The sequence below is a fragment of the Bufo bufo genome, chromosome 4, assembly GCF_905171765.1.
Source record: "Bufo bufo chromosome 4, aBufBuf1.1, whole genome shotgun sequence".
NCBI classification, from domain to species: Eukaryota; Metazoa; Chordata; class Amphibia; order Anura; family Bufonidae; genus Bufo; species Bufo bufo.
In genome coordinates, this window is record NC_053392.1 from 267,389,130 (window position 1) to 267,675,238 (window position 286,109).

Sequence of the window (286,109 nt, forward strand, 5' to 3'; positions counted from 1 at the left end):
AGAAAACGTCATCTATGAAGCGTTTCCAAAATATACAGTGATTTTGATATAGTTCACTTGGGTAAATATATTCTCTCTCAAAGTGTGCCATATAGCAATTTGCGTATGGCGGTGCAGCATTGGACCCCATCGCGGTCCCACACCGCTGCTGGAAAAAAGTGTCCTGAAATAAAAAATAATTGCGACGTAAGACAATGGACAATAAAGAAAGAAAAAACTTTTTTTCTTGTGCCGTGTAAGGGCTGTCATCTAACAACATCTGGACAGATTCCAGACCTTTTTCATGAGTTATGCTCGTATATAAGCTGCAGACGTCTAGAGTGACAAGGATGCAATCATGCGACAGCTCAATTTCCCGTACTGCCTCCAAAAAATGTTGGGTATCCCTGAGATAGGAAGGGGCCTTTTTGGTAAGTGGAGTCAACACTTTGTCAAGAAATATTGCAGGGGGAGATAGGACTGAATCCGTAGCTGCAACAATGGGGCGACCCGGAGGCTTGTCCAGGGATTTATGCACTTTCGGAAGTGTGTAAAACACGGGTGTCACAGGGTGTTGGTTGATTAAAAATTCCGCTAATTTTTTGTCAATAACATGTTGTGATAAATTTTCATCAACCAAAGTCTGTAACTCCCGTTTAATGGTCCAGACCGGATCCCCCTGCAATATTTCATAGACATTGTGGTCAGATAATTGTCCCAAAATCTCTCTAACATAATAATCTTTGTCTAATATAACAAGGGCACCGCCTTTGTCCGCAGGCTTAAAAACCAGGGAGTCATCATCAGTCAGATGATTGACCACCTGTCTCTCCTCTACGGACAAATTATGGTGAATATAATAATCACCTTTCTTAAAATTCGCAAGTAGTATGGCAATATCACGTTGTACAAGTTGTATGTACGTTTCACTGGGGTGATATGTCTTCGGGGGCATATAATGGCTCTTAAGCCTTAGGCCAAACTGCTGCAAATTTAATAGTGATGGTACATTTTCAATAGGGACCGGATCATGCATTGATACATTTGAAAAGTGGCTTTTAAGCCGTATGCTCCGAAAGAAGCGATTTAAATCCATGTCCAGTCCAAATGTGTCCAGACTAGTGGTCGGACTGAAAGATAGTCCCTTTTCAAGAAGTCCAATTTGGAGTGGAGAGAGATTCTTAGATGATAAGTTTAACACTAAGGTGTGCTGAGTACCTGTGACCGGGTTAGACGTGGAGCTTCGGCGTCCCCGATGATGGTGTCGGCCTGAGCGCCTGGTGTTGGCCTTCTTGGGCGTCTGCGTGCTCCTAAAAAATTGCGCTGACCTGTTGTGGAGTCGCTCCCAGAGTCGGATGATGCTGTGCCCGCTCTGCGACCGGATCGACGCGGTGGTTGAGATGTAGCAGTGCCGGCCTTGTCCTGCCATCTGTACACTTGGTTTCTTTGGTAGTCTTCCATGTCCCGAATGTATTTTGTACGCTTTGTAATCTGTATAGAACTTTGTAATTCGGTACATTGTTTATCGATCCTTTCTTTCAGGATATCGAGATCTTCTTTTTTTAGACAGTCTCTTAATTGGGACTCAATAGTGCTGATGCCTTCTTGGCACTCGGCAATGGCTCTGGTCAGATGTTCAATTGTCAGAACTATAATGTCCAGTGAACACTTGTTTAAAATATTGGCGAAGCGGGCACAATATTCAACGCTCTCTCGGAAGAAAGTGGGTCTGAGGTTCACTCTTAATCCACGTGGAATGCGTTTGGAGCGGTGATACTCTACATCTCAACCACCGCGTCGATCCGGTCGCAGAGCGGGCACAGCATCATCCGACTCTGGGAGCGACTCCACAACAGGTCAGCGCAATTTTTTAGGAGCACGCAGACGCCCAAGAAGGCCAACACCAGGCGCTCAGGCCGACACCATCATCGGGGACGCCGAAGCTCCACGTCTAACCCGGTCACAGGTACTCAGCACACCTTAGTGTTAAACTTATCATCTAAGAATCTCTCTCCACTCCAAATTGGACTTCTTGAAAAGGGACTATCTTTCAGTCCGACCACTAGTCTGGACACATTTGGACTGGACATGGATTTAAATCACTTCTTTCGGAGCATACGGCTTAAAAGCCACTTTTCAAATGTATCAATGCATGATCCGGTCCCTATTGAAAATGTACCATCACTATTAAATTTGCAGCAGTTTGGCCTAAGGCTTAAGAGCCATTATATGCCCCCGAAGACATATCACCCCAGTGAAACGTACATACAACTTGTACAACGTGATATTGCCATACTACTTGCGAATTTTAAGAAAGGTGATTATTATATTCACCATAATTTGTCCGTAGAGGAGAGACAGGTGGTCAATCATCTGACTGATGATGACTCCCTGGTTTTTAAGCCTGCGGACAAAGGCGGTGCCCTTGTTATATTAGACAAAGATTATTATGTTAGAGAGATTTTGGGACAATTATCTGACCACAATGTCTATGAAATATTGCAGGGGGATCCGGTCTGGACCATTAAACGGGAGTTACAGACTTTGGTTGATGAAAATTTATCACAACATGTTATTGACAAAAAATTAGCGGAATTTTTAATCAACCAACACCCTGTGACACCCGTGTTTTACACACTTCCGAAAGTGCATAAATCCCTGGACAAGCCTCCGGGTCGCCCCATTGTTGCAGCTACGGATTCAGTCCTATCTCCCCCTGCAATATTTCTTGACAAAGTGTTGACTCCACTTACCAAAAAGGCCCCTTCCTATCTCAGGGATACCCAACATTTTTTGGAGGCAGTACGGGAAATTGAGCTGTCGCATGATTGCATCCTTGTCACTCTAGACGTCTGCAGCTTATATACGAGCATAACTCATGAAAAAGGTCTGGAATCTGTCCAGATGTTGTTAGATGACAGCCCTTACACGGCACAAGAAAAAAAGTTTTTTCTTTCTTTATTGTCCATTGTCTTACGTCGCAATTATTTTTTATTTCAGGACACTTTTTTCCAGCAGCGGTGTGGGACCGCGATGGGGTCCAATGCTGCACCGCCATACGCAAATTGCTATATGGCACACTTTGAGAGAGAATATATTTACCCAAGTGAACTATATCAAAATCACTGTATATTTTGGAAACGCTTCATAGATGACGTTTTCTGCGTATGGCGGTGCAGCATTGAGACCCTCATGACCTTTGTGGACTACATCAACAATATAAGACCAGAGCTGAAATTTACCCTGCACCAAGACACAGAACGTGTCTCCTTCCTCGATACATGGGTGATTAGGGGCACTGACAATAGGATTACTACTGACTTATATGTCAAGAAAACCGACAGGAATAGTCTCTTGTCATTCCAGAGTAATCACCCATTGACTGTAAAAAAATCCTTGCCATACTCACAATATAAAAGAGTGGCCAATATTGTTATGGATCAAGACACACGTGATCTTAGGTTACGGGAGATGACTCAGAAATTTATAGACAGAGGCTATCCGCCCTGTCTATTACATCAACAGCTAGACAAGATAAGAAACCCCACAGAAAGGAAAGACAAAGGACAGAGAATACCACTAGTGGTAAAATACCATCCTTGGATGGACCGAGTTAGGGCTGTCATCTACAAACACTGGAACATCTTACAAAAATCATATCCTGCAATTCAGGAATTTAGGGACCGCCCCATGATGTGCTTTAAGCGAAATAAAAACATTAGAGACATGATTGTGCGGGCGGACGTAGGAAGTGACAGGATGCTTCAGCGACAGCTCACTTTCTCTACAGTTAGGAAGGGAACATTTCCCTGTCTTAACTGTGTTCACTGCTCTAACGTGATCAAAGGCTCCAACATAGCACACCCTCAGACAGGACAACAAATCCCCATTCGGGGTCATTTCACATGTGACAGCAGTTTTGTGATCTATTTACTTAAATGTCCCTGTGGGTTGTGCTATGTTGGAGAGACGACGATGCGTATGAAGGACCGGGTAGCAAAACATAAGTCCACAATTAGGAAAGAAAACATCTTGTTACCTATTCCCCAACATTTTAAAGAAAAAAATCACCGCATCTCACAATTGCGTTTTCAAATTTTAGAAGAAGTGACCCTACCTCGACGTGGAGGAAATCGGATCCAGATGCTCCACCAGCGTGAAGCATATTGGATCCATCGACTTGAGACGCTTGCCCCCAAAGGCCTCAATAAGGAATATTCACTGAGTAGTTTCCTCTGATTCAATGAGTGCAGTAAATAATTGTGGATTGTTATTGTGTATTTATGTATGCTGTTGTTTTGTAATGAAATATGGATACGTCAGTTCTCTGGAATATATTTGAACCTGACATGAATTTTCAATACGCAGCGCAATCTATCTTCTATGAGACTTGATATTTTTTGTAATACTTTTTGGATCTGAGACGTAGCAGTGCTATGTCATGTGACATGTCATGTGACGGGCATTGCTGCTTCCGTGACCATATGATTTTTTTTACATGAGGAGGAGACGGTCTAATCCTAACGTATTGCTACTCATGAATTGTGTAAACCAGATGTAAAAAGGATCAAAGATCGCTCTGATAGATAATAATATATGGGTCAGATACATGTCTTACCGTACTCCACTCATGGTTAGTCTGTTTGGATGGGTTGCTTAGCAGTATGACGCCCTGACCCCGTCACTGATCACATGGCTGGGGGCGGTTCAGTCCGCCCCTTGCCATGTGACCACTGACGTGGCTAGGAGGCGGGTTATTTGAATTGTATTTAATGGTGCCATTTGTATATTACTTTGAGCTGTTATCACCTGTACTTTGACAAAGACACAGACTAGTGTCGAAACGCGCGTCACATATGGGTGACGAATAAAGAAACCTTTTTTTCATCACTGGAATTACGGAGTGCTGGTCTTTCTATTACAAGTATCGAGGTATCTACCTTTTGACCGTGCACCTGGACCGCGACTGAAGCGCAGTGCCGCCCATTCATTTCTACTAGATCGTGTTCAGTCATTTTCAGATACAAAATTATCACGTTAGGGCTCTTTCACACTTGCGTTGTTGGGTTCCGGCATAGAGTTCCGTCGTCGTGGCTCTATGCCGGAAGAATCCTGATCAGTTTTATCCTAATGCATTCTGAATGGAGAGAAATCCGTTCAGGATGCATCAGGATGCCTTCAGTTCGGAACGGAACGTTTTTTGGCCGGAGAAAATACCGCAGCATGCTGCGCTTTTTGCTCCGGCCAAAAATCCTGAACACTTGCCGCAAGGCCGGATCCGGAATTAATGCCCATTGAAAGGCATTAATCCGGATCCGGCCTTAAGCTAAACGTCGTTTCGGCGCATTACCGGATCCGATGTTTAGCTTTTTCTGAATGGTTACCATGGCTTCCAGGACGCTAAAGTCCTGGTTGCCATGGTAAAGTGTAGTGGGGAGCGGGGGAGCAGTATACTTACAGTCCGTGCGGCTCCCGGGGCGCTTTAGAGTGACGTCAGGGCGCCCCACGCTCATGGATGACGTGTCGCATGGATCACGTCATCCATGCGCATGGGGTGCTCTGACGTCATTCTGGAGTGCCCCGGGAGCCACACGGACGGTAAGTATACTTCTTCCCCGCTCCCCACTACTACTATGGCAGCCAGATCCGTCTTCAAATGCTTTCAGTTCACTTGCGTTGTTACGGATCCGACGGGCACCTCCGGCAAATGGAGTGCACGACGGATCCGGACAACGCAAGTGTGAAAGAGCCCTTAGTTCGCTTCATACCGCAACAGACTACGCATAACACGCTCGTATATTCATCAATCTCATTCACATTTCAAGTCACTTATCGCAGTTTCCTTATCCATTTAAGTATGTTTTTTTATTTTCTCTCCAGGCCGATGCCGCTCCCAGTTCTGGGTACGCAGCCATTTTTGGCACACACTGGCTAGCGAATGAGTGGCCTAACGAGGTCAAGACACTGCCGGGGTTTCTACAGTCTTCAGCTTCCTTTGAGATTTATCCCATAGTTGCAGCCGCTCGTGTTTGGGGTCACGAATGGACCGGTCATACGGTATTATTCATTTCCGACAACGCAGCGGTCATTGATATCTTGAATAACCATGAGGAAACTAGGGCGGTGGCAGTCCTCCTGTTATTACAGATATATTCCTCACCCGAACGTTGAGATGTCTCTTGCCTTTCAGAACTTGGTGTTGTAAGTGCGAATTGTATAAAGTTTTCTGGTTATATGTTGTCTCTTTTGGCCTCCTTCAGTCATCACTACAACGTTGCGGTTACAGCCCAAATCAAACCGCTTATTCAGGTAATTACTTAGTTAGGATTCCTGTTCTAGTTGTAGCCCCGACCACAAGTAATAAGGCTGATTTATTGGCCTGTATTTGTGGGAGGGGCTCTGTCCCGCTATTTTAGGGTCACTCTCCCCCCTCCACTTTGTACGTCGGTTTCAGCACACCCACCCTTCCCACCCTCTATTCCATTGTCACACCAGGGGATGGCCTCCTTCAGTCATTCCTACAACGTTGCGGTTACAGCACAAATCAAACCGCTTATTCAGGTAATTACTTAGTTAGGATTCCTGTTCTAGTTGTAGCCCCGACCACAAATTATATTTCACAAAATCTGGGACTGATAGTCCTCCTTGTGACTTGTGTCTGCACATGGTTACTTTGGAAATACGTTGATGCTTGTTTGCCCAAATGAACCTAAGCACATCTCCCTAAACAAATAAAGGAGTCTCGGGAGGATTACCATTCTAATAATATTTATCCTGCCCACCCATGAGGTCTGCAATGATTGCCAGGATATCAAATCTTGTCGCATCTTTCGGTACATTGGCAAGTAGTTAGTTTTATAAACCGCATCAAGTACATTTGGTAGTAGTACCCCCAGGTAAGAGATGTGTTGAGGTCTATATTGGAAAGGAAATTTTTGTAGTAATAATGATCTGGTTGCAGCGGGGATGTTACATAGAAGCAATTCAGACTTGGTGTGGTTTATTGAAAGCGCCCAAAGTTTTGGTAAAGGAGTCTAGTAATTTTAAAAGGGAAGGGAGGGAGAAAATGGGATTGCTAATTGATAATAGCAAGTCATCTGCAAAGAGACTCAGTTTAAATTCAGTACCCCAAACCGATAATCCTTTTATGTCAATATAGGATCTTATGTGGATAGCTAGGGGTTCAATGGCTAAAGCAAATAACACTGGGGAAAGTGGGCATCCCTGCCTCGTTCCTCTTCCAATTGGAATAGGGGAGGCCAATGTGGTAGGAAGTTTAAGACAGGCTTCTGGTTTGGAATAGAGTGCTTGAATAGCCATCAGAAAGGGTCCCCTAATTCCCATAGTTGAAAGGACTTTGTAGAGATAAGGCCAAGTGACAGTGTCAAAAGCCTTCTCAATATCCAGGGCCAGTCGCGCTAATGGAGTCTTAGTTTTATTAGAGTTTTGTATGATATTCAAGATTTTTCTAATATTGTCAGGTGCCTCTCTTCCCGGTATAAATCCTACCTGATCTTTGTGGATAAGGTCCGTGAGTAGTTTATTGAGTCTACATGCTAAAATAGAGGTAAAAAGCTTGTTGTCTATGTTTAGTAATGATATTGGCCTATAGTTAGATGGGAGTAACGGGTCTTTGTTAGGTTTGGGTATAACCGTAATTGTGGCTTTAAGGAATTCCTCCTGGGGCGCAGTTCCTCGCATCAATTGGTTGCAGTAATTTGCAATATGGGGGATAAGCAAGGGTGCAAATTTTTTATAGTAAAGAGCAGAGTAACCATCTGGGCCTGGGGCTTTGCCTAATTTTAAGGACTTAATGGCGTGTTCCACTTCCTCAACTGACACTGGTTTGCATAATTCTGACTGAGATTCTGGGGTCAATACAGGTAAACGTATTAATGTTAAGAAATCATTCTCCTGTAAGCCAGAGTCTCCTCCAGGGGTAGAATAGAGTTGTTTGTAGTATTTTTGAAATGTTTTATACATTGTATCTAGAGGTGATTTGACCTGACCGCGTACATATTTGGAAGACGTGGTTAATCCTTTGTTTAGCTTTGAGTTGGCTAGCTAGTAATTTGTCTGGTTTGTGGGCATATTTATAATAGAAGGAGCCTGTCCATCGAAGGGCTTTTTCCGTATTATTAGTGAGAATCATATTTAGTTGTTGTCTAACATCTTTTATATCTTTAAGTTACAACGACAGGGTTCTTTGATGGGATTAGAACACTTTTTAACCCCAATTAGTGCAGCAAGGAGTAACAGAATAGCACCTATTACCCAGACTTTACACTGTGCAATTGATCCCTGCTCTCCTCCTATACTGTGGATAATGCCTCCCTATTATATCCCTACACTATGAATAAGCTGTCCCTGAGCTGCTCACTTGTCAGTTTTTGTTAATAAAGTCTTTCCTGAACACTGTCCTGAATTACTGTAGTAACAACAAAATTGCCCAATTTAATGTGTTTGTTTGTTAGTTATATCTTATTTTCATTGCTGATCTGTTGTTTGGTCTCTTGTTGATTTTCTATTTTTCATTTCTGAGTAAAAAAAACATGAAGACTTCACCTTGCAGGGAGAAGCTAAGATATCCTCTTTATCAGGCCTCTTACACACGAACGTTGTATGCCCGTGGCTATATTGCGGGCCGCATATGGTAGGTCCGCAATACACGGGCACCGACCCATGTGCACTCCGCATCATGGATGCGGACCTATTCACTTGAATCGGTCCGCAATCACGGAGATGCGTAACGGAAGCACAGAGTGCTTCATGGTGTTTCTGTCTGTGCCTGCGCACCGCAAAAAAATAGAACTTGTTCTATTTTTTTGGGGTGCGGACGGATCACGGACCTATTCAAGTTGAATGGGTCTTGATCCATCCCGGCTGCAACACGGATGTTGCCCGTGCATTAGGGACCGCAAATTGCGGTCCCCAATGCACTGGAAGGGATGCACAACATTCATGTGCAAGAGGCCTCACCCTGTGATTTCAATGTTTTCTGCCAAAAGTGTTACCATTCAATCTAACCCTGCTCTTTTTATAATAATTGGATGGTGAATTTACACAGCACAGAATATAAAGTGATTTCTACAAAACAGTAAGTATTAGACTATTATGTTAGTCTATTGTCAGGTTAAGTGGTCAGGAAGAAAACTACAATAGTACAGGACATTTTAAAATTGACAGTAAGGGCTGTATGACAGTGTAAGTGCTGATGGATGATAACACATACATCTAAAATCATGTGCATTGTAGTATTACTGTATAGAGATGGCATTGCGGTTCGCCTGGTGGTCGTTTCGTGGTGAACTTTGCTCGTCCGCGATTCGCAGAACAGGCGAACATATGGCGATGTTCGGATGCGCCATATTCTTTTGCATTGTGCTGAACTTTGATCCATGACACATCCATCAGGTGGGACAGGACAGCCAATTGAGACGTTTCAGCACATGGAAACACCCCCACCCTGTAACAGAACCCGATCTGGCAGCCATTTTACATTCTGTGTTTTGCCAGTGTAGGAAGAGGTTGCTGTGTGGAGCAGGGACAGACTGTTAGGGACACCAAACGCCAGCTAATAGAGCCACAAAAGTCATTTTAAGGACTGGTATAGGTGTGCTATTAATAGGTGTGATATACTGAGGGGTGTGATATACTTATAATATACTTTCTAACATAGAAAGTATATTATAGTGCATTTGTATTGTGCAGCAGTTGTGTGCGGTTCTGCTGCGATTCTGCTGCTATATAGAGGGACAAACGCTATTGGAATTACTATTTGCAACTGGTATGATATACCTGTTGCCCAAAAAAAAACTGATTGAGGGGTGTGATATACCTATAATATACTTTCTAACATAGAAAGTATATTATAGTGCATTTGTATTGTGCAGCAGTTGTGTGCGGTTCTGCTGCGATACCGCAGGTATATAGAGGGACAAGCTTAAAAGGGAAGGGAGGGAGAAAATGTATATAGAGGGACAAGCTTTATTGGAAAAACTATTTGCAACGGGTGTGATATACTTGTTGCCCCCCAAAAAACTGATTGAGGGGTGCAATATACCTGCTTCCACAAAATACGGATTAAGGGGTTTGATATACCTGCCTCCACAAAATACTGATTGAGGGGTGCAATATACCTGCTTCCACCAAATATTGATTCAGGTGTTCAATATACCTGTTTCCACAAAATACTGATTGAGGGGTGCGATATACCTGCTTTGACAAAATACTGATTAAGGGGTTCTATATACCTGCTTCCACAAAATACTGATTGAGGGGTGTGATATACCTGCTTCTACAAAATACTGATTAAGGGGTTTGATATACCAGCTTCCACCAAATACAGATTGAGGGGTGCAATATACCTGCTTCTACAAAATACTGATGAAGGGGTTCTATATACCTGCTTCTACAAAATACAGATTGAGGGGTGCGATATGCCTGCTTCCACAAAATACTGATCGAGGGGTGCGCTATACCTGCTTCCACCAAATATTGATTCAGGTGCTCTATATACCTGTTTCCACAAAATACTGATTGAGGGGTGGGATATACCTAATTCTACAAAATACTGATGAAGGGGTTCTAAACAATACTGATTAAGAGGTTCTATATACCTGCTTCCACAAAAAACTGATTGAGGGTTGCAATATACCTGCTTCCACCAAATATTGATTCAGGTGTCCTATATTAGTGATGGACGACATCGACCGGGACGGTTCGTGAACGCGATCAAATGTTCACGAACCGCAAGTTTGTGGCGGCCCAATTCACTTTAATGGCAAACGAACCTGAAAAACCTTCAGCTCATATTTGCAGCCACTAAATACTTAGTAGAAGTGCACAAATAGTCCCACAATATGGACAGTGACATACTAGAGGGGGATCAATGACAAAAATTCCAACAAAAAATATGTATTTTAATTAGGGGACATTTTTATGCGTCTTAGGGAAATTCTCTCTGCCCTGACGGAGCCTAGAAAAAAAATTATTTTAGGACACGGGAGTACAGGCCTTAAAAATTAGGTATTCACCTGACATAAAAGAAATTCTGATTATGTGGCTCGAGATACATTACGCGGTCAATGGATAAAAGTTTTACTGTAGGCCACTGGACTACAGGCCCCAAACATTAGGCAATCACCGGACAGAAAAGATCAAGTGATTATGTGGCCGGAGGTATATTACACGGTCTATAGATATAAATTTTACTGCAGGCCAGTACAAACACAGGTAAAATACATATGTTTAAAAGAACTAAAAATATAAAATTGGATTAAATACAAGGTTAACGAAATCCCCCCTCTTGAAGAAAACCCTTATAATAATAGTTGAAATTCGATAACACGTAGTCATCACTGGTGGCGTCCATAAAAGAACAAGTAAGTATGTGGCTGGAGATAGATTACACGGTCATTGGATATAAATTTTACAGCAGTAAAACCGCAAACAAATGCTGCACTACCCAAATGCACTATATAGAAAGTATATTATTTGTATATCACAATCCCTTATTTGGGGGGGGGGGGGCAACTGGAATATCACACCAGTAGAAACTAGAAAAGCTACAATTTCTGGGGAAATTGTGTGAAGTGTTCTTGCCTCCATCAGTAGTCTACAACTGGAGTGGGCGGAGTAACTGGGTGGAGTGGCTTGAGTAACTGTTGTGTGTTTTGAGTGGCTGGAGTAACTGTGGAAAGGTTGGACTGGGCAGAGAAACTTTATGGAGTGGGCAGAGTAACTGTGGGGAGTGTTTGGAGTGAATAAAGATAGTAAACCTTACACTAACCAATTGATTGATCAAATTTAAAAAGTGTACATGACAAGCTTGATAAAGTGAGAAATGCATTTCAACTTTTATCTATTTATATAGCACATTTAATTGCAATGTTGTTGCCCAAAGTGCTTCACAGTTACATTAAAACATACATTTAGAAAAACAGCAGCCGATTTGTGTAGGTGGGCTTGAAAATGAAGGAGTGGTTGCAGTTTAGAAATCATGTCCTGATTTTTCAGCTGACGCTCTAGCTTTTCTCACTCTGCTGGCTGCTCACACACCTGGATTCCTATAGCAACTCATTCTACAGCAAGGACAGAGAAGAGCGGTTAAAAACAAACTGCTCCAACTTGCTCACTTCACTGGCAGTTGCCATCTTCAAACGGTTGTAGTTTAAAAATTATAAATCCAACACCGAAGAGCTTTACATTTTGAGGCATAATCTGTCTCTAAAATATTAAAAATGAAGGCACAGTCACAGTTTAGAAATTACCCTTCAAGTTTGAGGTGGCTAGAGTGGGGTTTAAATGAATGTCAATGGGCGGCGTGAGTTGCAAACAAATGGTCATATTGTGAAAACTATCAGGACTATGGCTTAGCCATGGACATTTTTAGTGGCAGCAGGGATAGCTGAACTTTTTGATATAATATTTGGTGGTGGCAGTTTAGAAATCATGTCCTGATTTTGAGCTCACACTCTAGCTTTTGTCAGCTCCCACTCTACTTTTGAACATTCCGCCATTCATTCCTATGGGATCAATTTCGCCACAAAAAAGCCGATATTTCGTAAACCATTCGGCGAAACGTTCCACAAAATAAAAGCACACCAATCGGGAACAATCCGCATGTTTCGGTATATTACTGTCTATGTAGTGTAAAAACTGTGGGAGGAGTTAGGGTGGTAAATTTGGCTATAATAATAAGAATATATATGTGAGATAACAGTAAGTGGTCTTGCCATGCAAGAACACTTAATTATTTGTTCCAATAGCGTTTGTCACTCTGTGTAGCTGCGGTAACGCAGCAAAACCGCAAACAAATTCTGCACTACCCAAATGCACTATTTAGAAAGTATATTAATGATATATAACACCCCTGCCTCAATCACTTTTTTGGGGGGCAACTGGTATATCACACTAGTTGAAATTATTTGTTCCAAGAGTGTTTGCCCCTCTGTATAGCTGCAGTATCGCAGAAGAAACGCACACCACTTCTGCACAATACAAATGCACTATAATATACGTTCTATGTTAGAAAGTATATTATAAGTATATCACACCTCTCTGTAAGTCACACCTATCGATAGCACACCTATACCAGTCCTTAAAAGGCCTTTTGTGGCCCTATTAGCTAGCGTTTGGTGTCCTTAACAGTCTGTCCCCCCACACAGCAACCTCTCCTTACACTGGCAAAAGACTGAATATAAAATAGACGCCAGATCGGGTTTATTTATAAGGTAGGGGATATGTCCATGTGCTGAATTGTCTCAATTGGCTGTCCTGTACCACCTGATGGATGTTTAATGGGTCAAAGTTCTTCACAATGTAAAAGAATATGGCGCCGGCGGACATCACCATATGTTCGCCCGTTTGGCGAACCGTGAACGAGGAAAGTTCGCCGTGAAATAACCGCCGGGGCGAACCGCAAGGCCATCTCTATTCTATATACAGGTTTCCACAAAATACTGATTGAGGGGTTTGATTTACCTGCTTCCACCAAATATTGATTTGGGTGTTCTATATTCCTGTATCCCCAAAATACTGATTGAGGGGTGCGATATACCTGCTTCTACAAAATACTGATTAAGGGGTTCTATATACCTGCTTCCACAAAATACTGATTGAGGGGTGCGATATACTGGCTTCCACCAAATACTGATTGAGGCCTGCGATATACCTGCTTCCACAAATACTGCTTTGGCACAGGGTCATTTTGAAAATGACTGGCAGAGGAAGAGTCAAGCTGTTCTGCAGGAATGGTAGGAGTCGGGCAGGTGCACCAGGCCGGAGCCTAAGTGGGAAGTTGGAGAAGGTGCATGCGATTACATCAAAGGACGCACCAGAGTTAGTTGAGTGGCTCACTCAGCCTTCCGCTTCTGCACCCTCTTCATCCTCTGTATCTGCACCCTCCTCACTCTCTGCTGTGTGCACCCCCAAAGACACCACCACCACTACCATAGCCCCTCCACTCAAGTCAGAGGAATTATTTTCCCATCCATTACTAGACCATACCGATGCGCAGTCATTCTTGGCATAGGATGAGGAAGAGGAGGTAGCAACGGCCACGACCCAGCGGTCTGACGATAATACCCAGTTCAGGTCAAGGAGGATGGTTCCCGCTGTTGTTGCCTACTCCGAGATCTCTAATGTCAGTGGTGGTGAAGGTAATGATCATGACGTGTAGATGGAAGTCACGTGGGTGCCCACAAGAGATGAAGAGGAGGGGAGTTCAGAGGGAGAGACGGAGCAGCAGATAGGTTGGAGAAGGAGGAGAAGCAGGCAGAACTCGCAGTGCACAGGAGGCAAAAAGGAGACTGCAAATGTATCTGGAGTGAGCCATGCATGGTCACATCTTGTGCTCCTAGGACGCCAGCACATGGTTCTGCAGTGTGGGCTTTTTTTTAACATGTCAGCTGCTGAAAATAGTGTTGCCATCTGCAGCCTGTGCTGTCAACGCATAAGTTGCGGTAAGCCCAACACTCATCTAAGGACGACCGCTTAAGAAGGCACCTGGCCTCCCATCACCAAGCCCAGTGGGAGTAACACCGTCAGAACCCACAAAGCCACACTCCCGGCGCTCCACGTCCTTCCTCTTCTCCTTCTCCTCCCATTTGTCCTCCACTCCACCTTCCACCGTGCCGTCATCACGTTTATCTGGCAGAAGGCAGGCTTCCGTGTCCCAAATGTTCGAGCATAAAAAGTTGATGACGCCGGATAACCATCTTGCCTAACGGCTGACCGCTAGCTTGTCGGAACTGCTAGCCCGCCAACTAATGCCATATAAGTTGGTGGACTCGAAGGCCTGTAGGAAATTTGTGGCCATTGGCACACCACAATGGAAGGTCCCGGGAAGAAAATATTTCTCCCAGAAGTGCATCCCAGAGCTATATTGCCACGTTCAGCGTTAATTGAATATATCTCTGGCACACAGTGTCGGTGGCAAGATACATCTGACCTCAGACACGTGGTCTATCAAACACCGTCAAGGAAGGTACATAACTTTTACTGCCCACTGGGTAAACCTTCTGACGGCCGTCAAGCATGTAACCCATGGCACGGTGTGGATTTTGTGTTACCGCCACGGATTGCATGCAGGCCTGCCTCTTCTTCTCCTCCACCATCTGCCGTCTCCTCATCGGCTGACTCCTCCTTTTCCACTGCTACCGCCTCTTACGCTGCACCCCCCAAGCTCCCCAAAACCCATTTGATGTGCCAGGTGAGACATTGACATGCTGTGCTGCGGCTGTTTTGCATGGAAGCCAAGAGCCACACCGGTCCTGCACTGCTTTCAGCTCTGTGGTCACAGGCCGATCAGTGGCTAACCCCGCTCAATTTGAAAGTGGTGTGCGAAAACTGTGCCAATCTGCTGAGAGCGCAGAAAAATGGCAAAACGACACACGTGCCGTGCATGGCACAAGTCCTGAACTTAGTCGTGCAGCGATTCATTACCAAATACCCTGGGGTCCAGAACATCTTGCGGCAGGCCATGAAAATCTCTTCCCATTTTAGAAGATCCTCGCCTTGCTGACGTTTAGTGGCGACACCACCTGCCCATCATTGTTTGAAGAGGGACCCCCCAATAAAAAGCATAAAGGGCAAGGACCAGTATTGGGTGGCAACATATTTAGACCCCCGGTACAAACACAAAATAGTGGACATGTTACCAGCATCACAGAGGGCTATCAGAATGCAGCATTTCCAGGTATTGCTGCGAGAGATGCTGCATTCTGCTGTTGCGGGCGTTGGCAGAGGAATTTCCACTAACAGCAAAACAGGTGCGGGTACCAATCCTACCTTTCCTGCAAGAAGGCGGTTTGAAGATGTGTTGGTCACTTCAGATATGAGATCATTCGTTGCAGCCAACCCATCGAGAGCCGCCCTCCAGATCCAGCCTCAGGGAACGCCTAGACCGACAGGTGTCCAACTACATGGGCGTAACGGCTGATGAGGACTCTCTGAGAAGCGAGGAACCCCTGGAATATTGGGTGTGCAGGCTTGACTCTTGGCTTGCCCCTCGTCGAGTGTCCTGTCCGAAATTACGTTAAGCGCAGCAGGGGGGATCGTGACCGATAAGCGCACTCGCCTAGCTCACAATATTTCTAAAAATGAATGAGGCATGGATCTCTGAGGAATTCAACACCTGTGACGACCACGTGTAATTGAATTTCCTCATGCCAGCCCACACATATCCGCCACCACCCAGAACAAAGAATGGTCCTTGTCTTATTTATATACAGCGGCATAAAAGGTATTTTCTGTCAGGTGAATGCCTAATTTTTGGGCCTCTACTCCAGTGGCCTACAGTAAAATTTTTATCCAGTGACCGCCTAATGTACCTCCAGACACAGAATCACTCATTCTTTTCTGTCAGGTTAATGCTTAATTTCTGGGGCCTGTACTGGCCTACAGTAAAATGTTTTGCCGGTGACCGCCTATTGTACCTCCAGCCACATAATCACTTGTTCTTTTCTGTCAGCTGAATGCCAAATTTTTGGGGACTATACTCCACTGGCCTACAATAAAATTGTTATTCAGTGACCACCTACTGTACCTCCAGCCACATAATAACTTGCTCTTTTTGGTCAGGTGAATGCCTAATGTTTTGGACTAGGGTTGAGGGAACCTAAATTGTAAAGTTAGGGTTCACACCAAACTTTACGATTTTTTGGCCCCGGACCCGAACCTGAACATTTCAGTAAAAGTTCGGGTTCGGTGTTCGGGGATTTAATGGCACATGTTCAAAAGCTGCAGGGCAGCCAATCAACAAGCATTTAACTTGTGTGCCCTTAGAAGCCATCACAGCCATGCCTACTAATGGCATGGCTGTGATTGGCCAGTGCAGCATGTGACCCAGCCTCTATATAAGCTGGAGTCATGTAGCGCCGCACGTCACATCAGCTCTTACTAGTGTAGGGAGAGGATGCTGCAGCTGTGAGGGAGAGATTAGGAAACAATTCTGGTGTTCTTGGTGTTAAATCTGCAAACTACAGCGATTATTTTTGTGGGTGCTATGCTACATTTTTGGACCCCTGTGCCCAGTGCCACAGAGAAATAAGCTTTAATCATTCTGTTTGTTAGGTGGGCGTCGGCGACCATTTTTGCAAGTGCAGTGCACTTGCAACTGCATGTGTGCCAGGGACATTACTTTAATCCTGTTCTGGTAGCTCAGTGGGCGCCATCTAGGCCAGACATAAGGACACCTTCACTGCATATGTGCCAGGGGAAGGGAAAATTATATAGGCAATCCGTCTGTGATTTCAGGGCCCCAGGGGGAGGACATATTCACATTTTTTTCTGTGAAGTACACCTGTGCTGAATAGCTGACAGGGAAAATCTATTCATTAAATCCATCTGCTGCGGTTTGATAGTTGTCTTCCGCGTGCAATGATTAAGTCCCTTCCGAATTTCTACGCGTACAGCGGATTGTCAAGGACCCCGTCATGCGGGACCAGAGATTACAGGGCATGGCTCACAAATTTATACACAGAGGGTACCCTAGACAGTTGGTACAGACACATCTGGACAGGTTGGGACTAGATATTCCAGTTGAAAAAAACAAGAAGGCAGGACCTTGTATACCCTTTATTCCCACATTCACGGGACGTAGTCATCTAATAGCCGCGGTTATTAAAAAAACATTGGTCCATTTTGTGCAGCAATTTACATTCTGTTAAAGAATTCCAGGTTCCTCCTCTCATCTCACATAGGAGGTCATCTAATTTGCGGGATAAGCTTGTCAAAACGGACATGATATCCAAGGGACTAAGACAATCCTATATTGGCACAAAAGGGAAAGGTTGCTTTCCATGCCTGAATTGTGTGAAGTGCAGTTACATGCTTAAAGGGGATAAATTTACACACCCGACTCGACAGACAATACATGACATTCGTCACTATTCGTCACAATATGTGATAGCTCCTTTGTAATTTATTTACTCCAGTGTCCATGTAACCTACTTTATGTAGGTGAGACTACTCTTGATTTAAAGACACGTTGGAACCAACACAGGTACACTATCCGACAAAAAAAGAAAGAGTTTCCTGTATTAAAACATTTCACAGAAGCTGGACATAGGGAGAAAGACATGAAATTTAGGATCATTGACCATATTCCCCCCCTGACCAGAGGTGGTAACAGAGAGGAAATATTGAAACGTAGGGAATTGGTATGGATATATTGTTTACACACTCTGAAACCTTATGGGCTCAATACTGAATTTAGATGGGGGTTATATGACAAATAGGGATTGTTCTTATTCTGCTCTGGGTTGATGTTCTTCTGAACTGTCTGGTTATATGATTATGCAATAGTGTCTATCATTGCTTTCTACAAACATGTAACATGTTTATTCTTTATTTTTTATTTTAGATTGATGTCCTTTGCCAAATTTGCCCAGCGTACCAGAGGAGGTTCTTGGTGTCGGCATGGTCTGGCTACATTATTCTTCATCGTTGTCAACTGAACAGACATCAGTGGATACATCTGTTTTGTATTTGGCTTTTTACATATTTTATTTTCTTTGGAACCATAGGATCCTTGGTGACTTGCTACCTTGCGACTGGCTCAGATGTGGGGGGTGTTTGGATGTTTGCCTGCAGGGATGGGACACTAACGTGCTGCGTCGCCTGTAGACACGTCAGCATGTGATTAATGATCCCGACAGGGATGGTTGGTCCTGTGCTACACCTGTGATACCACTGAATCCGGTCCCTTTCAAGTCGTTTGGTCCTGTACTGCTTCATTAACCATGTAAAAATAGGTGGGATGCATGTGTTGCTTCAGGTGGTGATGTGCCGCTCCACATTGACGTGGGGGGCGGCACCTGACCATGGAGTGTCACGGGGCCCTTCATTGGAAGCCCCTGGGCGCCTTTGGTGCATCGCATGTAAGTCCTGCCTCCCTATATACACCGTTTGCCTACTGATTACTTATAGATGTTCCCACTGATGTTTTGCTTTTTGTTATTGTAGTTCTTTGTTAATGTAGTGTTTTCACCGTTTGGACCACATCAACTAAAATGTCCACTAAAACCGTTAAATACTGCTGTTATATTGTTGGTTGAAAAAAAGCACACTTTTTGTGCTAGAAAGTACATTTGCGGCCTGCGCTGCATTTCTGACAGTCCAATAAAACCATTAAATACTGCTGTTACATTGTTGGTTGACAAATTCAAATTTTTGTGACCGTGAAGTAATTGTAGAAATGTTTTCTCTTTATGACACCAGCACAGCCTTACTGTCGGTGAACTTAATTATTGACTATTGGCGGTTACATTGTTGCCTGACATAAACCATCTGTAAGGCTACTTTCACACTTGCGTTTTTCTTTTCCGGCATAGAGTTCCGTCACAGGGGCTCTATACAGGAAAAGAACTGATCAGTTTTATCCCCATGCATTCTGAATGGAGAGTAATCCGTTCAGTTTGCATCAGGATGTCTTCAGTTCAGTCGTTTTGACTGATCAGGCAAAAGAGAAAACCGCAGCATGCAACGGTTTTATCTCCGGCGAAAAAAACTGAAGACTTGCCTGAATGCCGGATCCGGCATTTTTTCCCATAGGAATGTATTAGTGCCGGATCCGGCATTCAGAATACCGGAATGCCGGATCTGTCCTTCCGGTATGCGCATGCGCAGACTGAAAAAAAGGCGAAAAAATAAATGCCGGATCCGTTTTTGCCGGATGACACCGGAAAGACGGATCCGACATTTCAATGCATTTTTTCGACTGATCAGGCATTTTTAAGACTGATCAGGATCCTGATTAGTCTTACTAATGCCATCAGTTGGCATACGTTTTGCCTGATCCGGCAGGCAGTTCCGGTGACGGAACTGCTTGCCGGATCTCTCTGCCACAAGTGTTAAAGTAGCCTTAGTTTAGAATGAGGAGAGTGTCAAATAAGGGATGTGGCCCTGGTCGTAGTGCTGCTGGTGTTGGTGGAGCTTCTGTTGCAGGCAGAGGATGTGGTCGATCTGTGCCAGCTACAGGCACAAATGCCCCTGCAGCCGATGTCCATCAGTCTTTCACCTCACCCCCTTGCAAATCAGCCAAGCAGTCTGAGCCCCAAGTCATGCAGCAGTCTCTTCTGCTTTTTGATGACACTGCTAGCAGGGTTTCCCAGGGCCATCCACCTAGCCCTGCCCAAAAAGTAGAAGAGATTGAGTGCACCGATGCCCAACCACTTATGTTTCAGGATGATTACATGGGGGGACCACCACAGCACGTCTCGTATGATGACGAAACACAGGTACCAACTGCTGTGGATTTCTGCAGTGTGCAGACCGACAAGGAGGGCAGGGGTGAAGACTGGGTGGAAGATGATGTGGAGGACGATGGGATCCTCAACCCCACATGGAATCAAGGTCATGCGAGTGACCTGTGTAGTTCAGAGGAAGAGGCGGTAATCGCACAGAGCCACCAGCACAGCAAAAGAGGGTGCAGGGTGCAAAAGCGGAGCGGCCATCCTCTAGACAGTAAACCTGCTACTGCTCACCGCACCAAGGGACCGAGCACACCAAAGCCAGCTCCAAGGAGTTCCCTGGCGTGGCAGTTCATCAGACAAGACACGAGTGGTTTGCACGCTGTGCAATCAGAGCCTGAAGCGAGGCATAAACGTTCTCAACCTGAGCACAACCTGCATGACCAGGCATCTAAGTGCAAAGCACGAGCTGCAGTGAAGTAGACACCTCAAAAACCAAGAAAGGTCTCTGGCTCCTCCTGCTTCCTCTTCTGCTGCAGTCGCGGCCACTACATCCACCTCTGGAGTGACAGTGCCACCTACCACCCCGTAAACAGACCAAGCATCTCCACAATGTCCCACGGAAGCGTTCAGCTCTCCATCTCCCAAACACTGGAGCGAAAGAGGAAGTACCTCCCTACCCACCCGCGATCCCTAGCCCTGAATGCCAGCATTTCTAAATTACTGGCCTTTGAAATGCTGTCATTCCGTCTGGTGGACACTGACAGTTTTAAGAATCTGATGGTGGTGACTGTCCCACAGTACGCCGTGCCCAGCCGCCACTACTTTTCCAGGCGAGCCATCCCTTCCCTTCACAACCAAGTAGGGGACAAAATCAGGTATGCACTGCGCAACGCCATCTGTGGCAAGGTCCACCTAACTACGGATGCGTGGACCAGTAAGCACGGTCAGGGACGATGGCGTAACTACCGGGGAAGCAGGGGAAGCGGCAGCGTGCCCTGTCTATCCCTGCAGAGCTACACAACATTCACAGACAACATATGGGGGTCCCTCAGCTCCGCACCCCCCCTCCCAGTGTACCAGACATAGGGGCTACGTGGCCGTGCCCTGCTGCTCAGTGTAGATGCTAGATCCTTCTAAGCTACAGGACCTTTGATGATGTCATGACCATGTGACATATGGGTGGGAGGAGCCAGGCTGTGGGCTGCTAGCACCTTTATGATCCTCATCTGCTCCTGACTTTGGCTTGAACATATGAGGTTAGCACCCTAGGACTTAAGGCTGTTTCACACGAGCGAGTCCATTGCGGGAATCGCGCTCCGTGTGTGAGTGTGATCCTCCGCTCTGGACTTGCAGGAGCGCACGGCATTATCATGATTTATAATGCTGTGTGCCTCTGCTTGACCTTATTTCTACAGAATCATACTGACAGCTTTATGTCTCTATGATTCTGTGGAAAAAAGGCCATGCAGAGAGACATAGCATTATAAATCATGATAATGCCGTGCGCTCCTGCAAGTCCAGAGCAGAGAATCACACTCACACACGGAGCGCGATTCGCGCAATGGACTCGCTCGTGTGAAACAGCCCTTAGAATTCCGGGTACTTAGAGGTTAATGCCGGGATGTGTAGAGGACTGTATGGCCTCATTCACACATTGCAGATTTAGTCAAATGTGCAAACAAGATGTACAGCGTATAGCATAGCTGTGTGTGTCTGCTTACCCAGAGCAGCTGTGTGTGGGGTGCATGCAGCAGAGCTGAAGGTGCTTCATGTGTATATAATGTGCCACCCAGAGCTGTGTGTGTATGCTGTGTGTGTAGCAGGGCTGTGTATGTAAAATGTGCAACACAGTGATATATAATGTGCCACCCAGAGCTGTGTGTGTATGCTGTGTGTGTAGCAGAGCTGTGTATGTAAAATGTGCAACACAGTGATATATAATGTGCCACCCAGAGCTGTGTGTGTGTGCGCATGTAGCAGAGTTGTGTGTGTAAAATGTGCAAAAACTCTGATGCTCTCAAAAAAAGCAAGCAATATAAAACATTTTACCCCTTAAAGACCGGGCCCATTTTCATTTTTACATTAGCCATAACCTTTTTATTTTTCCATTCACATAGTCATTTTTTAAATGCCGCCACTTAATCTACCATGTCTTGTATCAGAAAGCAGGAAAAAAATTATTTGTGGGTTAAAATAAAAAAATATAATAAACACACACAATTCTGCCAAGGTTTTGAGGTTTTGACAACACGGCGTTCACTAAAAAGGACGTCTTTATTCTGCGGCTCAATACGATACTAAACTTGTATAGTTTTTATTTGGTTTAGTTACTGTAAAAAAATAACTTTTCTATATTTCGGTCTATGTGAGGGCTTGTTTTTGGCCTCATGCACACGACCGTTGTTTTGGTCCACATCCGAGCCGCAGTATTTGCAGCTTGGATGCGGACCCATTCACTTCAATCGGGCCGCAAAAGATGCGGACAGCACTCCGTGTGCTTTCCGCATCCGTTGCTCCGTTCCGTGGTCCGCAAAAAAATATAACCTGCCCTATTCTTGTCCATTTTGCGGACAAGAATAGGCAGTTATATTAATGGCTGCCCGCACCGTTTTGCAAATTGCGGAACGCACACGGACGTCATCCGTGTGCATGAGGCCATTGTTTAACGATCAGTAGTTTTCTTGGGGGGGGGGGGCATACAAAAATTTGCTGTGGGGCCTAGTCACTTCTAGCTACGCCCCTGGTCAGGGACGTTATATCTCCCTAACAGCACACTGGGTAAATGCAGTGGCAGCTGGTCCTGAGGCGGATAGCAGTTTGGCACATGTCCTTCCACCTACTGCCTCCTGTTGCTTCCTCCTCCTACTCGCTTCCTTATCCTCTACCAGCTCCTCATCCGGTCAGCATAACAGCCTTCACCACCAACGTCAGCACAGCCAGGGGTAAACGACAGCAGGCAGTTTTGAAACGTATCTGTTTGGGGGACAAACCCCACACCGCGCAGGAGCTGTGGACGGGCCTTAAACAACAGACCGATGAGTGGTTGGTGCCAATGAGCCCGGCCTGGTGGTGTGCGATAATGGGCGAAATCTCGTAGCAGCTCTGGGCCTAGCCGGTTTGACGCACATCCCTTGCCTGGCGCATGTGCTGAATTTGGTGGTGCAGAAATTCCTGAAAAACTACCCAGATATGTCAGAGCTGCTGCAGAAAGTGCGGGCTGTCTGTGAATTAGATTCACGTTATTTATTTTCATTTTCATAAAGTGGATTGGATTTATATATTGTGTTCTGACATTGTCACATGTACTGCACTTTATATATGAATTGTATATGGTATATATTAAATTATATATGGAAAAAGGGGGGGATGAGAATTTTCAAATAATTTAATTGATTGTTTTTCATTCCTCTATATTAATTTTCAATTTTGTAATTAATCAATTTTTCTTATTATTACACTACTATCATGTTATATTGTTCAACGATATCACTGTATCTACTATGAGGGTATATTGTTAGTATGTCACTTATAGTACGGGTCACCTTTAACAATGCATCATGTGGTATGATTGAGAGGGGGGAACACATCCCCTCCTGTTTGCCAATACTTCATCATTGTTTTTTGTATGTATAATTTTTATTTTTATTTTTTTATTTTTTACATTTTTTATAATCATTGGATTTTACAAGCTGGCTTGATATGATATGTACTGTAATGGTAGGTATATTGTACTTAAGACATGCTATGTCGTCATTTTTTGAGTATGTTCTTCATCTATTTTTACCCCTGTATGCTGTATTGCCTAGATGACATTTATGATACTTGGCCCATTTTGTCTTCCATCTATTGTCTCCACCTGGCATTCGCGCATCGCACCAGTGCGCTGTGGAGTGACATTGTGGGGGCGCTCCTATACCTGGTTTCCATGGGAGCCGACTGACGCGCGCCCTCGTGTCATGTGATCGGACGGGAGGGGGGTGTGGCTGCGCGTCTTCAGCGCGGCTCCCTCCTCCTTGCCTGGCCATGTGACGCGATGGGCGTGTCTCGCTTGGTTTTCGGGTGGTGGGTGGCGAGCTTCTATGATGTTATAGCCTGTGTAATCTTTACCTCTTGACGAAGCCTTTCTTGGCGAAACGAGCGTCGAGGTGCAGCTCCGGTCATACACCTTGTGTTTCCGCATATGATGGGTAATTTATGTTTTGCTTTATACATGTTTAGTGTGTTACCTTAGTGTCATTGCTTACACATACCACTCTTGTTTCACCCACACTTTAGTTATGTGATCTGGCTGCCTGTATTTTACGTGATGGCCACAATAGTTACTAGTGGTGGGCAAGTCTGTTATGTGTGACCTTATTGATCCTTTACATGTGTAATACATATGCTTATATGTCACTCTGGGCGAATTTACAGTTCCCCCATTAATATGCGGTTTTACACTCAGTGTTTTATGACACCTTTTCCTTGTTAGTCTGGTATATGTGAGGGTGGGGGTTCACGGTCCCGCTACACGGGGCGTCCCATCCCCTTTACCTTGTGCCTTCGTGTTACTGTATATTTATTATTTTTTGCCCTAATAAACTACATATATTTTATATGAGTGTTCTCTCATTCTTCAATGGGGTTATTGGTCTCTCTTCTCTTGTTGGTTTCAGTATATTATACTAGACCCAAGTGTATTTTTTATACCTTAATAGAGTTTTTCTTATAGGTTGGTCTAGCTGCTACAACACCACTCTGTGGTCTACTCATGCTGCTGCCACATCACTACTATGTCACTGGGCCACTTTGTGGTCTCCTCATGCTGCTGCCACCTCAACACTATGTCTCTGAGCCACTCTGTGGTCTCCTCATGCTGCTGCCACTTCGCCACTCTTTGGTCTCCTCATGCTCCTGCCACATCACCACTCTGTGGTCTCCTTATGCTGCTGCCACATCCCCACTATGTTACTGGGCCACTCTGTGGTCTCCTCATGCTGCTGCCACTTGTCATTGGGCCACTCTGTGGACTTCTCATGCTTTTCCCACCCTCCCCACTTCATGACTGGGCCACGATATTGCCGTTTTGCCTTGTTGATATTATCATTTATTTGATCCTTCTTCTGATCTGTCAGAAGGAAGGAAAAATGAGACGCACAATGGATCCTGACTATGCAGCAGCTGTAAAGCCTGTATGGTCCCATCACAATAGGGTTATGATTTGGTAGCCAAAAGCAGGAGTGGGTATAAAACACAGAAGACATGCAAATATTCTATTAACGTGTCATCTCTGATTTGGATCCACTCCTGTTTTTTTTTGCTTTAGCAATACTGATGGATTACTGACAAATTGCTGACCGAGTGAAGGCGGATGCTTAACAGGCAGGATCCATTTTTTGTGGGTTATTGTTCTGACGGATTAGAGGATGGGCAAAATAATCAATGACGTCAACATAAACTTACTGCTGACACCCTCTCCACTCTGTCGGGGGTCTCTACTTGTATAAGCGTTTAATAGGACAGGCTCTGTAGACATCTATGTGGAATCAGCTGACGACGGTGTAAAAGGAGTGCGCTTATTCTTGATGCTAACAAGACCTGTTGAGTTATTTAGCCAGTTTTGGCACCTTAACTGACCAAATAAGTGAAGTGTGCAGTGATTCTAAGAGCGACACCTGTCATGCGCATGACTCACAGTATTGTTTCACTACCACAGCAGACTCCCTATGCATGTTACTGCAAGGCACAGTGTTCTACCCCACTATACAGGCTCTCTGCAGCCAGGAAATAGCTTCTTTTTTTTTTTATGCGATTCGGGTGGTATTGAATCTTTTCGGAAAATTCGGCGAACCAACCAAAACAAATTTTTGAGAAATTCGCTCATCTCTACTTATTTCAGCTGTCCAAATCTCTACTTAATGGTCAGCTTTAGTGGCCAAGAGGACTCATGTAAACACTTCTCACAAGTCAGTGTTAGATTGACTACCAATTTATAAAGAGGATTTAGATTCACTCAATGCTAAGAGTTCAGGTTTGCTTTATTGATAAACATTTCATTAGTTGCCTGGTTTAATAATCCATTGATTTAGACATGGCACCTTTTACTGCTCTGCTAAATAAATGCAAAAAAATCTATTTTAATTTACTTGAGTGATTATCTGTCTTACCCAATGTATTTCAGGAGCTAGTTACTCAAAGTTTTTCACCCGATTAAATTAGCTTCTATTGCCTATTTTCCAATGACTGTGTCTTCAGCTATTTAACTTTTTTTCATTATTCACATTTAGAGTGTCTGTTTTGCTGACATTGAACATTTTCTTAACTAATTTGGAAAAGGGAAAAAAATCTGTCTTAAGTCTGCTATAACTGTATATGTTAATTTGTTTGAACAATATGTCAAGTCAGAGTTAGAATACAAAGGTAATGTATTTCTAGGAACAATGTTCTAGTATTTGAAAAAAGGATTTATCCTTAAGAAATTACACTCAGATGCCACCATTTGTCAGTGAGATTGTGAAAACCCAATGGTATATTCTAACCCCCAGGCGTTCCCATGGTGACAGGGACGCTTGTCGGGGAGGAGTATGCCGAAGTGGAACAACTGTACAGATTGAAAAAAAAAAAAAAAGAATATTATAAAAAACTAATATATTCGATATAGTGCTATATATTTGTTTTTTTAGAATATTCGTAATATTCTAAAACAAGAATATACAGCAATATATAGCGAATATTTGAAAAAAAAACTAATATAGAGCAATTTAGCTAATATAGTGCTATAATATTCTTTGTCTGATAGTTGTAATTTTTCTCTCATCTGAAGTTCAGATTGAAAAAAATGACAACTATAAAAAAAAAGATTATAGCACTATATTAGCTAAATTGCTCTATATTCGGTTATTTTTTTCTAATATTCGCTATATTGCTATATATTCTTGTTTTAGAATATTACGAATATTCTGAAAAACTAATATAGCACTATATTAGCTATATTGCTCTATATATTAGTTTTTAAAAAATATTCGTAATTTTTTTCCATCTGAAGTCATGATTCCTCCCTGCTTAAGTAACTTAAGCAGGGAGGAATCATGACTTCAGATGGAAATAAATGACGAATATTCTAAAAATCAAATATATAGCACTAAATTCTATATTGCTATATATTCGTTTTTGACCCACGCCTGTATTGATCGCGTAATATTTGCATATTATGCGATCGTTACCTTGGCGATTTTTCGAGTAAAAAAAATTTAGAATATAACGAATATTCGAATTCACGAATATTCGACGAATATTCGACTAAATATTCGTGGAATATCGCGAATTTGAATATGACCCCTGCCGCTTATCACTAATGAGGAGGCCACTGAGTGGCATAATGACAGAGTCTGGAGTTAACAGCAGTATGAGGAGGCCACCGAGTGGCACAATGACAGAGTCTGGAGGAGGCGGCAGTAGCAGGAGAAGGCCACCGAGTAACAATATCACATAGTGTGGAGATGGCAGCAGCAGCATCAGGAGACCACAAAGTGATCCGGTGACAGAGTGGGGAAGTGGGTGGCAATACCAGTACCCACTGATGAAGATGGGTGAAAGAAGGAGCACTTGGCATCAGATGTGTGGCATCATGCGGGTGGCAGCATCAGAGTAGTAGCTGAGGCAGGTAGCCAGAAGAAACTGATCTCTTTTGTCAAGGTTTGGGAAAGGCGGCATGGATAATCTAATCAGATGCATCAGGCATTGGTGGGTGGAAATCCTGGCTTATCCAGGCCTGATTAATTTTGACAAATGTCAGTCTCTCCACATTTTGGGTGGACAGGTGAGTTCTTCTTGGGGTAACTATGACCCCACCACACTAAACACCCGCTCAGATGCCACACTACTGGCCGGGAAGGACAGCTTTTCCAGGGAAAACTCTGCTAGTTGCGGCCACAAATCCTGTTTGGCTGCCCAGTAGTCCAGCGGATCTTCAATGACGGATGGCAGGATGCTGTCCAAGTATGCCACCACCTGCTAGTTCAGGTCCTGCTCCAGGTCTACCTGCTGCTGCTGCTGATGAGTGGTTTCTTCACTATGCGGGTAAAAAAAGCTGCTGTAGACTCAGGCTGTTGCTGATGCAGCTGGTACTGCTGCTGCCACCTCACTTCAGCAGCCATTGCAGTGGAACGTGAGCGCAAAGGGCACCCCAGTCAGACCTGCAAGAGGATAGACGATGGCGCAGATAGGCAGCGGCCAACTGACTACATAGGATGTTTCTGTAGTAATTACGTTTTTCCTCCCTCTCAGTGGGTGTAAAAAAGGCCCCCATTTTGGACCGGTAGTAAGGATACAACAAGGTGGAGAGCCAGAAGTCATCCCTCTGCCGAATAATGACAATTCAGCTGTCACTGCGCAAGCAATGAGCATGCATCGGGCGATTTGTGCAAGTGACTCGGAGGGACTAACTGCCTCCATCTCCACTGCATACTGCCACGGTGTGTCTGGGTCTTCTGTCTCGTCTTGCTCATCACTCTGTAGCTCCTCTGGCTGCTCCTGCTTCTCCTCTCCTGTCAGCTGAGCAGAAAATCCACACATTTCGCTACACATTGCCTGTGCTCCAATGTCCTCCTCCCCCTCCTCCTCTTCCAGTTCCGCCCCCACAGGGCTCATGTAGCCGGGAAAACTAAGCGTGACATCTCCTGTCCCCTTACCAGCCATTGTTACCACCATCTGTTCCACGATATAAAGCAGTGGAATGACGTTGTTCATCCCGTACTCCTAGCGACTGACGAATAATGTGGCGTCCTCAAAGGGCCTGAGCAAACAGCAGGTGTCATGCATGAGCTGGCACTGGCTGACATCGAAGATACACAGGGGACTACTCCTATTCGCTTGGATCATCAAGAAATCGTTGATGTCCTTTCTCTGTTCGTATAGTCAGTCCAGCATATGGAGGGTGGAATTCCAATGGGTGGAAACATCGCATATCAGCCTATGTTGGGGGATGCCGTTCTGCCGCTGCAGCTCAAGGAGGGTGTGCTTTGTGGTGTACGAGTGGCTGAAGTGCATGCAAATTTTCCTGGCCATTTTTAGGATGTCTTGCAGATGGGTGGAAGACTTCAGGAACTGCTTGACAACAAGATTGAACACGTGTGCCATGCAGGGCGCATGGCTCAGCCTTCCTTGACGATGCGCCGACACCATGTTCTTCCCATTGTCGGTCACTATGGTTCCGATTTTCAGTTGTTGCGGAGAAAGCCAGGATTCGATTTCTTGATGAATCACATGGAGCAGTTCCTCCCCTGTGTGACTCCGTTCATCAAGGCAAACCAGGTGCAGAACAGCAAGACACCGCCGTGCCCTGCACATGTGGTATGCTGGAGGGGCATTGTGAATTGTCCCTGCAGTGGAGGCTGAGGATATGTGGAGGATGAGGAGGCAGAGGCGGACATTGTTGCAGGACCAACGGCGTGACAACGTGGAGGCGGAAGTGGTGTGATCTGGCCAAGTTGCTGGTGTGGCTGTTCAGGAACCACATTCTCCCAGTGGACCATAAAGGACATGTTTTGTCCCTGACTGTAGTTACAGCTCCACACGTCGGAGCTGATGTACGCTTTGGCAGACACCGTCAGACTCAAGGATTGGTCCACCTTCTGTTCTACATATTTGTGCAGTGCTGGTACTGCCTTTTTTGCAAAGAAATGACAGCTTGGGACTCTCCACCTCGGCTTGGCACAAGCCATCAGTTCTCAGAAAGGTGCAGAGTCCACCACTTGGAAAGGGAGGGACTGCAGCACCAGCAACTTGGACAGAAGTTCAGCTTCTGCGCTGTTGGTTGAGTGCACGCATACTGTTGTCTCTTGGCAATCGCTTTGGTGATCGATTGCTGATGGACTGATGAGGAGGAGGAGGGCGAGGTGCAGAAGCATCAGGACCAGCAGATGATGGGAAGAACAGACAGCTCCCTTTGGCTGAGGCGGTGAAGCCTTGACTGCCTGAAACCGAGTGCGTGCCACTGGGCGATGCAGTGGATGATGCGGCAGGCTGGACCACAACATCAGAGCCACGGTTCTCCCAGGCCACTTTATGGTGTCGCTGCATATGTTGACGCAGGGGCGTGTTGCCAACATTGGCACCCTGGCCACGCTTTACCTTCTGCCCAGAAATTCTACATATGGCCATGTTAACCTCCACCTGTGGCTTAACAAAAAACTGCCACACCGCCGAGTAGGTTATATTCCCCCCAACAGTCCGCACTGACTGACTGCTACCACCGCTGCCTCAGTGAACCCCTGCATCACTACTTCCCAGGCAGGTAGGCTGCTGTGAAGCAGGTGGTCTACCCCAGGCATGTTTGGCTCCCGACCTCTCACTGCTGCCACCCTACTGACTACCAGCTATGCTACCACCTTGCTGGCTCAGCCACTACCACACGAGTAAGCTGCCACCTTCTTCTCCTGATGATGATGAAGCCCCTTCTGCACCCGCCTCCCAAGTGCGATCGGCTTTATCATCATCAAGTAGTGTCTGCAGATCACTGATGTCCTCCCCAATGGTCTCTGGGTCAGGAGCATGACAGCTCGCAACACCACCTCCTACACCACTCTACTCATTACTACTTGCCTGCCTAGCTGAGGAAGCGGCGGATGTCTCCTCCAGATTTTGGCTGGGCAATAGTTGCTTACTGTCTTCTAGCACCTCATACTTGCTGTATAGTGGAGCTGAGCCCATAGCATACAATACTTCTGTGGCTGAGGGAACAGCAAAGGACAGAGGCAGGTTGAGGACAGGTGAGGGCACAGGGCCTGCTCCCGGGCCATGCCAACTAAGGGTTGTGTCTGACAAACCCACAAACTGTTGGCTGGGGGTGTCTGATATCACTTGGGATGAAGTGGATGACTGAGTTAACCAATCAAGAACCGCTGGGTTGCTGGTCAAGACACGACCTCTATATGACATCAGGAGCTCAGGCCTCCCGCTGCGACTCCTGCTACCACGCCCCCTTACTCTGCTGCGACTTCTGAAACATTTAGGCCTCTGCCACTCCTCAGTGCATGGCCTGGTACTTCTGTGTCTGACATACTTTTAGCTGAACTAAATAAATTAAAAGCAAATTAAAACACCCCTAAAAGCGACAAATATATATTTCTTTTTCTACTGAAATAGGCCACTAAATGCTTTTACCACAAATAACTGAAACAGTGAAATGCGTATATATTTTTATTTCTGTATTGAAATAGGCCACTAAATGCCTTCACCACATATAACTGCAGAAGTGAAGTGCGTATATATTTTTCTTTCTGTACTGAAATAGGCCACTAAATGCTTTCACCACAAATAACTGCAACAGTAAAGTGTTTATATTTTTCTTTTTGTACTGATATAGGCCACTAAATATTTTCACTACAAATAACTGCAACAGTGAAGTGCGTATATATTTTTCTTTTTGTACTAAAATAGGCCACTAAATGCTTTCACCACAAATAACTGCAACAGTGAAGTGCATATATATTGATGGGTGAAAAAACCCTCTAATATAGTGCACATCTGGGATAAGACGTGCATAAGTGACTGTCACATTTAGGCCAGAAATACGGCTTTTTGGTTACTGGGGTGAAAAAACCCTCTAATATACTGCACATCTAGGATTAGATAAGCATAAGTGACTGTCACATTTAGGCCAGAAATACGGCTTTTTGTTTACTGGGGTGAAAAAACCCTCTAATATACTGCACATCTGGGATTAGACGTGCATGAGTGACTGTCACATTTAGGCCAGAAATACGACTTTTTGGTTACTGGGGTGAAAAAACCCTCTAATATACTGCACATCTAGGATTAGACAAGCATAAGTGACTGTCACATTTAGGCCAGAAATACGGCTTTGGCATACTGTGGTGAAAAAACCCTCTAATATACTGCACATCTGGGATTACACGTGCATAAGTGACTGTCACATTTAGGCCAGAAATACGGCGTTTTGGTTACTGGGGTGAAAAAACCCTCTAATATACTGCACATCTGGGATTAGACGTGCATAAGTGACTGTCACATTTAGGCCAGAAATACGGCTTTTTGGTTACTGGGATGAAAAAACCCTCTAATATACTGCACATCTGGGATAAGACGTGCATAAGTGAGTGTCACATTTAGGCCAGAAATACGGCTTTGGCATACTGTGGTGAAAAAACCCTCTAATACATTGCACATCTGGGATTACACGTGCATAAGTGACTGTCACATTTAGGCCAGAAATACGGCTTTTTGGTTACTGGGGTAAAAAAAAACCTCTAATATACTGCACATCTGGGATAAGACGTGCATAAGTGACTGTCACATTTAGGCCAGAAATACATCTTTTTGCTTACTGGGGTGAAAAAACCCTCTAATATACTGCACATCTGGGATAAGACGTGCATAAGTGACTGTCACATTTAATCCAGAAATACAGCTTTTTGGCTTACTGGGGTGAAAAAACCCTCTAATATACTGCACATCTGGGATAAGACGTGCATAAGTGACTGTCACATTTAGGCCAGAAATACGGCTTTGGCATACTGTGGTGAAAAAACCCTCTAATATATTGCACATCTGGGATTACACGTGCATAAGTGACTGTCACATTTAGGCCAGAAATACGGCTTTTTGGTTACTAGGGTGAAAAAACCCTCTAATATACTGCACATCTGGGATAAGACGTGCATAAGTGACTGTCACATTTAGGCCAGAAATACGGCTTTTTGGTTACTGAGGTGAAAAAACCCTCTAATATACTGCACATCTAGGATTAGACAAGCATAAGTGAGTGTCACATTTAGGCCAGAAATACAGCTTTTTGGTTACTAGAGTGAAAAAACCCTCTAATATACTGCACATCTGGGAATGACGTGCATAAGTGACTGTCACATTTAGGCCAGAAATGCATCTTTTGCTTACTGGGGTGAAAAAACCCTCTAATATACTGCACATCTGGGATTAGTCGTGCATAAGTGACTGTCACATTTAGGCCCGAAATACGGCTTTTTGATTACTGGGGTGAAAAAACCCTCTGATATACTGCACATCTGGGATAAGACGTGCATAAGTGAGTGTCACATTTAGGCCAAAAATACCGCTGTCATATAGAGTTAAAAAAAAAAATAGAGTGCAATACCCTACATCAGGGTTTTTATTGGCGGTTAATTATTTTTAACAGACTTAACCACTTTTTACTTTGCTTTGTAAACGCTAACTATGAGGCAAATATCTAATAAGGGATGCGGTCATGGTCGTGGTGGTGGTGGCTCTGGTGCAAGGAGAGGACCTGGCCGTTCTGCCACAGCTACACGTCCTACTGAACCTACTACCTCAGGTCCCAGTAGCCGCCAGAATCTACAGCGATATTTGGTCGGGCCTAATGCCGTTCTAAGGATGGTAAGGCCTGAGCAAGTACAGGCGCTAGTCAATTGGGTGGCCGACAGTGGAACCAGCACGTTCACATTATCTTCCACCCAGTATTCTGCAGAAAGCGCACAGGTGGTGCCTGAAACCCATGCCCATCAGTCTGTCACATCACCCCCGTGCATATCGTGGAACCTGACTGAGCCTCAAGTCATGCAGCAGTCTCTTATGCTGTTTGAAGACTCTGCTGGCAGGGTTTCCCAAGGGCATCCACCTAGCCCTTCCCCAGGGGTGGAAGACATAGAATGCACTGACGCACAACCACTTATGTTTCCTGATGAGGACATGGAAATACCACCTCAGCACGTCTCTGATGATGATGAAACACAGGTGCCAACTGCTGCTTCTTTCTGCAGTGTGCAAACCGAAAAGGAGGTCAGGGAGGAAGACTGGGTGGAAGACGATGCAGGGGACAATGAGGTCCTAGACCCCACATGGAATGAAGGTCATGCCACTGACTTTCAGAGTTCGGAGGAAGAGGCAGTGGTGAGACCGAGCAAACAGCGTAGCAAAAGCGGGAGCAGGGTGCAAAAGCAGAGCAGCCGTCACCAAAACAGTTCGCCTGCTACTGGCCACCGTCACCAGGGACGAGCACACCAAAGGCAGCTTCAAGGAGTTCCCTGGCATGGAACTTCTTCGCACAATGTGCTGACGACAAGACCCAAGTAGTTTGCACGCTATGCCATCAGAGCCTGAAGCGAGGCATTAACGTTCTGAACCTTAGCACAACCTGCATGACCAGGCATCTACATGCGAGACATGGGCTGCAGTGAAGTAAGCACCTTCAAAATCAAGAAAGAGCTCAGGCCCCTCCTGCTCCCTCTTCTGCTGCTGCCTCGGCCTCTTCCTCCGCCTCTGGAGGAACGTTGGCACCTGCCGCCCAGCAAACAAAGGATGTTCCTCCAACAACACCTCCTCAGTCACCAAGCATCTCCACCATGTCACACGGAAGCGTTCAGCTCTCCATCTCACAAACCTTTGAGAGAAAGCGTAAATTCCCATCTAGCCACCCTCGATCCCTGGCCCTGAATGCCAGCATTTCTAAACTGCTGGCCTTTGAAATGCTGTCATTCAGGCTGGTGGAGACTGACAGCTTCAAACAGCTCATGTCGCTTGCTGTCCCACAGTACGTCGTTCCCAGCCACCACTACTTCTCCTGGAGAGCCGTGCCCTCCCTGCACAACCAAGTATCGGATAAAATCAAGTGTGCACTGCGCAATGCCATCTGTGGCAAGGTCCACCTAACCACAGATACGTGGACCAGTAAGCACGGCCAGGGACGCTATATCTCCCTAACTGCACACTGGGTAAATGTTGTGGTCGGCTGGGCCCCAGGCGGAGAGCTGTTTGGCGTACATCCTTCCGCCGCCACCTTCCGCCACCAAGGATCGCAGGGCATCATTCTTTGCCTCCTGTTGCCTCCTCTTCCTACTCAGCTTCCTCCTCCTCCTCTTCTACCACCTCCTCATCCGGTCAGCGACAGACCTTCACCACCAACTTCAGCACAGCCAGGGGTAAACGTCAGCAGGCCATTCTGAAACTAATGTATTTGGGGGACAGGCCCCACACCGCGAAGGAGTTGTGGTGGGGTATAGAACAACAGACCGACGAGTGGTTGCTGCCAGTGAGCCTCAAGCCCGGACTGGTGGTGTGCGATAAAGGGCAAAATCTCGTTGCAGCTCTGGGACTAGCCGATTTGACGCACATCCCTTGCCTGGCGCATGTGCTGATTTTGGTGGAACGGAAATTCATTCACAACTACCCCGACATGTCTGAGCTGCTGCATAAAGTGCAGGCTGTCTGTGCGCGCTTCCGGCGTTCTCATCCTGCCGCCGCTCGGCTGTCTGCTCTACAGTATAACTTCGGCCTTCTAGCTCACCACCTCATATGCGACGTGCCCACCAGGTGGAACTCCACCTTGCACATGCTGGAGAGACTGTGCGAGCAGCAGCAGGCTATAGTGGAGTTTCAGCTGCAGCACGCACGGGTGAGTTGTACTGCGGAACAGCCCCACTTCACCACCAATGACTGGGCCTCCATGCGAGACCTGTGTGCCCTGTTGCGCTGTTTCGAGTACTCCACCAACATGGCCAGTGGGGATGACGCCGTTATCAGCGTTACAATACCACATCTATGTCTCCTTGAGAAAACACTTAGGGCGATGATGGAAGAGGATGTGGCCCAGGACGAGGAGGAGGAAGAGGGGTATACTCTAACACTTTCAGGCCAGTCTTTTAGAAGTGGGTCAGAAAGAGGATTTTTGCAACAGCAGAGGCCAGGTACAAATTTGGCCAGCTGTAGTGTCCCACTAGGTAGGCGTGGGCACTACACAAGGGTCAATTGGGTGACGTGTTACTCCTGCTCACAAGGGACAGTAATATTACATTTAACTGTGTACTTTAATGTATTTTTCTATGTATTTTTACATGCAATGTTTCCGCTGTGTCATGCATAGCAGGCCTATCAGGGTGTAGTTAGGCATCCTAGACACTAGAGGGAGATAGGGAGCCCCTAGTATAAATGTTCAGGCCCAGACAGGGAGGAGTTAGATCATAGTCAGGAGTCTGTGGAGACAGAAGTGAGAAGGCACCAGCCCGAGATATGCTGAGAGCCTCCTCCTGACATGCAGCTAGATAGTCCTGGTTTCTAGTTGCACTAGGAGGCTAGGAAGAGTACAGCCTGCCTGGAGACCAGTCATCCAGCCAACACAGATGAAATACCCCAGTAGTAGGACAGCCCCTCCTGGGAGAAACCTGCAGCCACCTTTCAAATCCAGCAGTGAGGACAGCTAGGAAAAGATGGTATTGTAACCTTAAGCAAGTGCCAATACTGGAGGAAGGATTTTTATACCAAGGATTTAAGCCAGCACTTAGGCATCTGGGCCTTGGGATCCAGCCACCTAGAATAGCTGTGGGGATAGAGCAGCATTGCACTGCAAAGCATTAACTGTTTGCCCTCCAAGTATCTTGCAAGATTGAAACCTGCTGTGAAGTAAACCTGCTGTGCATTTAGTATTGTAAAGGACTGCATTATCATCTACTGCAACTGTATGTATAAAGTTGGACTGTTTCCTGAAGTAAAGCAACGTTTGGTTTACCAACTGCGTACTCTATTAATCCTCCTACAAATCGGTGTGCCACCGTTACAGGCACTGGCGTCACGATCCTTAAAGGGACCTTATCTAAGGCACTTAAAACACCTACAACATCCAGGGCACCTCACCCAACATCAGGCCTGGTCCCTATCTACAGAGTGTGCCCCAGAGGAACTAGTGTCTGCCTCTCCTTTCACTGTTGCATGCCTGCCCAGGGTTCTCCTGAGAAAAGTGAGTAACCCTCGATTGCCCATACCGTGACCTCACTGTCGCTGTACCCTGCAGGTCTGGCGTGCTGCACAGCCAGGGCCCACTACTGGAGGATGAGGATGAGGATGGGGATGAAGCATGTTCACAGCGAGGTGGCATCCAAAGCAGCTCAGGCCCATCACTGGTGCGTGGCTGGGGGGATATGGAGGACGCAGACGATATGCCTCCCACAGAGGACAGCTTGTCCTTACCTCTGGGCAGCCTGGCACACATGAGCGACTACATGCTGCAGTGTCTGCGCAATGACAGCAGAGTTGCCCACATTTTAACGTGTGCTGACTACTGGGTGGCCACCCTGCTGGATAACCGTTACAAAGACAATGTGCCGTCCTTAATTCCCTTACTGGAGCGTGATCGGAAGATGCGCGACTACAGGCGCACGCTGGTAGACGCTCTCCTGAGAGCATTCCCGACTGACGTCGGGGGACAAGTGGAAGCACAAGGCGAAGGCAGGGGAGGAGGAAGAGGTCGCCAACACAGCTGTGTCAGCGCCAGCACCTCAGAAGGCAGGGTTAACATGGCCGACATGAGGAAAAGCTTTGTCACTTCGCCGCAACAACCGACCCCAACTGCTGATATGGAGCGTGTTAGCAGGAGGCAGCATTTGAACAACATGGTGGAACAGTACCTGTGCACACGACTACACGTACTGACTGATGGTTATGCCCCATTTAACTTCTGGGTCTCCAAATTGTCCACATGGCCAGAGCTTGCCCTGTATGCCTTGGAGGTGCTGGCCTGCCCTGCAGCCAGTGTACTCTCTGAATGCATATTTAGCACGGCAGGAGGCGTAATTACAGACTGACACAGCTGACGAGGCTTGGATCCCTCAGGACTTGTCTGTACCTTGTGCAAAATAGACAGTCCTAACAGCCTCAACCATCCATCCTTGTACTCAAGTGCACTTATTCCTTTTTTTTATTTTATATGTCCCAATATTTTGGGGGATACCCCTATGTAAAAATGCTAAATAACACACATCTGTGTTGGATACTTATTCCTCCTTCGCCGCCGCTTCCACCTAGACCGCTACGTGAGCCTACACGGCCACATCCTCCCATTCACCGCCTCCTCAACCTCTTCCTCCTACATCATTCCTAATTTTTATTTTTTTAAGGTCTTTTTTTTTTTTTTATTCATTTCCCTATCCACATTTGTTTGCAGAGCATTTGCCATGCTCCTAAGCACATTTTGCTGCCTTTTGCAGCCCTCAAGCTCTTTCCATGACATTTGTACAGCCATTTTAGTGCTCAAAAGTTCGGATCCCTATTGACTTCAATGGGGTTCGGGTTCAGGGTCAAGTTCGGGTCAAGTTCGGGTCAAGTTTGGGTCCCGAACCCGAATTTTTTTTTCAAGTACGGCCGAACCGGCCGAACCCGAACATCCAGGTGTCCGCTCAACTCTAGTGATGAGCGAGCATATCTGTAAAGAATAAATCAATGAAACTGGACGTACTGTAGATTTCTTGAAAACGTTTCACTCGTTCTTCCAACGAGCTTTCTCAATTCTGAGTGACTGTACAAGAATTCTCTGGGAATAAATATGTAACTAATTCAACATCTAGTAATTATACCCAGCATGGGGTCAGAGGTCATTATACCCAGCATGGGGTCAAAGGTGTTGATTCCATTATCCTAATTGGAGTCAGTAGGTGATAAAGAATTCCCAGAAAAAGGTGTCAAGACAGCATTGTATGTGACAGACAATAGATGTCCAACCCCCTCGCCTCTATTCAAGCTTGGCTTCTCCATTTTTACGTAGATGGCCTCTTCACACCTCTTTTGTACCAATCGGCCTCCTTATTCGAAACACGTACTTGACTGTCTTCAAAGGTGTGACCTGTTTCTTTTAGATGTAAGTACACAGCTGAATCTTGACCAGAGGTTTTGGCTCTTCTATGTGAGCGATACGCTGATGTAGTTGTTGTTTTGTTTCGCCGATATACAGTTCTGAGCATTCCTCATTGCACTGGACTGCGTACACAATGTTGTCCTTCTTGTGTTTAGGCGTTGGGTATTTTGGGTGAACCAGTTGTTGCCTCAGTGTGTTGCTGGGTTTAAAGCAGACAGGGATGTGATGTTAATTAAAAATCCTTTAGAGTTTCTCAGACACCCCAGCTACATATGGGATAACCATATTCTTGCGTCTGTCATGCTTCTCGCCCTCACTGGTAGTCTTGGTGCTCTTTCTTCTCCTTCCTTCTGTTTTGACAAAGGCCCAAACTGGATACCCACAAGTTTTAAGTGCCCCTCTGAGGTGTTTGAATACCTTCGCCTTGGCGATTTTCTCTGCCCGGTGGTGTAGAGTCTGGATGACTCCCAGTTTATGGTCTAGAGGATGGTGGGAATCAAATAGCAGGTACTGGTCTGTGTGTGTTGGTTTTCGATAGACCTCTATTCCCAGCTTCCTTCCCTCTTCCACTGTTATAAGACAGTCCAGAAACGCCGTTTGTTGTTCTGCATAAATGAGAACCTTCACAGACACCGATGAGCGAGCATGCTCGGCCGAATACCTGTTTGGCTCAAGCATCGCTATGCTCAGCAGATCTGAGTGCTCAGACGAATAATTAATATGGAAGTCAATAGGAGAACCCCAGGCACCCCTTGCTCTGGAAGAGAAGAGAGTGTTTGGTTCATAAAAAAAGGTTAGAAATTGATGGAAACCCCTTCAAAAAGGTTTGGCAACAGCATTAAGGGGATAGCTGGATGCATCTTAGACTCCTATTATGTACGACTAACAATAGACAACCACACAAAGGCTATATGACAAAAGCCAGGTATGTGCAAGCCATCAATCTATCCATGAGACAGATGACAGGCTTAGTCAGCATACCTTACAATGGCAGCCTTGTGTACTATGAGATATTGCTATATATTTGTTTTTTAGAACATTCATAATATTCTAAAAAACGAATATATTCCAATATAGTGAATATTATGCAATAATTATGTAGTAAGTCAGTGATAATATCTGACACTGGAAAAGATGAGTAATAACTCAGTGTAGATCACGAGTTATTACCCAGCTTACCCAGTGTCAGATTTTACCATTGAGTTATTACCCAGCTTTCCCAGTGTCAGATATCATCCTAGTGTAGATTGCGAATATTCTGATCGCGAATTTTCCATGCAAAAGGCTACACTAATAAGCTTGTCATAAGACTCAGTCTAATATTCTTGTCAGAAGACTATGAAACCAATAGAGGGCACTATTGAGTTATGAACAGCGCCCTCTATTGGTTTCATAGTCTTCTGACAAGAATATTTGTCTCTTCATAAGACTGTGAAACCAATAGAGGGCGCTGTTCATAACTCAACAGCGCCCTCTATTGGTTTTATAGTCTTCTGATAAGAATATTTGTCTTGTCATAAGACTGTAAAACCAATAGAGGGCGCTATTAATAACTCAATAGCGCAATCTATTGGTTTTCATAGTCTTATGACAGCTGAAAAACAAGGCAGATTCTGCTCATTTGCATGTCTTTCCCATATGCCCATGTTTATGCAAATTAGGTTTTACATGACAAAACTGTATAGAATGGTTATTGAATATTATGTTAGGACAATCAGAAAACTTTTTGTCGCCCTAATGATATTGATCTAGGTGTGCAGGTCCACCCAAGCCATCCAACAGATGCAAAATAAATTTGAGGTTTACTGGTTCTCAGTCAGATGAGAGCTGGTTTGGAATATCTCATAGTGCACAAGGCTGCCATTGTAAGGTATGCTGACTAAGCCTGTCATCTGTCTCATGGATAGATTGATGGCTTGCACATACCTGGCTTTTGGCATACAGCCTTTGTGTGGTTGTCTAATGTATGTCACACATAATAGGAGTTTTAAGACTCATCCAGCTAGACTCTTAATGCTGTTTCCATCAATTTCTAACCTTTTTTATGAACCAGACACCCTCTTCTCTTCTGAGCAGGGGGTGCCTGGTTGTCTCCCATTGACTTCCATTATACTCGGGTGCTCGGCCGAGCACATGAATATAGCAATCTGTTCGGGCCGAACACCCGAATTCTTTGGTGCTCGCTCATCACTAGTATATATTTTTCTTTTTGTACTGAAATAGGCCACTAAAGGCTTTTCAACCTAGCACTTGCACCCCAATAACAAGAACAAATTGTTGGAATGACAGAGCTGTATATTCGCTGTTTGGATCCCCAAATAATCTTTCCCTGCACTTGTAAATCGCTTTTCTAGCTTTGTCCCTAGCACCTTCTGACATCTCTCCCTGCACTAAGATGCTGTGAAATGATTCCTCCCTATCCTTTCCCTGCACTTATAAGGCTACTTTCACACTGGCGTTTTGGTTTCCGTTTGTGAGATCCGTTCAGGGATCTCACAAGCGGTCCAAAACGGATCAGTTTTGCCCTTTATGTATTCTGAATGGATAAGGATCCGCTCAGAATGCATCAGTTTGGCTCAGTTTGGCTCCATTCCGCCTCCATTCTGCTTTGAAGGCGGACACCAAAACACTGCTTGCAGCATTTTGGTGTCCGTCTGATGAAACTGAGCCAAACGGATCTGTCCTGACACACAATGTAAGTCAATGGGGATGGATCCGTTTTCACTGACACAATATGGCACAATAGAAAACGGATCCACCCCCCATTGACTTTCAATGGTGTTCAAGACAGATCCGTTTTGGCTGTGTTAAAGATAATACAAAAAGATCCGTTCTGAATGGATGCATGCGGTTGTATTATCTGAACGGATGCGTTTGTGCAGATCCATGACAGATCCGCACCAAACGCGAGTGTGAAAGTAGCCTTATTCGTTTTTCTAGATTTTTTTTTCACAATGAGGTTTTTCCTATTGTTGTCCCTAGCGCCTTCTCACGTCTGTCCCTGCACTCAGAATGCTGGAAAATGTCTGAATCCAATATGGCTGAGGCTATTTATAGGGCTGTGAGTTCACAGGGCTGGCAGGCTGCTGATTGGCTGCATGCATGGCATTATGGGTCATCCCGCCTTCCCAGAGTACCTTGCCCCATGTCCTCACACGTGTAGCCACCATTTTAGCAAAAGTTGTGATTCGTTACCACGAAGCGCGAGGAAATTCGCATTCATTGCGAATCGAATTTTTCCTGAAATTCGGATCGAATTCCAGAGAGAGGAGGTCAGCTCCAAGCATAATATTAAGGACATGTGTTGAACAGTTGAGGTTACTGCCTAGATTTGTTCAAAGTTCAATTCAAGGGACTGTTACCAGTCTGTTTCAATTCTGAGTGTTATATGGAAAAGCCCATTACTTTTGCCAATTTTGAGGTTTTGCTGCTAAATAACTTTGATAAATAAAGGGTTTGTCACCTTCCACCTGAATATTACATACTTGAATCCCTATTCTCTATCAAAGATCTGTCAGGTGTATGGCAAGAATTCCAGATTTCTGCAAAAAAAAAAAAAAAGGTATATACAGTGGAATTTTTCCGTCAGAGAGCTGGAATTTAGGCTGGAAACCAGACAGATCCCATTATAGTGAATTTGGATCCAGCAGGCCTGGGACTGTCCAGCTTTGCCATATATGGTAATTTCGGTAGCCTGCTCCTCTGCCAGAACAGACTACTGGATTTACCAAACACATATGTCAACCTAGCCTTAGTCCACCCATTAATGCTTCTAAGATGCATACACTTTACAGTTACTGTTCTGTACACAACTGATACATTAAGATCTAAGAACATAGCTGTTCTATAATAAAACCAGTAGAAAGAATGTCCTTCATTTAGTTTTTTTTTTGTTCTTTCTGTGCATGAAAACCCTGCATACTCTCCAGGAATTTCAGTCTTAGATAATGCTCTCATGTCCCTCTCCACCACCCCTTACACTATATAGGATTAAGATCAAGCAATTAAACTTAATTACAACACAGAATAAAATCAGTGTGTGTCTGCGCTGGAATTGCAGGTAATTAACCCTGTACACTAGCAAATAGCTTAATCCAGGAATTACTGAGATAAAATATAGCGAGAAACAAGATAATGTATTTTGCAATGTATGAAACCCAAGGTGACAGACCACGTCCTCCAGCTGCTATAACATTTGAATGTATGGAAGGGGCTGGACTACAGGGGGAGAGTGGGAGCTCCTACATTAGGAGTCAGTGAAATGGATTCAAACACTGGGAAAGGAGAATGCTTTTCTCTCCTCCGAGCTGTGATTATCTCTTTTCATTTCCTACCAGCAAAAAGCATACTATATTCAGCAAATTAATGGCATGTGCAAAACAAGCTTAGGGGAAAAAGTTAGCGTGCCTTTAACTTATATTACAAAAACACTACCAAAGCCTTATCTGGAATGGATTGTGAGACCTTCAAAGGGATGCTTTTGTTTGCACCTATAGAAGTTGTGCAGTCCACAGGAATTCGTCTGTGATACATGTATTTTACCACCAAGGATACAGGATCCATTCCAAACGTATCACTGGAAAAGCATGTCAGGAACAAAACTTGATGGTTTTCTCTATAGGAATTGGTCTGTTCAAGACATAAATGTGACAGAGGAGCCACTTCTTAACCCATCTTCTGATTATGAAGATGAGTTTCTCCACTATCTCTGGAGGGATTATTTACACCCTAAGGAATATGAATGGGTACTAATTTCAGGATATATTGCAGTATTCATCATTGCTCTTATTGGAAATATTTTAGGTAAGTGACTTCTTTTACAGTAGGACTTGCTTCTAGTAAGTGGTATGTTGTCCACTGGACCATTAGTGATACAGTTATGTTGTGTATTTTTGTCTGATACAGTTAGGGTTTTCACATTTGCCTAGATTAATAGTTGTGTTAGTCTATAAGAAGTAAGCATCCCAATATGTATCAATTTCAGTACTTGTCCCACTGAACAATAGTGCTGATACTCTCCAGCCTTCATCTTTATGCAGGATACTCTTCACTATTTTCTATGTAGGTGCACTTTGATGTTAGAACTTAAGAGTGATTGCACATAATTTGCATTTAGTGTCACTTCACCATCCCTGAAAGGAAGTAATTAGTTTACACCTTGAGAATAAAGGTTCAGTCATGTGCTGAGTGACTCTACAACACTGTAATTATGTGCTTTATGTAGTGACTACATACAAGCTTCGTTTATAATGTGTTACTGCAACAGAAAGATTTTCCACTTATATTAAGCTAAAGTAAAGAGCACTGTAAAGTTGGATGACGATAGAAGGTCACTGCTGTATAACGTATATACAGTAAATTAGTTCTGACATATTGGTAATTGTGTTTCTGAAGTGCTCATTTTCTTGTTATACCAGAATGCAATAATTTATTTTATTTTATTCACTTATATAGCACTGATGAATTCCACAGCGCTTTACAGACATTAGCATCACTTGCTCTCCTCAATGGTGTTCACAATGCAATAAATAATGTATTTCTTACTTTGAAGGTTAAAATCTAGAACTGCTTTCCCATTCATAACATGATTTGGATTCAATAAGCCAATATGCATGTCTGCTTTCTATCATGTCCAATACTGGAAAGTGTATTAAGTATTCAATAACAAGGTCATACCCTGTACAGAATATAAGTTTAAATGCCTTTGACTGTGGAATGTTTCATTGATCTCTAAGAAATGATATTTTAATTATTTTATGAAAAGAAGTTTATGATTCCTTTGTGTTTATTGTCATTGTATACTAAGATGTGACAATCTGTGTCTTGGCTGCTGCTGACCAAAAATTTCAAATAATTCTTGTCTTTTTGGGCAATGTGTTTGCTTTACAGGAGGTATGAATATATAATCTCTTAGAGTACTGTAAACTTAATGTGGAATCATGAATAGTCTATAGTCAATGGATCTGAATACTGATTGCAGTGGGGATGAGTATGATTTTGTATAGGTTGCGGGTAAATATTCAGCATTCTATTTTCAATTCATTCATGGTGGCACAGAGCCATCTAGTGTTCTTCTGATGTATCAATGTCTACATGAGTATGTTTTAAATTGGACACTATTACAAGAAGCTTGTATCCAATTTACACAACTAAGAACATATAAGCAATGTTGTGTTAACACCTTAAAGACCTTGCCATTTTTCACCTTAAGGACCAGGTCATTTGCAAATCTGACATGTGTTATTTTATGTGGTAATAACTTTAAAACACTTTTACTTATCCAGGCCATTCTGAGGTTGTTTTCTTGTCACATATTGTACTTCATGATAGTGGTAAAATTGAGTCAAAAAAATTCATTTTTATTTATAAAAAATACCATATTTACCAATTTTTTTTAGAAAAGTTGCAAATTTCCAAATTTCAATTTTTCTACTTTTACAATAGATAGTAATAACTCAAAAAATAGTTATTACTTTACATTCCCATATGTCTACTTAATGTTTGGATAATTTTGTGAATGCCATTTTAGTTTCTGGGGACGTTAGAAGGCTTAGAAGTTTAGGAGGAAATCTTGAAATTTTTCAGAAAATGTCCAAAACCCAATTTTTAAGGACCAGTTCAGGTCTGAAGTCACTTTGTGAAGCTTACATAATAGAAACCACCCACAAATTACCGCATTCTAGAAACTACACCCCTCAAGGTATTCAAAACTGATTTTACAAACATGTTAACCCTTTAGGTGTATTACAAGAATTAATGGAAAATGGAGATGAAATTTCAGAATTTTACTTTTTTGGCAGATTTTCCATTTTAATCAATTTTTTCCAGTAACAAAGCAAGGGTAAACAACCAAACACAACTGAATATTTATTACTCTGATTCTGTAGTTTAAAAAAAAAAAGAAACCAAGCACCCCAGAACCTGTCCTGCTGCAGAGTTTGTACAGGTAGTTGTTAACTGCACGTTGCTGCAGGAGCAGCATATCAAGCATATACAAGGTGGAGTTCCAGCGCTTCGAGCTGTCACGAATCAGACATCTGATGGGCAGGTGGTGTCGCCGCTGAACGTCAGCAAGGCAAGCCATGGCCGTGTAAGATCTTCTAAAATGGCCAGAGATTTTCCTGGCCTGCCACAAGACGTCCTGGATCCTGGAGTATTTGTCAACAAATCGCTGCATGACTAAGTTCAGGACATGTGCCATGCACGGCACGTGTGTCATTTTGCCCTGTTTCAGGGCACTCAGCATATTGGCACCGTTGTTATACACCACTTTACCAACTGTCAAATTGAGCGGGGTTAGCCACTGATCGGCCTGTGACCACAGAGCTGAAAGCAGTGCAGGACCGGTGTGGCTCTTGGCTTCCAGGCACAACAGCCGCAGCACAGCATGGCAACGTCTCACCTGGCATACTGGCACATTATGGGGGGCACTATGGAGGCATCTATTGGGGGCCCCTATATACTGGCACATTATGGGGGTGCACTATGGAGAAGGGGGGAGCACTATGGGGGCATCTATTGGAGGCCCCTATATACTGGCACATTATGGGGGGCACTATAAAGAAGGGGAGGAAGGAGCACTATGGGGGCATCTAATGAGGGCCCTATATACTGGCACATTATGGGGGCACTATGGAGAAGGGGGAAGAGCCCTATCGGGGAGCATCTACTGGTGGTTCTATATACTAGCACATTATGGGGGGGGCACTATGGTGAAGGGGGAAGGAGCACTATAGGGGCATCTATTGGGGGCACCTATATACTGACACATTATAGGGGGGCCCTATGGAGAAGGGGGGGCACTATGGAGGCATCTATTGGGGGCCCCTATATACTGGCACATTATAGGGGCGCACTATGGAGAAGGGGGGGAGCACTATGGAGGCATCTATTGGGGGCCCCTATTTACTGGCACATTATGGGGGTGCACTATGGAGAAGGGGAAAGGACTATGGGGCATATATTGGGGGCCCCTATATACTGGCACATTATGGGGGCACTATGGCGAAGGGGGAGGAGCCCTATCGGGGAGCATCTACTGGTGGTTCTATATACTGGCACATTATGGGGGCACTATGGTGAAGGAGGGGAAGGATCACAATGGGGGCATATACTGGGCGCCCTATATACTGGCAAATATTATGGGGGGCACTATGGGTGCTTCTACTGGGAGCCCTATATACTGGCACACATTATAGGGGGCACTATGGAGAAGTGTGGGGGAAAAGAGCACTATAGGGGCATCTACGGGGGGCCCTATATACTGGCATGCATTATGGGAGGCACTATGGAGAAGTGGGGGAGAAGAGCACTATGGGGGCATTATATAGGGGCATTTTATACTGGCACCTATTTAGGTGCCACTATGGGGAAGGGGGGAAAGAAGCATTATGGGGGCATCTATGTGGGGCAGTCTATAGGGGCATTTTATACTGGCACATTATGAAGGGCACTATGGGGACGGGGGAGGAGCACTATGGGGGCACTATATAGGACGGAGAGGAGCACTATGGGGGCATCTTCTGGGGGCACTATATAGGAGCATTTTATACTGGCACAAATTATAGGGGCACTATGGGCACCTTAGCTCAACTGGGGGCACTAAGTGTCTTTTGTAGTGGAACACAGTACGGGTCATTTGATCACATGAAGGCACTCTGGGGACATTGGCTTTACTGGGGTATTAAGAGGAGGTCTTTTTTTTTTTTACTGCCACACAACAGGGCATTTTTTGTACTGGCGCACATTATAAGGGGGCTTTATTACAACTGGAGCACTATGGGAGCATTATTACTTCTGGGACACAATTACTGTTGGGGGCACTGTAGGAGCACTATTACTACTAAGTGCACTCTGGCACAGAATTATTACTATTGCTGGGATTTTGGGGAGCACTATTACTGTGGGGGCACCCTAGCACAGTATCAGCTTAGCACAGTTATTTTTGGGGGACATTATGGTTACACAATTAGTGTCAGTGGCACTATTTGCTGGGTGCAGTTATTTTTTAGAGCATTGTGTTCCAATAATTATTGAAGGGGGCGCTATCTATGTGTAACTAGTATTTTCAGGGGGTTTATCTGTTTCTACAGTATAGTTTTGGGGGGCACAGCATCTCAGTATTGAGGTGCATGATGGGATGTTGAGGTGGGAGGAAAAGTAAGAAACTAAGATGTCTGTCTGTCAAACTCTGCAGAGATGAGAGATGGCTGAAAGAAATCATCATGGCGGTCTGGTCTGAATGGAGAAGATGAATGAAAAGAACAACTACATCAAAGGAGACATGACTGGATGTAAGAGGTATGTGGTGCTATATTAGGCTGTCTTCACATATGGATACTGTATGCAAACAGAATGACCGCCGGCCCCATTAACTATAATTAGCTTTTATTTTGAACATAGTGAGGAGAAATTCTGTACCAAGTGTAGGTGATGTGGGCGGCGGATATGTGGATGGGGCTGTGTGTGGGTGAGGGTGGGTGGGGACACAGGGCCCCCATAATCTCCTATTGTCTGGGGGCCCCATGAGTTGTCAGTCCGCCGCTGAACGTGGCCATATAGCTTTGGGATGCCATTCTGTGAGAAATATTTCCTTCCGGGGACCTTCTATTGCGGTGTGCCAGTGGCCACTAATTTTCTAAAGGCCTCCGAGTCTACCAGTTTATATGGCAGTAGTTGGCAAGCTAGCAGTTCCTACAAGCCAGCGGTCAGCCGTTAGGCAAGAGGGTTATCCGGCATCATCAACTTTTTACACTCGATCATTTGGGCCACGGAAGCCTGCCTTCTGCCAGATAAACGCGATGACGGCATGTGGAAGGTGGAGTGGAGGACAAATGGGACGAGAGAGGAGAAGGAGAAGAGGCAGGACATGAAGCGCCGGAAGTATGGCTTTGTGAGTTCTAACGCCATTGCTCCCACTGGGCTCGGTGATGGGAGGCCAGGTGCCTTCTTAAGGCGGTCATCCCTAGGTGAGTGTTGGGCTTACCGCGACTTATGTGTTGACAGCACAGGCTGCAGATGGCAACACTATGGTCAGTAGCTGACACGTTTAAAAAAAAAGCCTACACTGCGGAGCCACCATGTGTCGGCGTCCTGAGAGTGCCAGAAGTTGACCCTGCATGGTGGATGGCTCACTCCAGATACATTTGCAGTCTGCTTTTTGCCTCCTGTGCCCTGCGAGCTCTGCCTGATTCTACTCCTTCTCCTCCCTCTCTGCTGCTCCGTCTCTCCGTCAGAACTCCCCTCCTCTTCCTCTCTTGTGGGCACCCACGTGAAGTCCATCGATTTGAGATCTCAGAGTAGGCAGCAACAACGGGGACCTCCCTCCTTGGGCTGGGTACTGTCGTCAGACCGCTGGGTGGCGACATTTGTTACCTCCTCTTCCTCATCCGATGTCAAGAATGGCTGCGCTTCGAGTGGCGGGGCTATGGTGGTATTGATGGTGTCTTTTGGGAGTGCACACAGCAGAGAGTGAGGAGGGTGCAGCTACAGAGGATAATGAGGGTGCAGAAGCGGAAGGCTGAATGAGCCACTCAACTAACTCTGGTGCGTTCTTTGAAGTAATGGCCTGCCTCTTCCTCTGCCTTTCATTTTCAAAATGACCCTGTGCCTAAGTTCCTAGAGAAGAGCAATATTTGGTGGAAGCAGGTATATCAAACCCCTTTGTAGCGGAGCGCTAGTGCGACAAAGGCTTTCTCCACCGGTATTCTGCGGCTTACTTTGGGATCAAGTATTTAGCTCAGGAAGAACAGCAATAGTAGTAAATAAAACCCTCCACGAATATCCCATCACTCTTCCTAATAAATGGACGACACACAGTATCAGGAGCAGAACCCTGTTTAATGTCGCATACCCTGCTTTTATGCAACTGTCCCATGCAAGGGAGACACTCACAGAAAATTATACGCTTTACAATCACAAACTGGTTACAGCCAACACATCCCCTCCTGAGAAGTAATCCAATCAACAGTACAGTTGAAACATCCATTGTAGCCATTGTGTTTCTATCGAACAACCAGACGAATGCTCAGCAGGTCACTGAGTACTTTTTGTCTTACTAATAACTAACTATAGGGAATTGAACATAATATTGCAAATCCAATCAACAGTACAGTTGAAACATCCATTGTAGCCATTGTGTTTCTACCGAACAACCAGACGAATGCTCAGCAGGTCAATGATTACTTTTTGTCTTACAAGTAACGAACCATAGGGAATTGAACATAATATTGCAACAATAAACGTTATGGACAGCCAAAATTAAGGACAGTGGATAGTAGCCAAACACAATCTGATACACCCTTAATCAGTATTTTGTGGAAGCAGGTATCTCACAGGCCTCAATCAATATTTGGTGGAAGCAGGTATATCAGTCCCCTTAATCAGTATTTTGTGGAAGCAGGTATATCGCAGGGGCGCTGTGCATTGGTGCTGTGTGTATGGGGGACGTGTGTTAGAGTGTTGCAGACCACACTGTTGATACTATTTGGTGACATGACCTATCATATCTAATAGGACTGTTGTTCACCTTTTTAGTTGCGAATACAGGGGTGGAATTCAGAGAGTGTTGCTTTGTTGGGTCACACCCATAGTGTGGCCCTCTAACTGCTTTCTTCCCCTGTGTTATATATTGTGCTATTTTCCCACTTCCCCTTTTTAAAAGTGCATATTTAACGATAAAACTTTTTTGTTTTTTGTTTTTAAGCAATCCCTCTTTTTAGAATATTCAGGTATATCGCAGCCCTCAATCAGTATTTTGTGGAAGCAGGTATATCGCAGACCTCAATCAGTATTTTGTGGAAGCAGGTACAAACCGGATTCCAAAAAAGTTGGGACACTAAACAAATTGTGAATAAAAACTGAATGCAATGATGTGGAGATGGCAAATGTCAATATTTTATTTGTAATAGAACGTAGATGACAGATCAAACGTTTAATCCGAGTAAATGTATCATTTTAAAGGAAAAATACGTTGATTCCAATTTTCACGGTGTCAACAAATCCCAAAAAAGTTGGGACAAGTAGCAATAAGAGGCTGGAAAAAGTAAATTTGAGCATAACGAAGAGCTGGAAGACCAATTAACACTAATTAGGTCAATTGGCAACATGATTGGGTATAAAAAGAGCTTCTCAGAGTGGCAGTGTCTCTCAGAAGCCAAGATGGGTAGAAGATCACCAATTCCCACAATGTTGCGCAGAAAGATAGTGGAGCAATTTCAGAAAGGTGTTACCCAGCGAAAAATTGCAAAGACTTTGCATCTATCATCATCAACTGTGCATAACATCATCCGAAGATTCAGAGAATCTGGAACAATCTCTGTGCGTAAGGGTCAAGGCCGTAAAACCATACTGGATGCCCGTGATCTCCGGGCCCTTAAACGACACTGCACCACAAACAGGAATGCTTCCAGAAACCAATGTCAGTGAACACAATCCACCGTGCCATCCGCCGTTGCCAGCTGAAACTCTACAGTGCAAAGAAGAAGCCATTTCTAAGCAAGATCCACAAGCTCAGGCATTTTCACTGGGCCAGGGATCATTTAAAATGGAGTGTGGCAAAATGGAAGACTGTTCTGTGGTCAGACGAGTCACGATTCGAAGTTCTTTTTGGAAATCTGGGACGCCATGTCATCCGGACCAAAGAGGACAAGGACAACCCAAGTTGTTATCAACGCTCAGTTCAGAAGCCTGCATCTCTGATGGTATGGGGTTGCATGAGTGCGTGTGGCATGGGCAGCTTGCATGTCTGGAAAGGCACCATCAATGCAGAAAAATATATTCAGGTTCTAGAACAACATATGCTCCCATCCAGATGTCATCTCTTTCAGGGAAGACCCTGCATTTTTCAACAAGATAATGCCAGACCACATTCTGCATCAATCACAACATCATGGCTGCGTAGGAGAAGGATCCGGTACTGAAATGGTCAGTCTGCAGTCCAGATCTTTCACCTATAGAGAACATTTGGCGCATCATAAAGAGGAAGGTGCAACAAAGAAGGCCCAAGACGATTGAACAGTTAGAGGCCTGTATTAGACTAGAATGGGAGAGCATTCCTATTTCTAAACTTGAGAAACTGGTCTCCTCGGTCCCCAGACGTCTGTTGAGTGTTGTAAGAAGAAGGGGAGATGCCACACAGTGGTGAAAATGGCCTTGTCCCAACTTTTTTGGGATTTGTTGACACCATGAAATTCTGATTCAACATATTTTTCCCTTAAAATGGTACATTTTCTCAGTTTAAACTTTTGTTCCGTGATTTATGTTCTATTCTGAATAAAATTTTAGAAGTTGGCACCTCCACATCATTGCATTCAGTTTTTATTCACGATTTGTATAGTGTCCCAACTTTTTTGTAATCCGGTTTGTATATCAATCAGTATTTTGTGGAAGCAGGTATATCGCAGGCCTCAATCAATATTTTGTGGAAGCAGGTATATCAATCTCTTAATCAGTATTTTGTGGAAGCAGGTATCTCGCAGGCCTCAATCAATATTTTGTCGAACCGGTTATATCAATCCCCTTAATCAGTATTTTGTGAAAGCAGGTATATCGCTGGCCTAAATCAATATTTTGTGGAAGCAGGTATATCAATCCCCTTAATCAGTATTTTGTGGAAGCAGGTATATCGCTGGCCTCAATCAATATTTCATGGAACCAGGTATATCAAACCCCTTAATCAGTATTTTGTGGAAGCAGGTATATAGCAGGTTTCAATCAATATTTTGTGGAAACAGGTATATCACTGATGGTGGAGGAATGCTTTACTAGAAATTAACCTTTATTACTTGTTTATTAAAACAGTGTCTTACACACTAGGGGGAAAGGATACACAAAAAGCCTGAGTACCTACACACAATCACCAGGAATGAATACCTATATCTAAGATATCAAGAGGACTGTAAACAGATAGGTCTTGGATAATCAGATCAGGTGCAAATATCCCAACAGGGACAATTAGTTGGAAACTAAAGGGGATATCTCAGCAGTCCAGAAGACAAAAAGCGTGACATCTGGATAACCGGGTGTCACTGCCAGACAACTGAATATCACCCCTAGAACAGGGTGTACATGGCACACTAGTTAGGGGGCAAACAAAGTCCCAGGTTGCCTAATGTGAGCCAGTAACCTAGCAATACATGTGCAACATACATACACCATAAATGCCTGGTGCAGTCCAGCAAAGCATAAGACTAGTAAAAACACCCTGAGCTGCCTATTAGGAACCAATAACCTATATCTAAAGCGTCATAGTCGACACGTTTCATTGGTAGCAAATCATCAGGAGTACATAGAATGCGCTGGTAGGTTAGGTAGGTAGTAGGTGCAGCTGCCACTCTGAAGGTGTGTGACAGCCCTCCGGCGCTGGAATGGCCGTGAAGCGTCCGCTCGACGCGCCGGTTTTTAAAGGCTAAGCCCCACCCCAAAGGGAAGGGGCTAACAATGACGGTTGAGCTATCAGCACTAAGCTACGGCCCAAAGGAGTGGTGTCAACGATGACGTGCGAGCCAGCAGCGCTGCTCAGGAGGCGGCATAACAGCAAAGAACCCGCCCGGCAGCGCTGCTCCCGTGCCTAAAAGAGTCACCTGCCCCATATAAATAGAAAGGGATGGCATTAATACAGGTACCTGCAAGGAAAGGAAGGGACCAGTGAGTGGGGGATAAATAAATAAAAAGCCACCCGATGACCTGTGGCTATAATCAATGGGGCCCTGATGACAGAGACCCTAATCAATGTAAACATTAACATTGTATATGCGCTAGACACTGAACCTGTCAGAAAATCTGCAAAAGAGCTATTAGTGATGATCAAGCAAGCTTGGCCGAACACCTTTTCGTCTCGAGCATCTCGATGCTCGGCACATGGTGATACTCGGCTGAGTACTGCATGTGCTCGATCGCCATGCTCGAGTCTCCTCCCCTCACATTTCTTAGCTGCTACACAGCCAATAAACATGCGGGTAAATACTGCCCTCACTGTAATGCCAGTAGCCAGCTATGTAGCACTCGATGACGCATGTTCAGCTCATTCGTAGTCAGGGAGATCTGAGCATAGGAAGGGACAGAGAGTGTAGGGAGTGTAATTTAATAATTTTTTTGTACTAAAACGTTTCAGAGACCCAAAAGTCTTTGTAAGGACTTTTGTGTGTGACAGCAGCAATATATGTTTGCAGCGCAACCTGCGCTAAATTGCTCAGTTAGGGAGAGCTGTGCATAGGAAGGGACAAAGAGTGTAGGGAGTGTAATAGGAAGATTTTTATACAAAAAACTTTTCAGAGACCCAAAAGTCCTTTTATCCTCTTCCGGACACAGAGCGTACAAATACGCCCCGATGTCCTGGTACTTCCCTGTGTATTTCCGATCACCGCCGCGCGGCGGACGGTGATCAGAACAAGGTGCCTGCTCAAATCATTGAGCAGGCACCTTGGCTAAATGTGCGGGGGGGTCAATTCAGACCTGAGGTTTGCGGCTTTTACATGCGGCGGCGGTTGCGGGTGGCGGTGCCATTGGGTCCCCGTGGGGCTGTAGGGGGGACCCGATGGCATGAAAGGCAGCGTGATGCCTAAGGAAAGCATCGCGCTGCCTTCCGGTGACGAGCCTGTGAGATCCAGCCCCCTGGATCTCACAGGCCGGAAGCTGTATGAGTAATACTCACTGTATTACTCATACAGCCAATGCATTCCAATACAGAAGTTTTGGAATGCATTGTAAAGGATTAGACCCCCAAAAGTTGAAGTCCCAAAGTGGGACAAAAAAAAGTGAAAAAATAATAATAATAAAGTTTCCCCCAAAAATTTTTTTAAGTTGAACACCGTAAAAAATAAAAAATTAAAACTGTGCTAAATAAACAATTTTTTGTCACCTTACATCACACAAAGTGTAATAGCAAGTGATCAAAAAGTAATATGCACCCCAAAATAGTGCCAATAAAACCGTCATCTCATCCCACAAAAAATGAGACCCTACCTAAGATAATCGCCCAAAAACTGAAAAAACTATGGCTCTAAGAATATGGAGGCACTAAAACATGATTTTTTTTTGTTTTAAAAATTATATTATTGTGTAAAACTTAAATAAATAAAAAAAAGTATACATATTAGGTATCGCCGCATCCATATCGACCAGCTCTATAAAAATATCACATGACCTAACCCCTCAGATGAATACCGTAAAAAAAAAGCAATTTTTTGTCACCTTACATCACAAAAAGTGTAATAGCAAGCGATCAAAAAGTCATACGCACCCCAAAATAGTGCCAATCAAACCGTCATCTCATCCCGCAAAAATCATACCCTACCCAAGATAATCGCCCAAAAACTGAAAAAACTATGGCTCTTAGACTATGGAAACACTAAAGCATGATTTTTTATGTTTTAAAAATGAAATCATTGTGTAAAACTTACATAAATAAAAAAAAGTATACATATTAGGTATTTCCGCGTCCGTATCGACCGGCTCTATAAAAATATCACATGACCTAACCCCTCAGATAAACACCGTAAAAAAATAAAAATAAAAACGGTGTAAAAAAAGCCATTTTTTGTCATCTTACATCACAAAAAGTGTAATAGCAAGCGATTAAAAAGTCATATGCACCCAAAATAGTGCCAATCAAACCATCATCTCATTCCACAAAAAATTAGACCCTACCTAAGATAATCGCCCAAAAACTGAAAAAACTATGGCTCTCAGACTATGGAGATTTTTGTTTCAAAAATGAAATCATTGTGTAAAACTTACATAAATAAAAAAAATGTATACATATTAAGTATCGCCGCGTCCGTGCCAACCTGCTCGATAAAAATACCACAAGATCTACCCTGTCAGATGAATGTTGTAAATAACAAAACAAAAAAAAAACGGTGTCAAAACAGCTATTTCTTGTTACCTTGCCTCACAAAAAGTGTAATATAGAGCAACCAAAAATCATATGTACCCTAAACTAGTACCATCAAAACTTCCACCCTATCCTATTTTCTAAAATGGGGTCACTTTTTTGGAGTTTCTACTCTAGGGGTGCATCAGGGGGGCTTCAAATAGGACATGGTGTCAAAAAACCCGTACAGTAGTTTACGACCACATATGGGGTGTTTCTGTAAACTACAGAATCAGGGCCATAAATATTGAGTTTTGTTTGGCTGTTAACCCTTGCTTTGTAACTGGAAAAAAAAATATTAAAATGGAAAATCTGCCAAAAAAGTGAAATTTTGAAATTGTATCTCTATTTTCCATTAATTCTTGTGGAACACCTAAAGGGTTAACAACGTTTGTAAAATCAGTTTTGAATACCTTGAGGGGTGTAGTTTCTGGAATGGGTCATTTTTGGGTGGTTTCTATTATGTAAGCCTCACAAAGTGACTTCAGACCTGAACTGGTCCTTAAAAAGTAGTTTTTTTTAAATTTCTGATAAATTTCAAGATTTACTTCTAAACTTCTAAGCCTTGTAACGTGCCGCAAAAATAAAATGTCATTCCAAAAATGATCCTAACATGAAGTAGACATATGGGAAATGTAAAGTAATAACTATTTTTGTAGGTATTAATATGTATTATAGAAGTAGAGAAATTGAAACTTGGAAATTTGAAAATATGAATTCTTTTGGGGGAAATTTGGTATTTTTTTCATACATAAAATTTTTTTTTTTTTTACTTCATTTTACCAGTGTCATGAAGTACAATATGTGACGAAAAAAAACAAATTTCAGAATGGCCTGGATAAGTCAAAGTGTTTTAAAGTTATCACCACTTAAAGTGACACTGGTCAGATTTGCAAAAAATTGCCTGGTCCTTAAGGTGAAATAAGGCTGTGTCCTTAAGGAGTTAAAGACTATAGTGTGTAAGAGCAGCAATATATATTTTTAGCGCATCCTGCGCTAAATACCATGTAATAGGCTGCTGCGGACAGTTAAATTATCCGCGCCACATCTCCTGCTTAAAGTGTGCGCATCCCTAATATATCAGTGACATCGAGTGAACTTTTTCCGTAGACGATGTCCGCTGCGGACAGTTAAAGGGATTCTGTCACCAGGATTAACGATATAGCGATATTTATATGTGCCCATTATTCTCCATGCAGTGTTTAAAATGATCCCACTGTTTATGCTCTGTGTGTGTTAGATTCTTATAAAAACTGATCTTATTGATATGTAAATTACCTCTGTCAGGAGCCCAAGGGGTTGTCCCATGATAGGTTGGAGCCCAGCCACGCCCATCGATCCGGAGCCCAGCACCGCCTACCACTTAATTTATTCACTCCACTATCCCTGACGTCAGTTCTTCTCAGTACCGTAATATCGCGCAGAGGAAGCCGGCACATGCGCAGTTGACTCGTCGAAGCTGGTGCCAGTAGTCCGTACGGGGCACAGACTACAGTGTTTACTGCGCCTGCGCGAGATTACGGCACTGAGAAGAACTGATGTCAGGGATAGTGGAGTGAATAAATTAAGTGGTAGGCGGGGCTGGGCTCCGGATTCATTGGTACGGCTGGGCTCCAACATATCGTGGGACAACCCCTTGGGCTCCTTACAGAGGTGATTTACATATCAATAAGATCGGTTTTTATAAGAATCTAACACATACAGAGTGGGATCATTTTAAATACTGCATGGAGACTAATGGGCACACTACAAATATCGCTATATTGTTAATCCTGGTGACAGAATCCCTTTAATAAAAACACCTTAATAAAAACATGTTTTAATGACAAGCGTATAATAATATATGTCTTGGCAGACCAATTTGTTCCTAGTTTTATATCTGAACTTTCCATAATTGTGGGATTTACCTTATATGGTTGAAAGCATAAGAAAATAACCCACTGTATGTGCAACAACAAAACCGTAATTATAATTCTTATCTTTTGTATTGAAATAAGTCTCAATAGACAATTAGATTGCAGATGACATATTCGATTCCATGTCAATCACCAGTGTGCTGATTATACTTTTACATTGCTTAAATATGTTTACACATTAACAGTCTTTCCTTTGTCATAAAGGGGATAAGATAGAACTGGCAACAAAATTCAATTTATATTCCAGTAGTAGAGAATTGTAGCTTCTTGTACTGTACTGTATATTAAAATATACAGAACCATATAATTTTGGCTGCCAAGGTATAAATATAATTTTGCGGGACTCCAACTCTTTCCTGGTGCATTCAAGCAAATCAAATAAATGAAACAGATTATCCAACACATTTTATAAAAATAATAAATTGTTGGATTAATGTGCACTGTTATTTTAATTATATAAGTGCAAAAATTTATGTTTCCTGAGTAATTTTAACAGTTTTTTTTCTCTTTTTACTCACATTATCTGGAGGATTTATGTACATTCTTTCTACAGACAGTATTAGGTTGTCACATTAGACAATCAAGGACCTATATTCCTCAAGATGCATCACAATCAGCTTTTGAAAATAATCCCTCACATATTGTCCCAAAAATACATATGATCATATGATATGTACTGCCCCCCACCACCAGCAAATTTCCTTCTCCATTGTTTAAGGATATATAGTTATATACTTTTATGAATTTAGAAGAAGGGATGAATGAAAGGTGTCTGGATAGGGGAGGGAACCAGAATTTCAGCAACTGGAGAAGCATAAAGACAAATGTGTTGCACATTAAAAGATGAGCAATAGTAGTAATTTATCAAGACCAGCATATCTGCATCTGTCTTGATATCCCCTGTCCCGCTGGAGGATGTGCTTAATTTACAAAGAGGAGCAGGTCTCGCCATCAATTAAGGGTATCCTTTAGCAGTCTGCTTGTAGCTGGCATAGATTTCAATCTTCATTTACACCACTCTTTGGAAAGTGACGAGGGCAACAAAGAAAGACTTGTGCCTAAATTTAAACGCAATAGTGTTTAAAAAGTCACAGACCCACAGTTGTATCAAAACCCTTCATTATTTTTATTCCATGTGCATAACAATAATACTTCATTTCAACAACCCTTTTGATTGTTTAGGAATACTTTTGCGGGATAAACCCTTTAAGGTCTAGGCAGACAGTAAGAGTGTAACAATTATCATTTACAAAGTGAACACTAAAAGCTAAAGCCATTATATCATCTTTCTATAACTGCCTGCTTTAACAGATATCAAAGCATTGGGCACACAAAGATATGTTATGAGCACTGCATTGTGGACTACAAAGAAATTGTTATCAGGGATAAAGTCATTTCTGTAATGGCAAAAAAATATATATTTTCCATTTGCTTTTTTATTTTACCTTCTTTCCCACTTGTACCATAACTCTTTTTCTGCTACATTTTACTCCACCGTAAAAAATAATAACTGGTCGTCAGCCAAATTTGTCAAAAATGTGTACAAAGCCCAAAAGCTCTCCTGTGGTTTTTACAGACAAGGTGAAATTAGAACATTCACAGGACTATGACCCAGTGGCTTTGATTGAGTAGCTCAGTATGCCAGAGATGGACAAGCTGCATCATACTGTGACAGGCAGAAACGCCAATTACTCTGGCAGGACATCAGAAATTATTCACTTCATGTAAAAGTACACACCAGTTGGGACACACTGGAACTTCATCTGAAAGCTATAGTACTGAAGGCGATCAATTATTGCGCTTTAGTAAAATACTCTAAATACCCTATTCACACTTGCATCATGGGATCCCTTATAATGGAAGGCTAGTTTCACGCTGGCATTATTGGTTTCCATCTGGTTGTTCCGGGAGACAACAGCCTGCCAGAACTCTCTGCATCCGGCATAACCAGATGTTACTGCACTATTTCCTGTCTGCCCCATTGGCTATAAGCCGGGATTCAGTTGGACAAAAAACACTGCACGCAATGGGGCATTGCAGTAACACTGCCCATGCCGGATGCTAGAGCTCTGATAGACTGTTCTCTATTAGTGATGAGCGGCAGGGGCAATATTCCAATCTGCAATATTTAGTAAATATTTGGTAGAATATTCATCATATATTCACGAATTTGAGATTATTTTCTTGATCATGAAAAATCGGCAATGTAATATTCGCGTGAAATACAGGCGTGGGTCATTATAGCTACATTTTTCAAGCTGCTAGAAGTTTCCTGAGACTGGAGAAAATGGTTGGCATGGCATAAAATTACAATAGCTTTATATGCAGATGCAGTGCTCCAATATAGTCGCAATTGCGAAATCAACACTAATGATGTGAATGTTTTGGCGCAATATGTGCAACTTCACTTTTTAACAGGTCTGACTGCTTATTAGTGATTGGTGCACTAAGTATTGTTGGGAACTTGTGACATCAGAGCATTATGTATGTATGTATATAAAACAGTCTACACACCCCTGTTAAAATGTCAGGTTTCTGTGATGTAAAAAATGAGACAAAGATAAATCATTTCAGAACTTTTTCCACCTTTAATTGGACCTATAAACTGTACAACTCAATTGAAAGACAAACTGAAATCTTTTAGGTAGAGGGAAGAAAAAATATAAAAATAAAATAATATGGTTGCATAAGTGTGCACACCCTCAAACTAATACTTTGTTGAAGCACCTTTTGATTTTATTACAGCACTCAGTCTTTTTGGGTATTAGTCTATCAGCATGGCACATTTTGACTTGGCAAGATTTGCCCACTCTTCTTTGCAAAAACACTCCAAATTTATCAGATTGTGAGGGCATCTCCTGTGCACAGCCCTCTTCAGCTCACCCCACAGATTTTCAATCAGATTCAGATCTGAGCTCTGGCTGGGCCATTCCAAAACTTTAATCTTCTTCTAGTGAAGCCATTCCTTTGTTGATTTGGATGTATGCTTTGGGTCATTGTCATGCTGAAAGATGAAGTTCCTCTTTATGTTCAGCTTTCTAGCAGAAGCCTGAAGGTTTTGTGCCAATATTGACTGGTATTTGGAACTGCTCATAATTCCTTTTAGCTTAACTAAGGCCCCAGTTCCAGCTGAAGAAAAACAGCCCCAAAGCATGATGCCACCACCACCATGCTTCACTGTGGGTATGGTGTTCTTTTGGTGATGTGCAGTGTTGTTTTTGCGCCAAAATATCTTTTGGAATTATGACCAAAAAGTGCAACCTTGGTTTCATCATACCATAACACCTTTTCCTACATGCTTTTGGGAGCCTTCAGATGTGTTTTTGCAAAATGTAGCCTGGCTTGGATGTTTTTCTTCGTAAGAAAAGGCTTTGGTCTTGCCACTCTACCCCATAGCCCCGACATATGAAGAATACGGGAGATTGTTGTCACATGTACCACACAGCCAGTACTTGCCAGATATTCCTGCAGCTCCTTTAATGTTGCTGTAGGCCTCTTGGTAGCCTCCCAGACCAGTTTTCTGCTCGTCTTTTCATCAATTTTGGAGGGACTCCCAGTTCTTGGTAATGTCACTGTTGTGCCATATTTTCTCCACTTGATGATGACTGTCTTCACTGTGTTCCATGGTATATCTAATGCCTTCGAAATTCTTTTGTACCCTTCTCCTGACTAATACCTTTTAACAATGAGATCTGTGTACAGTTCTGGGCTCCTGTAAACAAGGCAGACATAGCAGAGCTGGAGAGGGTCCAGAGGAGGGCAACTAAAGTAATAACTGGAATGGGGCAACTACAGTACCCTGAAAGATTATCAAAATTAGGGTTATTCACGTTAGAAAAAAGACGACTGAGGGGAGATCTAATTACTATGTATAAATATATCAGGGGGCAGTACAGAGATCTATCCCATCATCTATTTATCCCCAGGACTGTGACTGTGACGAGGGGACATCCTCTGCGTTTGGAGGAAAGAAGGTTTGTACACAAACATAGAAAAGGGTTCTTTACGGTAAGAGCAGTGAGACTATGGAACTCTCTGCCTGAGGAGGTGGTGATGGTGAGTACAATAAAGGAATTCAAGAGGGGCCTGGATGTATTTCTGGAGTGTAATAATATTACAGGCTATAGCTACTAGAGAGGGGTCGTTGATCCAGGGAGTTATTCTGATTGCCTGATTGGAGTCGGGAAGGAATTTTTTATTCCCCTAAAGTGAGGAAAATTGGCTTCTACCTCACAGGGTTTTTTTGCCTTCCTCTGGATCAACTTGTAGGATGACAGGCCGAACTGGATGGACAAATGTCTTTTTTCGGCCTTATGTACTATGTTACTATGTTACTATGTTAGATCCCTCTGATGCTTTGGAAGCTCTCTGTGGACCATGGCTTTTGCTGTTGGATGCGACTAAGAAAATTTCAGGAAAGACCAACTAGAGCAGCTAAACTTTATTTGGGGTTAATCAGAGGCACTTTGAATGATGGCAGGTGTATGCCGACTCCTATTTAACATGATTTTAAATGTGATTGCTGAATTCTGAACACAGCTACATCCCACACTTATGCAACCACATTATTTTAGTTTTTTTTTGTCTTCTTCCCTCCACCTAAAAGATTTCAGTTTGTTTTTCAATTGAGTGGTACAGTTTATAGGTCACATTAAAGGTGGAAAAAGTTCTGAAATTATTTATCTTTGTCTTATTTTTTTACATCACAGAAACCTGACATTTTTAGTGGTGTGTAGACTTTTTATATCCACTGTACATACATACATACAGCACTGTGTATGTAGCATGTATGTATGGACAAAATAACCTATCAGCTACACTATATCACTATCTAACCTACACTGACTATCTCCCACTAACTATCTGTATTATATATATATATATGCTAACTAACTAACTATCTAATGTAATGACACTGGAAAGCAGAGAGCACAGCAATTACAATGCTGTCTCTCTCAGATCTGCAAAATCCTGCATACAAGGGGTGCTGGGGAGGTTCTTATATAGTAATGGGGTAGGCAACTTTCCTATTGGTTGCTAGGGATGTTGCTAAGCTCAGACAAAGACATTGCAGCCTTCTCATTGGCCCACAAGCAAGAAGGGAGGTTACTGATGAAGAAAAAGTCTAGAATATTCAAAATTACGAATATATATCACTATATTCTAAATATATTTACGAATTCTCGAAGTGGCAATATTCGCGATTAATATTTGCTATTCCAATATTCACGCCCAACACTATTCTCTATCAGAACAGCTGATGGAGTCCTCTAATGCAACTGTGAAAGAGACATAATGGATCTGACAGATCCTACTGACTTTCATGGGTTCTGTTGAAGTTTCTATTGTTTTGACAGCAAGCATAGTGCTGCATGCTGGGATAGTCTTGTTGTCAAAATTCAATGGAATCTCAAATGGAAAGCCCAGACAATAACCTTTAATGATTGCTATTACTGATACTGCTGCAACTACAATATAAATGAAAACAGTAATACAATATGACAATAAGCAGATATTATGCAATCAATCAGACTGAACACTCTGTGCTTTTTTTCACTTGTATTAAAATATGTATATCTTTTTTAGTTTGTGTTGCAGTTTGGAAGAATCATCATATGAGGACTGTCACCAACTATTTTATAGTCAACTTGTCACTTGCAGATGTGCTTGTCACTATCACTTGTCTGCCAGCAACATTGGTAGTTGACATAACTGAAACTTGGTTCTTTGGAAAAACTCTTTGCAAAGTAATTCCTTACTTACAGGTAGAGTGTCCTTTTATTATGTATTACCTCAATGTCCAACTAAAACATGGTAATATATAAAACATGACAATGGCATGGCATGAAAAAATATAAGCTATACTATTTGTCTATTACAGATGTGGTGATCTTGGTACACTCGACATCACATTTGTTTTAGATATTGTTCTATTATGCTCAATAAAGATTTCAATTAGTGATGAGAAGATCATTTCATCCCTTTACGGACAGATCTGTTTCCGTCATCGTATTATCTTTACTAAGGGCCAGGGACTGTTAAAATGTATTTTTTCTGATTAGGCCATATTCAGATAAAATCTTAATGTTGCTCGTGCGCCATTACTGTGAGTAGAGGAGCATGCACAAACATACATTATTATAAATCCAAACACAAATTAGTTATGATTGTGGGGTGCGCTACAATTCCCGATTCGTAATGAAATATATACTGTATGTGCATGCATTGCTACTCACAGTAATGGTGCATGTGCGACTTTAAGACAGTCCATCGGCCACAGTAAAGATAATATTTTAAACAAATCGGGTTCGTCCATAGTGGGACAAACCGATTTCCTTATCATTATTTTCAACAATTAAACTTTCATGGTACAGTATAATGTAGTATAGTATAGCCTACTATTAAAGGGGTTATCCCATGATTAATATAAAACATTTAAGTCATACATAATCTAGTACATGACAACCTCTTTCTAACAAAGCTAGAACCAGCCCTGTACTTCACAAGGATCCAAAGATCTCCACATTCATTGCTCTGCTAGATGTGCAGTATATAAAGTTGGCAGCTTAGGCGGTGTGTCCTTTCTCAGAGGGTGTGTCCTGTCTGCCGCAGCTAGCAGTCGTTGAAGGATGAAACTGAACATGTGCTTTCATCTCAGAGAGTAGGACAGAGAAATTGGAAAAAAAGAAAACAGCAGGCGGCACTATACAGATAGATTTCATTGAATAACTTGGTAGGTAAAATACATTTTTATTTACATGCAAATACAAAAGTATTCAGATCAAGGTGCTGGTTCAAAAAATTACAGAACATTATTCATGGGACAACCCTTTTGATATATCTATGCTCTATGTCAAACATAAAAAACACAGATTTTTTTATCAGCAGTTTTCATAATTTTAGACTGGATCAATTAACATTGTAATGCACACAGGTCTACTGCCTCCTAGACTATTACTTATCTGTACAAGTGGGAAAGCAGTAAGAGGGGTTATACTCAAATCTGCGGTATCTCAACAGGTATGAGTAAGATAGGTGAGATTAATGGTAACTGAATGCTGCTTATCCTTCTTTGCTCTAATAAAATAGCATGCATATTTAGCTGAGCCCATTTATGCACATTTATGGAGGATCTAGGAATGATAGATTTTAGCGTTACTTATCAGAAACATTACAAATACCGTAATATAAATTTCCATTTAGTGAAGTAGTGATATGGTAACTAGTATGGAGAGAAATATTGGAATAAATTACAAGGTCGTCTGCTATTTTTGATGATGTAAGCACATTAAATTGCTTAATCAATTGATGTTAGGTACAGTTCTCATGTATTAAACAACATAATACACTGACCCTCCACTCAAGTTGCAACTTAAGACCTTAAGGACATTGCCTTTTTTCACCTTAAGAACCAGGCTGTTTTTTGGAAACTTGACATGTGTCACTTTGTGTGGTGATAACTTTGGAATGCTTTTACTTATCCAAGCCATTCTGAGATAGTTTTTTTCGTGACATATTGTACTTTATGATAATGAAAATTTTTAGTCGATATAATTCACCTTTATTTATAAAAAAAATCCCAAATTTACAGAACATTTTCAAAATTTTTATTTATCTGCTTTTAAGGCAGATAGTGATACATCATAAGAGAGTTATCGCCTTACATTCCCCATATGTCCACTTTCATGTTTGCATCATTTTGTAAATGTAATTTTATTTTCCAGGCTCTCATAAGGCTTAGAATTTTAGTAGCTAATTTCTAAATTTTTAAGAAAATTTCTAAAACCCACTTTTTTAAGGACCACCTCAATTCTAAAGTCACTTTGTGGGGCTTACATAGTGGAAAACACCCATAAATGACCCCATTGCAGAAACTACACCCCTTAAGTTATTCAAAACTGATTCTACAAACTTTTGTAACCCTTTAGGTGTTCCACAAGAATTAATGGAAAAGGAGATTACTTTTTTTAATTTCACTTTTTTTGGCAGATTCTCCATTTTAATTAATTTTTTCCTGTAACACATGAAGGGTTAACAGCCAAATAAAACTCAATATTTATTACCCTGATTCTGCAGTTTACAGAAACACCCCATATGTGGTCGTAAACTGCTGTACGGGAACACGGCAGAGCTTACAATTTTTTAAAGAAAAACAATCATGTTTTTATGTCTCCATTTTCAGAAAGCCAAATCTTTTTTTGTTTTTTGGGCAATTGTCTTAGTTAGGATCTCATTTTTTGTGGGATGAGATGAAGGTTTGATTAGTCATATTTTAGGGGACATACTCCTTTTTGATAGTTTGGTATTACACTTTTTGTGATGTATGGTGACAAAATAATGTATTTTTTGGCACGGTTTTTATTATTATTATTTTTACGGTGTTCACCAGACAGTTTAGCTCATGTGATTTTGATAGAGCAGGTTGTTATGGATGCGACAATACCTAATATTTTTTGTTTTCTGAATATATTTTGGTTTTAAACAATAAAAGCATTTTTGAAACAAAATAAATGATGTTTTTATGTCTCCATTTTCTGAAATCCATATCTTTTTAATTTTTTGGACGATTGTCTTATGTAAGGTCTAATTTTTTGCAGCATGAGGTTTGATTGGTATTATTTTTGGGTACATATGACTTTTTGATCGCTTGGTATTGCACTTTTTATGATAAAAGGTGACAGGAATGGCTTTTTTTAGCACAGTTTTTATTTATTATTTTTTTTACAGTGTTGACCGTACGCGGTGGATCATGGGATATTTTTATAGAGCAGGTTGTTACGGATGCAGCGATACCTAATATGTGTTTTTTTTATTTTTCTATTTTTTTTACAATTTTATGTCTCTTTTTATGGGGAAGGGACTTTTTTAAATTGAAACTTTATTTTTTTTATTGTTAAAAACACTTTTATTTCACTTTTATTATTTTTTATTTTTGTCCCACTATGGGACTTCAACATTTCAAGGTCTGATTCCTGTTTCAATACAGCACAATATATCTGTATTGTACTGTATTGAACTGTCAGTGCCTTACACTGTAAGATGTTGACAGTTGCCTAGGAGACCCAGTCCTGAGGCTGGATCTCTTGGGCTTCTGTAGCTGGCAGTCCCGATGCCTGTGCAAGGCATCAGGGCTTCCACAGCAATCATCAGGTCCCTGTCACTCCAGCACGGAGTCCCTATGGGGATGTACAAGTTGCCACAAACCCCCTGTATGCCGCAGTCAGCGTGACCGCGGCATACAGGGGGTTAACCCGCCGGCATTGTTGTTTTCACCAATGATGCCAGCGTGTGTGGGACAGCCGGTTAACACTAGGACGAGAATGCCAGTTAGGAAGAGCATTCTCGTCCAAGGTCCTGAACATGTTAAAGAGCACCTATGGTGCCTGGCAGGGCTGATTATGTTGACAAAAATTATTCCCTGAATACATACAGGTAAACAAGAGCTGTGGTCTTTTCAAACAGCTGATGGATAGTGGTGCTGAAAGATGTAACCATCCCGATCTGATATTTCTGTTATCTCTGGGTTGGATCTCCAGAGCTTCCTACCAATAAGAGTTGAGAGGACACCTGGATGTTTGGGTTCGACGGGTTCGGCCGAACTTCAGAAAAAAGTTTGAGTTCGGGACCCGAACTTGACCCCGAACCCAAATCCTATTGAAGTCAATGGGGACCCGAACTTTTGAGCACTAAAATGGCTGTAAAAATGTCATGGAAAGGGCTAGAGGGCTGAAAATGGCGTCAAAATGTGGTTAAGAGCATGGCAAATGCTCTGCAAACAAATGTGGATAGGGAAATTAAGTAAAATAAAATAAAAAGCATAAAAATTAAAAATAATAATCTTGTTCTAGGAGGACCATGTCCATATGGAGTAGGAGGTTGAGGAGGCAGAGGATGTGGCGGTGTAGGTGGAAGTGGCGGTGGAGGAGGAGGAGGTAGCCTACACTGCTTTTTGGTTTAAAATTTATTTTTATTTTTTTAAATTAGGGTACACCCCAAAACATTGGGAAATATAACCCTCCAGCCGTGCTAAACACACGTTCAGACAATACACTGGCTGCAGGTCAGGCCAGCACCTCCAAGGGGTAAAGGGCAAGATCAGGCCATGTCCCCAATTTGGAGACCCAGTAGTTGCAGGGGCTGACCCCTGTCAGTCAGTTCGTGTAGGCATGTGCACACTTACTGCCCCACCATGTCGCACGTCCCCGTGATGTTCACGATTGAATTTGATATCTGCTCTATCAACTTTCAATGTTCTTTTATGCGCCCACCATGGTGATCTAGGGTGGCGGGGAATCAGGGTTCCAGGCCAGAGAGGGAGAGTGAGAAAGAGAGACCACATCCAAGGGAGGATTCATCTTTTCAAATTTAAAATTAGAGTTGAAATATGGGAGAAATTATTAAAGCATAAAAGTGTGACAAATTTTCAAAGTTTAAGCATTGAATGAAAGGATGTGGTGCGCATTAATTACTGAATAATTTATTATATTTTATTCCCTGTCACCTATGCACAGCCGGTGTTTATTCTCGTCTAAAATTGTATAATGTCAATCCAAGAATGTAACAGAAAAATTATTGATATTTATTAAGCTGTCAACTAGGTAGAGGAGGGGTATATTACACCCAAAAATTGGTGAATTTCACCAAAAAATGTAACTGACAATTTTTTTTTTTTTTTCCCGGTCTACTAGGTATAGCAGTGGTACTATACACCCAAAAATTGGTGAATTTCTCCTAGAAATGTAAATGACAAAATAGTGAAATGATATAAAATAAAACACGTACAAAAAAATAAAAAATGGATTTATGAGGTGGAGTTCCATATGGAGTAGGAGTTTGAGGAGGCGGTGGACATAGCGGAGTAGGTGGAAGCGGCGGTGGAGGAGGAAGAGATAGCAAACACAGGTTTTTTGTTTTAATTTATTTTGTAAAATTGAGGTACACTCCAAAAGAGTGTGAAATATCCAAAATACAAACATGAGCAATTGCGCTGCAGTATAACAATGGCTGCTTAGTGCCGGTATATATGTCTATTCTGCACAAGGTACGGACAAGTCCTTAAGGGATCCATGCCTGGTTCATTTTAATGAACGTGAGCTTGTCCACATTGGCTGTGGACAGGCGGCTGCGCTTGTCTGTGATGACGCCCCCTGCCGTGCTAAACACAAGTTCAGATAATACACTGGCTGCAGGGCAGGCCAGCACCTCCAAGGCGTAAAGGGCAAGCTTAGGCCATGTGCCCAATTTGGAGACCTAGAAGTTGAAGGGGGTAGACCCGTCATTCAGTACTGCTAAGACGTTCCATATCAGCTGGTGGTGCTGGTTGTTGTGGCGTGCTGACAAAGCTTTTCCACATTTTGGCCATGCTAACCCTGCCTTCTGAGGTGCTGGCGGGGCCCCAGCTGCGTTGGCGACCATTTCCTCGTCCTCTGCCTTCACCTTGTGCTTCCACTGTTCCCCCGCTGTCAGGTGGGAATGCCACCAGCAGCGCGTCTACCAGCGTGCGCTTGTACTCGCGCATCTTACGATCACGCTCCAGTGAGGGAATTAAGGATGGTACGTTGTCCTTGTAACGGGAATCCAGCAGCGTGGCCACCCAGTAATCAGCACAAGTTAGAATGTGGGCAACTCGGCGGTCGTTGCGGAGACACTGCAGCATGTAATCGCTCATGTGTGCCAGGCTGCCCAGAGGCAACGAAAAGCTGTCCTGACGATACACCTCCTGTGGGAGGTGTATCGTCTGTGTTCTCTGTATCCCCCCATCCACGCACCAGTGATGGCCATGAGCTGGTCTGGGTGCCACCCTGCTGTGAACATGGTTCCTCCTCCTCCATCTCCTCATCCTCCACCTCGTCATCCTCCAGAACTGTGCCCTGGTTGGACAATTGTGTACCTTGGGTTTATGGGTGCAGGAACCCACCCTCGGAGCCACTTGGGAATGACTGGCTGGAAACCCTACGAATTGATCCCTCTTCCTCCTCCTCCTCCTGTGCCACATCCTCTTCCATCATCGCCAGGAGCGTTTTTTCAAGGAGGCATAGAAGTGGGATAGTAACGCTGAGAACAGCGTTATCGGCACTGGCCATGTTGGTGGAGTACTCGAAACAGCGCAACAAGGAACACAGGTCTCGCATGGATGCCCAGTCATTGGTGGTGAAGTGGTGCTGTTCTGCCGAGCGACTCACCCGTGCGTGCTGCAGCTGAAACTCCACTATCGTCTGCTGCTGCTCGCACAGTCTGGCCAGCATGTGCAAGGTGGAGTTCCACCTTATGGGCACGTCGCATATGAGGCGGTGAGCGGGAAGGCTGAAGTTACGCTGCAGTGCTGACAGGCGAGCAGCAGCAGGGTGAGAACGCCGAAAGTGCGCACTGACGGCCCACACTTTATGCAGCAGCTCTGACATATCAGGGTAAGTTTTAAGGAATCTTGGCACCACCAAATTCAGCACATGCGCCAGGCAAGGAATGTGCGTCAAACCGGCTAGTCCCAGAGCTGCTATGAGATTTTGCCCATTATCGCACACCACCAGGCCGGGCTTGAGGCTGACTGACACAAACCAATCATCGGTCTTTTGTTCAAGGCCCGTCCACAGCTCCTGCGCGGTGTGGGGTTTGTCCCCCAAACAGATAAGTTTTAAAACTGCCTGCTGTCGTTTACCCCTGGCTGTGCTGAAGTTGGTGGTGAAGGTGTTACGCTGACCGGATGAGGAGCTGGTAGAGGATGAGGAAGCAGAGTAGGAGGAGGAAGCAACAGGAGGCAACCTGAAGCACCCTGCAATCCTCGGTGGTGGAAGGACATGCGCCAAACTGCATCCGCCTCAGGCCCAGCCGCCACTGCATTTACCCAGTGTGCTGTTATGGAGATATAATGGCCCTGACCGTGCTTACTTGTCCACGTATCCGTAGTCAGGTGCACCTTGCCACAGATGGCGTTGCGCAGTGCACACCTGATTTTGTCCCCTACTTGGTTGTGAAGGGAAGGGATGGCTCACCTTGAAAAGTAGTGGCGGCTGGTCACGAGGGTGTCAAGAACCACGCCTGACTCCGCTATACCCGGGGTCAGGAAGTCGCAGCGGTTGACTGCCCGCTCTATGTAAGATAGGGCTGTTTCCTTATGGTAGCTTTCTGAGTTTGCTTTGCAACCCTTTTTGGCTCACTCAGGGATCCGTAGCTCCTTCTCCTCAGCTGTTCCTTGTCCAGCACTCCCAACCTCCTTATATTCCCCTCTCACACTTCTCTGGTTGCCAGATATAGAGCTTCCTGCCTGGACTTCTATTATGACCCTCTGGAGCTGTGTTGCTGCGTTCTCTGGTAGTTGGTCCAGAACGTTACCCTCCAGATCCCTGTTGGACCTTTGTGGTCTGCTGTGGTCGCCCACCTGGGTGTATGTGTTTGTCTGTATTGTCTGTCCTCTAACTGGTGTTTCCCTCTTAGTGTCAGTGGTGCAGACTAGTGATCCCACCGGCCCGTTCACTATCTAGGGCTCATTCTAGGGAAAGCCAGGGTTTAGGCACGTGATCGCCGCACGGGTGAGGAACCCGTCTAGGGACGTCAGGGCAGTCAGATGCCAGCCGCAAGGTGAGTCAGGGGTCACCACCTTTCCCTCTCCCTTGGGCAGGGCTTTCCCTTTTCCCTCCCTGTCTGTGACGCCGGTCATTACATTATATCTGGCCCTTATTTGGTGTAGGTAAAAAAATAAAAAAAATTAAAATAATTTTTTACCTACTTAGAATCCAGTATGGATCAAATTGCTGCTCTGTCCAAACAATTTCATGGCCTGTCTTTGGAGGTGGCAGGATTGAAGGCGTCGGTCCTCCAGCAACAGCAGCAATTACAACTGACCGCAAGCCCAGCGGTTGCTACTGGTAACCAGGTTGTTAAGGAACCCAAGGTCCCTCTCCCTGACAGATTTTCTGGGGGTAGGGACAAGTTTTTGACATTCCGTGAGGCCTGTAAATTATATTTTAAACTGCGCCCTTACTCCTCTGGTAATGAAGAACAGCGGGTGGGGGTTGTTATTTCCCTGCTGCCGGGGGACCCGCAGTCCTGGGCGTTCTCTTTACCCACTGATTTCCAGGCTCTTCGGTGAGTGGATGAGTTTTTCGGGGCCTTGGGACTCATATATGACGACCCTGACCGAGTCGCACTGGCTGAATCAAGATTACGGAGACTCCTACAAGGAGAGCGGCCGGTAGAGGAATATTGCTCTGACTTCCGTAGGTGGGCTACGGATACCCAATGGAACGACCCGGCTCTCAGGAGTCAGTTCTGCTCTGGGTTATCTGAAAGGGTTAAGGATGCGCTTGCATTATATGAGACCCCCTTTTCCCTTGATGCGGTTATGTCCCTTTTTATCCGTATAGATAGACGCCTTAGGGACAGGTTGAAAAAACCGGAGCAATTGGTAACCCCTCCCAAGCAGCAGTTAGTCTGTACGGACTTAGACGAGCCTATGCAGCTAGGAGGAACTACTCGTCAGGTCCGTCCTCCTGAGGCTCGCCGTAGGCGTGGGGTTTGTTTTTTTTGTGGGGAGAGGGGTCATTTCATTAATGTCTGTCCTTCTTTCCTCAGAAACAAAAGACCGTCGGAAAACTACTAACCCCAGGCTGTGTGGAGGATGTCAGCCGGGGGGTATATGTTTCCTCCATACGTACATCGCAATTTGTGTTGCCAGCGGTTATTGTTTTTGGTGTTAAGACGGAGACTATTTCTTTCTTTCTAGACAGTGGAGCAGGGGTAAATTTGATAGATGCCCATTTTGCCCGCACTATGGGTTTGTCTCTCTGTACGCTACAGAGACCTATTCCCATATTCGCTATTGATTCTGCTCCTCTGTCTCAGAGAAACCTTACCCACATTGTTCATAATTTACACCTTCGGGTAGGGGACCACCATAACGAGATGCTTTCATGTTATGTTCTGGAGGGGCTTTTCACTCCGGTAGTGCTGGGCCTTCCCTGGTTGGTAGCGCACAATCCAGTGGTGGATTGGCAGGCCAGGGAGATATCGGAGTGGAGTGAGCATTGCAGAGAAAATTGCTTAAATAGCAATTGCTTAGTCGCCTCCATAACTACCCTACCTACATTTATTTCGGATTTTGAGGACGTTTTTTCTGAAAAGGGTTGTCAGAAGTTACCACCTCACCGTCCTTATGATTGCCCGGTTAACCTTATTCCCGGCGCAAAATTACCCAAGACCAGGTTATATAATCTTTCGGGTCCAGAGAGACAAGCCATTAAAGATTATATCTCCGAGAGCTTGGCTAAAGGACACATCAGATCCTCTTCTTCACCCGTTGCTGCAGGGTTTTTCTTCATTAAAAAGAAAGATGGGGGCCTGCGTCCTTGCCTAGATTTTCGCGAATTAAATCGGATAACCATCCGAGACCCATACCCTCTTCCTCTCATTCCTGACCTGTTTAACCAGATTGCGGGTGCTAGGTGGTTCTCCAAACTTGATCTTAGGGGGGCCTACAATCTGATTCGTATCAAGGAGGGGGATGAGTGCAAGACAGCTTTTAACACCCCTGAGGGGCATTATGAAAATCTAGTTATGCCTTTCGGTCTGACCAAGGCTCCTGCCGTCTTTCAACATTTCGTTAATGACATTTTTAGTCATCTAATCAGCAGGTTTGTGGTAATATACCTAGATGATATTTTAATTTATTCGTCTGATCTGAAAACACATGAGGTGCATGTCAGACAGGTACTGCAGGTCCTACGAACGAATAAATTATATGCTAAAATTGAAAAATGTGTCTTCGCCGTTCAGGAGATACAATTCCTAGGTTATTTGTTATCTGCTTCAGGTTTCCGAATGGATCCTAGGAAGGTCCAGGCAATTTTAGATTGGGATATTCCTGAGAACCTCAAAGCACTGCAACGGTTCTTGGGCTTCGCAAATTTCTATAGGAAATTCATAAAAAATTATTCAGTTATTGTAAAACCCCTTACTGACATGACTAGGAAGGGGGCTGATTTTTCTAAATGGTCTGACGCCGCTAAAGTAGCTTTTTCCTCTCTAAAAGAGAGGTTTACCTCGGCACCTGTACTAGTCCAGCCTGATGTCTCTCAGCCTTTTATTGTTGAAGTTGATGCGTCAGAGGTGGGAGTGGGGGCGGTGCTGTCTCAGGGTCCGTCTCCTGGCAAATGGCGTCCTTGTGCTTTCTTTTCTAAAAAACTATCTGCAGCAGAAAAGAACTACGATATTGGCAATAGGGAACTATTAGCTATTAAACTAGCGTTTGAAGAATGGCGTCACTTTTTAGAGGGGGCAGTCCACCCCGTCACTGTGATTACGGACCACAAAAATCTTCTGTACCTCGAATCAGTTAAGCGTCTCACCCCTAGACAAGCTAGGTGGTCGCTATTTTTTAGCAGGTTCAACTTTGTTATTACCTATCGTCCTGGGGCAAAGAATACCAAGGCTGATGCACTATCTCGTTGTTTCCCTGGAGGGGGTAATGTGAGTGATTTGGTACCCATTCTTCAAAGAGGAGTAGTTGTGTCTGCGGTACACTCTGCTCTGGAGGGGAAGGTGCTAGAGGCCCAGGGGGACGCCCCGATCTCTTGCCCCTCAGAGAAATTGTTTGTACCGTTGAACCTGCGTTTCGAATTATTAAAGGAACATCATAATTCGGCACTTACTGGGCACCCGGGTAGTAAAGCAACCTTGGAGCTATTGTCTCGTCGTTTTTGGTGGCCAAGGTTGCGTCAGGATGTATTGGATTTTGTGTCTTCTTGTTCTACCTGTGCGCGCAAAAGTGTCTCATACACGTCCTGCAGGGTCTCTATTACCACTCGTCATTCCCAATAGACCATGGACACATCTGTCAATGGATTTTATCACTGACTTGCCTTTGTCTGCGGGTAAAACAGTTATTTTGGTAGTAGTGGACAGGTTTAGCAAAATGGTACACTTCATTGCGTTACCCACACTACCTAATGCCAAGACTCTTGCTCAGGTATTCATCTGTGAAATCGTGAAGCTTCACGGGGTCCCTTCCGATGTTGTTTCGGATCGGGGTACCCAGTTTATTTCAAAATTTTGGAAAGCTTTTTGTTCCCGTTTGGAGGTACACTTATCCTTTTCCTCAGCTTTCCATCCTCAGTCGAATGGACAGACTGAGCGCACCAACCAAAACCTAGAGACATATCTAAGATGTTTTGTGTCTGAAAACCAAGAGTTGTGGTCATCATATTTACCGTTAGCTGAGTTTGCCATAAATAATCGTCGTCAGGAATCCACTGGCAAGTCACCATTTCTTGGTGCATATGGTTTTCATCCCCAATTCTGTATTTTCAATGAGGGGGGGTCTTCTGGGGTTCCGAAGAGGAACGGTTTTCGTCATCTCTTTCATTGGTATGGCAGAAGATGCAAGCTAACTTGAAAAATATGGGAGGTAAATACAAATGCATGGCTGATAAGAGACGGTCGCCAGGTCCGGACCTAGGAGTGAATGACTATGTGTGGTTGTCTACTAGGAATATTAAATTAAAGGTTCCCTCTTGGAAACTGGGTCCTAAGTTCATTGGCCCTTTAACAAAATTGTAGCCATCATCAACCCCGTGGCTTTTCGACTGGAGCTACCTCAGACTTTTAAAATCCATAATGTCTTTCATAAGTCGTTACTCAAAAAATATGTTCCACCTCTAGAACCGTCGCCGCTGCCACCCCCTCCTGTTGTTGTGGATGGTAATCTAGAGTTTCAGATATCCAAAATTGTTAATTCTCGTCGGGTCCGCCGCTCTCTTCAATATCTGGTACATTGGAGAGGTTACGGTCCCGAGGAAAGAATGTGGGTTCCTGCGTCTGAGGTAAACGCCGACAGGCTAGTTCGGGCTTTTCATGCCTCTCATCCTGAGAGACCTGGTCCTGAGTGTCCGGAGGCCCCTCGTAGAGAGGGGGGTACTGTCACGAGGGTGTCAAGACCCACGCCTGACTCCGCTATACCCGGGGTCAGGAAGTCGCAGCGGTTGGCTGCGCGCTCTATGTAAGATAGGACTGTTTCCTTATGGTAGCTTTCTGAGTTTGCTTTGCAACCCTTTTTGGCTCACTCAGGGATCTGTAGCTCCTTCTCCTCAGCTGTTCCTTGTCCAGCACTCCCAACCTCCTTATATTTCCCTCTCACACTTCTCTGGTTGCCAGATATAGAGCTTCCTGCCTGGACGTCTATTCTGACCCTCTGGAGCTGTGTTGCTGCGTTCTCTGGTAGTTGGTCCAGAACGTTACCCTCCAGATCCCTGTTGGACCTTTGTGGTCTGCTGTGGTCGCCCACCTGGGTGTATGTGTTTGTCTGTATTGTCTGTCCTCTCCCTGGTGTTTCCCTCTTAGTGTTAGTGGTGCGGACTAGCGATCCCACCGGCCCGTTCACTATCTAGGGCTCATTCTAGGGAAAGCCAGGGTTTAGGCACGTGATCGCGCACGGGTGAGGAACCCGTCTAGGGACGTCAGGGCAGTCAGGTGCCAGCCGCAAGGTGAGTCAGGGGTCACCACCTTTCCCTCTCCTTTGGGCAGGGCTTTCCCTTTTCCCTCCCTGTGTGTGACGCCGGTCATTACAGCGGCTGGGCATGACGTACTGTGGGACAGCCACCGCCATAAGGCCTTTAAAACTATCCGTCTCTACCAGACGGAATGACAGCATTTCAAAGGCCAGTAATTTAGAAATGCTGGCATTCAGGCCTAGGGATCGCGGGTGGGTAGGGGGGTACTTCCTCTTACTCTCCAGCATTTGGGATATGGAGAGCTAAACGCATTCGTGGGACATTGTGGAGATGCTAGGTGACCCAGGTGTTGGTGTTGCTGGCAGATCCTCTGTTTGCGGGGTGCCAGGTGGCACTGTCACTCCAGAGGTGGATGAAGAGGCCGCGACTGCAGCAGAAGAGGAAGCAGGAGGAGCCAGAGACCTTTCTTGGTTTTTGAGGTGTCTACTCCACTGCAGCTCATGCTTTGCACTTAAATGCCTGGTCATGCAGGTTGTGCTCAGATTGAGAAAGTTTATGCCTCGCTTCAGGCTCTGATTGCACAGCGTGCAAACCACTCGTGTCTTGTCGTCAGCACATTGTCTGAAGAACTGCCACGCCAGGGAACTCCTTGGAGCTGGCTTTTGTGTGCTCGGTCCCTTGCTGCGGTGGGCAGTAGCAGGCGTACTGTCTAGAGGACAGCCGCTCCGCTTTTGCACCCTGCTCCCTCTTCTGCTGTGCTGGTGGCTCTGTGCGACCACCGCCTCTTCCTCCGAACTACATCGGTCACTCGCATGATCTTGATTCCATGTGGGTTCGAGGACCTCATCGTCCTCCACATCATATTCCACCCAGTCTTCACCCATGCCTTCGTTGTCGGTCTGCACACTTTCGAAAGCCCCAGCAGTTGGCACCTGTGTTTCGTCATCAACCAAGACGTGCTGCGATGGTCCTCCCATGTACTCATCCTAAAAGATAAGTGGTTGGGCATCGGTGCACTCAATCTCTTCCACTTCTGGGGCAGGGCTAGGTGGATGGCCCTGGGAAACCCTGCTAACAGAGTCATCAAAAAGCAGAAGAGACTACTGCCATGACTTGGGGCTCAGACTGCTTGGCTGATTTGTAAGGGGGTGAGGTGAAAGACTGATGGACATCGGCTGCAGGTGCCAACTATGGTCTTTCAGCAGGAGACTGGGTGGGAGACAATGTGAAGGAACTGGATCCACTGTCAGCAACCCAATCTACTATCGCCTGTACTTGTTCAGGCCTCACCATTCGTAGAGCAGCATTAGGCCCAACCACATACCGCTGCAGGTTTTGTCGCCTACTCGCACCTGAGGAAGGGGTTTCACTTGTGTGTGTAGCTGGCACAGATCGACCACATCCTCTCCCTGCAACAGGAACTCTACCAGCATCACGATCTAAGCCATGTCTCTTATTTGACGCTCTCCTCATATTTTTCGAATTTAGGATCTTGCCTTAAATGGGTGTTTAATTAATAGTAGAATAGAACGACAGTATGTAAAGGGTGTATCTCACACGGTCTGAACCAGTGTAGGCCTAAAGTAAATATTTATTTGCCCAAAATGGCTGTATTTAAAATGGCTATATTTAAGATCCCTGATTCAAACCCCTGTATGTAGAGGGAGTATCTCACAGGGCCTGAACCAGTGTAGGCCTAAAGTAAATATATCTTTGCACAAAATGGCTGTATTTCAAATGGCTGTATTTCAAATCCCTGATTCAAACCCCTGTATGTAGAGGGAGTATCTCACAGGGCCTGAACCAGTGTAGGCCTGAAGTAAATATATCTTTGCACAAAATGGCTGTATTTCAAATCCCTGATTCAAACCCCTGTATGTAGAGGGAGTATCTCACAGGGCCTGAACCAGTGTAGGCCTGAAGTAAATATTTCTTTGCCCAAAATGGCTATATTTCAAATGGCTGTATTTCAAATCCCTGAATCAAACCCCTTTATGTAGAGGGAGTATCTCACAGGGCCTGAACCAGTGTAGGCGTGAGGTAAATATTTCTTTGCCCTAAATGGCTGTATTTCAAATGGCTGTATTTCAAATCCCTGAATCAAACCCCTGTATTAAAAGGGAGTATCTCACACGGCCTGAACCAGTGTAGGCCTGAAGTAAATATATCTTTGCATAAAATGGCTGTATATCAAATGGCTGTATTTCAAATCCCTGAATCAAACCCCTGTATGTAGAGGGAGTATCTCACAGGGACTGAACCAGTGTAGGCCTGAAGTAAATATATCTTGGCACAAAATGGCTGTTTTTTAAATGGCTGTATTTCAAATCCCTGATTCAAACCCCTGTATGTAGAGGGTGTGTTTCACAGGGCCTGAACCAGTGTAGGCCTAAATTCAATATTGGTGCATCAAATGGCGGTATTTAAAATCTCTGAATGTAACCCAAATGTATTAACGGTGTATCTCACAATAACATCTGCATCAAAGGATGCCAACTACATTTTTTGTGCCCAAACGAGTGTTTGTTTAACAACTGAATTTGACAGCAGTATATAAGCCTGTAATTTCACACGTGCTGATGCTGCAAGGCCTGAAAATAGTGTTTTTTGTCAAAAAAGTTGTTTTTTTTCAAACCCCAGAACATGATGGGTGTATTTCTACCTTAAATTACACACTGACTAATACAGATGTTGTAGATTGCCAAAAAAGTCTTTTTTGGTAACAGAATATGAAAGCTGTATATATTAAACTTGAATTTAACACTTGCAGATCTGGAAAATACTGTTTTTTGAAAGAAATAGTGTGTTTTTAAAACCCCAGAAAATGATGGGTGTATTTCTACCTTAAATTGCACACTGACTAATACAGATGTTGTAGTTTGCAAAAAAAAATGCTGATTTGCAATGTCCCAAAAGCTCAGATTCAATGCTGGTGCACTCAGCTTGCATAAAATGGCCGCCGCTGCCACCCACCTAACTAACAGAATTATCAAAGTTTTTTTTTTTTGGTCAATGGCCTCAGGGCAGGGTAAATCGATAGTGCCCTGCACCCACACAACTATTTCTAGGTAGATCACTGAGTTAGATTCTCTCCTATTCTCTCCCTGAAATCCCAAGTCCAGCAGCATCCTCTCCCTACACTTGTAACAGCAGAGTGACGTGCAGCGCTACGTGACTCACATGCTGCTCTGGCCAATCACAGCCATACCATTAGTAGACATGGCTGTGATAGCCTCTTGGGGCAAGTAGTACGACACTTGTTGATTGGCTGCTGTGCATCCTTTCAAAAAGCGCCAAGCAAGCGCCGAACACCGAACCCGAACCCAAACCCAAACTTTAACGTGAATGTTCGGGTTCGGGGTCCAAAAATCCTAAAGTTCGGTACGAACCCGAACTTTACAGTTCGGGTTCGCTCAACCCTACTACCAATTCATTAGGCAAATGTGGTCTTCAATGGACAGTGAGATGATAAGGGGGAATTACATTAAATAGTTCATTATCCTAACTATAACTTTTCAGTTTGGAGTAGTAAATGTCAATTTGCCCCACTTTTGAAGCCCCAATAACTACTCTAGCTTATCCAAATGAAAATCTCTCAATTCTGACCCTAATTGTTCAGCACACCTCAACCTGCAGTAAAATTCCTGGCCAGTTCAAAGGGTTTTGCATTGACTGAGGAGTGCACACATATTCCAAAATATAGCTGCTAGATATCTTACTGAGGACCTGCATTGCACTATTTAAAGCTTGTCCTTACTGTACATGGATATAATCACATGAAAAGTATTGTAGAATGCTTCAATGACATATACAGTGCCCTAAAAAAATATTCATACCCCTTGAACTTTTCCACATTTTTTTTATGTTAAATCCACAAACTTAAATGTATTTTATTGGGATTTTATGTGATAGACCAACACAAAGTATGTGTGAAGTGAAAAGAAAATTATGGTTTTCTAAATTTTTAATAAATAAAGTTCTGAAAGTGTGCCATGGATTTTTATTCAACTCCCTGTTCTCCGATACTCCTAAATAAAATTCAGTGTGTCCATTTAGGTGCCTTCAGAAGTCACCTAATTAGTGAATGGAGTCCACTTGTGTGTTATTTATTCTCAGTATAACTACAGCTTTTCTGTGAAAGGCTCTGAGGTTTGTTAGAGAATATTAGTGATCAAACAGCATCATGAAAACCAAGGAACACACCAGAAAGGTCAGGGATAAAGTTGTGGAGGAATTGTTCCATACATAATCTAAAAATGTAAGGAGTATGGCACAGGCCATGTTGGAATAAGGTGTTCTGGTCAGATTATACCAAAGTTGAAACTTTTGGCCTAAATACAAAACGCTATGTTTGTCGGGAAACTAACACTGCATATCAGCCTGAACACACCATTCCCATAGTGGTGGCAGCATTATGCTGTGGGGATTCTTTTCTTCAGCAACAGATAAGTTGGTCAGAGTTGATGGGAAGATAGATGGAGCTTAATACAGAGCAATTCTGGAAGAAAACCTGGAAGAGTCTGCAAAAGACTTGAGACTGGGGTGGAGCTTCTGCTTCCAGCAGGACAATAACTCTAAACATACAGCCAGAGCTACAGTGGATTCGTTTAGATCAAAGCATGTTCTTGTGTTAGAATTGCCCAGTTGCTCTCCACCCAATCTGACTGAACTTCAGCTATTTTGCAAAGAATAGGCAAAAATATCAGCCTCTACACCCCAAACGATTTGCAGATTTAATTGTAGCAAAAGGTGGTGCTACAAAGTATTGACTGAATAGAAATGCATGCCACACTTTTCAGATTTTTATTCATTAAGAACTTTGAAAACTATATATGATTAACTTTATACATACAGTACATTCTACTTTGTGTTGGTCCATTGCATAAAATCCCCATAAAATACATTTTACTTTATGGGTGATATGTGATAAAATGTAGAATACTTTTTCAAGGCACTGTATGTCAAAATACCTTTTCCTCTGTTTCAATGTTTTTTTTTAGGAGAAAACACACTCCAATATACCGAACTCCATACAGAACTTAATGACCAGTAACCTGATAGTATTTTGTTCTGCACAATTTTACAGGTTGAAATGCCGAAGTTTTAATGCATGAGTCCCTAGCATTGTCCTTGCTAATGTGATTATATGCTGGAACGTTTGCTTTAAGGAGATTAAATCATTGATGCTGTAATGCAAAAAAAATCTGCTTGGAAGATGTCCTGATTATATATATATATATATATATATATATATATATACACAGTACAGACCAAAAGTTTGGACACACCTTCTCATTCAAAGAGTTTTCTTTATTTTCATGACTATGAAGGCATCAAAACTATGAATTAACACATGTGGAATTATATACATAACAAACAAGTGTGAAACAACTGAAAATATGTCATATTCTAGGTTCTTCAAAGTAGCCACCTTTTGCTTTGATCACTGCTTTGCACACTCTTGGCATTCTCTTGATGAGCTTCAAGAGGTAGTCCCCTGAAATGGTCTTCCAACAGTCTTGAAGGAGTTCCCAGAGATGCTTAGCACTTGTTGGCCCTTTTGCCTTCACTCTGCGGTCCAGCTCACCCCAAACCATCTTGATTGGGTTCAGGTCCGGTGACTGTGGAGGCCAGGTCATCTGGCGCAGCACCCCATCACTCTCCTTCATGGTCAAATAGCCCTTACTTTCAAAGTTTTCCCAATTTTTCGGCTGACTGACTGACCTTTATTTCTTAAAGTAATGATGGCCACTCGTTTTTCTTTACTTAGCTGCTTTTTTCTTGCCATAATACAAATTCTAACAGTCTATTCAGTAGGACTATCAGCTGTGTATCCACCTGACTTCTCCTCAACGCCACTGATGGTCCCAACCCCATTTATAAGGCAAGAAATCCCACTTATTAAACCTGACAGGGCACACCTGTATAGTGAAAACCATTTCAGGGGACTACCTCTTGAAGCTCATCAAGAGAATGCCAAGAGTGTGCAAAGCAGTAATCAAAGCAAAAGGTGGCTACTTTGAAGAACCTAGAATATGACATATTTTTAGTTGTTTCACACTTGTTTGTTATGTCTATAATTCCACATGTGTTAATTCATAGTTTTGATGCCTTCATTGTCATGAAAATAAAGAAAACTCTTTGAATGAGAAGGTATGTCCAAACTTTTGGTCTGTACTGTATATATATATATATATATATATATATTCAACGAATATTTGTGGTATTTTATATATATATATATATATATATATATATATATTAGAATCTTAGAAAACAGTACGCATTTTTCTTTATCCTTAAAATAAGCACACAAAACAAGTGTAATGGCAACTTACAGGTAATTACATTCAGTTTAAAATGGGGAAACTATCATGAAAAAATAATATGACATTACTTGTTTGTACTTCTAATCATACAATAGGTCAAAAAAACATCATCCATTCCTGTCAAAAAACACTTTTGTCCTAAATCAGTGTTTAAGGGCTCATGCACACGACCGTATGCCCTCCGAGACATATGGTCCGTGAGCGGGCCATATGTCCCAGAGCGGCATACATAATGTGCACGGGAACGCACAGCATCATAGGTTACTATGATGCTGTGCGCATCGGGGCGCCTGCGGGGCTATTGCCCCGCACTCATAAGATAATAACCTATGATGCTGTGCGCTCCCGTGCGCACGATGTATGCCGCTCCGGGACATATGGCCCTCTCATGGACCGTATGTTTCGGAGGGCATACGGTCATGTGCATTAGCCTTCAGGACTATGAAAATATTATTGGCAGAAGCTAGACAAAATTTATGTTAAAGCCTATTCAGCTAAAAAAGTTAATTCTGTAGCAGGGTTTGTCTTTGGATTGTGTCTAGTATTGCAGCACATTTAAACCCTTAATGGATTGCATGATATATGTACAGGGAAGTCGGGGGGTTAAATATGGCGCCTGCTTAGAAGCTGTGCAGACCCCATAGCTGCCGGTTGTCTTTTGTTTTACAAAGCAGACAATTGTAGGGACATTTAACCCCTCAAATGCCATTGTCAGTTGCAACTACGGCATCATTGCAGTCTTTCCCTGGGATGGCTGAGCTCCCGTAGCCCAAACAGCTCCACTGCGTTGAGATCGAGCAAGCCGATTGGTTGCTGGGGCAGCCTTAGGCCTTCTGAATACTCTGAGCCCTGCCACAGCAATGTTCCTATGTAGCCCGGTCTGTGGAAGGACTCCATAGGACCATATTGAATCTCCCATAGGATGCAATGGTAATTGATTGCAGTCTATGGAAGAATTAATCAGATGTTCCAATGTTTATGTCCCCTAAGGTCAAAAAAAAAATTAAAAATTAAAATATAAAAAAAATTCTAATTGCCCCCTTTTCCCATAATAAAATAAAAATAAATAAAGAATAAAAATAAATATTATTAGCATCACCACATCTAAAATTTTTAAAATATAAATATCATAAGAATGGTAGCAGAAAAAAAAAATCTAAATGGCCAGTTCAACATTTTTCATTGCTTTCCATCCTAAAAAAATAGAATAAAAAGTGATAAAAAATGAATACACATTCCAAAAATGGCATAAAAAAATAAAGCTCATCCCGCAAAAAAAAGGAATATAAAAAAGGTAATGGGTGCCAGAATCAAGCTATGCAGATTTTTTTTTTATTAATAACAATTATTGTATTAAAACACAATACAAACTATATAAATATGGTCTCTTTGCAATCATACTGACCTGGAAAATGAAGGTAATAGGTCAGTTTAACTGCATGGGAAACACTGTAAAAGCAAAACCTATAAAACTATAGGAGAATTAATTTCAATTCCACCCCATTTGGAATTTTTTTCCAGCTTCAGACTACATTGCATGCAATAATAAATGGTTCCATTAGAAATTATAACCTTTTCTGTGAATACAATGGTCTCATACAGATATGTGAACAGAAAAACAAAAAAAATTGTAGCCCCAAGAAATCAGGGAGTAAAAAACAAAAACACAAAATTGAAAAATTGGCATGTTCTTGTTCAAACAAAGTGCATCTGCACTAAACTCCCAACATTGCCCGTATAGATGACATGTGCAGTGCATTTTGAATTGAGAAAACTGAGTGAGGCTTTTGCCTGGCCATATGTCCCTCCATTAACAAACTTTTTAGGGCCAGGGTCTCCGTATGGACAGCACAAAAGACTTGGCCAACAACGGGACATATCTTATAAGATATAGAAAATTAGCAAGTGCAAAGGCTTCATTAGCAAGTGTGCTGTAGTCATATTTGTATATGGATCTTAAGTAGCCAGAAAGTGGCCAACCCTGGGGCATTGCTAGGGTCTCAAAAGATCCGGGGCCCAAGCCCTAATGCATATGGCCCAGTTCTCTAAGTCAAACCCCCACCCCCCACAAACACTAGCACTGAAGACATTTTACTGTACTTGCTATACAGCTATACAGCAGCACATACCTCTCACATCCAGTGCCTCCCAGGTAACGTCTCCTCTGATGTACAGTAGATCTTCTCTGTCATCATCTTCTCCATTCGGTCCGGACAACTTCTCTCAGCTGTGCCTCGGCAGAGTGTGACACACAGACATCTTAGCTTCCTCACTTTTCTGTCCCCCCAAATATTATCCTAAAGAAAAATGAGTGCCCCCTATAGTAACAGTACTCATCATAGTCCCACCCATAGTAATTCCTTTCTAGAATGCCCTCATTAGTAATACTGCCCCCTACAGTCCCCTCAACAGTGATAGTGCCCCCCAAGAGTGCCTCTATTAGTAGAAGAGCCATCCAGTATTAATAATGCCCTTTCAGAGCCCCAAGTAGAAATAAGACCCCCCTTTCGTTGCCCCAGTGGTAATAAAGCTCTCTACAGACCCCTCAGTAGTAATAAAGCCCCCATAGTGCTCTTAGTAGAAATAATGCAGATCTATGCATCCCTCCTATAGAGCCCCCAGTATTAATAAGAACACCTAGTGTTGATTTAAAATGCCCCCACATTGCCACTAGTATTTATAATGCCCCCAAAGTTATAATGCTCACCCTGAAGTGCCCCAGTATTTATATCGCCCCTCCTCCACTGTTATAATGCCCCCACAGTGCCCCCAGTATTTATATCGCCCCCTACTGTTATAATGCTCACCCTGAAGTGCCCCCAGTATTTCTATTGCACCTACTGTTATAATGCTCACCCTGCAGCACCCCCAGTATTTATAATGCCCCATGCAGTGCCCCCTCTAGTTATATTCCTCCGTTCAATGTCCTCAGAAATTATAATTCCTCAGCCCCTCCAAAATACAGTCCCATATTAATAACATCACACAATCTCTCCTCCCTCCTCCAATATACAGTCCCATGTAAATAAAATCCCTCCCTCCCCAGCCACCCCCAACATGCAGTCCCATGTAAACAACATTACCCTTCAACATTCATTCCCATATGAATAATATCACTCCCTCCCAAAGCCACCTTGAACATATAGTCCCATGTAAATATCATACCCTCAACTTTCAGTCCCATGCAAATAGCATCACTCCACCCCACTGTCCCATGTAAATAACTTCCCTCCCTTCAGCCCTAACATACAGTCCCAGTTAAATAACTACAACTTCCAACATTGCTCTGCCTCTCAAACTGAGTATTCTACTCCTTCAATTACCTCTCCTCATGTACAGACCTCACCACAGCTTCTTCCCAGGACTTATCTTTACTGCTGAGCCGTACTCTCCTGCACTGGTCACATGATGGTGACATCATTGTGGGTCCTTTTCAGCTACTGCATTTAGAACTGATCATATGGACTGTTATGTAATCACAGGTATTTTAGCTCTTGCAGGGCATTAGATTCAATTGTATTGCAGTCCTGAGGATGGCAATACAGTTGTATCTATCTGGCAGGCAGGACATTTGTGGCCTGGGATAAAACATTAGGGGCCCAGGTCCCAAGTGTTTTAACCTAGCAATGCCCCTGGGCCAACCCCTCTAATGGTTTTTCATGGGGACCAAAACCAGACTTTTCTCTGATTCAAGGACTACAAGGAACCAAAACTAGTAACCCATTAGAGCACATGGCTTCATGTATGAAGATTTTTTCAGAGGTAGTAAAGATGTAAAACAATGAATAATACGCTTTTATACCTTAAAAGTTAGCCATGAATATGTATTTTATGTTGGATAGTTCACACTTCTCTTTAGAGGAATGCTATATTCCTGTATAGAGTATTAGGGTGTATGTTTAGGCATTATATTTTGGGAGAATGGGTCCTTGCAGTAAGAGTCAATATATTTTCATTAAATAGATCCACCTTATTAAATTGGTTTATTGAGAAAAGGGGGCCATAAGGTAATAGCTTCATGTGTATATTAGCTGTAAATCAGCTCATCTATACACAAACTAAGTAAATCTAATTGAAGCCATTTTCAATAAGGAAGAAGCTATGTCAGGGTTTTTCTTTATTTTATCTGTAGGATTTATTACTGGCATAGCCAATTCCATTATCAGAAGATGAGAAACCAGGGCTTGATGGCAGCAATGGAACATGAAAAAGGTAGGAAACATAATTTTCATTTTTACCAATCTAAACTTAAAGTTAAGTGAGGGTAGCTAAGAAAAGATAAAACAGACAAGTATCCCATCACCCCAGTGTCTGAAACTGTGGGCGGAATGAGGAAATCTTTATGCATCATACAAAATAGACTCCTTGGTACTGTACCTATTACACATTAGCCATACCACATTGGTTTAGCAGATCTTTGTGATCACAACAAAACAGGTTACATAAATGAGTGCTTCAAATGGGCTGCAATTGTTCAAAGTGTAAATATTTCACATGCTTAATTTGGTTTAATCTGATTTGAGACCCAAAGAAATACTTTGGGACATTGTCCCTGTGAGTCAAACAGTACAGAAATGAAATAGTCAACTTTGAATGGCTTTGGATGATGTCTAGAAGAACATTTTTTAGGTCTTCTGAAATAAATAGGGTAAGATATAAATTTTTTCCATTTTGAGTGGAGTCGAAGTTTGTTGATAGATAATTTTCAAATATATACCTAAAGGAATAAATGTAGCTCTATATTCAATGGACATACAATCAAACACATATACATACTAGACTCATTTTGATGATAGTTTCCCTGTAAAGTGAATGTATTGCCTGAAGTCTGATTGGTACATTCTATAGCATATACTTTTTGTTTGTTTGCATGATTTCCTGCATACTGCTGAAACATACAGTCTTGTAAAAATCCTACAGTGGAAACATGGGTTAATTTCATTCTGTTGCAATGGCATAAATTCTGGCAGCTAATTAAAGCCAGCCTCAAATGGAGCAGAAGGAATGGCTGAACTTCTAGGACACAGGGAAGGATTATTTTTTATATTACTTGTAGGTTTGATTGCAATATGAGACAGAATAGAAGCAAAGGACAGGAGGAATTAAAGGATATTATGTTTTGCTTTCTACATTTAATATCATTTTAAAGGGAAGTTGTCACCAGTTTTATGATGTTGTTTTATGAGGTCTTCAAAAAGGCGAAACAGACCTTGATTAAAAATAGTCACTTAATTTTTTTTTTATCTAGCTGCTTTTGCAAAATCCTTGTTGGATAGTTCAGAGAAATGCCAGCAATGAGTCCTATAGCACTCCACACCCTCCCACAGATGACTGATATGTTTCTTCTTATACTATGTATTGGGAAAAAGCTGCCAATCAATGGCAGGAGAGGGGATTTTTACAAGGGAAACAGGAGCTCATGAATACAAGGACTCCTATGTGCACATTATTAAATTGACTCTGCTCTGGTCCCACTGGAGCTGCTCAACAAGAATTTCAATAACTCAACTGGACAGAAAAGGTAAGTGACCCTGCATTTGAATCAGGGTCTCTATCACTAGTTTATATTGACTTCAAAAATGTAGTACAAGTAGTACTAACTGGTGACAGATTCCGTTTGAGTTGTTTCTAAGTATTACTGATAATAAAAAAATAAAAGAAGCTCCACCATATGTGATTGCATACACTTTAGATTGAGAATAAGGGGAGGGAGTCAGGGAGGATGTATCTAGTACCACTTAAAAACACTAACTAATGCCCGTCTCACAATGTATACACAAACAAATTGGCAATTTAGGTACTAACAAAATAATAGATTCATTATTTTTTTTAAAAATGATTTTTTTTCCCTTAGCAAAATATAGAATACTGTATACTTACAGTATATAAATAATTTTCCAAGAAGGGTAAAAATATGCTTGTACACAGCAGATTTGTTGCAGAAATTGTGACAAAAAATCTATTCCATATATGTAAATGGGTTTCTTTCTGAGGCATGCATAAAGATTATTCCAAAATTTATTTACATGAGTGGACCAGTCAGAGACGTTTCAAGAAAACAAATCTGGCTTGTAGTTTAATACTTTTTCCCATAAAAGAACCCCTCAAGGTATAGCCAGGACATTTCAATGGTATGATATTGAACATATGTTGAATTCAATTCTATTTTCTATGTGATTTTCTATGTGATTAGCTGGAACAGAACATATCCCAAAAAGGAATCTAATTGATGCTTAAAAGACAAAATTGATTTCTACACAGTCATACACAATATTAACAATAGTTACCTAGATAACAAAAGGATGAAATAAACTGCTAAAGACTTAGAAAGACTAGAGAAAATAAATTTTAGTGAAATTTGTTTTGGGTCTAATTCAAAAAAATCATTCAGCAGATTCAATTCAAAGATAAGTAAAGTCAACTTGAATTGAAAGTGCTCAGATTGCCTTGAAAAGTTTTACATGACGCTCTGAAGTCTCCTAGGACTCTATCAAACCCTTTCAGGCTCTTTAGCACCAAGACATTAGTGATGTCAAAATGACAGATATATATATATATATATATATATATATATATATATATACACACACAGTGGATATAAAAAATCTACACACCCCTGTTAAAATGTCAGGTTTCTGTGCTGTAAAAAAATGAGACAAAGATAAATCATTTCAGAACTTTTTCCACCTTTAATGTAACCTATAAACTGTATCACTTAATTGAAAAACAAATTGAAATCTTTTAGGTGGAGGGAACAAAATAATAATAATAATAATAATAATGTGGTTGCATAAGTGTGCACACCCCCTTATAACTGGGGATGTAGCTGTGTTCAGAATTAAGCAATCACATTCAAAATCATGGTAAATAGGAGTCAGCATACACATGCCATCATTTAAAGTGCCTCTGATTAACCCCAAATAAAGTTCAGCTGCTCTAGTTGGTCTTTCCTGAAATTTTCTTAGTCGCATTCCCACAACAAAAGCAATGGTTCACAGAGAGCTTCCAAAGCATCAACTGGACGTTCCTCCAAAAAGAAGAAAACTGGTCTAGGAGGCTACCAAGAGGCCTACAGCAACATTAAAGGAGCTGCAGGAATATCTGGCAAGTACTAGCTGTGTGGTACATGTGACAACAATCTCCAGTATTCTTCATATGTCTGGGCTATGGGGTAGAGTGGCAAGACGAAAGCCTTTTCTTATGAAGAAAAACATCAAAGCCAGGCTACATTTTGCAAAAACACATCTGAAGTCTCCCAAAAGCATGTGGGAAAAGGTTTTATCGTACAGTCCTGATCAAAAGTTTAAGACCACTTGAAAAATGGCAAAAAATCATATTTAGCATGGCTGGATCTTAACAAGGTTCCAAGTAGAGCTTCAACATGCAACAAGAAGAAATGGGAGTGAGACAAAACATTTTTTGCGCATTCAATTTAATGAAAACAACGAATAAACTGAAACAGGCTGTTTTTCAACTGATCAAAAGTTTAGGACCACACCTCCAAAAAAAAACTAAACCCCCCCAAAACAGAAATCCAACTTCCAAACATGAACTCAGTAATGAGTAGCTCTGCCGTTATTGTTGATCACTTTAAAAATTCGTTTTGGCATGCTTGATGCAAGCTTTTCCATGAGGTGAGTGGGAACATTTCTCCAAGTGGTGAAGACGGCCGCATGAAGGCCATCTACTGTCTGGAACTGTTGTCCATTTTTGTAAACTTCCCTTGCCATCCATCCCCAAAGGTTCTCAATTGGATTTAGATCAGGGGAACACGCAGGATGGGCCAAAAGAGTGATGTTATTCTCCTGGAAGAAGTACCTTGTCCTGCGGGCATTGTGTACTGTAGCGTTGTCCTGTTGAAAAACCCAGTCGTTACCACACAGACGAGGGCCCTCAGTCATGAGGAATGCTCTCTGCAACATCTGGACATAGCCAGCGTCCGTTTGACGCCCCTGCACTTCCTGAAGCTCCATTGTTCCACTGAAGGAAAAAGCACCCCAGACCATTATGGCGCCCCCTCCACTGTGGCGCGTAGAAAACATCTCAGGTGGGATCTGCTTGTCATGCCAGTAACGTTGGAAACCATCAGGACCATCAAGGTTAAATTTTTTCTCATCAGAGAATAAAACTTTCTTCCACCTTTGAATGTCCCATGTTTGGTGCTCTCTTGCAAAGTCCAAACGAGCAGTTCTGTGGCGTTCAAGGAGACATGGTCTTTAAAGATGTTTTTTGTTTTTGAAGCCCTTCAGTCTCAGATGCAGTCTGATGGTTATGGGGCTGCAGTCAGCACCAGTAAGGGCCTTAATTTGGGTCGAGGATCGTCCAGTGTCTTGACGGACAGCCAATTGGATCCTCCTGCTCAGTGCTGGTGACATTTTTTTGGATCTTCCACTTGACTTTTTTGTTCCATAACCCTCAGGATCATTTAAGACATTCCAAATGACTGTCTTACTGCGTCCCACCTCAGCAGCGATGGCGCGCTGTGAGAGACCCTGCTTATGCAATTCAACAACCCGACCACGTTCAAAAAGGGAGAGTTTTTTTGCCTTTGCCATCACAATGTGTGACTACCTGACAGAAAATGACAATGAATCCACATCTTTGCACAGATTTAAAGGCATGTGGTCCTAAACTTTTGATCAGCTGAAAAACTGCCTGTTTCAGTTTATTCGTTGTTTTCATTAAATTGAATGCTCAAAAAATGTTTTGTCTCACTCCCATTTCTTCTTGTTGCATGTTGAAGCTCTACTTGGAACCTTGTTAAGATCCAACAATGTAAAATATGATTTTTTTTTTGCCATTTTTCAAGTGGTCTTAAACTTTTGATCAGGACTGTATGATGAAACGAAGGTTGAACTTTTTGTCCATAATTCCAAAAGATATGTTTGGTGCAAAAACAACACATGGACAACAACCAAAAGAACACCATACCCACAGTGAAGCATGGTGGTGGCAGCAGCATAATGCTTTAGGGCTGTTTTTCTTCAGATGGAACTAGGGGTTTAGTTAAGCTAGATGGAATTATGAACAGTTCCAAATACCAGTCAATATTGGCACAAAACCTTCAGGCTTCTGCTAGAAAGCTAAACATGAAGAGGAACTTCATCTTTCAGCATGACAATGACTCAAAGCATACATCCAAATCAACAAAGGAATGGCTTCACTAGAAGAAGATTAAAGTTTTGGAATGGCCCAGCAAGAAAATCTGTGGGGTGATCTGAAGATGGCTGTCCACAGGAGATGCCCTCACAATCTGACAGATTTGGAGTGTTTTTGCAAAGAAAGTGGGCAAATCTTGCCAAGTCAAAATGTGCCATGCTGATAGACTAATACCAAAAAAGGCTGAGTATGGTAATAAAATCAAAAGGTGCTTCAACAAAGTATTAGTTTAAGGGTGTGCACACTTATGCAACCATATTATTTTCTTTCTATATTTTTTCTTCCCTCTAACTAAAAGATTTCAGTTTGTCTTTCAATTGAGTTGTACAGTTTATAGGTCACATTAAAGGTGGAAAAAGCTCAGAAATGATTTATTTTTGTCAATTTTTTTTACATCACAGAAACCTGACATTTTAACAGAGGTGTGTAGACTTTTTATATCCACTGTATATATATATATATATATATATATATATACAGTACAGACCAAAAGTTTGGACACACCTTCTCATTCAAAGAGTTTTCTTTATTTTCATGACTATGACGGCATCAAAATTATGAATTAACACATGTGGAATTATATACATAACAAACAAGTGTGAAACAACTGAAAATATGTCATATTCTAGGTTCTTCAAAGTAGCCACCTTTTGCTTTGATTACTGCTTTGCACACTCTTGGCATTCTCTTGATGAGCTTCAAGAGGTAGTCCCCTGAAATGGTCTTCCAACAGTCTTGAAGGAGTTCCCAGAGATGCTTAGCACTTGTTGGCCCTTTTGCCTTCACTCTGCGGTCCAGCTCACCCCAAACCATCTCGATTGGGTTCAGGTCCGGTGACTGTGGAGGCTAGGTCATCTGGCGCAGCACCCCATCACTCTCCTTCATGGTCAAATAGCCCTTACTTTCAAAGTTTTCCCAATTTTTCGGCTGACTGACTGACCTTTATTTCTTAAAGTAATGATGGCCACTCGTTTTTCTTTACTTAGCTGCTTTTTTCTTGCCATAATACAAATTCTAACAGTCTATTCAGTAGGACTATCAGCTGTGTATCCACCTGACTTCTCCTCAACGCAACTGATGGTCCCAACCCCATTTATAAGGCAAGAAATCCCACTTATTAAACCTGACAGGGCACACCTGTGAAGTGAAAACCATTTCAGGGGACTACCTCTTGAAGCTCATCAAGAGAATGCCAAGAGTGTGCAAATCAGTAATCAAAGCAAAAGGTGGCTACTTTGAAGAACCTAGAATATGACATATTTTCAGTTGTTTCACACTTGTTTGTTATGTATATAATTCCACATGTGTTAATTCATAGTTTTGATGCCTTCAGTGTGAATCTACAATTTTCATAGTCATGAAAATAAAGAAAACTCTTTGAATGAGAAGGTGTGTCCAAACTTTTGGTCTGTACTGTATATATAATGTTCAACCCTATTACACTACCACAAATACCTATGCCTGAGTTCCAGGAGCTCCAGGAATGTAAGGAAGCAATGATTTTTTTTGTATGCTGTAAAAAATGTGTAAGGGTAATAGTGTAGGGGTAGAAGTTGTGGCAGAAGGGGTAATAGTAACTGCAGTAAAGTACCTGATTGACAAAGGGAGGATAAATATGTTGCTCTGTAGTGGTAGTAGTGTTGGTAGCAGGGGCAGTAGTAACTGCAGTGACAGCAGTACAGCATGGGACACAATGGACAGGCAGACAATATGTCAAGTGTACTTGTCTGTGATTAATAGAATCTTGTAATAAAATATTTTAATAAAACACTTTTTTAGGGAAAAATGCTTTATTGGACAGGTTCCACTACAGTGATGCAGAATAGAACGTTTGGGACACTAAAAATTGCATTTGGACAAAGTTCACTAGAATATAACAGTGAGTAATGTAAAACAACACATCAGTTCAGTTACACTAATCTGTGAGCAACTGAGTTTTTTAGAGAGACTTTGAAAAATGTTTGAAGTTAAAATAGTCAGTTGGACAGTCTTGTGCAGCTGTGATGCAAAAAAAATATGTCAGCCAGCACACTATCAACACCAAGATTAATACTGGAGAATATTTCTTTATGTGATTGTGATTTCTCATATGTAAATTGGGCTGAAAGCTGGCTAATACACCTTAAGAGAAAACTGAGCATCATAGCTTTAAATATTGATGTCCAGTGCAAGCATAGCCGCACTGAATGGCTCTAACCCTAAGTAACTACCATAGTATCTTCCCTACTGCAATGGTTGACTGCAAAGCATTATGAACAGGACCATTGGCCAGGGCACTGCCTGGGGATATTTGATCCTGCTTCTTTATCTTTCTTGTGCTGCTCTGCTGTCTTCTGATCTATAAAATAGCAGATGCAGATTTGAATGATGTGTCCAAATCGAATCTCAAAAGTTTTCAATTCGCTGGAACCTTGAAGTTTTGAGATAATTGAGTTGAATTCAGTTATTTTAGAATCAATTAATTCATTTCTAAGTGTGTAATGTATTACCATATTTTTTGCCCTATAAGAGGCTCCTAGGTTTTAGAGGGCTGAAATAAGAAAAAAAAAGAAAAAATTTACCAGACCTCAGCTCAGAGCCCCTATCACACCCCTAATGTTAATAAGATTAGGAGAAGCATTATTGAGAAAAACTCGAACCCCGATCCAGAGCCTAGGGCCAGCAAAATCCTCGCCCCCCAGCACTGTCCTTTATCTTGGCATTACAGATGAGCATCCTGTACCAGACCAGAACATTTGTGTAATTCCTAAGCCACTGACTCTATGTAAGACTACAGCTCTTAGCATGGCTTACTTGGAGTTACAATCTCAAAAGAGCAATGGGCTTTGAGTGACTATTGCAATATGCAATTGGTTATCACTTTACAGGCTGTGATTGTGAAGACTGCTGATACTTGTAGCTCTCCAGGCACCTCTACTCCGCTATACACAGTCTAGCCCAGTAGCTGTCTCTCTCTTACCGCTGATAATGACCAGCCAGCTCGCCTGTGTCTTCAGCAGTCACTTTGTGGAGAGGTCACACACTATCGGGTCTCATCACAAGCTGCCTATACAGACATAGCCAGCGCTGCTTGTCACTGCACATGCGTACTGTTCTCACTACACCTCACACCGCCATACTTGATCAGAGCAAGAAACTTTCCACACAATGATGTTGTGCAGTAGCTTCTCCACGAAGGTAGCTTCTGCAGGAGAAGACCAGGAAGTGGTGAATACAGAGCCCGGGGAGCGCTGCATTCACGGTTTCCTAGTCCTCATGTACTAATGAGCACTTCCATTAGAGCTCATTAGTATTCACTCCATAAGAGGCACTGACATTTTCCCTCCACTTTGGGGGGGAAAAGTGTGTCTTATAGGCAAAAAAAACATTTTTTTTTCTTGTTTTAAACTCACCATGAAAGTTTTAATGATAATGGTCTAATTTTTGTAACCTTTCTAATCTTTCTTTGTAGACAGTGTCAGTTTCTGTGTCTGTGCTCACGCTGAGTTGCATCGCCTTGGATAGATGGTATGCAATTTGCCATCCATTAATGTTTAAAAGCACTGCCAAGAGAGCAAGAAACAGCATCATAATTATTTGGATAGTGTCCTGTGTTATAATGGTCCCTCAGGCTATTGTCATGGAGTGTAAAAGTGTGATTCCGGATTTAGCCAACAAAACAGTATTATTCACTGTTTGTGATGAGCGCTGGGAAGGTGAGTACTCTGACATTATTCAAATTCTTTCTAATTGTTGAAGAATGTGGAATTTCAATAGGTTCAACTAAACTTCAGAGTTCAGCGACAATGCCATATATGAGTAAAGAGAAAAACTAATCCTTAATGTTATGTGAGTTTGCATAGCAAATAAATTCTTCACAGTATAGTTTTTAACCCCTTCAACCAGCACACATGCAACAGGTCATCCAGTTTCATAGGTACAAATCTGCTGACAGATGGCGATTAATTAACTCATTAATAGCATGTGTTTCTGCACTGACACCTATACTCAATACTGAATAAATCTGGGTGGTTTAAATAATTTGTTTCCATTTTTTATAATATATTGTACATATCATTAACATGTCTATCAATCTTGTGATTTTCATAATTCCTTGATTTTTCCTTCTTGCTGTCGGAAATTCAAAGTAGAGGGTTGTATTTTCCACTTTTACGTCTAATGTGTAGTGTTGATCATGAATATTCGAATTGCGAATTTTTATCACAAATATCGGCACTTCGAGAATTTGCAAATATTTAGAATATAGTGATATATATTCGTCATTTCGAATATTCGCGATTTTTTTTTCATCAGTACACATGATCCCTCCCTGCTTCTAGCTTGTGGACCAATGAGAAGGCTGCAATATCTTTGACTTAACCGCCTCCGGACCGCCTAACGCAGGATCGCGTTCCGGAGGCGGCAGCCCTGCGCACAGTCACGCATATATGCGTCATCTCGCGAGACGCGAGATTTCGCTCAAAGCTGGCCCGCGCATGCGCATCGCAGGCCGGCAAAAGTTAAAGAAGTATTTCGTCACCAGCCTGCCAGCCAATGATCGTGGCTGGCAGTCTGGCGATTTTCAAAAAATCAAATCACAAGCCAGATAACACATTATATTTGTAAATATGATGTGTTAAATGGCTTGTCTGCTCCAGTCACTACACTTAGCCCCAGATCACCCCCCATCACCCCAATTAACCCCTTGATCACCCCTTGATCGCCCCTGTCAATCACCTAGTGAAAGGAAAAAAGTGATCAGTAAACTGTCACTTTTTTTTCCCACTGGTATTGACTGATAGGTTTTAGGATAGTTTAGGCCCCTTGGTTAGGTAGTTTAGCGTCAGTTAGCGCCCAGCCCACCGCACCGCAGTCACTGATTCGCTGATTAGCGTATCGCTAATCAGCATTTGTACTTCTATAGTATCTGTAAGTGATCAAAACTGATCACAGTCAGATCTATAATTGTATTAGTGTCACCTTAGCTCGCCCTCCACCCAAAACGCAGTGTTTGCCCGATCAGGCCTGATCGGTCGCCCACACGTGCGTTCACCCACACCCGCCCCACCGCAGTGACAAAAAATATATATTTTTTTGATCACTGCACAATCACTTTCCAAGCGCTGCGGCGATAAAAAAATCAGTTTTGATATTTTTTATCAATCGCAGCGGCCTCCGGTACTTCGCTAGCCTCCCCTTTGTAAGACAGGCTTGCTTTTTTTCTTGGGTAGTCTCAGGGAATACCCCTAAATTTAGTAGTCCAAATGTCAAACAGGGGGTATTCTTCTGAAGAGGCCTACAGGATTCTGACCCAGTCGGATGAGGAATGGGAACCCTCATCTGACGAATCTAGCGGGTCAGAATATGAACCTGTAGAAAGCAGTGGCAGTCTGACCCAAAGTTCGGACGAGGAGGTTGAGGTCCCTGATAGCACCAGGCGTACCCGGCCCCGTGTCGCTAGACCACAGGTTGCGCAGGATCCGCTTCAAGAGCAGCAGAGTGGGGCTGGCGCTGTCGGATCACGTGGTGAGGCATACACCAGCAGCGCAGCCCTCCCTGGACCTAGTACCAGCACTGCCGTACAACATGGTGAAGTGGCGAGCACCAGAAGGGCAGTTGAAGCTGGTACGGTGGCACGTGCAGTAGTTACCCCGTCGCAGCCACCGCACAGACAGGCCCGTAGACCCCCTAGAGTCCCTGAGGTGCTGGCAAATCCTGATTGGCAGTCACCAACTTCAGCACCACCATTAGTTCCCCCTTTCACCGCCCAGTCTGGAGTTCGGGTTGAGACAGCTCAGATCGGTTCGGCCCTGGGATTTTTTGAGCTGTTCTTGACTGCGGAGCTCTTGGACTTAGTTGTGGCAGAAACAAATCGGTATGCCACTCAATTTATATCCGCCAACCCGGGAAGCTTTTATGCCCAGCCTTTCCGGTGGAAACCAGTCCAAAATTCCAGTTTCCGAAATTAAAATTTTTCTGGGCCTTCTCCTCAACATGGGTCTAACCAAAAAGCATGAATTGCGGTCATATTGGTCCACGAACCCGATTCATCACATGCCCATGTTCTCTGCTGCTATGTCCAGGGAACGATTTGAGGCCATCCTGCGTTTCCTGCACTTTAGCGACAACACCACCTCCCGTCCCAGAGGCCACCCAGCTTTTGACCGGCTCCACAAAATTCGGCCCCTCATAGACCACTTCAACCAGAAATTTGCAGATTTGTATACCCCAGAGCAAAACATCTGCGTAGACGAGTCCCTAATACATTTTACCGGGCGCCTTGGCTTCAAATAATACATCCCAAGCAAGCGCGCCCGGTATGGGGTCAAATTGTATAAGCTCTGTGAAAGGGCCACAGGCTATACCCACAAATTTCGGATCTATGAGGGAAAAGATCAGACCTTGGAGCCGGTCGGTTTCCCTGACTACCTGGGGAGCAGTGGGAAGACAGTCTGGGACTTGGTGTCACCCTTATTTGGCAAGGGGTACCATCTTTATGTGGACAATTTCTACACAAGTGTGCCCCTCTTCAGGCATTTGTTCCTAGAACAGATTGGCTGCTGTAGCACCGCGCAAACTAGTCACGTGGGCTTCCCCCAACGGCTCGTTACCACCCGTCTTGCAAGGGGGGAGAGGGCTGCCTTGTGTAACGAAGAACTGCTCGCGGTGAAATGGAGAGACAAGCGTGACGTTTACATGCTCTCCTCCATTCACGCAGACACGACAATACAAATTGAGCAAACAACCCGTGTCATTGAAAAGCCCCTCTGTGTCCACGACTATAATTTTCTCATGGGAGGGGTGGACTTCAATGACCAGATGTTGTCTCCGGATTTAGTTTCCCGACGCACCAGACGCTGGTATAAAAAGGTGTCTGTATATTTAATTCAATTGGCTGCATATAATAGTTTTGTTCTCTACAGTAAGGCTGGGAGAACACGATCCTTCCTCAAATTTCAGGAAGAGATCATCGAGAACCTCCTGTATCCAGAAGGTTCCATGGCCCCATCCACCAGTGTAGTTAGCCGTCTACACGAGCGACATTTCCCCAGTGTCGTTCCTGGTACCTCAACCCAACCGTCACCCCGAAAAAGATGTCGTGTCTGTAGCAGGAGTGGAATAAGGCGTGACACCCGCTATTTCTGTCCTGACTGCCCTGACCACCCTGTCCTATGCTTTGGAGAGTGTTTCCGGAAGTACCACACACAGGTACACTTAGCATAGGGATTGCATCTCACAGGACAGGCACACAGGGCTATTAGGGCCCTTTCTCTCACAGCTGCTGCAAACCACTCCTTTCACCTGGGATAAAGTGCATAATGTACTTCGCCACATCTTTGGGCGATTTGCGCTTTGCACATTGTCCCATGGGGAAGGAGAGGTTTGTCCTATAAAAGGTAAAAAAACAAAAAAAAAAAAAAAACACCAGTAAGCAAAAAAGTTAACTTTCAGTTCAAAAAGTAAAAAAAGTTTATATGTTCTGTTCAAAAGTTATTATAAAGTTAATAAAATTTATTGCGTTGCGGCCTGGTTTTTTCTTTTTTGTTTTGTTTTTTTTACCTTCCAGGTGGACCAACCGATCGACTAGCTGCAGCACTGATGTGCATTCTGACAGAAGCATTGCGCTGCTGTCAGATTACACACTGTCACTACCAGAGCTTTGGGACGTTCTCACAGCTCTGTTTCTCCACCCCTGTGATGATGTCACTACTAGAGCTGGGAGGAGTTCTCACTGCTCTGTTTACTTTTGGTTTCCTTCCTCCCAGCTGTTCCTCATGCGTTTGATTTCCCTCTCTTTATATCACTCCTCCTCCTATTGTAGGGCGTGGATTATAGTTCTCATTTCAGTTGTAGCTCTTGCTTTAGTATCTTCACTTGTAGCTATCAGTTCACTGGACCTGTGTTCTGCTGCAGCAAGCACTCCGGATATTGCCAGCTGTCCTTGGATCCGTCTTCTCTGCGGCTGCAACACCTTCAGCTAAGTGTACAGACATTGTTGTGTACCTGATTATTTTCTGACTGGATCTGAGGTGGCCACGGTTCCCTCCATATACTGAGTAGGGCACCGGTGGCCGTGCCCCTTCCACTATTGTAGGGGTTACAGTGGTCGTCAGTCTTAGGCACGTGGGCATGCCTCGTTCCACCATTTGGATCCGGGCATGTGCTTTAGCAGCATAGGGAGAGCTTTGAGGGTCGGACAGGGGTCACCCTTTATCCTCCCTAGTTTGGGTCCGGTCAGTAGCTCTTTTACTGTGTATACTATTGTTGCTCACATACAGCCGTGACACACACAAGTCGATGTATGCGGCGCTGCAAGACGAGATTTCTCCTCAGCAGTAAAAGATACGTTTGCCGAGGCATATGAGCTGAGGAGGCGGCGGTGTTTATATGCTTTGGCAAACACTTTGTATATATAAAAAAAAAATAAAAAATCCCGGCAATGATTTATTCATCCACATCGATTGATGTGAATGGAGAAATCTGGTTTGCCAGGGCATACGGGCTAAGTGGGTATGGATGTTGGGCGGAGCTCCTATGTCCTGGCAGACGCCTTTCCCCTCCTTTTTTTTTTGGCAGAGATTTTTTCATCCACATTGATCGATGCGAATGAAGAAATCTGTGCCATTCATTTTTTGTTTCAGCCCAGAGGCTGAACGGAAAAAAAAAATCTCATTACCCGTATGCTCAATATAAGGAGAATAACATAAACTCCTAATGCTGGCCATACATGTAATGATTGCGGAGACCCCCACAAATAACACCATTTTGGAAAGAAGACACCCCAAGGTATTCGCTGAGGGGCATATTGAGTCCATGAAAGATTGAAATTTTTGTCTCAAGTTAGCGGAAAGGGAGACTTTGTGAGAAAAAACAAAAAAAAAAATCAATTTCCGCTAACTCGTGCCCAAAAATTTTTTGGTCAAATGCCAACTTTGTATAAAAAAAATGGGAAAAGTTGTCTTTTGCCAAGATATTTCTCTCACCTAGCATGGGTATATGTAAAATGACACCCCAAAACACATTGCCCAACTTCTCCTGAGTATGGCAATACCAGATGTGTGACACTTTTTTGCAGCCTAGGTGGGCAAAGGGGCCCACATTCCAAAGAGCACATAATTTTCCGCTAACTTGTGACAAAAAATAAAAAGTTCTATGAACTCACTATGCCCATCAGCGAATACCTTAGGGTGTCTACTTTCCGAAATGGGGTCATTTGTGGGGTGTTTGTACTGTCTGGCCATTGTAGAACCTCAGGAAACATGACAGGTGCTCAGAAAGTCAGAGCTGCTTCAAAAAGCGGAAATTCACATTTTTGTACCATAATTTGTAAACGCTATAACTTTTACCCAAACCATTTTTTTTTTTACCCAAACATTTTTTTTTTATCGAAGACATGTAGAACAATAAATTTAGAGAAAAATTTATATATGGATGTCGTTTTTTTTGCAAAATTTTACAACTGAAAGTGAAAAATGACATTTTTTTGCTAAAAAATCGTTAAATTTCGATTAATAACAAAAAAAGTAAAAGTTTCAGCAGCAATGAAATACCACCAAATGAAAGCTCTATTAGTGAGAAGAAAAGGAGGTAAAATTCATTTGGGTGGTAAGTTGCATGACCGAGCAATAAACGGTGAGAGTAGTGTAGTGCAGAAGTGTAAAAAGTGGCCTGGTCATTAAGGGTGTTTAAGCTATGGGGCTGAGGTGGTTAAGGAGTAGTGTTGATTGCAAATTTTCGTAATGCAAATTTTCGAAATGCAAATTTTTATCGCAAATTTTTCAATTGTCGATTTCCGCAATCAAGAAAATAATGACTGGAGATAACAAATTTGCGAATATATGGCGAATATTCACCCAAATATTTGCAAAATATCACAAATTTGAATATTGCCCCTCCCGCTCATCACTAGTAATGTGCCCATAAGCTATTATTACCCAAATGAAGACCAAAGGAGTGTCCTTTTGGCATATCCTTGACTGATATTCATTGGTATACCTAATTTTAAAACCGTATTGAACATGTAGTTACTGGATATGTTTTTAATTGTTGGTCAATAATAAATAATGCAAACTTTGGGAGTACTTGTAAAATTTGTCTGTAAAATATAATGCCTAACCTAAATCTAGCCTTAGAAAAGGGAAGCAAGACAACTAGATTAGTTCCTTACTCCATGATTGCTAACATGGTAGTCCCTGCAATGTAGATTCCTAAAGCAGACTCTTGTGAATTTGATAGATAGTCAAGTTTCACAAAATTCTTAGGGGGGTAATTTATTAAGATCAGCATTTTAGACGCTGGTCTTAATAACCTTATATCTGGCAGTGGATCCGCTGAAGTTAATAAGAGGTGCTGGCCTCTACATAGAGTTGGCACATCAAGTGCCAGTCTAAATGTAAGGAGGAGGCTGCAGACCTCATGCATAGCTGTAGTGGTGGTGGTAGTAGCAGCATTCATAGCCATGGTGTTGGCGTTGGGGGAAGCGACAGTGGCAATTGGGAAAAATGCATTGTACGGGAGGTGGGCCAAAGCACCCACCATGATATCTCACTGTCTGATAAAAGCAACATGGAGGGTGAGGACTCCAATGACGATTGTGTGCTAGACAGGACCTGGGAACCAGATCAGGTGTGCTGAGGAGTAGGGGGGTGGCAGTAGCGGCAGCAATAAAGAACAGAGGCTACATACATAAAGAACAGCCAAGGCCATGTCTGCTTCTGGATCTGGTGATGCAGCTGAGTCAGTGGTTGGGTTAGACCCAAAATGTGCCAGAGCTAAGCCAAGCTGGGCTACCTCTAGCTCTGTGCGAGTATCTCCTGTCTGACAGTTTTTCTCCAAACTGCCGGAAGAAAGAAGCATTGCCATGTGCAAGTTTTGCAAGAACAAAATAAGACGTGGGCAAGCAAACACAAACATAGACACCACAGCGCTATTGAACCACAAGAAGTGGCCTAACCCCATCCCATGGGCAAGGAAAGATGGCAGCCAGCTTCCGCAACAGGAGTTCCCTCCTTCTCCTGGTCCTCCTTGCGGCAGCCAGATCGCTACTACAAACAGTACAATGTCTTTCTTTCACATCATCATCATTCCTTTCTGCCCTTCTCACTCAGACTCATCCTCCTCTGCTCCATCATAAGCAATCAATAATAAAGTGTATGGCCAGGAATAAACTGTGCACGCCCAGCAATAAGCTGATGTACAAGCTTAATTCCCACCTGGCTGTGATTCTCATTGTGCGGCAAGGTTCACGCCACGGCAGACACATGGAGCAGCTATTATGGGCAAGGACAGTACATATCTTTTACAGTCCACTGGGTCAATGCTTTTTGCAGCAGCAGCAAGGCAGCACCCTGGAATTGCGTCCAAGAGCTTGGGAGGGAGAAAGGAGAGGGAAAAAGCAAAAATTCATAAAAAAAATTAAAAAAGAGATAGGTTTTACTAAACTTTTCTCTAGTCCCACGAGACTAGAGGGTGTTATATTCCAATCTCCAGGGAAATAGGAGCCGGTTCAAACTGAATCAATTCGAATGCGAACCGAACTTTTAGAAAAAATTGGCGAACCTGACCCGAACTGAATCTCATCCCATTTTAAAAACTGCACCCCTCAAATTATTCAAAATGGCATTTATAAAGTATGCAAACCCTTTAAATGTTTCATTGAAATTTACGTAAAATGGAGGCACAATATAAAAATTTGGTTATTCTTTTTTTTTTTCTTCTCTGATTCAGCAGTTTTTAGAAATATTGAATATACGACCCTGGAGTGCTACTTGACTGAAATGAAGGTTTACCATGTCGATTTTGGTGCCTCCAATTTTTTAGATATTTTTCATGCACCATTTCAGGTTTGGAGAGGCCTTGAGGTACTAAAACATAAGAAACACCCCAAATACGATGCCATGTTGAAAAGTACATCTATCGAGGAATTAATATAACGGTGCACTGAGTTTTTCAATCCCACAGATGTTTTTATAGAATTTATTTCAACTGGAGCAGGAAAATAAAATATTACATATTTTCAATAAAATGTAGTTTAACACAAAATGTTTTATTTCCCAAAGGTTAACAAAAGAAAAAGAATCCCACTAACTTATGTAATTTCTCTAGAGTATGCAATACCCTACTGTATATTGGTCATAAATAGGGTTGAGCGAACCCGAACTGTAAAGTTCGGGTTCGTACCGAACTTTACGGTGTTCGGCACCCGAACCCGAACCTGAACATTTCAGTAAAAGTTCGGGTTCGGTGTTCGGGTAATATTAAGGTTAGACTGTGCAGGCACATCTCTGACATTCCTCATTCACATGCCAGGAATGTGTCTGCAGTTAGCCTGCATTTTTCAGTGGTGCATGGTGGCATCACAGAGGGTTTAACAGTGAAAGGCCTGGAAAGGGTTACTCCACCACCTAGGGGTGGTAATTACAAGAAGAAGCTTTTGAATCGTGAGTCCTTTTGGATCTTTAAAATGGGGTCCACTACACCAAGTGGACTCAATCGGAAACATGACCTGATATTACATTATTGAATTTTTGATCCATGACTTGTGTGTGTTCTTTTGTTTTAATCAACCATGCTTTTTAGCACATGTTGTCAATTTCATTTGAAGGAGGGGCTTGTAGTTAGTGTGTCCACCTGCTTTCAAGTGGAGGCGCTATATATCCAACCCCCTCCTCAGTATGTGTATGTCACGAGGAAGGATCGCTACTGTCTCTGATCCGAAACATGTAGACTAGACTGTAACTGGCTTTTATCTGCACTAAAAAATAAAGGTAGCATTTTAACCGAGCTGGACCTTTTTCTCTTTTTACTCAAGTAACGCTGTGGTTCTTGGTGTGGTCCGTGCTTGGTGTGACAGGGTTTGAGCACGTCTATGCTCTCTCTTTGTCTACTTGTTCTTGTGAACCCAGGTGTTGCTCCCCTGTATTCAGCCTTTTGTTACCAGTGCATATCTATATACATTTTTTTAGCCAAAAACATGTTACACTCCTCACTGCGTGAAATCGATAACTGTGATGAGAGATTATCAAAAATGGATGCCATATTTAACATGGACGATAAATCTGCTCAAGATTCCTTGGATCTAAAAATCAATATGGCTTCTTTGGAAAAGCTTTTGGTGAAGGAAATGAGAACTTGGTGGGACCTTACTACTTTGAAGAAATATGTGGATCGCTCCATGATACCTCGTGGACTCCGCCTAATGAAAAAAAACACCACGATGTACTCGGATGCCTTCATCACCAAATGGCAGGATATTCTATCCGACTGTTCCCTAAAATTGATGAGCCTGATCATCTCACATAAAGAGGATATGCTCACAACACTCCGTGAGGAAATTAATGCCATACAGGAAATTATCGTTCCTCTCTCCTCTACATCTATGTTCACGGACTTGGACTCTAAATTGCAACAAAATCTAAGCAAACTCGAGGACAGTCTCATCTCCGTGAAACAAGCAAAATTTAACCGGGATCTCCAGGACTATAAAACGCAGTCAGTCTATATATGGTCTGACCAAAAATTTCGCACTCCACACTCTATTATGAAAAAACATCACCGCTCCCAAAGAGGGAGAAATCAGTTTAGGAGTGTGGTTTTTAGCTCCACCGACCCGGAAATCTTCCGACTCGGTTTCGGAGCCCATACCATCTGGAGCCTCAGATTTTGAATCAGATGATTCGTCCGGTGCTGCTGGTAATATTTTTCCTATCAAGAAAGCAAAAAACGGCATGCAGGACGTAAACATTCCAAAGGGAGGTAGATATCCCTCACGCACAGGTCTTTAATCTTTCCGCAAAGGTTGTTTCACAGTCACAACTAGATGTCCTAGACTGTGACAAAACATTTTGCGGACAGTCAGGATTCCACCCCAGCCCTCTCCAATGAGCCTACCTTGCTTATTGTAATGCTAATGTAGTCTGTTTTGATAAGTCATGTCATTCACCTGTGTCCTCTTTTTCTTTTCAAGAATTGTCTAATTTATCTTTTTTACAGCAATCCCGCACTATTCCTGATTTTGATCTGTACAGTGATTTTGCACACAAGTTCACTACTCATAACCCTGGGTTTTATCCCATTCATTCACGCACCCCTGCTCTGGATCATTATCAGGAATTAGTTTTACGGGATTTATTTGCTTTACAAGGGGATATGCAATCACCTAGGGCAACTTTCTTTAACAACCTGTCATATATAGAGTGACAAGCCCTGTCCGAACTCGAGTCAATGCCTGACATTTCTATTAAATCGGCTGATAAGGGGGGAGCAGTGGTCATCCTGGATAAAGCTATCTATAAATCACAAAATTTATTAATGTTAGAAGACACCTCTGTTTATGAGGAGCTTCCAGGTGATCCCACTCCCCTCTTTCAGCAACAAATACAATACCTCTTGGAGAAGGGATTGGAAAATGGTTATTTGGATCAACGTCAAAGCGATTTTATTTTTGTTCAATTTCCAGTGATCCCCATTTTCCACTCCCTTCCCAAGATACAAAAGGGAGGTTTTCCTCCTTCCATGTGTCCTATTGTGTCGGGCATTGGTTCGTTCTCGGAACATCTCTCAGCCTGGGTTGACTCTCTGCTGCAGCCACTGGTGCAGGAAATACCTGGTTTCCTACAAGACACTAGGAGTATTCTACAGGCTTTTCATAGCCTGAAGTAAGAGCCACGTTTTGCATGGATCACTGCAGACGTGACTTCCCTCTACACCGTCATTCCACATGACTTGGCCGTACGGGCATTACGCTGGTTTCTTGCTGTATATTCAGATTTTTCAACCCCCTTCCAGGGCTACATGTGCGATGTGGTTCTTTTCCTATTAAAACACAACTTTTTCATGTTCAATGACAGGTTTTTCCTGCAATTGTCGGGAGTTTCCATGGGAGCCAAATTCTCCCCCTCTCTGGCCAATGTGTACATGGCCTGGTGGGAACATGCATTTTTATTCTCCCTGACCAATCCCTGGGCATCCTCACTGGAATGGTATGGTCGTTACATCGACGACCTGCTGTTCATATGGTCGGGCGATGTGGCGACCATACAACTCTTTAAGGAGTTTTTGAATTGCAAAGTGTACAATTTGAAATTTACTGTGCACTCTCATGCTACCTATATTTCTTTTTTGGACTTGTCTCTGGAGGGCGACGAGTGCACTGGTTCAATTAACACCCGCACTTTTCGCAAAGAAACCACGGGTAATACAACTCTCCATGCGGCATCTTGTCATCCTCCCCATGTTGCCAAAAATATCCCTAAGGGTGAGTTTATTCACATCAGACGAAACTGCACTCAGGATGCAACATGTCGCATGGAGATGCGATCTGCTGCCTTCCACCTTTCCATGAGACAATACTCCCAGCACAGTTTAGCATGCGCCCAGAAGGAAGCCCTGTCCAGACCCAGACAATCATTATTATTTACCCACCACAAGCGCACACGTCGCTCTGAGAACTCAGATCAGTCACGGCATTCCCGCCTGCCTGTTTTTGTCACTACTTATAGTGCACAATACTCGCAGATCTGTAATATAATAAGAAAACACTTACCTGTACTGTCAACAGATGACCAATGGCGCAGTGTCTTGAAGGGTGGCATCTTGTGCTCAGTCCGTAGAGCGCCCACACTGGGCAACAGACTCTGCCCCTCTTTGTATTCTGAGGGGGCACGAGCTTCTCCAGTGTGGTTGCGGTTTCTCGGAAGCTACAAATGTGGGCATGAAATCTGTACGTGTTGCTCTTATATGTTTTTTCCTATGCCATGAATCAAAGTTTTTCCATCAAACAATACATTAACTGTAACACCACTCATGTGGTGTATTGTATTTCATGTACTCTCTGTTCCCTCCAGTATATTGGTTGCACCACCAATGGCCTTAAGGTTAGACTGTGCAGGCACATCTGACATTCCTCATTCACAGGCCAGGAATGTGTCTGCAGTTAGCCTGCATTTTTCAGTGGTGCATGGTGGCAACACAGAGGGTTTAACAGTGCAAGTCTTGGAAAGGGTTACTCCACCACCTAGGGGTGGTAATTACAAGAAGAAGCTTTTGAATCGTGAGTCCTTTTGGATCTTTAAAATGGGGTCCACTACACCAAGTGGACTCAATAGGAAACATGACCTGATATTACATTATTGAATTTTTGATCCATGACTTGTGTGTGTTCTTTTGTTTTAATCAACCATGCTTTTTAGCACATGTTGTCAATTTCATTTGAAGGAGTGGCCTGTAGTTAGTGTGTCCACCTGCTTTCAAGTGGAGGCGCTATATATCCAACCCCCTCCTTAGTATGTGTATGTCATGAGGAAGGATCGCTAATGTCTCTGATCCGAAACATGTAGACTGGCCTGTAACTGGCTTTTATCTGCACTGAAAAATAAAGGTAACATTTTAACCGAGCTGGACCTTTTTCTCTTTTTACTCGGTAAATATTAATATACCATCCGATCGGAGTTTTCTCCAATGATATATTTTAACTTGAAGCATCCCCATCACCATGGGAACGCCTCTATGTTAGAATATACCATCGGATTTGAGTTAGATCGTTAAAACTGAGATCCGACAGGATATTCTAACACAGAGGCGTTCCCATAGTGATGGGGACGCTTCAACTTAGAATATACTGAGAACTGTGGACATAACTGCCCCTGCTGCCTGGCAGCACCCGATCTCTTACAGGGGGCTGTGATCCGCACAATTAACCCCTTAGGTGCCGCACCTGAGGGGTTAATTGTGCGGATCTAAGCCCCCTGTAAGAGATCGGGTGCTGCCAGGCAGCAGGGGCCAGACCCCCCTCACTCCCCAGTATTAAAATCATTGGTGGCCAGTGCGGCCCCCCCCTCCCTCCCTCCCCAGTATTAAAATTATTGGTGGCCAGTGCGGCCCCCCAACCCTCACCCCACCCTATTAAAATCATTGGTGGTTAGTGAGGCCCCCCCTATTAAAATCATTGGTGTCCAGTGCAGCCTCCCCTCTCCGCCCCACCCGTAATTAAAATCATTGGTGGCTAGTGCAGCCCCCCCCACCACCCACCCCCTATTAAAATCATTAGTGTCCAGTGCGGTCTCCCCTCTCCCCCCTAATTAAAATAATTGGCAAGGTGACATAATGTGGAGATGGCAGCAGCAGCAAGATACCATAGAGTGGCAAGGTGAAATAATGTGTTGATGGCAGCAGCAGAAGCAGGATATCACAGAGTGGCAAGTTGACATAGTGTGGCTATGGCAGCAGTATGAGGACAACACAAAGTGGCAAGATGACATAGTGTGGAGATGGCAGCAGCAGGAGGAGACCACAGAGTGGCAAGGTGACATAGTGTGGATATGACATCAGCAGCAGCAGGAGGATGAGACCACACAGTGGCAATGTGACATAGTGTGGAGATGGCAGCAGGAGGAGACCACAGAGTGGCAAGGTGACAGTGTGGAGATGGCAGCAGCAGCAGGAGGAAACCACAGTGTGGCAAGGTGAAATAGTGTGGATATGGCAGCAGCATGAGGAAACCTGTAAAGGGGGAATATTAATCACCAACATTTATGCAAATATCGATAATTAATATTCATAAATGGGAGGAGCCATCTAGTGATAACTCCGCCCATTTATGCCTTTATATAATAATAACAATACCTTCGCTATGCTTTACACTAATCACTACGCTAGCTGCATGCGCCTTACTAACTCGCTACCGCTAACAAGTACACGCTACACAAAAGGGTACAAATATAACAGTATTTATTACACCAAGCAATACACTAACAATACACTATGCACGCAGTACACTACAATACACTACGCACGCAGTACACTACAATACAGCACTAAATATACAATCCTAAACTACACTACACATTCCCAATTCCACCCATCAACTAACTATACAATTTACACATTCAAGTATATGAACCCACCCCACCTGACTATTCACTGTCCCTACGGGGTATGACGAAGGGTTAAAAGGATTTGTTTGCAGAGCAGAAGCATGCTCTACAGGACCAGGGTAACCACTAGGGGTTAATCAGGGTTAGGGTTCCAGGGGTCAGTAGGGGATCAGGGGATATAGGGTATCAGGGTAATAAAGGGTTAATCAGGGGAGGTGGTGTGGATAGGGGTGGATTAGGGGTTATTCAGGGTACAGGGGTCTATAGGGGGGTGAACCAGGGGAGAGTAGGCACACAGGGACCAGGGGAGACCAGGGGTGACCAGGGGTGACCAGGGGTGACCAGGGGAGACCAGGGATGACCAGGGGTGACCAGGGGAGACCAGGGGAGAACCAGGGGAGACCAGGGGTAACCAGGGGAGACCAGGGGTAACAGGGTTAGGATAAAGGGGGTGATACTTAGGGTTCTGCTCGTCCGTCCAGGGGTGGAGATGTCCGGCAGGGTCCCTCTTCCTGAGCGCAGGATGCGCTCTCCTCCTGAAGGGGGGGTAAGGGCTGCAGGGGTTGGGTCCGGTCGGGTCAGCGCAGGACGCGCTCCTCTATAAGGTGAGTGGGGGGGTGTCCCGATGTCCTGAGCGCCGATGCGCTCTCCAGTGGGGGCCCCGATCCTCACCCCCTCGGAGGACGAGACGCGTTCCTCCACGTGGGGGCCCAGAGCCTAAGCGCCGATGCGCTTCTCAAGATGGGGGGGCCCTCTCCTAACTCTGGAGTGCCGGGGCCGCCGGATATTTATCCCCCGGCGGCCCGCACTCCCGCGCCACCAGGGGGCGCGCGCGCGCTCCCATCCTCCACGTGGGCCGGCGCAGTGATATGACGTCACTGCGCCGGCCAGCACATCGGGGACGCGCTGCAGACAGGCGGGAGAAGCCTTTGATCTCCCGCCTGCTGCACCTCGCATTCCGGACAGTGCGATGGTAATCGCACTGTCGGAATGCACATAATAGAAGGAGGAGAGGCTTCTCCCCTTCTTCTATCATGTGTAATTATCTCCAGCAGGACTGCAGATAATTAGAACAAAAGGATTCAAATTCTATTGAATTTGAATCCTTTTGAGGTCACCAGAATGACCGGACCTTGTCCGGTCATCCTGGCGCCTTCACCCAGATTACATCAATGTAAATGCTTGGGGCACATCTACATTGATGCATCTGTGTCCATGTAAGGGGGGGGGGGGGGATTTATATGGTATGGGGATATGACAAGGGGACATAATATGAATATACATGTGTATCGATGCTTGGGGCACATCCATACACATGTATACATTAATCATACTTCTAAGGGGGATTATATAAGGGGCCACATATTATCAGGGGCACATCACAAGCTCCTACATTATCAGGGGCACATCACAAGCCCCTACATTATCAGGGGCACAAGCCCCTACATTGGGGGCACAAGCCCCTACATTATCAGGGGGGCACAAGCCCCTACATTATCAGGGGACACATATTTCCCACAGGGGCCAGCATGAGCCCCTGGGGATCACCATGGGCAGACGTGCGCAGATGCTGGGCACATCTGCGCACATCGTCCCATGCTGCTATGTCTAATATATGCACATATATACCATACATGCCCGCACGTGTTTGCAGGCATGCATGGATATATATGCATATGTCTCAACCGTTCCTCAACAATCCCCCTGTTGTCGGAATATAATACGACAATATAATGGGGGAACGGGTTGAGATATATTTGCCCCCCTTCAACCCCATCTTTGGTGGAAGTTCAGGAAGAACTGTAGTGCACACTGATCTTTAGGTACTAAGACATCCCTCATCCAGCCTCTGACCTGCCCTTCACCGTAACCTCCTCCTCCGTCCACAGGATACACCGTCTTCTTCTTGACCACACACCCACAGTCTCTCGGTTATTCTGCCGATCTTCAGGTATCTTCGTCCCCCCCCCAATTCTGGAGTGGGTTCACCCTTACAGTCTTTAACTGGCCTTTCTATAACAGTCTCTTGGTGTCGGCCACCCCCACTTTGGAGTGACCACACCCCCACAGTCTCTCGGTAATTCTGCCGATCTTCAGGTATCTTCGTCCCCCCCCAATTCTGGAGCGGGTTCACCCTTACAGTCTTTACCTTTCTATAACAGTCTCTTGGTGTTGGCCACCCCCACTTTGGAGTGGCCACACCCCCACAGTCTCTCGGTAATTCTGCCGATCTTCAGGTATCTTCGCCCCCCCCCAATTCTGGAGCGGGTTCACCCTTACAGTCTTTGTCCCAACTTTCTTCTATCCAACGTCTGTTTCCATCTTGATGGGTGCGGTTCTCCCGTGGACAGATTAATAGGTCTTTACAAGGCAGGTCAGACTCTTAAGCGGTGATGTCATAGTACCTAAATTCTACTGCGGAGAACACCTCCGCCACACTACACCTCCAGCCCTTCCCTTAAGAACCTCACCGTTCCAGGGTTCAAGGTGGCAAATGAATGATGCCTGTCCCTATCGTGACCTAACCTTATCCCCATTCACACAAAACACATGTCACATCCCTCCCAACACCACCAAAATCATTAAATGTATGTGTACCCATAGAGACTCATGCAACCTGGCATATCTCTACACCTCCAAAGACACAGGTAGGTCGCAGACCCCTGTGTCAATGGGAAACGACTATAGGATGCGAATGTGTACAGCCGAATATAGGCTGTCACACATTTGTACCTAGAGTGTCTATGGGTACACCATCGAACAACAAACACAATCAATAAATACAATGTGCTATGGGGTTTCGGGGTAGTACAAGTTATACGTCCCGAACCCTCATAGGAAACAAAGTGTGTCCATACAATATTTGGCTACAGGAACAATGTTTGAGTTATGTCCTGAGCCTCCTCCTCCGGATAGTTCTGTAAAGTTCTGTCTGGTTCTGGTGTATTTGGTCAGTAAGTCCCTTGACCCTCCGATTACGATGACCAGAACCAGAAGAAGTTTCACTGGGTGAAACAATTGAATAAGTTCTTCCACCCGAACGTCTCCCAAGTCTTCCTCCAGAGCCTTAAATAATGCTCCCGCTGGATTGTGGCACAGTCTTCTCTAGAACACCTCTAGACAGAGGTCGCTTTGTTGCCAAAATCCAGTGGGATCCTCTGGAGCTTCACAACAGTGTCAGGGGGAATAGCTGGTCTCTTCTGTGGCGTCTCCTAGGTTTTTCTTCCGCTCCATATAAAATCACACCTATGGCAGAAGAAAATACCAGGCGCTCCCAGGGGAATTTCTCCCCTAACAGTGCAATTAATGTGAAAATTTCCAGCACCAATACCTTTGACCCATGGGTAGAGAAAGGCATTGAGCTGCCCTTTATCTCACAGGACCCCTCGTTATCCCAACACTGGTGTCTTAACACCGTACCTTCAGAGGATTGAGTCCTCTGCTGCACATCCCTCTGCACCAACAGATAAGGATGGCCACCCTACTAGGTTAGGATAACTGGAGTTCTGTGGACAAAGCACCATCTTGTTATTGATGGCACCGCATCCCTGTCCACTCATGTGTACCCAGGCCGATTTCCCCCTGTGATCCCGTCTTGTGGAGGCCCGCAGAACCAATGGCATAGTCATGCCCTGGTTCCCCAGGACCCCACAACACAAGAACACGGTCCACACTCTGCTGCCCAACACTCTGCGTCCAATCCCTATCAGAGCTGTGCTGCCTGACCGGACTAGAATTAAGTGCGCAGCACAACATTACACCAATGTTGTCTGTCCGCCCCAGTCCCCAGCGCAACACAGCCCTACCGAAAACCTGGAGCACAACAGCGCTATCTGTATCGATCTGAGACCCTGGTTGCCCAGAATAATATCACATCATCCTTTGTGTGCTGCATGGAGAAGGTCCTTATGCCTTCTCCCGACCAGCAGGATTTCCCGTGTGATATTATCTGCTCGCGAACCTATACGTTCTCGATCCACAGTATAACACTGTTCCACTCCAAGGGGACACAGAATGAAACAAAGACAGCAGACGGGACTTACAACACTACATAAATCAGCATGGTAGAACACACCCGTAGACAAGGACTACCACCATCAACATCAAGAAAAACTTACAAACAGATAACAAAAACACACAACATGGACATACACAGGGAACACACGGTGTAACAAATAGTACAGGGGTGTCAAATGTTGCCTAGCCTAGCCTGGCCACTCTGACCCCTCAGCAGCTGGTGATGCTGCCGAGAGGTAACCCCGTTATGGCCAGACTGACTAGACCCCACTGCACAATTTGTTACCTGGCTGATACTGTTGGACGCATTGCAATTACTTGCACAAGGGCAATTCCTTGCAATGTGTCCTTTGTTCCCACACCTGAAACACGTGACTTGGTTTCCTGTCCTGTGTGTTTTGCAGTGTCTCGCTATGTGACCTAGGCCACCACATGCAAAACATCTGTAGTTTGCTCTGCATGGCCCAGGTCCATCTACACTGCATCCGTGCTCCCTTCTCCTGAATTGTTCCATCCTCAGGGACGCACTCTTCACCACAGTTGTTTTTCCCAAAGTCAGGGAAAAATCTCTGTTAGTCTGGACCGGCTTGACCTGATGATCAGACCGGTCACAGACTACTCTCCCCCCTTGTGGCCCTGCACAGGGCAACATTTTGGGAGATTCCGACACTGGCTTTACGGAAAAAGAAAGGGCCGGCACCAACTTGGTGATAACCTGTTGCATGCCAGACATTAGCTGGGACCTTACAGCAACCTGAGCCTTCAATTTGGCTACCGTCACGTCAGTAGAGGCAGTCCGCTCCTTGAAGGCTTTGACTTCAGTATAAGACTGAGTCAACTTAGCCTCAATTTCCTCCTTCTGCCTCTGCAGCTCTACCAACTGTGACTCTATCCTAGCCACCTGCGCATCTCGGTCAACAGTAGACTGCACATTCTCTGCCAGCTGTGTCCGCAATGCCGAAACCTGGTCCGAATTACTGGCACAGCACTGGCAGTGAATGGCCGGAGGAATTGTCTCCGTTGACCGAGACACCAGCGCCACTTCCTTTGGCTTACAGATGCTAGCCTCAAATGTATGAACGAGTTTGGCTAGCATCCGAAGCCGTTTGGTGGCCTTGTTCAAAACCGTCCGTTTGTTAACACAAAGCTTGTCGTAACTACAAGCCTGTGCTAACAAATCGGACCACAGCATTTCTGCTGACTTGTATGTAGTGGGGAGGATGGGGTTAAATGTGCTGTGTTTGCTCAAGTGTTGCAGTGTGGGGAAGTCCATACTCACCGTTTGATGAGAGTCCATCTTCTCCTTGGCGCCGTACCTCGCAGCTGCTTGGAAGAAGTCCATTTTCCCGGATCGCCTCTTCCCGACCAGCCTGACTTGTACGCCGCTCCCACGAAGATGGATCTCCTCCAGTGACGTGTGCTCTTCTCCCTTGCAGTCACTTGAGCGATGCTTGTTGGTGCTGTACTTTTCCGTGTCTTCTTCTCTTACCCCAGCGACGGTGACCGTGTAAAGCAAATACAAAAATATTAGTAACACAGAACAATTATAGATTCTCTGCAAAAGATTTTGTTTTATTTCTGGTACTCTAAGGGAAGTATCGCTTCTCCTGTACGAATTATCGGGTCCTAGACGCTCAGACACTCCGCTGACCGCGTCTCTCCTGCCCGCTAATTCACAGTACTAGCGACCCTCAACCTTAAGACCAAAAACAAGCGCAAAATCCACGCAGTGGGCCTGGCTCGCCAATGTAAAGGGGGAATATTAATCACCAATATTTATGCAAATATCGATAATTAATATTCATAAATGGGAGGAGCCGTCTATTGATAACTCCGCCCATTTATGCCTTTATATAATAATAACAATACCTTCGCTATGCTTTACACTAATCACTACGCTAGCTGCATGCGCCTTACTAACTCGCTACCGCTAACAAGTACACGCTACACAAAAGGGTACAAATATAACAGTATTTATTACACCAAGCAATACACTAACAATACACTATGCACGCAGTACACTACAATACACTACGCACGCAGTACACTACAATACAGCACTAAATATACAATCCTAAACTACACTACACATTCCCAATTCCACCCATCAACTAACTATACAATTTACACATTCAAGTATATGAACCCACCCCACCTGACTATTCACTGTCCCTACGGGGTATGACGAAGGGTTAAAAGGATTTGTTTGCAGAGCAGAAGCATGCTCTACAGGACCAGGGTAACCACTAGGGGTTAATCAGGGTTAGGGTTCCAGGGGTCAGTAGGGGATCAGGGGATATAGGGTATCAGGGTAATAAAGGGTTAATCAGGGGAGGTGGTGTGGATAGGGGTGGATTAGGGGTTATTCAGGGTACAGGGGTCTATAGGGGGGTGAACCAGGGGAGAGTAGGCACACAGGGACCAGGGGAGACCAGGGGTGACCAGGGGTGACCAGGGGAGACCAGGGGAGACCAGGGGTGACCAGGGGAGACCAGGGGAGAACCAGGGGAGACCAGGGGTAACCAGGGGAGACCAGGGGTAACAGGGTTAGGATAAAGGGGGTGATACTTAGGGTTCTGCTCGTCCGTCCAGGGGTGGAGATGTCCGGCAGGGTCCCTCTTCCTGAGCGCAGGATGCGCTCTCCTCCTGAAGGGGGGGTAAGGGCTGCAGGGGTTGGGTCCGGTCGGGTCAGCGCAGGACGCGCTCCTCTATAAGGTGAGTGGGGGGGTGTCCCGATGTCCTGAGCGCCGATGCGCTCTCCAGTGGGGGCCCCGATCCTCACCCCCTCGGAGGACGAGACGCGTTCCTCCACGTGGGGGCCCAGAGCCTAAGCGCCGATGCGCTTCTCAAGATGGGGGGGCCCTCTCCTAACTCTGGAGTGCCGGGGCCGCCGGATATTTATCCCCCGGCGGCCCGCACTCCCGCGCCACCAGGGGGCGCGCGCGCGCTCCCATCCTCCACGTGGGCCGGCGCAGTGATATGACGTCACTGCGCCGGCCAGCACATCGGGGACGCGCTGCAGACAGGCGGGAGAAGCCTTTGATCTCCCGCCTGCTGCACCTCGCATTCCGGACAGTGCGATGGTAATCGCACTGTCGGAATGCACATAATAGAAGGAGGAGAGGCTTCTCCCCTTCTTCTATCATGTGTAATTATCTCCAGCAGGACTGCAGATAATTAGAACAAAAGGATTCAAATTCTATTGAATTTGAATCCTTTTGAGGTCACCAGAATGACCGGACCTTGTCCGGTCATCCTGGCGCCTTCACCCAGATTACATCAATGTAAATGCTTGGGGCACATCTACATTGATGCATCTGTGTCCATGTAAGGGGGGGGGGGGATTTATATGGTATGGGGATATGACAAGGGGACATAATATGAATATACATGTGTATCGATGCTTGGGGCACATCCATACACATGTATACATTAATCATACTTCTAAGGGGGATTATATAAGGGGCCACATATTATCAGGGGCACATCACAAGCTCCTACATTATCAGGGGCACATCACAAGCCCCTACATTATCAGGGGCACAAGCCCCTACATTGGGGGCACAAGCCCCTACATTATCAGGGGGGCACAAGCCCCTACATTATCAGGGGACACATATTTCCCACAGGGGCCAGCATGAGCCCCTGGGGATCACCATGGGCAGACGTGCGCAGATGCTGGGCACATCTGCGCACATCGTCCCATGCTGCTATGTCTAATATATGCACATATATACCATACATGCCCGCACGTGTTTGCAGGCATGCATGGATATATATGCATATGTCTCAACCGTTCCTCAACAAAACCACAGAGTGGCAAAGTGACATAATGTGGAGATGGCAGCAGCAGGATACTACAGAGTGGCAAGGTGACATAATGTGAAGATGGCAGCAGCAGAATAGCACAGAGTGGCAAGGTGACATACTGTAGATATGGCAGCAGCATGAAGACACCACAGAGTATCAAGGTGACATAGTGTGGATATAACAGCAGCAGAAGGAGACCACAGAGTGGCAAGGTGACATAGTGTGGATATGACAGCAGCATGAGGACACCACAGAGTGGCAAGCTGACATAATGTGGAGATGGCAGCAGTAGCAAGATACCAAAGAGTGGCAAGGGGACATAATGTGAAGATGGCAGCAGGAGAATGATACCACAGAGTGTCAAGGTGACATAGTGTGGATATGGCATAAGCACACCACAGAGTGGCAAGGTGACATAGTGTGGATATGGCAGCAGCAGGAGTAGACCACAGAATGGCAAGGTGACATAATGTGTTGATGGCAGCAGCAGAAGCACACCACAGAGTGGCAAGGTGACATAGTGTGGATATGGCAGCAGCAGGAGGAGACCACGAAGTGGCAAGGTGACATAGTGTGGATATGGCAGCAGCAGTAGGACACCACAAAGTGTCAAGATGACATAGTGTGGAGATGGCAGCAGCAGGAGGAGACCACAGAGTTGCAAGGTGAGATAGTGTGGAGATGGCAGCAACAGCAGTAGGACACCACAGAGTAGCATGGTGACATAGTGTGGATATAGCAGGAGCATAAGGATACCACAGAGTGGCAAGGTGACAGTGTGGATATGGCAGCAGCAGGATGAGACCACAGAGTGGCAAGGTGACATAATGTGGAGATGGCAGCAGCAGGATACCATAGAGTGGCAAGGAGATATAGTGTGGATATGGCAGCAGCATAAGGATACCACAGAGTGGCAAGGTGACATAATGTGGAGATGGCAGCAGCAGCATGATACGACAGAGTGGCAAGGTGTCATAATGTGGAGATGGCAGCAGCAGCAGGATGCCACAGAGTGGCAAGGTGACATACTATGGACATGGCAGCAGCATGAGGACACCACAGAGTGGTAAGGTGACATAGTGTGGATATGGCAGCAGCAGGAGTAAACCACAGAGTAGCAAGGTGACATAATGTGGAGATGGCAGAAGCAGGATATCACAGATTGGCAAGGTGACATAGAGTGGGTGTGGCAGCAGCATGAGGACACCACAGAGTGCCAAGGTGACATAGTGTGAAGAATACAGCAGCAGGAGGAGACCGCAGAGTGGCAAGGTGACATAGTGTGGAGATGGCAGCAGCAGGAGGACACAACAGAGTGGCACATTGACATAGTGTGGATATGGCAGCAGCATGAGGACACCACAGAGTGGCAAGATGACATAGTGTGGAGAAGACAGCAGCAGGATGAGACCACAGAGTGGCAAGGTTACATAGTGTGGAGATGGCAGCAACAGTAGGAGGACACCACAGAGTGGCAAGGTGACATAGTGTGGATATGGCAGCAGCATAAGGACACCACAGAGCGGCATGGTGACATAGTGTGGATATGGCAGCAGCAGGACGACACCACAGAGTGGCATGGTGACATAGTGTGGATATGGCAGCAGCAGTACGAAACCACAGAGTGGCAAGGTGACATAATGTGGAGAGGGCAGCAGCAAGGTACCATAGAGTGGCAATGTGATAGAGTGGATATGGCAGCAGCATAAGGACACCACAGAGTGGCAAGGTGACATAATGTGGAGATGGTGGCAGCAGCAGCAGCAGGATACGACAGAGTGGCAAAGTGACATAATGTGGAGATGGCAGCAGCAGCAGGATGCCACAGAATGTCAAGGTGACATACTGTGGACATGGTAGCAGCATGAGGACACCACAGAGTGGCAAGGTGACATACATAGTGCAGAGATGGCAGCAGCAAGAGGACACCACAGAGTGGCAAGGTGACAGTGTGGATATGGCAGCAGCAGGATGAGACCACAGAGTGGCAAGGTGACATAATGTGGAGATGGCAGCAGCAGGATACCATAGAGTGGCAAGGTGATATAGTGTGGATATGGCAGCAGCATAAGGACACCACAGAGTGGCAAGGTGACATAATGTGGAGATGGCGGCAGCAGCAGTATACGACAGAGTGGCAAGGTTACATAATGTGGAGATGGCAGCAACAGTAGGAGGACACCACAGAGTGGCAAGGTGACATACTTTAGACATGGCAGCAGCATGAGGATACTACAGAGTGGTAAGGTGACATAGTGTGGATATGGCAGCAGCAGTAGTAAACCACAGAGTGGCAAGGTGACATAATGTGGAGATGGCAGCAGCAGAAGCAGGATATTACAGAGAGGCAAGGTGACAAAGAGTGGGTGTGGCAGCAGCATGAGGACACCACAGAGTGCCAAGGTGACATAGTGTGGAGAAGACAGCAGGAGGAGACCGCAGAGTGGCAAGGTGATATAGTGTGGAGATGGCAGCAGCAGGATACCACAGAGTGGCAAGTTGACATAGTGTGGATATGGCAGCAGCATGAGGACACCACAGAGTGGCATGATGACATAGTGTGGAGAAGGCAGCAGCAGGAGGAGACCACAGAGTGGCAAGGTGACATAGTGTGGAGATGGCAGCAACAGCAGGAGGACACCACAGAGTGGCATGGTGACAGTGTGGATATGGCAGCAGAATAAGGACAGCACAGAGTGGCATGGTGACATAGTGTGGAAATGGCAGCAGCATGAGGACACAACAAAGTGGCAAGGTGACATAGTGTGGGTATGGAAGCAACAGGAGGAGACCAAATAGTGGCAAGATGACATAATGTCGAGATGGTAGAAGCAGTAGCAGGATACTACAGAGTTGCAAGGTGACATAGTGTGGAGATGGCAACAGCATGAGGACACCACAGAGTGGCAAGTTGACATAGTGTGGAGATTGCAGCAGCATGAGGACACCGCACATTGGCAAGGTGACATAGTGTGGAGATGGCAGTAGCATGAGGTCACCACAGAGTGGCAAGGTGACATACATAGTGTGGAAATGGCAGCAGCATTAGGACACCACAGAGTGGCAAGGTGACATAGTGTGGAGAAGGCAGCAGCAGGAGGAGACCAAAGAGTGGCAATGTGACATAGTGTGGAGGTGGCAGCAGCATGAGGACATCACAGAGTGGCAAGGTGACATAGTGTGGATATGGCAGCAGCATGAGGACACCACAGAGGCAAAATTACATAGTGTGAATATGGCAGCAGCAAGAGGAGACCACAGAGTTGCAAGGTGACATAGTTTAGTGGTGGCGGAAGCATCCGGAGACCACAGAGTGGCAAGGTGACATAGTGTGGAGATGGCAGCAGCATGAGGTCACCACAGAGTGGCAAGGTGACATAATGTGGAGATTGCAATAGCATGAGGTCACCACAGAGTGGCAAGGTGACATACATAGTGTGGAGATGGCAGCAGCATTAGGACACCACAGAGTGGCAAGGTGACATAGTGTGGAGAAGGCAGCAGCAGGAGGAGACCACAGAGTGGCAAGGTGACATAGTGTGGAGATGGCAGCAGCATGAGGACACCTCAGAGTGGCAAGGTGACATAGTGTGGATATGGCAGCAGCATGAGGACACCACAGAGGCAAGATGACATAGTGTGAATATGGCAGCAGCAAGAGGAGACCACAGAGTGGCATGGTGACATAGTTTAGAGGTGGCGGAAGCATCCGGAGCCCACAGAGTGGCAAGATGACATTGTGTGGAGATGGCAGCAGCATGAGGTCACTACAGAGTGGCAAGATGACATAATGTGGAGATTGCAGCAGCATGAGGTCACCACAGAGTGGCAAGGTGACATAATGTGGAGATTGCAATAGCATGAGGTCACCACAGAGTGGCAAGGTTACATAGTGTGGAGATGGCAGCAGCATCAGGATACTACAGAGTGGCAAGGTGACATAATGTGGAGATTGCAGCATCATGAGGTCACCACAGAGTGGCAAGCTGACATAGTGTGGAGATGGCAGCAGCAGCAGCAGCAGTATACCACAGAGTGGCATGGTGATATAGTTCGGATATGGCAGCAGCTTGATGATACTACAGAGTGGCAAGGTGACATAGTGTGGAGATGGCAGCAGCAGCAGGATACTACAGAGTGGCAAGGTGAAATTGTGTGGATATGGCAGCATCAGGAGGATACCACAGAGTGGCAAGGTGACATAGTCTGGAGATGACAGCAGCAGCTGCATCAGGAGACCTGAAAGTGACTCAGTACCAGAGTGGGACGATGGGTGGCAATACCAGTCCCCGCTGACGAAGGTGGGTGAAATAAGTAGCACTTGGCATCAGATGTGTGGCATCAGGTGGGTTGCAGCATCAAAGTATTAGCTGAGGCAGGTAATATGAAGAAAACGGTCTCTCTCTATCAAAGTGTTGGTGTGGCACCATGGATGATCTAGTCTGATGCATCAGAGATTGATGGTTGGCAATCATGGCTGATCCACGCCTGATTCATCTTGACAATGGTTAGTCTCTCCACATTTTGGGTAGACAGGTGAGTTCTCCTTGGGGTACCTATGGCCCCCGCCACACTAAACACCCGCTCTGATGCTACACTACTGGCCAGGCAGGACAACTTTTCCAGGGCAAACTCTGCTAGTTGCTGCCACAAATACAGTTTGGCTATCCAGTAGTCCAGCTGATCTTCAGTGTGGGGTGGCAGGGTGCTGTCCAAGTATGCCACCACCTGCATGTTCAGGTCCTGCTCCAGGTCTACCTTCTGCTGCTGGGGAGTAGTTTCTTCACTATGCGGGTAAAGAAAGCTACTAATCCACGACTGTAGACTCAGGCTGCTGCTGATGGAGCTGGTACTGCTCCTGCCACCTTACCCCTCCCCTCCCCAGCAGCCATGGTAGTGGAACATAAGCGCAGATGCCCCCCCGGGTCAGACCTGCAAGAGGATGGATGATGGCGCAGATAGGCAGCGGCCAACTGACAACATAGGATGTCTCTGTAATAGTTCAGTTTGTCCTCCCTCTCGGTGGGTGTAAAAAAGGCCCCCATTCTGGACCGGTAGCGAGTGTCCAACAAGGTGGAGAGCCAAAAGTCATCCTTCTGCCGAATGGTGACAATTAGACTGTCACTACGCAAGCAAGTGAGCATGCATCGGGCCATTTTTGCTAGTGACTCGGACGGTCTTCCTGCCTCCATCTCCACTGCATACTGCCACGGTGTGTCCGGGTACACTGTCTTGTCTTCCTCATCTCCCTGTGGCTCCTCTGGCTGCTCCTGCTCCTCCTGTCCTGTCAGCTGAGTAGAAAAACCACCCATTTGGCTACACATTGCCTGTGCTCCAATGTCCTCCTCCCCTTCCTCCTTCTCTTCCAGTTCAGCCCCCACAGGGCTCATGTGGCCGTGAGATCGAGGCGCCACGTCTCCAGTCCCCTGACCAGCCATTGTTAACAGCATCTGTTCCAGGACATGAAGCATTGGAATGACGTCGTTCATCCTGTAGTCCTGGCGACTAACAAATAACGTGGCATTTTGAAAGGGCCTGAGCAAACGGCAGGTGTCACGCTTGAGCTGCCACTGGCTGACATCAAAGTTACACAGAGAAGTACTCCTATCTGCTTGCATCATCAAGAAATCGTTGATGGCCTTTCTCTGTTCGTATAGTCGGTCCAACATATGGAGGGTGGAATTCCAACTGGTGGAAACGTTGCATATCAGCCTATGTTGGGGGATACTGTTCTGCCGCTGCAGTTTTACGGAGGATGTTCTTTGCGGTGTACGAGTGACTGAAGTGCATGCAAAGTTTCCTGCCCATTTTTAGAATGTCTTGCAGACAGGTGGAAAACTTCAGGAACCACTTGACAACCAGATTGAACATGTGTGCCATGCAGGGCGCATGGCTCAGCCTTCCTTGATTTAGCGCTGACACAATGTTCTTCCCATTGTAGGTTAGCATGGTTCCGATTTTGAGTTGTCGCAGAGAAAGCCAAGATTCGATTTCTTGTTGCATCACATGGAGCAGTTCCTCCCCTGTGTGACTCAGTTCGCCAAGGCCTTGAACATGTGGTATGCTGGAGGGGCAATGTGACTTGTCCCTGCAGTGGAGGCTGAGGACATGGTGGAGGATGAGGAGGCAGAGGCGGACATTGTCGCAGAACCAAAGGCGTGACAACGTGGAGGCAGAATCGGCGTGACTTGTCCAAGTTGCTGGTGTGGCTGTGCAGGAACCACATTCACCCAGTGGACTCTAAATGACATGTATTGTCCCTAACCGTAGTTACAGCTCCACACGTTGGCACTGCCGTGTACTTTGGCAGACACCAACAGGCTCAAGGACTGGCCCACCTTCTATTCTCCATGTGTGTGAATGGCTTTTACTGCCTTTTTCGCAAAGAAATGACGGTTTGGGACTCTCCACCTCGGCTCGGCACAAGCCATCAGTTCTCTGAAAGGTGCAGAGTACACCACTTGGAAAGGGAGGGACTGAAGCACGAGCATCTTGGACAGGAGCACTTTCAGCTTCTGCGCCATTGAATGCGTGCACGCATACTGTTTTCTCTTGGCAATCGCTTTGGTGATCGATTGCTGACGAAATGACTGATGAGGAGAAGAAGCAGGAGCATCTGGACCAGCAGAAGATAGGATTGACAGACTGCCCGATCCCCCTGAAGACGCCATGTATATGGCGAAACATGTCGGGGGGCAGTGATTAGTTTTTTAGACCACAGCAGACCCAGCACCAGTGTGCAAGCTAGCTATTAGGTAGCTTAGTAAGAGATTGCGCCGCCATTAGAAATTAAGTACAGCATCAGAATAAGTGTTATTCAGAATAAGTGCTAGGAGACATTTAGAAGGCAGCAAGTGTAGCAATCGAATAGCTACAATCACAGTTACAAATCAGAGTAACAATGTTATACCAATGTGTCAGAAACCACAGGCACTGAAAAGCTGGTAGGCAGTATAGGAAGCAACAGCGTCGCCACTGCAAGCACAGTAGGTGCACATAGAAGCAGTTTACCAAAAGACAGATAGTCTAAAAACACGCCGCCACTGCAATACCAGCTATTACAAGAGGAAAACTAACGCAAATTTAGCACACAAAGGGTCTACTGTAGAGAGTTTTAATTAAGTAGGTTAGATATAAGTGCTCACAATTTATTAAATAAATAAATAATAAAAATTAAATTTTACTTTATATCAATAAAATACCAATAATAAAATATGCACATGTCAAGAGCAGGCAACTAGTAGTCTTAGACTAAATGTAAATATACAATAAGTGCCTCTACATGTGCAGGGTATATACAAGTGTAATAAAAAAAGGATTGACAGAAAGCTCCCTTCGGCTGAGGTGGGGGAGTCTTGACTGGCTGAAACTGGGTGCGTGCCACTGGGTGATGTAGCGGTAGCTGCGGCAGGCTGGACCACCACATCAAAGCCACGGTTCTTTATGGTGATGCTGCATATGTTGACACAGTACCATGGTGCCAACATTGGCACCCTGCCCACACTTCACCTTTTGCCCACATATTCTATATATGGCCATGTTGACCTTCTCCAGCGGCTTCACAAAAAACTGCCACACCTCTGAGTACCTGATTTTTTTTCCCCAACACTATGCAGTAGCTGACTGCTACCGCCACTGCTTCTGTGAACCCCTGCACCACTCCTTCCCGGGCAGGAAGGCTGCAGCAAAGTGGGTGGTCTACCCCATGCCCATTTGGCTCCCAACCTCCCACTGCTGCCACCCTGCTGACTCCAGGCCACGTTAGCGACTTGCTGGCTCAGCCGCTGCCTGACAGGCAAGCTGCTACCCTTTTCTCCTGATGATGATGATGATGAAGCCCCTTCTTCACCCGGCTCCCAAGTACGATCAGCTTCATCATCATCGAGTAGTGTCTGCACATCACTGATGTCCTCCTCAATGGTCTCTGGGTCAGAAGCCTGACTACTCACAACACAAGCTCCCGTGCCACTCTACTCATCACTACTTGCCCGTCTAGCAGAGGAAGCTGCGGATGTCTCCTCCACATCTTGGCTGGATAGTAGCTGCTGACTATCCTCAAGTAGCTTATCCTCGCTGAAAAGTGAAGCAGTGCCCACTGAACTAACGGTTTGGGTCTGACGAACCCACAACTGTTGGCTGGGGGTGTCTGATGTCACTTGGGATGATGTGGATGACAGAGTTAACCAATCAATAACCGCAGGGTTGCTGGTCAAGACACGACCGCTAGATGACACCGGGAGCTTAGGCCTTTCGTTGTGACTACTGCTGCCACGACCCCTTACTCTGCTGCAACCTCTACTTGCGCCAGAAATAGTCAGGCCTCTGACACTATTCTGTGCATGGCCTGGGACTTCTCTGCCTGACATACTTGTAGCTGAACTAAATCAATGAAACGGAAATTGAAATACTCCTAAAAGCAACAAATATATTTATCTTTTTGTACTGAAATAGGCCACTAAACGCTTTCACCACAATTAACTGCACTGAGAATATATTTTTCTTGTTGTACTAAAATACGAACCTATCCACTTTGACCAGAAAAAAGTAAAGATTGAAGTGCGTATATATATTTCTTGAAGTACTGAAATATGCCCCTATACGCTTTCAGCAGAAATCACTGCAGCAGTGCACTGAAAATATATATTTCTTGTTGGACTGAGTTAGGCCACTATATACTGTACTTTGACCAGAAAAAAATTAAAGAGTGAAGTGCTTATATATATTTCTTGCAGTAATGAAATACGCCACTATACGCTTTCCCCAGAAATAACTGCAGCAGTGAACTGAGAATATATATTCCTTGTTGGACTGAATTAGTTAACTATACGCTTTGACCAGAAAAAAATTAAAGAGTGAAGTGCTTATATATATTTCTTGCAGTAATGAAATACGCCACTCTACGCTTTCACTAGAAATAACTGCAACACTGCAGTGCATATATATATTTGTCTTTTTTTTTACTGGAATACGCCCATAAACGCTTTCAACAGAAATAACTGCAACAGTGTAGTGCGTATATATTTTTCTTTGTTACTGAAATACGCCCCTATACGCTTTCAACAGAAATAACTGCAGAAGTGAAATGCGTATATATTTTTCTTGTCGTACTGAATAACATACTAAGATATAAGTAAATAGTGAATGAAAAGGGGCACACTCAGATTGAAGCACTGGATTAGCCAAGATATGCAATTTAATAAAACATATAAAAAGATAACAAACCCCTAGAAAATGGTATAAAACCATACATAAAAATATCCCTATACAAAGGTAGCACCTATATAACCTGTACTGGCTATACACCGCTTGAGGAGCTACCTTTGTATAGGGCTATTTTTATTTATGGTTTTATGCCATTTTTTAGGGGTTTGATATCTTTTTTTATGTTTTATTAAATTGTATATCTTGGCTAATCCAGTGCTCCCCTTTTCATTCACTATTTACTTTTTCACTCTGTGCCTGAGGGTGGGCCAATAAGGTGAGCACCTTATCTATCTACGGTGAGAGGTTGAGCCGCTGAGATTTCTATTTCATACTAAGATATAAGCCACTAAAGGCTTTCCAACATAACACTAGCAGCCCAATAACAAATAGCTGGACTGACAGAGCTGTCTAATGACTATTTGGATCCCCATTCTATTATTCCTATTAATGTCCCTAGCGCCCTCTGACGTCACTCCCTGCACTAAGATGCTTTGAAATGATTCCTCCCTATCCTTTCCCTGCACTTATAAAATCGTTTTTTTAATGTCTTTTTTTCCCCACAATCGTTTTTCCAATTGCTGTCCCTAGCGCCTTCACACGTTTGTCCCTGCACTCTGAATGCTGGAAAATGGCAGAATCTAAAATGGCTGCCGTATTTATAGGGCTGTGACATCACAGGGCTGGCTGGCTGCTGATTGGCTGCATGCAGGCATGTCAATCTGGGTGATCCAACCTTCCCAGAGTTCCATGCCCCATGTCCTCAGTCCTCACAAGTGTAGCCGCAATTTTAGGAAAATTGTGATTCGTTACCAAGAAGCGCGAGGAAATTTGCATTCTTTGCAAATCAAGTTTTTCCTGAAATTCTAAACGAATTCCACTTCGTCAGCTTCGATTCGCTCATCTCTACCAATGGCATAGGTAGGTTTAGTGTAGGACCTGCCTCACTGAGACCACTTTGGCGCTGGCAGGCGGGCACAGATGTGTTTTGATAAAAATATTTTGGCTAATAGTTTCGACTTTTATCATACCAGAGTGAGGGCTTAGTCCATATATAATGTTTGCATCTATTGTATCAGTGTTGCCTCTTCACCCTACACTTATGTGTATACTGCAATTTAGAGATGAGCAAAGTTTTGAAAAATTTGATGTGGCAACGTCACTGAAGTTAGCCTAGAAAGTCTCCCTTAACTCTCCCTCTTCAATATTCTCCATTAATAATTTTCAGCAACACTGTCCCTAGTGCATGAGCTCTTGCCACGTCTCTTCCTATGCTCAGCTCACAGGACAATAGCGGCGAACGCGTGGGTGAGGGTATTATAGGGCTGTGACATCCCAGAGGATGGCTATCTGCAGATTCGCTGGCTACCTGGCATTATGGGTGATCTTGCATTCCTAGGCTTATTTTCACCTTGTAACATGTGCAGCCGCCATGTTGGGAAAAACTGATTCGTTACCACGAAGCGAGAGGAAATTCGAATTTGTTGCAAATCGAAGTTCTCCTAAATTTCGACCAAATTCCGCTTTGAATGCTTCAGTTCGCTTAACACTGCAATTTATTGTATCTTTTATTTGGCAAAATGTGCACTGTGTAATTATATATTTTGTTACCAAACCTATGATAGGATTTAATACTGTATTCATCGATATCATGTACAGTAAAATAACTAAATATTTTGTGTTCCTATTTTAGGAGAAATTTACTCTAAAGTATACCATATCTGTTTCTTCTTTATAACGTACATGGTTCCATTGTGCCTGATGATTCTAGCATATCTGCAAATTTTTCGAAAGTTGTGGTGTCGTCAGGTGAGTTTCTGTGTTTATTCATCTGCCTGTAAACTAGATATATTGAGAGTTGCAGATTTCTCACTTACTGTCAGTTATACGTTTGCTCATTCTCCTAAGTATACTGCAGGTATTGAACTGAAGTAGCTTTATTTTTAATAGATTAAACATATTTGAAATGTGAATTGAATATTAAAGGGAATGTCACCAATTTTTGCCACCTTATCTGAGGCTAGAGACCCTGTTAAAAATGTTGGGTGTCCGCTTACAACAGAGCATGAGATTGGATGTCCTCATATCCTCCTCACCCCCTTCTCCTCACCACTGATTGGGAGCTCTTTTCCTATACACCATATATAGAGGGGGTGAGGTAAGCTACTCCCCCCAGTTTCTTCTCCCTGCCACTGACTGGCAGCTTTCTTTCTATACACAGTATACTAAGTGAGCCATCAGTCAAATGCAAGGGGACAGGGAAAGCTGGGGGCACATGAAAAAGAGAATTAATGCGGACTCCAACACTCGGCACACACTGGTGCTGCTCATTAGTCATCTTAAGAAAATGACTGTGTTAAGTCAAGGAAGAGTCCCATCATTTTCATTAGTGTCTCTGTCTTCCCCTACATGATAAAACTGATGAGTTATTCCCTTTAAATATATTTTCAGAACTAATGTAGTGAAATAGCAAAATGTGGCTATGAATTAATAATAATATTACTAATATTATTATAGTTGACATGAACATGTCACAAAAAATATCTTGAGGTCAGAATGTTTACAGCATCAGGGTAGAGGCATAAAACACATAAACCTAATTGGTTATTTAAAGAGCACCAATGAGGGTCCACCCTATTAAACCAGGCATAATGCTTGGTAAGGATGATCCTGATGATTATAATGATACAGGTCTTATGAAAATCCATTGTGGCCTTCCAGCATAATAAAGCATAAATACTAGAGATAAGCAAACCAGTCAAGATTTGTTTTGGGTCCGATTCGACAAATAAAAAAAAAGTTCTGTTTGGATTTGAATTGGTTTGGGCCAAACTGAAGTTGCTCCAACCTGAAAGATGTAAACCCATCTAGCCTCCTAGGACTCATAATTTTTAGGAAAACTTTTCTCTTTTTGTTTATTGTTTATGAAGTTTTATTTCCCTCTCCCCTCCCCAAGCTCAGGAATGCAATGATCGTAATTAGGGATGAGCGAATAGACTTCGGATGAAACATCCGAAGTCGATTCGCATAAAGCTTTGTTTCAATACTGTACGGAGCAAGCGCTCCATACAGTATTAGAATGTATTGGCTCTGATGAGCCAAAGTTATTACTTCGAAGTCTTGTGAGACTTCGCATAATAACCTCAGAAAATGATTTATACTGTAAAAAATCGGGTTTGATTCCAAGGCTCCGTACGGTATTGAAACAAAGTTTTATGCTAATCGACTTTGGATGTTTCATCCGAAATCGATTCACTCATCCCTAATCATAATAATAAATGATGTCTGAGTGTCTGAGACATACAAAGCTATGGGTAAACGCACGTTTGACGGCGTTAACATACAGCGTGTTGAAAAAGAAACACTGTTGACATGTGTTCTGCTTTTTCATATTCCAAACCTTCCAAAAATTGTCCCTTATTAGGGGCAGGTGATGTTTAAACACAGAGATTATAAGTTAGAGATGGCTCACCTACTCACCAGCAAGATAAAAGGGTGCACCTACTGAAAATATCCACCCAGTCTTCGCGAAAATAAGTAGTTATATATATATTATAGTGGGGCACACCTACATTCAGCTACACATGGAGGCAAGGCTATAATACCAATAACAATTTATAAGTAGAGATGTCGCAAACATAAAATTTTCCGTTCGCGAACGGCAAACGTGATTTTTCGCAAATGTTCGCGAACGGGCGAACCGCCATAGACTTCAATAGGCAGGCGAATTTTAAAACCCACAGGGACTCTTTCTGGCCACAATAGTGATGGAAAAGTTGTTTCAAGGGGACTAAAAAGTGGACTGTGTCACGCCAGAGGGGGATCCATGGCAAAACTCCCATGGAAAATTACATAGTTGACGCAGAGTCGGGTTTTAATCCATAAAGGGCATAAATCACCTAATATTCCTAAATTGTTTGGAATAATGTGATTTAAAACATCAGGTATGATGTTGTATCGTCCAGGTAGTGTAAGGGTTACGCCCGCTTCACAGTGACAGACCAAACTCCCCGTTTAACGCACTGCAAACAACCGCAAACAGTCCATTTGCACAACCGCAAACTCCCCATTTGCACAAGGTTGGATACCAAGCCATGTCCCGTTCCTTGTCCTCACTGAAGGTCTCTTCCTCCACCCAGCCACGTACAACACCAAAGGTCCCTGAAAGGTGACAACAAGCCCCCTGGGACGCCTGCTGTGGTTGGTCTTCCTCCTCCTCAAAGCCACCTTCCTCCTCTGACTCCTCTTCTTCAGACTCCTCTCTCTGCAGGTCCAGCAATCGACGACGACAAGGCTGCTTTTGGTGGTGATGGTGACCATAACTCTTCCTCTTCATGCTCATCTACGGCCTGATCCAGCACTCTTCGCAGGGCATGCTCCAGAAAAAACGCATATGGGATGAGGTCAATGATGTTGCCTTGGGTTTGACTGACCAGGTTTGTCACCTCCGCAAAAGGACGCATGAGCCTACAGCCATTGTGCATGAGCGTTCAGTAACGCAGCCCAAAAATACCCAGCTCAGCAGAGGCTGTCCTCTTTTTTCTAAATAAAAAAAAAATCTGTTCTTAACAGTTTAATCTCTGTTTTGTCCCCTATCAGGGGCCGGTGTATTGAATAGATTTTAGGAACTGGGAGATGGAAAAAGATGCTTGCTCGGTCCTCTTACTTCCAATTTAGGGCACTGCGCGTACGCCTTGCAATGTACTGTGCCACCAGATATGAGTGGTGTGTTAAGTAGTACTATTCCTATCAGTTTAATCCCTGTTACGTCCCCTATCGGGGGACTTGTATGGAATAGATTTTAGACAACCGCAAAGAGTTGTCAATAGTTGACACACTCATGACATAAATATTATTCCTCTATGCGTCAATCTCGGTATAGTAATGACTGTGCTCGTGCGCACGTTTGGGAGATTGCAGGCGATGGGGTTTTTTCAAAGTCTATGGTCGTGCTGACTGAGGTAGTTCAGTGACAGTTAAGTGATCCAGAAAACAATGATTCTGCAGTGTGGGCCCATTGTTGGCCTAGTAGGCTTTAATGATCACCTTAGATGATCACAAAGAAAATTAATGTTTTTTCTATGCAAAATTATCCAGCCGATCGCTTTTGGTCAGTTCACAATGAAGCAACGACCTTATCATCTGGGGTGTGCCAACATTGCCATTGCCAACACACTCATAGAGGTGATCGCTTCATTGTGATATGCAAGCCCCTTCACCACAACAAGGTAACGATCACGAAGGGGAATTGACACATGTATGTGCCTTTTTTTTGTTTTGTTTTTGCAGCCACAGTGCAGCACCAGTGGCCAGAAAAATGTATGTTTTCCAGGCAGAAAGTGCACTAAAACATTGCGGCTTGAACCCTAGTTGGTGGCAGATAAGTCACGCAAGTCATCCGGCATTCAGAGATAAAATACAGCAGCGTGTGGACCATTTTTAGCCCAAGGCAGCTCATCTCATCACCAGGCCTTTATTAGTCAAATGTATCGCCCACTGTCAGTCCCTTCGGGATCCATGCCTCATTCATCTTAATAAAGGTGAGGTAATCTAGACTTTTTTGACCTAGGCGACTTCTCTTCTCAGTGACAATACCTCTTGCTGCACTGAAGGTCCTTTCTGACAGGACACTTGAAGCGGGGCAGGCCAGAAGTTCTATCGCAAATTGGGATAGCTCAGGCCACAGGTCAAGCCTGCACACCCAGTAGTCAAGGGGTTCATCGGTCCTCAGAGTGTCGATATCTGCACTTAAGGCGAGGTAGTCTGCTACCTGTCGGTCGAGTCGTTCTCTGAGGGTGGACCCCGAAGGGCTGTGGCGATGCGTAGGACTTAAAAAGCTCTGCATGTCCTCCATCAACAACACGTCTGTAAAACATCCTGTCCTTGCCGGCGTGGTCGTGGTAGGAGGAGGAATACTTTCACCTCTTCCCCTGTTAGATTCCCGTTGTGTTGTGACATCACCCTTATACGCTGTGTAAAGCATACTTTTTTATTTATTTTGGAACTGCTGCATCCTCTCTGACTTGCGGTAATTCGGTAACAATTTAGGCACTTTCTGCTTATACCGGGGGTCTAGTAGCATGGCCACCCAGTACAGGTCGTTCTCCTTCAGCCTTTTTATATGAGGGTCCCTCAACAGGCACGACAGCATGAAAGACCCCATTTGCACAAGGTTGGATGCCGAGCTACTCATGTCCCGTTCCTCATCCTCAGTGATCTCACTGAAGGTATGTTCTTCCCCCCAGCCACGTACAACACCACGGGTACCAGATAGGTGACAACGAGCACCCTGGGATGCCTGCTGTGGTTGGTCTAACTCCTCCTCCTCAAAGCCACATTCCTCCTCTGACTCCTCTTCCTCACACTCCTCTTCCAGCGTTGCCGCAGGTCCAGCAAGCGATGCTGATAAGGCTGTTTCTGTTGGTGATGGTGACCACAACTCTTCCTCTTCCTCTTCACGCTCATCTACGGCCTGATCCAGCACTCTTCGCAGGGCACGCTCCAGGAAGAAAACAAATGGGATGATGTCGCTGATGGTGCTTTCGGTGCGACTGACTAGGTTTGTCACCTCCTAGGTTTGAGCCTACAGGCATTGCGCATGAGCGTCCAGTAACGTGGCAAAAAAATTCACAGCTTTGCAGAGGCTGTCCTAGCACCCCGGTCATACAAATACTCGTTGGCTGCTTTTTCTTGTTGGGGCAGGCGGTCAAACATTAGGAGTGTTGAATTCCAATGTGTCGGGCTGTCGCAAATCAAGCGCCTCACTGGCATGTTGTTTTGCCGTTGGATATCTGAAAAGTGCGCCATGGCCGTGTAGGAACGCCTGAAATGGCCACACACCTTCCTGGCCTGCTTGAGGACGTCCTGTAAGCCTGGGTACTTATGCACAAAGCGTTGTACGATCAGATTACACACATGTGCCATGCACGGCACATGTGTCAACTTGCCCAAATTCAATGCCGCCAACAAATTGCTTCCGTTGTCGCACACCACTTTGCCGATCTCCAGTTGGTGCGGAGTCAGCCACTGATCCACCTGTGCGTTCAGGGCGGACAGGAGTGCTGGTCCGGTGTGACTCTCTGCTTTCAGGCAAGTCAACCCCAAGACGGCGTGACACTGTCGTATCCGGGATGTGGAATAGCCCCTGGGGAGCTGGGGGGGGTGCCGTTGATGTGAAGCAAGACGCAGCAGCAGAAGAGGACTCAGCCGAGGATGCTATGGAAGAGGATGGAGTAGGAGGAGTAGAGGAGGTGGCAGCAGGCCTGCCTGCAAGTCGTGGCTGTTTTTACCAACTCCTCTGCAGAGCCACGCATTCCATGCTTGGCAGCCGTCAGCAGGTTTACCCAAGGCGCAGTGTAGGTGACATACCTGCCCTGACCGTGCTTTGCAGACCAGGTATCAGTGGTCAGATGGACCCTTGCCCCAACACTGTGTGCCAGACATGCCATTACTTCCTTTTGCACAATCGAGTACAGGTTGGGGATTGCCTTTTGTGCAAAGAAATTTCGGCCGGGTACCTTCCACTGCAGTGTCCCAATAGCTACAAATTTTTGGAAGGCCTCAGACTCCACCAGCTTGTATGGTAAAAGCTGGCGGGCTAAGAGTTCCGACAAGCCAGCTGTCAGACGCCGGGCAAGGGGGTGACTCTGTGACATTGGCTTCTTACGCTCAAACATGTCCTTGACAGACACCTGACTGTGGCAGATGAGCAGGAACTGCTCAAGGCGAGAGACGGAGTGGCGGATGGTTGAGAGGGGGCAAGGAGGACAGCAGTGGTTGACGTGGCTAAAGATGCTGGACCAGGAGGAGGATGGCGGCTTTGAGTTTGTGTGCTGCTTGTACTCATATGTTGATCCCATAGGCGTTTGTGATGTGCGATCATGTGCCTTTGCAAAGCAGTTGTACCTAGGTGGGTGTTGGACTTCCCACGACTCAGTTTCTTTTGGCACAGGTTGCAAATGGCATCGCTGTTGTCAGAGGCAGACACACAAAAAAAAATTCCACACTGCTGAGCTCTGCAATGACGGCATTCTGGTGGTGGCAACAGCATGCGTTGATTGGCGTGCTGTCTGGCTGACCCCGGGTGCCGATGCATACTGTCTGACTGTGCCACTAGCTCCTTGCGACGACATCCCCCTGCTTCCAACTCATCTCCGCCTCTCTGTCTCCCCATCTGAACTTTCCCCCTGTTCTTCTTCTCTTCGAGCGGGCACCCACGTGACATCCACGGACACATCGTCATCATCAACCGCTTCACTTGTATCTGACAACTCAGCAAAGGAAGCAGCAGCGGGTACAACATCATCATCATCATCATTACACATCCATGTGTGTAATGCTGCCTGACTGAGACATATCCCTGTTATCTACATCCTCTGGAAATAATGGTTGTGCATCACTCATTTCTTCCAACTGATGTGTAAATAACTCCTCTGACAGATCAAGTGAAGCAGCTGTGGTGCTAGTGTTGGTGGTGGCGGCAGGCAGGCGAGTGGTAACTTGAGAGGTGCCCGAAGCTGAGCTGGAGGAGGATGGTGCGTCAAGGTTCCGAGCGGAAGCTGTAGAAGATTGGGTGTCCTGTGTTAGCCAGTCAACTATGTCCTCAGAACTTTTCGAGTTCAGGATACGTGGCCTCTGAACACTTGGCATTATGCTAGGGCCAAAGGGAATCACAGCACCACGACCACGACGGCCCCTGCGGGGTGGCCTGCCTCTGCCTGTCATTTTTTTTAGATTAGTTTAGTTGTACTATGCGTGCAAGCTACTGTGACACCAGATATGAGTGGCACTGTGCACTGGCAGAAGTTGGCAGAGTAGACGCTGTAGGCCTGACACACACGCTTGCAGACAACAAACTGCTATTTAATCTATTACAGTCAAAATTGTATTTTTTTTAATTTTTTTTATCTACTGTGACCCCAGATATGAGTTGCGCTGGTGACACTATGCACTTACAGGGCCTGAAGCACACACACGCGTGCAGGCAACTAACTGCTATTATTTCACAGTCAAAATTTTTTAGTTTTTTTAAATGTAATCTGTAATCTACTGTGACACCAAATATGAGTTGCGCTGGTGACACTGTGCACTTGCAGGGCCTGTAAAAAAAAACACGTGCAGGCAACTGACTGCTATTATTTTACAGTCAAAATTGTTGTTGTTTTTTTTATATGTAATCTACTGTGACACCAGATATGAGTTGCGCTGGTGACACTGTGCACTTGCAGGGCCTGTGAAAAAAAAACGCATGCAGGCAACTGACTGCTATTATTTTACAGTCAAAATTATATATTTTTTTTCTGTGCACTTGCAGGGCCTGAAACACACACACGCGTGCAGGCAACTGACTGCTATTATATTACAGTCAAAAAAGTTTTTGTTTTTTTTAAATGCAAGCTACTGTGACACCAGATATGAGTGGTGGCACTGGGCAAGTGGGCACAGTATACGCTGTGAGCCTGACACACACGCTGGCAGGCAACTGCAATTAGATTACACAGAAAAAAAAAAAAAGCAGAAGCAGATTGATGTACTAGCCCTAAAAAGGGCTTTTGGGGGTGCTGTCCTTACAGCAGAGATCAGATGAGTCTTTCAGGACTGTAGTGGACACAGAACACTGGCCTAGCTATCGATTTCCCTATTAAATCAGCAGCAGCTACACTGTCCCTCCTCTCACTAAGACTGCAGCTTCCGAATGAATCTAAAATGGATGCTGTCCAGGAGGTGGGAGGGTCTGGGAGGGAGGGTCTGCTGCTGATTGGCTGGAATGTGTCTGCTGACTGTGAGGTACAGGGTCAAAGTTTACTCAATGATGACAAATAGGGGGCGGACCGAACATCGCAACAACTCGAACAAGCTATGTTCGCCGGCGAATAGTTCGGGACATCTCTATTTATAAGAACTATAATATAGCAAGATAAAAACAACAATAAAAATCCCCCTTTAAAAATATTGACAAACCAACATTTTATACCGTAATAGCATAGATAGAGTATCTCCTGTAAATAAAGATTACAATCTCACTTATTTTACTGACACATAATAAAAAGGCCAATGTGCCGGCATTAAAGGTACTGTAGCTGTGTAGCAGCAGCACCATACAAGTGTAGACTGTGCACGGAGATAGAGTAGCGACGTGGTAACGGTATGTGTGCAATTTCCCTGTGCATGTTTGGGGATAAAAAAAGAATGGCTTGGGGGACCAAGCGTTTAAAATGTTTACCTTGAAAGGGGTGGAATGCCTGCCTGTACGACTCGCACAAGTTGATTGATTGTCAGAAGAAACAGCTGCTTGTTGCGAAAAAGCCTACAAAAATGATTCTTTTTAATTGGGAGCAGCAGCAGTGCAGTGTGGATGTGGAAAGGGTACGGTACGGATATAGTGGCATGCAGCCACAATAGTAGCAGCAGCAGGAGCAGTATAACATGGAACATACAAGGCTGTCTATGGGTAGTAGTAGCAATAGTAGTAGTGGTGGTAGGAGTAGGAGTAGTGATAGTAGTGAAAGATGTTTTGCGTTAATGGTGGTGGCAATAGAGGATTAACAGTGAGTAGCCGCAGCAGCTGAGGAAGCGGTGGCTGCAGTAGCAGCCATATTGTACATGTTGGCAGAAAGGCAGCAGCAGTGGCATCACATGATGGTGGTGGTGACAGCAGCTGTACAGAACGTGATGGTTGGAAAGTGGCATAAGAGGCATTTTGCAGGACACAGTAGCAGTTGTACAGAACGTGATGGTTGACAAGTGGCATTATACAGGCCACAGTATCAGCCATACAGAACATAATGGTTGGAAAGTGGCATTAGTGGTATGATGGAAATTCAAAGTAAACAGACAGTCATCATAGGCATGATGGAGGCCACAGCAGCAGTCATACAGAACCTGATGGTTGGTAAGTGGCATTAGTGGCCTGATGCAGGCTGCAGCAGCAGTTTCACAGAACTTGATGGTTGGAAAGTGGCATTAGTGGCATGATGCAGGCTGCAGCAGCAGGCATACACAACATGTTGGTTCAAAGACAGACAGCAACAGTGGGGCACCGTCAGCAGACCGAGGTCTATTCAACACAATCAGCTGTAGGAGGAGTGTGACACTCCTCCTGAATTGTTTGAGCACAAATATTCAAATTTTTATTGCGAATATCGCCACTTCAAGAATTCACGAATATTTAGAATATAGAAACATAGAAACATAGAATGTGTCGGCAGATAAGAACCATTCGACCCATCTAGTCTGCCCAATATACTGAATACTATGGCCCTATCTTATATGAAGGATGGCCCTATGCCTATCCCATGCATGCTTAAACTCCTTCACTGTATTTGCAGCTACCACTTCTGCAGGAAGGCTATTCCATGCATCCACTACTCTCTCAGTAAAGTAATACTTCCTGATATTACTTTTAAACCTTTGCCCCTCTAATTTAAAACTATGTCCTCTTGTAGCAGTTTTTCTTCTTTTAAATATTCTCTCCTCTTTTACCTTGTTGATTCCCTTTATGTATTTAAAAGTTTCTATCATATCCCCTCTGTCTCGTCTTTCTTCCAAGCTATACATGTTAAGTTCCTTTATTCTTTCCTGGTAAGTTTTATCCTGCAATCCTGCAGTTTTATCCTGCAATATATAGTGCTATATATTCGTTATATTGAATATTCTGCATTTTTTTCCATCTGAACACATGATTCCTCTCTGCTCCTTGCTTGTGGGCCTTTGAGAAAGAAGCAATATCAAGTTCACAACAATACTTAGTGCACCAATCAGTAATCTGTAGTCAGACCTGCTAAAATGTGAAGTTGCACATAGTGCGGAAAAATATTCTAATCACTGCCAATTAGCGCAATCGCGAATATATTGGAGCACTTGACTATATCTGCATATAAAGCTATTCTAATGTTTTGCCGTGCCAACCATTTTCTCCAGTCTCAGAAAACGTATACCAGCTTGCAAAATTTTGCCAGTGACCCACGCCTGTATTTTTCATTACGAATTCGCATTACATCATTTTTACATTGCCGATTTTTTGCATTCAATAAAATAATCTCGAATTCGCGAATATATGATGAATATTCTACAAAATATTTGCGAAGTATTGCGAATTTGAATATAGCCCCTGCAGCTCATCACTACTTCTGAATCCAGGCTTGGTTAATTTTGTACAATGTTTTGTACACTGGAAGAGGGCAACTTGATCCCTCATCATGCCCCCCCATGGCACTGAAAATCCTCTTCAAGGTCACACTGAAGGCTGGGCAAGAAAGAAGATAGAGAGCGTGCTGTGTCAACTTGGGCCACTGTTCCAGTCTGCCTGCCCAGAAGTCCATGGGGTCAGGAAACTGGTTATGTCACAGCAACTGGCAACAGTTTAGGAAGGCCTGAACCTGGGGATTGAGGCAGGAGCTGTTGGCTTGCTGACTGGCTTCCCCCTGGCGTGGCGGGGAAAACTGCATCATCATGTTGAGGAGACTTAAATGGCGGCTGCTGCTGCTACTGCGGCTTCTGCTGGACGTGGCGATGGAAGGGGGGTTGACTCTGTAGGGGCAGAGAGAGACTTTCCTGTCAGGCACTCAGGTGGCAGGCATCTGCTCATCTCAAGCTGCGCCAAGCTATGTACACAGTGTGTAGTAGTAAGCTAATTTGTCCACCTTTTCTGTGAGACGAAAACATTCCTCCATTTTGCCTTAATAGCGACGGTGTAAAAGTATGGCTATCCACTAATTATTAGACTGCTAGTTGTCAACAATACACCTGTCATTACATAAGCAAGTGAGCATACAGGTCACCAATCTGGCCGGTGTGCCCGGGAAGGCACTTCTTTTCGCCTCCAACCCCCACTGAGACTTGGGTGTCTTGGCTTATACCATTTTCATCATTGTCCTCTTGCTCCTCCTCCACCTCCTCTTCTGAAGTGGCAGCTCCTTATGCTCATCTTTCTCATCTTCATCATCGTCTTTTTCCATAGCACATTGCCTTTGTGTGTCCCTGACAGCTATAGAGTGGACAGCAATATATGTCATCCGCTCTTCTTCCTCCATGGTCTCCTGCTGCATGAGCGTCAGCGTCTGTTCTAAAGTAAGTATGAGATGGATGATGTTCATGTCGCAGTTGTCCCTGCTGACAAACTTTATGGTCTCTTCTAGGGCTTCAGCTCCCAAAAGGCATTTTAGATGAGCTGCCACTGCCTGACCTCAAAGCAACATATGCTCCCTGCTGCTGAGGCTGTCTGGTGCATGACAAAGTCAATTATTGCTTTCTGCTGCTCTTACTGACGCTTGAACATGTGCATAGTTGAATTCCAGGTAGTTGGCACCTTGCGGATTAAGAGATTTAGCAGCAGGCCATTCAGTTGCTGGTCCAGGAGAGCTTTACTTGCCATGTAAGAGTGGCTGAAGTACTTGGACAGTCTCCTGGACTTTGCAAGCACCTTGCGCAAAAAAATATATTTTTCCTTTCCAACTGTGTGGAAACTGAATATACATAAATGGAAAATTGAGGCCTGACACTTAACATTGCGCTAACACTCCAAGATAAATTGTTACCCTACCCTGTCTACTGGTGTACTGGTCATCTATATACTGGTTTAATTAAATTCAATACGTTTCAAAACTTTAAATTGCAACAATGTGGAAACGGAATAAATGGAAACAGACGATTGAGGCTTGACGCTCACTTTCACAATAATGCTAGAGATGAGCGAATTTTTCAAAAGCACGATTTTTCAGGAAATATTTGATTCGATCTGAATAAATTTGTGGTGAATTACATTATAATTTCCTGGTTGGCAGTAGTATGAGGAGGCCACCGAGTGCACAATGACCAAGTCTGGAGTTGACAGCAGTATGAGGAGGCCACTGAGTGGCACAATGACCGAGTCTGGAAGTGGCGGCAGCATGAGGAGACCAAAGAGTGGTCCACTGACAGAGTTTAGAGGTGACAGCTGCAGCAGCATCAGGAGAGGCCACTGAGTTGTACAATGACAGAGTCTGGAGTTGGCAGCAATATGAGGAGGCCACCGAGTGGCACATTGACCGAGTCTGCAGTTGGCAGCAGTATGAGGAGGCCACCGATTGGAACAATGACAGAGTCTGGATTTGGCAGCAGCATGAGGAGACCACAGAGTCCCCCAATGACAGAGTGTGGGGGTGACGGTAGAAGCAGCATCAAGAGGAGGCCACAGAGTAGCACAATGACAGAGTCTGGAGGTGGCAGCAGTATGAGGAGGCCACTGAGTGGCAGAATGACAGAGTCTGGAGTTGGCAGCAGTATGAGGAGGCCACCGAGTGGCACAATGACCGAGTCTGGAGGAGGCAGCAGCATGAGGAGACCACAGAGTGTCCTAATGACAGAGTGTGGAGGTGGCTACAGAAGCAGCATCAGGAGGATACCGCAGAGTGGTAAGGTGACATAGTGTGGATAAGGCAGCAGCAGCAGAATCAGGATACCACAAAGTAACCCGGTGACAGAGTGGGGCAGTGGGTGGCAATACCAGTACCCGCTTATGAAAGTGGGTTAAATAAGGAGCACTTGGCATCAGATGTGTGGCATCAGGCGGTTGGCAGCATCAGAATAGTAGCTGAGGCAGGTAGCCAGAAGAAACCGGTCTCTTTTGTCAAATTATTGGTGTGGCACCATGGATGATCTAGTCTGATGCATCAGGCATTGGTGTGTGGAAATCCTGGCTGATCCACGCCTGATTCATCTTGACAATGGTCAGTCTCTCCACATTTTGGCTGGACAGGCAAATTCTCCTTGGGGTAACTATGGCCACCGCCGCACTAAACACCCGCTCTGATGCTACACTACTGGTCGAGCAGGACAGCTTTTCCAGGGCAAACTCTGCTAGTTGCGGCCACAAATCCAGTTTGGCTGCCCAGTAGTCTAGCGGATCTTCAATGTGGGTTGGCACATGGGTTGGGTTGGAAAGTGAGTGCAGAGGGCCCCCTCCGGTCAGACCTACGAGAGGATAGACGATGGAGCAGATAGGCAGCGGCCAACTGACTACATAGGATGTCTCTGTAGTAGTTCTGTTTTTCCTCCCTCTCAGTGGGTGTAAAAAAGACCCCCATTCTGGACCGGTAGCGAGTGTCCAACAAGGTGCAGAGCCAAAAGTCATCCCTCTGCCAAATGGTGACAATAGTGCTGGGAGCAAGTGAGTGAGCATTCATCGGGCCATTTGTGCAAGTGACTTGGAGGGACTCTCTGCCTCCATCTCCACTGCATACTGCCACTGTGTGTCTGGGTCCTTTGTCTCATCTTCCTCATCGCTCTTTAGCTCCTCTGGCTGCTCCTACTCATCCGCTCCGGTCGCCTGAGTAGAAAAACCGCTCATTTCGCTACACATTGCCTGTTTTCCAATGTCCTCCTCTACCTCCTCCTCCTCTTCCAAGTTTAGCCCCCACAGGGCTCATGTGGCCATGTGATCTAGGTGCCACGTCTCCAGTCCCCAACCAGCCATTGTTACCACCATCTGTTCCAGGACATGAAGTAGTGGAATGACGTCGTTCATCCTGTAGTCCTGGCGACTGACAAATAACATGGCGTCCTCAAAGGGACTGAGAAAAAGGCAGGTGTCACGCATGAACTGCCACTGGCTGACATCGAAGTAACACATGACTTGCATCATCAAGAAATCGTTGATGGCCTTTCTCTGTTCGTATAGTCAGTCCAACAAATGGAGGGTGGAATTCCAACAGGTGGAAATGTCGCATATCAGCCTATGTTGGGGGATGCCATTCTGCTGCTGCAGCTCAAGGAGGGTGTGCTTTGCGGTGTACGAGTGGCTGGAGTGCATGCAAAGTTTCCTGCCCATTTTTAGGATGTCTTGCAGATGGGTGGAAGACTTCAGGAACCACTTGACAACCAGATTAAACATGTGTGCCATGCATGGCGCAAGGCTCAGCCCTCCTTGACGCAGTGCCGACACAATGTTGTTCCCATTGTCGGTCACCATGGTTCCGATTTTAAGTTGTCAGGGAGAAAGTCAGGATTCGATTTCTTGACCAAGGACACAGAGCAATTCCTCCCCTGTGTGACTCAGTTCACTAAGGCAAACCAGGTGCAGAACAGCATGACACCGCCGAGCCCTGCACATGTGGTATGCTGGAGGGGCAATGTGACTTGTCCCTGCAGTGGAGGCTGAGGACACGGTGGAGGATGAGGAGGCAGAGGCACACAACATGAAGGCGGAAGCGGCGTGACCTGGCCAAGTTGTTGGTGTGGCTGTGCAGGAACCACATTCACCCAGTGGGCCGTAAAGGACATATACAGTATTGTCCCTGACCATAGTTACAGCTCAACTTGTCGGCGCTGCCCTGCACTTTGGCTGACACCGACAGGATCAAGGACTGGCCCACCTTCATTTCTACATATTTGTGCAGGGCTGGTACTGACTTTTTCGCAAATAAATGACGACTTGGGACTCTTCACCTCGGCTTGGAATAAGCCATCAGTTCTCTGAAAGGTGCAGAGTCCACCACTTGAAAAGGGAGGGACTGCAGCACCAGCAACTTGGACAGGAGCACTTTCAGCTTCTAAGCCGTTGGATGCGTGCATGCGTACTGCTGTCTCTTGGCAATTGCTTTGGTGATCGATTGCTGGCGTAATGACTGACGAGGAGGAAGAGGAGCAGGAGCATTTGGACCAGCAGAAGATGCGAATGACAGAGAGCTCCCTTCGGCTGAGGTGGTGGAGCCAGGACTGTCTGAAACCGGGTGCGTGCCACTGGGTGATGCAGCGGTTGCCACATCGGAGCCATGGTTCTCCCAGGCCACTTTATGGCGGCGCTGCATATGTTGATGTAGGGCCGTAGTGCCAACTTTGGCACCCTGGGCACACTTCACCTTCTGCCCACAGATTCTACATATGGCCACGTTCACCTCCTCCGACGGCTTAACAAAAATCTGCCACACTGCCGAGTAGGTGATTTTCCCCCCAACAGTCCGCACTGACTGACTACTACAGCCGCTGGCTCCGTGAACCCCTGCACCACTCCTGGTGGTCTACCCTGGGTATGTTTGGATCCCTACCCACTGCTGACACCCTGCTGACTCAGTCCCGGCCACCCTATCGACTTGCTGGCTCCACTGCTGGCTCATGGGCAAGCTGCCACCCTGTTCTCCTGATAATGATGAAGCCCCTTCTGCACCCAGCTCCCAAGTGCGATCGGCTTCATCATCATCGAGTAGTGTCTGCACGTCACTGATGTCCTCCTCAACGGTCTCAGGGTCAGGAGGCTGACTGCTTGTAACACCAGCTCACACGCCAGTCTCCTCATCACTACTTGCCCGCCTAGTGGAGGAAGCTGCGGATGTCTCCTCCACATCTTGTCTTGCCAGTAGCTGCTGACTGTCCTCTAGTAGTTCGTCCTCGCTGTATAGTGGAGCTGAGCCCACAGCATATAATACTTGTCTGGCTGAGAGGACAGAGGCAGGTTGAGGACAGGTGCGGACACAGGGCCTTCTCCTGGGCCATGCCAACTAAGGTTTGTGTCTGACGAACCCACCAACTCTTGGCTGGGGGTGTCTGATGTCACTTGGGATGAGGTGGATGACTGGGTAAACCAATCAAGAACGCTGGGTTGCTGGTGAAGACACGACCGCTAGATGACACCGGGAGCTCAGGCCACTGGCTGCGACTCCTGCTGCCATGCCTCCTTTCTATGCTGCGACCTCTACCTGCGCCAGAAACATTTATGCCTCTGCCACTCCTCTGTGCATGGCCTGGCACTTATCTGTCTTACATACTTTTAGCTGAACTAAATAAGTTAAAAGCAAATTAAAACACCGCTAAAAGCAATGAAAATATTTTTCTTTCTGTACTGAAATAGGCCCCTAAACGCTTTCAACACATATAACTGAAGAAGTGAACTGAGAATATATTTTTCTTTTTGTACTGAAATAGGCCACTAAACGCTTTTACCAGAAATAACTACTGTACACAAGTGAAGTGCGTATGTATTTTTCTTTACTTAAAATAGGCCACTAAACGCTTTCAACACATATAACTGCAGAAGTGAAATGAAAATATATATATATTTGGACTGAAATAGGCCACTAAAAGCTTCTACCAGAAATAACTGCACCAGTAAAGTGCGTATATATTTTTCTTTCTGTACTGAAATAGGCCACTAAATGATTTTGCCACAAATAACTGCACCAGTTAAGTGTGTATATATTTTTCTTTCTGTACTGAAATAGGCCACTAAATGCTTTTATCACTGCGAAAGGTGCACCACAATTATATCCAACTGACAACGCTGGCCAATCCCTCAAGCTAGTGTTAAGAACTGAGACTTTAGCCAATGTATTCCTGTCAGGAACACATCGGATGCTTTTGTGGTGCATGTGGTCCGCTGCTGACATCCTCCATTGTATGCATTTTTGCTGGGGATTGCCGTTGAATTGCTACCCCGGTTATAAGCACACCACAGTGTTTGGGGAGTATTTCCTCCCATTTAGGCTACTTTATTTCAGTTATTTCACTAAATGCTTTTACCAGAAATAACTGCACCAGTGAAGTGCGTATATATTTTTCTTTCTGTACTAAAATAGGCCACTAAATGCTTTTACCAGAAATAACTGCACCAATGATGTGCATATATATTTTTCTTTCTGTACTGAAATAGGCCACTAAATGCTTTCAACACATAACTGCAGAAGTGAACTATGAATATATTTTTATTTTTGTACTGAAATAGGCCACTAAACGATTTTTACCAGAAATAACTGCACCAGTGAAATGCATATATATTTTTCTTTCTGTACTGAAATAGGCCACTAAACGCTTCTGCCAGAAATAACTGCACCAGTGAAGTGCGTATATATTTTTCTTTCTGTACTGAAATAGGCCACTAAATGCTTTTATCACTGCGAAAGGTACACCACACTGATATGCAACGGACAACACTGACCAATCCCTCAAGCTTGTGTTAAGAACTGAGATTTAGCCAATGTATTCCTGTCAGGAACACATCATATGCTTTTGTGGTGCATGTGGTCCACTGCTGACATCCTCCATTGTATGCATTTTTGCTGGGGATTGCCATTAGCAATGGATCACATGAAGAGGAATTGCTCTCCTGGTTATAGGCAAGCCACAGTGTTTGGGGTTTTTGAGTATTTCTTCCCATTTAGGCTACTTTATTTCAGTTATTTCACTAAACAATTTTAGCAGAAATGACTGCACCAGAGAAGTGCGTATATATTTTTCTTTCTGTACTGAAATAGGCCACTAAATGCTTTTACCACAAATAACTGCACCAGTGAAGTGTCTATATATTTTTCTTTATGTACTGAAATAGGCCACTAAACACTTTCAACACATATAACTGCAAAAGTGAACTGTGAATATATTTTTCTTTTTGTACTAAAATAGGCCACTAAACGCTCTTCATAGAAATAACTGCACCAGTGAAGTGATTATATATTTTTCTTTCTGTACTGAAATAGGCCACTAAACGCTTTACCAGAAATAACTGCACCAGTGAAGTGCGTATATATTTTTCTTTCTATTCTGAAATAGACCAGTAAACGCTTTTACCACATATAACTGCACCAGTGAAGTACGTATATATTTTTCTTTCTGTACTGAAATAGGCAACTAAACGCTTTCAACACATATAACTGCAGAAGTGAACTGCGTATATATTTTTCTTTTTGCATTGAAATATGCAACTAAACGCTTTCATCGCAAATAACTTCAACAGTGAACTGTGCATATATTTTTATTTTTGTACTGAAACACGTAACTAAACACTTTCACCGCAAATAACTGCAACAGTAAACTGCGTATATGTATATTTTTTGGACTAAAATGCGCCACTAGACACTTTCACCACATACAGGCAGGTCCATAAATATTGGGACAATGACACAATTCTAACATTTTTGGCTCTATACACCACCACAATAAATTTGGAATGAAACAAACAAGATGTGCTTTAACAGACTGTCAGCATTAATTTGAGGGTATTTAGATCCAAATCAGGTGAACAGTGTAGTAATTACAACAGTTTGCATATGTGCCTCCCTCCCAAATCCTTTGCAGTCAATTACAGCCTGAAGTCTGGAACACATAGACATCACCAGACGCTGGGTTTCATCCCTGGTGATGCTCTGCCAGGCCTCTACTGCAACTGTCTTCAGTACCTGCTTGTTCTTGGGGCATTTTCCCTTCAGTTTTGTCTTCAGCAAGTAAAATGCATGCTCAATCAGATTCAGGTCAGGTGATTGACTTGGCCATTGCATAACATTCCACTTCTTTCCCTTAAAAAACTCTTTGGTTGCTTTTGCAGTATGCTTTGGGTCATTGTCCATCTGCAGTGTGAAGCACCGTCCAATGAGTTCTGAAGCACTTGGCTGAATATGAGCAGATAATATTGCCCGAAACACTTCAGAATTCATCCTGCTGCTTTTGTCAGCAGTCACATCATCAATAAATACAAGAGAACCAGTTCCATCGGCAGCCATACATGCCCAAGCCATGACACTACCACCACCATGCTTCACTGATCAGGTGGTATGCTTGGGATCATGAGCAGTTCCTTTCCTTCTCCATACTCTTCTCTTCCCATCACTCTGGTACAAGTTGATATTGGTCTCATCTGTCCATAGGATGTTGTTCCAGAACTGTGAAGGCTTTTTTATATGTCATTTGGCAAACTCTAATCTGGCCTTCTTGTTTTTGAGGCTCACCAATGGTTTACATCTTGTGGTGAACCCTCTGTATTCAATATGGTGAAGTCTTCTCTTGATTGTTATAAAATACGTAGATGGAAGGGTAATGGTGGGTTCACTGCTCGCTGGGTCACCCACCCAGTTAAAGGTAAAAGGATATAACAAGGAAAAGAGCAGGCACACCACCTGGAATATGCCCGTGCAGACACGTGAGTAGGCGATTCTGCCGATACACTAACTGACACTCCAATTAGTATGAAGCGGTAAGAGTCTCACTGAGACAACTCAGAAAGCTTTGAATCATTTATCATACTACATTGTGTGACTCTTTATATTGGGTGGTCTATGAGAGCAGTGGTACTGACTTCTGTATTGCGATCTACATTTCTAACAGTTGGAACTTTTTTTCACCGTCACGGTTGTGTCCCATCTTAGGTCACGGTGTGGCCCATCTTAGGAGACTGTATATATTGGATTCCACACAAGATGAGGGCACTGGACCTCTGAACACTTTTTATTTTGAGTTTTTATTTAGTGACTTTTATCCTTTTAGATTTTTTACCATATGGTATTATACTGGATTCATCTATTATGTATCGAGCTTTTATTATGTATTGAATATTATGTTTTGAGTATTCACTCACACTTTTATCTTGATTAAATTGTTGTTATATTCTTCTCCAGAAGGTGGTGTGCCTGCTCTTTTCCTTGTTATTCTCTTGATTGTTGACTTTGACACACATACACCTACCTCCTGGAGAGTGTTCTTGATCTGGCCAACTGTTGTGAAGGGTGTTTTCTTCACTAGAGAAAGAATTCTTCGGTCATCCACCACAGTTGTTTTCCGTGGTCTTCCGGGTCTTTTGGTGTTGCTGAGCTCACCGGTCTGTTCCTTCTTTTTAAGAATGTTCCAAACAGTTGTTTTGGCCATGCCTAATGTTTTTGCTATCTCTCTGATTTTTTTTTTTTTTTTTCAGCCTAATGATGGCTTGCTTCACTGATAGTGACAGCTCTTTGGATCTCATCTTGAGAGTTGACAGCAACAGATTCCAATTGCAAATAGCAAACTTGAAATGAACTCTGGACCTTTTATCTGCTCATTGTAATTGGGATAATGAGGGAATAACACACACCTGGGCATGGAACAGCTGAGAAGCCATTTGTCCCATTACTTTTGGACCCTTAACAAGTGGGAGGCACATATGCAAACTGTTGTAATTCCTACACCTGATTTGGATGTAAATACCCTCAAATTAAAGCTGACAGTCTGCAGTTAAAGCACATCTTGTTTGTTTCAGTTCAAATCTATTGTGGTGGTGTATAGAGCCAAAAATGTTAGAATTGTGTTGATGTCCTAATATTTATGGACCTGACTGTATAACTGCAGAAGTAAACTGCATATATATTTTTCTTTTTTCAAAGATATAAGACACTAAAGGCTTTTCAATGTAGCATTTGCACCCCAAGAACAAATTGCTGGAATGACAGAGCTGTATAATGGCTATTTGGATCCCCAAATAATCATTCCCTGCACTTGTAAATCGCTTTTCTAGCACTGTCTCTAGCGCCTTCTGACGTCTCTCCCTGCACTAAGATGCTGTGAAATTATTCCTCCTTATCCTTTCCCTGTACTTATGAATCTTTTTTACAGTTTATTTGTTCGCAAATGAGGTTTTTCCTATTGCTGTCCCTAGCACCTTCTCACTTCTGTCCCTGCACTCAGAACGCTGGAAAATGGCAGAATCTAAAATGGCTGCCGTATTTATAGGATTAAATACAAATCAAGTCCAGCCGGCACTCGATTCACCTCACACGTTGCGCCGGGAAGGAGCGTGCCCTACAAAATTGTATAGAAGAATCCCAGTAACGATGTCACGTCAAAATATATTCATTTATTTCAAATTCTTGCAATATATATCAATTATTGATGAGTTTCGGCAAACAGCCTTTCTCAGTCAATTACACAATGCATCAAATACATACCTATATAGTGCACATGGATCGGACGCAGGTAACATAAGTCCCGCCCAAAACAGGGCAGTAGTCAACACAGCGCGAATCAGCAACCTGGTATCCCATTATTACAAACAAATCAATTCTATATACTAGAGGTGTCACGGCACCATCTAGAAGGCGGGCACGTCCGGAGCGCATGCGCATCATCAGCAAGTCCAGCATTGCTCGCGCTCCTGATAAAAATATGGGCGCCCCTCGCGCATCTATGTGCATTCATGCGAATGGTTTTAGGGCTGAGCACCGAGCTGATCACTCGGCGCTCGGCTGTGTAGTCTGTGTGAAGTCATGTGACGCTGGCCACGTCACATGACCCCTCTGGCTCCCTATTTAAACAGGCCATCTGCTGGCCACAGATTGCCTGTAATTTAGGTTCCACCTGCGATTTTGTCTTTCCTGGCGTACTTACCTCCTGCTGAATTCCTGACGATCTTCTGCCTGCTCCTTGTGTACTTTGCTGCTCTCCTGGTATTCTGACCCCGACTTCCTCCTGACGATCCTCTGGTGACTCCTTTGATACTTCACGACTCTCCTGGTATTTGTGACCCCGGCTTCTCCTGACTATTCTCTGCTTGCTCCATTTGTACTTTGTAGCTTTCCTGGAATTGACTCGGTACGTTCACGTTCTGTTGTTTGTCTGTCTATCGTCCCTGCGCTTATTCCAAGCTAGGGATTGCCGTCCAGTTGTCCCCTGCCATTAGGACTTGCGAGGCAAGTAGGCAGAGCCAGGGGTGAGGGTGGAGCGTAGTGGTCACTTCCCTCCCCCCTCTGTGTGTGTGTACGCCACCGTCACAAGAGGTGGGACGATGAATCCGTCAAATCCACAAATCCCTAGAATCTAACAAGATTCGAGGGATTCGTGGACTCGAATCCCAATCTATTTTGTAAAATTTGAATCCAACGAATGCCGACAGCGGGAGTGGTGCAGTCCCTGTATTCTAATATAGGGACATTCTAGTGCAGGGACAGATGTGAGAAGGTGCTAGGGACAGCAATAGGAAAAACCTTATTGTGAACATAGAAACTGAAAAAAAGATTTATAAGTGCAGGGAAAGGATAGGGAGGAATAATTTCACAGCATCTTAGTGCAAGGAGAGATGTCAGAAGGCGCTAGGGACAGTGCTAGAAAAGCGATTTACAAGGGCAGGGAAAGATTATTTGGGGATCCAAATAGCCATAATACAGCTCGGTCATTCCAGCAATTTGTCTTTGGGGTGCAAGTGGTACGTTGAAAAGTCTTTAGTGTCTTATATCTGTAAAAAAAGAAAAATATATATGCAGTTCACTTCTGCAGTTATTTGCGGTGAAAGCGTTTAGTTACGTATTTCAGTACAAAAATAAAAATATATTCGCAGTTCACTGTTGAAGTTATTTGCAATTAAATCATTTAGTGATGTATTTTAGTACTAAAAGAAAAATATATACGCAGTTCACTGTTGCAGTTATTTGCGGTGAAAGCGTTTAGTGACGTATTTCAGAACTAAAAGAAAAATATATGCGCAGTTCACTGTTGCAGTTATTTGCGGTGAAAGCGTTTAGTGGCATATTTCAATGCAAAAAAAAAACCCAGCAATGGTTGAAGGGAGTTTGTTCTCTGATGTTTCTCGTCTGACATGCCGAAGTCCATGTACTGTATTTGATGAAGCAGAAAACATGACTCATCGGAGGATGCAACCCTTTGCCAATCAGTGGAGGTCCACCTCCCATACTGTAGCGAGAATTGAAGCCTATTCAGCCAAGTGCAGTGACCATCGATCCTCTTTGGAGCCCCATATGCAGTAGACTTTGTTGAACTGTTGTTTTAGACAAACATCTTGTAGCCCCCTGGTTTATTTTGGTGTGAGCTGATTCCAGTTTCTATGATAGTTTCTATGTTACTTATTCGAAATGGTGCCATTTGTCCACTCATGATACACTTTCACTAAAATAACCCACAAATAGTAAACAAACTGTGCGGTTTCTGAAATGCTGCAAAAATATTGTCCCCTTTTTCAACTCTGATAAATCGCCCCTTTTACCCATGAAAGCAATGAGGGATATGTGTGCAGACAGCACACTTTATATATCCACCAAGCCAGCTCACAACACTTGACATTCTCCTTGAGAATGAGTGATTATTAGGGTTGATCAGGCACCATAGTGCTCTGGTGCTCAAGGGCTTGGGCCGAACACATCGGGATGCTCGGGTGCTCTAGATAACCTGGGCTCGATCGCACATCCTTGTGACGGCGACGATCCATTCGGATGTCTGCCCTATGAACGTTCAATGTTATTTTCAACGCGAACCACGGTGACCATGGGTAACGGGGAATCAGTGTTTGATTTCGGAGTGGGAGCCTGAGAAACAGCTACGGCTACCACTTCCAAGCAAGGCAGCATGTGCACAAATTGCCTATTAGGTATAATTAGGTGAGGGCCTTCAGGTGAGCTGACCCTCTAAAATATTGTAAGTGAGGGCCTGCTGGTGAGCTGACCCTGTAAAATATTGTAGATAAGGGCCTGCTGGTGAGCTGACCCTGTAAAACATTATATGCGAGGCAGAAAAACTTTATCCAGCTCACCTTCCTGATTGTGCAATAGTCCCGACTCCAGAAACCTTAGGGGAGTGTCCCCACAGGAGGCTGCAAGTAATTTGGAAGGAAAGGTCTCGGAAGCATTGGAAATCCTCTTAAAAGCTTCTTCTTTTATTGAACATACAAAACAGCAGACATGGCCACTGGGTACACGGAATACAAAACGTTGACGCGTTTCGGGTACTAGACCCTTAGTCGTAACGGTGCTTCATAGTGTGACCCCACAATTTGAAGGAGCATGATGTCCAACCCTCCAAAATTCTGAGAGACAAGGCACCCGCTCCATTGGTTGTCCCACTATGTATCACACCTTTCTTACAACCTGCTACTCACATATTAAATGAGTTGCACACTGTGCGGGAGTGTTCCTTCTGAGTTAACCCTTATGGAACCAAATCCCATGTTCCAAACCCATACAGGGAGATGACAAAAACCGCACAGTGTGAACAGCATACTTCATATAACAACTTGTAAAAACATAATAACAAAACCAATATGGCACTGTACACTGCCGTGGAGTGCAGATCCTGAAGATTACATACATGTACAGTTGATTATGCAAGAAAACAAAATACAATAAAATAAAATAAAATACAAATGAAAATAATTTGTCTGGGTAATTTTGTTTTGAATGGTTGGTGAATGTGTATTGGTTGAATGTATACCTGATATGTTATACACACTGCGGGAACTCCATCAAAATTAAGTCCTTGGGAACCGTGCTCCCGGCTTCCCAGGCATATGCAAAAAAGACTGAGTAACCGCACAGTGTGAATGAGGCACTACGCATTAGCACTAGACGCATGCATGTAAATAAAATGATATATATTAAGTGAGAAAACTACTAGATGGCAAAACCAGGATGGTCCCATTGCTCCCCAGAAACTGCATATATAAGGGGATAGCATATATTAAATAGCAGAAAATTGCTGTGTTCGCAGGATTGGTCATTCTGGTTCTGGCATCTATCATAATTACTGATATACATACATTAGTTCTCTTTTCAGATTCAAGCCATTGGGAACTCTGATATTGAGTCTGAAAATCCAGAAGGCTTCTCGTAGGCGAAGTTTTTTACAATGATCCCCCCCCCTCCTAGGTGCAAAGACCCTCTCAATTGCAAAGGCTTTGAATGTTTTAACCTGACGTGCATGTATTTGTATAAAATGTCTCGCTGCATTGGAGACATTTAGGGCATTCGGGTTTTGGATGTAATTGAGATGCTCCAGGAGTCGATTCCTAAATTTTCGGATCGTACTCCCGACATACATCAAGTCACAGTCAGTGCACCTTATGATATAGACCACTCCCTCAGTGTTGCAATTAATGTAACTTTGGATGGGAAAACTGCAGGAATGGTCCGATTTATCAAATGACTGTAAGGGGGTCACGTAATTGCAACTTTTACAGGGGTGGCCCCCACATCTGGAGAAACCCCTGTAAATAAGCCAACTGGATTTAATATTGGCTTCCTTTCTGCTGGAAGAGAAGAGGGATGGAGACAGCGAGCAGGACAACGTGGTAGCCCTCCTGGAAACAATTCTACAGCCTGATTTTAAAGCTTTATATAGAATCTCATCATCATATAGGATGGGGAGGCATCGTTTGATTGTAGAACTGATTTGATTAAATTCTCTACTATATGTCAGGGATAAAGTAGGGGTGTTGTCCTGGTCACTGTCTCCATGCACCCTCCCACTCCCCACAGAAATTTTGGATACCTTACAATCCTTTGATTTTCCGAAAAGCATTTCTTGTCTATTTTTGCGTAGTGGGATATTTTGGCCTCTTTTTAACATCCAGTCAGGATAGTTTCTAGCTTTGAGCCTTTTGTCTACCCTGCTGAATTCCTCTGCTAATAACTCTGGTGAACTGCAATTTCTTGCAGTCCGAATACATTCCCCCACGGGAATCGCCCTGATGGTATGTAGGGGGTGATGACTTGTAGCATTCAGGATCGAGTTTCCAGCTATATCTTTTCGATAGGTTCGTGTGTGCACCACCTCCCCTGGACTGCCGTGGAGTGTCAAGTCGAGAAAATTAATATGGGATTCATTCACAGTACACGTAAAGCGACAGAGGAGACAGAGGGGATATGATAGAAACTTTTAAATACATAAAGGCAGGGCTTTTTTTCTGGCGGAACGCACCGGAACGGCGTTCCGCCACCTTTTGACATCGCAAGCTGCGATGTATCAGCGGGGAGGGACTGGGAGGAGGAGCTGGGGGCCGGTGCGTTCACTGTGCTCCGGCCCCGCAGCTCCAGTAGAGACTTATAAAATGTTTAATGAAATGAATAATGATTCCTGCTGCCCCTCAGTAGTATAACATTCAATGTATTTGTACTCACAGCCGGCTACTGACATCGTAATCCAGGCCGGCCGAGTAGACGAGCGGCAGCGTCACTGACTGACGTCACCTGCCTGGGCCGCCTGCTTCATTCATAAAGTAGGCGGCGCACTCACGTGACGTCAGTCAGTGACGCTGCCGCTCGTCTGCCCGGCCGGCCTGGATTACGATGTCAGTAGCCGGCTGTGAGTACAAATACATTGAATGTTATACTACTGAGGGGCAGCAGGAATCATTATTCATTTCATTACACATTGTATAACTGTACTGGAGCGGCAATGGGGGGTCTGTGGATGACACTGTTATGGGGTGGGGGGGGGTATATGGATGGCACTGTTATGGGGTGGGGGGGTCTGTGAATGGCACTGTTATGGGGTGGGGGGGGTCTGTGGATGGCACTGTTATGGGGTGGGGGGGGTCTATGGATGGCACTGTTATGGGGTGGGGGGGTTTGTGGATGGCACTGTTATGGGGTGGGGGGGTCTGTGGATGGCACTATTATGGGGTGGGGGGGTTTGTGGATGGCACTGTTATGGGGTGGGGGGGTCTCTGGATGGCACTGTTATGGGGTGGGGGGGTCTGTGGATGGCACTGTTATGGGGTGGGGGTGTCTGTGGATGGCACTGTTATGGGGTGGGGGGGTTTGTGGATGGCACTGTTATGGGGTGGGGGGTCTCTGGATGGCACTGTTATGGGGTGGGGGGGGTCTGTGGATGGCACTGTTATGGGGTGGGGGGGTTTGTGGATGGCACTGTTATGGGGTGGTGGGGTCTCTGGATGGCACTGTTATGGGGTGGGGGTGTCTGTGGATGGCACTGTTATGGGGTGGGGGGGTCTGTGGATGGCACTGTTATGGGGTGGGGGGGTTTGTGGATGGCACTGTAATGGGGTGGGGGGTCTCTGGATGGCACTGTTATGGGGTGGGGGTGTCTGTGGATGGCACTGTTATGGGGTGGGGGGGTCTCTGGATGGCACTGTTATGGGGTGGGGGGGTCTCTGGATGGCACTGTTATGGGGTGGGGGGGTCTGTGGATGGCACTGTTATGGGGTGGGGGGGTTTGTGGATGGCACTGTTATGGGGTGGGGGGGGGTGTGGATGGCACTGTTATGGGGTGGGGGGGTGTGTGGATGGCACTGTTATGGGGTGTGGGGGGGGGTGTGGATGGCACTGTTATGGGGTGGGGGGGTCTGTGGATGGCACTGTTATGGGGTGGGGGGTCTGTGGATGGCACTGTTATGGGGTGGGGGGGGGGTCTGTGGATGGCACTGTTATAGGATGGGGAAGGGGGGTCTGTGGATGGCACTGTTATGGGGTGGGGGGGTTTGTGGATGGCACTGTTATGGGGTGGGGGGGGTCTCTGGATGGCACTGTTATGGGGTGGGGGGGTCTGTGGATGGCACTGTTATGGGGTGGGGGTGTCTGTGGATGGCACTGTTATGGGGTGGGGGGGGGTTTGTGGATGGCACTGTTATGGGGTGGGGGGTCTCTGGATGGCACTGTTATGGGGTGGGGGGGTCTGTGGATGGCACTGTTATGGGGTGGGGGGGTTTGTGGATGGCACTGTTATGGGGTGGTGGGGTCTCTGGATGGCACTGTTATGGGGTGGGGGTGTCTGTGGATGGCACTGTTATGGGGTGGGGGGGTCTGTGGATGGCACTGTTATGGGGTGGGGGGGTTTGTGGATGGCACTGTAATGGGGTGGGGGGTCTCTGGATGGCACTGTTATGGGGTGGGGGTGTCTGTGGATGGCACTGTTATGGGGTGGGGGGGTCTCTGGATGGCACTGTTATGGGGTGGGGGGGTCTCTGGATGGCACTGTTATGGGGTGGGGGGGTCTGTGGATGGCACTGTTATGGGGTGGGGGGGTTTGTGGATGGCACTGTTATGGGGTGGGGGGGTGTGTGGATGGCACTGTTATGGGGTGGGGGGGTGTGTGGATGGCACTGTTATGGGGTGTGGGGGGGGTGTGGATGGCACTGTTATGGGGTGGGGGGGTCTGTGGATGGCACTGTTATGGGGTGGGGGGTCTGTGGATGGCACTGTTATGGGGTGGGGGGGGGTCTGTGGATGGCACTGTTATAGGATGGGGAAGGGGGGTCTGTGGATGGCACTGTTATAGGATGGGGGATCTGTGGATGCCATCCCCAGATCCTCCACCCCATAACAGTGCCATCCTCAGATCCCCCCATTAACAGTGCCATCCCCAGATCCAGTGCCATCCCCATCTGGGGGGTTTCTTTGCTGGGCTGGACTTTTATAGCCCCCCCCGCCCCCCCAAATTTTACTTGCGGTCCTAGGGTTGGGTAGAGGGGGCGGTCCTAGGGGGTGGGTAGGGGGCGGTCTTAGGGGCGGGTAGGGGGCGGTCCTAGGGTTGGGTAGGGGCGTGGCCAGGGGAGGGGGGGTGAGTTCCACCACCTTTTCTCTGAGAAAAAAAGCCCTGCATAAAGGGAATCAACTCGGTAAAGGAAGAGAGCATATTTAAAAGAAGAAAAACTACCACAAGAGGACACAGTTTTAAATTAGAGGGGCAAAGGTTTAAAAGTAATATAAGGAAGTATTACTTTACTGAGAGAGTAGTGGATGCATGGAATAGCCTTCCTGCAGAAGTGGTAGCTGCAAATACAGTGAAGGGGTTTAAGCATGCATGGGATAGGCATAAGGCCATCCTTCATATAAGATAGGGCCGGGGGCTATCCATAGTATTCAGTATATTGGGCAGACTAGATGGGCCAAATGGTTCTTATCTGCCGACACATTCTATGTTTCTATAATCATTACCATTAAGATAGGCCTGGAGGTCTGGGACGGCAGACACATCGCCCGCCCAAATCATGAGCAGGTCATCGATGTATCTGCCGTACCAGACCAATCCAGGCCCAAACGGATTGTCCAGACTGTAAATGTATTTCTCTTCCCAGTATGCCATGGTCAAATTCGCCAATGAAGGCGAGAATTTGGCCCCCATTGACACTCCACGGGTCTGCAAGTAGTGCACACCATCGAACATAAAATAATTATGGGTCAATAGAAATGCAGTGACCTCACAAGCATAATCAACATAGCTGGAACTAAATCCCGTGTGCCTATGGAGATGATATTCCATAGCCAGCAGAGCAACCCCATGGGGGATGGAAGGATACAGTGCAATGACGTCTGCCGCTATCCATTTAAAATTAATGTCCCATTTGAAGCTGAACATGGCGTGCAGAACGTCCGTTGTATCCTTAAGGAACCCCGGTGTCCGCCTGACTAGTGGCTGGAGGATGCTGTCCAGCCAACTATACCAGAGACTATGGGGCGGAGGGGGGGGGGGACACCCTTATGGATTTTAGGTAGGGCATGCATAATAGGGGTGACAGGCGCATCCACGCACAGGTACCTATATTCCGTTTCATTAAATATACCCATATCTCTACCTTTTTGTATTAATGACATATAGCCATCTTTATATTCCCTAAATGGGTCTCTCTGTAGTCTCCTGTACGTGGATGCGTCGGCCAACATATCCCGCATCTGTTTACCATATGCCTCCTTATCCATGATGACCACCGCCCCCCCCCTTGTCCGCCATTTTGATAATGATATTGTCGCACTGGTGCAGCTCCTGGAGGGCCCGGACCTGAGAGTGGGTAAGATTATCAGGACTTCAGGCGTCCTTACTATCTTTTAGAATTCTCCCTAACTCTTTTTCCAGGACCTCCTGGAATACATCCATGCTGCTAGTGCGCGACATCATAGGATAAAATCTCGCATTTTGTGTATGAAATTTTGTCCCAGATTGGACTGCCTCCACGATTCCTTGCTCCTCCTGAAGCCCCGCCAGGCAACATAAAGACATTTGTTCTTTGAACAGTAAATCCATATAAATATTTTCATTATAGGTCTGTGCCTGATTCTGCGGGGGATCAGGAGGAGCAGGGACATCATGGAAATGCCGAGATACCGTGATGTTGCGCACAAATTTATTGATATCCAGCAAGGTTGAAAATATATCAAAATGTGTAGAAGGCGCAAAATTTAGGCCAAGGGACAATACATATTCTTGGTCTTTGCTCAACATAATACTAGATAAATTCACAACATTTAGCTGGTCACTACTTACTTCCGTTTTGTCTGAAGCCGTGTGGACCTTGGATGCTGCTGTCCGGTGCCTCCGTCCGGCCCTGGCCCTGCGTTTTTTGTAATATTAGACGCATCTCTCCTGTCCTTCTCAGTTTTGGATTTCTTATAATAGGAGGCTTTATTTCCCCCCTCTTCAGGTGAGAGAGGCAGGGCGGAAGCACCAGACCCCAGCTCCAACGTCCCGGCTGTATGTGAATAATCAGACACCTCTGTATCAGAGGAAAAGCTAACCCTAGACACTCTTTTATGCAATTTCGCTTTCTTGCGGTTTTTGAGGATTGACTTCGGCGTGGAATAAATATTATCCCGTCTCCCCCATTCATAAACCTGGTTATTAGTATAATCATACAGGTCACGCTGGTATTTTACATGTTTATACTCCATAATAGTGTCCTCTAACTTGTTGATAGAAGCCGTCATTTGTTCCTCCATGGATACATAATCTGTGTTTGTACTGAACTTTACCAGCGATTCTTTGCAGAGTAAAATGTCCTGCTGCAGACCCAATAATTTATCATTTTCAGAGTCAATAATAAGTTTCATTAATTTCAATGAACAGTCAGACAGGATACTATTCCATTTGCAAACAAAGTCCTCCGAAAAAACTGTAGTGGGTACCTTCTTAATCCGCAGTCCACGTGGAATCATATTCTTTTCCAAATATTTGGTAAGTGTGGTGCAATCCCACCAGACACGAGTTTCCTGGCCCAGAAGCCGTTCCAGATTATTCATTTTGCTTTTTAGATCCAGGTCACTGGAACCAGCTAGATCCTCAGCTGAGAAAACAGAGTCTGCCTTTGACTGACGATCCAGCAGTGTAAGGAAGGCCATGATTGGACAGGTGTGTCCGTGTACCACTCTGTGGCAGTCCGCAAAATAAATATTCAGATGAAGAGCCAGAGGTAATATTATCTCGTCGGGAACCAGGGGTGCCGCACGGAAAATCACTTGATACAATGCAGAAAAACTTTATCCAGCTCACCTTCCTGATTGTGCAATAGTCCCGACTCCAGAAACCTTAGGGGAGTGTCCCCACAGCAGGCTGCAAGTAATTTGGAAGGAAAGGTCTCGGAAGCATTGGAAATCCTCTTAAAAGCTTCTTCTTTTATTGAACATACAAAACAGCAGACATGGCCACTGGGTACACGGAATACAAAACGTTGACGCATTTCGGGTACTAGACCCTTAGTCGTAACGGTGCTTCATAGTGTGACCCCACAATTTAAAGGAGCATGATGTCCAACCCTCCAAAATTCTGAGAGACAAGGCACCCGCTCCATTAGTTGTCCCACTATGTATCACACCTTTCTTACAACCTGCTACTCACATATTAAATGAGTTGCACACTGTGCGGGAGTGTTCCTTCTGAGTTAACCCTTATGGAACCAAATCCCATGTTCCAAACCCATACAGGGAGAGGACAAAAACCGCACAGTGTGAACAGCATACTTCATATAACAACTTGTAAAAACATAATAACAAAACCAATATGGCACTGTACACTGCCGTGGAGTGCCATATGCGAGGGCCTGCAGGTGAGTTAACCCTGTAAAAGATTTTAGGTGCGGGCCTGCTGGTGAGCTGACCCTCTAAAAATTGATATGCGAGGGCCTGCAGGTGAGCTGACCCTGTAAAAGATTGTAGGTGAGGGCCTGCTGGTGAGCTGACCCTCTAAAAATGATATGTGAGGGCCTGCAGCTGAGCTCACCCTGTAATACATTGTAGGTGAGGGCCTGCTGGTAAGCTGACCCTCTAAAAAATTATATGTGAGGGCCTGCTGGTGAGCTGACCCTTTAAAAGATTTTAGGTGTGGGCCTGCTGGTGAGCTGATCCTGTAAAACATTATATGCGAGGGCCTTCTAGTGACCTGACCCTGTAAAAGATTTTTGGTGCGGGCCTGCTGGTGAGCTGACCCTCTAAAAAATTATATGCGAGGGCCTGCAGGTGAGCTGACCCTGTAAAAGATTGTAGGTGAGGGCCTGCTGGTGAGCTGACCCTGTAAAACATTGTAGGTGAGGGCCTGCTGGTGAGCTGACCCTCTATAAAATTATATGCGAGGGCCTGCAGCTGAGCTGACCTTGTAAAACATTATATGCGAAGGGCATATATGTGAGGGCATTAGATGCAACGAATAAGCATGCTGATATGATGGAAGAGGAGAAGGAGGATGAGAAATGGAAAATTCAACCATATATCCTTGTTTGTAGTGGAATTGGTGCATGGGAATACAGTGTATTCAGTACATTATAAACACATTTAAAGTGCCTTTATGTTCATCAGCTTTCCGCTGGTGGAGTCGAGAAGTCATGGTCAATCCAGGCCTTGTTCATTTTTATAAGAGTCAACCTGTCAGCATTTTCAGTTGACACTCGTATACGCTTATCTGTTATAATGCCAGCAGCGGCACTAAATAGCGGCCCAGACAAAACTCTGGCGGCAGGGCAGGCCAGCACCTCCAAGGCGTAGTGTCAAGTGTCCAGCTTGAACACCCAGTAGTTGTAAGGCACTAAGGGATCATTGAGGACGCTGACACGGTCTGCTACCTACTCCTTCACCATCTTCCATAATTTTTCCCTCCTTGTGACACTAGGCCGTTCATCAGGGTGAGGGTGCTGGCGAGGTGTCATGAAACTGTCCCAGGCTTTAGAGAGTGTTGCCCTGCCTTTATTGGAACTGCTATGTGTTCCCCTTGTCTCCCCTCATCGGTTGGCCAAGGAACTACGGACTTTGAATGCGCACACTTTACACAGGAGATGTGGCACGGATGATTTAACTGTCCGCAGCGGACACCGTCTACGGAAAAAGTTAATTGGATGTCACTGATATTTTAGGGATGTGAACACTTTATACAACAGATTTGGCGCGGATATTTTAACTGTCCGCAGCGGACACCGTCTACGGAAAAAGTACACTAGATGTCACAGATATTTTTTGGATGCGCACACTTTACACAAGAGATGTGGCACAGCTAATGTCACTGTCTGCAGTGGACACCGTCTATTGAAAAAGTACACTAGATGTTACTGATATTTTAGGGATGCGCACACTTTACACAGGAGATGTGGTGAGGAGGATTTAACCGTCCGCAGCGGACAACGTCTATGTAAAATGTTCACTGGATGCCACTGATATTTTAGGGATGCGCACACTTTACACAGGAGATGTGGAGCGGATAATTTAACTGTCCGCAGTGGCCTATTAGATGCTATTTAGCGCAGGATGCGCTAAAAATATATATTGCTGCTGTCACACACAATAGTCCTTAAAAGGACTTTTGTGTCTCTGAAATGTTTTTGTAATAAAAATTTTCCAATAACACTCCCTACACTCTGTCCCTTCCTATACACAGCTCTCCCTAAGACTAAGAAATTTAGCGCAGGTTGCGCTACAAACATATATTGCTGCTGTCACACACAATAGTGCTTAAAAGGACTTTTGGGTCTCTGAAATGTTTTTGTAATAAAAATCTTCCAATAACATTCCCTACACTGTCTTTCCCTTCCTATGCACAGTTCTCCCTGAGTAAGACTGAGCAGAACACGTGTCATCGGTTGCTTTATAGCACCCGATGACGCGTTCCGGCCAGCCAATCACTATAATGCCAGCAGCCAACATGGCTACAGAATTACAGTGCATGCCAGTGCCTCCCAGCATGTTTATTGGCTGTGTAGTAGCAAAGAAACGTGCAGGAAGGAGACTCAAGCATTGCGCTCAAGCACATGCAGTACTCGGCCGAGTAAAGCCATGTGCCAAGCATCGAGATGCTTGAGCAGAACAGGTGTTCGGCCAAGCATGCTCGATCATCACTAGTGATTATAATAATGTGATTTGACTGTGTAATTGTGTCTCTTTTAATTACCAAAAAAACAGATGTAGTTTTTTTGCAATCTTAATCAGTGTATTAAAAACCAAACCTGTGACTTTTCACTATAGGAGTCATAATATAATTTCTGGTAAACAACAGAGTGGAAAACAAAAGACCCGTGTCTCAACATCCACAAGTCAGAATGTGATTGGCTGTAGTAGTGCAAAAAGCAGTAACAACACCAGTCATCCAGCCAATATTAGTAGCAACAGGCCACAGTAATACAGTCCTGATCAAAAGTTTAAAGAGGACCTTTCACTAGTTTAAAAACTAAAAACTAACTATATCAGTGGGCAGAGCGGCACCCAGGGGTCCCCCTGCACTTACTAGTATGTCTGGGCGCCGCTCCGTTTGCCCGGTATAGGCTCCAGTGTCTGCAGCTCCCTCTGTTGTACTGGGCGGAGTTTTTGTATTAGGGTTGTCCCTTGCTGCAGCGCTGGCCAATCGTAGCGCACAGCTCATAGATTAAACTGAAACAGGCTGTTTTTCAGCTGATCAAAAGTTTAGGACCACATGCCTTTAAAAGGCCAAATCTGTGCAAAGATGTGGATTCATTGTCATTTTCTGTCAGGTAGTCACACGTTGTGATGGCAAAGGCAAAAAAACTCTCCCTTTTTGAACGTTGTCGGGTTGTTGAACTGCATAAGCAGGGTCTCTCACAGCGCACCATCTCTGCTGAGGTGGGACGCAGTAAGACAGTCATTTGAAATTTCTTAAATGATCGTGAGGGTTATGGAACAAAAAAGTCAAGTGGAAGACCCAAAAAAATGTCATCAGCACTGAGCCGGAGGATCCAATTGGCTGTCCGTCAAGACAATGGACGATCCTCGACCCAAATTAAGGCCCTTACTGGTGCTGACTGCAGCCCCATAACCATCAGACGGCATCTGAAGAAATGTCTTCAAATACCTTGTCTCCTTGAATGCCACAGAACTGCTCGTTTGGACTTTGCAAGAGAGCACCAAACATGGGACATTCTAAGGTGGAAAAAAGTTTTATTCTCTGATGAGAAACAATTTAACCTTGATGGTCCTGATGGTTTCCAACGTTACTGGCATGACAAGCAGATCCCACCTGAGATGTTTTCTACGCGACAAAGTGGAGGGGGCGCCATAATGGTCTGGGGTGCTTTTTCCTTCAGTGGAACAATAAGCTCCAGGAAGTGCAGGGGCCTCAAACGGCCGCTGGCTATGTCCAGATGTTGCAGAGAGCATTTGCTTCAGTACACAATGCCCGCAGGACAAGGGACTTCTTCCAGGAGAATAACATCACTTTTTTGGCCCATCCTGCGTGTTCCCCTGATCTAAATCCAATTGAGAACCTTTGGGGATAGATGGCAAGGGAAGTTTACAAAAATGGACAACAGTTCCAGACAGTACAGTCGTGGCCAAAAGTTTTGAGAATTACATAAATATTGGAAATTGGAAAAGTTGCTGCTTAAGTTTTTATAATAGCAATTTGCATATACTCCAGAATGTTATGAAGAGTGATCAGATGAATTGCATAGTCCTTCTTTGCCATGAAAATTAACTTAATCCCAAAAAAAACTTTCCACTGCATTTCATTGCTGTCATTAAAGGACCTGCTGAGATCATTTCAGTAATCGTCTTGTTAACTCAGGTGAGAATGTTGACGAGCACAAGGATGGAGATCATTATGTCAGGCTGATTGGGTTAAAATGGCAGACTTGACATGTTAAAAGGAGGGTGATGCTTGAAATCATTGTTCTTCCATTGTTAACCATGATGACCTGCAAAGAAACGCGTGCAGCCATCATTGCGTTGCATAAAAATGGCTTCACAGGCAAGGATATTGTGGCTACTAAGATTGCACCTCAATCAACAATTTATAGGATCATCAAGAACTTCAAGGAAAGAAGTTCAATTCTTGTTAAGAAGGCTTCAGGGCGTCCAAGAAAGTCCAGCAAGCGCCAGGATCGTCTCCTAAAGAGGATTTAGCTGCGGGATCGGTGTGCCACCAGTGCAGAGCTTGCTCAGGAATGGCAGCAGGCAGGTGTGAGCGCATCTACACGCACAGTGAGGTGAAGACTTTTGGAAGATGGCCTGGTGTCAAGAAGGGCAGCAAAGAAGCCACTTCTCTCCAAATAAAACATCAGGGACATATTGATCTTCTGCAGAAAGTATGGTGAATGGACTGCTGAGGACTGGGGCAAAGTCATATTCTCCGATGAAGCCTCTTTCCGATTGTTTGGGGCATCTGGAAAAAGGCTTGTCCGGAGAAGAAAAGGTGAGCGCTACCATCAGTCCTGTGTCATGCCAACAGTAAAGCATCCTGAGACCATTCATGTGTGGGGTTGCTTCTCATCCAAGGGAGTGGGCTCACTCACAATTTTGCCCAAAAACACAGCCATTAATAAAGAATGGTACCAAAACACCTTCCAACAGCAACTTCTTCCAACAATCCAACAACAGTTTTGTGAAGAACAATGCATTTTCCAGCACGATGGAGCACCGTGCCATAAGGCAAAAGTGATAACTAAGTGGCTCGGGGACCAAAACGTTGACATTTTGGGTCCATGGCCTGGAAACTCCCCAGATCTTAATCCCATTGAGAACTTGTGGTCAATCCTCAAGAGGCGGGTGGACAAACAAAAACTCAGTAATTCTGACAAACTCCAAGAAGTGATTATGACAGAATGGGTTGCTATCAGTCAGGAATTGGCCCAGAAGTTGATTGAGAGCATGCCCAGTCGAATTGCAGAGGTCCTGAAAAAGAAGGGCCAACACTGCAAATACTGACTCTTTACATAAATGTCATGTAATTGTCGATAAAAGCCTTTGAAACGTATGAAGTGCATGTTATTATGTTTCACTACATCACAGAAACAACTGAATCAAAGATCTAAAAGCAGTTTAGCAGCAAACTTTGTGAAAACTAATATTCTTGTCATTCTCAAAACTTTTGGCCACGACTGTAGATGGCCTTCGTGCGGCCGTCTTCACCACTTGAAGAAATGTTCCCACTCACCTCATGGAAACGCTTGCATCAAGCATGCCGAAACAAATTTTTGAAGTGATAAACAATAACGGTGGAGCTACTCATTACTGAGTTCATGTTTGGAAGTTGGATTTCTGTTTTGGGGGGTTTAGTTTTTTTTTGGAGATGTGGTCCTAAACTTTTGATCAGCTGAAAAACAGCCTGTTTCAGTTTATTCGTTGTTTTCATTAAATTGAATGCTCAAAAAATGTTTTGTCTCACTCCCATTTCTTTTTGTTACATGTTGAAGCTCTACTTGGAACCTTGTTAAGATCCAGCCATGCTAAATATGATTTTTTGTCATTTTTTAAGTGGTCTTAAACTTTTGATCAGGACTTTCGGGTAGGCACTAGATTATCATTGAGGACAAAGAGGATGGCTTACTCCTTCTCTAAGTCACACCAGGATGATATTGATATCACCTCTGAGTCTGACACTGTCATTTTGAGCCATGCCTCACAGCATTCCTCCTTCACCACTTTGTGGCCTCAGAGACGCCTTTCAGTTGCATCATCGCTGTCTTCTCTACCCCTCCTAGTGTGGCATCTTCTATTTTCTAAGAAGAGTTTCAGTGTCAGCATTTGGACTACCATGAGGAGGAGGTTCAGGCCAAGGCGGGGGACCCTATGCATAACGGTGTTGGTGGTAATAGTAGTGGCACTTGTAGCCATGGTGGTGTTAGGGGCAGTGGTAGACATTGTGATAGTGGCACTAGGGGCAAATGAAGTGGAGGAAATAAAAAGGAGGGGGGGGAATCCCATGACATATCACAGTCTTATAAAAGTGGTGATGATTGTATGTTAGACAGGACCCGGTAGTCAGACTGGGGTGGTTAAGAGGAGGTGAAATCAAAGGAAGAAGGTGTGGCCGCGATAACAGTAAAGAGCAGAAGCAGTGTATAGCCAAAAAACTGCTAGGGCAGATCTATTTCTATTGTGGTCAGCTTTGGAACTGGTGATGCCATGATACTGTGCCAGACCTACGCCAAGCTTTGCATGAATATCTGCCATATGGCTGTTTTTCTCCACAAAGTCAGCACACAAAACTACTGCCATGTGCAAGATATGCAGGTTGACCGTGAGCATTCAAACACAAACATAGGTACCAGGGCTCTATTGTAGCACAAAAATTAGCATCATTGCATCCAGTGAGAAAATAGAATTGGCCACCATTTGGAACAAGTATGTTCTCCTTCTGCTGGTCTTCTTTGTGGTAGCCAGGCCGCATCTTCAAGTAGTGCAGTGTCTTGTCATCATCAGCTGCTGCTTCTTCAGCTCAGACTCCTCCTCCTCCTCCTACTTGTCCTCCACACATTTATGAGAAATCCATAACTGAATGTGTGGCCATGAGAAAACTGTTTGCAACCAGCAATTACATAGCTTGTGTGCAAGCTGAACTCCCACCTGGCCAAGTTGCTAGCTTGTGTGAAAGCTGAACTCCCACCTGGCCAAGTTGATGGCAGTTAAGTTACTGCCATACCACTTAATTGTGGTAAATGTAGTGCAGTTCCACTCTTTCTCCCAAATGTATTTCTGTTCTATAGTATTACTATAAGTAAAAGTGGCCAGCAATCAGAACAACATTGTCCTCCTTCTTTCGGGCTTTTGTGGCAGCCAGTCAACATTCACAAGCACAGTATCGTTGTCATTGTCAGTATCAGTTACTTGTTCTCATGCTCAGACTCCTCTTCCTCCAGAATGTGTGGCCAGAAAACAACTCTATGAGCACAGAAATCTTCTTGTAAACAAGCTGAACTCCCACTTAGCTGTGGTTCATATTTGTAGTGCATTTCCGCACCTTCACTCAAATTTTGTTTTTCTCTATGCATTCATACTTTTTGCCAGTTGTCAGTAAAATTTTCTCATTTTTCTCCAAATATGGCACACCTTTATGCCTTCACCAAAATTTTATTTGTCAGGCATTACTCCCTCTGACTAACGGTCTGAAGGATGTGTCTCATGACCAGAATTTAATTCGGCAGACATTAATCCATCTTGCCAGATGTCTGTAAAACGTGACTCATTATTCTCCAAATGTGGCACAGTTCTGTGCTTTCATCCAAATTTTATTCATCAGGCAGTAGAAGTTCTGGTAGGGATGGTGTGACGGTCACGTACACTACACACAGGGGGAGGATAGTGACCACTGCCCTCCACCCTCACCCCTGGCCCTGCCTACTTGCCTCGCAAGTCCTAATGACAGGGGACAACTAGACGGCAGTCCCTAACTTAGGATACGTGCTGGGAAGACAGACAAGACAAATAACGGAACGTGAACGGACCGGGTAAATACCTAGAGAGCTACGCAGTACTAAGGAATGAGCAGAGAATAGTCAGGAAAAGCCGAGGTCAAATACGAGGAGAGAAACAAAGTACAACAGGAGTCCGCAAAGAATTGTCAGGTGGAAGCCGGGGTCAGGATACCAGGAGAGATGTGCAGTACAGGAGGAGCAGGCAAAGGATCGTCAGGGAACAGGATCAGGTGAGTATTCAGTAGTCTAACAAATAGCCAGGAACCTAGTGGCCAGCAGGCTGCCTGTATTTATAGTGGGATCTGAGGGTCATGTAACATGGCCAGCGTCACATGTCCGACAGACAGACAAGTCGAGCACCGAGTGATCAGCTCGGCACTCAAGGCAGACCTAGGAGCAGGGAGCCTCCCATCTAGCAAAGCCGCCCTGGGAACGAGACCAAACACAGATCCTTGCTCCCGAAGCTAAGCAGCAGGTCTGCAGCTGATGGGAGACCGAGTCCGCCTTTGGTGCCCGTGACAGTACCCCCCCTTTTACGAGGGGCCACCGGACCCAAGACTTTAGGCGATGGCCTTTCAGGGTATTCTAAATGAAATTTTCGAACAAGTCTAGGAGCATGAACCTCCCTGGCGGGTACCTAAGATCTCTCTTCGGGTCCATACCCCTTCCAGTGAATCAGGTACTGTAAGGAATTACGCACTCTCCTGACATCCACTATCTTAGACACCACATACTCAACAGCATCATTAACAAGAACCAGCAAAGGCGACGCTTTCGAAGGTACAACAGGTTCAAAATATTTTTTAAGTAGAGATTTATGAAATACATTATAAATGTGGAATGACTCGGACAGCTCCAACTTAAACGATACCGGATTAATCACCTCCGTGATCTTATACGGTACAATAAAACGAGGAGCAAATTTTCTAGAAGCTACCTTGAGAGATACCGTATTTTTCGCCGTATAAGACGTACTTTTCCCCCCCCCAAAAGTGGGGGGGAAATAGCAGTGCGTCTTATACGGCGAATGCTGCCGATTTTGCCGAGTTTTCAATGATACACCTGCCGCGATCCTGTGCGGCGGGTGTATCAGCTGTGAGGGAGGCGGGACTGGGGGCTGGCATCTGCTTTTATAATGACAGCGGGGCCCGTGCAGTGACTGTATTCTACTACAAGGGCCCCGCTCACTGTATGATCGTATCTCTAATAGTAAATTGTTATGTATATAAACGCATAATGAGCGCTGTGTATTACTTACAACTACAAGCGCTCGCCGCTCGGTAGGTAGCAGAGAGGTGGGAGGAGGCAGGCCGGGAGGACGGGCGGGCGGCGCTTCACTCACTATGTCACGCGCCTGCGCCGCCCACTTTATGAATGAAGCAGGCTGCGTGGGCGCATGACGTATGACTCACACTGCCAGCGTCCGTCCTCCCAGCCTGCCTCCTCCCACCTCTCTGCTACCTACCGAGCGGCGAGCGCTTGTAGTTGTAAGTAATACACAGAGCTCATTATGCGTTTATATATATAACAATTTACTATTAGAGATACGATCATACAGTGAGCGGGGCCCGTGTAGTAGAATACAGTCACTGCACGGGCCCCGCTGTCATTATAAAAGCAGATGCCGGCCCCCAGCCCGTGTATTGAGGGTCATTCACTACAGGGACACTTATGGAGGGGATCTGTGGATGACACATAGCATAAGATGCTATATATGTGTCATCCACAGATCCCCCCCATAACGGTCATACACAGATCCCCATAACAGTGCCATCCAGAGACCCCAATAAGAGCCACCCACAGATCCCCCATAAGTGTCACCCACAGATCCCTCATAAGTGTCACCCACAGATCCCCCATAAGTGTCACCCACAGATCCCCCATAAGTGTCACCCACAGATCCCCCATAAGTGTCACCCACAGATCCCCCATAAGTGTCACCCACAGATCCCCCATAAGTGTCACCCACAGATCCCCCATAAGTGTCAACCACAGATCCCCCATAAGTGTCACCCACAGATCCCCCATAAGTGTCACCCACAGATCCCCCATAAGTGTCACCCACAGATCCCCCATAAGTGTCACCCACAGATCCCCCATAAGTGTCACCCACAGATCCCCCATAAGTGTCACCCACAGATCCCCCATAACAGTGCCATCCACAGACCACAATTAGTTCAAAACCCACCAAAAGCACACCTTTTGGTTCAAAATATATTTTTTCTTATTTTCCTCCTCAAAAACCTAGGTGCGTCTTATAGGCCGGTGCGTCTTATAGGGCGAAAAATACGGTAGATTCTTGGAGGACAACCATACTTTATCCCCAACCTGAAAGTTCACCCCCTTGGAACGTCTCCTATCGGCCTTGAGTTTTTGAGAACTTTGAGCCTTTTGTAGGTACGATTGAACCCGGGCCCAAACTGTGCACAGTTCGGAGGAGAGTTTATCCGCTTCATGGTTAGAGGAGGAGACGGACGACCCAGAATGAAAACGGGGATGAAAACCATGGTTATTCAAAGCAAATTCAGCCAACGGAAGGTATTTAACCCATAATTGCTGGTCATCAGCAACATACGACTTCAGGAATTGTTCCACAGACTGATTAAGGCGTTCAGTCTGCCCATTACTCTCAGGGTGGTAGGCAGTGGAAAAAGACAACAAAATCTGACATCTTTGACAGAAAGCCATCCAAAATTTGGACAAAAACTGCAGGTGCCTTAGACCTAGCACAAACCTCACAGGCTGACACGTAGGACTTGACATCCCTAAATAGAGTGGGCCACCAATAAGATCTAGAAACCAGCTCTAGTGCCCTCAAAATCAGGATGTCCACAAAAGTCAGAATCATGACACTCACCCAACAGCTGGAGACAAAATTGTATGGGGACAAATAACTTATCTGTTGGGGTGGTTGCCGGTGCCAGATGTTGTTCAGCCTTAATGAGAGCCGAGATATCTTAGGTTAAGGCTGCTACGAAGATATTTGCTGGTAGGATGGATTCAGGCGGTGCCTCTGTAGGCTGAAACGCATGGAAGCTCCGAGATAATGCATCAGCCTTGACGTTTTTACTTCCAGGTCTGAAAGTAATAGAGAATTCAAAACGAGTAAAAAACAGTGCCCATCTAGCCTGACGGGGATTGAACCTCTTAGCAGATTCGAGAAACATAAGGTTCTTATGGTCAGTGACAACAGTGACAACAGTTACACAATGCCTTGCCCCCTCCAGAAAATGCCTCCACTCCTCAAATGCCCACTTAATGGCTAGCAACTCCCGATTCCCTATGTCCTAGTTTCTCTCGGTGGAAGAAAATTTTCTGGAAAAGAATGCACACGGTCTCAGGTTAGTTAGACTAGCAGGACCTTGTGAAAGGACTGCTCCAGCGCCGTCCTCAGACGCATCCACCTCTCTCCTGATCTGGCTGGATCAGAATGGGATCGCTACTGAATGCCTTTTTTAGTGTTTCAAATGAAGTAATGGCCTCAGTAGACCAGTTCTCCGAATCCGCCCCTTTCTTAATGAGGTCGGTCAACGGTTTAGCAATTACTGAAAAATGATTAATAAATTTATGATAGTAATTGGCAAAACCTAAGAATCGCTGTAAGGCCTTTAAGGATGAAGGCCTTACCTATTCCTTAATATCTAGTACCTTACCAGGATCCATCTTGAAGGCGTGAGGGGTCAGGACATGCCCTAGAAACAGTATCTCCTGTACACCAAAGAAACATTTCTCTTGTTTAGCGGACAACTGATTCTCCCTCAACACCTCTAATACTTGTCTAACATGAGACACATGAGATTTGAAATCAGGAGAAAATATCAAAATGTCGTCAAGATAGACAATGACAAATTTACCTAAAAACTCTCTAAGAATATCATTCATAAAGTTTTGGAACACAGCTGGGGCATTGCTGAGTCCAAAAGGCATAACCTGATATTCAAAGTGTCCTGCCGGAGTATTGAACGCCGTCTTCCATTCGTCTCCCTCCTTGATTCGGATTAGATTATATGCCCCTTTCAGGTCAATCTTAGAAAACCAGGTTGCTCCCAGAACCTGGTTAAATAAATCCGGAATAAATGGGAGAGAGTATTTATTCTGGATAGTGATCTTATTAAATTTCCGGTAATCGATACAAGGCCTAAGACCACCATCCTTCTTCTTAACAAAGAAAAACCCCGCTCCCATAGGAGAGACAGAAGGTCTAATGTGCCCCTTACCGAGGCTTTCCTTAATATAATCCTCCATGGCCTTGCGTTCGGGCTTAGAGAGATTAATAATACGCCCCTTAGGAAACCTGTCACCTTCTACTAACTCTATGGCGCAATCATAAGGTCTATGGGGTGGTAGAACCTCCGGGGTAGGTGATGAGAATACATCAGAATATTCCCTAATGACCATGGGTAATATATCAGATTCTACTGAGACCCCAGCTTGTACCACAGACAAGCACGAGTCACACTTAGGTCCCCATTTCACCAACTCCCCCCTGGACCAATCAATAGTGGGGTTGAGTAATCGGAGCCAAGGCAACCCTAGTACCACCTTGACCGGTAAGTTCTCCAGGACTAAGAGGGAACATTTCTCAGAGTGGCACATCCCCACGGTTAAAGAAATCTCTGAGGTACATGACCTCACCATACCACCTACCAGGGGAGTGGCGTCAATAACCATGACATGGATAGGTGTAGGAAGAGAAAAAATTGGAATACCCAGTCTAATGGCGTACTCAGAGTCAATAAAGCTGGCCATTGAACCAGAGTCAATAAAGGCCTTACCCTGCCATTTATTAACCCCCAGAGATATTGTTATAGGTACCAAAAGCTTACATTTCGTAATATCAGGGTATACCTAGTCTTTAGGTTGCATTGCCTTGGGAGACTTAACGGAGAGGGCCTTCTTAGGACACTGGTTGATCCAATGGTCAGGATCTCCGCAAAATAAACACACTCCACGTCTGCGGCACAGATTCCCTTGAGTCATGCCGACCTGCATGGGTTCTTCGGTAGAGACCTCAGCGTTGTTTCTGGGATAGACCTCAGGCTGGACCACCACCTGAGGAGAGAACTGTCGTTCCTGTCATCTCTCTCTAACCCGTCGGTCAAGTCGGACTACAAGGGTCATCATCTCCTCTAGAGTCTCTGGAAGCTGATAACTCACTAGAAGATCCTTTAAGTTATCAGACAGACCTGACCTGAACTGACTCTTAAGTGCTGGTTCATTCCATCCTGAGGGAACACACCACCTTCTGAATTGGGTGCAATACTCCTCCGCAGGTAGATCGCCCTGAACCAGAACCTTTAGAGCAGTCTCGGCTACCAGTGTCCTGTCTGGTTCATCATACAGAGTACCCAGGGCCTGAAAAAAACTGATGTTAAACAACTGGCGTCAGCAGGTAAAGAAAATGCCCAGTCCTGGGGATCACCCTGTAACCGGGAAATGACAATGCCCACGCGTTGACTCTCGGGGCCAGATGATACGGGGCGCAAACGGAAAAAAAGTTAACAATTTTCTTTAAAGGAAAGAAACTTCTTCCGATCTCCAGAAAAGGGCTCATGGAAGTACCTTGTCCTAGCTCAAAAGAACAGAGTTTCTCCCCTAGCTCCTGCACCATCTGCGTCAGGTTAGAGACATGGTCAGTCAGGATCACCAGAGGATTCATGATACAGTGGTTAGGTTACGGCCTGTTAACCTGTGACGGTCACGTACACTACACACAGGGGGGAGGATAGTGACCACTGCGCTCCACCCTCACCCCTGGCCCTGCCTACTTGCCTCGCAAGTCCTAATGACAGGGGACAACTAGACGGCAGTCCCTAACTTAGGATACGTGCTGGGAAGACAGACAAGACAAATAAGGGAACGTGAACGGACCGGGTCAATACCTAGAGAGCTACGCAGTACTAAGGAATGAGCAGAGAATAGTCAGGAAAAGCCGAGGTCAAATACCAGAAGAGAAGCAAAATACAACAGGAGTCCGCTAAGAATCGTCAGGTGGAAGCCGGGGTCAGGATACCAAGAGAGATGCGCTGTACAGGAGGCGCAGGCAAAGGATCGTCAGGGAACAGGATCAGGTGAGTATTCAGTAGTCTAACAAATAACCAGGAACCTAGAATTAACAGGCAACCTGTGGCCAGCAGACTGCCTGTATTTATAGTGGGATCTGAGGGTCATGTGACGTGGCCAGCGTCACATGACCGACAGACAGACAAGTCGAGCACCGAATGATCAGCTCGGCGCTCAAGGCAGACCTAGGAGCAGGGAGCCTCCCATCCCAACTAGCAAAGCCGCCCTGGGAACGAGGCCAAACACAGATCCTCGATCCCGAAGCAAAGCAGCAGGTCTGCGGCTGATGGGAGACCGAGTGCGCCTTTGACGCCCAGTGACAGATGGACTTCTGAGGAAGCAGAATGGACTATGTTGTCCAGCCTCCAGCATACTGTTAAAGAGGCAGGTGCATGCATCATGGCAGGTGGTGTCTTCACAACCAAGCATGCAAAATCATCCTATGCTAGTGTCCAAAACATTACCTTTGTCAAAATTAATCAGTCACATGGATCTGTGACGATTTCCCCACATCTCCGGTTGATGATAATTTATCCATCTGCCATTGCTGACAGTGGCTATTTATTGCAAGCCCATTAAAGCAACCACCGTCCACCATCATTTTTAAGTATATACTGTAGTATGAAAATAATATCTAACACAATTAGCACACTTGTACAATATCAGAAATAAAGAATGTAAATATGGTATATGAGAAAGATGATTAGTAGTGATGAGCGAGCATGCTCGGCCGAATACTTGTTCGGCTCGAGCATTGCTCTGCTCGGCACATAACTGTTCTCGGCCGAGTACCACATGTGCTCGAGCGCCATGCTCGAGTCTCCTTCCCGCACGTTTCGTGGCTGCTAAGCAGCCAATAAACATGCAGGTAAGTACTGCCATCACTGTAATGCCAGTAGCCATGTTGGCTGCTGGCATTACAGTAATTGACTGGCCAGAACCCGTCATCGGGTGCTATATAGCACCAGATGAAGCGGGTTCGGCTTATTGCGAGTCAGGGAGAGCTGCGCTTAGGAAAGGGACAGATAGTGTAGAGAGTTTGTGATCGTATTTTATTCAAGTGAATAACGTTTCAAAGACCCAAAAGTCCTTTTAAGGACTATTGTGTGTGGTTGGCAGCAATTTATTTTAGCAAAGTAGTACTCAATTATTTTTTTTACATACTTTGCAAAATAGCGATTCTTTTTCTATATAGAGGGTGTCTGCAGTGACTTGTGACATCTGTGCAATGCCTTCTGTGTGTCAGGGGCAGAGATAGGAAGAATATTAGTGAAATCAATATTTTTTTCCCATAATCTATCCACATTTTTGCTGTAAACTGTGTCATCTGTGAGTTGTCATATCTGCACTGCAATACCTTGCACGGTTGTCAGGGTCAGATATAGGGAAAAAATAGAATACAGAAAACCCAATTTTTTTTCCCCATAATCTATCCAAATTTTTGCTGTCAACGGTACAATCCGTGAATTGTGTGATCTGCGCTTCAAAACATTTTGTGGTTGTCAGGGCCAGATATAGTGAAAAAATTTGAATACAGAAAACACAATATTTTTCCCCATAATCTATCCACATTTTTACTGTTAACGGAGCAATCAGTGAATTGTGTGATCTGTACTTTAATACATTTTGTGGTTGTAAGGGCCAGATATATTGAAAAATATAAATATAAACTACGCCAGAAAATAGTGTCTGTACCGCAGATTCCAATAATCTGGGCCTAAAATAGTGTCCATATTCTGTGTTTTTCTGTGACATATACGGTCCTGCATCAGAAAACTGTATCTTTAGGGCAAAATCCAAAAATCTGGGCCTAATCTAGTGTCCATATTCTGAGTGTTTCTGTGACATATACTGTCCTGCATCAGAAAACGGTGTCTTTAGCGGACTGTAAAACAATCTGCTCCACATCTAGTGACAAAACAATTAAAATGAAGAAGGCGAGTACTAAGGGACGGGGAAGTGGGCCCAATAAAACTATGCCTGTTGCCAGTGCACCAGAAAAAATAAAACATCCACTATACCCAGCTTCATGTCCAACTTAGCTGGGCGGCTCAGGACAACACTGTCCAAGTCGGACCAGTGCGAACAGTTAGTCGGTTGGATTGCTGAAGATAATGCTTCCAGTCAGTTAAGCACCACCCTCTCTTCCTCCAAGTCCAGTTTCTGTAGCCAAGAGTCTGGTTAACCAAATCCTCTCTCTGATCATCCTTCCTCCCACCATGGAGAGGTTTGCCCACACTCGGATATTCCGAGGAGCTCTATCCAGCGCCACTATTACATTTGGCCCTCGCGCCCAGCACGCTTAAAGAGGGACATGAGATATTGTGCCCTGATTCCCAACCTCTTGAGCCTTCAAAGTCTCAAGAAGATGACGTTGTGAATGGCAATCATTCGTTCACGAGGTGAATGATGATGAGACACAGTTACTAATAAATGAGGTTGTGGTTAGGTCAAGTTAGGAGGATAAGCAGAGTCAGGAAGTGGAAGAGGAGGTGGTTGACGATGAGGTCACTGACCCAACATGGGAAGGTAAAAAGCTGAGCGAGGACAGCTGTACAGAGGGGGAGGGATCCGCAGCACCGTAACAGGCTGGAAGAGGCAGTGGGGTTGCAAAATGGAGAAGTCGGACCACACCAAACAGGCCAGCAACCGTTACAACGAGCACCCCCATGCGCAAATCTACCTTGCCAAGGGGTAGGTGTTCCGCAGTATGGTGCTTTTTTGAGGAAAGTGCAGACGACAAAAGAGTGGTAGTTTGCAATCTGTGCCGTACCAAAATGAGCCGGGGCGTGAACACTAGCAACCTCACCACCACCAGCATGATCCGCCACATGACATCCAAGCACCCTAACAAGTGGGCCGAACGCCTGGGTCCACAATCTGGGTATGCGGGTCACATCACTGCCTCCTCTTCCCAGTGTTACCCACTGCTGGCCAATCCCCTGCCGAACGCGCAGGCCCGGATGCCCCTCGCCCTGCACCTGGACCTTCGCATGAACCATCAGCAACAACATCCACTTCCCTGTCCCAGCGCAGCGTCCAAATGTCCATAACACAGTCATTTGAATGCAAGCGCAAATAACCACCCACCCACAGGCCATATCACTAAATGCGCAACTTTCGAAATTACTGGCCCTTGAAATGTTGCCATTTAGGCTTGTGGACACTGAGGCCTTCCGCAGTCTGATGTCGGTGGCCGTCCCTTGGTACACAGTCCCCAGCCGCCACTATTTTTCACGGTGTGCCGTGCCCGCCTTACACCAGCATCTGTCCCAGAACAACGCAGTTACTGGGAAGCTACATTTCCCTGACGGCACACTGGGTGAATATTGTGGAGGCCGGGAGTGAGTCATACCCTGGGATGGCACATGTGCTACCCACTCCCAGGATTGCGTGCCCTACGTCCATCAGGGTCTCCGCCACAAGCTATATTACTGGCTCCAACCCCCACTTCTCCTCCTCCGCCGCCTCCTTCTCCACTTCCACCTCCAGCAGCAGTCAACCATCAGTCGCTAGCTGGAAGCAGTGTAGCACTGCTGTGGGTAAGCGTCAACAGGCCGTACTGAAGTTGATCTGTTTAGAGGACAAACAGCACACCACCTCAGAGCTGTGGCAGGGTATAAGAGACCAGACCGAGCTGTGGCTCTCGCACACTGAACCTACAGCCAGGCATGGTTGTGTCTGACAATGGCCGTAACTTGGTGGCGGCTTTGGAGCTCGGCAACCTGACACACATCCCATGCCTAGCCCACGCCTTAAACTTAGTGGTTCAGTGGTTTATCAAAACCTACCCTAATTTGCCAGAGCTTCTAGTGAAGGCGCACCTCGTGTGTGCCCTTTTTCGCAAGTCGTCCACAGCTTCAGCCGGTCTGTCAACGCTGCAGCAGCGCTTGCGGCTTTCAGCTCACCGACTGTTGTGCGACGTGAGCATGTGCTCGAACTCTATGTTCCACATATTGGCCAGGCTTTGTAAGCAGCAGAGGGCAGTTGTGGAATACCAGCTGCAACATGGTCGGCACCTTTCGAGTCAACTGCCACTATTCACAAGATAGGAGTGGGCATTGATGTCAGACCTCTGTGAGGTTTTAAAAAACTTTGATGAATCCACACAGATGGTTAGTGGCGATAACGCTATTATCAACGTAACCATCCCACTGCTGTGTCTACTCAAACGATTGATGCTCACAATTAAGGACGACGCTCTGAATGTGGCAGGCGAGGAAATGGGGGAGGAAATTACACAGGGTAATAGCCAGCCCACCCTCAGTTTGTCTTCTCAGCGCGAATTGGACCATGAAGAGGAGGTGGAGGAGGAGGAGGAGCTGGAGACAGTTGCCTCTGCTACAGAGGGTAGTACCCATGGAACTTTAATTCCATCTGTTCAGCATGGATGGTCAGAAGAGGAGGAGGAGAATGAGGAGATGGAGAGTCAAGCTGATGTCAACATCGACGTCTTGCCTGTTGGTACTCTGGCACACATGGCTGACTCCATGTTAGGCTGCCTTTCCAGGGACCCTCGCGTTATGCACATTTTAGATAACACGGATTACTGGGTGTTCAGCCTTCTCGACACCCGCTACAAAGAGAACTTCTCATCTCTCATTCCTCTGGTGGAGAGGACGAGCTAAATGGTGCAATACCAGAAGATCCTTGTTGGAAAATTGCTTGAAAATTTTCCATCTGACAACGCTAGCGGCAGAGTCCGTACTTCCCTAGGCAACCGAGGAAGGGAGACAAGGGGAACACACAGCAGTTCCAACAAAGGCAGGGAAACACTCTCCAAGGCATGGGACACTTTCATGACACCCCGCCACCAATCTCACCCTGAAGCGCGGCCTAGTGAAACAAGGAGGGAAAAGTTTTGGAAGATGGTGAAGGAATACATAGCAGACCATGTCAGCGTCCAAAATGATCCCTCAGTGCCTTACAACTACTGGATGTCCAAGCTGTACACGTGGCATGAACTTGCGCTCTATGCCTTGTAGGTGTTGGCCTGCCCTGCCGCCAGCGTTTTGTCTGAGCATGTATTTAGTGCTGCTGGTGACATTTTAACAGATAAGTGTATCCACTTGTCCACTAGCAATGCTGACAGGTTGACTCAGATAAAAATGAACAACGCCTGGATTGCCCCTGACTTCTCAATTCCACCAGAGGAGAGCTGAGCTGAGACTGAACATAAAGGCAATTTCAATCTATCATTTATAATGTACTCAATCTACTGTAGTGTATTCCTGTGCACCTTTTCCACCTCAAAAAAAGAGTATATGGTTGAATCTTGTTTTCTCCTCCTCCTCCTCCACCTCCTCATCCAGATTGTATATATTCCCTCCACTCTAATTTTTTAATAAGGGTCAGCTCAACCGCAGGCCCTCGCCCCTAATGTTTTAGAGGGTCAGCTCAGCAGCAGGCCATCACATATAATGTTTTAGAGCGTCAGCTCAGCAGCAGGCCCTCACATATAATGTTTCAGAGCGTCAGCTCAACAGCAGGCCCTCGCCCCTAATGTTTTAGAGGGTTTGTTCAGCTGCAGGCCATCGAATATAATGTTTTACAGGGTCAGCTCACCAGCAAGCCGCACCTAAAATCTTTTACTTGGTCAGCTCACCTGCAGGCCCACAACTCAATGTGAATGAGTCCCTCCTTTATGTGATATACAGGTTGTATCCGAATGCCTGTTCATTGTAATTTTTGGCAGGACTTGCATTTTTTATACAAGTAAATATACAGGAAAGAATGTTTTCAATAAACTTTTCCTATAAAATCGATTTTTTTACTTTGGTTTTGTGCGTAAAACCTTAATTAGATTGTGGGCCTGGTGATGACTTTAAGCCCTTTTAAGCTGCATCAGCAGCAGCATGGTGATAAAAATGAGTGGCAAGGTGACATGGTGTGGAGATGGCAGCGTGAGGAGGCCACATAGTGGCAAAATGACTGTCTGGAAAAAAGACTGAGGCCACAGATTGCTTAGAAAGATGCAGATGGAATCAATCTGTGGAGCTGTATCACCGTCACCTGCAGATTAATGCAGACCAGGGCCGTAGCTATAGGGGAAGCAGGGGAAGCTGCAGCTTTGGGGCCCTGACCCAGAAGGGGCCCATCCAGGAGGAGGAGGACTAAAGGATTTGGTCAGGGCCCCCTCAACAGTATTACACAATGAAATTAGATACAGTGACAGTATAGACAGTGTATAAAACGGATGGAACAGCAGCTGGCCCTGGTCTGAGAGAGCGATATTTACTAGCCACAGGAATGGGGGCAGCATGAAAGGAAGGGGTCGCTAAAAATTTACTGTGGGATGAAGCCCCATTCAAACATTTGCTGTGGGGCCCAGTCAATTCTAGCTACGCCACTGATGCTATGATTCCCCGCTATCGGTGATCACCATGGTAGGTGCATAAAAGAACATCAAAAGTTGATAGAGAAGATATCCAAATGGATCGTGGATGTCACGGGGATGTGCGATAAGGCAGAAGTTATCTAGAGTCAACAAAGTGGCAGCAGGGCCTCTCCTGTATAACGTTTCCTCATCCAAAAATACCGCAGTGACATTCCCTGTAATTGTTTATTACTCATTCCAATAACAGGGCATCTTAGGAGTCCTGAATTGTTATTTATCGTCACTACCTCCCTGAGTCGGGAGTGGGTAATTGCCGCGCGCCTGCTGCCTTCCTTGGATGTTTCTGCTTTAATAACTTGACACACCCTCTCCATCCAATCAGATTTCAGCCATTGACCTCCCTTGGATGTGGCATGCCTTTCTCAAGTTCCCTCTCTGACATGGAACCCTGATTCCCTGTTATCCGTGATCACCATGGTAGGCGCATAAAAGAACATCGAAAGTTGATAGGGAAGATATCCAAATGGATCGTGGACGTCACGGGGACGTGCGATCAGGCAGAAGTTATCTAGAGTCAACAAAGCGGCAGCAGAGACTCTCCTGTATAACATTTCCACATCCAAAATACAGCAGTGACATTCCCTGTAATTTTTTATTACTCATTCCAATAACAGGGCATCTTAGGAGTCCTGTATTGTTATTTATCGGCACTACCTCCCAGAGTCGGGAGTAGGTAATTGCCGCGTGCCTGCTGCCTTCCTTGGATTCTTCTGCTTTAATAACTTGACCCACCCTCTCCACCCAATCTGATTTCAGCCATTGACCTCCTTTGGATGTGGTATCCCTTTCTCAAGCTACCTCTCCAGCATCAAACCCTGATTCCCCGTTAACCGTGATCACCATGGTAAGCGCAGAACAGAACATCGAAAGCTGATAGGGCAGACATCAAAATGGATTGTCGCCGTCACGGGGACGTGCAATCGCCCAGAGGTTATCTAGAGTTACCAATGCGGCAGCAGGCCCTTGCCCCTAAGGTTTTAGATGGTCAGATCAGCAGGCCCTTGCTCCAAATGTTTTTGAGGGTCACCAGCAGGCCATCAATAATAATTTTTCAAGGGTGTGTTGCCACGGCCTTTGGTTTGCGCCGTGACACTGTTGCCACACTTGCGGTTGCCCTGGCAGTGTCTCGGCCTTCTGGGTGATTGCCGTGACATGGTTGCCACGCATGCTGTTGCCGGTGGTAACGTTTGGCTTTGTTTGCTTGTGTGTGTACTTCCCCTTTAAGTTGTAGCCTTCCCTTGTCTGGTGTTGGAAGGGTTAACTCCCTTCCTAGTGTCTTGTGAATACTGGGTTTTTGTATGTGTGAGTGTGGCTGCTTGGGCTATTTAGTCTCTGCTGGATGCTGGTGGTTCTCTGTTCCATCTGTCCAGTGAGGGCCACCCTTATGGTCATCAATGTTATCACGGTGTCTCCTTCCCTTCCTGTCCCTTTGTGTATGGAGTGGGTTTTGATCAGGGTGTTGTTATGTCTATTTTTGGTGTTACATGTCTGGTAGTGTTTGGTGTCCAGCATGTTTATTAGACATTACCCTGTTTCACATTTATTGCAGCTATGAGTGTCCTGGGTCCCTGTGTGGTTTTGTGGTGTGTGCTCTGTCCTTTGATGTTGGTGTGGACACTAGCACTTGTGCACGGGTTCCAGTCAGTGTGTTGCTGGTTTCACTTACCTGCCATCTCTATAGCTGTATGTGTTCCCCTCTCCTTGCAGCCTGGCCTCAGATAGAGACTCCTGTTCCTCCATTACTGGGATGAACAGGTTGTCTCTCCCCTGCTCCTAAGTGAGGGATTACCAGGGCCACTTCGGGTCTTTAGGTATCCTGAGTATGAGTCGTCCTACCATCGGGGTCCGCTCATACAGTGAGGAGTCAGGGAGAGGATTAGGGACGCGGTAGGAGGTGACCTGCTCCCTTATTACCCCTTTTGGCCAGGCTGATCCCCTTTACTCTCTGACACCGCACGGTGGGGGGTTTCCCCCACTCCCTGCCGACATGTGTATGATGCCCTCCTTTATGTGTAGCAAAGGGTGTTTTGGAGTGCCGGTTCCTTGTAGTTTTTGGCAGCCCTTTCACTTAGTGCATAGGCTTTATGAGTGTAGGAGTCCCACTAACTGAACAATTGTACCACAAAGTGAATGAGGCCCTCCTTTATGTGATATACAGGGTGTATCGGAGTGCCTCTTCCTTGTAATTTTTTGCAGCACTTGCACTTTATATGCAATTGAATATACAGGAAAGAATGTTTCCTAACACCCGAATACAAACCGGATTCCAAAAAAGTTGGGACACTAAACAAATTGTGAATAAAAACTGAATGCAATGATGTGGAGATGGCAAATGCAAATATTTTATTTGTAATAGAACGTAGATGACAGATCAAACGTTTAATCCGAGTAAATGTATCATTTTAAAGGAAAAATACGTTGATTCCAATTTTCACAGTGTCAACAAATCCCAAAAAAGTTGGGACAAGTAGCAATAAGAGGCTGGAAAAAGTAAATTTGAGCATAACGAAGAGCTGGAAGACCAATTAACACTAATTAGGTCAATTGGCAACATGATTGGGTATAAAAAGAGCTTCACAGAGTGGCAGTGTCTCTCAGAAGCCAAGATGGGTAGAGGATCACCAATTCCCACAATGTTGCGCAGACAGATAGTGGAGCAATATCAGGAAAGGTGTTACCCAGCGAAAAATTGCAAAGACTTTGCATCTATCATCATCAATTGTGCATAATATCATCCGAAGATTCAGAGAATCTGGAACAATCTCTGTGCGTAAGGGTCAAGGCTGTAAAACCATACTGGATGCCCGTGATCTCCGGGCCCTTAAACGGCACTGCACCACAAACAGGAATGCTACTGTAAAGGAAATCACAGAATGGGCTCAGGAATACTTCCAGAAACCATTGTCAGTGAACAAAATCCACCGTGCCATCCGCCGTTGCCAGCTGAAACTCTACAGTGCAAAGAAGAAGCCATTTCTAAGCAAGATCCACAAGCTCAGGCGTTTTCACTGGGCCAGGGATCATTTAAAATGGAGTGTGGCAAAATGGAAGATGTTCTGTGGTCAGACGAGTCACGATTCAAAGTTCTTTTTAGAAATCTGGGACGCCATGTCATCCGGACCAAAGAGGACAAGGACAACCCAAGTTGTTATCAACGCTCAGTTCAGAAGCCTGCCTCTCTGATGGTATGGGGTTGCATGAGTGCGTGTGGCATGGGCAGCTTGCATGTCTGGAAAGGCACCATCAATGCAGAAAAATATATTCAGGTTCTAGAACAACATATGCTCCCATCCAGACGTCATCTCTTTCAGGGAAGACCCTGCATTTTTCAACAAGATAATGCCAGACCACATTCTGCATCAATCACAACATCATGGCTGCGTAGGAGATGGATCCGAGTACTGAAATCGCCAGTCTGCAGTCCAGATCTTTCACCTATAGAGAACATTTGGCGCATCATAAAGAGGAAGGTGCAACAAAGAAGGCCCAAGACGATTGAACAGTTAGAGGCCTGTATTAGACAAGAATGGGAGAGCATTTCTATTTCTAAACTTAAGAAACTGGTCTCCTCGGTCCCCAGACGTCTGTTGAGTGTTGTAAGAAGAAGGGGAGATGCCACACAGTGGTGAAAATGGCCTTGTCCCAACTTTTTTGGGATTTGTTGACACCATGAAATTCTGATTCAACATATTTTTCCCTTAAAATGGTACATTTTCTCAGTTTAAACTTTTGTTCCGTGATTTATGTTCTATTCTGAATAAAATATTAGAAGTTGGCACCTCCACATCATTGCATTCAGTTTTTATTCACGATTTGTATAGTGTCCCAACTTTTTTGGAATCCGGTTTGTACTTTGGTACTCGATCATCACTAATGATCAGCTCTTTTTCAGGCGAAATAAAACTTTATTTGACCAAAATGTATTTGAGCAAGTAGAAAGGCATTTCATTATGCACTTCAGCCGATTTAAACATTTCCCTGAAGGTAAAACTTAAAATCAGACACTGCGATTTGTACATTTGGAAATCATGCTAAAATCTGTAAAAGCAGGAGCTACGGTATAAAATACAGTGTAAGAGGAAACTGAAAATACAAAGTGATTTTGTGGGGGATTCAATCAGCACAACCCTGTATGCAGGTGCACATCGCTATGGCGAAATACATATACAAAGAAAAATACACAAATGCAATAGCTCTCAGCAACCAGCATTCTGCCCTGCCTCTATGCTGGATGAGGCATTGGTGTACATTTTGGCCAAAGCGTAATAAGCCACTCACCATGTGAAGGTCGCCTCTATGGAGTGGTCCCTAACACTAGTTCCTACCTGTTTATGGGCCATGACAGCCACACAAAGTCCAGGGAATGCAGGTACAGCATGCATGCCAAGCACACTCTGCTTTTAACCCCGTCCAGTGCCATTACAGCTTTCATCGGATCCAGGGATGCAAGTACCAACATGTATGCTGAGCCCACTATATACTTCTCCTGGAGCCAAATGGCTACTGGTAGGTGCCATATAAGCAGACTCAGTTTTATACTGACCTTAAAACCAGCATCCAGGGCAGACTAACTGGTCAGGTGTGCATGACTGCATGGAGATCGCCACGCCTCCAATATATACTACTGCTCTTATTGTGGTACACTTGTTGATGTCATAAAATATTATCAGACCTGCAACCAAGTTGTGAATGTCACCGTAGCTTGTACCCAATCTTGCCTCTTGTAGCAGTCTGCACACAAATCAATAGTTGCAGACTGCTACACCTCCATTCATCTATACCACTCAAGTGCAACATCATGTGCAGTGCAATAACCAAAATAATTCCAGGGAGATAAGGTTCACATTCAGAAACAGGACTCCTCTTCAGAGACTCTCTTTTTTCAACACGCAGGAACAAAAGAGGGAAATCCTTATTTATATGAACATCTATACTAATAAAAGCCCTGTGTGCGTGTTCAGGGCTGGTGTCCGTGCGTGTGTGCCGATTATTGAAGTGCGCACCACACACCGCCCACACCAAAAGACAGGGAAGAGACAAAAGGCAGTCGTGGCCAAAAGTTTTGAGAATTACATAAATATTGGAAATTGGAAAAGTTGCTGCTTAAGTTTTTATAATAGCAATTTGCATATACTCCAGAATGTTATGAAGAGTGATCAGATGAATTGCATAGTCCTTCTTTGCCATGAAAATTAACTTAATCCCAAAAAAAACTTTCCACTGCATTTTATTGATGTCATTAAAGGACCTACTGAGATCATTTCAGTAATCGTCTTGTTAACTCAGGTGAGAATGTTGACGAGCACAAGGCTGGAGATCATTATGTCAGGCTGATTGGGTTAAAATGGCAGACTTAACATGTTAAAAGGAGGGTGATGCTTGAAATCATTGTTCTTCCATTGTTAACCATGGTGACCTGCAAAGAAACGCGTGCAGCCATCATTGCGTTGCATAAAAATGGCTTCACAGGCAAGGATATAGTGGCTAGTAAGATTGCACCTCAATCAACAATTTATAGGATCATCAAGAACTTCAAGGAAAGAGGTTCAATTCTTGTTAAGAAGGCTTCAGGGCGTCCAAGAAAGTCCAGCAAGCGCCAGGATCGTCTCCTAAAAAGGATTCAGCTGTGGGATCGGAGTGCCACCAGTTCAGAGCTTGCTCAGGAATAGCAGCAGGCAGGTGTGAGCGCATCTGCATGCACAGTGAGGCGAAGACTTTTGGAAGATGGCCTGGTGTCAAGAAGGCCAGCAAAGAAGCCACTTCTCTCTAAAAAAACATCAGGGACAGATTGATCTTCTGCAGAAAGTATAGTGAATGGACTGCTGAGGACTGGGGCAAAGTCATATTCTCAGATGAAGCCTCTTTCCGATTGTTTGGGGCATCTGGAAAAGGTGAGCGCTACCATCAGTCCTATGTCATGCCAACAGTAAAGCATCCTGAGACCATTCATGTGGGGGGTTGCTTCTCATCCAAGGGAGTGGGCTCACTCACAATTTTGTTCAAAAACACAGACATGAATAAAGAATGGTACCAAAACACCCTCCAACAGCAACTTCTTCCAACAATCCAACAACAGTTTGGTGAAGAATAATGCATTTTCCAGCACGATGGAGCACCGTGCTATAAGGCAAAAGTGATAACTAAGTGGCTCGGGGACCAAAACGTTGACATTTTGGGTCCATGGCCTGGAAACTCCCCAGATCTTAATCCCATTGAGAACTTGTGGTCAATCCTCAAGAGGCGGGTGGACAAACAAAAACCCACTAATTCTGACAAACTCCAAGAAGTGATTATGAAAGAATGGGTTGCTATCAGTCAGGAATTGGCCCAGAAGTTGATTGAGAGCATGCCCAGTCGAATTGCAGAGGTCCTGAAAAAGAAAGGTCAACACTGCAAATACTGACTCTTTGCATAAATGTCATGTAATTGTCGATAAAAGCCTTTGAAATGTATGAAGTGCGTGTAATTATATTTCACTACATCACAGAAACAACTGAAACAATGATCTAAAAGCAGTTTAGCAGCAAACTTTGTGAAAACTAATATTTGTGTCATTCTCAAAACTTTTGGCCACGACTGTACACAGTGGCGTACTAAGGTGGGGGCGCAGGAAGCTGGGTTCTGTCACTCACCGCTCAGATCCCCGCTCTCCTCCCCTCCTTCAAGCCTGTGGCACTCTGAATGGTGAAGCAGGAAGACTTTTCCCCGCTCCACCATTCAGTCTGCAGGCACAGATTGAGCTGCCAGCAAGTGTGTGGGCGGAGCCTACAGCTGTAAAATCTGCATAAGCTCTGCCCCCACACAGTGCTGCAGAGCGATCTGTGTCTGCAGGGAAAAAAGGTATCTGAGCTACAGGAATGGGACACAGAGGACTTTATCAGTATGGAGAGGGCACAGAAGACTGTATCAGTATGGAGGGGGCACAGAAGACTGTATCAGTATGGAGGGGGCACAGAAGACTTTATCAGTATGGAGGGGACCCAGAGGACTTTATCACTATGGAGGGGGCACAGCGGACTTTATCACTATGGAGGGGGCACAGAGTACTTTATCACTATGGAGGGGGCATAGAGGACTTTATTACTATGGAGGGGGCACAGAGCCAGAGGGCATTACTACAATGAAGTGGGCATTATTACTGTGAAGGGGCACTATGGAGATTTCTACTATGGAGGGGGCACATAGGGCATTACTAGCACAGTGGGCATTACTACTATTAAGGGGGCACAATGGCATTACTACTATTAAGGGGGCATAATGGGGATTATTACTGTGAAGGGGCAAAAAGAGGGCATTACAATTATTAAAGGGGCACAGAGAGGGCATAACTACTGTGAGGGGGCACACATCTGTACAAAACTACTGTGAGGGGGTAAAATTTTTTTTAAGTAGGGGGGTGCTATAGAAAGGTCCACCCCGGGTGCCAAACACCCTAGGCACGCCACTGGCGCTACAGCCCGACAAAAACAACCTGACAAGTATTCATAAAGGGAGAGTGCAAACAAGACAGTAAAATATGATAATATACCACTAGATGTCACAATATCACCTGACCCAAGAGAGAGTCGCAAGAACCACCCCATATATGCACATCCGACAATCAGTCAATATAAAATATATATAAAGTTTATTGGACACACCAACAGATACATATTAAAAATTTGCATTTACATTTACATAAACGCCCTGGGCGTTCTCTCACTCTTCCAGGTCCACTGCACCAGCAGGTTTATGTAGGTTTGACTCTCCAATTTAGACCTCATCATGGTCTGTCTGCATTTCTAGTGGTCTCACCTCATTTCATATTTGCTATATGTTTTGTATCAGATTTTTATATGCTGGTTTATAGTGTATATGGCCATTCTGTGGCAACCCAGTGGACCTGTATGTGTCGGTTACATATACACTGCTCAAAAAAATAAAGGGAACACAAAAATAACACATCCTAGATCTGAATTAATTAAATATTCTTCTGAAATACTTTGTTCTTTATATAGTTGAATGTGCTGACAACAAAATCACACAAAAATAAAAAAAATTGAAATCACATTTTTTAACCCATGGAGGTCTGGATTTGGAGTCACACTCAAAATTAAAGTGGAAAAACACACTACAGGCTGATCCAACTTTGATGTAATGTCCTTAAAACAAGTCAAAATGAGGCTCAGTAGTATGTGTGGCCTCCACGTGCCTGTATGACCTCTCTACAACGCCTGTGCATGCTCCTGATGAGGTGGCGGACGGTCTCCTGTGGGATCTTCTCCCAGACCTGGACTAAAGCATCTGCCAACTCCTGGACAGTCTGTGGTGCAACGTGACGTTGGTGGATAGAGCGAGACATGATGTCCCAGATGTGCTCAATTGGATTCAGATCTGGGGAACGGGCGGGCCAGTCCATAGCATCAATGCCTTCGTCCTGCAGGAACTGCTGACACACTCCAGCCACATGAGGTCTAGCATTGTCTTGCATTAGGAGGAACCCAGGGCCAACCGCACCAGCATATGGTCTCACAAGGGGTCTGAGGATCTCATCTCGGTACCTAATGGCAGTCAGGCTACCTCTGGCGAGCACATGGAGGGCTGTGCGGCCCTTCAAAGAAATGCCACCCCACACCATTACTGACCCAATGCCAAACCGGTCATGCTGGAGGATGTTGCAGGCAGCAGAACATTCTCCACGGCGTATCCAGACTATGTCACGTCTGTCACATGTGCTCAGTGTGAACCTGCTTTCATCTGTGAAGAGCACAGGGTGCCAGTGGCGAATTTGCCAATCTTGGTGTTCTCTGGCAAATGCCAAACGTCCTGCACGGTGTTGGGCTGTAAGCACAACCCCCACCTGTGGACGTCGGGCCCTCATATCACCCTCATGGAGTCTGTTTCTGACCGTTTGAGCAGACACATGCACATTTGTGGCCTGCTGGAGGTCATTTTGCAGGGCTCTGGCAGTGCTCCTCCTGTTCATCCTTGCACAAAGGTGGAGGTAGCGGTCCTGCTGCTGGGTTGTTGCCCTCCTACAGCCTCCTCCACGTCTCCTGATGTACTGGCCTGTCTCCTGGTAGCGCCTCCATGCTCTGGACACTACGCTGACCGACATAGCAAACCTTCTTGCCACAGCTCGCATTGATGTGCCATCCTGTATAAGCTGCACTACCTGAGCCACTTGTGTGGGTTGTAGACTCCGTCTCATGCTACCACTAGAGTGAAAGCACCGCCAGCATTCAAAAGTGACCAAAACATCAGCCAGGAAGCATAGGAACTGAGAAGTGGTCTGTTATCACCACCTGCAGAACCACTCCTTTATAGGGAGTGTCTTGCTAATTGCCTATATATTCCACCTGTTGTCTATCCCATTTGCACAACAGCATGTGAAATTGATTGTCACTCAGTGTTGCTTCCTAAGTGGACAGTTTTATTTCACAGAAGTGTGATTGACTTGGAGTTACATTGTGTTGTTTAAGTGTTTCCTTAATTTTTTTGAGCAGTGTATTATATTGCATACCGCACTTTGTTCTAATTGTATACAATTTTTAATATGTATCTGTTGGTGTGTCCAATAAACTTTATATATATCTTATATTGACTGATTGTCGGATGTGCATATATGGGGTGGTTCTTGCGACTCTCTCTTGGGTCAGGTGATATTGTTTCATGCTTTTTTCACCACCCTTTGCACTCCGCGTATTATTTGGTGTGCCCCCTGTTTTCTCAATCCATACCACTAGATGTCAGTATCCTTTGTAATAAAAGCCCTGTCTGCGTGCTCAGGGCTGCATGTCCGTGCGTGTGTGCTAATAATTGAACTGCGCATGTGCGGCACGCTTACCAATCAACACGCGACGTTCCACTTGCAACCGTGCTGCCCGCACCAGTGCCAGTCAGTGCCAGCAGTATCAGCCATCAGTGAGTGCCACTAGTCACAGTGCCAGCAGTATCATCCACCAGTCAGTGCCAGTTGTTAGGGCCACCAGCCACAGCCACCAGTCAGTGCCAGCCGTCTGAGCCATGAGTCACAGCCAGCAGTCTCAGCCACAGTCAATGCTTAGTGCCAGCAGTCTCAGCCATAGCCACCAGTCAGTAGCAGCAGTCTCAGCCGCAGTCATCAGTCTTAGCCACAGCCAGCAGTCTCACCCACCAGTCAGTGCCAGCAGTCAGTGCCAGCAGTCTCAGCCACAGCCACCAGTCAGTGCCAGGAGTCTCAGACACAAGCTACAGCCAGCAGTCTCAGACACAGCCACCAGTTAGTTCCCTTGCCATTTAATATAGACTGTTCCTACTAATGTTTATGCACTACTGTTCTAGCACCCGTTATTGTAACGGACTTAATGTCTAATCTATATATACTTCTTTAAGAACTTCTTTAAGAACTTTCTTCTACAGCGACCCATGGAACATGTTCTATGATGATACATTGATGACATTTTTCTTTTTAAATTTGGACTCGTCAATTAGAACTTTAAGAAAGATGCTATGTAAATGTAAAGCATCCAAATGGTTTGTTGTCCCTAGTTAATATTATGGAGTGTCCAGTATGTAATACAGGGTTGAACAACTCTGCAATGGTCTTCTAGAATCATCCTGACAGCAAAACCACATTCACATATTATAAAACAGTAATCAAATGGTATTTAAAAGTATTTTTAACTAGAAATTCTGTGTGTTCCCAGTTTACACAGATACATTATGTATGCACATTATCATATGTTATATTTCTACAATATACTTTTTTAACATCCTTCTTACCATCAAGATATAAAAATGTTAGCTAGTAATTAGTGTTGAGCCGACCCGTGGATGTTCGGGTTCACCAGGTTCGGCCAAACTTCAGGTCAAAGTTTGGGTCCCGAACTTGACCCGAACTCAAACCCAAGCCACATTGAAGTCAATTGGGACCCGAACTTTGGTGCACTAAAATGGCTGTAAAATAGTCATAGTAATGGTTAGAGGGCTGCAAAAGGAAGCAAAATGTAGGTAAGAGCAAGACAATTGCATTGTAAACAAATGTAGATAGGGAAATGACTTAAAATAACGTAGAATACAAATAATATATAAAAAGAACTAGGAGGAAGAGGTCAAAGTGGAGTGGGAGGTTGAGGAAGTAGAGGACGTGGCCATTTAGGTGGAAGCAGCGGTGGAAGAGGAGAAGGTAGCTAACACTGTTATTGTTTTTTTTCTTTTTTCTTTATAAATTTGGGAAGCCCCCAAAACATTGGGAAATATCAAACAAAATGAACAAACTGTCCTGTAGTATAACAATGGTTGGGACAAATTAATTATTGTATTTCCCTGTCACGGATGCAATGCAGGTCTATCTCACACCAAAAATGGGTTTATGTCACCCACAGAACAGATTACCTATTGTATTACCCTGACACGGATGCAATGCAGGTTTATCTTACACCAAAAACTGGGTCTCTACCATGCACAGAATTAACAGACAGATTATTTATTGTATTTCCGTGTCATGGATGCAGTGCAGATTTATCTCACACTAAAAATGGGTTAATGTCACCTACAGAATTAACAGACAGATTAAGTATTATATTTCTGTGTCAGGAGTGCAAAGATGGTGCATTGCAGCCACAAAAAATTGCTATATGTCATCCACAGAATTAACAGCAAGATTAAATTCCTAACACTCTCTCAGTTCAGTTGCCTACCTCATGTCCCTGCACTACTGATGGACAGTGTTATGCGTGACCCAGCCTGTATAGAGGCTGGGTCACATGATGCACGGGCCAATCACAGCCATGCCATTACTAGGCATGACTGTGATGCTTTCTAAGTGCCCATAGCTTAAAAGCTTGTTGATTGGCTGCTCTGCCGCCTTTCAACAAGCTTTATTAAATGCCCAAACACCTAACATGAACTTTTGCTGCAAGGTTCGGGTTCGGGTCCGGGTACCCTTACTCGAAAAGTTCGTTACTTTGCAGTTCGGGTTCGCTCAACGCTACTAGTAATCATATACTGAATTCATTACAAAATTCACAAAAATCTAAAATTTTTGAGAATTGAAAACTTTTATGATTGGCCCTACAAAAATCATTTAAAATGGCAGCTTCCATTTTATAAATCCTAATACAGAGAAGATATTGTATCTGCCACCAAAAAGGGATACTAGGAGACCTCAGAGTGTCATACACATTTTTCAGGGCAATTGGTGCACTTTTGGTTCTGGGAGAATTTATTCAGACTGAATCAAATCTGACAGTCAGTTTGATGTAATTTGACCTAAAACAAATTTTGGGAAATTCACTCATCTCTAATTATAAGATATAATTGATTTTTTATTTTATTTACCTCAATGATCTGTGTGTTATTAATGCAATTGATGACTGCATACTTTTTCAAGTTAACTTATTTGTGTAATAAATTAGTTAACTAACTGTTAAGCTGTTTTACTCTTTACATTACAGATTCCAGGAACTTCATCCATAGTTCAGAGGAAGTGGAAACCCTTACAGTGCCCAGTACAATCCAAGGGGCAAGGACAACAAACATGTAAACCTAGAATTAATGGCGTGGCTGCTGAAATTAAACAGATTCGTGCCAGGAGGAAGACTGCTCGCATGCTCATGGTGGTCCTACTGGTGTTTGCTATATGCTATTTACCAATTAGTATCCTTAATATTTTGAAAAGGTATAGTGTTGTTTTTATTATAATAACTGAAAATGTATTAAGAGTATTGATGAGTGAACTTTTCAAAAATTCAATTTGGCTGCTTTGCCGAACTTTGACTAGAAATTTGATTTGTTACAAATTACTTCATTCGTAACGAATCACATTCCATTGTACAGAGTGAGCACAATGTTGGGAATGCTGATTGCGCCACCGGCATTTAACCTCTCAGATCCTGTGTTCAACGCAGATTGCTGCATCTGAGAGTCACATTCAGCCTATCAGGGGTTAAAACTAAAAATACATTCCCACCCCATCCATTTGATCACAGATAGACTGTCGCTGCCATCTTGTAGATCAAATGGATGAGGTATGTTTTTTTTTTACTACCATTTCAGAATAAAATGATTCATTACCACAAAATGCCAATAAATTTGCATTCATGGCATCGGATTTTTAAAATAATAATAATAATAATAATAATAATAATAATAATAATAATAATAAATAGGCAGACAGACTGAAGTTTGAAGACACCTCTGATGCTAATGACATTTGACATTTTCCCTATGGTCAAATTATTTTCAATCTTTTCTAGGGGTACTATCATTGTTGTCCAGGTCACTTTCATTAGTTAGTTTTTTTAAAAATATTCTGTTGAACCACAATTTAAAAGCAGTGTCTGATTTTCATTAGCTACTTTTCAGTATTTTTATTTTTTTAAACTTTTATCAGTTTCAAGTTATTTTTGTGACCATTGTGGGTTTTTCTTTTTTTAACGAAGTGTACCAACAATTTTGTATCCAAAAACATTTTAATGAATAGCTTACTGGCTATACTAAATGTTTAAATACATGCAATTATAAACTTGTTCAGATCCAGGTGCTGGTTTGAAAACTGCAGGATATTTTTCAAGGGACAATCTCTTTAATGTAGTGGAGTATTTAATGTTTTCCTTAACCACCTCAGCCCCCAGTGCTTAAACACCCTGAAAGACCAGGCCACTTTTTACACTTCTGACCTACACTACTTTCACCGTTTATTGCTCGGTCATGCAACTTACCACCCAAATGAATTTTACCTCCTTTTCTTCTCACTAATAGAGCTTTCATTTGGTGGTATTTCATTGCTGCTGACATTTTTACTTTTTTTGTTATTAATCGAAATTTAACGATTTTTTTGCAAAAAAATGACATTTTTCACTTTCAGTTGTAAAATTTTGCAAAAAAAACGACATCCATATATAAATTTTGCTCTAACTTTATTGTTCTACATGTCTTTGATAAAAAAAAAATGGTTTGGGTAAAAGTTATAGCGTTTACAAACTATGGTACAAAAATGTGAATTTCCGCTTTTTGAAGCAGCTCTGACTTTCTGAGCACCTGTCATGTTTCCTGAGGTTCTACAATGCCCAGACAGTACAAACACCCCACAAATGACCCCATTTCGGAAAGTACACACCCTAAGGTATTCGCTGATGGGCATAGTGAGTTCATAGAACTTTTTATTTTTTGTCACAAGTTAGCGGAAAATGATGATTTTTTTTTTTTTTTTTTTTTCTTACAAAGTCTCATATTCCACTAACTTGTGACAAAAAATAAAAAATTCCATGAACTCACTATGCCCATCACGAAATACCTTGGGGTCTCTTCTTTCCAAAATGGGGTCACTTGTGGGGTAGTTATACTGCCCTGGCATTCTAGGGGCCCAAATGTGTGGTAAGGAGTTTGAAATCAAATTCTGTAAAAAATGACGAGTGAAATCCGAAAGGTGCTCTTTGGAATGTGGGCCCCTTTGCCCACCTAGGCTGCAAAAAAGTGTCACACATCTGGTATCTCCGTATTCAGTAGAAGTTGGGGAATGTGTTTTGGGGTGTCATTTTACATATACCCATGCTGGGTGAGATAAATATCTTGGTCAAATGCCAACTTTGTATAAAAAAATGGAAAAAGTTGTCTTTTGCCAAGATATTTCTCTCACCCAGCATGGGTATATGTAAAAAGACACCCCAAAACACATTCCCCAACTTCTCCTGAATACGGAGATACCAGATATGTGACACTTTTTTGCAGCCTAGGTGGGCAAAGGGGCCCATATTCCAAAGAGCACCTTTCGGATTTCACTCGTCATTTTTTACAGAATTTGATTTCAAACTCCTTACCACACATTTGGGCCCCTAGAATGCCAGGGCAGTATAACTACCCCACAAGTGACCCCATTTTGGAAAGAAGACACCCCAAGGTATTCGCTGATGGGCATAGTGAGTTCATGGAAGTTTTTATTTTTTGTCACAAGTTAGTGGAATATGAGACTTTGTATGAAAAAAAAAAAAAAAAAAAAAAATCATCATTTTCCACTAACTTGTGACAAAAAATAAAAAATTCTAGGAACTCGCCATGCCCCTCACGGAATACCTTGGGGTGTCTTCTTTCCAAAATGGGGTCACTTGTGGGGTAGTTATACTGCCCTGGCATTTTCCAGGGGCCCTAATGTGTGGTAAGTAGGTAAATGACCAGTGAAATCCAAAAGGTGCTCTTTGGAATATGGGCCCCTTTGCCCACCTAGGCTGCAAAAAAGTGCCACACATGTGGTATCTCCGTACTCAAGAGAAGTTGGGGAATGTGTTTTGGGGTGTCTTTTTACATATACCCATGCTGGGTGAGAGAAATATCTTGGCAAAAGACAACTTTTCCCATTTTTTTATACAAAGTTGGCATTTGACCAAGATATTTATCTCACCCAGCATGGGTATATGTAAAATGACACCCCAAAACACATTCCCCACCTTCTCCTGAGTACGGAGATACCAGATGTGTGACACTTTTTTGCAGCCTAGGTGGGCAAAGGGGCCCATATTCCAAAGAGCACCTTTCGGATTTCACTCGTCATTTTTTACAGAATTTGATTTCAAACTCCTTACCACACATTTGGGCCCCTAAAATACCAGGGCATTATACCTACCCCACAAGTGACCCCATTTTGGAAAGAATAGACCCCAAGGTATTCGCTGATGGGCATAGTGAGTTCATGGAAGTTTTTATTTTTTGTCACAAGTTAGTGGAATATGAGACTTTGTATGAAAAAAAAAAAAAAAAAAAAAATCATCATTTTCCACTAACTTGTGACAAAAAATAAAAAATTCTAGGAACTCGCCATGCCCCTCACGGAATACCTTGGGGTGTCTTCTTTCCAAAATGGGGTCACTTGTGGGGTAGTTATACTGCCCTGGCATTTTCCAGGGGCCCTAATGTGTGGTAAGTAGGTAAATGACCAGTGAAATCCGAAAGGTGCTCTTTGGAATATGGGCCCCTTTGCCCACCTAGGCTGCAAAAAAGTGTCACACATCTGGTATCTCCGTACTCGGGAGAAGTTGGGGAATGTGTTTTGGGGTGTCTTTTTACATATACCCATGCTGGGTGAGAGAAATATCTTGGCAAAAGACAACTTTTCCCATTTTTTTATACAAAGTTGGCATTTGACCAAGATATTTATCTCACCCAGCATGGGTATATGTAAAATGACACCCCAAAACACATTCCCCAACTTCTCCTGAGTACGGCGATACCAGATGTGTGACACTTTTTTGCAGCCTAGATGCGCAAAGGGGCCCAAATTCCTTTTAGGAGGGCATTTTTAGACATTTGGATACCAGACTTCTTCTCACGCTTTGGGGCCCCTAGAATGCCAGGGCAGTATAAATACCCCACATGTGACCCCATTTTGGAAAGAAGACACCCCAAGGTATTCAATGAGGGGCATGGCGAGTTCATAGAAATTTTTTTTTTTTGGCACAAGTTAGCGGAAATTGATATTTTTTATTTTTTTCTCACAAAGTCTCCCGTTCCGCTAACTTGGGACAAAAATTTCAATCTTTCATGGACTCAATATGCCCCTCACGGAATACCTGGGGGTGTCTTCTTTCCGAAATGGGGTCACATGTGGGGTATTTATACTGCCCTGGCATTCTAGGGGCCCTAAAGCGTGAGAAGAAGTCTGGAATATAAATGTCTAAAAAATTTTACGCATTTGGATTCCGTGAGGGGTATGGTGAGCTCATGTGAGATTTTATTTTTTGTCACAAGTTAGTGGAATATGAGACTTTGTAAGAAAAAAAAAAAATAATTCCGCTAACTTGGGCCAAAAAAATGTCTGAATGGAGCCTTACAGGGGGGTGATCAATGACAGGGGGGTGATCAATGACAGGGGGGTTGATCAATGACAGGGGGTTGATCAATGACAGGGGGGTGATCAATGACAGGGGGGTGATCAATGACAGGGGGGTGATCAATGACAGGGGGGTGATCAATGACAGGGGGGGTGATCAATGACAGGGGGGGTGATCAATGACAGGGGGGGTGATCAATGACAGGGGGGGTGATCAATGACAGGGGGGTGATCAATGACAGGGGGGTGATCAATGACAGGGGGGTGATCAATGACAGGGGGGTGATCAGGGAGTCTATATGGGGTGATAACCACAGTCATTGATCACGCCCGTGTAAGGCTTCATTCAGACGTCCGTATGCGTTTTGCGGATCCGATCCATCTATCAGTGGATCCGTAAAAATCATGCGGACGTCTGAATGGAGCTTTACAGGGGGGTGATCAATGACAGGGGGGTAATCAATGACAGGGGGGTGATCAGGGAGTCTATATGGGGTGATCACCACAGTCATTGATCATGCCCCTGTAAGGCTTCATTCAGACGTCCGGATGCGTTTTGCGGATCCGATCCATCTATCAGTGGATCCGTAAAAATCATGCGGACGTCTGAATGGAGCTTTACAGGGGGGTAATCAATGACAGGGGGGTGATCAGGGAGTCTATATGGGGTGATAACCACAGTCATTGATCATGCCCCTGTAAGGCTTCATTCAGACGTCCGGATGCGTTTTGCGGATCCGATCCATCTATCAGTGGATCCGTAAAAATCATGCGGACGTCTGAATGGAGCTTTACAGGGGGGTAATCAATGACAGGGGGGTGATCAATGACAGGGGGGTGATCAGGGAGTCTATATGGGGTGATAACCACAGTCATTGATCATGCCCCTGTAAGGCTTCATTCAGACGTCCGGATGCGTTTTGCGGATCCGATCCATCTATCAGTGGATCCGTAAAAATCATGCGGACGTCTGAATGGAGCTTTACAGGGGGGTAATCAATGACAGGGGGGTGATCAGGGAGTCTATATGGGGTGATAACCACAGTCATTGATCATGCCCCTGTAAGGCTTCATTCAGACGTCCGGATGCGTTTTGCGGATCCGATCCATCTATCAGTGGATCCGTAAAAATCATGCGGACATCTGAATGGAGCTTTACAGGGGGGTGATCAGGGAGTCTATATGGGGTGATCACCACAGTCATTGATCATGCCCCTGTAAGGCTTCATTCAGACGTCCGGATGCGTTTTGCGGATCCGATCCATCTATCAGTGGATCCGTAAAAATCATGCGGACGTCTGAATGGAGCTTTACAGGGGGGTAATCAATGACAGGGGGGTGATCAATGACAGGGGGGTGATCAGGGAGTCTATATGGGGTGATAACCACAGTCATTGATCATGCCCCTGTAAGGCTTCATTCAGACGTCCGGATGCGTTTTGCGGATCCGATCCATCTATCAGTGGATCCGTAAAAATCATGCGGACATCTGAATGGAGCTTTACAGGGGGTTGATCAATGACAGGGGGGTAATCAATGACAGGGGGGTGATCAGGGAGTCTATATGGGGTGATCAGGGAGTCTATATGGGGTGATCAGGGGCTAATAAGGGGTTAATAAGTGACGGGGGGGGGGTGTAGTGTAGTGTAGTGGTGCTTGGTGCTACTTTACTGAGCTACCTGTGTCCTCTGGTGGTCGATCCAAACAAAAAGGGGACCACCAGAGGACCAGGTAGCAGGTATATTAGACACTGTTATCAAAACAGCGTCTAATATACCTGTTAGGGGTTAAAAAAAACACATCTCCAGCCTGCCAGCGAACGATCGCCGCTGGCAGGCTGGAGGTCAACTCTCTTACCTTCCGTTCCTGTGAGCGCGCGCGCCTGTGTGCGCGCGTTCACAGGAAATCTCGCGTCTCGCGAGATGACGCGTATATGCGTCCACTCGGAATGAATCAACCACCTCCAGGACGCGTCTGTGCGTACAGCGGTCCGGAGGTGGTTAAAAATGTCATATGTTGATAGACAAAAAATACCTGAGGGACATTAATCAAATCAGATATGTCCGTTTTTTTGGGCTTAAAAATGTCACAACTCATGTTAATTGCAGTGTTTTCTGTGACATTTTGTGAAATTTTGTGACATTTGGTGAGCATCGCCACTTTTCAAAGTGGTCTATATTTAAAAGAAAAAGTGAGAATAAACCTGGATTATGGCACATTTACTATGTGCGACTTTCACAAAAGTTTCATCTCCACACACGAAATCCACTGGTATTCTTTTAGGCTGAGTTCACACTTCAGTTATTTGGTCAGTTTCTTAAATCAGTTATTTTAAGCCAAAACCAATAGTGAAGCCTACGCAGAGATAAGGTATAATGGAAAGATTTGAAGCTGTTCTGTGTTTCCGACCCACACCTTGTTTTGGCTCACAATAACTGATGGAAATACTACTATTTTGTACCTTGGAAACGAAAGCATTAAATTATACTGCTTGTCAATAAAGATGGCCTTGCGGTTCGCCCAGCGGTCGTTTCTCGGCGAACTTTGCTCGTTCGCGATTCGCCGAACATGCGAACATATTGCAATATTCGCACGCGCCATATTTTTTTGCATAGCGCCGAACTTTGACCCATGACACATCCATCAGGTGGGACAGGACAGCCAATTAAGACATTTCAGCACATGGACACACCCCCTACCCTATAAATAAACCCGATCTGGCCGCCATGTTACATTCAGTCTTTTGCCAGTGTAGGGAGAGGTTGCTGTGTGGAGCAGGGACAGACTGTTAGAGGCACCAAACGCTAGCTAAAAGGGCCACAAAAGTTAATTTAAGGACTGGTATAGGTGTGCTATTGATAGGTGTGACATACTGAGGTGTGTAATATACTTATAATATATTTTCTAACATAGAAAGTATATTATAGTGCATTTGTATTGTGCAGCAGTTGTGTGTGGTTCTGCTGCGATACTGCAGCTCTACAGAGGGACAAACGCTATTGGAACAACTAATTGCAACTGGTGTGCTATACCAATTGCCTCCCAAAAAATCAGATTGAGGTAGGGGTGTGATATACATAGAATATATTTTCTATATAGTGCATTTGTATTGTGCTGCATTTGTGTGAGGTTCTGCTGAGATACCGTAGCTATGCAGAGGGACAAAAGTCATTGGGACAACTAATTGCAACTGGTGTAATATAACAGTTGCCCCCCAAAAAATCTGATCGAGGCAGGGGTGTGATATACCTAGAATATACTTTCTATATAGTGCATTTGTATAGTGCATCATTTGTGTGCGGTTCTGCTGAGATACAGCAGCTATACAGAGGGACAAACACTATTGGAACAACTAATTGCAACTGGTGTGCTATACCAGTTGCCCCCCTAAAAATCTGATTGAGACAGGGGTGCGATATACCTAGAATATAATTTCTATATAGTGCATTTGTATTGTGCATCATTTGTGTGCAGTTCTGCTGAGATACTGCAGCTATACAGATGGACAAACAGAATTGGAACAACTAATTGCAACTGGTGTGATATACCAGTTGCCCTTAAAAATCTAATTAAGGGGTTCTATATACCTGCTTCCACAAATACTGCTCTTCTATAGGGATTTTGTCACAGGGTCATTTTGATTATGCCAAAGGATGCACCAGAGTTGGTTGAGTGGCTCACTCAGCCTTTCACTTCTGCACCCTCCTCATCCTCTGTATCTGCACCCTCCTCACTCTCTGCTGTGTGAACCCTTAAAGACACCACCACCACCATCACCATCACCACCACCATAGCCCCTTCACTGGAACAACAGATCGACGAGTGGTTGCTGCCGGTGAGCCTCAAGTCGGCCTGGTGTTGTGTGCGATAATGGGCGAAATCTCGTTGCAGCTCTGGGACTAGCCGGTTTGACGCACATCCCTTGCCTGGCGCATGTGCTGAATTTGGTGGTGCAGAAGTTCATTCGCAACTACCCCGACATGTCAGAGCTGCTGCATAAAGTGTGGGCCGTCTGTTCGCGCTTCCGGCGTTCACACCCTGCCGCTGCTCGCCTGTCTGCACTACAGCGTAACTTCGGCCTTCCCGCTCACCGCCTCATATGCGACGTACCCACCAGGTGGAACTTCACCTTGCATATGCTGGACAGACTGTGCGAGCAGCAGCAGGCCATAGTGGAGTTTCAGCTGCAGCACGCACGGGTCAGTCGCACTGTGGATCAGACACACTTCACCACCAATGACTGGGCCTCCATGCGAGACCTGTGTGCCCTGTTGCGCTGTTTCGAGTTCTCCACCAACATGGCCAGTGGCGATGATGCCGTTATCAGCGTTACAATACCACTTCTATGTCTCCTTGAGAAAACACTTAGGGCGATGATGGAAGAGGAGGTGGCCCAGGAGGAAGAGGAGGAAGAGGGGTCATTTTTAGCACTTTCAGGCAAGTCTCTTCGAAGTGACTCAGAGGGAGGTTTTTTGCAACACCAGAGGCCAGGTACAAATGTGGCCAGACAGGGCCCACTACTGGAGGACGAGGAGGACGAGGATGAGGAGGAGGTGGAGGAGGATGAGGATGAAGCATGTTCACAGCGGGGTGGCACCCAAAGCAGCTCGGGCCCATCACTGGTGCGTGGCTGGGGGGAAACACAGGACGATGACGATACGCCTCCCACAAAGGACAGATTGTCCTTACCTCTGGGCAGCCTGGCACACATGAGCGACTACATGCTGCAGTGCCTGCGCAACGACAGCAGAGTTGCCCACATTTTAACGTGTGCGGACTACTGGGTTGCCACCCTGCTGGATCCCCGGTACAAAGACAATGTGCCCACCTTACTTCCTACACTGGAGCGTAATAGGAAGATGCGCGAGTACAAGCGCACGTTGGTAGACGCGCTACTGAGAGCATTCCCAAATGTCACAGGGGAACCAGTGGAAGCCCAAGGCGAAGGCAGAGGAGGAGCAAGAGGTCGCCAACGCAGCTGTGTCACGCCCAGCTACTCTGAGGGCAGGGTTAGCATGGCAGAGATGTGGAAAAGTTTTGTCACCACGCCACAGCTAACTGCACCACCACCTGATACGGACCGTGTTAGCAGGAGGCAACATTTCACTAACATGGTGGAACAGTACCTGTGCACACCCCTCCACGTACTGACTGATGGTTCGGCCCCATTCAACTTCTGGGTCTCCAAATTGTCCACGTGGCCAGAGCTAGCCTTTTATGCCTTGGAGGTGCTGGCCTGCCCGGCGGCCAGCGTTTTGTCTGAATGTGTATTCAGCACGGCAGGAGGCGTCATTACAGACAAACGCAGCCGCCAGTCGACAGCCAATGTGGACAAGCTGACGTTCATAAAAATGAACCAGGCATGGATCCCACAGGACCTGTCCATCCCTTGTGCAGATTAGATATTAACTACCTCCCCTTAACAATATATTATTCTACTCCAGGGCACTTCCTCATTTAATACTATTTTTATTTTCATTTTACCATTATATTGCGGGGCAACCCAAAGTTGAATGAACCTCTCCTCTGTCTGGGTGCCGGGGCCTAAATGTGTGACAGTGGCCTGTTCCAGTGGTGGGTGACGTGATGCCTGATTCTCTGCTATGACATGAAGACAGATTCTGTGCTGACATAAGGCCAGATTCTCTGTTACGGGACCTCTCTCCTCTGCCTGGGTGCCTGGGCCTAAATGTGTGACAGTGGCCTGTTCCAGTGGTGGGTGACGTGAAGCCTGATTCTCTGCTATGACATGAAGACAGATTCTGCGCTGACATAAGGCCAGATTCTCTGTTACGGGACCGCTCTCCTCTGTCTGGGTGCCGGGGCCTAAATGTGTGACAGTGGCCTGTTCCAGTGGTGGGTGACGTGAAGCCTGATTCTCTGCTATGACATGAAGACAGATTCTGTGCTGACATAAGGCAAGATTCTCTGTTACGCGACCTCTCTCCTTTGCCTGGGTGCCTGGGCCTAAATATGTGACAGTGGCCTGTTCAAGTTTTGGGTGACGTGAAGCCTGATTCTCTGCTATGACATGAAGACAGATTCTGTGCTGACATCAGGCCAGATTCTCTGTTACGGAACCTCTCTCCTCTGCCTGGGTGCCTGGGCCTAAATGTGTGACAGTGGCCTGTTCCAGTGGTGGGTGACGTGAAGCCTGATTCTCTGCTATGACATGAAGACTGATTCTGCGCTGACATAAGGCCAGATTCTCTGTTACGGGACCGCTCTCCTCTGTCTGGGTGCCGGGGTCTAAATGTGTGACAGTGGCCTGTTCCAGTGGTGGGTGACGTAAAGCCTGATTCTTTGCTATGACATGAAGACAGATTCTGTGCTGACATCAGGCCAGATTCTCTGTTACGGGACCTCTCTCCTCTGCCTGGGTGCCTGGGCCTAAATGTGTGACAGTGGCCTGTTCAAGTGGTGGGTGACGTGAAGCCTGATTCTCTGCTATGACATGAAGACAGATTCTGCGCTGACATAAGGCCAGATTCTCTGTTACGGGACCGCTCTCCTCTGTCTGGGTGCCGGGGCCTAAATGTGTGACAGTGGCCTGTTCCAGTGGTGGGTGACGTGAAGCCTGATTCTCTGCTATGACATGAAGACAGATTCTGTGCTGACATAAGGCAAGATTCTCTGTTACGCGACCTCTCTCCTTTGCCTGGGTGCCTGGGCCTAAATATGTGACAGTGGCCTGTTCAAGTTTTGGGTGACGTGAAGCCTGATTCTCTGCTATGACATGAAGACAGATTCTGTGCTGACATCAGGCCAGATTCTCTGTTACGGGACCTCTCTCCTCTGCCTGGGTGCCTGGGCCTAAATGTGTGACAGTGGCCTGTTCAAGTGGTGGGTGACGTGAAGCCTGATTCTCTGCTATGACATGAAGACAGATTCTGCGCTGACATAAGGCCAGATTCTCTGTTACGCGACCTCTCTCCTCTGCCTGGGTGCCTGGGCCTAATTGTGTGACAGTGGCCTGTTCCAGTGGTGGGTGACGTGAAGCCTGATTCTCTGCTATGACATGAAGACAGATTCTGTGCTGACATCAGGCCAGATTCTCTGTTACGGGACCTCTCTCCTCTGCCTGGGTGCCTGGGCCTAAATGTGTGACAGTGGCCTGTTCCAGTGGTGGGTGACGTGAAGCTTGATTCTCTGCTATGACATGAAGACAGATTCTGCGCTGACATAAGGCCAGATTCTCTGTTACGGGACCGCTCTCCTCTGTCTGGGTGCTGGGGCCTAAATGTGTGACAGTGGCCAGTTCCAGTGGTGGGTGACGTGAAGCCTGATTCTCTGCTATGACATGAAGACAGATTCTGTGCTGACATAAAGCCAGATTCTCTGCTATGGCATGAAGAGACTGATTCTGTGCTGATATGAAGCCAGATTCTTTGCTATGGCATGAAGAGACTGATTCTCTGCTGACGTGAAGCCAGATTCTCTGCTATGGGACCTCTGTCCAATTGATATTGGGTCATTTTTATTTTTTTAATTTTTATTTTAATTCATTTCCCTATCCACATTTGTTTGCAGGGGATTTACCTACATGTTGCTGCCTTTTGCAGCCCTCTAGCTCTTTCCTGGGCTGTTTTACAGCCTTTTTAGTGCCCAAAAGTTCGGGTCCCCTTTGACTTCAATGGGGCTCGGGTTCGGGACGAAGTTCGGTTCGGGTTCAGATCCCGAACCCGAACATTTCCGGGAAGTTCGGCCGAACTTCTCGAACCCGAACATCCAGGTGTTCGCTCAACTCTAGTGGTGATAACTTTAAAACGGTTTTACTTATCCAGGCCATTCTGAGATAGTTTTTTCGTCACATATTGTACTTCATGACACTGGTAAAATGAATTAAAAAATATTTTTTTTTATTCATAAAAAAATACCAAATTTACCAAAAGTTTCAATTTCTGTACTTCTATAATACATAGTAATACCTCCAAAAATAGTTATTACTTTATATTCCCCATATGTCTACTTCATGTTAGGATCATTTTGCGAATTACATTTAATTTTTGGGGGATGTTACAAGGCTTACAAGTTTAGAAGTAAAACTTGAAATTTCTAAAAATGTAAAAAAAAAAACTTTTTAAGAACCAGTTCAGGTCTGAATTCACTTTGTGAGGCTTTCATAATAGAAACCACCACAAAATGACTCCATTCTAGAAACTACCCCCTTCAAGGTATTCAAAACTGATTTTACAAACGTTGTTAACCCTTTAGGTGTTCCACAAGAATTAATGGAAAATAGAGATACAATTTCAAAATTTCACTTTTTTGGCAGATTTTCCATTTTTATATATTTTTTCCAGTTACAAAGCAAGGGTTAACAGTCAAACAAAACTCAATATTTATAGCCCTGATTCTGTAGTTTACAGAAACACCTCATATGTGGTCGTAAACTGCTGTACGGGCACACGGCAGGGCCCAGAAGGAAAGGAATGCCATACGGTTTTTGGAAGGCAGATTTTGCTGGACTGGTTTTTTGACACCATGTCCCATTTGAAGCCCCCCTGATGCACCCCTAGAGTAGAAACTCCAAAAAATTTACCCCATTTTAGAAACTACGGAATAGGGTAGAAGTTTTGTTAGTACTAGTTTAGGGTACATATAAATTTTAGTTGCTCTATATTACACTTTTTGTGAGGCAAGGTAACAAGAAATAGCTGTCTTGGCACCGTTTTTTTGTTATTTACAACATTCATCTGACAGGTTAGATCTTGTGGTATTTTTATAGAGCAGGTTGTCACGGACGCGGCGATACCTAATATGTATACATTTTTTTTATTTATGTAAGTTTTACACAATGATTTCATTTTTGAAACAAAAAAAAATCATGTTTTTGTTTCTCCATAGTCAGAGCCATAGTTTTTTTTTCAGTTTTTAAGCGATTATCTTAGGTAGGGTCTAATTTTTTGAGGGATGAGATGACGGATTGATTCACAGTATTTTGGGGTGCATATGACTTTTTGATCGCTTGCTATGACACCTTTTGTGATGTAAGATGACAAAAAATTGCTTTTTTTACACCGTTTTTTTTTATTAATTTTTTTACGGTGTTCATCTGAGAGGTTTGGTCATGTGATATTTTCATATAGCAGGTTATTACGGACGCAGTGATACCTAATATGTATACATTTTTTTATTTATGTTAGTTTTACACAATAATATCATTTTTGAAACAAAAAAAATATCATGTTTTAGTGTCTCCATAGTCTGAGAGCCATAGTTTTTTCAGTTTTTGGGAGATTGTCCTCTGTAGGGGCTAATTTTTTGAGGGATTAGGTGACGGTTAGATTGGTACTATTTTAGTGGGCATACACCTTTTTGATTGCTTACTGTTGTACTTTTTGTGATGTAAGGTGACAAATTTTTTATTTTATTTAGCAGTTTTTTATTTTTTATTTTACGGTGTTCATCTGAGGGGTTAGGTCATGTGATATGTTTAAAGAACCGGTCGATACGGATGCGGCAATACCTAATATGTCTACTCCCCCCCCCCCTCTATTTTTTACCAAATTTTTTTTTACTTTATTTGGGGAAAATGATGTTTTTGCTTATTTTTACTTGAAACTTTTGATTTTTTTGGGGGAAAACTTTATTCTTTTTCAACTTTTTTTTACTTTATTTTTTGTCCCACTTTGGGACTTCAAATTTTGGGGGTCTAATCCCTTTTACAAAGCATTCCAATACTTCTATATTGGAATGCATTGGCTGTATGAGTAATACTGTGTGTATTACTCATACAGTTTCCAGCCTGTAACATCCAGGGGGCTGGATCTCACAGGCTTGTCACCGGAAAGGCAGAGCAGATGCCTAAGGAAGGCATTGCGCTGCCTTCCATGCCATCGGGTCCCCCCTACAGCTGCATGGGTACCTGATGGCACCGCCGATCACCGCCGCCGCATAAGGTAAAAGCCGCAAACCGCAGGTCTGAATTGACCTGCGGTTTGCGTCGATCGCCGACACACCCTCGCATTTACCCAAAGTGCCGCATTTATCCACCGGGTTCTGATCACCGCCAGCCGAGCGGCGGTGATCGGAAATACATAGGACGTACAGTTACGTCCTGTGTCCTTAAGGATCGGGACATCAGGGCGTACTGGTACACCCTATGTCCTAAACAGGTTAAAAAAAACTAAAAATATAAAATTGGATTAAAAACATAGCTAACAAAATCCCCCCTCTTGACAAAAAAAACAAATTATAATAGTTGATATTCCATAACACATGGTCGTCATAGGTGTTGAATTCCTCCGAGGTCCCAAAAATTAGGCATTCACCGGACAGAAAAGGCCTTTTATGTTGCTGCTTTTACCTGAAACAGGGACCATTATTTGTTCTGGGTGGTATCAGATATTTGCGGGCTGTCATGAGGAAATTCAATTAAACGTGGTCGTCACAGGTGTTGAATTCCTCCGAGATCCATGCCTCATTCATTTTTAGAAATGTGAGGTAGTCCACACTGTCCTGAGCTAGGTGAGTGAGCTTATCGGTGATGATCCCCCATGCTGCGCTGAACGTCCTTTCGGAAAGGACACTGGACGAGCGGCAAGCCAAGAGTTCCCTGGAAAATTGTGCCAGCTGTGGCCACAGGTTAAGCCTGCACACCCAGTAATCCAGGGGTTCCTTGCTTCTCAGAGCATCTACATCGGCCGTTAACCTGATGTAGTTGGACAGCTGACGGTCTAGGCGTTCCTTGAGGCTGGATCCGGAGGGTAGCTGTAGGATTGGTACTTGCAACTGTTTCTCTGTGGGTGGAAAATCCTCTGCCAGTGCCCGCAACAGCAGAATGCTGAGTCTCGCACAGCAAGGCCTGGGAATGCTGCATTCTGACAGCCCTCTATAATGCTGGTAACATGTCCGCCATTTTGTATTTGTACCGGGGGTCAAAGTACATTGCCACCCAGTCCTGATCATTCCATTTATGCTTTTTATACTGGGGTCCCTCTTCAAACACTGGAGCATGAAGGCCCCCATTTGCACTAAATTGGAAGCGGTGGAGAGGCCTGGCTCCTGCTTATTGCCCAGGAGAATGTCGTCCTCGGTTTCCTCCCCCCATTTCTGGACAACACCAGGAATACAGAAAATTTTAAAGCCTGCTCTTCTTGTTCCTCCTCCCCCCAGGTACCATCCTCCTCTGACTCCTCTTCAGACTCCTGCTGACTTGTCTTAGATGGAGTAGCCCCCCCAGGAAATCATTCGGCATTGCGACTTCCTGCTCCTGCTCCTCGATGGCTTGATCAATGACACAACGCAATGCATGCTCCAGAAAGAAGGCGTAAGGTACAATGTCACTGATGGCACCCTGGCTGCGACTAACCAGTTTGGTGATCTCATAAAATGGGCGCAGAAGTCTGCATGCGTCGCGGATGTGAAGCCACTGGCGTGGTGAATAAAAACCAAGCTCCCCAGAACCTGTCCTGCCGCCGAGTTCATACAGGTAGTTGTTAACGGCACGTTTCTGCTGGAGAAGCCTATCAATAGTGATGGACGAACATCGGCCAGAACGGTTCGCATACCCGATCGCGCAAATGCAATCAAATGTTCGCGAACCGCAAGTTCGCGGCTGGTTCCATTCACTTTAATGACAGGCGAACCTGAAAAACCTTGCTCATATTTGCAGCCACCAAATACATAGTAGAAGTGCACAAATAGTCCAACAAGATGGAAAGTGACATACTAGAGGGGGATCAATGACAAAAATTCCCCCGAAAATATGTATCTTAATCAGGGGACATTTTTATGCTTCTTAACTGGAAATTCTCTGAAATGTGCTTTGTCAGAGCCTAGAATTTTTTTTATTTTAGGCCATGGGAGTACGGGACTTAAAAATTAGGCATTCACCTGACATAAAAGAAATTCTGATTATGTGGCTCGAGGTACATTATGGGGTCAATGGATAAGAATGTCAAGAATGTCGCCTGACAGAAAAGATCAAGTGATTATGTGGCCGGAGGTATATTTCACAGTCAATAGATATCAATTTTAGTGCAGGCCAGTACAAATACAGGTCAAATACATATGTTTAAATGAACTAAAAATATAAAATTGGATTAAATACATGGCTAACGAATTCCCCCATCTTAAAAAAAAAAAAATGATAATAGTTGAAATTCGATAACATGTGGTCGACAATGGTGTTGAATTCCTCCGAGGCCCCAACAATTTTTCATTCACCGTACAGAAAAGAACAAGTAAGTACAGTGGCGGAAATAATTATTTGACCCCTCACTGATTTTGTAAGTTTGTCCAATGACAAAGAAATGAAAAGTCTCAGAACAGTATCATTTCAATGGTAGGTTTATTGTAACAGTGGCAGATAGCACATCAAAAGGAAAATCGAAAAAATAACTTTAAATAAAAGATAGCAACTGATTTGCATTTCATTGAGTGAAATAAGTATTTGAACCCTCTAACAAAAAAAGACTTAATACTTGGTGGAAAAACCCTTGTTTGCAAGCACAGAGGTCAAACGTTTCTTGTAATTGATGACCAAGTTTGCGCACATTTTAGGAGGAATGTTGGTCCACTCCTCTTTGCAGATCATCTCTAAATCCCTAAGGTTTCGAGGCTGTCTCTGTGCAACTCTGAGCTTGAGCTCCCTCCATAGGTTTTCGATTGGATTAAGGTCCGGAGACTGACTAGGCCACTCCATGACCTTAATGTGCTTCTTCTTGAGCCACTCCTTTGTTGCCTTTGCTGTATGTTTTGGGTCATTGTCGTGCTGGAACACCCATCCACGACCCATTTTCAGTTTCCTGGCAGAGGGAAGGAGGTTGTCGCTCAGGATTTCACGATACATGGCTCCGTCCATTTTCCCGTTTATGCGAATAAGTTGTCCTGTGCCCTTAGCAGAAAAACACCCCCAAAGCAAAATGTTTCCACCCCCATGCTTGACGGTGGGGACGGTGTTTTGGGGGTCATAGGCAGCATTTTTCTTCCTCCAAACACAGCGAGTTGAGTTAATGCCAAAGAGCTCTATTTTGGTCTCATCAGACCACAGCACCTTCTCCCAGTCACTCTCTGAATCATTCAGGTGTTCATTGGCAAACTTCAGACGGGCCTGCACATGTGCCTTCCTGAGCAGGGGGACCTTGCGAGCCCTGCAGGATTTTAATCCATTGCGGTGTAATGTGTTTCCAATGGTTTTCTTGGTGACTGTGGTCCCTGCTAATTTGAGGTCATTAACTAACTCCTCCCGTGTAGTTCTAGGATGCTTTTTCACCTTTCTCAGAACCATTGACACCCCACGAGGTGAGATCTTGCGTGGAGCCCCAGAGCGAGGTCGATTGATGGTCATTTTGTGCTCCTTCCATTTTCAAACAATCGCACCAACAGTTGTCACCTTCTCTCCCAGCTTCTTGCTAATGGTTTTGTAGCCCATTCCAGCCTTGTGCAGGTCTACAATTTTGTCTCTGACATCCTTGGACAGCTCTTTGGTCTTTCCCATGTTGGAGAGCTTGGAGTCTGCTTGATTGATTGATTCTGTGGACAGGTGTCTTTTATACAGGTGACTAGTTAAGACAGGTGTCCTTAATGAGGGTGACTAATTGAGTAGAAGTGTCTAACCACTCTGTGGGAGCCAGAACTCTTAATGGTTGGTAGGGGTTCAAATACTTATTTCACTCAATGAAATGCAAATCAGTTGCTATCTTTTATTTAAAGTTATTTTTTCGATTTTCCTTTTGATGTGCTATCTGCCACTGTTACAATAAACCTACCATTGAAATGATACTGTTCTGAGACTTTTCATTTCTTTGTCATTGGACAAACTTACAAAATCAGTGAGGGGTCAAATAATTATGTCCGCCACTGTATGTGGCTGGAGGTAGATTACACGGTCATTGGTTACTGGGGTGAAAAAAACCTCTAATATATACTGCACATCTGGGATTAGACGTGCATAAGTGACTGGCACGTTTAGGCCAGAAATATGGCTTTTTGGTTACTGGGGTGAAAAAACCCTCTAATGTACTGCACATCTGGGAATAGACGTGCATAAGTGACTGTCACATTTAGGCCAGAAATACGGCTTTTTTGTTACTGGGGTGAAAAAACCCTCTAATGTACTGCACATCTGGGATTAGACGTGCATAAGTGACTGTCACATTTAGGACAGAAATACGGCTTTTTGGTTACTGGGGTGAAAAAACCCTCTAATGTACTGCACATCTGGGAATAGACGTGCATAAGTGACTGTCACATTTAGGCCAGAAATACGGCTATTTTATTACTGGGGTGAAAAAACCCTCTAATGTACTGCACATCTGGGATTAGACGTGCATAAGTGACTGTCACATTTAGGCCAGAAATACGGCTTTTTGGTTACTGGGGTGAAAAAAAACCTCTAATATACTGCAAAATCTGGGATAAGACGTGCATAAGTGACTGTCACATTTAGGCCAGAAATACATCTTTTTGGTTACGGGAGTGAAAAAACCCTCTAATATATACTGCACATCTGGGATTAGACGTGCATAAGTGAGTGTCACATTTAGGCCAGAAATACGGCTTTTTGGTTACTGGGGTGAAAAAAACCTCTGATATACTGCACATCTGGGATTAGACGTGCAAAGGTTACTGTGAAATTTAGGCCACAAATACCGCTGTCTTATAGAGTTAAAAAAATTTTTTTTACTGCAATAGCCTACATCAGGGTTTTTATTAACCACTTTTTACTTTGCTTTGTGAACGCTAACTATGAGGCAAACATCTAATAAGGGACGCGGTCATGGTCGTGGTGGTGGTGTTGGTGGAGCCTCGGGTGCAGGGAGAGGATGTGGCTGTTCTGCAACAGCTACACGTCCTACTGAACCTACTACCCCAGGTCCCAGTAGCCACCAGAATCTACAGCGATATTTGGTCGGGCCTTATGCCGTTCTAAGGATGGTAAGGCCTGAGGACGTACAGGCGCTAGTCAATTGGGTGTCCGACAGTGGATCCAGCACGTTCATATTATCTCCCACCCAGTCTTCTGCAGAAAGCGCACAGGTGGCGCCTGAAACCCATGCCCATCAGTCTGTCACATCGCCCCCGTGCATATCAGGCCACCTGTCTGAGCCTCAAGTCATGCAGCAGTCTCTTATGCTGTTTGAAGACTCTGCTGGCAGGGTTTCCTAATGGCTTCCACCTAGCCCTTCCTCAGGCGTGGAAGACATAGAATGCACTGACGCACAACCACTTATGTTTCCTGATGAGGACATGGGAATACCACCTCAGCATGTCTCTGATGATGATGAAACACAGGTGCCAACTGCTGCTTCTTTCTGCAGTGTGCAGACCGAAAAGGAGGTCAGGGAGGAAGACTAGGTGGAAGACGATGCAGTGGACGATGAGGTCCTAGACCCCACATGGAATGAAGGTCGTGCCACTGACTTTCAGAGTTCGGAGGAAGAGGCAGTGGTGAGACCGAGCCAACAGCGTAGCAAAAGCGGGAGCAGGGTGCAAAAGCAGGTCAGCAGTCGCCAAAACAGTTCGCCTGCTACTGGCCACCGTCACCAGGGACCGAGCACACCAAAGGCAGCTTCAAGGAGTTCCCTGCCATGGCACTTCTTCACAAAATGTGCTGACGACAAGACCCGAGTGGTATGCACGCTGTGCCATTAGAGCCTGAAGAGAGGCATTAACGTTCTGAACCTTAGCACAAACTGCATGACCAGGCATCTACATGCGAGACACGGGCTGCAGTGGAGTAAGCACCTTCAAAACCAAGAAAGGGCTCAGACCCCTCCTGTTCCCTCTTCTGCTGCTGCCTTGGCCTCTTCCTCCGCCTCTGGAGGAACATTGGCACCTGCCGCACAGCAAACAGAGGATGTGCCACCAACAACACCACCTCCGTCAGCAAGCATCTCCACCATGTCACACGGAAGCGTTCAGCTCTCCATCTCACAAACCTTTGAGAGAAAGCGTAAATTCCCACCTAGCCACCCTCGATCCCTGGCCCTGAATGCAAGCATTTCTAAACTGCTGGCCTTTGAAATGCTGTCATTCAGGCTGGTGCAAGGTCCACCTAACCACAGATACGTGGACCAGTAAGCACGGCCAGGGACGCTATATCTCCCTAACTGCACACTGGGTAAATGTAGTGGCGACTGGGCCCCAGGCGGAGAGCTGTTTGGCGCACGTCCTTCCGCTGCCAAGGATCGCAGGGCATCATTCTTTGCCTCCTGTTGCCTCCTCTTCCTACTCGGCTTCCTCCTCCTCTTCTACCACCTCCTCATCCGGTCAGCAACAGACCTTCACCACCAACTTCAGCACAGCCAGGGGTAAACGTCAGCAGGCCGCTCTGAAACAAATGTGTTTGGGGGACAGGCCCCACACCGCACAGGAGTTGTGGCGGGGTATAGAACAACAGACCGACGAGTGGTTGCTGCCAGTGAGCCTCAAGCCCGGCCTGGTGGTGTGCGATAATGAGCGAAATCTCGTTGCAGCTCTGGGACTAGCCGATTTGACGCACATCCCTTGCCTGGCCCATGTGCTGAATTTGGTGGTGCAGAAATTCATTCACAACTACCCCGACATGTCAGAGCTGCTGCGTAAAGTGCAGGCCGTCTGTGCGCGCTTCCGGTGTTCTTATCCTGTCGCCGCTCGGCTGTCTGCTCTACAGCGTAACTTCGGCCTTCCCGGTCACCACCTCATATGCGATGTGCACACCAGGTGGAACTCCCCCTTGCACATGCTGGAAAGACTGTGCGAGCAACAGCCAGCCATAGTGGAGTTTCAGCTGCAGCAAGCATGGGTGAGTCGCACTGCGAAACAGCACCACTTCACCACCAATAACTGGGCCTCCATGCGAGACCTGTGTGCCCTGTTGCGCTGTTTCGAGTTCTCCACCAACATGGCCAGTGGCGATGACACCGTTATCAGCGTTACAATACCACTTCTATGTCTCCTTGAGAAAACACTTAGGGCGATGATGGAAGAGTATGTGGCCCAGGACGAGGAGGAGGAAGAGGGGTCATCTCTAACACTTTCAGGCCAGTCTTTTAGAAGTGGCTCAGAAAGAGGATTTTTGCAACAGTAGAGGCCAGGTACAAATTTGGCCAGCCAGGGCCCACTACTGGAGGACGAGGAGGAGGAGGATGAGGAGGAGGATGGGGATGAAGCATTTTCACAGCGGGGTGGCATCCAACGCAGCTCGGGCCCATCACTGGTGCGTGGCTGGGCTGATACGGAGGACGCAGACGATACGCCTCCCACAGAGGACAGCTTGTCCTTACCTCTGGGCAGCCTGGCACACATGAGCGACTACATGCTGCAATGCCTGCGCAACAACAGCAGAGTTGCCCACATTTTAACGTGTGCTGACTACTGGGTGGCCACCCTGCTGGATCCCTGTTACAAAGACAATGTGCCGTCCTTAATTTCCTCACTGGAGTGTGATCAGAAGATGCACGACTACAGGCGCACGCTGGTAGACGCGCTCATGAGAGCATTCCCGACTGACGCTGGGGGACAAATGGAAGCACAAGGCGAAGGCAGGGGAGGAGGAAGAGGTCGCCAACGCAGCTGTGTCAGCGCCAGCACCTCAGACGAAAGGGTTAGCATGGCCGACATGTGGAAAAGCTTTGTCACCTCCCCGCAACAATCGGCCCCAACTGCTGATATTTTGGGGGATACCCCTATGTAAAAATGCAAAATAACACACATCTGTGTTGGCTACCTATTCCTCCTTCGCCGCCGCTTCCACCTAGACCGCCACGTGAGCCTACACGGCCACATCCACCCATTCACCGCCTCCTCAACCTCTTCCTCCTACATCATTCCTAATTTTTTTTTTATGGTCTTTTATGTTTATTTAATTCATTTTCCTATCCAAATTTGTTTACAGAGCATTTGCCATGCTCTTAAGCACATTTTGCTGCCTTTTGCAGCCCTCTAGCTCTTTCCATGACATTTTTACAGCCATTTTAGTGCTCAAAAGTTCGGGTCCCTATTGACTTCAATGGGGTTCGGGTTCCGGGTCAAGTTCGGGTTCCGAACCCGAATTTCTTTTTCAAGTTCGGCCGAACCTGCCGAACCCGAACATCCAGGTGTCCGCTCAACTCTATTGCTGAACCTAGACCTAACCAACTACAGCAACCCCGCAGGCTTGTACAGTAGGCACTAGGCATGATGGGTGCATCACTTCATCTGCCTCTCTTCTTACCCTGATGCACCCAGTCCAATTGAATTTTTATGCTCCCTAGCAAATTGAAGCCTTTTTCTGGTTTGCCTCACTGATTACTGGTTTTCTTACAGCTACACAGCTGTTCATTCCCAAACCCTTGAGTTCCCTTCGCATTGTGCGTGTGGAAATGCTCTTACTTTCAGTATTAAACATAGCCCTGAGTTCTACTGTTGTTTTTCTTCTATTTGATTTCACCAAACGTTTAAGTGATCGCCGATCACGATCATTCAGTATTTTGTTCCCGCCACATTTCTTTCTCGAATACGATGGGTCTCCACTATCCTTCCAGTTTTTAATAATGGGTTGGACAGTTCTTAACCCAATTTTAGTAGTTTCTGCAATCTCCTTAGATGTTTTCTCTGCTTGATGCATGCCAATGATTTGACCCTTCTCAAACAGACTAACATCTTTTCCATGACCACGAGATGTCTCTTTCGACATGGTTGTTTAAGAAATGAGAAGCAACTCATTGCACCAGTTGGGGTTAAATAACTTGTTGCCAGCTGAAAGATAATCGCCCATGCAGTAATTATCCAATAGGAGGCTCATAACTATTTGCTTAGTTAAATCTAGGTGGCGACTTTTTTTTGGGATAGGTAGTGTACTTTTTATATTAGAAAGTATATTATTATTATAATATCACACCTCTCAATAAGTCACCTATACCAGTCCTTAAAAGGACTTTTGTGGGCCTATTAGCTAGCGTTTGGTGTCCCTAACAGTCTGTCCCTGCTTCACACAGCACCGTCTCCCTAAACTGGCAAAAGACTGATTATAAAATGGCGGCCAGTTTATTTATAAGGTAGAGGGTATGTCCATGTGCGGAAATGTCTTAATTGGCCGTCCTGTACCATCTGATGGATGTGTCTTGGGTCAAAGTTGTTCACAATGTAAAAGAATATGGCGCCGGCGGACATTGCCAAAGTTCGCCGCAAAACGACCGGCAGGCGAACCACAAGGCTATCAAGCTTATACAAGGTAGAGTTCCAGCGCGTCGGGTAGTCACAAATCAGATGTCTGACGGACAAGTGGTGTCACTGCTGAACTTCAGCAAGGCGAGCCATGGCCGTGTAAGATCTTCTAAAATGGGCAGAGATTTTCCTGGCCTGCCGCAAGACATCCTGGACTCTGGGGTATTTGGCAACGAATCGCTGCATGACTAAGTTCAGGACGTGTCCCATGCATGGCACGTGTGTCATTTTGCCCTGTTTCAGCGTGCTTAGCAGATTGGCACCATTGTTGCACACCACTTTACCAACTGTCAAATTGAGCAAGGTTAGCCACTGATCGGCCTGTGACCGCAGAGCTGAAAGGAGTGCAGGACCGGTGTGGCTCTTGGCTTCTAGGCACAAGAGTCACAGCACAGCATAGCAACGTCTCACCTGGCACGTCGAATAGGTTCTGTGGAGCTGGGAGGGGGGGTGCAGCGGAAGAGGCGGTAGCAGTAGAAAAGAAAGAGTCAGCCAAGGAGGAGACGGAAGATGGAGTGGCAGGAGGAGAAAAAGAGGCAGGCCTGCATGCAATCCATGGGGGTAACACCAAATCCACACGGGTGCCACTGGTTACATGCTTGACGGCCATCGGAAGGTTCACCCAGTGGGCAGTAAAAGTTATGTACCTTCCCTGCCCGTGTTTGCTAGACCACGTGTCTGTGGTCAGATGCATATTGGCACCGACACTGTGTGCCAGAGATACATTCACTTGCCGCTGAAAGTGGCCATAAAGCTCTGGGATGCCCTTCTGGGAGAAATATTTCCTTCTAGTGACCTTCCATTGCGATGTGCCATTTTCTAAATGCCTCCGAGTGCACCAATTTATATGGCAGTAGTTGGCAGGCTAGAACTTCTAGCAAGCCAGCAGGCAGCCGTTGGGCAAGAGGATTATCCGGCGTCATAATTTTTTTATGCTCGAACATTTGGGCTACGGAAGCCTGCCTTATGCCAGATGAACGCGACAACGGCACAGTGGAAGGTGGAGTGGAGGACAAATGGGAGGAGAGAGGAGAAGGAGAAGAGGCAGGAAGTGGAGCACCAGGAGTGTGGCTTTGTGGGTTCTGACGGCGTTGCTCCCACTGGGCTCGGTGATGGGAGATCAGGTGCTTCTTAAGGCGATCGTTCCTAGGGGAGTTTTGGGCTTACCATGTTGACAGCACAGGCTGCAGATGGCAACACTATTATCAGCAGCTGACAAGTTTAAAAAAGCCCACACTGCGGAGCCATGTACCTGCGTCCTGGGAGCGCAAGATGTGACTGTGCATGGTGGATGGCTCGCTCCAGATACATTTGCAGTCTGCTTTTTACCTCCTATGCACTGCGATTTCTGACTGCTTCTCCTCCATCTCCTCCCTATCTGCTTCTCTGTCTCTTCCTCTGAACTCCCCTCGTCTTCCTCTCTTGTGGGCAGCCATGTGACCTCCATCGACACGTCATCATTGTCACTTTCACCACCACTGACATTAGAGATCTCAGAGTAGGCAGCAACAGCGGGGACCACCCTCCTTGGGCTGATCTGGGTACTGCCGTCAGACCGCTGGGTGGCGGCCGTTGCTACCTCCTTTTCCTCATCCCATGCCAAGAATGACTGCGCATCGGTAAGGTCTGGGAATTGATAGGAAAATAATTCCTCTGACTCGAGTGAAGGGGCTATGGTGGTGGTGGTGGAGGTGGTGTCTTTGGAGGTGAATATAGCAGAGAGTGAGGAAGGTGCAGATATAGAGGATAAAGAGGGTGCAGAAGCGGAAGGCTGAGTAATGTACTCAAACAACTCTGGTGTGTCCTTTGGCGTAATCGCGGGCACCTTCTCCAACTTCCCAATTAGGCTCCGGCCTGGTGCACCTGCCCGACCCCTAGCGCCCCTGCGGAATGGCCTGCCTCGTCCTCTGCTTGTCATTTTCAAAATGACCCTGTGACAAAGTCACTATAGAAGAGCAGTATTTGTGGAAGCAGGTATATAGAACCCCATTATTAGTTTTTTTGGGTGGCAACTGTTATATCACACCAGTTGCAATTAGTTGTTCCAATATTGTTTGTCCCTATGCTGCATAATACAAATGCGCTATGTAGAAATTATATTATAGGTATATCACACCCCTGCCTCAATAACATTTTTTGGGGGGCAACTGGTATATCACACTAGTTGCAATTAGTTGTTCCAATGGCGTTTGTCTGTCTATATAGCTGCGGTATCTCAGCAGAACCACACACATATGCTGCACAATACAATTGCACTATATAGAAACTATATTATAGGTATATCACATCCCTGCCTCAATCAGATTTTTTGGGGGCAACTGTTATAGCACTCCAGTTGCAATTAGTTATTCCAATAGCATTTGTCCCTCTGTATAGCTGCAGTTTCGCAGCAGAACCGTACACAACTGCTGCACAGTACAAATGCACTATAATATACTTTCTATGTTAGAAAGTATATTATAAGTATATTATACACCTCAGTATATCACACTAATAGCACACCTATATCAGTCCTTAAAAGGACTTTTATGGCCCTATTAGCTAGCATATGGTGTCTCTATACTCTCTAACAGTATGTCCCTGCTTCACACAGCAACCTCTTCCTACACTGGCAAAAGACTGAATGTAAAATGGCGGCCAGATTGGGTTTATTTATAGGATAGGGGTGTGTCCATATGCTGAAACGTCTCAATTGGCTGTCCTGTCCCACCTGATGGATGTGTCATGGGTCAAAGTTCTGCACAATGCAAAAAATATTGCACCGGCGGACATCGCCATATGTTTGGCGAGCAACGCACGAGCAAAGATAGCTGCGAAACAACCGCCGGGCGAACCGCATGGCCATCTCTAGTGGTGAGTATTAAAGAGTGGTCCAAGCTCCCTCTAAATACATGTTTTCTGACCTTGCTAAGGATTACAGAAAGTTACTCTGTGCTGCATTAGCTCTAGAATATTATATCTTGGGGTGCTGCTGGCTTTGTTTACCTGGCTACAAATGAGACCTGTGTTTATCTGCAGTAGTTAGTGTTGATCGAGTATGCTCAGCCGAACACCGTGTGTGTGATTGAGCTATCCACTCAGCTATAAAGCTGAATGCTAAACTATGTCAGAAAAACCTCATAGTAGTTTCTGTTGTAGTGAGTATTCCTATTCAGCAGAAGACTTATTTTATATTTCTATGCAGGTTAACATGTAGCCCTGTAGTGTGGTGGTTAACATCCTTGCATCTAATGTACAAGGTTGGGAGTTCGAATCCTGGCAGAAACATTTATATATATATATATAAGTTTTTAGCCATAATATATTTACATATATTATTAAATATTTAGAATATATAATATATTATAATATATGTAAATATAATATGGCTAAAAACATCAGTAGTAGTTTCCCACATATCATGCATTCATATATATCAGAAGTTTGATTTTATCTACAGTGGATATAAAAAGTCAGTTAAAATGTCAGGTTCTGTGCTGTAAAAAAAAATGAGACAAAGATAAATTATTTCAGAACTTTTTCCACCTTTAATGTGACCTATAAACTGTACCACTAAGGCTACTTTCACACTAGCGTTCGGAGCGGATCCGTCTGATGTTTCATCAGACGGATCCGCTCCGATAATGCAGACGTTTGCATCCGTTCAGAACGGATCCGTCTGCATTATTACTTAGAAAATTTTCTAAGTCTGAAAGTAGCCTGAGCGGATCCGTTCAGACTTTACATTGAAAGTCAATGGGGGACGGATCCGCTTGAAGATTGAGCCATATGGTGTCATCTTCAAGCGGATCCGTCCCCATTGACTTCCATTGTAAGTCTGGACGGATCCGCTCGCCTCCGCACGGCCAGGCGGACACCCGAACGCTGCAAGCAGCGTTCAGGTGTCTGCTCACTGAGCGGAGCGGAGGCTGAGCACTGGCAGGCGGATGCATTCTCAGTGGATCCGCCTCCACTGAGAATGCATTAGGGCCAGACGGATGCGTTCGGGGCCGCTCGTGAGCCCCTTCAAACGGAGCGCACGAGCGGACACCCGAACGCTAGTGTGAAAGTAGCCTAGTTTGAAAAACAAACTGAAAACTTTTAGGTGGAGGGAAGAAAACAAAAAAATAAATAAATAATGTGGTTGCATAAGTGTTCACACCCTCTTATAACTGGGGATGTAGCAGTGTTCAGTATTAAGCAATCACATTAAAAATCACGTTAAATAGGAGTCAGCATACACCTGCCATCATTTAAAGTGCCTCTGATTAACCCCAAATAAAGTTCAGCTGCTCTAGTTGGTCTTTCCTGAAATGTTCTTAGTCGCATCCCACAGCAAAAGCCATGGTCCACAGAGAGCTTCCAAAGCATCAGAAGGATCTCATTGTTAAAAGGTATCAGTCAGGAGAAGGGTACAAAAGAATTTTCAAGGCATTAGATATACCATGGAACACAATGAACACAGACATCATCAAGTGGAGAAAATATGGCACAATAGTGACATTACCAAGAACTGGATGTCCCTCCAAAATTGATGAAAAGACAAGAAGAAAACTGGTCTGGGAGGCTACCAAGAGGCCTACAGCAACATTAAAGGAGCTGCAGGAATATCTGGCAAGTACTGGCTGTGTGGTACATGCAGTGGCGTCGCCAGGGGGGCCAGAGGCGGCCCCATGTGCCCCCCCAACTAAAATGTCCCCCATTCATTTTGGTACTAGTTGGTCTGTGCTGCGCTGCTGCTCACTGCGTAGGCACTAGGCAGCCCTACCGGACATTTTCTTCACATCTGATGATATGACCTGACTGAGTCTCGGACTCGGTGCCGTTGCGGTCTCGCTCTCTAGCATCCACCCATAGCTGCCGCGATACGTCCCCAGCCCCGCCCCCGGCCCCAGCTGCTTAACCACTTAAGGACCACAGGTTTATACCCCCCTAAAGACCAGGCCCTTTTTTACAATCGGCACTACACTACTTTCACCGTTTATTGCTCGGTCATGCAACTTACCACCCAAATGAATTTTACCTCCTTTTCTTCTCACTAAGGCCTCATGCACACGAACGTTTTTTTTCACGGTCCGCAAAAACAGGGTCCGTAGGTCCGTGATCCGTGACCGTTTTTTCGTCCGTGGGTCTTCCTTGATTTTTGGCGGATCCACGGACATGAAAAAAAAGTCATTTTGGTGTCCGCCTGGCCGTGCGGAGCCAAACGGATCCGTCCTGAATTACAATGCAAGTCAATGGGGACGGATCCGTTTGACGTTGACACAATATGGTGCCATTTCAAACGGATCCGTCCCCATTGACTTTCAATGTAAAGTCCGGAGTCCCTTTTATACCATCAGATCGGAGTTTTCTCCAATCCGATGGTATATTTTAACTTGAAGCGTCCCCATCACCATGGGAACGCCTCTATGTTAGAATATACTGTCGGATATGAGTTAGATCGTGAAACCTCATTTCCGACAGTATATTCTAACACAGAGGCGTTCCCATGGTGATGGGGACGCTTCTAGTTAGAATATACTACAAACTGTGTACATGACTGCCCCCTGCTGCCTAGCAGCATCCGATCTCTTACAGGGGGCCGTGATCAGCACAATTAACCCCTCAGGTGCCGCACCTGAAGGGGTTAATTGTACTATCATATCCCCCTGTAAGAGATCAGGGCTGCCAGGCAGCAGGGGGCAGACCCCCCCCCCCTCCCCAGTTTGAATATCATTGGTGGCCAGTGCGCCCCCCCCTTCCTCCATTGTAATAAATCGTTGGTGGCACAGTGTGCGCCCCCCCCTTCCTCCCTCTATTGTAATAATTCGTTGGTGGCACAGTGTGCCCCCCCCCCCCGCCTCCCCCCCCCCTTCCTCCCTCTATTGTAATAATTTGTTGGTGGCACAGTGTGCGCCCCCCCCCCCCTTCCTCCCTCTATTGTAATAAATCGTTGGTGGCAATCATTGGCCCCCCTCCCTCTATAGCATTTTCAACATTGGTGGCCAGTGTGCGGCCTCCCATCTTGCGCCCCCCCCCCCCCCCCGATCATTGGTGGCAGCGGGTTACTAGCAATAGTACAAGATTCATACTTACCTGGGAGCTGTGATGTTCGTGTCCGGCCGGGAGCTCCTCCTACTGGTAAGTGACGGTTCATTTAGCAATGCGCCGCACAGACCTGTCACTGTCACTTACCAGTAGGTGGAGCTCCCGGCCGGACACGAACATCGCAGCAGCAGGTAAGTATTAATCTTCTACTATTGTACTATTGCTAAGTAACCATGGCAACGAGGACTGTAGTAGCGTCCTGGTTGCCATGGTTACCGATCGGAGCCCCAGCGAATAAACTGGGACTCCGATCGGAACTCCGCTGCCACCAATGATGATGGGGGGGAGGGGGGGGGGGGAGATGGGAGGCTGCACACTGGCCACCAACGTTGTTAATGCTATAGAGGGGGGGGGGGCAATGGGGGGCGCACACTGTGCCACCAACGATTTATTACAATAGAGGGAGGAAGGGGGGGGGGGGCGCACACTGTGCCACCAACGAATTATTACAATAGAGGGAGGGGGGGGGGCCGCACTGGCCACCAATGATATTCAAACTGGGGAGGGGGGGGGGAGGGTCTGCCCCCTGCTGCCTGGCAGCCCTGATCTCTTACAGGGGGATATGATAGTACAATTAACCCTTTCAGGTGCCGCACCTGAAGGGGTTAATTGTGCTGATCACGGCCCCCTGTAAGAGATCGGGTGCTGCCAGGCAGCAGGGGGCAGTCTTGTACACAGTTTGTAGTGTATTCTAACTAGAAGCGTCCCCATCACCATGGGAACGCTTCTGTGTTAGAATATACTGTCGGTTCTGAGTTTTCACGAAGTGAAAACTCAGCTTTGAAAAAGCTTTTATGCAGACGGATCTTCGGATCCGTCTGTATAAAAACTAAACTACGGCCACGGATCACGGACACGGATGCCAATCTTGTGTGCATCCGTGTTCTTTCACGGACCCATTGACTTGAATGGGTCCGTGAACCGTTGGCCGTGAAAAAAATAGGACAGGTCATATTTTTTTCACGGCCAGGAAACACGGATCACGGATGCGGCTGCAAAACGGTGCATTTTCCGATTTTTCCACGGACCCATTGAAAGTCAATGGGTCCGCGAAAAAAAACGGAAAACGGCACAACGGCCACGGGTGCACACAACGGTCGTGTGCATGAGGCCTAATAGAGCTTTCATTTGGTGGTATTTCATTGCTGCTGACATTTTTACTTTTTTTGTTATTAATCGAAATGTAACGATTTTTTTGCAAAAAAATGACATTTTTCACTTTCAGTTGTAAAATTTTGCAAAAAAAACGAGATCCATATAGAAATTTTGCTCTAAATTTATAGTTCTACATGTCTTTGATAAAAAAAAAATGTTTGGGTAAAAAAAAAATGGTTTGGGTAAAAGTTATAGCGTTTACAAACTATGGTACAAAAATGTGAATTTCCGCTTTTTGAAGCAGCTCTGACTTTCTGAGCACCTGTCATGTTTCCTGAGGTTCTACAATGCCCAGACAGTACAAACACCCCACAAATGACCCCATTTCGGAAAGTACACACCCTAAGGTATTCGCTGATGGGCATAGTGAGTTCATAGAACTTTTTATTTTTTGTCACAAGTTAGCGGAAAATGATGATTTTTTTTTATTTTATTTTTTTTCCTACAAAGTCTCATATTCCACTAACTTGTGACAAAAAATAAAAACTTCTATGAACTCACTATGCCCATCACGAAATACCTTGGGGTCTCTTCTTTCCAAAATGGGGTCACTTGTGGGGTAGTTATACTGCCCTGGCATTCTAGGGGCCCAAATGTGTGGTAAGGAGTTTGAAATCAAATTCTGTAAAAAATGACCAGTGAAATCCGAAAGGTGCTTTTGGAATGTGGGCCCCTTTGCCCACCTAGGCTGCAAAAAAGTGTCACACATCTGGTATCTACGTACTCAGGAGAAGTTGAGGAATGTGTTTTGGGGTGTCATTTTACATATACCCATGCTGGGTGAGATAAATATCTTGGTCAAATGCCAACTTTGTATAAAAAAATGGGGAAAGTTGTCTTTTGCCAAGATATTTCTCTCACCCAGCATGGGTATATGTAAAATGACACCCCAAAACACATTCCCCACCTTCTCCTGAGTACGGCAATACCAGATGTGTGACACTTTTTTGCAGCCTAGGTGGGCAAAGGGGCCCATATTCCAAAGAGCACCTTTCGGATTTCACAGGTCATTTTTTACAGAATTTGATTTCAAACTCCTTACCACACATTCGGGCCCCTAGAATGCCAGGGCAGTATAACTACCCCACAAGTGACCCCATTTTGGAAAGAAGACACCCCAAGGTATTCCGTGAGGGGCATGGCAAGTTCCTAGAATTTTTTATTTTTTGTCACAAGTTAGTGGAAAATGATGATTTTATTTTTTTTTATTTTTTTTCATACAAAGTCTCATATTCCACTAACTTGTGACAAAAAATAAAAACTTCCATGAACTCACTATGCCCATCAGCGAATACCTTGGGGTCTCTTCTTTCCAAAATGGGGTCACTTGTGGGGTAGTTATACTGCCCTGGCATTCTAGGGGCCCGAATGTGTGGTAAGGAGTTTGAAATCAAATTCTGTAAAAAATGACCTGTGAAATCCGAAAGGTGCTCTTTGGAATATGGGCCCCTTTGCCCACCTAGGCTGCAAAAAAGTGTCACACATCTGGTATCTCTGTATTCAGGAGAAGTTGAGGAATGTGTTTTGGGGTGTCTTTTTACATATACCCATGCTGGGTGAGATAAATATCTTGGTCAAATGCCAACTTTGTATAAAAAAAATGGGAAAAGTTGTCTTTTGCCAAGATATTTCTCTCACCCAGCAGGGGTATATGTAAAATGACACCCCAAAACACATTCCCCACCTTCTCCTGAGTACGGGGATACCAGATGTGTGACACTTTTTTGCAGCCTAGGTGGGCAAAGGGGCCCATATTCCAAAGAGCACCTTTCGGATTTCACAGGTCATTTTTTACAGAATTTGATTTCAAACTCCTTACCACACATTTGGGCCCCTAGAATGCCAGGGCAGTATAACTACCCCACAAGTGACCCCATTTTGGAAAGAAGAGACCCCAAGGTATTCGCTGATGGGCATAGTGAGTTCATGGAAGTTTTTATTTTTTGTCACAAGTTAGTGGAATATGAGACTTTGTATGAAAAAAAAAAAAAAATCTGCATTTTCCACTAACTTGTGACAAAAAATAAAAAATTCTAGGAACTTGCCATGCCCCTCACGGAATACCTTGGGGTGTCTTCTTTCCAAAATGGGGTCACTTGTGGGGTAGTTATACTGCCCTGGCATTTTCCAGGGGCCCTAATGTGTGGTAAGTAGGTAAATGACCTGTGAAATCCTAAAGGTGCTCTTTGGAATATGGGCCCCTTTGCCCACCTAGGCTGCAAAAAAGTGTCACACATGTGGTATCGCCGTATTCAGGAGAAGTTGGGGAATGTGTTTTGGGGTGTCATTTTACATATACCCTTGCTGGGTGAGAGAAATATCTTGGCAAAAGACAACTTTTACCATTTTTTTATACAAAGTTGGCATTTGACCAAGATATTTCTCTCACCCAGCATGGGTATATGTAAAATGACACCCCAAAACACATTCCCCAACTTCTCCTGAGTACGGCGATACCAGATGTGTGACACTTTATTGCAGCCTAGATGCGCAAAGGTGCCCAAATTCCTTTTAGGAGGGCATTTTTAGACATTTGGATACCAGACTTCTTCTCACGCTTTGGGGCCCCTAGAATGCCAGGGCAGTATAAATACCCCACATGTGACCCCATTTTGGAAAGAAGACACCCCAAGGTATTCAATGAGGGGCATGGCGAGTTCATAGAAATTTTTTTTTTTTGGCACAAGTTAGCGGAAACTGATATTTTTAATTTTTTTCTCACAAAGTCTCCCGTTCCGCTAACTTGGGACAAAAATTTCAATCTTTCATGGACTCAATATGCCCCTCACGGAATACCTGGGGGTGTCTTCTTTCCGAAATGGGGTCACATGTGGGGTATTTATACTGCCCTGGCATTCTAGGGGCCCTAAAGCGTGAGAAGAAGTCTGGAATATAAATGTCTAAAAAATTTTACGCATTTGGTTTCCGTGAGGGGTATGGTGAGTTCATGTGAGATTTTATTTTTTGACACAAGTTAGTGGAATATGAGACTTTGTAAGAAAAAAATAATAATAATTCCGCTAACTTGGGCCAAAAAAATGTCTGAATGGAGCCTGACAGGGGGGGTGATCAATGACAGGGGGGGTGATCAATGACAGGGGGGGTGATCAATGACAGGGGGGTGATCAGGGAGTCTATATGGGGTGATAACCACAGTCATTGATCACGCCCGTGTAAGGCTTCATTCAGACGTCCGTATGCGTTTTGCGGATCCGATCCATCTATCAGTGCATCCGTAAAAATCATGCGGACATCTGAATGGAGCTTTACAGGGGGGTAATCAATGACAGGGGGGTGATCAGGGAGTCTATATGGGGTGATCACCACAGTCATTGATCATGCCCCTGTAAGGCTTCATTCAGACGTCCGGATGCGTTTTGCGGATCCGATCCATCTATCAGTGGATCCGTAAAAATCATGCGGACATCTGAATGGAGCTTTACAGGGGGGTAATCAATGACAGGGGGGTAATCAATGACAGGGGGGTGATCAGGGAGTCTATATGGGGTGATAACCACAGTCATTGATCACGCCCCTGTAAGGCTTCATTCAGACGTCCGGATGCGTTTTGCGGATCCGATCCATCTATCAGTGCATCCGTAAAAATCATGCGGACATCTGAATGGAGCTTTACAGGGGGGTAATCAATGACAGGGGGGTGATCACCACAGTCATTGATCATGCCCCTGTAAGGCTTCATTCAGACGTCCGGATGCGTTTTGCGGATCCGATCCATCTATCAGTGCATCCGTAAAAATCATGCGGACATCTGAATGGAGCTTTACAGGGGGGTAATCAATGACAGGGGGGTGATCACCACAGTCATTGATCATGCCCCTGTAAGGCTTCATTCAGACGTCCGTATGCGTTTTGCGGATCCGATCCATCTATCAGTGCATCTGTAAAAATCATGCGGACATCTGAATGGAGCTTTACAGGGGGGTGATCAATGACAGGGGTGTAATCAATGACAGGGGGGTGATCAGGGAGTCTATATGGGGTGATCACCACAATCATTGATCATGCCCCTGTAAGGCTTCATTCAGACGTCCGGATGCGTTTTGCGGATCCGATCCATCTATCAGTGCATCCGTAAAAATCATGCGGACATCTGAATGGAGCTTTACAGGGGGGTGATCAGGGAGTCTATATGGGGTGATCACCACAGTCATTGATCATGCCCCTGTAAGGCTTCATTCAGACGTCCGGATGCGTTTTGCGGATCCGATCCATCTATCAGTGGATCCGTAAAAATCATGCGGACGTCTGAATGGAGCTTTACAGGGGGGTGATCAATGACAGGGGGGTAATCAATGACAGGGGGGTGATCAGGGAGTCTATATGGGGTGATCACCACAGTCATTGATCACGCCCCTGTAAGGCTTCATTCAGACGTCCGGATGCGTTTTGCGGATCCGATCCATCTATCAGTGGATCCGTAAAAATCATGCGGACGTCTGAATGGAGCTTTACAGGGGGGTGATCAATGACAGGGGGGTGATCAGGGAGTCTATATGGGGTGATCAGGGGCTAATAAGGGGTTAATAAGTGACGGGGGGGGGTGTAGTGTAGTGTAGTGGTGCTTGGTGCTACTTTACTGAGCTACCTGTGTCCTCTGGTGGTCGATCCAAACAAAGGGGACCACCAGAGGACCAGGTAGCAGGTATATTAGACGCTGTTATCAAAACAGCGTCTAATATACCTGTTAGGGGTTAAAAAAAACACATCTCCAGCCTGCCAGCGAACGATCGCCGCTGGCAGGCTGGAGATCAACTCTCTTACCTTCCGTTCCTGTGAGCGCGCGCGCCTGTGTGCGCGCGTTCACAGGAAATCTCGGCTCACGCGAGATGACGCCTATTGGCGTTAGCGTAGCCTGGGGGAGCCGCCGCAATGACGCCTTTCGGCGTTACAGTTGCGGGAAGTGGTTAAAGGGCTTCTGTCACCCCACTAAAGTCTTTTTTTTTTTTTTGGGCAACTTAAATTCCTTATAATGCGATATATCAATATACAGTATAATGCTCTTACTCATTTTGGTTGGGCAGTTTCTTCAAAAAACTGACTTTTATAATATGTAAATGAGCTCTCTACCAGCAAGTAGGGCGGTTACTTGCTGGTAGCAGCCGCATCCTTCTTTCATAAAGACGCCCCCTCCTCATGTTGATTGACAGGGCCAGCGAACGCGCTCGTCCTCTGGCTGGCCCGGTCTGCGTTGAAAATCTGGCGCCTGCGCCGTACATGTCTTCAGTCGGCGCAGGCGCACTGAGAGGAGGACGCTCACTCGGCCGCTCCATCCTCAATGCGCCTGCGCCGATGATGTCACATCTACACCCGGCGCAGGCGCACTGAGGATGGAGCGGCCGAGCGAGCGTCCTCCTCTCAGTGCACCTGCGCCGACTGAAGACATGTACGGTGCAGGCGCCAGATTTTGAACGCAGACAGGGCCAGCCAGAGGACGAGCGCGTTTGCTGGCCCTGTCAATCAACATGAGGAGGGGGCGTCTTTATGAAAGGAGGATGAGACTGCTACCAGCAAGCAACCGCCCTACTTGCTGGTAGAGAGCTCATTTACATATTATAAAAGTCAGTTTTTTTAAGAAACTGCCCAACCAAAATGAGTAAGAGCATTATATATTGATATATCGCATTATAAGGAATTGAAGTTGCCCAAAAAAATAATTTATTACTTTAGTGGGGGGACAGAAGCCCTTTAAGCCAGCCAGGCCCAGACTAGAGACTGTGAGAAAGACAGTGTGTGGCGTGGCATGGCGTGGCCCTACCCTACCCTAACCTACCGATACCGAACAGACTGGACTGAGACTGACTGAGCCTGACCTAGTGGTGACGGTGTAGCAGGTTAACTTAATAATAATAAGGTACAACTTACAAGTAGTGACTAGTGACTGAGTGGACTGACTAAGTCTCTTTCTATTCTAACTAGAGAGATTAGATCTGACTCTGACTGAGTCTGAGAGGAGAGCTGGCTGACGGCTGCCCCTGAATCTTCCTGATTTAAAAGTTAAAGGGGTTCTGCACTTTAATTTAGCTGATGATCTATACTCTGGATAGATCATCAGCTTCTGATCGGTGGGGGTCCCGGGTAAGACACCCTGGACCCCCGCCGATCAGCTGCTTGAGAAGGCACCGGCGCTCCAGTAGCGCTGCGGCCTTCTCACTCTTTACCGTCTGCTCAGTGATGTCACGAGTTACGACTAGTATCAACTAGCGTGGGCGGGGCTAAGCTCCATTCAAGTGAATAGAGCTTAGCCGCACTAAGGCTAGTTGATACTAGTCGTGATGTCAGTCAGTGGGCCGGCGGTAAACAGTGAGAAGGCCGCAGTGCTGCTTGAGCGCCGGTGCCTTCTCAAACAGCTGATCGGCGGGGGTACCGGGTGTCTAACCCCCGCCGATCAGAAGCTGATGATCTATCCAGAGGATAGATCATCAGTTAAATGAAAGTGCAGAACCCCTTTAAAGTTAATGTCAGTGCAGTCTGGATGATTACAGTGTTTACTACTTTACCGTTTAGAGAAATCATGTTCAAATGTGAGCGGTGGGGGGGGGGTAATCTGTGGTCTGTGGATGTCATGAGTCATTACACTGTTATAGGGGGGAGGGATCTGTGGATGATAGTGTTATAGGGAGGGGGATCGGGGGTCTGTGGATGTCATGACACTCTTACGAGGGGGGGAATCTGTAGATGACACTGTTATAGGGAGGGGGATCTGTAGATGACACGGTTATGGGGGGGGGGGAATCTGCAAAAAAACATTTCGGGAATGGAATTGCGGACCCGGAAGTGCGGGTCCGCATTTCCGTATACGGCAGCACGTCGTTCTGCACTATAGAAATGAATGGGTCCACAATTCCGTTAAACAAATTTCGGATGTGTGAATGGGGGTTTATAGGGAGAGGGATCCCGGTATGACACTGATATGGGGTGGATCTGTGGATGACACATAGCATAAGATGCTATAAACGGTATGTGTCATCCACAGATCCCCCTCCATAAGTGTCATCCACAGATCCCCAGGCAGCTAGGACATGTTGAAATCTGAGTGATTGGGGTTTTTCTTCCCCATTGCGGTTTTAGGTATTGGGTAAAGTATCGCAGCATTTCTAAGCATACTTGTGTAAATGTATCGTTGTTATAGCTGCCCCCCCTACTTTTGTCCTGGCCCCCAGTGTGCCCCCCCAAAATTTGAAAGCTAGAGACGCCACTGGGTACATGTGACAACAATCTCCCATATTCTTCATATGTCTGGGTTATGTGGTAGAGTGGCAAGACAAAAGCCTTTTCTTATGAAGAAAAACATCCAATCCAGGCTACATTTTGCAAAAACACATCTGAAGTCTCCCAAAAGCATGTGGGAAAAGGCGTTATGGTCTGATGAAACCAAGGTTGAACTTTTTGGTCATAATTCCAAATGATATGTTTGGCCCAAAAATAACACTGCACATCACCAAAAGAACACCATACCCACAGTGAAGCATGGTGGTGACAGCATCATGCTGTGGGTCTGTTTTTCTTCAGCTGGAACTGGGGCCTTAGTTAAGCTAGAGGGAATTATGAACAGTTCCAAATACCAGTCAATATTGGCACAAAACCTTCATTATTCTGCTAGAAAGCTGAACATGAAGAGGAACTTCATCTTTCAGCATGAGAACGACCCAAAGCATACATCCAAATCAACAAAGGAATGGCTTCACCAGAAGAAGAATAAAGTTTTGAAATGGCCTAGCCAGAGCCCAGACCTGAATCCGATTGAAAATCTGTGGGGTGATCTGAAGAGGGCTGTGCATAGGAGATGCGATCGCAATCTGACAGATTTGCAGTGTTTTTGCAAAGAAGAGTGGGGAAATCTTGCCAAGTAGAGTTGAGCGGACACCTGGATGTTTGGGTTCGACGGGTTCTGCCGAACTTCACAAAAATGTTCGAGTTCGGGACCCGAACTTGACCCCGAACCTGAACCCCATTGAAGTCAATAGGGACCCAAACTTTTGAGCACTAAAATGGCTGTAAAAATGTAATGGAAAGGGCTAGAGGGCTGCAAATGGCATCAAAATGTGGTTAAGAGCATGGCAAGTGTTCTGCAAACAAATGTGGATAGGGAAATGACTTTAAATAACATAAAATACATAAAAATTAAAAATAATCTTGATCTAGGTGGACGAGATCCATATGGAGTAGGAGGTTGAGGAGTCGGTAGATGTAGCGGTGTATGTAGAAGTGGCAGTGGAGGTGGAGGAGGTAGCCTACACTGCTTTTTGGTTTTAAATTTATTTTTATTTTTTTAAATTAGGGTACACCCCAAAACATTAGGAAATATAACCTGTGATAACCCCCTCCAGTCGTGCTGAACACACTTTCAGACAATACACTGGCTGCAGGGCAGGGCAGCATCTCCAAGGCGTAAAGGGCAAGCTCAGGCCATGTGCCCAATTTGGAGACCCAGAAGTTGCAGGGGGCAGAACCATCAGTCAGTTCATGTAGGCGTGTGCAAACATACTGCCCCACCATGTCGCACGTCCCTGTGATGTTCACGATCCAATTGGATATCTGCTCTATTAACTTCCGCTGTTCTTTTCTGCGCCTACCATGTTGATCACGGTTAGCGACGTATCAGGGTTCCACCCCGGAGAGGGAGCGTGAGAAAGAGAGACCACATCCATGGGAGATCAATGGATAAAATTTAATTGTGATCGAGCGGAAATGTGGGAGAAGCTATTAAAAAGGAAGAATTGAAGGAAAGGATAGGGCGCGCGGCAATTACCCACTCCTGGGGAGGTAGTGAAGATAAATAACAATACAGGACTCTAAAGATGCCCTGTTATTTGAATGATTAATAAAAAATTATAGGGAATGTCACTGGGGTATTTTGGATTTGGAAACGTTACCCAGGAGAGGCCCTGCTGCCGCTTTGTTGACTATAGATAACTTCTGCCTGATCGCACGTCCCTGTGACGTCCACGATCCATTTGGATATCTTCTCTATCAACTTTCGATGTTCTTTTCTGAGCCTACAATGTTGATCACGCTTATCGGCGAATCAGGGTTCCACGCCGGAGAGGGAGCGTGAAAAAGGGAGACCTCATCCAAGGGAGGTTAATGGCTGCAATGGGATGAAGTGGAAATGTGGGACAAGTTATTAAAGCAGAAGGATCGAATGAAAGGGCCAATTAAAGACGGATTTTAGAAATTTAAGTCCCTGTCACCTATGCAGAGCAGGGGTTTTTCATTGCCAGAAATGGGTAAATGTCACCCACCAATGGAACAGATTATTTAAAAAAAATTTGGTCCCTGTCACCTATGAAGAGCAGAGGTTTATTCACGGCAAAAATTGTAAAATGTCAACCCGAAAATGTAACAGACAAATTAGTGATTTTTTTTTACCTGACTACTAGGTAGAGCAGTAGTATATCACACCCAAAAATTGGCGAATTTCACCCGAAAATGTAACAGACGAATTAGTGTTTTTTTTTTTTTTTACATATCTACTAGGTAGAGCAGTGGTATATCACACCCAAAAATTGTTGAATATTACCCGAAAATGTAACAGACAAATTTGTGATTTTTTTTTACCTGTCTACTAGGTAGAGCATTGGTATATCACACCCAAAAATTGTTGAATATTACCCGAAAATGTAACAGACAAATTAGCCAAAAATTAGTGAAAGGATGTAAAATAAAATACGTACAAATAAAAAAATGTATTAATTAATTTAACAGGTGGAGGTCCATATGGAGTAGCAGTTTGAGGAGGCTGTGGATGTATTGTAGGTGGAAGCAGCGGTGGAGGAGGACGAGGTAGACCACACTGGTTTTTGGTTTTAATTATTATTATTTTGTTTTAATTAGGGTACACTTAAAAAGAGTGTGAAATAGCCAAAATACAAGAATGAGCAATTGCGCTGTAGTATAACAATGGCTGGTTAAGGCCAGTATACATGTCTATTCTGCACAAGGTACAGACAAGTCCTGTGGGATCCATGCCTGGTTCATTTTAATGAATGTGAGCTTGTCCACAATGGCTGTGGACAGGCGGCTGCGCTTGTCTGTGATAACGCCCCCTGCCATGCTAAGCACACAATCAGGTAATACACTGGCTGCGGGGCAGGCCAGCACCTCCAAGGCGTAAAGGGCAAGCTCAGGCCATGTGCCCAATTTGGAGACCTAAATGCTGCCTCCTGCTAAGACGTTCCATATCAGCTGGTGGTGCTGGTTGTTGTGGCGTGCTGACAAAGCTTTTCCACATTTCGGCCATGCTAACCCTGCCTTCTGAGGTGCTGGCGGTGCCTCAGCTGCATTGGCGACCTCTTCCTCTTCCTCTGCCTTCGCCTTGTGCTTCCACTGTGCGCCACCAGCAGCGCGTCCACCAGCGTTCACCTGTACTCGCGCATCTTACGATCACGCGCCAGTGAGGGAATTAAGGACGGTACATTGTCCTTGTAATGGGGATAATCACAAGTTAGAATGTGGGCAACAAGGCGGTCATCTTAGCGGAGACACTGCAGCATGTAATCGCTCATGTGTGCCAGGCTGCCCAGAGGCAACGAAAAGCTGTCCTCTGTGGGAGGTGTATCGTCTGTGTCCTCTGTATCTCCCAGCCACGCACCAGTGATGGCCATGAGCTAGTCTGGGTGCTACCCTGCTGTGAACATGGTTCCTCCTCCTCCATCTCCTCCTCCTCATCCTCCACCTCGTCATCCTCCAGAACTGTGCCCTGGCTGGACAATTGTGTACCTGGCATTTGTGGGTGCAGGAACCCACCCTCAGAGCTACTTGGTAATGACTGGCCGAAAAACCCTTTGAAATGATCGCTCTTCCTCCTCCTCCTCCTGTGCCACATCCTCTTCCATCATCGCCAGCATCGTTTTTTCAAGGAGGCATAGAAGTGGGATAGTAACGCTGAGATTGGCATTATCGGCTCTGGCCATGTTGGTGGACTACTCGAAACAGCGCAACAAGGAACACAGGTCTCGCATGGAGGTCCAGTCATTGGTGGTGAAGTGGTGCTGTTCCACAGAGCGATTCATCCGTGCGTGCTGCAGCTAAAACTCCACTATCGCCTGCTGCTGCTCGCACAGTCTGCCCAGCATTTGCAAGGTGGAGTTCCACCTTGTGGGCACGTCAAATATGAGGTGGTGAGCGGGCAGGCCGAAGTTACGCTGCAGCGCTGACACGCGAGCAGCAGCAGGGTTAGAATGCCGAAAGCGCGCACAGACGGCCCACACTTTATGCAGCAGCTCTGATATATCGGGGTAATTTTTAAGGAATCTCTGCACCACCAAATTCAGCACATGCGCCAGGCAAGGGATGTGCATCAAACCGGCTAGTCCCAGAGCTGCTACGAGATTTTGCCCATTATCGCACACCACCAGGCCGGGCTGGAGGCTCTCTGGCACCAACCACTTATCGGTCTGTTGTTAAAGGCCTGTCCACAGCTCCTGTGCGGTGTGGGGTTTGTCCCCCAAACAGATAAGTTTTGAAAATGCCTGCTGTCGTTTACCCCTGGCTGTGCTGAAGTTGGTGGTGAAGGTGTTACACTGACCGGATGAGGAGCCGGTAGAGGATTAGGAAGCGGAATAGGAGGAGGAAGTAACAGGAGGCAAACTGAAGCGCCCTTCAATCCTCGGTGGTGGAAGGACATGCGGCAAACTGCTATCCACCTCAGGCCCAGCTGCCACTGCATTTATCCAGTGTGCTGTTATGGAGATATAACGTCCCTGACCGTGCTTACTGGTCCACGTATCCGTAGTGAGGTGCACCTTGCCACAGATGGTGTCGCGCAGTGCACACCTGATTTTGTCCCCACTTGGTTGTGCTGGGAAGGGATGGCACGCCTGCAAAAGTAGTGGCGGCTGGGCACGACGTACTGTATGACAGCTACCGCCATAAGGCTTTTAAAACTCTCTGTCTCCACCAGACGGAATGACAGCATTTCAAAGGCCAGTCATTTTAAAATGCTGGCATTCAGGGCCAGGGATCGCAGGTGGGTAGGGGGTACTACCTCTTCCACTCCAGTGTTTGGGAGAGGGAGAGCTGAACGCTTCCATGGGACATTGTGGAGATGCTTGGTGACCCAGATGGTGGTGTTGCTGGCAGATCCTCTGTTTGCGGGGTGCCAGGTGGCACTGTCACTCCAGAGGAGGATGAAGAGGCCGAGACTGCAGCAGAAGAGGAAGTAGGAGGAGCCAGAGACCTTTTTTGGTTTTTGAGGTGTCTACTCCACTGCAGCTCGTGCTTTGCACTTAGATGCTTGGTCATGCAGGTTGTGCTCAGGTTGAGAACGTTTATGCCTTGCTTCAGGCTCTGATTGCGTGCAAACCACTCATATCTTGTCGTCAGCACATTGTCTGAAGAACTGCCACGCCAGGGAACTCTTTGGAGCTGGCTTTGATGTGCTCAGTCAGTTGCTGCGGTGGGCAGTAGTGATGAGCCTCCCGCCATATTCGATTTCGACGAAATTCGCAAATATTCGCTTGAATATTCGTCTCATATTCGTCGAAATCGAATATTCGTCATTATTCTAGTTATCGCGGTTAATATGCGATTTAAATAATTGCGTATTGCGATTTTAACTTAAGGTAACTTCCTATTGGTTTGATATCTAGAATTAGCAAAGATGACGAACGAATATTACGAATGTATTCGTCATATTCCTCAAAACGAAGATAACAAAGTATTTTCCATCTTCGTTTTAGCTCCATATTCGTCAACTTCGCTAATTCTAGCAATCAAATAGGAAAGTTGACTAGAGACAGCTAAGTTTTTAATTCGCTATGCGATAATATTACTTTAAAATAATTATAATACTTGATAATTATTCTATTTATTAAAAAAAAAAGCAAAGTAATATAATCGCATAGCGAATTAAACACAGCTGTCTCTATAGTCAACTTTCCTATTTGATTGCTAGAATTAGCGAAGTTGGAATTAGCGAATATGGAGCTAAAACGAAGATGGAGAATACTTTGTTATCTTCGTTTTGAGGAATCTGACGAATACATTTGTCATATTCGTTCGTCATCTTCGCTAATTTTACCAAGCCAACCATAGTAAACCAGGTCTAAGTTGAAATCGCAATTCGATTAATTCAAGTTATAATAATTGAATTGCGATTTCAACGTAATTCTCAAATCCGACAGTACATTCTAGTATGGAGGCGTTCCCATGGTGATGGGGACGCTCCATGAGCACGGAAGTCAGCAGAAGCGGCAACGGGCACTGACTGGACAAGTGGGAAAAGAAAAAATATAACAATAAAAATAAAAAATAAAACGAATATTCGAAATAGCGAATTTGTAGTGCTATATTCTAAATATTTGTGAATTAGCAAAGTGCCGATATTCAAATATTCGCGCTCAACACTAGTGGGCAGTAGCAGGCAGACTGTCTAGAGGACGGGCGCTCCGCTTTTGCACCCTGCTCCCTCTTCTGCTGTGCTGGTGGCTCTGTGCGACCATCGCCTCTTCCTCCAAACTACACAGGTCACTCGCATGACCTTGATTCCATGTGGGGTCGAGGACCTCATCCTCCTCCACATCATCTTCCACCCAGTCTTCACCCCTGCCCTCCTTGTCGGTCTGCACACTGCAGAAAGCAACAGCAGTTGGCACCTGTGTTTCGTCATCATCCGAGAAGTTCTGCGGTGGTCCTCCCATGTACTCATCTTGAAACATAAGTGGTTGGGCATCGGTGAACTCAATCTCTTCCACTTCTGGGGCAGGGCTAGGTGGATGGCCCTGGGAAACCCTGCTAACAGAGTCATCAAAAAGCAGAAGAGACTGCTGCATGACTTGGTGCTCAGACTGCTTGGCTTATTTGCAAGGGGGTGAGGTGAAAGACTGATGGACATCGGGTGCAGGTGCCAACTCTGATCTTTCAGCAGGAGACTGGGTGGGAGACAATGTGAATGAACTGGAGGCACTGTCAGCAACCCAATCTACTATCACCTGTACTTGTTCTGGCCTCACCATTCATAGAGCCGCATTAGGCCCGACCAAATACCGCTGCAGGTTCTGTTGCCTACTCGCACCTGAGGAAGGTGTTTCACTTGGGCATGTAGCTGGCACAGATCGACCGCGTCCTCTCCCTGCAACAGGAGCTCCACCAGCAGCACCACGACCGGGGCCATGTCCCTTATTTGAGGCTCTCCTCATATTTCTCAAATTTAGGATCTTGCTCTAAATGGTTTTTTTTCTAATAGCAGAATATAACCACAGTATCTAAAGGGTGTATCTCACAATGACATATGCAGCAAAGGCTGCAAAATTAAAAAAAATTTGCCCAAAATGGGTGTTTTTTTTATAGCAGAATAGAACCACAGTATCTAAAGTGTGTATCTCACAAATACAGATGCAGACTAGGCCGCAATTAACGATTTTGGCCCAAAATGGGTGTTTTATTAATAGCAGAATAGAACCACAAGATCTAAAGGGTGTATCTTACAATGACATATGCAGCAAAGGCTGCAAAATAAAGTTTTTGCCCAAAATGGGTGTTTTTTTTAATAGCAGAATAGAACCACAGTATCTAAAGTGTGTATCTCACACATACAGATGCAGACTAGGCAGCAATTAAAGATTTTTGCCCAAAATGGGTGTTTTTCTAATAGCAGAATAGAACCACAGTATCTAAAGGGTGTATCTCACACGTACAGATGCAGACTAGGCCGCAATTAATGATTGTTGTCCAAAATGGGTGTTTTATTAATAGCAGAATAGAACCTCAGTATCTAAAGGGTGTATCTTACAATGACTTATGCAGCAAAGGCTGCAGAATTAAGTTTTTGCCCAAAATGGGTGTTTTTCTACTAGCAGAATAGAACCACAGTATTTAAAGAGTGTATCTCACAATAACATATGCAGCAAAGGCTGCAAAATTATTGTTTTTTGCCCAAAATGGGTGTTTTTCTTAATAGCAGAATAGAACCACAGTATCTAAAGGGTGTATCTCACAATTACATATGCAGCAAAGGCTGCAAAATTAAGTAGTTTTTTTTCAAATCCAGAAAATTATTGAAGTATTTCAAACTTGTTTTTAACAATCACAGATGCAGCAAGGGCTGCAATATTAAGTATTTTGCCCAAAAAGGTTGTTTTTTTACTAACAGACTATGACAGCTGTATATAAAGCTTGAATTTCACAAGTGCAGATGCAGCAAGGGCTGTAAAATTGTGTATTTTGCCCGAAAAGGGTGTTTTTTAAAACACAGAAAATTATAGCTGTATTTCTAGCTTAAATTGCACACTGACTAATGCAGCAGAGGCCCAAGATGAAGGTTATTGCCAAATATAGGTGTTTTTTAAAAGCCAGAAAATTATTGAAGTATTTCACACTTTACATGTTAGCCTGCACAGAAATATAAAACAAGTCCTCTGCTAAATAGGAATGCTCACTATATCAGAAATTACTATGAGGTTTTTCTAATGCAGGTTAGCATTCAGCTCTATAGCTGAGTGGATAAGGTCCTTGCCTCTAATGTACAACATTAGGAGTTCAAATCCTGGCAGAAACTTTTCAGAAATTAGATTTAAATACACTGGGGTGTTCCCAAGCACTGACTCCATATCTGCATATTGCTATATATGGAGTCAGAGCAGGGACTCCTAAGCCGAACTAGAGTCCCAACACCCTCCCCTCTTTAGAGCAGGGGGTGCCTGGTGTTCTCCTATTGACTTCCATTGTGCTCGGGTGCTCGGTAAAACACCCGAGCATCGCAAAGTGTTCTATTCGAGCACACAAGCACTTTGGTGCTCGATCAACACTAGCAGTAGTCACATGTTTGACATCATCACTTCACCTAATTAAAAAAAAAGCCTCTCAGGTCGTAGCAGAGTTGTGACGTTGGATGTAATAGGTAATAATTTTTTTTCCCACTGTTAGCCATCTTTTGATTAAACTAGACAATTCTTTTAATATCTTATTTCCTTTTTACTGTAGTAATGGTTGTCACATTTTATTTTGTTTTTAGAGTTTTTGGAATGTTTGCTCAGACAAACAACAGGGAAACAGTTTATGCCTGGTTTACATTTTCTCATTGGTTGGTGTATGCTAATAGTGCAGCTAATCCAATAATTTACAACTTTCTTAGTGGTAAGTTTTTAGTGGTAAGTTCTGTTTGCTTGCTTTCTCTGATTCAATGAACTGTAATATCAAAGGACTGTGAAGAGTTATTATTGACAATGTAAAATGCATTTTAATGAAGTTTTATAAAGTTTTCCAAAGTGGATAATCCTTGTTAAGTATTAATGAATTAGACTAACTTTATGTTGCTTGTAAATAGAATAAAAACCAAGCATTTTATATGTACTATAATGCAATGCTAAGAGCTAATACACTTTAGCAAACCTTTTTTAATGTCATAGGGGCATACCAAACATTTTGATCCCTGGGTGACTGAGTGCTGAGACAAGACAAAATAAGCAGAAGTTCTTAACTGATGGAAGATGAAAATGAAGACAGCCTCATAAACTTTCTACTGAGTCCATCTTCAGTGGCTAGTAGAGACAGTGCCCAGCTGAGCACTTTTAATTCATTGTTTAAGCAGCCAGCGTGGGTTTCAGCACTTAAGCCTACACTAGTCAAAACCTTTGATATGTCAATATGACATACCAAATGTTTTGCTGATTTGCAGTTACACTTTCTTTACTTTTGTGTAAAACAAAGACAAAAATGTTAAAGGAGTAATGCCTTTCTTGGTAACCAGAAAAATTATAATTGAAGACCTTTCTGTTTTACATGAAAGTACTTTATGTCACAAAAAATGGATTAGTTAACATGGTACCATGTAATTAGTTTTCTGCACATCTACATAATAAGACATTATTGCTAAAAATAAAATGCTAAGATTTCTAAGGCAGTGTCTTCCTCTTTGATGCTCTACAGAGTTAGAGACTGTTCAAACCTCCTTTCTGCTTTTTGTCAAGCATGTATGTTTGAATATAGTAACATCATATAAAAATATATTGCTCGACTATAATTGGAAACAAAATTCAAAAGAGCACACTCTTGACTGTGTTTGTTCATGTTTATATTTCTATACTTTTTTTGAAGAACAGAATAATGTAGTATAACACACTATTCTGCCCTGCAGAAAAGAGTATTGTAGTCAATACGAGACACATGAAAACATTATGTTTCCATCTGTTAAACATATGTTTTTTTTTTACATATAATGCTTTGAAATCTTCAAATCTTTATTTAAAGCAAGAGACACTTTGCAAAAAAAAAACTGGATAACTTAAAAAAACAGACTTAAATGAATTGGAATGTATGCACAAAATCAGATAACTATGAAATTGCATGCATTTTGTATATGTTTTTTAATGTATATCTAACATATAATTTAAACTTACCTTAAAGGGGTTCTGCAGGTTTTTTAAACTGATGATCTATCCTCTGGATAGATCATCAGCATCTGATCGGCGGGGGTCCGACACTCGGGACCCCTGCCTATCAGCTGTTTGAGATGGCAGTGGCGCTGGCAGTAGTGCCACGGCCTTTTCACTGTTTACCGCAAGCCCAGTGATGTCACGACTAGTATAAATGGCCTCGGTGGGGTTAAGCTCCATTCAAATGAACAGAGCTTAGCCCCACCCAGGCCATTGATACTAGTCGTGACATTACTGGGCCTGCGATAAACAGCGAGAAGTCCACGGCGCCACTGCCAGCACCGCTGCCTTCTCAAACAGCTGATCGGGGGGTCCCGGGTGTTGGCCCCCCGCTGATCAGATGCTGATGATCTATCCAGAGGATAGATCATCAGCTTAAAAACTGCAGAATCCCTTTAAAAATTAGATGTCAACAGCCCCTTAGACTCTGATCACATACAGTCATGTGAAAAAATTAGGACACCCTTTGAAAGCATGTGGTTTTTTGTAACATTTTTAATAAATGGTTATTTCATCTCCGTTTCAACAATACAGAGAGATTAAAGTAATCCAACTAAACAAAGAAAACTGAAGAAAAGTCTTTTCAAGATCTTCTGTAAATGTCATTCTACAAAAATGCATATTCTAACTGAGGAAAAAGATAGGACACCCTCACATGTATTCCCTCTTAAATTGGCTCAGATCTCACACAGGTATATCACACCAGGTGCACATAATTAGTAGATCGTTACTCTGCATGTTGAATGAGGCTTGCCCTATTTAAACCTCAGACATTTAGTTTGGTGTGCTCCTGACTGTTGAAGTGAGAGTGAGCACCATGGTGAGAGCAAAAGAGCTGTCAGAGGACTTCAGAAAAAAGATTGTAGCAGCCTATGAGTCTGGGAAGGGATTTAAAAAGATCTCAAAAGATTTTGAAATCAGCCATTCCACTGTCCGGAAGATAGTCTACAAGTGGAGGGCTTTCAAAACAACTGCCAACATGCCCAGGACTGGTCGCCCCAGCAAGTTCACCCCAAGAGCAGACCGCAAGATGCTAAAAGAGGTATCCAAAAACCCTAAAGTGTCATCTCGAGAACTACAGCAGGCTCTGGCTACTGTTGATGTAGAAGTACATGCCTCTACAATCAGAAAGAGACTGTACAAGTTTAACTTGCATGGGAGGTGTGCAAGGAGGAAACCTTTGCTTTCCAAGAGAAACATCGAGGCCAGACTGACATTTGCCAGCGATAAAGTTGACAAAGACCAGGACTTCTGGAATAATGTTCTTTGGACAGATGAGTCCAAAATTGAATTATTTGGACACAACAGCAGAGGACATGTTTGGCGTAAACCAAACACAGCATTCCAAGAAAAGTACCTCATACCAACTGTGAAGCATGGAGGTGGAAGTGTCATGGTTTGGGGCTGCTTTGCTGCAGCAGGACCTGGTCAGCTCACCATCATAGAATCCACGATGAATTCTACTGTGTATCAGAAGGTGCTTGAAAAACATGTGAGACCATCAGTTAGAAAATTAAAGCTGAAGCGGAACTGGACCATGCAACATGACAATGACCCAAAACATACTAGTAAATCAACCAAAGATTGGCTGAAAAAGAAGAAATGGAGAGTCCTGGAATGGCCAAGTCAAAGTCCAGATTTGAATCCCATTGAGATGCTGTGGGGTGACTTGAAAAGGGCTGTACGTGCAAGAAACCCCTCAAACATCTCACAGCTGAAAAAGTTCTGCATTGAGGAGTGGGGTAAAATTTCCTCAGACCGATGTCGAAGACTGGTAGATGGCTACAAGAACCGTCTCACTGCAGTTATTTCAGCCAAAGGAGGTAACACTCGCTATTAGGGGCAAGGGTGTCCTATCTTTTTCCTCAGTTAGAATAGGCATTTTTGTAGAATGACATTTACAGAAGATCTTGAAAAGACTTTTCTTCAGTTTTCTTTGTTTAGTCGGATTACTTTAATCTCTCTGTATTGTTGAAACGGAGATGAAATAACCATTTATTAAAAATGTTACAAAAAACCACATGCTTTCAAAGGGTGTCCTAATTTTTTCACATGACTGTATACCGTAATTTTTCCTATTCTGATGAAACTTTGCTGTATTTTGTCATCAAATATAGTATAGTCTTCTGCACTATTCTTGATGCCAGAAATATTGTTACCTTACAGATCCCACAGTAGGAACAATCAGGATTAAATGGGTCAGACATGGCTGATTTAAGTAGGAAAGCCATGAAGGTAGTTAGAACAAAGGGTGATAGCGTTATAGTTTAATATTAACAAGACTTTAAACAGCAATAATGACCAAAAAATAACAAGAGCAAAACAGACACAACTGAAAGATTCTTCAGGCCTCAAAGTACAAAATTGAGTAGGTCCACGAAATGTAACATATTATCATTGCACTATAGTCAAAAATGCCTCTGATCTTATGTTTTTAAACTATTATTAATGATAAACCTATGGACAGAGGAATGAATGGTGATGATGGTTTGCTAGTGAAATTAATTAGAGAAGTTTTCCAGGAATTAATATTGATGACCTATCCTCAGGATAGGTCACCAATATTAGATTGGCAGAGGTACGACTCTTGGAAACCCTGCCAATTAGCTATTAGAAGAGGTGCGGTGCTCCGTGAACACCGCAGCCTTTTCCTAGGCCATGTGACATCACCATGCATTGGTCCCATGACCTAGTTGCAGTAGCAGGCATAGCCGTGATATGATGTACGACGCTGTGCTTGGTAAGCTGCTGGGAGCGTGCCGCACCCACCTAAGCTCCAGTAAGCGTCATTCCTTCCCGAAACAGCTGATCCTGAGGATAGATCATCGTTATCATTTCCTGGATAACCCTTTAAGACAAATTATTGTTGTCAGAACTTTCCTGCCTGCAATCCCTCCTCCCCGTACAAACAGCTAGCACTTTTTGGACCTTATTTAGAACAACCTGTTAATCTTTTTATGTTCTTTTTAGGTAAATTTAGAGAAGAATTCAAAGCGGCCTTTTCGTGCTGTTGCCTTGGCGATAATAATAACCAAGATGAAAACTTAATTCGAGGAAGAACCAGTAATGAAAGTAGAAAATCACTGACTACACAGATCAGCAACTTTGATAATGTGTCAAGAATCTCAGAACATGTTGTCCTAACAAATATTAGCAGTCTGAAAACAAATGGTACTGGACAATTACAAAACTGGTAACATTTCAAATGCAAGGCAACAAGCTTAAAGAGAACCTGTTAACACAAAATGCAATGCAATCTGAAAGTACCATGTTATAAAGTAGGAGAAACTGAGCAGAATGATATATACACTGAACAAAAATATAAACCCAACACTTTCGGTTTTGCTCCCATTTTGCATGAGCTGAACGCAAATATCTGAAACATTTTCTACATACACAAAAGACCCTTGACTCTCAAATATTGTTCACAAATCTGTCTAAATCTGTGTTACTGAGCACTTCTCCTTTGCCAAGATAATCCATCCCACCTCACAGGTGTGGCATATCAAGGTGCTGATTAGACAGCATGAATATAGCACAGGTGTGCCTTAGACTGCCCACAATAAAAGGACACTCTGAAATGTGCACAGTTTTGCCTTACTGGGGGGAAGGGGGTCAGAAAACCAGTCAGTATCTGGTGTGGCCACCATTTTCCTCACGCAGTGCAACACATCTCCGTTGCATAGAGTTGATCAGGTTGTTGATTGTGGCCTATGGAATGTTGGTCCAATGCTCTTCAATAGCTGTGCAAAGTTGCAGAATATTGGCGGGAACTGGAACACGTTGTCGTATACGTCGATCCAGAGCATCCCCAACATGCTCAGTGGGTGACATGTCCGGTGAGTATGCTGGCCATGCAATAACTGGGATGTTTTCAGCTTCCAGGAATTGTGTACAGATCCATGCAATGTGGGGCCGTGCATTATCATGCTACAACACGAGGTGATGGTCATGGATGAATGACACAACAAGGGACCTCAGGATATTGTCACGGTATCTCTGTGCATTAAAAATGCCATCAATAAAATGCACCTGTGTTCGTTGTCCATAACATACGCCTGCCCATACCATAACCTCACCGCCACATGGGCCACTCGATCCACAACGTTGACGTCAGCAAACCGCTCACTCACACGACGCCACACACGCTGTCTGCCATCTGCCCTGAACAGTGAAAACCAGGACTCATCCGTGAACAGAACGCCTCTCCAACGTGCCAGACGCCATCAAATGTGAGCATTTTCACACTCAAGCTGGTTACGATGATGAACTGCAGTCGGGTTCAGACCCAGATGAGGACGACGAGCATGCAGATGAGCTTCCCTGAGATGTTTTTTGACAGTTTGTGCAGAAATTCTTTGGTTATGCAAACCAATTGTTGCTGCAGCTGTCCGGGTGGCTGATCTCAGACGATCATGGAGGTGAACATGCTGGATGTGGAGGTCCTGGGCTGGTGTGGTTACACGTGGTCTGCGGTTGTGAGGCCGGTTGGATGTACTGCCAAATTCTCTGAAACGCCTTTGGAGACGGCTTATGGTAGAGAAATGAACATTCAATACAGGGGCAACAGCTCTGGTAGACATTCCTGCAGTCAGCATGCCAATTGCATGTTCCCTCAAACTTTGCAACATCTGTAGCATTGTGCTGTGTGATCAAACTGCACATTTCAGAGTGGACTTTTATTGTGGGCAGTCTAAGGCACACCTGTGCAATATTAATGCTGTCTAGTCAGCACCTTGATATGCCACACCTGTGTTGTGGTATGGATTATCTCAGCAAAGAAGAAGTGCTCACTAACACAGATTTAGACAGATTTGTGAAAATATTTGAGAGTCAAGGGTCTTTTGTGTATGTAGAAAATGTTTCATATCTTTGAGTTCAGCTCATGCAAAATGGGAGCAAAACCGAAAGTGTTGCGTTTATATTTTTGTTCAGTGTAGTTTTGTGGGAAACGATTCAGTAAAACTTGTAATTTATACCTTTATATCTTTTGTTTTTTTTCAACTCCTGTGAATGCCTATCTGTACAGGCTGAAGGTGTTATCAGTGAGTGACAGCTATCTCTCTATGCACACTTATACACACAATGCTATCAATCACTGATAACACCTCCTCCCTGTACCAATAGGTGCTCTCAGGAGGTTAAAAAGCAAATATATAAATGAGTAAATTCACGGTTTTACTGAATCTTTTCCCACAAAGATATATAATTTTCTTAGCTCCTACTGCTCTATAACATGGTGTTTTGAGATAGAATTGCATTTTGTGGTGCGGGGTCCACTTTAAAATCTATGAAGAAAGCTGTTTCTTCTAATATTATGATAAAAGCATTGTTTTAACTCTAAATTATAGCTATAAAACTTTAAAAGCCATACATTTTAAATATAGGAGTATTTTATGATCCCAATATAATATTGTGCTCCTCTTTATATAAAGGTTTAGTAGTAAAACATAAAAGACAAAATAAACAGACTTGCTAAAATTGCAAGATTTACTGTATGTGAGCAAACATTAAAACTTGATTGAAATAAGAAATAACTAAACATAGTTAACTGAAAACTGAGGTGCTGTGAGCCTCCTTTCAATAATGGTCATGATCATCAACCACCTTAGTTATAACACATACGTATACAAAGAAGTGATAGATCACTCTGTGTATAATGAACCAACGGTATATAATACTGTATAGGAGTTTCACTGTTTTGAATTGAATTGCTGAAATAAATTCACTTTTCAATGATATACTAATTTGTTAAGATGCACCTATATGTCAAGTTTAGAGACAGGTTGAGGACACATCTGTAAAATGTCTAGTTGCTTAAGAGTTAATATCATTATGACATCTGCTGCCATAAACCTGGGGACTGATATTCCCTTCACTTGCCTTTAGGTCATAAAAATGACTCTAAAATCCAAAGGGACTGAACTGAGTGAATCGTTTGCCCTGTAAAACATGAATCTACTCATCTGTAATCTGCAGGAGAATTAGAGACCCCCACTCCATACTGATGCCTAGAGATTCACTTTAAAGGTATGTTCACATGGTGTATTTTTCCACTGGAAAAATGTGCCATGAAATCTGAAGCAGAAATACAAAGCTGTGGTCTCTGAACAGACACCGTGCCAAGAGGCAGCTTACCCCTTCTTGATGCAACCAGGAAACACACATGGAAATAATCAGAAGTCCTGTGGATGGCAGTGCAGACTCTGCACAAAACCCTAGTGTGAATGAGTCTTACAAATCCTTGTATCTGGATGTATGTAAAATCCAGCATTATTCACAAAATCAAGGTGCCTATATTTTTGTGGACAACAAACTTTTACCAAGCACAGAAAAATGTAATGCTGTACTAAAGGGCAAAAACTTAGATTTTTTTTGTTATGAAAATTGTTATATACAATATAGTTTCAACTCCATATATTACATATTTCTATATTGAAATCCATACCGTTGAACTTTATTGTCATGGCTGACAATTCTATATTTATACACCCAAATAAAATATGTGAAATATTATTAAAACATTAAAGTCTATAAGGTAAAAACTTGTCTTTTCTCACCCATAGACCACTGTAAATTTACAGCCTAAATTAGTATATTTTATATGATTATAAAAAGTGTACAGTACTGTATATACAAAATGTGATGTGAAAATTTTACATTTGATGGTTTACTTTTAGCATTAACTTATTATTTAATTTCAAAGTAGCACAATTAGATTTTTTTCTATACAAGTGTTTCTTACATTTTAGCATAGTCATTTTGGCCAGCCACACACGACTGAGTTCAATGAGAGAAACTTGTGTGTGTCAGTGTAAGGTCCGATTCTGACCTCTGCTCCTTTGACAGGCTCACATAACATTAAAATGATGATGCTATGCGATCCTGCAAGACCTGGAATCTATTGAATTACACTGACATATTGCTGTCAGTGTAATTCAATAGATTTTAGGTCTCACAGAGACAAACGGTCTTATAAATCATTACAATGCTGTGTGATTTTGTCAGAGGAGTAGAGTTCAGAATGGGAACTCACGCTGCCCATGCAGTGAGTTTCTTGCATTGAACTTGCTTGTGTTTGTCTGTCTTTAGGGTTCATTTAAAGGAGATGGCTACTTTATTTTTGCAAATTGTTGGCAACAGTACTGTAAGTCACTTTTGTAATATGATGTGATTAGGAAATCAACACAGATATCTTAATTTAAAGTGCCACCTCCTTCTTTAGTTATATATACAGGAGAAAAGAAAAGAACCGGAGACAGCGCCTCGTGTGTAGAACCGTCTATCTGGTTATTGCAAAAATAACAGTTTATGCTTACCAAAAAAGGTTGTGACAAGTCACAACGCCAGTGAATCGCCTTGCTGGAATATTCCCATCCAGCTTTTGGGGTCTTTCTGCGTCTGCTGCCATGGTCTTTGCCCTTTTTCCGTTGGTTAAGGACTTTTGGGATGTGAAGGAATGTGGATGTGAAGAAAATCAGACCCTTTCCAGCAACGCTGATGCAGAGGAACTCAGGACCAAGATGGTGTAGGTAAAGGAGTTCTTTATTCAAAGGACTGTCAACGTGTTTCTTGGGCGAACAGCCCCCTTCATCAGGACAATAAAACTTACATATAACAGACGTGATTGTTACAGTTTTTTTTATTCCCTCTGTTTGAGAGCGATGTGCACAGCCAGTGAGGGGCGGGGGAGGGGTCCAGGGGCGGGCCGTGATGGGAGGTGTCTGGAGAGTGGGAGTGGCCTTCACTAATGTACCAAGTGTGGCTGCGGTGTTTGTGGGCGGTGTTACAGCGGCATGAGACGCCTCAGAATGACAGCCTGAGCCGCGCATGCAAGCCTTAGCTACTCTTCAAAGCGCCTGTGTTCTGGGCTGCGATTTTTGTGGACAGTGTCACAGCGGTATGACACGCCTTAGAGTGACAGCCGGAGGAGTGCATGCATAGCTTTGCTATCATCCGAGGCGGCTGTTTTCGGGACGGCAGTGGGTGAAGTCATCCTACTGTGTCTGGCTCGTAACTGGTCCCAGCCGGGAGAGGAGGGGGAGTGTCTCCATGGCTCAATGCTCGTGCCGAGGTGGCTGTCAAAATGTATAACGCTGCAGATACAGCACTATGGGTGTATGTCGGTGCAGGGGATAGTAGAAGCAACTATAGTACGTTTGATATTTATGATGCCCTGAAGCATGTATTGCGCAGCTCCTGATTTTTGGGACCAAAAACTGGGTGCATGCTAGCGATAAGTAAATAAATATTAGGCAGATCCAGAATTCATAAACTGAGAATAAAACATAAATAGACGCTAGCTATAAATAAATAAATGAAAGAGGTTCAGGATGGCTGAATGATACTAGCCTATACTAAAATAAAAAATACAAACCGGATTCCAAAAAAGTTGGGACACTATACAAATCGTGAATAAAAACTGAATGCAATGATGTGGAGGTGCCAACTTCTAATATTTTATTCAGAATAGAACATAAATCACGGAACAAAAGTTTAAACTGAGAAAATGTACCATTTTAAGGGAAAAATATGTTGAATCAGAATTTCATGGTGTCAACAAATCCCCAAAAAGTTGGGACAAGGCCATTTTCACCACTGTGTGGCATCTCCCCTTCTTCTTACAACACTCAACAGACGTCTGGGGACCGAGGAGACCAGTTTCTCAAGTTTAGAAATAGGAATGCTCTCCCATTCTTGTCTAATACAGGCCTCTAACTGTTCAATCGTCTTGGGCCTTCTTTGTTGCACCTTCCTCTTTATGATGCGCCAAATGTTCTCTATAGGTGAAAGATCTGGACTGCAGACTGGCCATTTCAGTACCCGGATCCTTCTCCTACGCAGCCATGATGTTGTGATTGATGCAGAATGTGGTCTGGCATTATCTTGTTGAAAAATGCAGGGTCTTCCCTGAAAGAGATGACGTCTGGATGGGAGCATATGTTGTTCTATAACCTGAATATATTTTTCTGCATTGATGGTGCCTTTCCAGACATGCAAGCTGCCCATGCCACACACACTCATGCAACCCCATACCATCAGAGATGCAGGCTTCTGAACTGAGCGTTGATAACAACTTGGGTTGTCCTTGTCCTCTTTGGTCCGGATGACATGGCGTCCCAGATTTCCAAAAAGAACTTCGAATCGTCATTCGTCTGACCACAGAACAGTCTTCCATTTTGCCACACTCCATTTTAAATGATCCCTGGCCCAGTGAAAACGCCTGAGCTTGTGGATCTTGCTTAGAAATGGCTTCTTCTTTGCACTGTAGAGTTTCAGATGGCAACGGCGGATGGCACGGTGGATTGTGTTCACTGACAATGGTTTCTGGAAGTATTCCTGAGCCCATTCTGTGATTTCCTTTACAGTAGCATTCCTGTTTGTGGTGCAGTGTCGTTTAAGGGCCCGGAGATCACGGGCATCCAGTATGGTTTTACGGCCTTGACCCTTACGCACAGAGATTGTTCCAGATTCTCTGAATCTTCGGATGATGTTATGCACAGTTGATGATGATAGATGCAAAGTCTTTGCAATTTTTCGCTGGGTAACACCTTTCTGATATTGCTCCACTATCTTTCTGCACAACATTGTGGGAATTGGTGATCCTCTACCCATCTTGGCTTCTGAGAGACACTGCCACTCTGAGAAGCTCTTTTTATACTCAATCATGTTGCCAATTGACCTAATTAGTGTTAATTGGTCTTCCAGCTCTTCGTTATGCTCAAATTTACTTTTTCCAGCCTCTTATTGCTACTTGTCCCAACTTTTTTGGGATTTGTTGACACCGTGAAATTTTGAATCAACGTATTTTTCCTTTAAAATGATACATTTACTCGGATTAAACGTTTGATCTGTCATCTACGTTCTATTACAAATAAAATATTGACATTTGCCATCTCCACATCATTGCATTCAATTTTTATTCACAATTTGTTTAGTGTCCCAACTTTTTGGAATCCGGTTTGTGTAAGCAATATAAAGAAATATAAAAGATATATAAAATATAAAAAATATATATAAACTGTACAGTGTAAGAGATCACAGCGAAGTAGCTGGGGGCTCTTTTCTTTTTATCCTATGATATAGGGGGCTATAATACTATTTTGCTGATTTTTATTATTATTATTACTGTGACCATTGGGGGTTACCCTTGGTTGCCTTAGTGACGCCCCTAATACTGGGAGTTATGATGTACTTTTTTTATTATATTTTCTCTCGTTAAGTTGCCATAGGATTTTGTCCAGTATGACAATGACAAATAAGTTGGGCGGGACGTTCTCACCCTATTTGCGTGACAACTATGTCCCAAATATTTTATATGATGTGGAGAATATTGCGATTAATTCTTTCGTCTGAAAAAGGCCAGGGGGGATGTTCTTCTATTCAATGTTATGGATTATAAAATGGTCTCACTAATCTCGTTTAATCCATATGGGGTCAGAGTGTCCAGTTGATCCAATATGCCTCCCTTTTCTGGAGGCTACTGAACCTATTGTATGGATTGTCGGGTATGTTATCAATTGGAGTAATTTTTAGCTCATGTTTATTTTTTTCTGGTGTGGATACACAGTGCCTAGAAATACTGTGTTTCGCACACTGTTTTTGTATGTTATACACTCACCTAAAGAATTATTGGGAACACCATACTAATACGGTGTTGGACCCCCTTTTGCCTTCAGAACTGCCTTAATTCTACGTGGCATTGATTCAACAAGGTGCTGATAGCATTCTTTAGAAATGTTGGCCCATATTGATAGGATAGCATCTTGCAGTTGATGGAGATTTGAGGGATGCACATCCAGGGCACGAAGCTCCCGTTCCACCACATCCCAAAGATTCTCTATTGGGTTGAGATCTGGTGACTGTGGGGGCCATTTTAGTACAGTGAACTCATTGTCATGTTAAAGAAACCAATTTGAAATGATTCGAGCTTTGTGACATGGTGCATTATCCTGCTGGAAGTAGCCATCAGAGGATGGATACATGTTCTCATTCTGTTTACGCCAAATTCGGACTCTACCATTTGAATGTCTCAACAGAAATCGAGACTCATTAGACCAGGCAACATTTATCCAGTCTTCAAAAGTCCAATTTTGGTGAGCTCGTGCAAATTGTAGCCTCTTTTTCCTATTTGTAGTGGAGATGAGTGGTACCCGGTGGGGTCTTCTGCTCTTGTAGCCCATCCGCCTCAAGGTTGTGCGTGTTGGGGCTTCACAAATGCTTTGCTGCATACCTCGGTTGTAACGAGTGGTTATTTCAGTCAACGTTGCTCTTCTATCAGCTTGAATCAGTCGGCCCATTCTCCTCTGACCTCTAGCATCCACAAGGCATTTTTGCCCACAGGACTGCCGCATACTGGATGTTTTTCCCTTTCACACCATTCTTTGTAAACCCTAGAAATGGTTGTGCGTGAAAATCCCAGTAACTGAGCAGATTGTGAAATACTCAGACCGGCCCGTCTGGCACCAACAACCATGCCACGCTCAAAATTGCTTAAATCACCTTTCTTTCCCATTCTGACATTCAGTTTGGAGTTCAGGAGATTGTCTTGACCAGGACCACACCCCTAAATGCATTGAAGCAACTGCCATGTGATTGGTTGACTAGATAATTGCATTAATGAGAAATAGAACAGGTGTTCCTAATAATTCTTTAGGTGAGTGTATCTATGCTGATTTACTCTGCAGTGTAGTGCTTGTGTCGCGCATCCCACATATTGAAGGCCGCATTCGCACTCGATCAAGTATATGACGTAACTGCTTTGGCAGGTTAGATGATGTTTTATCATAAAAGTGGTGCCATTCTTTGTTGAGGTAAAGGTTGTACTGTTGTGTGTGATCATAGTGCAGCATTGGAAGCGGTTTGCTTCACATTTGTAGCTGCCCGTGTTTTTTTTATGTGGTATTATTTCGTATCCTGATATGTTGCTTTGGTTTACTTGGAGCAAGAGTACTTTTAATTGTAGGCACTCTTCTATAAATAATCACAGGTTTTTTAGGGAGATATTTTTCAAGGTAGGGGTCTTGTCTCAGAATATGCCAGTGCTTTGTTATTATTGCGTGGATGGCTTTATTATAGGTGTTATATTGTGTGATAAGGTTTAGGTGTATTTCCGTTTGTGTTTCTTCTTCCTTTACTTTACTCATCAAGCATTCTTTCTTTGTGTTTTTGGCACTCCTCTGATAAGCATTTTTTTATCAGTTTTATTGGGTATCTTTTATCTAAAAACCTTTTTTGTATAATTTTTGCTTGTTGTGGGAAATCTACTTCCTCTGTACAGTTACGTCTCACGCACTTATATTGGCTATATGGGACGTTTTGTAGCCATTTTTAGTGATGAAAGCTCTTGAAATGTATGTAGCTATTAGTGTCCATTTGCTTGAAGAACGTTTTAGTTGTAAGCGTATTATTTTTGCTGGTAATGGTGATATCTAAGAAGCCTATTTCGGTTTTGTGGTAATTCGGAGTAAAGGAGATACCCCAATCTGTGTTGTTTAACTGTTCACAGAAATCTAATGTTGAGCTCTCATCCCCATCCCAGATGATAAAAATGTCATCTATGTACCTTTTGTAATAAATGATCTGTTTTATCTGGCGGGGGTTATTGTAAATACGTGTATTCTCGAATTGGCCCATAAATATATTGGCGAAAGCCGGTGCCACTTTCGTGCCCATAGCGGTCCCCCGACATTGGTGGTATGTGGAGTTATTGTAGATTAATTTTTTTTTCTAGGACGAAGCGTAGGCCTTCCAGTAGAAATTGAACTTGTGGGAGTTTTAGTGTGGGGTCACTACGCAGTGTGGGTTCTACACATTTCATACCTAAATTATGTTTGATGTTCGAATATAGCGCTGTTACGTCCATAGTGAACAGCGCATAAGTATCTTTCCATGTATTAGCTATTTCTTGGATCAGCTGTCTAGAATCATGTAAATAACTTGGTAGATTGTGCACATAGGGTTGGAGAAATAAATCAAAATATTGTGACAGGTTGCTTGTTGCTGAATTGGTGTTAGACACAATGGGCCTTCCTGGAGGGTTTTCTGTATTTTTGGAAGATGATAAAAGTATGGATTAGACAGGAATTTTGGCGTGAGGAAATTTTTTTTATTTTTTGTTTATATATTGGCTTTCATATGCATTCTTGTTAATGTTTGTTAATTCTTCTTTACATCTGGAAAGGGGTTTTCAGATATTATGTGGTAATAATCCGTGTTGTTAAGGATATTTTGGGCTTCCTTTTCACAGTCTTCTAGATTTTGTACGACTATCCCCCCCCCCCCCCCTTGTCGGCTGGTCATATTATAAAATATTTATCATTCCCAAGTTTTTTTAGGGCATATGTTTCCTGGGGCATTAAATTACCTTTATGATGGAGGCTTTTTGGGTTGCCTTTTGTGGCGATTTTTTTTCATGGCGATTTTTTTTTAGATGCATTGACACCAGATCAAAAAAGGTCGGTATGAGATATCCTTGACTCTGAGTGGGAAAAAAATTAGATCTAGGATACACTTCCTGGTGTTTGTATATTATTGTTTCTTCCATGATAGCATTCTTGCTGGTGTCTTTTTTCTTAGTATTTTCATATTCGAAATGTCTTTTAATCTTTGTATGTCTAAATACAATTCAAAGGGATTAACGTCATTGTGTGGGCAAAAGGAAAGTCCTTTCTGTAGAAGACTATTTTCTGACCTTAAGAGATTATGGGATGATAGATTTAAAATTTTGACTGTTGGTATGAATTGATTTATTGTTTGCCCTTCCTTTTTATACTGGTTTTGCTTTTCTGTTGTTGTCCTCCCCTACATCCTCAAGTTCTAATTTTATTTTTCCGGGGGTGGGTTTGAAGAATTCTGTTATCTGCGGTGTGTCTATTTTGCGTTCATTTTGTCCATGATTTCCTTTGTCACAGTTAGTGGCGGTCGGGGTTGCTTGGCATCATGCCGCTGTAACACCGCCCACAAACACCGCAGCCATACTTGGTACATTAGTGAAGGCCGCTCCCACTCTCCAGACATCTCCCATCACGGCCCGCCCCTGGACCCTTCCCCTCCCCCGCCCCTCACTAGCTGGGCACATAACATTCTCAAACAGAGTGCATAAATAAAACAGTAACAATTACATGTCTGTTATATGTAAGTTTTATTGTCCTGATGAAGGGGGCCGTTCGCCCCAAAAAACGCGTTGACAGTCCTTTGAATAAAGAACTCCTTTACCTACACCATCTTGGTCCTGAGTTACTTTGCATCAGCGCCGCTGGAAAGGGTCTGATTTTCTTCACATCAACCTCCTTCTTTAGTACAGTCTTCTCCACTTTCAGCATGATACTCCTATCTAGAACATGATCATTGATGGAGGGGCATGTGACTCAAAATGTCCCAATTCTTTGAGGTTTCTCATAGTTGCCATCAACAATGAGATCCCAGCAAATCTAAAACCCATTTATTCAAGAACAGAAGTCACAGAAAATTATTATTATTTTTTCTTATGATAATTATAACATGATCAGAGGTAATTGATAGCTGTTGTATTTAATTTTAAAGGCAGGTTGTAAGTTATTAAATATGTAAATATTATAAATAGACTTTAGTGACATTATAGCTTCAATTTTAACTATCATACATACAGTTTTTGTGGTAGTTTAAGATATAGTTTTATTGCCAAACACAGAAATTGATACAGAAGAGAGAAGAACTATTCGTTTTTCCTTTAAATGTTTCCTCCAATTCCGAAAACAGATATGGGACTTCTGAAAACTCCCATAGCAGTGAATGAAGATCAGGCCGCGTGAGTATGGTGTGATCTTGTTCATTTCAGGAACCTCTGGAAATAGGTGTGAGACATTAGTGGCATATCCTAGTGATATGCCATCAATGTCCCAGATGGGACAACCAAATTAAGGCCAGTTTCACATTAGTGTTTGGTCCAAAAAGCATGATCCTTGTGATGGTCAAATTTACCAGACCAAAAACTGCTCCTCTGAATCAAACTCACATTATGATGCTGTAAGTTTGGGTCAGAGGAGCAGTGTTTGGTTTTGAGCAAGTTTTCCAGACTGAAAACACTTCAGTGAAACTGGCCTTAAAAAACCCTATAAAAACTGCATACTGTATGTAACATCAACCTTAGAGGAACTTACATATGAGCTTTATCAATAACCATCATGCAACTATCTTCTTGATACGGTATTTTGGTGCAAAAGTTCTATGAAAGTTCCATGTCAGTATGTTCTTATAGAGTGCAACTGTTGTGTTGGTTGATTGCCAAATAGGCTAAAATCTGCAAAATAGCCTGTATTGCCCTGCCCTAAATGGAATAAATTATGTTGAAGCAATTTAAATAAATTAGAAATTATGTTTGCAATTTGTAAAATGTAGCTTATTTTAATTTTTTTTTTTTTTTTGTTTAAAAGCAATAAAGCCAAGAGAAAATACACTGAATATAACACCTGGATATTGAATGTAAACCTGTTGTACTTGATTAAAGTCCTGACAAATGATTGTACTGTACGCTGTAAAATTCAGGAACATAGTAAAACTGTGTTTATGAATATTAATAATATTATTATTATTATTATTATTATTATTATTATTATTATTATTATTACTATAGTATGTTTGAATTATGATTACATACAAAGACCTATAATTAATCCAATTACAACTGCTACTGTTTTCTTTTCACTTAAATGCTCTCCTAAGAAAAAATGTTCTACATTCATTTAGTTTAGTACTTTCAGATGATCACATTACCTAAATACTGTGCATTCTTATGTTGTTTTTTAATTTCTTGAGATATTCCTAAATCATTTTCTTCTTAAATATTCGAAAGAAAAACAAGTCCAAATAAAGTAATTGGGGGAGATTTACTAAGCTACAGTAAAAGAGCCAGAATTCTGGTTCCATATGTATGTGCCAAAACAAGTGTTTTAGGCAGTTTTTGCACCTCACTAGACAATGAGTTGTCCTCTGGAGGAAATGGGCATGGTATAGTGTGTCTGGGGCATTGATTAAAATTCACACTTGAGCACTATAAGGGTACTTTCACACTAGCGTTATTCTTTTCTGGTATTAAAATCAGGTAAAGGGTCTCAATACCGTAAAAAGTAACCTTAGCGTAAAAGTAACCTTAGCCAAACAATACGTGTCTAGGAAGATGTAACCACTGTAGTAAAAGTTAAGAATTCACTAATACTTTTTTGTCTCTTATGAGTAAGGTTTTATGATCTAATTTATTGCTGCCATTTATCAGTAGATCTCTAATTATATGAAACTTAGGGGACAGCTATGAGAGGAACTTTTTTTTTTCCTTATAAGAGGGTATTTTCCTTTAATCAGAAATGCAAAAAAGTCCTATGTTTTAGCTTTGTGTACATAGCCATTTTATACAACTATTGAATAGTTTTGATATATGTATGTTATAAATAAGCATTTAAAACAATTTCACAGCAAAATTTTGCTCACATTAAAAACTTGTGCAAACACATTGTAAGTGATGTAACTGGCAACTGAAAATTACTCATTGATTATAATCCATTTATTAAAAAGAACGCAAAGTATTGTATGTTGCTACATGAGCATGCACATAATGTCCATTTATTTTTCCAGTAAAGAGTAACTGTTTGTTTATAACTCTGCAAATGATTTGAAATAAACCATGCAATTTTATTATTTTGCTCATGTTCAATGTCTTTATTTATTTTATTCAAATATATATACAGTGTATATATATATATACAGTACAGACCAAAAGTTTGGACACACCTTCTCATTCAAAGAGTTTTCTTTATTTTCATGACTATGAAAATTGTAGATTCACACTGAAGGCATCAAAACTATGAATTAACACATGTGGAATTATATACATAACAAACAAGTGTGAAACAACTGAAAATATGTCATATTCTAGGTTCTTCAAAGTAGCCACCTTTTGCTTTGATTACTGCTTTGCACACTCTTGGCATTCTCTTGATGAGCTTCAAGAGGTAGTCACCCAACTATGTTACAGAAAAATTTGTGAAATGTATTAACCTGTCCATTAGGTAGAGCACGGTTATATCACAGCCAAAAATTGGTGAATGTCACCCGACAATGTAACAGAAAAATTAGTGAAATTTATTAACCTGTCTACTAGGTAGAGCAGAGGTATATCACAGCCAAAAATTGATGAATGTCACCCGACAATTTAACAGACAAATTAGTGAAATTTATTAACCTGTCCACTAGGTAGAGCAGGGGTATATCACATCCAAAAATTGGTGAATTTCACCCAAAAATATAACAGACAAATTAATGAAATTACATAAAATAAAATACATACAAATAAAGAAAAAAAAATTGATGTATGAGGTGGAGGTCCATATGGAGTAGGAGATTGATGAGGTGGTGGCCGTATTGTGTAGGTGGACGAGGTAGCCATCACTGGTTTTTAGTTTTATTAATTTTTTACACCCCAAAAGAGTGGGAATTATAAAAAATATAACAATGAGCAATTGCACTGGAGTATAACAATGGCTGGCTAAGGCCGGTTTAAATGTCTATTCTGCATAAGGTAAGGACAAGTCCTGGACCATGCCTGGTTTATTTTAATGAATGCGAGCTTGTCCACATTGGCTGTGGACAGACGGCTGCGCTTTTCTGTGATAACGCCCCCTGCAGTGCTAAACACACGTTCAGACAATACAATGGCTACAAGGCAGGCCAGCACCTCCAAGGCGTAAAGGGCAAGCTCAGGCTATGTGCCCAATTTTGAGACCCAGAAGTTGAAGGGGGCAGACCCGTCATTCAGTACATGTAGGCGTGTGCACACATACTGCTCCACCATGTTGCTAAAATTCTGCCTCCTGCTAAGACATTTCATTACAGCTCGTGATGCTGGTTGTTGTGGCGTGCTGACAAAGCTTTTCCACATTTCAGCCATGCTAACCCTGCCTTTTGAGATGCTGTTGATGCCCCAGCTGCGTTGGCGACCTTCTCCTCCTCCTCTGCCTTAACCTTGTGCTTCCACTGTGCCCCCGCTGTCAGGTGGGAATGCCACTTGCAGCGCGTCTACCAGCGTGCCATTGTACTCACGCATCTTACAATCACGCTCCAGTGACGGAATTAAGGAAGGTACGTTGTCCTTGTAACGGGGATCCAGTAGCGTGGCCACCCAGTAATCAGCACAAGTTAGAATGTGTGCCAGGCTGCCCAGAGGCAACAACAAGCTGTCCTCTGTGGGAGGTGTATCGTCTGTGTCCTCTGTATTCCCCCAGCCACGCACCAGTGATGGCCATGAGCTGGTTTGGGTGCCACCCTGCTGTGAACATGGTTCGTCCTCCTCCATCTCCTCATCCTCCACCTCATAATCCTCGAGAACTGTGCCCTGGCTGGACAATTGTGTATCTGGCGCTTGTGGGTGCAGGAACCCACCCTCGGAGCCACTTGTGAATGACTGGCCGGAAACCCTATAAAATGAACCCTCTTCCTCCTCCTCCTGTGCCACATCCTCTTCCATCATTGCCAGCAGCGTTTTTTCAAGGCGGCATAGAAGAGGCATAGTAAGACTGAGAACGGCGTTATCGGCACTGGCCATGTGATAAGTCACCATTTTTTGGTGCATATGGGTTTTATCCGCAGTTTGGGACATTCTCTGGAGAGGGGTCTTCTGGTTTACCTGATGAGGAGAGATTTTCCTCGTCTTTGTCATTTATTTGGCAAAAGATTCAGGGTAATCTTAAGAGGATGAGGGAGAGATATAAGCGTGTGGCGGATAAGAGACGTGTGCCTGGTCCGGACCTGAATGTGGGTGATCTGGTGTGGTTGTCTACAAAGAATATCAAACTGAAGGTTTCCTCCTGGAAGTTGGGTCCTAAGTTTATTGGGCCTTGCAAGATCTTGTCCGTCATCAATCCCATTGCCTTCCATCTTGATCTTCCTCAGACTTGGAAGATCCATAATGTTTTTCACAGGTCCCTATTAAAACCTTATGTCCAACCCACTGTACTTTCCTCTTTGCCTCCTCCTCCGATTTTTGTTGATGGTAATCTTGAATTTCAGGTCTCTAGGATTGTGGATTCTCGCATTATCCACGGTTCTCTCCAGTACCTCGTTCATTGGGAGGGTTATGGTCCTGAGGAGAGGATGTGGGTCCCAGTGGCGGACATTAACCCCTTAAGGACATAGGACGTACCAGTACGCCCTATTTCCCGAGTCCTTAAGGACCCAGGACGTACCGGTACGTCCTAACTTTAAATAGGCATTCCGGCGCCCCAGGGGTTAATCTGAACAGGATGCCGGCTGAAATAATTTTCCATACGGACCGCTCTATGGAAAAAGTTAACTGTCATCTGTCAGGGAGCTCCCTCCCTCTCCATCGGGGGGCTGCTGTGCCTTTGCAGCCCCCCGATGGAGAGGGAGAGAGCCCCCCGACAGCCCCCCTCAGCCCTGTCCTTACCCTTCCCCGTCTGCGAAGTTGTGGCAGACGGGGAAGGTTCCCATGGCAACAGGACGCCTGCTCAGGCGTCCTGCTGTCCATGGTGCTGAACAGATCTATGCTAAAAGCATAGATCTGTTCAGTGTTAGTAAAATACAGTACAGAGCCCTATATATTGTACTGTACTGTATTATACAGACATCAGACCCACTGGATCTTCAAGAACCAAGTGGGTCTGGGTCAAAAAAATGTAAAAAAAAAAGTGAAAAAAGTTAAGATAAAAAAAAAAACATTTATCACTGAATAAAAATTTAAAAAATAAAATACACTACACATATTAGGTATCGCCGCGTCCGTAACGACCTGATCTATAAAACGGTCATGTTACTTTCCCCGCATGGTGAACGCCATAAAAATAAAAACTATGAGAAAATTGAAATTTTGCCCACCTTACTTCCCAAAAAAGATAATAAAAGTGATCAAAAAAGTCGCATGTATGCCAAAATAGTACCAATCAAACCGTCATCTCATCCCGCAAAAAATGAGACCCTACTCAAAATAATCGCCCAAAAACTGAAAAAACTATGGCTCTTAGACAATAGAAACACTAAAACATGATTTTTCTTTGTTTCAAAAATGAAATCATTGTGTAAAACTTACATAAATAAAAAAAAAGTATACATATTAGGTATCGCCGAGTCCGTATCGACCGGTTCTATAAAAATATCACATGACCTAACCCCTCAGGTGACCACCGTAAAAAAATAAAACTAAAAACGGTGTAACAAAAGCCATTTTTTGCCATCTTACGTCACAAAAAGTGTAATAGCAAGCGATCAAAAAGTCATATGCACCCCAAAATAGTGCCAATCAAACCGGCATCTCATCCCGCAAAAAATGAGACCCTACTCAAGATAATCGCCCAAAAACTAAAAAAACTATGGCTCTTAGACTATGGATACACTAAAACATTTTTTGGGTTTTAAAAATGAAGTTATTGTATAAAACTTACATAAATAAAAAAAATTGTATACATATTAGGTATCGCCGTGTCCGTGACAACCTGCTCTATAAAATTACCACATGATCTAACCTGTCAGATGAATGTTGTAAATAACAAAAAAAAAAACGTGCCAAAAAAGCTATTTCTTGTTACCTTGCCGCACAAAAAGTGTAATATAGAGCAACCAAAAATCATATGTACCCTAAACTAGTACCAACAAAACTGCCACCCTATCCCTTAGTTTCTAAAATGGGGTCACTTTTTTGGAGTTTCTACTCTAGGGGTGCATCAGGGGGGCTTCAAATGGGACATGGTGTAAAAAAAAACAGTCCAGCAAAACCCGCCTTCCAAAAACCGTATGGCATTCCTTTCCTTCTGCGCCCTGCCGTGTGCCTGTACAGCAGTTTACAACCACATATGGGGTGTTTCTGTAAACTACAGAATCAGGGCCATAAATAATGAGTTTTGTTTGGCTGTTAACCCTTGCTTTGTAACTGGAAAAAAAAATATTAAAATGGAAAATCTGCCAAAAATGTGAAATTTTGAAATTGGGTCTCTATTTTCCATTAAATCTTGTGCAACACCTAAAGGGTTAACAAAGTTTGTAAAAGCAGTTTTGAATACCTTGAGGGGTGTAGTTTCTTAGATGGGGTCACTTTTATGGAGTTTCTACTCCAGGGGTGCATCAGGGGGGGTTCAAATGGGACATGGTGTCAAAAAAAACAATCCAGCAAAATTAGCCCTCCAAAAACCAAACGGCGCACCTTTCACTCTACGCCCCGCTGTGTGGTCGTACAGTAGTTTACGGCCACATATGGGGTGTTTCTGTAAACAGCAGAGTCAGGGCAATAAAGATACAGTCTTGTTTGGCTGTTAACCCTTGCTTTGTTAGTGGAAAAAATGGGTTAAAATTGAAAATTAGGCAAAAAAATGAAATTCTCAAATTTTATCCCCATTTGCCAATAACTCTTGTGCAACACCTAAAGGGTTAACGACGTATGTAAAATCAGTTTTGAATACCTTGAGGGGTGTAGTTTCTTAGATGGGGTCACTTTTAGGGAGTTTCTACTCTAGGGGTGCATCAGGGGGCTTCAAATGGGACATGGTGTAAATAAACCAGTCCATAAAAATCAGCCTTCCAAAAACCAAACGGCGCACCTTTCACTCTACGCCCTGCTGTGTGGCCGTACAGTAGTTTACGGCCACATATTGGGTGTTTCTGTAAACGGCAGAGTCAGGGCAATAAAGATACAGTCTTGTTTGGCTGTTAACTCTTGCTTTGTTAGTGGAAAAAATGGGTTAAAATGAAAAATTTGACAAAAAAATGAAATTCTCAAATTTCCTCCCCATTTGTCAATAACTCTTGTGCAACACCTAAAGGGTTAACAATGTATGCAAAATCAGTTTTGAATACCTTGAGGGGTATAGTTTCTTAGATGGGGTCATTTTTGGGTAGTTTCTATTATGTAAGTCTCGCAAATCGACTTCAGACCTGAACTGGTCCCTAAAAATTGAGTTTTTGTAAATTTCTGAAAAATTTTAAGATTTGCTTCTAAACTTCTAAGCCTTATAACATCCCCAAAAAATAAAATATCATTCCCAAAATAATTCAAACATGAAGTAGACATATGGGGAATGTAAAGTCATCACAATTTTTTGGGGTATTACTAAAGTAGAGAAATTTCCATTTTTTTTACTTCATTTTACCAGTGTCATGAAGTACAATATGTGACGAAAAAACAATCTCAGAATGGCCTGGATAAGTCAAAGCGTTTTAAAGTTATTAGCACTTAAAGTGACACTGATCAGATTTCCAAAAAATGGCCTGGTCCTTAAGGTGAAAATGAGCCCGGTCCCTAAGGGGTTAAGGCCACTCGTCTCATCAGGGCTTTCCATAGGTCTCATCCTGAGAAGGTGGGCTCTGAGTGTCCGGAGTCCACCCGTAGAGGGAGGGGTACTGTCACCGCCAGTTCTGTGAGAAGGTCTGGCAGACGTCCTTCTCTACCTCTTGCATGACTTTCTCTGTTTTAGTTTGACTTTGTCATCTCCTTTCCTTTTCCCAGGTGTCACCTATTTAGACTAATCGTCTCCCTTTATATTCCCTCCCATACTGCCTCACTTAGCAGTTTATACTACTTCCTGGATGAAGTGTCTACTGCTGGAGGCTGCTGCTGCTGTTTGCTCAGATAAGTCTTTTAATGTATTGTGTTTCCTTGCTGGCTTGATTCTAGGTGACCCTGACTCCGTCCGTATTAAGTGCAGGGAGTCGGTGGTCGTGTCCCCTCACTATTAGGTTTTTAGGTGTCACACAGTCATAGGTACGTGGGCATGCAATCGTCATTGAGACCCTTGCATGGGTATAGCAGTCAGGAAGAGCTCTTAGGGTTTTATAGGGCTCAACTATATGCTCCTTAGTTTGGGATCAAGCCAGTCGGACGTTTATTCATAAGTTCCAGCTATCTGCAACATCATCCATGACATTCTGCAAAGAGTTCAGAAGGCTCAAAGCAGAATCTACAACAGATCTGCCAGGGTAAGGGGACAGAGTCCTGATCTTAATTTTCACTGTAGAGAGTACGTTTCTGGCAAAGTGGCAGGGTCCCTACGAGATTGTGGAAAAAGTGGGCGAGGTGAACTATAAAGTGCACCAACCAGGAAGGGGAAAACCCTTTAAGATTTATCATGTAAATCTGATCAAGCTGTGGAAAGATCAGAAATCCTTGGTGGCCGCACAGACCATGACTAAGGAGGTGTCGCAACCAGATCCCGCTGTAAAACTTAGTGAGACATTGTCAGGGCACTAGAAACAAGAAGTAAAAGAGTTTCTGCAGAACAATAGAAGGAGGTTTTCTGACCTACCAGGCTGTACCCACCTGATAAAACATTACATAAAACATTATAAGAACTGAGCCCCACAGTAAGGTGAATCTAAACCCCTACAGATTACAAGAAGCGCGCAGAAAAGCGGTATCCTGGGAGGTCAAGTAGGGGTCATTGAGGAATCTATTTGGAGGTTCTGTAATGATTTTCGGAAGCTAAATGAGGTGTCAAAATTTGACGCGTACCCAATGCCCAGAGTAGATGAACTAATTGAGAGGCTTGGGAAAGCAAGGTACATCACGACCCTTGACCTTACAAAGGGTTATTGTCAGATACCATAGTCAGATGGGGCTAAAAAAAAGACGGCATTCTCCACTCAAGAGTGGCTGTTCCAGTACACAGTGATGCCGTTCGGGTTACATGGAGCCCCTGCCACTTTTCAGAGGTTGATGGAGCTAATCTTGAGGCCACATCGTGACTAGTGATGAGCGGCAGGGGCAATATTCGAAATCACGATATTTTGCGAATATTTTGTAGAATATTTGCAAATTTGATTATTCGTTATATTCTACATTCTTTTTTTTTTACTAAAAAATCGGCAAGGTAATGATCGCGTAATATAAGAATATTACGCAATCAATACAGACGTGTGTCAAAAATTTATATATAGCACTATAGAATATAGTGCTATATATTGGTTTTTAGAATATTCGTCCAATATTTTTCCATCTGAGTGAACACATGATTGGCCCAAAAACAATTTAAGCAGGGAGGAATCATGACTTCAGATTGAAAAAAATGATGAATATTCTAAAAAACAAATATATAGCACTATATTCAATATAGTGCTATATATTCATTTTCTAAAATATTCGTCATTTTTTTCCATTTGAAGTCATGATTACTCCCTGGTTAAGTTGTTTGTGGGCCAGTGACTCATTGGCCCACAAACAAGAAGCAGGGAGGAATCATGAATTTAGATGGAAAATAATGACGAAAATTCGAAAAACTAATATATAGCACTATATTCAAAATATTTGCGAATTCTCGAAGTTGCAATATTTGAGATAAAAATTTGCTTTTCGAATATTCGCGCTCAATACTAATCTTGACTACGCTGCAACTTACCTTGATGATGTGGTTATTTTTTCACCTGATTGGAAAAGTCAGCGGTCCTGTCACAAGTGATAAATAGTACAGTGATGTACCTAAGCAGGAAGTTGGAGAAAAATTATGCTATAGTGGAACGAGAATGTCTGGCCATTAAGTGGGCTCTGGAGTCACTTAAATATAACCTGCTGGGTAGAAAATTTATGTTTGTAACAGATCATGCTCCTTTAACCTGGATGAAACAAAACAAAGAGAAATATGCAAGAGTGACCAGGTGGTTTCTCTCCCTACAAAATTGTAATTTCAAGGTTGAGCATAGGCCGGGGAAATTGCAGGGAAATGCATATGTTTTGTCCAGGATACACTGTATGTGTAACGGGGTTCCAAAGGTGCACTTGGTCCCTCATTACCCGCAGACCTGTTGCTTAGCTTTGGGAATGGGGATCTGTGTTTGACCTCATTCCCAGGGCGGTATTACTAGCTGGGTGGCTCCCTGCTCCTAAGTCTGCCTTGAGCGCCGAGTTGATCACTCGGTGCTCGACTGGTTGGTCTGTCGGTCATGTGACGCTGGCCACGTCACATGACCCTCACTCCCCACTATAAATACAGGCAGCCTGCTGGCCACAGGTTGCCTGTTTATTTAGGTTCCACCTGTGATTTGGTCTTTCCTGGCGTACTAACCTCCTGCTAAATTCATGACGATCCTCTGCCTGCTCCTTGTGTACTTTGCTGCTCTCCTGGTATTTATGACCCCGGCTTCTCCTGACAATTCTCTGCTTGCTCCCTTTGCACTTTGTAGCTTTCCTGGTATTGACTCGGTCTGTTCACGTCCTGTTGTTTCTCTGTCTGTCATCCCTGCACTTATTCCAAGTTAGGGATTGCCGTCCAGTTGTCCCCTGTCATTAGGACTCGCGAGGCAAGTAGGCAGGGCCAGGGGTAAGGGTGGAGCGCAGTGGTCACTTCCCTTCCCCCTGTGTGTGTGTGTGTGTACGCGACCGTTACAGATTAACAGGCCCAATAACCACTGTATTATGAATCCTCTAGTGACCCTGACTGACCATGTCTCTAATCTGACGCAGAGGGTGCAGGAGTTAGGGGAAAAACTCAGTTCTTTAGAGTTAGGGCAAGGTTCTTCCACTCCTCAGGCCTCCAGTCTGCATTTTGAGCCCCAGATTAAGCTCCCAGAACCCTTTTCTGGAGACCGGAAGAAGTTTCTCTCTTTTAAGGAGAATTGTAAACTTTACTTCCGTTTGCGCCCCGTGTCCTCTGGCCCCGAGAGTCAACGCGTGGGCATTATCATTTCCCGATTACAGGGTGATCCTCAGGACTGGGCGTTCTCTTTACCTGCTGGCGCCAGTTGTTTATATTCTGTGGAGGGGTTCTTTCAGGCCCTGGGTACCCTCTATGATGAACCAGACAAGGCTCTAGTAGCCGAGACGGCTCTAAAGGCACTGGTTCAGGGCAATCTACCAACGGAGGATTATTGCACCCAATTTAGAAGGTGGTGTGTCCCCTCAGGATGGAACGAACCAGCTCTGAAGAGTCAATTCAGGTCAGGTCTGTCTGATAAATTAAAGGATCTTCTGGTCAGTTATCAACTTCCAGAGACCTTAGAGGAGATGATGACCCTTGTCGACCGACGGGTTAGAAAGAGACGACAGGAACAACAGTTCTCTTCCCAGATGGTGGTCCAGCCAGAGGCCTATCCCAGAGACAATGCTGAGGTCTCCACCGAGGAACCCATGCAGGTTGGCATGACCCGAGGGAATCTTCGCGGCAGATGGCGAGAATGCTTTTACTGTGGAGATCCTGACCATTGGATCAACCAGTGTCCTAAGAAGGTCCTCTCTGTCAAGTCTCCTAAGGCAAGGCAACCTAAAGACCAGGTACACCCTGAATTTTCTAAATGTAAGCTTTCGGTACCCATTATGATTTCTCTGGGAGTAGATAAATGGCCGGGTAAGGCCTTTATTGATTCTGGCTCAGCGGCTAGCTTTATTGACTCTGAGTATGCTGTAAGATTGGGTATTCCTATGTTTGCCTTACCAACTCCTATCCATGTCATGGCTATTGATGCTACTCCTCTTATTGGTGGTACGGTGAGCTTATGTACCTCGGAGATTTCTCTAACCGTGGGTGTGTGCCACTCAGAGAGATGTTCGCTTTTAGTCCTGGAGAACCTACTGGCTGAGGTGGTACTAGGGTTGCCTTGGCTCAGACTACATAACCCCACTACAGGGAGTGCAGAATTATTAGGCAAATAAGTATTTTGACCACATCATCCTCTTTATGCATGTTGTCTTACTCCAAGCTGTATAGGCTCGAAAACCTACTACCAATTAAGCATATTAGGTGATGTGCATCTCTGTAATGAGAAGGGGTGTGGTCTAATGACATCAACACCCTATATCAGGTGTGCATAATTATTAGGCAACTTCCATTCCTTTGGCAAAATGGGTCAAAAGAAGGACTTGACAGGCTCAGAAAAGTCAAAAATAGTGAGATATCTTGCAGAGGGATGCAGCACTCTTAAAATTGCAAAGCTTCTGAAGCGTGATCATCGAACAATCAAGCGTTTCATTCAAAATAGTCAACAGGGTCGCAAGAAGCGTGTGGAAAAACCAAGGCGCAAAATAACTGCCCATGAACTGAGAAAAGTCAAGCGTGCAGCTGCCAAGATGCCACTTGCCACCAGTTTGGCCATATTTCAGAGCTGCAACATCACTGGAGTGCCCAAAAGCACAAGATGTGCAATACTCAGAGACATGGCCAAGGTAAGAAAGGCTGAAAGACGACCACCACTGAACAAGACACTCAAGCTGAAACGTCAAGACTGGGCCAAGAAATATCTCAAGACTGATTTTTCTAAGGTTTTATGGACTGATGAAATGAGAGTGAGTCTTGATGGGCCAGATGGATGGGCCCGTGGCTGGATTGGTAAAGGGCAGAGAGCTCCAGTCCGACTCAGACGCCAGCAAGGTGGAGGTGGAGTACTGGTTTGGGCTTGTATCATCAAAGATGAGCTTGTGGGGCCTTTTCGGGTTGAGGATGGAGTCAAGCTCAACTCCCAGTCCTACTGCCAGTTTCTGGAAGACACCTTCTTCAAGCAGTGGTACAGGAAGAAGTCTGCATCCTTCAAGAAAAACATGATTTTCATGCAGGACAATGCTCCATCACACGCGTCCAAGTACTCCACAGCGTGGCTGGCAAGAAAGGGTATAAAAGAAGAAAATCTAATGACATGGCCTCCTTGTTTACCTGATCTGAACCCCATTGAGAACCTGTGGTCCATCATCAAATGTGAGATTTACAAGGAGGGAAAACAGTACACCTCTCTGAACAGTGTCTGGGAGGCTGTGGTTGCTGCTGCACGCAATGTTGATGGTGAACAGATCAAAACACTGACAGAATCCATGGATGGCAGGCTTTTGAGTGTCCTTGCAAAGAAAGGTGGCTATATTGGTCACTGATTTGTTTTTGTTTTGTTTTTGAATGTCAGAAATGTATATTTGTGAATGTTGAGATGTTATATTGGTTTCACTGGTAAAAATAAATAATTGAAATGGGTATATATTTGTTTTTTGTTAAGTTGCCTAATAATTATGCACAGTAATAGTCACCTGCACACACAGATATCCCCCTAAAATAGCTAAAACTAAAAACAAACTAAAAACTACTTCCAAAAATATTCAGCTTTGATATTAATGATTTTTTGGGGTTCATTGAGAACATGGTTGTTGTTCAATAATAAAATTAATCCTCAAAAATACAACTTGCCTAATAATTCTGCACTCCCTGTATAGATTGGTCCAATGGGGAGTTGGTGAGATGGGGGCCTAAGTGTGACTCGTGCTTGTCCGTGGTACAGGCTGGGGTCTCAGTAAAGTCTGATACTTTACCCACTGTTGTTATGGAATATTCTGATGTATTCTCATCACCAACCCCGGAGGTTCTACCCCCCCATAGACCTTATGATTGTACCATAGAGCTAGTAGAGGGGGCCAAATTTCCTAAAGGATGAATTTATAATCTTTCTATGCCCAAACGCAAGGCCATGGAAGATTATATTAAGGAGAGCCTTGGTAAAGGGCATATTAGACCTTCTGTCTCTCCTATGGGGGCGGGGTTTTTCTTTGTTAAGAAAAAAGATGGTGGTCTTAGGCCATGTATCGATTACCGGAGATTAAATAAAATCACTGTCCAGAACAATTGATTCCGGATTTAACCAGGTTCTGGGGGCAACCTGGTTTTCCAAAATTGACCTGAAAGGGGCATACAATCTAATCCGAATCAAGGAGGGAGACGAATGGAAGACGGCGTTCAATACTCCGGTAGGACACTTTGAATATCAGGTGATGCCTTTTGGACTCAGCAATGCCCCAGCTGTGTTCCAAAACTTCATGAATGACATTCTTAGGGCGTTCTTAGGTAAATTTTTTATTGTCTATCTTGACGACATTTTGATATTTTCTCCTGACTTCGAATCCCATGTGTCTCATGTTAAACAAGTATTAGAGGTGTTGAGGGAGAATCAGCTACCCGCTAAACAAGAAAAATGTGTCTTTAGTGTACAGGAGATTCTGTTTCTAGGGCATGTTCTGACTCCTCGCGCCTTCAAGATGGATCTTGGTAAGGTACTAGCAATTAAGGAATGGGTAAGACCTTTATCCTTAAAGGCCTTACAACGGTTCTTAGGTTTTGCCAATTACTATCGTAAATTTATTATGAATTTTTCCGTAATTGCTAAACCGTTGACCGACCTTACTAAGAAAGGGGCGGATTTGGAGAATTGGTCTACTGAGGCCATTTCTTCATTTGAAAAATTAAAAAAGGCATTCAGTAGCGCTCCCATTCTGATCCAGCCTGATCAGGAGAAACCTTTTATTGTGGAGGTGGATGCGTCCGAGGACGGCGCAGGAGCAGTCCTTTCACAAGGTTCCGAAGGTGCACTCGGTCCCCCATTGCCCGCAGAACTGTTGCTTAGCTTTTGGAATGAGGTTCTGTGTTTGACCTCATTCCCAGGGCGGCTTTACTAGCTGGGTGGCTCCTTGCACCTAAGTCTGCCTTGAGCGCCGAGCTGATCACTCGGTGCTCGACTGGTTGGTCTGTCGGTCATGTGACGCTGGCCACGTCACATGACCCTCACTCCCCACTATAAATACAGGCAGCCTGCTGGCTACAGGTTGCCTGTTAATTTCTACGTTCCTGGTATTTGTTGGACTGCTGAATACTTACCTGATCCTGTTCCTTGACCATCCTTTTGCCTGATCCTCCTGTACTGCGCATCCGTCCTGGTATTGTGACCTCGGCTCCCACCTGACTACTCTCTTAGGACTCCTCTTGTACTTCTCTGCTCTCCTGGTATTTATGACCCCGGCTTCCCCTGACAATTCTCTGCTTGCTCCATTTGTACTTTGCAGCTTTCCTGGTATTGACTCGGTCCGTTCACGTCCTGTTGTTTGTCTGTCTGTCATCCCTGCACTTACTCCAAGTTAGGGATTGCCGTCCAGTTGTCCCCTGTCATTAGGACTCGCGAGGCAAGTAGGCAGGGCCAGGGGTAAGGGTGGAGCGCAGTGGTCACTTCCCTTCCCCCTGTGTGTGTGTGTACGCGACCGTTACAGATTAACAGGCCCAATAACCACTGTATTATGAATCCTCTGGTGACCCTGACTGACTATGTCTCTAATCTGACGCAGATGGTGCAGGAGTTAGGGGAAAAACTCAGCTCTTTTGAGTTAGGGCAAGGCTCTTCCACTCCTCAGGCCTCCAGTCCGCATTTTGAGCCCCAGATTAAGCTCCCAGAAACCTTTTCTGGAGACCGGAAGAAGTTTCTCTCTTTTAAGGAGAGTTGTAAACTTTACTTCCGTTTGCGCCCCGTGTCCTCTGGCCCCGAGAGTCAACGCGTGGGCATTATCATTTCCCGATTACAGGGTGATCCCCAGGACTGGGCGTTCTCTTTACCTGCTGGCGCCAGTTGTTTATATTCTGTGGAGGGGTTCTTTCAGGCCCTAGGTACCCTCTATGATGAACCAGACAGGGCTCTAGTAGCCGAGACGGCTCTAAAGGCACTGGTTCAGGGCAATTTACCAGCGGAGGATTATTGCACCCAATTCAGAAGGTGGTGTGTCCCCTCAGGATGGAACGAACCAGCCCTGAAGAGTCAGTTCAGGTCAGGTCTGTCTGATAAATTAAAGGATCTTCTGGTCAGTTATCAACTTCCAGAGACCTTAGAGGAGATGATGACCCTTGTTGTCCGACTTGACCGACGGGTTAGAGAGAGACGACAGGAACAACAGTTCTCTTCCCAGATGGTGGTCCAGCCAGAGGCCTATCCCAGAGACAATGCTGAGGTCTCCACCGAGGAACCCATGCAGGTTGGCATGACCCGAAGGAATCTTCGCCGCAGACGTGGAGAATGCTTTTACTGTGGAGATTCTGACCATTGGATCAACCAGTGTCCTAAGAAGGTCCTCTCTGTCAAGTCTCCTAAGGCAAGGCAACCTAAAGACCAGGTACACCCTGAATTTTCTAAATGTAAGCTTTCGGTACCCATTATGATTTCTCTGGGAGTAGATAAATGGGCGGGTAAGGCCTTTATTGATTCTGGCTCAGCGGCTAGCTTTATTGACTCTGAGTATGCTGTTAGATTGGGTATTCCTATGTTTGCCTTACCAACTCCTATCCATGTCATGGCTATTGATGCTACTCCTCTTATTGGTGGTACGGTGAGCTTATGTACCTCAGAGATTTCTCTAACCGTGGGTGTGTGCCACTCAGAGAGATGTTCGCTTCTAGTCCTGGAGAACCTACCTGCTGAGGTGGTACTAGGGTTGCCTTGGCTCCGACTACATAACCCCACTATAGATTGGTCCAATGGGGAGTTGGTGAGATGGGGGCCTAAGTGTGACTCGTGCCTGTCCCTGGTACAGGCTGGGGTCTCAGTAAAGTCTGATACTTTACCCTCTGTTGTTAGAGAATATTCTGATGTATTCTCATCACCAACCGCAGAGGTTCTACCCCCCCATAGACCTTATGATTGTACCATAGAGCTAGTAGAGGGGGCCAAGTTTCCTAAAGGACGAATTTATAATCTTTCTATGCCCGAACGCAAGGCCATGGAAGATTATATTAAGGAGAGCCTTGGTAAAGGGCATATTAGACCTTCTGTCTCTCCTATGGGGGCGGGGTTTTTCTTCGTTAAGAAAAAAGATGGTGGTCTTAGGCCATGTATCGATTACCGGAGATTAAATAAAATCACTGTCCAGAATAGATACTCCCTCCCATTGATTCCGGATTTATTTAACCAGGTCCTGGGGGCAACCTGGTTTTCCAAAATTGACCTGAAAGGGGCATACAATCTAATCCGAATCAAGGAGGGAGACGAATGGAAGACGGCGTTCAATACTCCGGTAGGACACTTTGAATATCAGGTGATGCCTTTTGGACTCAGCAATGCCCCAGCTGTGTTCCAAAACTTCATGAATGACATTCTTAGGGAATTCTTAGGTAAATTTGTTATTGTCTATCTTGACGACATTTTGATATTCTCTCCTGACTTCGAATCCCATGTGTCTCATGTTAAACAAGTATTAGAGGTGTTGAGGGAGAATCAGCTATCCGCTAAACAAGAGAAATGTGTCTTTGATGTGCAGGAGATTCTGTTTCTAGGGCATGTTCTGACTCCTCACGCCTTCAAGATGGATCCTGGTAAGGTACTAGCAATTTTTCATTTGAAAAATTAAAAAAGGCCTTCAGTAGCGCTCCCATTCTGATCCAGCCTGATCAGGAGAAACCTTTTATTGTGGAGGTGGATGCGTCCGAGGACGGCGCAGGAGCAGTCCTTTCACAAGGTCCTGCCAGCCTCACTAATCTGAGACCATGTGCCTTCTTCTCCAGGAAATTCTCTCCCACGGAGAGAAACTATGACATAGGGAATAGGGAGCTGCTGGCCATTAAATGGGCATTTGAGGAGTGGAGGCATTTTCTGGAGGGGGCAAGGCATTGTGTAACTGTTGTCACTGACCATAAAAACCTTATGTTTCTCGAGTCTGCTAAGAGGTTGAATCCCCGTCAAGCCAGATGGGCTCTGTTTTTTACTCGTTTAGATTTTTCCATCACGTTCAGGCCGGGAAGTAAAAATGTGAAGGCGGACGCATTATCTCGGAGCTTCCAGGCTTTTCAACCTACTGAGGTACCACCTGAATCCATCCTACCAGCAAAAATCTTCTTAGCAGCTCTTACCCAGGATATCTCGGCTCGCATTAGGTCGGAACAACATCTGGCACCGGTATCCACCCCAACAGATAAGTTGTTTGTTCCCGTACAATTTCGTCTCCAGCTGTTGGGTGAGTGTCACGATTCTGCCTTTTGTGGACATCCGGGTGTTGAGGGCACTAAGGATCTGGTTTCTAGATCTTATTGGTGGCCCACTCTAACTAGGGATGTCAAGTCCTATGTGTCAGCCTGTGAGGTTTGTGCCAGGTCCAAGACACCTAGGACTCGGCCTGCTGGTAACCTACGACCCCTACCCATTCCCAGTAGACCCTGGTCCCATATCTCGATGGACTTTATAACTGACCTACCACTGGCGGAGGGTAAGACTGTAGTGTGGGTAGTGGTGGATAGGTTTAGCAAGATGGTCCATTTCATTCCCCTGTCTAAACTCCCGAATGCCAAAACCCTGGCGTCTATTTTTGTGAAAGAAATTGTTCGATTGCATGGTATCCCGGAAAATATTGTTTCGGACAGGGGTGTGCAGTTTGTGTCCAAATTCTGGAGAGCCTTCTGTCAAAGATGTAAAATTTCGTTGTCTTTTTCTTCCGCCTACCATCCTGAGAGTAATGGGCAGACTGAACGCCTTAATCAGTCTGTGGAACAATTCCTGAGGTTGTATGTTGCTGATGACCAGCAATTATGGGTCAAATTCCTTCCATTGGCTGAATTTGCTCTGAATAACCGTGTCAATTCTTCTGCTGGGGTCTCCCCTTTCTTTTGTAACCATGGTTTTCATCCCCGTTTTCATTCTGGGTCGTCCGTCTCCTCCTCTAACCCTGAAGCTGATAAACTCTCCTCCGAACTGTGCACAGTTTGGGCCCGGGTTCAATCGAACCTAGAAAAGGCTCAATGTTCTCAAAAACTCAAGGCCGATAGGAGACGTTCAAGGGGGGTAAACTTTCAGGTTGGGGATAAAGTATGGTTGTCCTCCAAGAATCTATCTCTCAAGGTAACTTCTAAAAAATTTGCTCCTCATTTTATTGGACCATATAAGATCACGGAAGTGATTAACCCGGTATCTTTTAGGTTGGAGCTGCCTGAGTCATTCCACATTCATAATGTGTTCCATAAATCTCTGCTTAAAAAATATTTTGAACCGGTAGTACCATCAAAAGCCTCGCCTCCGCCAGTTCTTGTTAATGATGCTGTCGAGTATGTGGTGTCTAAAATAGTGGATGTCAGGAAGGTGCGTAATTCCTTGCAGTACCTGATTCACTGGAAGGGGTATGGACCTGAAGAGAGATCTTGGGTACCTGCCAGGGAGGTTCATGCTCCTAGACTTGTTCGTAAATTTCATTTAGAACACCCTGAAAAGCCATCGCCTGAAGTCTTGGGTCCGGTGGCCCCTCGTAAAAGGGGGGGTACTGTCACGGGGTTCCGAAGGTGCACTCGGTCCCCCATTGCCCGCAGAACTGTTGCTTAGCTTTTAGAATGAGGTTCTGTGTTTGACCTCATTCCCAGGGCGGCTTTACTAGCTGCGTGGCTCCTTGCACCTAAGTCTGCCTTGAGCGCCGAGCTGATCACTCGGTGCTCGACTGGTTGGTCTGTCGGTCATGTGACGCTGGCAACGTCACATGACCCTCACTCCCCACTATAAATACAGGCAGCCTGCTGGCTACAGGTTGCCTGTTAATTTCTAGGTTCCTGGTATTTGTTGGACTGCTGAATACTTACCTGATCCTGTTCCTTGACCATCCTTTTGCCTGATCCTCCTGTACTGCGCATCCGTCCTGGTATTGTGACCTCGGCTCCCACCTGACTACTCTCTTAGGACTCCTCTTGTACTTCTCTGCTCTCCTGGTATTTATGACCCCGGCTTCCCCTGACAATTCTCTGCTTGCTCCATTTGTACTTTGCAGCTTTCCTGGTATTGACTCGGTCCGTTCACGTCCTGTTGTTTGTCTGTCTGTCATCCCTGCACTTACTCCAAGTTAGGGATTGCCGTCCAGTTGTCCCCTGTCATTAGGACTCGCGAGGCAAGTAGGCAGGGCCAGGGGTAAAGGTGGAGCGCAGTGGTCACTTCCCTTCCCCCTGTGTGTGTGTGTACGAGACCGTTACAGTCCTGCTAGCCTCACTAATCTGAGACCATGTGCCTTCTTCTCCAGGAAATTCTCTCCCACGGAGAGAAACTACGACATAGGTAATAGGGAGCTGCTGGCCATTAAATGGGCATTTGAGGAGTGGAGGCATTTTCAGGAGGGGGCAAGGCATTGTGTAACCGTTGTCACTGACCATAAAAACCTTATGTTTCTCGAGTCTGCTAAGAGGTTGAATCCCCGTCAAGCCAGATGGGCTCTGTTTTTTACTCATTTTGATTTTTCCATTACGTTCAGGCCGGGAAGTAAAAATGTGAAGGTGGACGCATTATCTCAGAGCTTCCAGGCTTTTCAACCTACTGAGGTACCACCTGAAACCATCCTGCCAGCAAAAATCTTCTTAGCAGCTCTTACCCAGGATATCTCGGCTCGCATTAGGTCTGAACAACATCTGGCACCAGTATCCACCCCAACAGATAAGTTGTTTGTTCCCGTACAATTTCGTCTCCAGCTGTTGGGTGAGTGTCACGATTCTGCCTTTTGTGGACATCCGGGTGTTGAGGGCACTAAGGATCTGGTTTCTAGATCTTATTGGTGGCCCACTCTAACTAGGAATGTCAAGTCCTACGTGTCAGCCTGTGAGGTTTGTGCCAGGTCCAAGACACCTAGGACTCGCCCTGCTGGTAACCTACGACCCCTAACCATTCCCCGTAGACCCTGGTCCCATATCTCGATGGACTTTATAACTGACCTACCGCCGGCGGAGGGTAAGACTGCAGTTTGGGTAGTGGTCGATAGGTTTAGCAAGATGGTCCATTTCATTCCCCTGTCTAAACTCCCGAATGCCAAAACCTTGGCGTCTATTTTTGTGAAAGAAATTGTTCGATTGCATGGTATCCTGGAAAATATTGTTTCTGACAGGGGTGTGCAGTTTGTGTCCAAATTCTGGAGGGCCTTCTGTCAAAAATGTAAAATTTCATTGTCTTTTTCCTCTGCCTACCACCCTGAGAGTAATGGGCAGACTGAACGCCTTAATCAGTCTGTCGAACAATTCTTGAGGTCGTATGTTGCTGATGACCAGCAATTATGGGTGAAAATTCTTCCATTGGCTGAATTTGCTTTGAATAACCGTGTCAATTCTTCTGCTGGGGTTTCACCTTTCTTTTGTAACCATGGTTTCCATCCCCGTTTTCATTCTGGGTCATCCGTCTCCTCCTCTAACCCTGAGGCGGATAGGCTCTCCTCTGAACTGTGCACAGTTTGGGCCCGGGTTCAATCGATCTTAGAAAAGGCTCAAATTCTCAGAAACTCAAGGCCGATAGGAGACGTTCAAGGGGGGTGAATTTTCAGGTTGGGGATAAGGTATGGTTGCCCTCCAAGAATCTCTCTCTTAAGGTAGATTCTAAAAAGTTTGCTCCTCGTTTTATTGGACCATATAAGATCACGGAAGTGATTAACCCGGTATCTTTTAGGTTGGAGCTGCCCGAGTCATTCCACATTCATAATGTTTTCCATAAGTCTCTACTTAAAAAATATTTTGAACCGGTAGTACCATCGAAAGCCTCGCCTCCGCCGGTTCTTGTTAATGATGCTGTCGAGTATGTGGTGTCTAAAATAGTGGATGTCAGGAAGGTGCATAATTCTTTGCAGTACCTGATTCACTGGAAGGGGTATGGACCTGAAGAGAGATCTTGGGTACCTGCCAGGGAGGTTCATGCTCCTAGACTTGTTTGAAAATTTCATTTAGAACACCCTGAAAAGCCATCGCCTGAAGTCTTGGGTCCGGTGGCCCCTCGTAAAAGGGGGGGTACTGTAACGGGGTTCCGAAGGTGCACTCGGTCCCCCATTACCCGCAGACCTGTTGCTTCGCTTTGGGAATGAGGATCTGTGTTTGACCTCATTTTTAGGGCGGCATTACTAGCTGGGTGGCTCCCTGCTCCTAAGTCTGCCTTGAGCGCCGAGCTGATCACTCGGTGCTCGACTGGTTGGTCTGTCTGTCATGTGACGCTGGCCACGTCACATAACCCTCACTCCCCACTATAAATACAGGCAGCCTGCTGGCCACAGGCTGCCTGTTAATTTAGGTTCCACCTGTGATTTGGTCTTTCCTGGCGTACTTACCTCCTGCCGAATTCCTGACGATCCTCTGCCTGCTCCTTGTGTACTTTGCTGCTACCTGGTATTTATGACCCCGGCTTCTCCTGACAATTCTCTGCTTGCTCCCTTTGTACTTTGTAGCTTTCCTGGTATTGACTCGGTCTGTTCACGTCCTGTTGTTTGTCTGTCTGTCATCCCTGCACTTATTCCAAGTTAGGGATTGCTGTCCAGTTGTCCCCTGTCATTAGGACTCGTGAGGCAAGTAGGCAGGGCCAGGGGTAAGGATGGAGCGCAGTGGTCACTTCCCTTCCCCCTGTGTGTGTGTACGCGACCGTTACAGTATGGTTACTAAAAGTGCCCTGACCTCCCGTCTGGAGAAGAGGGGGGGATATGTGGTAAAGTGTATGGAAAAGTCTTGGAAGGGGTATATATCTCACCCTGGTTCCTCAACTGGGTGAGGTAAGTAAAATCCAGAAAAGCTAAAGTGGTTTCAGCAAGGTGTAGGTTGCTGAGACAGTTTTGTTAAAAGTTCAAAGGCTGGATTTTTTTGGGACTGGGAATGTAGGGTTGGTAGTGAGACCTCCCCAGTCCACCCCATTCCAGGGCAGATTTTCCCCTAGCCTGAGGGATCCTCAGGTGTATCCAGCTGGGATCTTTAGGAGGAAATAAAAGCACCTCCCGGGCTGTCAGTCAGGGAGAGTTTTGCCTGGAAAAGTCTTGGAAGCTGGCTGCCTTGCTGGCTAGAGACACTGGATCCTCTGTGTGTGACCTGCGCTCAATAGGTGAACTAAAAAATAATCTGTATTAGTTAGAGCCCAGATGGGCAGGAGTTTATTTTGTTTTGGCTTTTGTTTTGTGGTGCTTCACCGTACCTAGTGAATTATAACTGGGTTTGCTTGTAAATTGCCGGAGTGTCATAAAATAAAGCATTAATCCAGTTGTCTGCAAACAAATCTGTCACCGCCACCCTGCGTGAGAAATCAACCCCTTACAACATTTAGAACTATTGATAATACTAAAACAAATAGAATAAAATTAACACTATGCTTTCAGTCATCCTCCTTAATAAATTGGGTTTATGAAATGCTTGTTAGATGTTATTAATAATCCATTATTTTGCTACCAAACTCAAGAAAAATCCGTCTTATACTTTAAGAAGACTCTAACCTGTATTAGATTTGTATCTTCTACTGCATCAATCATATTGCAGAATTGTGCTGTGATTTGTTGCAATCGTTACACAGATAACTTAATTAAATCCATTAAAATGTGTTAACAACAACAAGGGAAATGTCTTGTACTGCCTCTAGCATAAACTTCTTTGTAGCTTTTACAAAGATTTGATTAATCAGAAGGCAATTCTTTACTGGCTTGTATTCAATTACGACAAACACAAGGAGAGGATTTGTTTGGAACTCAAGTGGATATGTTTAATCATAGTGCCAGTGATACCTTTGCTTTGAACTTTCCATGTGGGATTAAAATATGTTTTGAAACATTTATAATAAATGGTAAGAAATTAACCTTGTAATTTCCTAAAAACCCATAGCCTTATTAGTGATTCTTTCTGAAATGCCCACTTTATTTGCCAATCCATGATGAGAAGCACTTTCCCTCCACACAGGCTATGGTCTGATTGCCGGCTAGTTCTCTCTCGCTTTGCCAGTAGGGCATGCACACACTCCTTCCTTGCACTCTCTTGGGTACTTAAGGCACATTGACATGTGGGATGGTGCCTGAGTAATGGGTTCTTGTCCCCTAGTGTGCTGCAAAGGTCTGCTATTCTATGTTTGTCTTCCATCTGTGCTGATTTAACCTTTCACTGCCTGACCCCACCGCTGCTTGATCTCCATAGTAACTCTGAGCTATCCACCCTGACCTTGAACGTTTATCAGGTGGCACAAACTCTGCCTGCCCTGACCTTAGCCTGTCCCTCACTATCATTTTGCCTGCTCCCTCGGTGCTCTGCACTGGTATCTTTTTACCCCCATGGACCAGCTGTTACCTGAACAGAGACTACTCCAAGAGGTAGGGGCCTGGTGGTTCACTTGCAGTGAAGTCAAGATCCTTGTATAGGGGTTAAAGGGTGAAAACTTACTCTTTTTGGTGCATTACTACATAGTGACTACAGCCACCACAACACAGCACTTGGAGTAGTGATCCAGCAGCCCAACAATTGCACTGCTGTTAGGCTAAGCCCTCTTGGTTCTGGGCAACACAAGCCTACAGATGAGGCACAACCATGACAACAGTTAAAGCCACGATGCAGTGCTGTATCCAGTAGAGTAGGGACCTACTTAAAAGATGTCACACCACTTCACATGCATAGCACACAGCAACAATGGTTGCACACCGCTCTGCATATCAACAAATAACCCCTAGGGGACAGGCAATTTTCAGTTTTTGTGCTTTTGTTTTTTTCTTCCTGATTTCCCAGAGTTTTCATTATTTTTTTTTTCCCATTCAAATAGCCATATAAGGGCATGTTTTTTGCAGGATAAATTGTAATTTTTAATGGCATCATTTAATATTGCATATGATGTGGTGGGGAGCTGAAAAAAATCCATTTGCGGTGGAATTGGAAAAAAAAACCTGAATTCTGTCACAATTTTATGGGTTTTCTTTTTATTGAGCTCCCTATGCATTACAATTGAACTGTTGCCTTCATTTTTCATGTTAGTATGATTACAACGGTATCACATTGTATAGTTTTTCTTGTGTTTTAATATTGAAACAATATTTTTTTATTTTTGTTGCCATATTTTAAACCCCTATAACTTTTTTATATTTACATTGATTGATTTTTTTTTTCCATTACACCATTAACGGTATGGTATACATATTGCTATTTTTTTATAGTATGGGCGTTTTCGGATGCAGCAATGCCTCATTTTCAATTTTACTAATTTTGCTTATCAGCTTTTGATAAAGCTATAAAATGTACAAATCTCTTTTTTTTAATTTTGGCATATTTGCATAGCCCGTCCCTTAATTTTTTTGGTTGACGTCAATTTTACCCATCTTTTTTAGTTAACAGGAGATGACATAAGGATATCTATCTATTTGTTCTAAGTTCACAGCCTTGACTATATGGGAAGATAGATCTTTGTGATCTTTTCGCATGATGCAGTGCTGTATGCCAGCCATTGTTGAAGTGTTACTGCCAGTGTGGAGTGGTGTAAACACCTTAGGGGGAGTCATTATAGCTCAACACTCTTTGCCTAGGAGCAATGCTTTTAGTTTAAAATATGTGCATAACATTCCATGTGACAGAACATGCCATGTTTTTGTTTCTCTTCATGCCGCTAGGGGACACATCACGGCTTCATTGGCTACAGCAGCACACATGACCCATGTGCATGCCAGAAGTTTACATGCAGGGACCGGAGTGAGGAAAAGAGGGGGTGGATGGCAGGAGCAGAAAACAAGCGGCAGTGGGCAGACAAGTAAGCATGCTTCCACAGGTCTAACCGGAGAGGGCTGAGAATTTATACAGTTATGAACAAATGGCAATGTCCTTCAACTTCAATCCTAAAACATAAAAAATGTAATTACTCTAAGAATGATGGGCCATAATGCCAATGGCAACACATCTACAGATGCACCATGTTTAATGGCTCATATTAGGCTGTGCACATGCACAAAAATTCCTAGTGCTGCATATAGATCTAATTACTTTTGGGCTGGTTGATATAATAAAAAGGTTTTTTTAATGCTTTCTTTTCCAGAGTACATGGCTTAGAAGAACACTGGTCTTAGCCCTCCACCCTTTATTTTTTTTTGTACTGTGACTTTTCTTTAAATTGATTTGTACATTGGTTATCATTCCAATAAAAACACAATTATTAAAAGTGCTATGTGGGTCAATCTTCTCCTACTCCTGTGATGGCTAACCTCTGGCACTCCAGCTGTGTTAAAACTACAACTCCCAAGATGCACTATTGCTTGGCTGCTCTCAGAACTCCACAGAAATGAATGGAGCATGCTGGGAGTCATAGTTTCACCACAGCTGGAGTGCCGGAGGTTAGCCATCACTGTGGGTTTTTATGCATGTTTCCAGGCAATACATGGCCTTGATAAATGAACCGTTATCATCATGTCAAATGTATAAATGTAGTGTTGATTGACACATTACTCCATATATTCACCCATTCAACATTTTTCACTTTTTATTTTTTTCTATCAGTCATGTGCTTAGGCAGATTTCTATGTGCATATATACAGGATATATTAGTATGGTAGCTCTAAAGCATTATCTGTCCTGCGTTTATACTTTCCTCTTCAAAGATCTGTCAGTAAAGACAAACCCTCCCTATCTGTTTCACATTGGAATACTAGACCTACATGACAAACTACTAATGACAGGCCAATAGCTTATGGTCCTGTGGGCTGGAGCTGTTCTGTAGGAGTAGTGCTGAATTTCTAGCTGATGGTTATTTGCTTGAGCTCATTAGACACATGCACTTCACCAGTAACACTGGAATCACTCTTTACTGCAATGAAGTACATCTGGTTCACAGGTAACCCAAGTCATATGCATTTTACTTAGATGAAGCATGTATCATTTTAAAACATGTGAATTAACTAGTTGTGTGTGTAAGTGACATTCACCGTTTTCTGATGGCGATATTATTGTTAAATTTACTTTATTACATTTCACAATCATTTTGACGTTTGCCAAGCAGGTACGCAAGCAGTTCATAATGCCGTCAGATGGCTTCTGAGATTGCTTATTTTAATAAGCAGTACATTCAGGACTGTACCATAATGATTATTTCTTGGATCTCATGTATGTGTAGATGCCTATTTATTTTTTAGCTTATGACAACAGAGCAGTATGACGGAGCAGGTGCTCCTTCAGCTCCTGAGTACATTGCCTGCTATTATACTCCAGCTGATAAACCATCACTGAGCAAGTCTATTTAGACCATCTCCCAGCTATAGATTATACTCTGCAAATACACTCTGCAAGTAAAATTGTAAAAAGACAGTGACTGTAAGGACATATGAAACACATTATAGAAAAAGAAGCCCCATCTATGTAATCACTGACAAGAAGAGCTATATACTGCACTGTATATTCACTGATGATGATGAAATGTTTACAAAACTTTTTACTTGCTTTCTGTTTGTTGAAGATAGATTGAATGTAGTATGGTCTGGATTAGTAATACTGTTTAACTGTAAAACTATGTATGAAAAAGCAATATACAATACAATAATATGAAATATTCAAAATTATTCACTGTGTGTGTGTGTGTGTGGTTGGGTGTTTGTGTATTATAGTGTCTTTTCGATACAGAAATATAACAATACCATGTATATAATCACTATATGTGCTAAAAAATGCTATACAAATGACCATAAATATGGTGACAAATAGCAACTTTGTATATTGCATTTATTGCTCTCTTAAATGAGAGCAATTTACATTGACGTCCATTTTCCTGTTCATAATCAACTATACTATTGGCGAGCAAACTATGCCCCATAGTGTACTAGCCATAGAGTCTTAACTCCATATTCATGTATTTTATTGTTTGACACATGAGCCTTACTGTTTATAGCTAGACCAGATATCTAGGCAGCATAGGCAGCACAGTTAATATGCAATGGCAATGTTTACACCCTTTCCATTGGTTCTGACTAGACTGAACTGGATAGACATTCTACAAACTGTGTTACAAACTATATTATTATTTGTTTCAATGGAGCATAAATGCCAGGGTCCAATTCAAGATAATTGACTGACAGACTTGATTCGGATCCAAATCGATTTCACCTGAATTAAAAGTGCATTAATTGCCCTGAAAAGCTGTTTTTGACTGCCTGGGTTCTCTCTTTCCTTCTTTCTCTCCAAAAATCCAATCATCTAAAATTGTGATTCTATAGAATCTGAATGTGTCCAACAAATCAGGTTAAATTCTCTAATGTCTATAAATTGTAATCCAATAAGAGTGAAAGCTGCCCTTTACATCAGGAATTCTAGAATTGTGTCCGATTTTTATGATTTTTTTTTAGAGAGCCTGTCACAATTTTATACGTTTCTGTTTATTCAGTCGTTTTCATCACCTTATTTTAGGACAATATTGACTTAACTAGCAAGAACTAGACAATGGAAAGTTTATGAGGAGCTGGACAACATGAGTCGGTCCATTTGTACATCCTTTAGCAGAATCATAGAGAAACGCTATGTTACATAACACCTGCTAATAGGCACATGGCACTGAAAATAAATTACCTTTAAAGTGAAGCAACAACAATATGGGTCTGTATATTAGAATAAGTAGTACATTGAGAACACCATAATGTATGCACTGACATCAATATGTTCCTTTCTAGATAATTATTTCAAACATGTTATTAGATAAGGATTTTTTTATAATGAGTTTTGTACCATTTTTGGAATCCCTACAAAGTCATCTACTGTATGTTTTTTAGCAAACATTAAATTGGTTCTCCTGGATGGCCTAGCCTTAGGATAGTATGTAAAGTAAAACTTCAGGAACACAGTTCACTCATGACAGATGTCACTTTTCACAGCACAGTGGCCTACTGGATTTCTTTTTTTACTTCCCTTTCTGCTTCATTGAAAAATAACCTAGGCAATGTTGAAACATTCAAAAGTACAAAGTGTTCTACCCTAAAGAGGTATCGATTAAATAGAAAGTCTTGACCTGATAATTTCCTCCTGTTCTTTGGTTGTGTCAGGTGAAGAGGTCTGGACATCCCTTTTGAGAGATATAAATTATATAGTATACAGAAAGTATCTTTGATAGTTGTCATATTTGAAAAAAGGAAAGTGAAGATAACTGAAAAAGTTTCTTGATTAGAACAAAGCTAAAGCTCTGCATGTGATCAAAAATGTACCATTGTCGTGAAATTGCATGGTGATGTAAGCACTTTGCTGTGGAGATGCCTGTCTAGAGCAGACATACAACACAATGCAGAAAATAAAGCCTCATAGAAAATTCTTTAACCCCTTAAGAACACATATATTTCTGGCCTTAATGAATACACAATCCAATTTCTCATATCTGATGTGTCACTTTATGCAGTAATAACTTTAGAATACAGACCATTTTGGAGATATTCTTAATACAGGTAATCAAACTAATTCATAACAAACGTTTGCCATGTGTAAGTTTCCTTTGGCATTAGAGACAAGGAAATCAATCGTCACGACCATGGTCATGGTCGTGACTCCTAAACCGCAGGCTGTTGCCTGCGGTCTCGTGTGGTTGTTTCAACCACAGGTGAGGGCCGCTTGTATGTTGCCTCACTTGTGGTTGCCGTTGGCAACATGTTCTTATGATGTTTTGGCAGTATAGTGGCCTGAGCGGTTGCTAGGCAGCTTGCTGTCAAGTGCATGCGGTTGCACCTGTCTTGGTGTGTTTGTATGTGTGCACGAGGTTTTGTATGTGTGTATTGTGACACTTTTCGTCACCTGCGGTTGCCCGTGGCAACGTGTGGTTTGTGTACATGTGGTGGCAGTGTCTCGGCCTTCTGGCTGTTTCCTAGGACATGGTTGCCACGCATGTCGTTGCCAGCGGTAACAGCTGCAGTGTGATTGTTGTTTGTGCACGAGGTGTATTTATGGGTGCACGTCCCCTTTAAGTGGCTGTCTTCCCTTCCCTGGTGTGAGAAGGGTTAATTCCCTTCCTAGTATGTGAGCACTGGGTGTGTCTGTGTGGGTGTGGCTACTTGGGCCTATATAGCCTTTGCTGAGAGCAGTAGTCAGAGGGGTACTTCAGCCATGGTCTGCTGGAGTCATCCTCCTACCTAATACCATCTGCCAGTGAGGGCCACCCTTGTGGTCATAGCAAATGTTATGTGATGTTTAGTCGATGTTGTTTTCCTTCTGTTATTTAATGCAGCTATGGATCTGGGTTCCTGTCTGTATGTGTGTTGGCTGTGTCCTTTTAAGTATGGTGTGGACGTCAGCGTGTCAGCACAGGGATCCAGTCAGCAAGGCTTTGGCAGGTAGGTGGAACTAGTGCAGTTCACCTGCCATATCCATAGGTCTGTTTTTGTATCCCTTTTCCTTGCAGCTTGGCCAGTGAGACTCCTGTTCCTCCGTGTCCAGGAGGAATGGGCTGTCTACCCAGTTCCTAGCTCAGGGATCGGCGGAGGGTCAGTAGGGATCCGAGGTTCCTGAGCATGAGCCCTCCTACCTTCAAGGTCGGCTCATGCAGCTAGGAGTCAGGGTCAGATTAGGGAAGCTCTAGGAGGTGACCTGTTCCCTAATTCTGTAGTCCTGGCCAAGTAGCAACCTACCATCTCCTGGCATTGCACTCCTGAGGGTTTCTCCCATCCTCAGCCGTGACATCAATTCTACTGATTCAGAATTCAGCGCCAATTTCTTGTGCTTTGTTTTGAGACCCACATGTAATGCAAGTCTGTTGTACTTTAGAAAGGAGAAGAGCACTAAGTACCTCAGGGTTACACTTCTTTGAATGAGACAAGCAAGTCAGTTCTCCTTTTGAAAGAACAAGAGTACTGGGTAATAGAAAATTACCCTGGTTATCTGCATGGTCTTAGGGGGTACCCTTATGAGTCCTCTGTCTCATTAGGGAGACCAGCAAGAATGCATGAGGAGTATTGTAGTCCAGTCAAAGCTGCTCTGCCTTTCTGAAAAACAGATATTGCAAATATTAATATTTTATATCTGCTGGCATCTGATAGTTTTAGTGTTCTTAAATTTTTGGAAGGAAAGCTAATTTGAATATATTTCCCAGAAATCCAAAAGTAGATTGGGCCATGAAAATGGTGATACCCAGGGGCGTAACTAGAAAAGGCTGGCCCCCATAGCAAACTATTCACTGGGTCCCCCCACCCCTTCTGTCTGAACATTAACATCTACCAGCTCCATCTTATAGTTAAAGAGGTTTTCTAAGTTAAAGGGGTTGTCTGGTTGTCTATGCTCAGGATAGGCCACAATATCATATGTACTGCATCACTGCTGCAATGTGAACAGCGAGCAACAATGAAAAGAATGTGGCACTCATCCAAGCTCTGTTGTCTCTTCAGACCCCTGCCGATCTGATATTAAAGGTCTATAATGAGAATAGGTCATCAATAGAGATGACCAAATCGAATCCCACAAAGTGAAATTCAATCCGAAATTCAGGATA

At 44.4% G+C, this 286,109-nt stretch overlaps 1 protein-coding gene and 1 pseudogene across 1 annotated transcript; both read left to right on the forward strand.

Annotated features, from left to right (window-relative positions):
- The first annotated feature begins 43,376 nt into the window (after positions 1-43,376).
- On the forward strand, positions 43,377-243,418 carry HCRTR2 (hypocretin receptor 2). Its single transcript, XM_040426809.1, has 7 exons — positions 43,377-43,593; positions 63,166-63,344; positions 94,959-95,202; positions 128,081-128,196; positions 192,104-192,327; positions 238,802-238,923; positions 243,192-243,418. Exons 1-7 carry the CDS (start codon positions 43,377-43,379, stop codon positions 243,416-243,418), a joined length of 1,329 nt encoding a protein of 442 aa, XP_040282743.1.
- Positions 130,919-131,097, forward strand: LOC121000090 (annotated as a pseudogene).
- Positions 243,419-286,109: the final 42,691 nt, after the last annotated feature.

Bases quoted from the DNA above. Each gene is read 5' to 3' on its own strand.
- HCRTR2 (XM_040426809.1), top strand. From the start codon at position 43,377: ATGTCAGGAACAAAACTTGATGGTTTTCTCTATAGGAATTGGTCTGTT. The intron at 95,203-128,080 runs GTGAGTACTCTG...TTCCTATTTTAG, and splicing joins TTGTGATGAGCGCTGGGAAG to GAGAAATTTACTCTAAAGTA. The intron at 192,328-238,801 runs GTATAGTGTTGT...TTTTGTTTTTAG, and splicing joins ATCCTTAATATTTTGAAAAG to AGTTTTTGGAATGTTTGCTC.